Source organism: Antechinus flavipes, chromosome 2 (assembly GCF_016432865.1).
Source record: "Antechinus flavipes isolate AdamAnt ecotype Samford, QLD, Australia chromosome 2, AdamAnt_v2, whole genome shotgun sequence".
Classification (NCBI taxonomy): domain Eukaryota; kingdom Metazoa; phylum Chordata; class Mammalia; order Dasyuromorphia; family Dasyuridae; genus Antechinus; species Antechinus flavipes.
Window position 1 is genome coordinate 621,649,852 of NC_067399.1, and position 288,358 is coordinate 621,938,209.

Consider the following 288,358-nt stretch of genomic DNA (forward strand, 5'->3'; position numbering starts at 1 on the left):
AGCATAGGATAACAAGCAAGAAAAACTTGCCCAGAAAAACTGAGCATAATTCTACATAGGGAAAAAACAAACAAAATGACTTTTTAATGAAAACTATCTTCCAAGTATTCCTGATGAAAAGATCAGAGCCAAGTGGAATCTTAGAAGTATGAGTTACACAGAGAAACAAAACAAAATAAAAGTATAAAAAATCATAAGAAACCAAAGATAAACTTCTTACTAAATTCTAATATGGGAAAGATGATGCATGTATCCTCTCTAAATTGTATCAACCAAGGATTATAGAATCTAATTAGATAGAAGGTCTTCATTTTTAAAAACTGGAAAGAGGGGGGAGAGGAATACACTGGGAATGAGGGGAAGGAAAAAGTTTAGGGGAAATTATCTCATATAATGTGGTTATTCAAGGAGAAGTCTATATAAATAAGGATGAAGAGCAATCAGAAGTATCTGACACTAATTCAATTTATCTGAACTGGCTAAAGGAAGGGAAGAATGCAAACACAAAATTGGCTACAGAAAAACTCAACCAGAAAATAGGAGGAAGAAGAGAAAAGAGTGAAGGGAGAATTATTGGAGAGGCTAGATTAAGGAAAAAAATAGTTCTAAACAAAATGAATTCTTAAGGAGATATAAAAATATTATAAAGAGTTTACCTCTTGGTAATCCATTATTGATAGGGAGAGACAGAACAAGTTTAAACTCTCTTCCAAATGACAACTCTTCAAATTCTTGAAGGTAGTTTCTGTCTACAGTCTTTACAAGCAAAATATTGCTATCATAACTATCCTGTTATCTTTAGCCCGTATCACAATGCTTTGCTTGTAGTAGGTAGTAAAAGTAGTAAAGAATTGGAAACTGAAAGAATTTAAAACTGAACGATACATATCAATTGGAGAATGACTATATAAATGTGATGAAATAATATTGTATCGTAAGATGAAGCTGATGATTTCAGAGCAATCTGGAAATTAGTATGAACTAATACAAGGTGAAATGAGTAGACCTGAGAGAACGACTTGTACAATGACAATAATATTGTAAAGATGAAGGAAGGCAGGGGAGGGGAGGAAGGGAAGGAAAGAGGAGAAGAGAGAGTATGTGAGTTATGGAAATTTGTTTTGCTTGATTCTACATGTTTGAGTTTCATTTTCCTTTCTCAATGGGGATAGAGATGGTAGGAGGTAAAGGAGGCAGATTTTTGATTAGGAAGAAATTTTTTAAATTAGTTGAAGAAATGGGAACTGGGGATGTTAAGTCCAAGAAAGAAAGGATTTAAGGGAGATAGTAGTATTCAAATATCTGAAGAAGCCTCATGTAGCAAATAGCTTGTTAGTTCTGTTATTTGCTCCAGCAGGAAAGAAATAGAGACATTGGGTATATTACAAAAAGGCAAATTTAGGTTTGTTAAAAGAAAAAACCTCCTGACCATATTTTACAATAGAATGGGATACTCTACTTTTTTCTAGCCCTCATTAAAAAAATCTTCAAAGGTTGGTTAATCACTTATTGGGGATGCTGGAGAAGAGATTCTTATTCAAGTGTGGTCTAAACTAGATGGCCTCTGAATTTTCTTTCAGTTGTATTAACCTACCAAAATTACCGTACTACAACAAACTTCTCCAGTCAACTATCTTCTCTGTTCTAGAACAACCCTCATTCTCATTTCTAGACCTTTCACATTTTTTCTCTGATGCTTGGATCCTTCTCATTTATTCAACTCCCACTCATTTCTTCAAAACTTGGCTAAAACTTAGACCTAGGTGCTATCAAATCTCACTTAGATTTGACTGTGAATAATTCCTTAGCTATTTTTGCAAGTGGGCATCTTACTATCTCAATAGATTCTGCCAAGCAGAGAACTCCAATTCTGGGGGTCTAGGTGGCACAAAATAAAACTGGACTAGTAGGTACTTACATTAAACCAATGTGCTGTGATGGAGCTAAAGATAACAGGGTAGCAATATTGTTTATAAAAGACTGCAGGAAAAAAGCTACTTTCAATATCTATAGAGCTTACCTTCTGAATCCAATTCTCCCTGTGCAACAAGAAACTGTTCGGTTCTGCACACATATATTCTATCTAGGATATACTGTAACCTATTCAACATGTAAAGGACTGCTTGCCATCTGGGGGAGGGGGTGGAGGGAAGGAGGGAGGAGAAAAAATCAGGAGTGCAAGGGATAATGCTGTAAAAAATTACCCTGGAATGGATTATGTCAATAAAAAGTTATTAAAAAAAAAAGATCTATAGAGCTGTCACCTGGAAGAGGGTTTAAACTTGTCTGTCCCTATGACCCAAAGCTGCCAAGAGGCAATTTAGCAATTCTTCCACACAAAAAATGGAATGGACTGATACTATGTTCCCCTTCTTGGAGGTTTTCCAACAAAAGTCACCTAGCAGGTATGATGTGGTGGGAATATTTTCAGCTGGGCTGAGAGAGGTATAGAATAAGATCCAATTGGGATGTTTTCCCTAACTTAGTAAAAGGACAATGAAGTCAAAACTTGGTATAAAATCTGAAAAAAAATTAACTGAGGTTTTAAGTTGGTTGGATTGATTCAATAGATTTTGTACTCATCTTTGTCTCTTAAATGCTACTAATTCTCAAAAACCAAAACCACAAGAACTGCCTCATTTAGGTGATAAAAGGGAAGTTTTGTCTCTATTTAGATCAGGACTGGAATAATTGTCACTCTCCTTTAAAGTACATTAAGCGTAAACTGCTTGCATTTTGGTTTTTCTTCCTGGTTTATTTTCACCTTCTGAATCCAATTCTTCCAGTGCAACAAGAGAACTGTTCAGTTCTGTACACATATATCTAAGGACATATGGGACATATTTAACATGTACAGGACTGCTTGCCATCTGGGGGAGGAAAGGGAAAAGTTGGAACAGAAGTGAGTGCGAGGGATAATGTAAAAAATTACCCAGGCATGGTCAAGTTATAATTATCCAAAAAAAAAAAAAAAAAAAGTACATTGTCTCAAGCTTCAGTCCAGGATACAGATCTGCTTCCATATTCAAGTCATTCAAGTAAAAAAAAAATGGAGGAGGGACAAAATGGTAAAGACAGATCATGAGAGGGGGAGAAAAATAGCCAGTGATTTGGAAAACCCACAACATAATCCAAAATTAAAGATTTAATACTTTTGCTACAAATTTTGACTACTTCTGCTGCTTTGCTAATATTAATGAAAAGTACACAAGATATACATTTATGATAATGAATAGGGGAAAGTCATGATTCTTGACACTAAGAATGGAGAAAGTATGTTAGAGAGTATGACAGAAAGCAAAAGTTTGTTTGAGAGACAAAGTAGGAATTAGAAAATGGTCCATGGTCAGACATCTGAAACAGATCATCCTATCAGAGTGGCAAGTCACTACAGTTATGAATCCAAATTCCCTTCTGAGTCCCCTCCACTCCCATCCCCACCCCCATCCTCCAATCCAGAGGATGGAATCAGACACAGAAGAGATCCAGCAGTGCTTCAGCTCATGTTTATTGACAAGTGATGTACTCTACAATCAAATACAGGACAACAGGAGTGTACGTTTGTTTCAGATTGAAAACAAAAATATTGGAAGTTGGGTTGTAGGCAAGGAGTGTGGTAAGGCCTGCTGCCTGGGAGAGAGAAATTCTGGTTAGAATTTCTTTTCCATCCTAGGCTCCCTTCTGCAACTGGAGGAAAAAGATGACATAACTGGAAGCTTCTTCCTCCCCGCCAAGGAGGAGTGACACAATTGCTAAATGATTACATTATTCATTAAACTGTATTGGTTTTTAGCAGCTGGATTCAACTTCTAATTTTTAACAAGTGTATGAAATCAAGAATCTTTTATTAACTTGATTGAGGTGGAGAAAGGGAGGAGAGTTCCTCTGGTCTGAAAAGTAGAAGCCCATATACATTGAGAACTTGTACTTAGAGGGACTGTGGCTAGTGTTTACTTATGTGTGTACAAAGAAGATCTAGATCAATTTAAAACACAATACTGATGCATGTACTTTAATCCCATGTCAAAAATGGTCTGCGGTACCCCAAGCTAAGCCACAGCTGCTCTATCTTTACACACCACTAGAGGTGAGCTAAACTGATTGTTACTGATGTTTCTAGTAGAGGAGGAAGGAAGGTAAGTCTAATTAAGTTTCTTTAAGAAGAGACTTTAATTGTGTTTTTTTTTGTTTTTGTTTTTTTTTTTTTGGAGTTTTAGCTGTGTAAAGCCTCTAGTAGCTAGGTATGGACAACACCAATAACAGCTGCAGATCTAATGGATGCAGGCAGGAGCAGGGAAGGGACCGTGCTGAAGTCACCCATAAGAACATCTTCAAATGCTCTTTTATGGCACTGGCAGCACCCGCATAGTGTTGGTGAAGCCTGCACCTGGACGCCAACCATTTAGGACAATGACCACATCATCTTTCTTGAAAAAGCCTCGAGCTTTGCCTAAGAAAATGGATTCGAGAGAAAATATCATAAATTTATGATAAACAGATAAAAGTAAAACTCAATCCCTTCTACTCTAGGTAGCCCACTCAGATCCCAAAGTAAAACTGCCATCCAGCAGTTAATTCAGGGAGCAAGAACTAGTGTTGTTTCCTTTACCAACTAAATTTTTTTTTTGGTCATAAGGCGATATTTAAGTCTGGGGCTCAGTCAAAACCAAAGAGTAAACAGATGACATTTTTTTAGTATATAAAATAGTCTAAACATAAACTTTCTTTACATCATTTTTTCCCCAAGTATATATTTCCTCTTTAGAAGAAATCTCTATTCAAGTAAGAGATGAAATCATCTAGCCCAATTCCTTTTTTCTTCCAAGGGAAAGAGAAGCCTAGAATTAAAAAGCCACATATAGATAGTGACTGTCATTCTGGAAAGCTAGTCTTCCTGAGACCAGGAACTCTACCTTAAATCTTCTTAGAGCCAAAATTAGTTTTTAATTTCATCTTAAGTATATTTAGGTAACACACAATTACACTAAGGACAACAATCATTTCAATTATCTTGGTAATATAAAAAAAGTCTAACTCTACATTACAAGGAGAAATCTTAATCTTTATACTTACCGACTTTCATGGCTAAGTTAACCCTGAGGTCCACATCTTCAGCCCATGATTCATGAACAGCATCTTTGCACAGCACGGGGAAGATACCTCGATAAAGATGGGCCTGACGTGCAGCCTGAGCACTACGAGTCACAGCTATGATGGGGGCCCTAGGACGGTACCTGGCCACCTGATGAGCAGACCTGGGAGAAGAAAAAGTTAATTAGGGCTCTATGAACAAAACCAAGCTACATCAATTTCCCCTCAGCAAGATCCAACATTGGTCTTGCTATTACCGATTTGAATACAGATTTTCCTTATCTCTAAACAGGCTTATTAAAGACAGGGATGATGCCTTTTCTCATCTTCCCTGACAGTACTACATCCAATTCTGGGTACAAAGCATTTAAACTTTCTGTGAATCGGTCCATTTTCTGAGGCCATCCCAACCAAGCTCTTACTAAAGTTTAAGGTTGGGGAAGGGAAAGAGAAAGTAAGTCCCAGAAAATGTCTTTATTCTTTTTCAATCCATACGATGAAAATGAAGGTTAACAATTAAGTCCTCAGACGTTGCAAGCTACTGTTGGAGAATTCAGACTAAGCCCATCTTTGGCTCTTCTAGCTTTCTTCTCCTGATCTTCCTGAAACTTTCCCTGGTGTAAACCAATGAATCAGTAGTCAGGAGCAAGAGGAGTGTTTAGAAATAATCTTGGATTGCCCCAGCTTGGAAAATGCATTTTCATAAGCAGTCTCATTCATCATACCCTTTCATCCTCATAGTTGCCAAGCAGAACCAGCTGGGATGCATGTGAATAGAACCTAATTGCTACAATTCAGCTTAGTACTTCACAAGATAGATGAACAGTCCCTTCGGTAAGAAAAGACTGAAATCATCGTTCTCCTGCAGGGTTCACTGCTTATATATAATGCCTATATCATATATGTATGTAAAAGAATATTTATCTTTACTTTCTAATGCCTCAGTTCCCTGCCAACATGGCATATAGTTGGCACTACCCGCTCTATAACTGTCTGCAATCTATATATATATATATATATATAAAACTTTCTTGCTGTTGGGGAAGAAAAGACTGTTTATTCAGGATCCCTAAGGCCAATACTTGATACATAATAGATGCTTAAATGTGACTGTTTCCAACAAGATCAAGAAAGCACCAGTGTTCCATAGTCTACTCAGTCATTAAGATATTCAGCATCTCACCCTTTGTAATCTATTTTATGAGGAAGCACAAGTTTGTACAAGTATATCCCAAGGGATCAAAAAGAGTAAGTGTCACAAAGTGGGTTATGATGACACTTTAAAAAAGGTAGTCTTACTAGTCATGTATAGAAGCACTTCTAGTATCTTTCTAGGACAGGCCCCTATTTTATGGGAATTTCTTTCCATTAGCACAAAAATTAGCATGAAATTTGTGGTAGTAGAGAAGTCAAAGCTTTCCCTTCCAAGCAAGGACTGTCAACACAGCAAAGTGATTCCATCACTGCTCCTAAGCAGGCTCAGCAGTACTAGGCTAAATATAGCCTGTAAAGATGCAGGCATCAGGAGCCCAGGGAGTGGCTGAAGTTGAAATCTCAGAAGATTTAACAGCTAAAAATAGTCAAATAGCAAAGTTCAGGCCTCTTCAACAAAGGTCAAATCTAACTTAACCATGGCTAGAATCTCAGTAAAAAAGGGAAGGCACCAATCATATGATTGAAAGCAAAAACAAATGTCTTTACCTCCATGACACATTACAGTGCTCTCTCCTGCATCCCCTCAACTACTCCCTGATATTCACAGTTGGAGCAATGTAGAAAAAATACCCTGCCCAGATTTCCTGACCTATTCTGGCCCCTAATAAGAGGCCAGAATCATCCTTCTTTGACTGAAGTTTCACTTAGAATTTCCTAAGATTCAGGAATGCTGGGGGCAAGAGAGCAGTCTATCACAATGTTTTCTAATGTACACTTCTCTCAGGTTAGTATTTTTCTCTTTCACCTTGGGGACAAAGGGTCTAATACAACTGAACAACAAGTTGTATACTTAAAATTTAACTTTACTCTCAGATTAGTCTGAAATATGAACAAAGTTAAATTTTAAGTATACAACTTGTTGTTCAGTTGTATTAGACCCTTTGTCCCCATTTGGGGTTTTCTTGTTCAAGATACTTGAATGGTTTGCCATTTCCTTCTCCAGCTCATTTTACAGATGAGGAAATTGAGGCAAAGAGGATAAAGTAACAACTTGCTCAGAATCACACATCTATTAAGTGTCTGAGGCCAAATCTAAACTATGATCCTCCTGATTCCAGGAGTCATCTCCCAAAGGACAATCAGCTTTTCAAACCTGTTGAAGTTGACGATCAGTCTTCCAAGGAAGCAGCTCTGATGTTATCTTACCTCCCATTCATTTGAGCTTGGCTTTTAATAGGTTGGTTACCACACTTCCCAAATGCCTTGAGGACTTTGACCTCCATCCCAAGTTTGTTTCCTTTTATCTTGACCTTCCCCAAATGACCTGCTACCTCCTACCTTCCAGACTTGGTAAGGACGATAATGGCCCCACTGCAACACTTGAAGGAAGCCTCTACGGCACCCACAGCAGCAGCTTCAGTGGGATCCTTGGTTATAGGGGCTAGGCGGCGAAGCTCCTCAAACAACTGCGTGTGATAGATGGCGGCCTCTGCCTCTCGGGCAATCTATAAGAGCAACACCCATCCCGTCCAAGGGGACAGAAGAAGGGAGGGACAGACCACATCTTTGTCAGAGCTTTAGCGGCAGAGGATGGCAAACATGGTCATGGTACAGCCGTGAGAATTACTGTTCTACATTCAAGGGGGCCTACACCAAGAGATTCTTGCCCTACTTCAAACTCCTTCTGACTTTTTGAAAGCCATGGTCATCATTTTTGAAGACTTTCTTCTTAAGGAATAAAAAACTTGTTATCTATAGCTACTACCTTGCCCTTCGGGCCCTACCTGCCACTCTCCGTCAGAACTATCAAAGCTGGTGATAAACACTTATAAGAAGCCTCTACTGCACCCACTGCCATGGCATCTGCAGTGTCTGTGCATGTCGAGCATCGGAGAAGTCCATCAAAAAGGTGGCGATGGTATGTGGCTGCTTCAGCCTCCCGAGCTATCTGTAAGCCAGAGGGGGATTGGGAGGGAGAAAGGAGACAAACAAAGAGAACAAAAAAAGAAACCACAGAAGGAAAGATAGAATGAGTTAGAAAGGAACATAAAGCAATCCTGAGTTAATTGGCAATTGGCTAATTTGATTATTTAAATTGCAAGAGGCAGAGTGGTAAAACAGTCTCAATAATTCACTGGACCAATAAAAAAGATGTTAAAGATTAGGAGAGCTTAAAATTCCTGTTTTACAAAAACAATTATTTTATTTTTCAAGGACTCCTTTGTTATAGGCAAACTTGGAACTCAGTTGAATACCTTTCATTTTGTAGATTGATTTAGCCCAAGTCAAATTGTATTGGTTGGAAGTAGATGAGAAAAAAATGGACACGGGCAGGAATTTGGTTTATTTCTCTCAAAACCAAGATATAGTCAGAGTCTTAGCAACACAGACCGACTTCTTGCTGGTGTGAAAGTATATATATTTATCAGAGATGTACTGAGTCCCAGAGTTTGGGTAAGTGTTTTTCTTTGTGGAATGTTTTACCACATTGCCTTCAAGACAAAAGCGTAGTTAAGCGGAACAGGATCTTTTTATATGGCTGTTTTGTTTTGTTCAGTTCTGGCTTGCAAGTCACTTTTTAGAATCTAGACCAACAAATTATTAAATGTTAAATGACTCCATAAAGCTTGGCAAGTCTGCTCTTAAATAAGGGCACAATTAGCTTTCAATAAGACAATAAGGGAACATTGGTGAGGTGGAAAGTCTGCTTATTTTAATCACAAGTTACTAGGTAGGCAGACTCACAGATGTACTTCAGATTTTTTAGTATGAAGCAAACTAATAAACAACCATATAAAGAGTCCCCTGTGGAGCCATTATGGTAGCAAAGCATGCAGAAATTTAATATTTAATATTCCATTTAACTTTAAATTCTTATCAAATGATTAACAAGTCTGAAAGAATTGAATGAAAAAGAAGTTCTAGTTTAAGTAATTTGCTGGATCAAGACATTAAAAGGTAAATTTTAGATACAGATTATAGATTATAATGCTAATAATTAGAAAGACTTTAGGAAATGGAGAGAAAAAAGAATCAGTTATACTAATTTAATTGGCAAGCAGAAGTATCAGAAAGTTATTAGATTGACAGGCTTCATTCTGCATGAAGAATGAAGCAAGAAACCCCCAAATGATGGAAGATAAATCCATGAATATCACTACACCTGGCATACCCTGTGTCCTTAACTGATGTGTCATTAACCTTGAATAACTAGATAAGGAGAAAGAGTAATATTTAATGTTAAATGCAAATTAACATTTACTCTTGAATGTTCCTGCTCCCTAACTTCTACATGAAAGCTCAAAATTTTCTAGATTAGCAACTTATTTAAAAGTGAATAAAGATACTTAGTAGTCTATTTCACACCCATAAAAGGGACCCAAACAATGATATTAAGTTATTAGCTTTTCAATTCTTTCTCCCTTTTTTCAAATCAGGGTGCCTCACAAAATTCTTTTTTACTTTGGAAAGCATATCTTGTTGGCACCTAAGCTTAATACAAACCAGGCGTCTGACCAGCAGTTTTCCTATAAATTCTGGTGAGGTTCAATAACCCAAGTTGTTAGAATTGGGCATGAAATGAGAAAAATTACAAAAATGTTGCCTTTTAAGAGGTAAAAGGGGAATTTGAAATTTGCGACAATTGTATGGCAAAGCAAAACCCAATCTCAAGAGTGGTACTTTGAAAAAAAAAGCTTGTCAGCTACAGACAGTGAGGGACCACTAGAATACACACCCCAAGGTATATTTTGTCAAGTTTAGGTGAAAACTCTGATTTAAGTAAGTAGCTGCCATTCTGACAACCGGTGCTTGGTGTAGGTTGAAATTCAAGCCCATGAAAGCAATTGGCTACCAGGTGGCATTGTAGTCAAAGGCCTCAGAGGCAGACATAGTAATTGCCCTCTTAAGTTCATGAGAAAGTTCCAAAAAGCCTTTGTGGGAAGGAAAGTTAGAAAATTCTGACATTCTTCACTCCATGTCTTCAGTTACTGCATCCTTCTTTACCACCAATATCCATGCCAGCCCTGTGGCTAAATGCCTCACCCCTCAACTGATGATCAGAATTGAATGAGACAAATATAATGTCTACCAGGAGGAAACCAAGTCCTGGTGATCTTTACGTGGCGCCGCTCATCATTAGCTGAGGGTAGGTATTTAGTTCTAAACCGAAATGGGAGGTGAGGCAGTGGGATATTTGAGTTTGCTGGAGTGGGATAAGGAGTTTGCTGGAGGTATGAAAACAGTATGGCCCAGGACAAGGGAGCTACTTTTGGACCAAAAAAAAAAAGGAATGAAGCGCCAGAAAAAACAATTTTATTGCCCTACAGATTACTTCTTAAGATAAGTATCAAGGGGATGGAATGAGGCAACTAACTAACTCTAGGAGGCTGGAGATGAAGTTTGGTATTTAATTTTGGCCTTTCCAAAAAAATAGGCTTTAATAAAATAACTTCATATGCTTGCCTAAGCCCAAGATCAGGACTAAGGAACTAAGCCTCTAGGGAAACCCTAGGTGTCCTGTGAATATCCAGGACAGAAGTGAAGGTGGGCAGGAAATACGAATGGGAACAAGGCTATGGAGAAGAAAAGAAACAACTAAACATTTCAAAGAAAACATGGTGGTGGTTGGACTGGGATGGAGGTAGGAATCTTATGTGAGCCTTTCCCTTGAGGGAGTGGCTCCCTCCCTTCCCCCACCACTCCTCACACATTTGCTACTCAGGCAATGGCTAAGTAAAGCTTCTCTATCTTCCCTTGCTCTTGCAAAGGACAGAGGACACTCACCAAGTGCTGCATCCGCACAGCTTCTACTGGATAGTCTCCTTTGGCAGTCTCTCCAGACAGCATGATACAATCAGCTCCATCCAGAACAGCATTGGCTACATCACTACCTTCAGCACGTGTGGGCCGGGGCTTCTTAATCATGCTCTCAAGCATCTGAGGAAATACCAACCAGAACAATGAGTCCTGTCCTTGCCTATCCCAAAACCCTTTCCCAGGTTTGAAATCTGTAAGAAAGGCGGGAGAAAAAGGAACTGCATTTGAGATTCCTCTGGTATAGGGAATCACAGTGATTTGAAATCAGGCCTTATTGACACTAAAGCTGGCTTTCTATGTGCTATCCATACTGCTTCTCCAATAAAACATGCTAAAGTTAAATTATTTCATCTGACTTATAATGTCTAGAATATAAGGAGACCAGAGAGCTAAGCCACTGGGGGAACCCATCTTGACAGGGATCCTAATGTCTAGAAAATCATAGAAGAAAGAAGAGTAAATGGACTGAATCAAAGTCAACCCAGGACTCAAATTAGGTGCATAGTAGCTTGGACTGTTTAATGATATGCAATTGATGTATTCAACTCAAAAAGTACTTCAATCACAAACAATTTAGATCTGGGATGACCCAGACAACATCAATAATGTATTATTGCTTTAAGAAAGCCTCAGAAGTTCTGTATTTAACCAAGTATCTATAACTAAGAATTATCACTACCACTGAAGGATGAGGATGAAAAGGCAAAAAAGAAAAGGAAAATGAAAATATACCTGAGTGGCACAAATAACAGGTTTCCCAACTCGATTACATCTTCCAATCATCATCTTCTGGGCAAGGAAGACTTTTTCTGCTGGGATCTCAATACCCAGATCCCCCCGAGCAACCATGATGCCATCACTGGCTTCCAGGATCTCATCAAATCTGAGATTTTAAAAAGGGTGTAAAGTATTTTTATAAAGTTGTAAAGTTACAATGTAAAGAGACAGTGTAGTGGCTAGAAACTGGAAAATGAATGGATGCCCATCAATTGGAGAATGGCTGGGTAAATTGTGGTATATGAATGTTATGGAATATTATTGCTCTGTAAGGAATGACCAGCAGGATGAATACAGAGAGGCTTGGAGAGACCTACATGGACTGATGCTAAGTGAGATGAGCAGAACCAGGAGATCATTATACACTTCGACAACGATATTGTACGAGGATGTATTCTGATGGAAGTGGATTTCTCTGACAAAGAGACTTAACTGAGTTTCATTGGATAAATGATGGACAGAAACAGCTACACCCAAAGAAGGAACACTGGGAAATGAATGTGAACTATTTGATTTTTGATTTTCTTCCCGAGTTATTTTTACCTTCTGAATCCAATTCTCCCTGTACAGCGGGAAAACTGTTCGGTTCTGCAAATATGTATTATATCTAGGATATACTGCAATATATTTAACATATATAGGACTGCTTGCCATCTTGGGGGGGGGGGGGAGAGGGAGGGGAAAAAATGAAACATAAGTGATTGCAAGGGATAATGCTGTGTAAAAATTATCCTGGCATGGATTCTGTCAATACAAAGTTATTATTAAATAAAATTAAATTAAAAAAAAAGTGTAATGGAAAGGAGAATGCTATAGCAAAAACTGCGTCTGTAAGAGACCTGTGGCTTCCTACTGAGTAAGGCAATGAAGGCTGTTCTATTTATTAGGAGGGCCGGAGAGGAAACTCATTTTCTGGCTACATATCCCTGAATAAGATAATATTCAAAGGTGACTTGGTACTTGGTAGGAAAGTTCCTCAAGATTACAGGATACCCTCCCTCAAGGATAAGGAGAAAGTGTATATATACCTGCTAGAATCCTTTTAGAAAGTGAAACTACCTATTAGTTCATTCCTTTTATTATTTCAGGTATCCAATCACATCATTTTCTCCCCTATTCTCCAATAGGAAATTAGTCTAATTTCTTAGTAAAATAGTAGCTCTCTACAATTTTGTTTCTAATGCTCATTTTTCAAAGCACCTTCCACTCTTTTTCTCTGCCGATTTTAAAGGCCATTTAATGATTGCCATTCTTCCTATTAGAATTTAAAGGTTCTGACCTAAAGCCAGATCCAATACTTCGGTCTTACCATCATTCTATCTATCTACTGTCTTGCTCAGAATGGCTCTTTTTGGATATCAGGTGGTAAAAGAGAGGAAACAATTACCTCATACCCATACTAAGCTGTCATAAGTATGCTTGAAGTTCCTTGAACTAAAATGAGAGGCTGTTCACTCCTAGGGGAATGGGACAGCATGGGGTAGAAGGATGAATAAAGTTACAAGGGGTCACCATATTCACTCCAAGTGCCTTCCCACCCCCAACATCAATAGAAGGGGTAATCAATAGTAAATCAATGTGAATTATTAGGGCAAGAAAATTAGGATAATGAATGCTATTGATTCTAGGTCCAATTTATATATTTTCCTTAGCAAACAAATTCTTTAGCTATCAAACCATTCTAAGCAAGCAAGGAAAAAAAAGTTAGTTTAACTTCCTCTGACAGGACCACATTCCCCTATTACTAACCATAGTTTTTCTCTTAAAGTCCCTAAGCATTCCTTCTTTCCCCTCACCTTCGGACTCCTTCATGGTTTTCAATCTTGCTGATGATCTTGATGTTCCTTCCTTTCTCTCCCAGGACCTTTCTGACTGCATGAACATCAGCAGCCTTTCGGATGAAAGATGCGAATATCATATCCACATCTTGCTCTAATCCAAACTGAAGATCCTTGATATCCTTCTCAGATACAGCAGGCAAGTCTACAGCTGCCCCAGGAAGGTTCACACCCTTCTTGCTGCCCAGCACACCACCATTCTCCACTTCAGTTATAAGGAAATCCTGACCTATCAATCAATCAATAAACCTTCATTAAATATCTATTACATGCTAGGTGCTGTGGAAATAAAAGATAAAATAAAATGGTCCTTGCTAAGAGTCTATCAGGGAGAGCTAACATGTACACATAAGTAAATACTTTATCGACAAGGAGCACAACACAGGAGGATAGTTCTCAACCTGAATCCACCCCAAATCTAGTCAGCTTGCTTACGTTCTTCCTTGAATCAAGTCTAGTAACTGAATGACTAAGATTTTTTGTTGCTACTGTTCCCAATTATGAAAACACATCATTTATATAATAATTTAGCACATCTTTTATCCTTTTTTATCTTTTATCCTTTTCCACAGAAGTAGGGGGCTAACTGAGATCAAGTTATATCTCATGGCTTTAAAAAAATAAAGAGGAAAGCATAAATGCAGGACAAATTTCATACTGCTCAAAAGGGTTTCCCTACATACTTAGATCTAGGTTATTTTGGAAGTGAATGTTTTGCAACAGACCCTAGCTCTACACAAAAGCATACCTTTTTCCTTCACAAGAAGAGAAATGAGCCCATCGTCCACAAAGATTTTGCCACCAACGTCCACCACCTTGCAAATGTTTTTGTAGTCTACCCACAGGATATTTTCATCACATTTCTCCATATAGGCATTATCCAAAGTTACTTTGAGAGTACTGCCCTTCTTTAGCTCCACTTCAGCTGTGCCACTCTAAGTATGTTGGAGAGAGTCTTCTCATTAATGAGTTCATTACAGTGAAAAACCCAGGCTCTCCCCACAAAGAGAGAACAATGCTTAGAAGCTAGACACTTGTAAAATATTCCCAGGTTTACAAATGTTTTTAAGACTTGTCACAGGTACTACTATGCTACCATACTATGCCATCATTCTTCTCTTTCCCCCCCAATCCTTCTCCCTCCCTCCCTCTGTCTCTCAAAAAGTGATTACTCATGACAGAAAAATTAACTCTACTGAAGCCCATTTCACCCTGCCTCCACATCTCTGGCTACATACACCCTTGATGAGTCCAGTTCGGATCTCTGGTCCTTTGGTGTCCAAGGCTATAGCAATGGGCCGGTAATAAACAGGATCAGAAGCAAAGTTTTCTGTAGCTGTGCGCACATTTTTGATAGTTTCTGCATGGTACTAGGAAAGATTAAAAAAAATACAAACAGCTTTAATACAAGTTATTCCTTAGCTTTCATGCCTTGCCCTCACCTGTCCCCATCTTACTTTTGGATCATATGATCTAAAGGCTGTGATTATTTTAGACAGTGTGTATCTCTCAGGAATTAAGTGCTTTAGTATATAGGACACATTGTTGCCACTGCCTCTCAAATGATCCTTTCCCAGGCTGGATAGAGGTAGGGAGGAAGAAGACTAGTATATACCCTTATTAAAGTCTTATAAACCTGGGTTTCTGAGTAACAAGGGAAAGTCAATCCCCCATCCCATTGTTTCCAGAATTGTATATGTTTAAGAGTTGTTTTCTACTCACTAACTTCTGAATGTACCCTTTTATATCCTCTATCCCTTTTATTTGAACTTAGATTAGAAAGGAATTCAGAGAGACAAGATAAAAGTTTGGAAATGTCGAGAGAATGAAGTCAAAAGGAAACCGTTGACAAATGTATTTTTCCACCTGCTATTTTCACTATTACTGTTCATGAAAACTTCAATGCAATGAGCATAAATCCCTTTTTAAGGGGTTTATGAATAAGAGTCCCCGAGGAATCTCAGGGTACTCTCTCAGTGATCAATCTCAAAGTCAGTATACAACTTTCGACTCAGTCTTTCTTTTGTTTGATCAACTGAAAAGAGAAAACTGCTAACTTGTTTTGCAATAATAGAAAGAAATTTAACAAAGGCTATATCTTCCTCAAGATTCTACATTTAACTATATAAAAGCAGATACTTCTGAAGATCTACAGGGTGTTAAGCGCTGAAACAGCTCATATCAATGACTGAATTTAGGGACCAGATACTATATATTACCATATATATGATCAGAATATCTGTTATTCCTTAATTTAAAAGGAGGGGGGAGGGAAATTCAATGTCGACTCAGAAGAGGACTGAAAACTGGCACAGCTCAATGTGTGCTTCTTGGCCTTTATATTCTGTTGCCTAGTACCAGGCCTTTGGCAGAGAGTCAAACAAACTATAAAAGGAACTTGAGACAGCAGGTGCAGCAAAATTTCCACATTCAATCACTCTAACCTCAGCAAAAGCCTTTTGATTTAAAATCTAAGTCTCTTATATTGAGAATATTTCAATTTTTACAAAATGAGCAACCAGAGTTTTAGATTCTTCAACATTAATTTAGACTCTAGCTCCATCTCTAAACATTTCTAGTCTTTAGTAGAAAGGCAAATCCTAATATAAAGGATAAAAGATCTAGCTCAGTGAAAAAAGAGATTTTGAAATGTTGCACATCTCATATCTATTTTAGCTCCTACACCCTACATGTAAGACATATGCTAAGTGCTAACATATGCAAAATGTTAGGAGCAAGGATCTAAGCCTCAGTAAAGTCACACCAAAGTAACTTTGATAAGTAGTATGGTCTATTCCTTTGAAAGCCTTCATCCAATCTGCGTGTGTTAGTAATTTGTGACAGCTTCTTCACCTCCATCACTTGGAAGTTCTTGCTTATGACCTTTACAAAGCCAGATGCTTACCAGGCCATAAACTGTTTATGGAATGACCCCACAATTAAAAGCCTCCTATTTCTAGATTGGAGGAGCACTCTTTCCCGGTTTCATTTCTTGTGATCTTATTCTTAGCTTGAACTTAATACCAGCTTCCAAATGCCAGAGGGTGGATGTGCAGAACTCAACAGCTCAGCGTAATTCTGCTGATCAAGGAGCTCAGGAAAGTAAAGGAAAGAAAGGGGTTTAGGCTGCTCCAAGTCTCAGGGATATCCAAAAGTCATGCCATTTTTGGGTGCTCCATGAACACCAACTCATAATATAGGTATATTGAACGTGCACCATCCTTTATTTCACTGTCTAAAAACATTCCAGAAAAGGTTAACTCTCTGCTAGGAAAGAAACTACAAGAGGGTTTTAGTACAAAAGAATCTGTATAGATACCCAGTATCAAACAATGGTCTTAAGCTTCATTTTATATCTAGTACCAAAGATGAGAAAAGATGGAAAGGCTATAGATATAAATGTTAATAAACTGTTGGTGAAGCTATGAATTGGTCTACTGATTCCAGAAAACATTTTGGAATTTTTTCTAAGCCAAATCACTTAACTTTTTGCCTCAATTGCCTCAGCCAAAAAAAAAAGTGATTAAACTCTTCATATTCAATAACCTGATTACTGAGTAGATGCTCTAAGGGTATTAAGGAAAGAACGACCTCAATATCAAATTATTCATCGCTATATTTTCGTATAAATAATGAAATGAAAAAATATAGGTGCCAAGTAACTGAGAAACAGCTAAACAAAACGTCTATGTAGGTATTGGAATATTGCCATTCAGTAAGAAATAAGGACCATTAAAGAACTCAGAAAAATGGGTAGACATATGAACTGCTACAAAGTCATAACAAAATGACTCTGAAACCAGAGGACCTAAGTTCAAGTTATGAATTGGCCATTTATAAACTCTCACTCCCATTCCCATTCCTACAGGGAAGTGAGGAATCTCCTCATTGGAATTACTTTCCCTTTGCTTCTATGTTCATACTTATTTGCATATTATACCTCATCCCATAGCATGGGAGCCATATTTGTTTTTATATACTCAGCATTTAGCAGAGCCTGGCAGTTTAAATAACAAATGCTTGTAGACTCACAACAAGAAAAATATACTTAATTACACTAAAAGAATGCTATCTACAAGAACCCTACACATTCAATTCTTTGGTCCCAAGAGATAATGAACCCCATCTCATACTTCTCAGCAGAAATGCAGGAAGACTTGAGGGTAGAATACTGTATAAACTTGCCAGATTTAGTCATTGTATCAGTTGTTTTAATTTCTTTGTTAACTGGAAAGGTTTAACAGAAAAGCAAGAAAAAGGGACCACCTAGAAATATCTTATATTTTTATGTTAATCATATTTTTCTTCTTTTTAAAAAAGATCTTTTGGATGAAACGAGCAATAGAAGAGACTATTCCCACACTCATCTCTCCACTCCTGCCGGGACCCTTACCTCATGAGTTCCATGGGAGAAGTTTAGACGAGCCACATTCATTCCAGCTGCTATCATTTCTTTTAGCTTTTCCACAGATCGGGAGGCTGGACCTAAGTGACAAAACCATGAACAGCTAGCTATATATAAAAGTCACATTTCATGAAGCTTTAAACTTTCTATTTTCTGTTTTCTTTGATTCCCAGCTCTCATTCCTCCCCCCACCCCCACTTTGTATCCTGTTTAATTAGGACTAAAAGCACTGGATGAGGTTTGGTCAGAACTCTAGAGGAACCTTAATCATTATCTAGTTCAACCTCTTCAATTTTACTGTTAAGGAAAACTTGCTTTCAAAAGAGATAAAGTAATTACCCAAGGTAATCCATCTAGAAAGTGGCACAGCTAGGACTAAAAGTCAATTCCTCAGCTCTAGATGCAGTGTTCTATTATGTTCTGCACCATGTCTGGGTCCAACCCATCTGTTGTACATAATACGTCCTTTTTTTTTCAGGACCTTTAAGAAAAATGACTTGGAAAGGACAGTCTAGGGACTGCCCTTCCTACTTAATCCTCAAGGGAAGAATAAATCCGTCACTTCCAACATTAGTATTCTAGATCAAATTCTTCAAGTTTTAAAATTCCCTTTTATTTTCACCAGGCATTTAAAACAAATTCCGTGTTAATCAGATTTGAAACTCAGATAAAAAGAGGTTGAAAAAAATCTCTTCCATTTAACAATATAAGATCTCCAAACCCTCTTTGTAGCAAAGAAAGCTCTGAGAGCCTGCAGCATCTGTGTTATTGCCATAGAACTCACCAATGGTGCAGATGATTCCAGTGTTTCGGGCAGCGGTGGGCTCTGAGTCGATATCCAAACGACACATATGTTCCAGAAAGGTGTCGGCCATGGCAGCAAACAGCTGCTGGTTCTGAATAGCTGTGCATGCTAATTCACTTGGCGTTTTGCTCGCCTCCATATTCCTGAGTCATAAGACAGCAGGACAGAAAGTTAATGAGAAAAGAACCCAGGTATCAAATCCTATAGCCTAACAAGTACAAGATTAATAAAACGTTTGGCGTGACGCTTTTCTGCAAAGCCAATTTTTTTTTTTTTACTGGCCATACCATTCTAATTTGATCCAGTAAAAATTGGCCTCTCTGTAGCTCATACACTCTGCTTTTAAAAATGGATTTTACATGCACTATTAACACAAGGAACACAAATTCTCCAGTTAACAGAAATGATTACCCTGTTACTTTGCCATTTTTAAAAAAATTTTCATCTGTGTGCAACTTTTCTAAAAATAGAGGGCTAGAAATCAACTCTCATTATCCTCCAAAATAAAAAAAAAGAAAAAGAAATAAAATCTTCCGGTAGTCTACTAGCATTGGCAATCCTAGCTACCCTTTTGGCAGCATAGCTCAAACTCACTGTCACAGCTCATTAATTGACTTAGGTCATCACACTAACTCCCTCCCTGACCTTTATTTTTCTTCATTAGAACTAAGCAATCCTGTTGGGTAAAGAGTTGAATACTGACAAAAAGCAGGCTGTTAAGATACTGTGTTAGTTTTATACTAAACGAATCCTTTTTAGCATATAGGTGGAATTTCTGCGAGCTGGCCAATAGGGATTTACTTGGAAGAATATATATATATATATACAGAAGATTCTGCCTTAATTTCTACAGAGATGCAAGTTTCTCAGACTCAAGACATTTGTTCTAAATAAATTACTTTCAAAACTCACAATCACCCTAAGAGATATAGCCTATTATTGCTACAGAACTGAGGCAAAAGGCAAACGGTATGCCTAAAGCCACAGTGTTTGTAACTGCATTTGAACTTGGGTCTGCCTAATTCCAGATTTGTACTGTATATCCACTACTGTACCACCTAGATGATTAGTGATGACTTTTTTCCTCCTATTATTATTAATAAGGCTGAATTTTATGTCCTCTTGTTTAGACACTGTACAGGTCCTTCAACGCCCCCACAACTGACCGATTACCCAGACCTGCTCTAGATATACTTGATCCAAATCTGGCTGCTTTGCCCATCTTTGTTCTGTCAAGAGCCATCTCTACCTCTCCCAAGAATCTCAACGTGGACTGGGACATTAGAATCTTAGTCTGAGACTTTATTCTAGATGAAATTTGTTTAAAATAGATTTTTCAAATCTTTTTATCTTTTTCCATTTTTCTTTTGTATGCAGTCCTAATTTCATCCCTGAATGCACCTAGGATGTTTTGCACAGTTGGATAGCCTGCCAACTCTTTGATAGTCATTTATCTTCCTCTAGCAAATAAACCAGTGCTTCACTGCTTCATTGAACACATGTGCATTCAAGGCACATTCTGAACTCCCTGAGATCTCTGCTGTAGCAATTAATTTATGTGACTAACTTCTGGATGAAATGACTATATTCTGTGAATATTTCTGCTGTCCATTTCATTTTTCTTTCAATTACATTTAAATAAATCAAAGTTGCTTTACTTGTTTGTCATGCACTTATCTTTATCAACTACTGCTAGGAAATATAACTATGATAAGGACCAGTCTTTCAGCTCTAAACCACTCTTGATTAAGAATACAGCATTGTTTTCCAATGAGTAGAATGATTGTTTTGTTATAACATTCCATTTTACTGGGGAGGGAGCAAGCTTTGTGTGACTTGTTGGGTATAGGTAGTCACCATTCAGAGAAGGCTAATCCATGTATATGGAAATATATAGCGGGTGATGTGGAGTTATACTTTTCCCCCTCAGAGAATGAATCAGAAGAGATCTCAGATAATCCAGTCTACTTTGTATCTTAAAACTTTTCTATAGCATCAAGAAACTGAATCATAGAGCCTCAACTTCAAGACCATGCTCCCACTACATCCTAAGGCACCCCATTCCAATTTGGGATAGCTGTAAATATCATTAAGTTTTCCCATAAGATCGAGTACAAATTTGCCTCTGTATAGCTCCTGCCCATGAAGCCTTTCAAATACTTCAAGACATCTAGTTATCATGTCCTTACCCGAGTTTTTTTTTCCAAGCTAAATATTCCCAACCTCTTTATTCTGCTAGCTGGACTCATTCCATTTTGTTGATATCATTCTTAAAATGTGGCATCCATAAGTGATCATAATACTCCTGATGTGGCTTGACACCAGGCAAAAGACAGCAAGATGCTCCTTCCTTTAATAGCCTCTCATTTTAATGAGAGTGAGTAACAGTATATAGAATTCTGACTGTTATAGTAACATAGAAATCCTGCCAGTAAGATAATGTTCAATCTGCTCTTGGACTGAAATGGTCATATAAGTTAACTATTCTATTTTCTTTTTTTTCTATCATTAAACATTAATAGATTTTATTGACTGACTTGATAATTCAAGACTAGTTCTCAGCAGAGAAATAAAAGCTGTATATGTAGATCTGAGAGTGAAGTTGATTTTGGATGAAGCTATTTTCTGAAGACAACAGTCCTTAAAACATTAACTCTTATTTTCAAAACAGATTGTGACTATCTACTTGCTTCCAAATGAGCAAGTTTCTTCCTTGCTATGTGTTTTTTTTTTTAAAAAAACACCTTAATATATCGAGTGCATTTGTACTATCCAGCTTTCTCCTTCCCCTTCTCCACCCTGTTATGTGTCTCTACCTGTCTACCTATCACTTTCCGGGATATCTAGCTCACTTTATTACAGTTCAGTCTGCAGGTTTGTTTTTATAAATTGAAGATTTGTGCCAACCTTGCATTGAACACATCTATCTGTCCCATTTTCCCAACAGCACATGATTATATTGTATCGGTGTCACATTTTGATGATTTTTTCAATATTTTAAAATTATTATATCTATTAATGGTGATCTGTGAACAGTGATTTTTGACATTAGCACTGTAATTGTGTGTGCACACAATGAACCATACTTATATAAGATAAAGCTTAATAGATAAATATTATGCATGTTCTGACTGCTCTACTGACCAGCTTCTCCTCATCTTTTCCTCTTGTAGGGCCTCCTTATTCCCTGAGATGCAAAAATATTGAAATTAGACCAGTTAATAACTATACAATGTCCACTAACTGTTCAAGTGAATATTGCTGTCTTATTTTAAGTAACTGCCATCACTTACCCCAGTCTTCAGCAACCACCACCCTGACCAGTCAGCAGCCATTAACACTGAGGCAAGACTTCCAAAACAAGATTATGGCTTGCTGAAAGTTCAGATGACTAGCATTTTTTTTTTAAACATAACTTTTTATTGACAGAACCCATGCTAGGGTAATTTTTTACAGCATTATCCCTTGCACTCACTTCTGTTCCAATTTTTCCCTTCCCTCAGATGACAAGCAGTCCTTTACATGTTGAATAGGCTACAGTATATCCTAGATACAATATATATGTGCAGAACCGAATAGTTTTCTTGTTGCACAGGGAGAATTGGATTCAGAAGGTATAAATAACCCGGGAAGAAAAAGAAAAATGCAAGCAGTTTATATTCATTTCCCAGTGTTCTTTCTTTGGGTGCAGCATTTTTTTAAAGATAAATTATCTTTAAAGTATATTAATTGCTTTTATAAATAATACTATTGCACACTTAACAGATTATAATGTAAACTTAACTTTTATATGTGTACTGGGAAACTGAAAAAGAATGTGTAACCTACTTTACTGTGGTAGTCTAAAGCCAAATGTGCAATCTCTGAGGTATTCCTATAAAAAGGTAAAAAATATTTTAAGGCTACCTTCTACCCCTCCACTCCTTCCCCTAACTCAAAATGTATAAACTAAATTGCTTTCTTCCCAGATATGCTGTAAGGAAAGCCTTTGGTAAATGTTCAAGTACAATATTAATGTGTCATGATTATAGTAATGATCCCAGCTAACCTATGAAAAACCACCTCCATATAAGAGCCAAGGAGTATAGTAGGACAAAGGAGGGGGAGGAATAAAGGAAGAGAAACTAGATAATCTCAAAGCTTTGACTTCAAATCCTATTAAAGAGAAGGCAATGATGACCCAAAGGCATTATTTTCATCCAAATCTTTTTTTGAAAGGGTCACTAAGCTAAGATAATGATTCATCAGTGCGTGTTTTGGTTTAGAGCACAACTCATAGTCTCTCATGCTATTCTTGTGGAAAAAATAAAAGTAGTAAGTACCATAATGTGATCTTGGAACTTCCATGGACTGTCCCAGGTATGTTTGTGGTCCTATGCCATTTTCATTTTTAAAAAATCAGTGACTTGAATACAGCCAGAGATGGCATGCTTGTCAAAATTCCAAGAAGCAAAGATCCTATGTCAGAACATTATTCTAAATCAACCAAGATTTAATGAGTTCATGAGGTCACCTTTTAAATTTGATAATAAGAAAGGAATAGCCAGGCAGCAGGAGACAAATCTGGTGGTTGTAGAGAGCTATATTGCTCAATGAAGCCAGCTTTAGGCTCAATGTAACATGCTAATGAAGATAGCAAAGAATCCCACAGCATAAGCAGAAAAGAGCCCCAATTACTCAAAAAGTTACGAAGACTAAGAAGACTGGGGAAGAATTCATGAAGGTGAAATTTGAATTTACAAAAGTTTGGATGAAGAAATAAGGAGGGATAATTCCAGGTAGAAACAATATGTGAAAACTCCTAGAGCGAGTTGGAAGTGTCTTATGCAAGGAACAGGAAGGTCTGTGTCAGTAGATTAAAAACTTTATAGGAGGGAGTAAAGTATAAGAAAGTAGACAGGTAAGGGGCCAGATTATACTATAAAGGCCAAAATAGTATTTTATTTTGGTCCAGGAGGTAACAGGGAGCCACTGATTGGGTGTGTTTGTAGAGGCTAGAGAGGGACTGGGAATCTTGAATACAGAATAGTCTAGACTGGGGAATAGATTTAAGCAGGAAGAAAAAGGGGCATGCCATTCTGATAGTCTGGGCAACAGGTAATAAGGTCCTGTACCAGCTATATAACTTTAAGATCCCAACAATTAGTGATATCCCATTTTTCTTGTGCTTTTTTTTTGAGAGAACATGCAACATGACTTATATGGAAATATTTTCTATAACTTCACATGTGCTTCTCAATGGTAAGCTTTGTAAATTATCAAGTTTAAAAAACAAATGTAAAAAATAAAACAATTAACAAATAGAGTTATCCAAAAGTGAAATAGATATTTTCTAGATGTATCATTGCTCCCCCTCACCTCCAATCTATAGATAGGTCTTCAAGGAAAGGCTAAATGACCAATGTGTTGTAAACATGATTGTATTTCTAGTATAAGTTAACTTAGGCAGATATTGATATTCCTTTCAACTGTGAAATGTAATTTTGTGAATGGCCTATTCTGGTACCTTATCTCCATAGATGTGATTAGCCTACCAAAATATTTCTATAGTACAGAGGCAAGATTACTAAAGGAATGGTTTAGTATCATCAGGACCACACATTTGAGATAAGTAATTTCAAATGTTACAATTTTTCTCTTAGGTTTGAGATGACTAATATCTAGACTAAATAATAAACTGTAATTTCATTTAAAAGATCAACTCCATGCTGCTCCCCCAAACCCACCCCAACTCTATATTATTTGGATCCTTGCATGTTACTTAGATAATAAAACATGTATAGTAGTGGCTTTGTATGTATGTGCAAGGAAAGAAATGGATACCTGTAATCTTTTGAAACTGTCTTACTGTTTTCACTTAAATCTGATGGTTCAAACTGGAAACTAAACGCTGATGAGTAGAAGGAACCTTGACCTGAAGGGCTGTAAAAAGATTGAAGGAATATCTTAGTTTCTGAAATAAATTAAAGGTCAGATATTAAGATTATGAGGAAATTGTCTTACCAATGGAGTGGTCCATAGACTGCAAAAACAGCTATCTCTAGGGTATTAAACTGAAGGGATTATTGCCTTGTCAACAAATATTCTAGTCACCTTTTATCTTCTCTACAATTCTATCTCTTATGCTAATTATTTCAGATGTAGCAGGAGTAAGTCATAACACCAACTGGTTAAAAGCTATACATATACTTTCCAAGTTATTCAATTGAGTAAAACTTTATCTACCGACATTATGCCTGCAACCCTTTTGTGATATTTCCATCAGCTCTTTTGTTTCTTTGTCCTTCATAGGTCTAGCCATTTCTAAGTACTTAATTCCATTAGTGCTCAGTGTTTTAATATCAGTAGGGATTTGATCCTGCCAGGAATAGCCTAGATAAGTAAATTTTTAAAAAGCACCTTAGTAATTCAACTTATTCCTTAACCATTCTTTTGTTTAGTTTTTCCAAATTCTTATGCTGTAGGGGAAAAGAATACAAGGAGAAATACTTGATCTCGACCCCAGGGATCAAGAGAACCATCAACAAATAATTTTCTGAAGATTTGGTTTCTAAAACATATCCTTAGTATTCAACTTTGTAATTAACTTAAAGATCATAAAGTTTCTCGTTTGAGTATTACTATAATAGTTTCTTAAATCAGGACTGGACAAATCCCATAAATTATTTCATCATCGGAATCAAACTTCACCTAGATTTTTTTTAAGCACCATAGAAAAATATACCACTCTTCTCACTAATCCACATTTACTATTACCATAATATAGATATATACAATGCTACAACCCCAGTGCCAGGCTAAGAGAGGTATGACTTTTATCCTATTATATTTAAGTGGGGGAATAACAAGTTTAGTGATCAAAAAACATTATAGGTGAAAAGAACCTTAAGAAGTCTAGATCAATTTCATCTGACAGCCTAGAAGTGAAATAACTTTCCCAATAAAGGAAAAATTAATGCCAGAATTAGGAGTAAAACATAGGTTTTCCAGCTGCCATTTCTGTGCTCTCTCTACTTCTTTCCCCACATCATTAGAGCTTCTATTTTAAATAAGTCAGTTTCCATCTCCCTTACAATTTTATTTACATCCAACCTATCCAACTTTATTTTTCACTATTCTTTAATTCTAACCCATAATAATACTCTCCATTACTACTTTTAAAACACGCCTACAAGCTTTGTCACTTTGAGATCTTTATCTGGAATGGCTTTTCCCCTCCTCAGGATCTATCTAAATCAGTATTTGAGCTCTATGTCAGTTCTCATCTCTCTTGAAACCTTCAAGCTCTCTAGACTTTTAGTGATGTTCAATAAAGGTGGAAAGGACTCCTTTCCCCCAAATGCTTGTAATATTTATAACTGATTGCAAAGTTGAAGCAATACATAAATAATTAGTAAATAAATGACAGTATATATTATCTGAATAGACTTGTTCATTTTTCCATCACCTAATATTTAGTAAATCTCATGTAATTTAGCATGGTACTAAATATGCAAGCATTGCATATTAGCAGATTAAAATCCAAAAAATGAATTGCCTGATGTGTCTATAGCCTGGGCTATGGGTTTTTCTTAGTAGTTAACTAGCCTTTTGTATTTCCAACAGAATTATCACCACATTCCTCTCTTGCCCTCCACTACTATAACCTGGTCTCATCCAGTCTTGTGGAAAGCCAGAGATAGGCAATATCAGAAAGACTCTCTCTGCAGTTTACTTCCCCTCTACTATTACCAGGCAGGCTTCAGAATAGCTTCCTACCAGCACATGCAGCATGGCTTATCAGGCAGCTGACTCATTGAACCCTCCTCAAGAGGCAAAGACATGCACAATCCACCTCTGGTTATTAGTTATCCAACTTCTCCATATATACTGGCAAAGAATCTTTCCTGATACTGATGCCCTAGTCCCAAGCCTTTGCCACTGTAGCAGGATCTTCCTGAAAGCCATGGGGAAGATACCTTTGTGAAAAATGAGATTTTTTTCATTAGAGTCAGCTTTTATCATATTCAGTTTTGTTATTTTAATCTACAACATATCAAGAATGGGACTGGTTAAAACAGGAATTATCACCACATTCCTCTCTTGCCCTCCACTACTATAACCTGGTCTCATCCAGTCTTGTGGAAAGCCAGAGATACTATGACAAAATATATTTTGGAAAATATAAGGACAAAAGTGTCCTTAACAATTTTAATCAGCTGCCCATCAACTAATTTGTCCCAAAACTCTTTAAGAACCAAGTTCTGAGGTCTTCAGGAAAAGAGTAGAAAAGAAATTAGGGGAAGGAGGAAGGGAAAGCCAAGATTCTTTCTTAATCCTTGCCGATTCAGAAACAAATTGAGGAATATTTATTGTATGATATGGAATTACTTAGTCCAAAGAAAAGCAAATTCCTCCTCTTAATATACAACCTTAAAGATTTCTGAATTTGTGAGGAGCCAATAAAATCACTTGCTACCTTCTTACTATACCAAAGGGGAAAAAAAAACCCCCAAACCTCCAGCAAAAACCCCCAAACTCAAACGTTATATAAATTACTCAGTCCAGGCTATGATTTATCATTTGAATGCTGTTCAGAACTGTCATTTCTTTCTCATGACTCATTCAAGCTTTAAAGATTTAGAAAATTGGAGGGAAAAAAGATTTAGAGGTCATCTTGTTCAATCCTTATTTTACAGGTAAGGAGACAGGGGCCCAAAGAGGTTGGTTATTTCCCTTTTCCACTGTCATACAAAGAGAAAAAGGAGATTGAAAAAAATCCCTCTTCTCCAGCCAGTCTTCTTTCCATTGCATAATAAAGGGTAACTTGTCACTTTACTTTAAAATATTTCTGGGTTCTCCAAATTATGTTTCCCCTGTTCTCAGACACAAATATTTGTTTACATATCAGGCAAGAATAAAAAATTTAAATTATAGAAATTTTGACTAATATGGAGATGTTTTATTTGATTGCACATGTATAACATGTCAGATTGCTTATTATTGGGGGAGAAGAAGGAAGGATAGAACTTGGAATTCAAAACTTTAAAAAAAAAAAGAACATTAAAAATTGTGTTTACATGTAGTTGGGGGAAAATAAAATATTTAAAATTAGAAGCATTTTGCTTCTAAGATCCTGCATCATTCTGTAAAAAGTAGGAAGTGTTCAGCTAATTATTCTAATTCTCTAAGTCCCAAATTCTTCATCAATCAACTATTAATCAACTTTATCAATCAACTCACTAATTTCCAACTTGGCATAAAATCTTTAGCCAAAGCTAAAAGGGTTCTATACTCAGTAAATGAGTTTCCCTTTCCCTTCTGCAAGAAAGTATTGGGAAGATATTATAGGCAGAAATTCTATGACTTTCTTTTTCTTGCCTATTACTGGTATTGGTATAGAAAGAATTCCCAAAGCATCACATTTGTTATAGGAAAAAATACTCAAGAAAAAAAATTTACATTCATTATACTATACTGGATACCAAAGAGTCAGAATGACACATCCTTTCAGAAGCCTAAGGTACAGCATGGCCTAGTAGAAAGTGTGCCAGAATTGCAATTGGAGAACTTGATTATGAATTTCAGGTCCAAAGGAATTTACAACCTGTACTGTTAGATTCACTTAGCCTCAGTTTCTTTATCTGTAAAGGGGAAGTTGAAGTGGTGACATCTAATGTCTTTTCCAGCTATTATCTTAAAGGGATGAAAGCAGAATTTGAGTCAGAAACCAGAAATATTCAGCAATAGAATTGAACAGCTCTGGTTTTTAGTCAGATAAAGTTTTGAAAAAGATAAACAGTTTTTAGTTTTCGTACCATTTGTAGGTATTATATATATACAGATTTTCCTTACTAATCTTAAACAGGAACCAGTTTTAGTCTAAAAGTGTTTTATAGAAACTATTCTAAAGAGTGGGAAACTACATTTATCTGAAATATAGGAGCAACAAAGGCTCAGATGATTATCTGAATAATGCATTCATTAATTCTGTAATCCCGACCAAATTCCACTTTAACAAATGTTGTCATCTAGTCTCTGCTTGAAGACTTCTGATCAAGAATATTAGGACCATTATTATTCCAAAGCAGCTTCATTTCTGGACAGCTCTAATCAGTTTTTACTCAATGTGGTACTCAGAAATGAGCCTGTCTCTCCAGCAATGCAGATTACAAACAGATCCTTGTTCATTGTCTGCTCAAGTCTTTCACAATATGGCTCCAACCTGTCTTTCTGAACATATTTCATATTACTTCCCCTTTCATATAATCTGTGTTCAAACCATAATTGCCTACTTGCACAATTCATTTTTTCCATTTCCTACCTATCTTACTTGCCTTTAGTACAGGATGTCCTACATGCCTGGAAAGCTCTTCCCTCCCCTCCAGTGCCTTAAGGAATTCCTAGTCTTTTAAGGCTCAGCACAAATACATCTTCTCTTACCTGATCTTTCACTTTCTATACATATAGAATGTACATATACATATACTTTACATACATATGTATATGTATGTAAACATACATATTTTTATGCTTGCCCTAGTGGAATGTGACCCTTGAGAGGGCAAGGACTATTTCTTTCCTATTCTTTGAGCCTCAAACAGTGCTTGGCATATTGTAAATATTTAATAAACTCTTGTCTTACATATATACTAACCCGAGATTCAACGTGATATTTTTATTAGATAGCAAATATACAACTCTCTGTAATTCCCATTGCTTCTGGTTTTGATCTGATTCCGAATAAACTAAAGAATCCTCCTCCAAAGAGGTCCCTGAATCTTATCCTTCCCCGTTATTTCAAATGCTTTTTATATGACAAGGGCTCAAAAGGCACTATCTTAGTCAACTAAATCTTATGTCTTCTCAAACTGATGTTTAGAACTAAACACAATATCATACCCTCATTAGGGTCTTATCAAGGCAAAATACAAATAAAACTATCACTAATTTAAAAAAAGTGAACAGCAGTAAAATAAGCAACTGCTGAGTTGATGGACATTCTGGCCTTTTTTTTTTAAACAAAGTAATTAACAGGCAGATATTGTGAGAGTCAGGTCCGATGACACTTGGAAATAAAAAGAAAAAGAACTACCTTCCTCTTCCTTTCCCATGGTCCTTATACAATGTCATGGTAACATACAATAGGTATAGGTTGTATTAAGAAAAAACTATCTTTAGAAGACAGCCATCCACATCCTGAATAAGGACTATGAGAACTGAATGTGGATCACAACATAGTATTTTCACTTTGTTGTTGTTGTTTGCTTCCTTGGTTTTTTTTCTTTCTCATTCTCCCTCCCCACTTTGATTCGACTTTTATTGTACATCATGACAAATGTGGAAAAATGATTAGAGGAATGGCATGTGTTTAACCTGTATTGCATTTCTTGCTGTCTAAGGGAGAGGTGAGGAAGGAGGGAGAAAAATTTGGAATGCAACGTTTTGTAAGGGTGAATGTTGAAAACTATCTTTGAATGTATTTTGAAAAACAAAAGGCTATTATTAAAAAAAAATCTTTAGATTGTTAAGCTCGAGGTTGGTGGCTGTCTTCTGAACTAAGAACTTTTAAAATTTATTTTTATTACAATAAAACTTTATTTAAAAATGCAAAAAAACTATCTTTCTCTGAAGATCATACAAAAATAGTTTGGGGGCCTTATAATTTGCCAACCACTGCTTTTGGGGAGCCATGTGACATAGCTCTGTGGTTTCTCAACTGTCTACTCCCCCCCTTCCTTCATAAAATATAAGTCATATAAACAGTCACAAAATAAAACCATTTTAACTAAGAACAGAAGTTTCTGGAAAGTGAAGACAAATCTATACTGATCTGGAATACTTGGGTATCCCTGTAAATTAATTTGGCCCAGAATGCCTATGCTGTTAAAAATTGACCTACCCTCCAATCCAATAGTTAGTTATTCTTTCCAGAATTCAGGCCACCATTCATCATAGCCAGTCTACTACATCAGTCTTTAAAACCATGCCCAACTGGCAGTGGAATCAATCTGCCTTCCTAGATCCACACCAAGCAGATGGTTTACCATTCATTTAAAGCCTCTGCAGATCAACTGCCCTCTTTTTTTCCCCTCTCATAAAATTCTTCCTGGATTGTTTGGCTTCCTGTGTTTGCTGGCCACGGGTAGGTACTACAGTCACCCTACGTGCCATTCAGCACACCACACTGCAGTTCTGCTGCCAAAAATAACCCTCCAAAGCTGCTCAGCCCTCTCCTCTCATTGGGAGGCAAAATTCAGCAACCTGTTGTTTCAGGATCTAAACTCAGAAAGTCACTATGCCTTTTCTAAAGACATTTAAACTAAGCTGAAACATTCCTTTCTCACACCCTAAATAGGCTTATTTAAGGGACTCATGAACCAAAGGAAAAATTTGAAATGAAGCATTTTCTATTTCTATGTTTATCCAATTCTCCTCAGTTCAGCCAAATATACCCTGATTTTCTTTCAGGAGAGATTAAAGTAAAATTAAAATTGAAGCAGGTTGTCAGTCAAACTTTGCATAGGCATTTTCCCCCTATCGATATCATCTTGTTTAGAAATTAATGTAGTCATGGGGCAGCTAGATTGCAGCTATTAGAGCATTGGTTCTGAATTCAAATCTACCCTCATAATTTAATACTAGCTGTGTGACCCTGGACAAGTCACTTAATCCCAATTGACTGAAAAAGGTGGGGAGTGGGAAGGAGAGAGGGAGGCAGAAAGAGAGATGCAAAGACAGAGAGAGAAGAGAGAGAAGTTGAAGAAATTATTGTAGTTAAAGGCTCTCTCCTTGGACCCTATTTAATGTTATGAGTACTTAAGGGGATTTTTGTCTTAAAATTTTAAGTCATACCATACACTTTTCCTATATCAACTAAATTATTTTACGTTAATGCAATAATCAAATTGGAGAATGTGCTGGAAGAAATGTTAGTCAAAGCATCCCTATATTAATAAACTAAATACTATAATTTATCCCAAGTTCTTCAATTCCATCTCTTCTCTTTTCCAGTCGAATTATTGGATGTAAAAAAAAAAAAAAACCCAAAAACCTTTGCTTCAAAGATATGCATGAGGTTTCATAGAATCATTTCTAGATTTCAAATTCATGAAAAAATAGTGGGGATGAAAACTAGATATTTAAATGAGAGGGTCCCTACCTAAGTTTCAGTTTCCCCATTTGTAAAATGAAGATAATTTGTACTGCCTGCATCACATGGTAAGAAAGGTCTTTGAAAATCCTAAAATCATGTAAGTTATTAATAACTATCTTCCACCCTATTTTAACCAGAAGGGGCAAAATGTTCTGCTGTTTTATTACTGATTTCACTACTTAGAAAGGAATCTGGAACCTAGAATAGAGGTTGGATTTAAAGATGAAAATTTTACTTCAAGAAGTGATTTGAGGAGATGAACACAATTCTCTTAGACTAAAAAAGAAATGGGAAGCTTCTATATAGGCAAGGGCAATACAAATTTCCTCACTCACCCAACAAAAAACAATGCTCTCTCAAAAGCTGTTATCTTGAATGGCTGATACATCTTGGAAAACTTTGCTCCAGCTCAAATTTATTTCAAAATTATCACTTTCCTCTGAAGTAACTATTTCATCACCTCTGGTGATTGTGATATAGAGAACAAAACCTTTGCAATCAACAGTGCAGCAGGGAGTCATCAGACCCACCCTTTTTGGTGCCCTAGGGAACAGACACACCCTTGGATGCAAGAAGGGTCTAGGACTCCACAATTCTAATTTTAGCTGTAGAGAGCAAAGCTATTTACTCATTTTATCTACTAGCAGATGTATTGCATGGTATAGAAGCAGGCAAAATAAAATCAATTCAAACACTTATTTAGTAACCTAGCATATCTAATTGGGATGCCTCAGAGAGTAAACTACTCTGGCCCTCAAAGAGTTCACATTTTATTGTACAAAGAAAACTACACATAAAATAATAATTTACTATACCATAGAAAAATACATATAGAATTGGAGAATAGGAGGGAGTATGGAGAGAGATAAAATTCACTTTTGCCAGTTTAAGTGAAACAATAACATAACTTTTAAAAAGAGAAAAAACTCTTGCTGATTCATGTTCTATCCAAGCCCAATAGATGCTTGTCTCAATGGAATTTGCATAGATATTTTCCAAAATTATTAGTTGCCTGGTAAACAATGCATGCCTCGGGAGATTGTCTCTTTTTGAGGTCCCCTGGAGTTTCCAGGAGACATTAGTTAATTGAAACAACACCAAAAATTTTTTTCACGTAAGTTTAAATCCAAGAAGCATTTATTAAGCATTTCTGTGCCAGACTAAAGAAATTCAAAGTAAATAGTCTGTGCCCACAAGGAGCTTATAATCGCAAAGAAAGCGAGTTCAAGCTTTAATTTTTGCCTTAAATCAGAGAAAGATAAAATAAACTTCCTCGAAGTCTTCATTAGTTAACATAAAACATTTGGAAGTTTCAGTTCCTGAACAACATTATATCTAACTTTCTGTAAAACTCAGGGAAATAGTGACGCTCATTAATTACTACTATACTGGATATCATATACCATGAGGCATCATCATATATTTCCATATCTGCAGTTTTAGTGCAAAGTAAAATATAAAAAATTATGGCATTTAACTTCTCTGACCCATTATGTTATTCTGTGACAAGAGAAATAGGCATTCAATGGTTATGCACATTATCATCTTTCTCTCCGGTGTTAATCCCCACCCCAAATGCCCAAATGAAGCATGTTAGTCTCAGCACTAAATGAACATATTCAATGAGTAAGTAAAAAGAATGTGGGAAAGTATGTCTGAGACAGATAAACGACAACCTTCTCTAACAACTTTCTTACTCTCCTAAATCCAGGAGGAGTTAACCTTCTGCATCATGCGGTGGAAGAGTAATGCATAAAATATGACTAACAGTTCCTAAGGCAGCCAGTCAGCAGTAGGCAGTCACCGAGTTACCAGAAGCTACGTGCATGGGAGTCAGGGAGAGATGGAGAAGTCTGGTCCAGCCAACTTTTACTCAAGCACTATGTAAAAGCCCTATTGTCTGACTTCAGGGGAAGGTCCCAAGACCTACATCATCATGGAGCTGCCCTTTTCCTCTTTACAGAAGCACTTACCTAAAGAGTATTTCAAACCAGGTAAATACAGATCAGACTAAGCCTCAGATTCTGAGGACTCAATGTCTTTTTCCCCACAGAGATCAAAAGCTGAGCAAAACAGGAAATTATGAAAAATTTTAAAGAAAAAAAAAGTGCTAAGAAAACACACCCACCTTCCTTCTCTTTACTACAGGAAAGGATTATGTAATTGTACTCTGCCTGCAATAATCAGGGACAATTCTCTTTTCATCTCCTCCCATCCCAAACTAACTTACCAGGACATGTTTTCTTTATATGGGTGTAATAGTAGCACAGGGTAGAGTTACGGAGGGGAAGAAAAGAAGCCTCACATTCACAAATTCAAAAGGATCCCCAAACTACTTCTGTATTTGTGATGGTTGTTAAAACCTAAAAGAAAAGGGGAAAGTCCTGATCTTTGCCACCACTGAATGTAAGGGAAGCATTGTACAGAGTGGAGAAGGACCCAGTAGCTGTCCATGAGATGGCCAAGGATAGGGGTGAAATGAAAAGCTGAAGTGGAAAAAGCATGCCCTGGATACGAGCATGCTTGGAAGGCAAGTAGAGCATTAACCAGAAGTGCCCAGGGAGGAAGAAAAGTGGAAAGGGTGTCAAAAGTTGGGAGAGGATGGAATGGGGAAGGTGAAGAGCATGCACCCAGAGAGCACAGAAGGGGAAGGAATGGGGGAGGGGAAGAGTAAGCACCAAGAGAGTAGGGAGGGGGAATGAATGGGGGAATGGAGGGGAAGAGCACGTACCAAGACAACTGGGAGGGAGAAAGCATGGGGGAGGGGAAGTAAGAAAGCTGGGTGGGGGATGAGCATGCACCGAGAGCTAGGAGGGGGGAGGGGAGGGGAAGAGCACGTACCAAGACAACTGGGAGGGAGAAAGCATGGGGGAGGGGAAGAGCTCTATAAGTAAGAGAGCTGGGTGGGGGATGAGCATGCACCAAGAGAGCCAGGAGGGGGTAGGAATGGGGGAGGGGAGGGGAAGAGCACGTACCAAGACAGCTGGAAGGAAGAAAAAATGGGGGAGGGGAAGAGCACTAAGAGCTGGGAGAGGGTCGAGTATGCACCCAGAAAGGTAGGAATGGGGGAGGGGGAGAAGACGTACCAAGAGAGCTAGGAGAGGGAAAGAATGGAGGAGGGGAATAACACATACGAGAGCTGGGAGGATGAGCATGCACCAAGTGAGCTGGAAGGGAGATGAGCGTGCACCAAGAGAGCTGGGAGGGGGATGAAATGGGAAAGAGCATATAGTAAGAGAGTTCCGAGGAGGCTAAAATATAAAATAGAGAAGAGCAAGCATCAAAGAGGTGGTATGGAGATGAGATGAGGGAAGAGGAGGGGAAAAGGACACACCAAAAGAGCACAGAAAGGGATGAAAAGGGAGATGAGACACATTAAAGTAACTGGAAAGAAGGGTTAAAGAACCGCACTAGGAAGTAAGAGAAAAATCAAGAAGAGGAAGATTACATATTCTAGAAGAGATGGGGTGGATGAAATGATGAGATGAGGAACCGTGGGGGTAAAGAAATATACCAGAAGAGCTGGAGACGGATGAAACAGGGTGGGAGTTGGACTGAAATGAAATTAGGAGTAGCAGAAAAAGTGTGAAGGAGAATGTGGGGCATAGGGGATGTAGAGTTGCCCAGCTTCCCCTAAATTTTCTAGTTCTTAATAATATGGATTTCCCGGATAGGTAAGTGTAGGCTGAGACAAAGAGGAGACTGCAATAAGGGCCTCACCTTCCAGCGCAGGATGTCCCTTCCAAGGAGCTCTAAGTGGCGACGTCTCTTGCTCCGAAGCGACGTTCTTCTGCCGCTTTCCGAAGCTGCAGTCTCAAGGTGATCCCACTGCCGCAGCACTACTGCAGATCCATACGCAATCCCCGCCCCCGTAACCCTCCCCCTCTCTGTCTCCCATCCACCCTTCCTGTTGTCGCCGCCCAGTACGCCTTCAATCTTCTTTTGGTTGCGTCCTCTAACTAGGCGAGAACGAGAGTGGGGGGGAGGGCGAAAAGGAGTGGCTCTTTCCCTGAGGGATTAAATTTTATGGCGGAAGGACATGTTGCAGATCGAATACAATAATGTCCCCGTCGGCCAATGAGGAAGGTCCTGGGGTTGCGGAACCAGTTCTCGGCCAGCTAGGGGTGGCCCTGCCCTATGCCCGCAGACCCATCCAGTTGTACTGATTTAGATTACAGCCTGCGGTAGATTGGATAAGGAGGAGAAGGTCCTTTACTTTCAGTCCTTCCAGTCACCTCTCCTGCAAGTGCATACTATTTCCCTTCTTCCAAAACTACAAATTCTATAGTGTAGGGTCACCACATCTCTCCCCTGCAACTCCATCAGCAATGATGACTTTCGCGGCTTAACACCCTGGGCCCGGATCATCCCCACCCCATCCTCCTTCCCACTGAGCAGTTTATAAAGGACATAGTTTTGCAGCTAGTTCTTTTCTTTCTCCAACATCTATCCCCTCCTTCATTTTAATTTGGGACTTTGGGAATCTGGTTATGTGGACTTTTTCCCCATTCACATCTTCACTATCACTCTTCCGCTTGCTCCCATGTCCCAGGCAAGAATTCTCTCCTCTGCAGCTTAGAGCCCTATGCCGGGGGACAGGATGTGACGGAAGAGGTGGTGTGGACAATGACTAAGCAGGCAGTTAGATGGGCATCTGAGATCCACGTGTGACTCTTAAGTAGGGACACGTTCTATTCCATTAGGTGGATTTTTCTGTATTACCGAATCTTATCCTGAGGCTCGCCCCGATATTCTTACTCTGCTGTCAATCTCGATCCCCTCCCTATAATCCAAAGCAGATCTGTCTGTGCCTCCTCAGAGATGTGAGATTGCAACCCTCGAATCTTGAGGATATTCATTCTTTGCTATAGGAAAGTGGACCGGAATGGGGGTGGGGAATTGTCAATCTCCATGAGATTGGAGGTTGTAAACAAAAGTAATTATCCTAGAGGGCGGAAGAGGGCAACTGGAAGAATCAACTTGGTTCTTATCTTATTGATTCGTATGCTATACCTTTGTTCTGGTAGGTGTTAGTTAACCTGTTTGTGAATGTGTCATGGACCTCTTTGACAATCTGACGAAACCCATAGATCCGCTTTCTCACTTTTATATATTTTAAGGAAATGCTGAATTTCAGTTAAGAGTATTTCACATACTCCACGAAATCTAGTTGTAGTCTCCACGTTGAGAATTCTATCTGTATCAGCCTGGATTGAAGAATTATGAATAGTTTTGGAAGAAAGACTACAACAGAAAAATCCAAACCTTTGTCTCTATATTTAAGAAATGCTGGGGGGTTTGGGAAAGAGTCTGATCTGATATCCAAAGGAGAGCTTGAAAATCCATACAACTATCAAGAAAACAAAGGGGATAGTAATGACAATATTTATAACATTTTCCAAGGATCTTCAGACCTTATTTTGGGATATTTTACACTTCATGTCCATACATGAGTCACACGTGGGTCTCAGATACCCATCTATCTGCCTGCTTAATCATTGTCCTCCCACCCCCTACTGTCACATCCTGTCCCCCCCTCATAGGGCTCCAAGCTGAAAAAGAGGAGGGAATTCTTGCCTGGGATCTGGGAAGAAAGGAAAGAGTGATGGTGAAGGCGGGAAAAATCCAGAGGCCATTACCTCTATACTAAAGAATAAACATTGTTAGGAGGTTTGAAAAAAGTAGAATTAGAAGCAGATCTGAGATCTTAGGTCCAGGTGTGCAGGAGCCAGATGACCCACGCAACTATTAAGGCCAAGAAAAAAAACAAAGAGGATAGACAATGGCAATATTTTTAGCACTTTTCAGGACTTTAAGACCCTATTTTTGGGTAGGTATTTTACAGACGAAGAAACAAATTTAGAGAGATTATAAATGACTTGTTTAGGACTTCAGTGTCAGAATATGGATTTCAACATACCATCCTCTGTCACCACTGTTAAGGCTAGTTCTTTATCACTTTTCATTCCCAGATCACAAATGGAACAGAAAGGGCTGGTAGCAATCAAACTATATATGTGAAAGTAGTAACTATTTGTGGATCAAATGAGATTGAATGAAACAATATATGTAAAGCACTCTGCAAAACTTAAAGTGATACAATTTATATCTATTTTTGATATTATTACATGTATCCTGAGATTTACATGTATATTCTGAGTTTTGCTTCATTAATAAGGAATCATGCAGTCTTTGTATTACCCTGCTAATTTTCCCATACCAATTCATCCCTCCCCTCCCCCCTCCCTACCACATACATATCTGTTTAAACCTAATAAAAATCAAATTGATAAAAATCAATTAGAGAAGAATTGAAATGTAATGACTCATTCCCTTTGGCTAAACTGGACCTGTCCTAATTGTCTATTTGTTTGCAAATATTATCAGTAAAAAATGGCTCCATCTTGAATCCTTGATTGTCTTGAGTGATCAGCCCATCAATATAAATACCTTCACAGACTTTTAATATAATCCTTTTAATTCTTTGTCCCAAGTTTAACCTCCTTAATCAGGATAAAATCAGTTTTATCATTATTATTATCATATCAAATGAAATAATAATTGTAAAATATTTACCACATTGTTTGGCATATAGTAAAATATTTTAACTATGTAAAATAGTTAGCTATTGTTATTATTGTTGTTATTAATTATTCACTCACTATACTACAAGCTGGTTCTTTCAAATTTATTACTCTAATGGATTCTCAGTGTAAGAAAGTTAGCTGTTTTCCTTAACAAGGAAAATTTTTCAATACATCAAAAGAAGTAAAAAAGAATAAATCCTGAAAAAAGGCATTAACCCAAATATAGTTCATTCCCCTAATCCAGTAGAATCTATCCAATGTAATGTGTTAATAATATTTAACGAAGACAGCAATCAATAACTGAATAAACAAAACTTAGAATCAAAAGCAGAACTCCGGCATTATGCTGTAATCTTGGCCTTGTTGGCAACAAGAACAGCTGAGACTTAGCTAAGGCTGCTATTAGGAAAGAATGACTTACATGAGACAGTTTCAGAATTGGGCTTCAGGAGATACACAAAATCAGGAAGTATTTAGAGCCACCCTGCCCTGTCTTTGGGGCTAACGTATTTTAGTCTTACTGACACACCTTTAAGGCATTACCTATGAGAGAGTGGAAGAACAAAGAAAGGGTAGATTTTCAAAGACTTGCAATAACTTGACTTTAGTGATCTCATATTTCTCCTGTTTTCTTTTCTTGTGTGATATTCGCTGCGTATGCCTCCCAAAGGACAGGAATTTAAGAGCTTCTATGGCTTTTGTGTTAACCCAGTAAGCTCTACCTTCTACAAGAAACCTTTCCTGATTTCCCCATCTGCTACTGCCCTCCTTTTCAATATTACCTTGTATTTATTTTGATTCGCTCCCCCCAAATATGTACATGGTGTCTTCCTCACAGATGTAAACTTACTCAGAGCAAAGAACCTACCATTTGTCTTGGTATCTCTATTACCTGCTACATTTATTAAACACATATAAGCATTTAATAAATGCTTTCTAATTCATTGATTGATCTTATGTAGTCTATAAGATCTGATAAAGAAATTTAGAACTTTTCTTGAATTTCCTAATCCTTGAGGCAATTGGAGTTAAATGACTTGCCCAAGGTCACACATAGCTAGGAAATGTTAAATGTCTGAGGTCACATTTGAATTCAGGTCCTCTTGACTTCAGGGCTGGTGCTCTAACCACTGTGCCACCTAGCTGCCCCCTCTAATCCTAATTCTTAAATGCTCTGTAGCTAGATTTAAGATAGCTCAATTTGCTGCCTCAATGTTCCTACTTGTGCCTTCATAGAACAGGAAAACATACCTTAGTGCATACTTGCTTATGAAAATATATGCATATGTGTACATATATTCCTAATGCTATTAACCAGCACACATATACCAACTTTTAAACTTCTGGTTCTGTGATCTGAGATGCCTTCTGTGATCCCAATGAATTGAGTATTCAGGGATTTCAGTAAAGACTTGTTTATATTGAATTAAAATACTCTTGAACCAGGATAGTTATTCATGTGATGATTAGGCCTCCTTCTGACCTTTCTCTCCTCTCTGCCCCTTAGTATCCCTTCATTCTATCCCATGTATGCTTTCTAGTTGGGGAATCCTAAGATCTTAGAGCTGGAAAAGCCCTCAGAAATTATTTCCTCCTTTCATAAATAAGAAGAGGGTCTTGTTCATAGTTAATTGCTAGTCAGTGGCAGAATCTGAATGCCAAACCAAATTTTCTGATTCCTTGCCTCATGTTTATTCTACCATGCTATAAGATACTACTATTTTTGACTAAAACATCTAATATCAATCAAGTTTGTCTTAAGGATTTCTTATCACCCTCACCCTTGCCAAACTCATCTCTAATACCCAGGATCCTTATTAAGCGCTCCCCTCCCCCCCAATTAATTGTTAGTCCTATTGCTACCCTCTTAGGACTCTTCTAATTGATAATGAGCTCATGGATGCATGTGTTTGATCATCCATTTAATAAAGCTTAACAAAAGCACTCTAGAGATGTTTTAACCTAAGGATAGAATTTCTGACCCTATGGTAGGTGGATGTGGGAGATAATTGAGAACTAAAAACAAAAAACCCCAAACCAGATATCTTTTTATATAAGCAGAAGAAAGCCTGCTTCCCCTTCTATCTCCTTGTAGAGATTCTCTGGTTCATCAGGGTCTCACTTTGCCTCCCTAGGTATTTCACTATATTTTAAGAAAACTTGGACCTGAAATTCCCAGTTCCTCAATTTCAGATTCCCTTAAGGAGAAAAGAACCCCAGGTCCTTGAAAATGATTTAGCTGGGTGAAAAGGAGGCTCCTTGACCCACCCTCAAGTTTTACTGAGTCATCCTCACTCCATTCTATTGTTCCTGAATGGAAAACTACCGGGGAGAATGACTATGGCGAGAGGAGCTCCCCAATCCAATACTCCTCCCATTCTTCATTATCATATTTGAATTCTGGGAAGAAGAAGGCCTAAAAAGAGGATAGGAAGAGTATGTAAAAAGTCAGGGTCCTTTTAGTCTCATCCTGCTGTAAGGGTTATAGTGTTTGCTTAAGTACAATTAGCCCAAGTTTTGGAGTTTATGGTTGGAATGACATCACATTTTCCTATTTTGCTAATGCCAGGGGTCATAGCTAGAGAAATAGTCATTGGTAACAATTTATCTTGAGCCCTAAATCTGAGGTGTCTAAAATGACTTCAAGTCTTATAACACCATAAATTCACAGTAGTGACCTATTTCCTTAGCTTTCTCTACTTTGACTTCTATCTCTAAACTACTTCAACCATATAAAGAGTAGTCACATCTTAGCACTTTTCCCTATCTCTAATCAATTTGCCCTAGGTGTCAAAATACCTAAGATATTGGTAATGATATTACAAAGAGGTCACAAGGACCTTTCTTAATCCCCAAATTATCCTATTGGTCTTCCCTCCCCCTATATAATTTAAGTCAGAACTTCATTACCAGGATTCAATTAACTAGAAATTTGCCTCATTGACTTCAAATTTTGGATTAGGAAATCAAGAATTCCTTAGTTGATAAGTGATCATAAGATATAGATAAATAGTTTGAAAGAATTACAAATTATCAATAACCACAAAAAAGGTCACTTTAAGTAATTAATAAACAAATGCAAATTAAAACAACTCTGAGGTTTAACCTCTGACATTTCAAGGTAGCAAAACTAAGTTGTAACTACTTAATGCTGGAGGAATTGGGGAAAGCACGCACATTAATAGACTTATTGAAATTATGAATTGACCCAGTTATTCTGGAAAACAATTTGGAATTATGCTAGAGAAGTCAATAAACTATCCATGACCTTTGATTTATTAATGCTTTTTCTAAAAATATAGACTCATTTATGCTAACATATTCATAAGAACTTTTTTTTTTTAGTAACAAAAAAACCTTATAGTCTGTTGTTGGTATCTTTACAAACTGTTAAGTCATTAGAGTTGATAGAGACATTAATTATCTAATTTAGCATGGTTCAATATGATTGATCTAATCCTATAAGGAGATGTTATGGGCCAGAAGAAACAAGGTACTAAGTAGAACTAATTGATACAAAGCTTGTGTTCACACCAGTATTCATTGGAGTTCACAAATATGGAAGATTCACAAAGTAAACTTTGTAACTTTGTGAATTCACAGGCTCAACTCTAATGACTTAACAGTTTGTAAAGATTCCAACAGTCTGTGTGCTCTCTATATCTGTAGTTATTTACAGAACTATCTAGCATATTTAAAGCTAGATATCAATTATTTTATGCCTCCATCTATATATTGATCAGATCAATCTCCTTGCCCAAGAAGCTTCAGTGTCTTCCTATAGCCACTCTGCCACTTGATATTTAAAACCCAATGTGGTTCCACGCTGTTTTTCCAGACATATTTCACTTTACTTGCTATCATAATGCTCTATGTTTGGTCCAGTTTGGGCCACTTTTTCTGATCATGATATTTCTTTGCCCACTCTACCTTTGTACTGGTTATCCTCAGAGACAGAAGCATTCTCTTTTTATTATTGCTTATAGGGATTCCTAATCATTCAAGGCTAAAGTGGCCCTCCTATTGATTTTTTCCCCTGATATTCACTGTTGCTTTCACTTCCTCCTACTCTACTACTACTCTGAAATTACTTTGTAATTACTTTATATATTTTATATTGCCTAATCTGGGTACATGTTGTTTTCTTGCAGGAGAATTTCAGATCCTCGACTGTTTTCATTTTATCTCTGTATTCCTAGAGACTTGGACAGTATCTGTCTTCTAGATGATTAAAAAAAAAAAAAAGGCTTTTTCATTGAATTGAGTAATTAGACAAATTGTAGCACATGGCACAGACAGTGTGGTTCAGTGGAAATTGCACTGAACTTTGAGTCATAGTACTTGACTCTTACTTTTCTCTCATTTACTTAATACCTATATTGTTGTGCCAAAGTTCCCTTTTAATATGGGGACCCAGTTTCTCCAATTGTCCGATTTAGTTATTCTGCCTCAGGTTATAACCTTTCCCTCTTAATGTTTGATGAGATAAAGGTCTACCTCAGTTGCTCTGCCCCAAAACCCCAGGCTATAATCATTCCTTCTTAAATGGTTGATGAGATGAAAGTTTTATATCTTTAGGCAATAAACATTCCTTCATAATGTTTGACAGGATAAAGGTTTATCCATTTTAGATGTCATTAGAGTATCAGTAACCTCCCTATATTGTGTCATCCTAAGGGCCTCCCTCACCATTAGGTTATCCCCACCTAGGTACTTCTCCCATTATGTCATTGTTCTTGTTATCCTATTAAAAAAGCTTGCTGTCCCGTGGACTCTTTGAGATGGTAGTCTCGTCCAGCTCTGGGACCAAGATCCATTTGCTCCCAGTATCTCTCTCCATTTAATAAAATATTGAATTGGTCTCCAACCTCTATCTTGCTCAGTTTCTTTGGCATTACAATATGACTTTAATAAGTGAATTAACCTTTTAGGGCCTCAGATTCTTCATTTCTAGATCAAAGAATTGAACTAGACTTCTAAGGCTCCTTTTCATTCTAGATGTCTGCTATAAACTCTACACACTTAGAAAAATTAGAGGTTTATGTACAAATACATAGCCACTTGAAGGCAGAGACTATTCTATTTTTGTTTTTGTGTCTCCAGAACCTAGTACAAGGTCTGGAATATAATAGATGTTTTATTTTTGTTTGTTGATTAAATGTTGATGATCTCAATGTAATGAAATATAATTGTATCATAAGTAATGAGGAATATGAAAAATTCAAAGAAACATGTCACTTGTATGACCTGAGAGTATGAAGCTAGAAGAACCAGGGGGACAACAAATGCTATGCCACAAACGTTATGATAATGTAAATGAAAACAACAATAAAAGGCAATCAACTCTGTTTAATTGCAATAACTAAATTCACAATTTGAGAGCTTCAGATATCGCTAACTTCTTTCAACAGAGAAGTAAGATTTGTTCTTGTTTATGAATGTTGTTTAGAAGCTTTTTCTTGAGTTAGAGCAAAAATGAAGGGGCCAGCGTGAAGGTGGAGATAAAAGGGAAATGACTGTCCTTAAAGCAAAGAGCATCAATGTAACCTAATCAGTTACAGCATGATACACTGTACATTGACCCCAAAATGATGATTATTATTTTGATCTCTTTCAGGAAAAAGGACAAATAACATCAATGTAACTTGGGGGAGGGGGGAAGAAATCAAGGACTAGAAAATTTAAATAAAATGAATAGGTAGAGAACCTAGGATTACTACCCTTCTTCCTTTAGGGAAAATAGCCCTGAGACTAGTTAGGCATAATGATAGAGTTCAGATTCTATAACTGAGATAGGTAGCAGCTTTCAGTCAGTCAACATTTATTGTTGGCCTGGAATGAGGGTGTCTGGAGATATATGTATATGGCCCAGGGATCAATCAGGTACTGAAAGAAGGAAGAAATTATGAAAGCATTCTCTGCTAGATCTTCTAGTAATCTGATATAACCCCAATATACATACTACGCGATATCTACCTCAATGTGAAGGGAGACCTAGGGAAGGATGAAGAAAATTTTATTGGAAAATATGGCTCAGATTTGAGAAACAAAAGGGGCCAAAGATGGTAGATAATTCAGAAGACTTATGCCTGAATTTCAAGAATACTTTCTTCCAGAAGAGATGTTAAAGATGGGAATACCAACAATATTGCAAAAAATTTTTTTTAAATTATATTTTAACAGGAAATAGTTTTTTTATTGATGTGAAAGGAATTTCAGAATCATCTTTATATAGTCAGGCTATAGACTAATTAAAACAAAGGTCAAAATAATATCAAAGTAGATAAACATTAAAAACACTATGAATAATTGAAATAGCCTTATTCTTCTGACCTATTCCAAATTATTCAATAATGTTGAAAAATAGAAAATGGGAAAAAGCAAAAATATTAATCTTCTATCCCAATGAGGGCAGCATATAAGCCAACAAACACTGTACTTAAGAGCAACACTGTTTTAGAATGTCAAACCATTTGTAAATTAACATGGAGAAGGATGGCAGATTATAAGAAATATCCCTATATAAAAGTGTAAATTAGTGGAAACAAAAAACAGTCTGTAGAAAATTTGGCATGAAACTCAATTTATATGTCCCTCCACACCCAACAATCACAGATAAAATTGCCAGGATGAAAGCAAATGGACATAAAATGGAATAAACAATTCATGGTTTCTATTATCTAAGGGTATTATTCTGGTTAATATGCCGAGATGGCTAGGGATAGGCATAAAAAAAAATCTTGAATTTAAATCAAATCTCACTTAGAAACTGTGTGACTGAATAAACCTCTTAATTGCTATTTATCTCTGTTTGCTTATATGAAGAGAGGAAAATAATACCATCTATATATCAAAGTTGTAGTAAGGATACAATATTTGCAAAGTGCTTTACAAATCTTTAAATGCTATATAAATGCTAGTTATTATCTTTATAAAAGATACATGATGTGATCTATAATCTTGATGAAAATAACAGAAAGGAACAGATTTTCCCAGTCTGTATTCCAGATATAATTTTAAAATGTAATCTAAAATTTTGTTCTTTTAAAACTGTGGTTTTTAATATCATTATTTTTCCCCCACTCCCATTCCAGTTCTTAACATTTGTAACAAAGAAAAGCAACCAATATAGTGTCGATTTAGGCAACATTTTGCTTTTGCAAATTCACACTCTGCCCCACCCAACTGTGAGAAAAGGGAAATATGAAGATGTTTGATTATCTGTTTTTTAGAGTTGTTTCAGTTGCTCAGTCTTCATCATTTAAGTTTGTAATCTTTTATTTATATTGTTCTAGGTCATCATGTATACAGTCCTAGTTCTTTTTATTCTGCTCGTACTGTTTGATATAAATCTTACTCCTTTTCTGAATTCCTTTTATTTGTTATTTCTTATTATGTAAAAATGTTTCAATACATTGCAGTATTGCAATTTGCTGTTTGTTTAGGCATTGCCCAATCAGTGGCTACTTTGTTTTCAGTTCTTTGTTACTAAATATTTGTAACTCTGAATATTTTGATATATAATAGAATTTTGTTTCTGTCTTTTGACTCCCTTGGGATACATGCCTTGTAGTGGGATTGGAAGTTCAAAAGTATACAGTGTAGTTTCTTTAGCAAACTAAATTTTTATTGTTACATAACTTATTAAAAGATAAAGGCAGTTTAAGATCCCACTCAATGTTTTTTCAGTTATGTGAAATGTTTGATTTGATAGAACAAAACATGCTTGAAGATATTAACAAGAAATATATATATTTAAAGATAAAATAAAATTCCTTGGTAAATGTAACCATAGAGGTAACTCTTTTCAACAACAATTTATTGCCATGTGAGGTATAAGATACACAAATATACATACATACATCCTCTTCATCCCCCACGTGATCAGCTTGTATTAAATCAGAACAAATGGAAACGGGATTCTCTATACATTCTGAGATACTTCAGATGTTCTTATGTGGAGATGAAAGTGTGCTGCCTTCACCAAGACCCAAAATATAACACGATTCTTCACTGAAAATACCGTAAAGGAAAAACTACATGGATTAATATATCAGCAAAAACATCCATCTTGACAGTATTGTATGACTGTAAGTTTTTGAAATACATTGATCTCAAGAGGAAATAAAGTTGAAGGCAGCATGATGGGAAGTTGCAGCATATTTTCAATGATGCTCTATATTTAAGCCATCGAGGAAATGTATAATTCAGAAAAGGAGGTGGACCCAGGGAGAAGATGATGGTTAGCCCAAATAAGGACTTCAAAGACACCCACGAAAAGTAAAATAAAAAAAGAAACGAGCGTCAGAATATTGAATGGATCCTCTGCAAGGATGTATGGAATCACGTCAGGGGAAAGCAGGGAGGGACTGAGTTCTGCTCGCATTGATTAGGTTCCAGATCCACTGAAGTATCCCCTGATTTCGGGAGAGAGGTGCTCGCGCCATCACACCTTATCCTGTGATCCTCCCTCGCACCTCCCAGAGACAGCGAGGTATAAAGCAATGAGCTCAGGATTCGGACGGGGAACTTGGATTTGAACTTGGCCTCTGGACAATGACCCCGGGAGAGGCATAATTTCATCCTCTTCCTTGTCTGTTGAGTGGGGATAATACTTGCATTACCCTAATGCACGGGATCGTAGTGTGAAAAACGTTGCGCCACCTGCAAATTGCCCCACATAAAAAAATAAAGCCGGTTTAATTATTTATGATTTTCATTGCCCATGGCAAACGGAGGTTCGAAGTAGCCATTAATACTCCGTAGAAACTGGGTGCCGTGCTGTGGGCCTCTCCTGCAGGCTGCTGCTGCGCGGCTACCCCTTGTCCACCATGGCTGCGTGTGCGTGGTGGGGATGATTGGGAGGGATGCACGAGGCAGGAAGCTCTCACATGGCTAGAAAGACTAGGGGGTGGGATGTCAGAGAGAGCTAAGGGTGCATCAGCCCTCCCCCAAGTCTGCCGCGGTGCTCTGCACAAAGATGCACTAACCTAGGCTAGTGGGACGGTATTGTGTGTGCGCGCGCGCAATCCCCCCGAAGTAGGACCGCGTGGGTCAGCCCAAAGCTTCCTCTGATCTCCCTAACCCAAAACAGGCGGGGCTGGGTTCCGAGAAGTCAATCCCTTAAATGCCAAGAGGAGAATGACTTCAGGCGGCCGGATAGGACTCCCGAAAGCCCCCGGCTGAGGTCCGCGGCTCCTGCCTAGCCACGCGCGGCCTCGCGCCAGCCTTGACCTTTCCCTAAGCGGGCCCACGTGACCCGAGCGTAGCCGCTGAGAGCATGCGCAAAGCGGCCCTGCCCGGCCCGGCCCGGCCCGGCCCGGCGCGCCTGTGACAGGAACAACGAAGCAAGGGAGCGAGGGAGGGAGGCCGTGGGGAGGGAGAGCGGAAGAGTTGGAGCGCGGGGACTCTTTTGGCCGCCGGCCGCTGGCCGCCGTCGTTGCCGCCGCGGCCTCTGCGGTCTCCCCGCCCCGCCCCGTTTCGCCCCGCCTCGCCCTCTATTCTGCCCCCCTCCCCCCACGCCTGGAACCGGAGCTAAGGAGGAGGGGGCGGGGAGGGCCGAGCCGGGCCGGGCCGAGGCGCCGTTGCTTTCCCGCCCCCTCTCCCGGGGTGCTCCCAGTCTCCGGGCCTCCGCATCCCCGGGCCATCAGTCTTCCGGGAGCTGAGGCGAGGCCGAGGCCTGGAATCGTCGGGAGCGAGCCAGTGGTGAGCGCGCGCCGGGGAGGAGAGGGGGGAGGGCCTTCCCGGGGGTTGCCATGGAGACCGGGAGAGGATGATGGAGACGGGACTAAAGTGTGTGTGTGTCTGTGTCTGTATGTCTGTCCGTGTCGGGCGTGGGGGCATGAGGCTAGAGACCCCGGGTGCTGGGGAGGGGGTCAGAGAGATGGTGCAGGAACTCACGGGAAGGGGAGGTCACTGGAGGCGATGGGTTTGCCGCTGCCTCCACCCCTAGAAGGGGCTTCTTCCCATCCCTATTTTTAAAATAGCTCAAAACCTGACTCGGGCTCTTTCTCCTGCGGGAGGCCTTCTTGTGACCCCTTCACTGATTGGAGAGCCATGTGTCTGTGTGTCACCCTTTCTGTGTGCTTTTCTCATTCTGACTTTTGTCATATTTAGTGTAGTAGAAAAAAATAACGAGATTTGGAGTCGAGGGGCCTGGGTTCGAATCTCAGATTTGCCACCTGCTTCTCAGGTGACCTTGGACAAGTTAACTACGAAATAATGGGATTGGACCAGACGACCTCTGGGGTTTTGGGGGTTTGTCTCTATATTTCCATGTATCTCCTTCCCTCTTTTGTGTACATACTTGTCTCTTCTTCTGAGTTATAAACTCTTTGAGGACAGAGACTGCCATTTTAAATCTTTGTCTCTAAGTATTGTAAAGCCTTGTTGTGAATTAAATTGAATCCAGAGAAGTCCAAATCGGGGTAGTTTTTGTCCACTCTAAGGAGGTCTTTCTTTCGACTTGTCAGGAACAGGAAGAATGTTTCTAAGATGTACAATGGATATAAGCAGATGAGCACCACCCCTGATTCCTGGGAACCCAAGGCAGCCTGAGATTGCATTTATCCCTTTCCTGGAGAAATCTTGAAACATTCTGTACAGTTGTCTTACTCTGAAAGGAAAAAGGGAACATGTACAGTAAAAGCAACAGTACTGATGGCAAAAACTGGTCCTGAACCTATAGGGATGGCTACTACAAGATAACATAAATAAAGTACTTTGCAAGTCTTAGAATGTCAATACCTATTGTTAGCTATTATTCTAGAGAGTCTAATAATAGGAAAATAATATATCATTTTGTATACTGTGCTTTGATTGATGTTAGCTTAATGTCCTTAGTGCAGGTACTTTTCTGAGTTAGGAAGGGACTTGGAGCACAAAACTGAAGATATTAGGATTCTCATATATGATTATAAACATATATATGTGTATGTATATATATAAGAGTGGAACTTGCTTCCTTCCCTTTGGGAATTCTTAACTTCTCTCCACATATCTTATTTTCCAGGTTTACCTTGGTGTTGATATGGTTTCAGTCCCCATCTTCACCTGAATAATTTTTTTGTTCTTTCACATAGTCAGTGTTTAATAAGTACCCTCTCTTCCCCCTTCCTTCCTCCCTTTACCTCTCCCTCCCTTCCTCTCTCCCTTTTTTCTTCCCTCCCTTCCTCTCTTTTTTTCCCTTCGTCCCTCTCTCCCTCCCTTCCTTCCTCCTTTTCTTTTTCCCCCCTCCTTTTTTCCTTTGCTTTTTCTAGGAGTTCTAAGTTCTTTCCTTTTGATCATTATGGTATACTGAGTTCTTCCTTTTTTCTTGGGGGGAATTGCCCTATTAGTAGTTTTACATCTCCCCCCCCCAATTTTTGTTGAAGTTTAAAACAGTTTAAAAATCATATATAAAACTTAACATATAGATTGTTTGGACATAAATTTTATTTTACTTTAACAAAAATCCTGATTGTTTCTGGGATTTTTTGTTTTTTGTTTTTTGTATTTGTAAGGTAGTTGTAAGGATCAAATGATAAAAGCCAACACAATATGCTTAGCATAAAGAAGGCACTATATACTTGCTTATTTATTTCCTCAGTTCTTTAGTGTGTATTTTTTTCTTTTTAATTTTCAGGATTCTTATAATTAACTTGTAATATTCTAGAGACTTAGACACCATCCTGATCTACCCAAGGCTTGTTAAATGTGTATGTATGTATATGTATCCACACACAAACATATACACACACTTTTTTTAAGTATCTCCCTGGAAGACCCATGCTATGTTATAGCCTGAAATTTGGGCCTGATAAAATATAACTCCCAAAAATGGAGGTAGTAATTTAATGTATTCTTTACATATTAAAAAAGAAATATGGAGAAAAAAAATCTTTAAGCCAAATGAAACGCTAATGGTGGCATTTCAGATAAGGATGATTTGGGAAATATTGGGTCAGGGAAGGCCTTTCTAATGTTTCATATTGTAAATGTCGTAGATGGCCCACTTCATCAAGACATTATTTAGATATAGTCTATATTTACATTTAATTGTAGTTTATAGTTTAAAAAGTATTTTTACATATATTATTTCCTGGTTACACTACAGATAGAAGAAATATGGGATGAGCTGTTTTCCATGGTAGAAGACATATGTTTTTGGTAGCTTTTGAAGTTGATTCAGAAGGTCCTTTATTACCTAAAATATACTGAACACATTATTACTCTACACTAAGGCAAGTTCTATCATCACTTTTCTGTTGAGGCCTCTAAATATTTTTTAAAAATGGATGGCTTCTTCTCTAGACAGAGCTTTAACAGGACTGAAGCTAGTTGACCCATCAACTCCTTGGGGCCCTATGTACCCCATAGGGTACATAGGGGAGTAATATGAGCCATAGAGGATCTCTACATTGGCATCTTAGGAGTACGTCTTTTAAGGGTATTTATAGGAATTACAATTGAATCCTCTGTTGTTTGAGAGGAGCAGCTTTTTTTTTTTTATTATACCTTTTATTTACAAGATACATGCATGAGTAATTTTTCAGCATTGACAATTGCAAAACCTTTTGTTCCAATTTTTCCTCTCCTTCCCCCCACTCTCTCCCCCAAATGACAAGTAGACCAATACGTATTAAATATGCTAAAGTATATGTTAAATATAATATATGTATACATATCCATACAGTTATTTTGCTGCACAAGAAAAATTGGACTTTGAAATAATATACAATTAACCTGTGAAGGAAATAAAAAATGCAAGCAGACAAAAACAGGGATTGGAGATGCTATGTAGTGGTTCCCACTCAATTCCCAGAGTTCTTTCGCTGAGTGTAGCTGATTCTATTCGTTATTGAACAAATGGAACTGGTTTAGTTCATCTCATTGTTGAAAATAAACACGTCCATCAGAATTGATCATAATATAGTATTGTTGTTGAAGTATATAATGATTTCTTGGTCCTGCTCATTTCACTCAGCATCAGTTCATGTAAGTCTCTCCAGGCCTTTCTGAAATCATTCTGCTGGTCATTTCTTACAGAACAATAATATTCCATAACATTCATATGCTACAATTTATTCAGCCATTCCCCAATTGATGGGTATCTACACAGTTTCCTGTTTCTGGCCACTATAAAGAGGACTGCCCCAAACATTTTGACACATACAGGTCCCTTTCTCTTTTTTAAGATCTAGGAGCATCTTCTTAGGTAGATTTCGAATACTTTTTTGACCTGGCCCTTTCATGTTCATCAAAGAATGTCCAATGATTAGGGCCAGAGTAAATTAAATTATAGAGAGGTTTAATACTTATGTGGGAAGAGAACACCAATCTTGCAGTTAGTTGTGAAGTAACTATAGGCTTTAGGATAGAGACAGTAAAGTTGCAAGGAAATCTTAGGATACATTGACTGAGGGATTAGAGTAATAAGGTTGACATTGGTCCTTCCTATTTTCCTCCCTCTCTCCCCTCCACCCTGCCCCTGCTCTTGAGTTAGTCATGAAGGACAATGATTCTTTATGTCTCAGGATTTAGTATCTAGACTTGTGGAGCTGATAGTGATATTGACCTAGTAGAAGCTACTTATGACCTTTTTCCTGCCTTTTAAACTCAAAGAGTCTATAATATTTTTCACTTTTATAGCATTTTATCTTCTACAAAAGGATTTTCTATCCATTGGTAAGTTCTGTTTGCATGTATATTAGTATATCTTTGGGTGCACATGTTGATTTGCATACATATGAATGTGCTTATACATGAACATTTATAAAGGAGCTTGTAGTATGTTTATATTTATATATGCCTGCTTATGTTGATCTTGCTATAGAATAATGATGTAACTAACTGTTGTCTATCTTCTTTAGGACAGTAACTTGATTACCACGGTAACACAAGAGCCCATTAAACCTGGCAGATATCCAATCAGTCCCTGATAACATTCCTTCCCCTTCCTTGTATGGTCTTCTGGATGTCCATCTTGCTGACCTCAGTTGGTGGCATGGAGGGGCATTGCCTAATGCTGACTGGGAAATGTGTGTGAACCACTGACCCAATGGTGAGGAATTGCTTTTATGATGCAGATGCATAGACACCTGCCATGGATGTTTAATCTCTACAGCTAAATTTTTTGGGGATATATTGTGGAAGAGTAGGTACTGTGTAGGCCTATTACTTTTCTCTTATCCTCTCCTTCGCCCAGGTCTGAAGGTAGAGGGTGGGGGGAAGATAGCAGGTAGGGTGGGACATGAGAGAGACTAGGTTGGGGGTTTAACTTAAGGGGAGCCAGAGGAGAGAATGGGAAAGATGAGGAAAGACAGAAGCATTAGGAAAGGGATTTAATTAATTTGGTTGGGGGGAATGGAGAATCTAAGGAATGTCCTTGGGAATCTAGGGAGCCTGGATATCAACCTCAGAAAAAGAGACCTGTTGTTGCTCTCTCTCCTCCAACCCCCCGCCCTCCAGTTCCTATTCCTTCTTCTTCCCCTTGGCTCAGTTTTTTTTTTTAAACAACTGAGGGACTCTACTGTATGGGTCTCTCATTCCTGTACCCTCTCGCCCAAGTTTTGTATGCTTGTTCTTCATTCTAGGACATTAAAAGCCAGTACTGGACTGATGATGATTCAGATGGGGACAATGAGTCAGAGGAATTCCTCTATGGAGTACAGGTGAAGACCTACTTTAGGATAACCCATGGCTGAAAGTTGTGACTATAGTTACATCTAAAAACTCTAATGATCCCAGACTCAGAACATGGGGATGTAGTCCTGCTCTCTCCAACTCAGGCCTGCTGTAGAGGAGTTGAGACAGTCCCTATGGAGGTAGTCATGTATAGTTGTATGTATAAGTAACCAATCTGTGTTTTGCCAGCCACTTCTCTTTCTAGTCACTAACAATAGGGCTAATTGATCATCCTACTTCCAATTCCTAAAAATTATCATTGCTCTGAATAAGAGTCTAAAGCATAGGAGTGGTAGAGACTTTCCTTATACAGAGCCTGTTTGAATTGTTTTCTGCGTTCTTCAGCATAAATTTTATATTCCCACCCCGTCCACTAGCTTGCTCCAGGGTTGTCCAGAGAGATATAGTTAAAACCAAAGCCATGATCTAAGGCTGGGAGGGGAAATCAGAGACTCTTAATGTGTGACGCTTGGACTCAAAGAATTAATACTTTTTATTATGGGTATGGGTATCCTGGGTTACCCATTATCTGTTGATAAAGTCCCTCACGTGGTATGCCACATTTATCCTTTATGATCTAAATTGTTAAGCTACTTATTCTTGTCCCTGGAGTTATCTTTTGTTTATTCTTCCTTATTGTCTCTTTGTATGTCACCCATTTAGGGAAGCTGTGCAGCAGATTTATATCGACATCCACAGCTTGATGCTGACATTGAAGCCGTGAAAGAGATCTATAGTGAGAACTCAGTGTCCATCAGGTGGGCTGAGTGGGGTTGGAGGGAGACAGGACTCTTTTCTTTAAATAATTCCCATAGAATAGATTCTTAACTATTTAGTTTAGTTTTTTTAGTTGTTTTTTTGATGTTATGGACCTCTTTGGTATTCTAATAAAACCTGTGAACCCTTTCTTAGAATGTTTTTAAATGCATAAAATTTGTAGTACTGTAAAGGAAAGCAATTATATTGAAATGAAAATGCAATTTTTTCCCCCATCCAAATTCATAAATTGCTTGAAACCTATCCATAGATCTCTTGTGATTCTGTAGATCCTGGGGTAAGAACTCCTGCCCTTGAAGAAGTCATCATCAAATGAGTGACTTGGGGTAGAGAACCCAGATTAATCTTCACCCTCTTCTATCCCTCTCGCCATTTGCATTAGTTTCTTAGGCCAACACCTTCCCTGTCCCCCACCTTTTCATCTTGCCCCCACCACTCCTAGATTCTTACTTCTAGCCATATGTGCTTCTGCAGAGAATATGGAACCATTGATGATGTGGACATTGACCTCCACATCAACATCAGCTTCCTTGATGTAAGTGATGCTGATTTTTGTTCAGAGCATGTTGAGAAACATTCCCAAGCTGAGTAGGGGAAAGGGGGAGGGCCATGTTATCTATATGTTTCCTTCATAGCATGTTTTTTAAGCTCTCTCATTCCTTAGACTATAAAGTACGTATGGCCATGTGCCTGCATTTGAATTTAAACATGTGTATGTGTGGCAGATATCAAGTTTATTTGAGTATATGTTTATGTAATTATACATACCCCTTCCACAGCCATTACCTTCTGTTGTCATGATCCAAGCAATCTTCTACCCTTTTCCCCAGGAGGAAGTCTCCACGGCTTGGAAGGTTCTTCGGACAGAGCCCATTGTGTTGAGGCTACGGTTCTCACTCTCTCAGTACCTTGATGGACCTGGTAAAAGTGGCTATTGGGACTTGATTGGGTGAGGTCAGGGAACATTTTTGTGTGTATAGCATTTCCTTCCTTTCTTCAGATCCTGAAATAACTAAAACAGGAGAGAGGATCTCTTAGGTTTTTCCTCCATCCTACTTTTTTTGTCTTAGTTCTCTTATTCCCAAGTCCTTGGCTGGTGTCTTTTGGGATTAAATAATTCATAATCTTTGTTCTAAATGTATTCCCTTCACTCTCTATTGTCTAAAGGCCTTTGAAGCAATTTTGCTTAAGTGACTGAGAAAATCCTTTTTATTTAGTTGTGTCTTGAGAACCTTCTCACAACTCTATACTTGCCATTCCTTCCCACTTAATGGCACTTGATATGTTCTTGGGAACTCAGAACAATGTGGATACACTTTTCAATATTGTTCTTTGCAGAACCATCAATTGAGGTTTTCCAGCCATCCAATAAAGAAGGGTTCGGGCTGGGTCTTCAGTTGAAAAAGTAAGAATTCTGACCTTTTCTAGTTATTACAAGACAAGAGGGTGGTGAATGGAGCAGATGTACATATGTGTAGATGGTTGGGCAGATAGGTTTTTGACCAAAGATTTCCTTCTGAGAGATAACCAGGGCTGAGAAGATATTGACTATTTCTTCATTCTTGAAACCAGTGGGAATTGCTGGGATTTTGCAGTAGTTAGGCTTGATTACATTTCAATTGCATTGATTGAGATCCCAGTAGGGAATGTTGATCCCTTTATTCAAAGAGTCTATCTTGGATCATTTCAAGGTACTCTATGTGGTTCTCACAGATTCTTTTTCTTTGATTTTGTCCTTAGTTATTTGAAATATATCACAATCTTACAGGTCAAATGATTGATATGCCAATTGTTGGGCTTCCCTTGGAAAAGTGACCAGGGAGAATAGATAGGGAAAGAGAATAATATAACAAAACTTGTTCACGTCTCTTTTCTTAACTTTTCAGCAAAATTCATGCTTTTTTCCCCATTTTTATTCTTTATATCCATATTATTCATATAGACACTAAATAATCCTTTCTGGGCTATGTTTTACTTCTACTCTCGTTAATATATAGGGTATGAACTACCAGTCTCCAGATGCCTTATGTAAGAAAATCCCTGGGGTCTCCAACAGTATAGCTTCCTAATAATTGATCCCACTGAGTAGAAGCCACTAATCTTGGGGCCACTAGGAGAGAGTCCCTCTCTTTTCTTCTGAGGACTCAGTAAAAGGCATATTTTCTGTGTACCACTTGTGTTAAGATCATGAGTCTTCTGCTAGAGTTGACCTTGAACTGGAAATCTAGGTGTGATTAATTTGTGGTATTCATTCAGTCCTTGATCATCCCTTTTCTACTGAATCTGTTGAAAACTGCTCTTTCTTTTCACCTGAGGATCCTTGGAATGTTCACATCCCAACAATGGAAGCATCTCAGCAACGACTTCCTGAAGACCCAGCAAGAGAAGCGGCACAGTTGGTTCAAGGCAAGTGGCACCATCAAGAAATTTCGAGCAGGCCTCAGCATTTTTTCACCTATTCCCAAGTGAGTATAGGTCTGGAAACTCCAGTCCTCCTTTTACTTTTTCTTATTCTACTTTCATTTTTCCTACATCTTTAAATGATCCTTATTTTGTGGGTTTATGCATTCCATCCCTTCTTCTTCTTCTTTTTTTTTTTTTTTTTTTTTGATGCTATCAATCAATAAACAAAATATACTATACACTGTGCTAACTACTGGGTGATATACAAAGACAAAAAAATAAAACAAGCTTTGTTCTCATGGAGCTTATATTTGACTTATCCACTATCTCCCAGGAACTATTCTATTCCTTCCCTCTGTCTTATTCTTTCACCTCCATCTGACACATTACCCTTCTATCCCTTATGTCCTATTCCTCCTACTTCTCACCTCTAGTCTCCATTACTCTTTCTTCTGATCCTGTCTCTTACCCTTTCTTATCTCCTTGATCCTTGGGAATAGGTATTCAATCTCATCCCCTTCCATGACCCTTATCTTTTATTCTTGAGCATAATAACCACTCATTTTGAGTTGAGTTAGTATCCCATTACTTGTTCTCAAGCACATGTTTCTGTTGCTGGTACTTTCTGGATGCCCAGAAACCAAGTGTTCTCCAGGTGCCTATGAAATGACTATTAAGGGAATAAATAGTTAAATCTTGGTATCATGTTCAATATAGTCCCCTAGTCTTACTCTCAATAAAATTAAGAACTTAACCTTTTGGGATGCAAACATTTTGCACCTATAGTATAGATATTTCTTTTGTGTACCTTGCAGATAGTAGGCAGTATTGACTGAATAAATGCAACAGGTGTTGCATACCAGAAATCTCCTAGTCCCCTTTGGCTAGCTAGGGCAGGACATTCATTACAGAGACCTAGAAGTGGGTCTCTTCTGATCTTGGTCTTCTAGTGTTAGACATATGAATGTATATAGTCAGGTTAGTCAAAGATATTTGTGAAACATAAATATGATTGTCTCAGACTTAACTGAAGCTCTTGTTCAGGCTTTGGGATTTTTGTCATGCTAAACTTTGTCTTAAACTTGAATCCCTGTTCTCTGCCTTCTGGGGTTCAGGCAGGTCCCTGTTGTATTACTTTACTCTTTGCTTCCTTTCTCTAGGTCCCCCAGTTTCCCCATTATCCAGGACTCCATGCTGAAGGGCAAACTGGGAGTTCCAGAGCTGCGTGTTGGGCGCCTCATGAACCGTTCTATATCTTGTACTATGAAGAACCCCAAAGTAGAAGTGTTTGGCTACCCTCCCAGCCCCCAGGCAGGTCTCCCCTGCCCCCAGCACGTGGGCCTCCCTCCCCCAGCACGGACCTCTCCCTTGGTACATGGTCTGGGGCGGAATTGGGTGGGGTATTGGAATGGTGGAAATGGGGAGACTAGCTCCAGGGATTAAGGCTTTAGATTTACATGGCTTTGGCCCACATAAATATCTGCTGAAGTACTATCAATTATTGAATGATGTAGGTTAAGGATTGAGAGGGTTGAAGGGAGAGGGATGTATTTACATGGAGATTGAAAATAGGTTAAATTTTTCTTGCTAGTTAATTTCAATTTAGTAGATTCCCATAGAGCCAGACCGTCAGGTAGAAAGGACAGACTTTTTTGAGGGGTGGTGATATAAAATAGGTTAGCACTATTTCGTGGCTGAAATAAAGCTTCTTAATCAGTGGCTTCTATTTTCCACCTTTTCCTTCCAGGAAGAGGAACAAAGGGAATGGTCATATCACCTTTTCTACCAGAGATATTAACAAATACCTAAAGGCTCTAGACTGTCAAGTTTGGGTGCACGAGTCCCATCATTTAAAACTTGTGTAAACACCGGGAATTCTTAGAATTGTCTAGATTTGAACTTGGCCATGGGCCTGATGCTCTAAGGAGAGTTTTGTGGGATTAGAGTAAGTATTGTAGGCTGTGGAAAGGTTTTACAGGGACCTTCTCTTTCCTTGTCAGGTCAGTGGTCATTGCAAGAACATTCCCACCCTGGAATATGGATTTCTTGTCCAGGTAAACAAGCTTGGGTCCCATCTCTTCATATACTTCTTATTGTTGGATTAATTTTTTCTACCATATTTGAACTGCATACTCCATCATTTGATTAACTGTCTTATATATCCCTGTATCCCACCATACCTCCTTCTCTCTTATCTCTTGCACTTGGGTTTTTAGGATATGAAAAAGAAGGCATGAGTTTTATCCTCAGTGAGAAAAAACTCACACATGAAACAATTAGAAAATAATACAAGCTTAGTATATGACTTATTGCCCTCCAGTAGCTTTCCTTTACCAAAGCCCATCATTACTTGCCATGTAATTACTTGTCATGTACTTTTTTTCCAGTTTTTCCTTTTGAATTTTCTTGCTTCCATGCTTTTGCTCACACTAGTCCCTTTATTTGGAATTCTCTGCTTACCAATTTCTTCCCATTAAAATTTTACTTATTTTTCAAGTTCAAGTTTAGATGCTATTTCCTCATCATGGAAATCAACTTGAAAAGCTCTCATACTCTTCTGCAATATTCCTAACACTGCCCAAACTTAATTCTAAGTACTGCTTTCTTCTGTTATTTATGTATTTATTTTAATAATAGCTCACATTTATATGCCCATATTAAAGTTCTAGTGATTATTCATGCAAACTTTGTCAGGTCCTTCCAAGCTAGAAGAGCTTCAAGAATGTGCCTCAGGATGGATTGGTGTCTGTTAGCCTTTCAAAAACCAGCAGAATAAATATGTATTATATCTAGGATATACTGCAATATATTTAACATATATAGGACTGCTTGCCATCTTGGGGGGGGGGTGGAAGGAGGGAGGGGAAAAATCGGAACAGAAACGAGTGCAAGGGATAATGTTGTAAAAAATTACCCTGGCATGGATTCTGTCAATACAAAGTTATTATTAAATAAAATTAAATTAAAAAAAAAACCAGCAGAATTTAGAGATTCTCATCACTAGAAGACTTGTCATCAGCCTATAATTTTTTTAAATCATAGCAACTCATGAAGACCTTTTAGTAATGCATGAAGTTATGCTCCTTATTGATGGTAGAAATATCATAGATCTGTGGGTGTAAATAGTGAATTTACATAATGTTTTAGTGTTAATAAAATACTTTCTACATGTTAGTCCATTTGATTTTTACAGTGATCCTATTAAATAGATGGTAGTAATAACAACAACAATAGAGTGGCATTTATATAGTGCTTTAAGATTTGCAAAAGCACTTTACAACCATCTCATTTTATTCTCACAACAATCCTGTGAGCTAGATGCTATTATTATCCTCATGTTACAGATAAGGGAATTGAGGCAGAGAGAAGGGGACTTGTCACACAGCTATTGAGGGTCAGAGGTCACATTTAAACATTTATTTCCAATCTCAGGTCCATTGCCCTTTCTGCCTTGCCACTGAGCTGCAAATATATCACTTCCATTTTACTTGTGAGGAAATTGAGGCTCAGAGAAGCAAAGTCATTTGTCCAAGTTAAATAGTGAAGCCTAAACTCTAACTTTCATCTTCTTTCTGCTGCATTATATTGTTTTCCCTACTAGATTGCACATATGATGGCAAGAATTTGTGTCTTACACTGCTGGGTACCTAGTGATTATCCAACAATTTCTTCTCTTTCCATAATACCATAATACCATAATCTTTCACAGAAATTGGGAAATTAGTGTTTGCTGCTTTTGGGGAAAAGTGTTTTTGATCAGAATAGCCATATTAAAGGAAAAAGCATTTATGGAAGCACTTTAAACAAGGAATTTATCTGTGTTCTAGTGGTTCTTTGGTTTAGACAATAAACTTCCTAAGTTATGAGACTATTTCCTGTAATAGTTTTTAGCATAGCTCTTTGTTCATGGTAATTGTCAGTCCTTAGTATTAACAGATGGAAAAACAAATTGACCTTTTCCCCATGAAAATGAACTGGGCCTCTAGGAATACAGAAGCATTCTGGACAATTAACTCTGCACTTATTTGCCCTGAATATTAGCCCCTTTGTACTGAGAAGGGGTAGTGTAGGAAACAGGAAAGAAGAGAAACAATGTTTTTCAGATTGTTTCCCAAAACTAAATGTATGGGTTGTGCAGGCTTATGACTATAGAAGGGCATCTCATAGTGCCTTGGCAAGATATAGCTCTACTCCCTTTATCTTGCAGATTATGAAGTATGCAGAACAGAGGATTCCAACGCTGAATGAATATTGTGTAGTGTGTGATGAGCAGCATGTCTTCCAGAATGGGTCTATGCTTAAGGTATAAGCTCTATAATTCCCCTCTCTGTACCCTTCTCCTTGGACAAATATTGAAAGTAGAACTCCTGATAAACATACTTCTTTTCCTGGATCCCTAGCTGAAGGACTTTAGGATTGGGAATATAGTCTCTAGAGAAACTTGGATGAGCCCATTCTGGAGCTGTCACATTTTCTTTATATTGTCTCTCTATTCCTGCCTAATGCTATTATTCATTGGAGGATTTTAATGGGACCTAAATTGGGGTTTGTTTTTATGAATCTGGGTCTTAAATTGCATTGTAGTAGAAATCTTATGCCCTTTAATAGCATTCCTTCTGAGTTGTGACTGAGTTATTAATTTAAATAAGACTACTCACTTATTGATTGCTTTGTTGCTGATGGTTAAAAGACTCCCAGATTCTTTAGTCTCCTTTAACTTAGTCTTCCCTCTCTGTCTTACCCATCCATTACTTCCTTAGCCAGCTGTTTGTACTCGAGAGCTCTGTGTCTTCTCCTTCTACACACTGGGAGTTATGTCTGGAGCTGCAGAGGAGGTGGCCACAGGAGCAGAGGTAGGAAAGAGTGGAATGGGTGGGGACAAATTCAGATAAAGAATAGCAAAAGACACTGAACCTTCAAAAAGTAGAGAAAAGCAGAATGGAATATGATTCTCAATATTGAAAAGTTTCCTCATGTTATCTGGCTCTCTGTTCTCCTTTCTACTAAGGTGGTGGATCTGCTGGTGGCTATGTGCCGGGCAGCATTAGAATCTCCAAGAAAAAGCATCATCTTTGAGCCTTATCCCTCTGTTGTGGATCCCAGTGACCCCAAGACTCTCGCCTTTAATCCCAAGGTAAATGTGACTGGGAACAGGAGGAGGAGAAGGGCAGGGGACGTAGGACAATGGGATTGAAGGATTGTGAACTATGGAGATGGGAAGGATGGGAGATTCCGTGTCCAGGAGGATGGAAGGATATGTGTTGTAGAGGGTATTGGAGCTAATGTGGGAGATCAGGGTATAAGAATCTGCTGAGAGAAGGTATTTTTGCCTTTTATGTTGAAGATATAGGAACTAAGGGAGCCTAGTAGCTAGAGCTACTTGGGAAGCTATTTGGGGATAGTGAGAAAGAAGGTTTGGATTCTTTATTATCAAGAGAATAGGCAAATAGGTAAGTGTAAGAGACTGCTCCTTTCATATATTTCTTGTTATGGGGGAAGTCTTGTGATTTGAAGTCCAGATCCCACTGTGGAAGTGATTTGATTTGAACTACAGGCCTTTCTTAGCTACTTCTACTGTGAACAGCCTGAATGTTTTCTCAACATCTGGTTCCAGGTTCTTCTCTTTAAATTAATCAATTACAGTGTATAAATTATATGTATATGAGTGTGTGTGTGTTTTTTTTTTTTTTTGCTAAAGCACTTGGGGTTAAGTGAGGTCATATTTGAACTCGGGTCCTCCTGACTTCAGGCTGGGACTCTATCCACTGTGCCACCTAGTTGCTCAGTGGGTATATTATTACAAACATCTTGCAAAGAAATATAATTTTGATTTATATACTTTTTTGAAGAGGTAGTATGGTGTAATGGAAAAAATTTAGATTTGAATTTGGATCAAAAAAGCCAAATTTAAAATCCATCTTTTTTACATACTACTACTTACCTAATTTTAAGCAAGGCCTCTTAATTTTCTAGGCTTTAGTTTCCTCATTTCTGAAACTCTGGGGATTAGATTAAATGATCTTTGAGATCTCTTTTAGCTCTAAATCTATGAAACTGTTATGTCAGAAGTATCTTATATGTAGGCATTCAATTTTGGGAATGGGGAGAAGAGGATTTAAACATTTTCCTTGCTCTTAAAGAACTTAAATATAGTTGAGACTTTTCCTTCCCAAAAATTGGTTCTCTTTTTTTCCTCCACATGGTGGCTCTTCACTTTTCCTTGACTTCCACAGAAGAAGAACTATGAGCGACTTCAGAAAGCTCTGGACAGTGTTATGTCCATCCGGGAGATGACCCAGGTATATGCCTGCTCCTTTGACTGTTTACATGCATCATTGTTCTGTACTGTTTTCATTTAGCTCCTGCCATCAACTTGCCTTTCCTTGATTTTTGTCTTACTGACTCTATTGCAACTTGTCTTAAGTTTTATAATTTCCTTTGCCTCAAAGTCCTATATGTTCTTTATTTTTTCATACTCTAGGAGTATTCAGGATAGCGAATGGAAGGATGGAATTATCCTGTGAGCATTTAGGGAGAATGAAGAGTATTTTGCAGGTTGGGAGAGAGGGAAGAGGTTTAAGTAGATATAAGGCCTAGCCTCTTTCCTCATGCCTCTGGGAACAGGTTTCTTCAGGAAGCACAGGGAAGCTTCTGTTGCTCCTCTCCATATACTCTATACCTCTCTGCTTCGTATCTGTTCCTTCTTTTCTATGACTCCTTGCTTGGATATTTGGAGATTAATTTTTATTCATGTTACATATGCCCCTTCTTGCAAATAAATCCAGAATATATTAGGAAGCATATATTTAAAATGAGATTCAATTTAGTTTTCATTTATATACTTGTCAGGGTAACCATTATTACATAAAGTAAGTTCATCTGTATGTTTTATATGCATTTAGCTATTTTTCATACATATAGCTTATCTTTTCATTTGGGCTAATGGTTTTCTTAGAATAGCGACCATATCTGGTAATACAGTGTGGTGGATAAAGCATGGGATCTAGAATCAGGAAACCTGGGTTCCAGTTCTGCCTTGATAGTTATTAAATTGTCGTTTAATTTCAGTCTCATTTTCTTAATTTGTAAGATGGAGAGGATAATGTAAGGTTACAAGAAAATTTCTTTATAAATAAGCCTTTGAATAACATATATTTTATTTATCATTTAATATTTCTCCTTGTCTTTAAGTCAGTCTCAGGGACCTGCCTATAGAAAACTGAAATTCATTGGTGGAAAGTATTTCTTTATTCCTTGGGAGTTAATCTTGCGGATATTGTTTCTGTAGGGTTCATATCTGGAAATCAAGAAACAGATGGACAAACTGGATCCTTTGGCCCACCCTCTCCTGCAGTGGTATGGATGCAGTGACCACTCCCTCCTGGGGGGTACGAAAGCAGAGACCACTCCCTTTTTTGGGGGGGATGGATGTAATGGCCATTTCCTTTCTTCTGTCTGTGGGTTTGGATATGGATGAAGGTTACTTTTCCTTCCTGATTCAACAAAAATATTTTGTTTTCTTCTGAGAATGAACAGCTCCCTACTTTGCAGAAACAATACCTTTATCTCCATTTGATTTACAAAAATTTAGCTCCTACAAGGAACTTACATACTTTAAGTTCTCACAGGTTTTCAGTGGATATCTCTAGAAACTAATCATGTACATAGTAGGTTTTGTAAGTACTTGTTACACATAGAAATAAATACTCTTTACTACATATATTTAAAATTCCCACATATTTGTAGAGGTTTATATCTCCTCCTTTCCCTTCCTTCTCATCACAGAGGGTCTATTCTCTCAAATGGGCCTCTTCCCCAAATAATGGGTATGAAGTAGGGGAGTCAGGCTGATATTCTTCCTTCCCTTTTAAAACAGGGCCTGCAAATTAAGGTGCTCTCAAGTTTCATCACTCAGAACTGCTTGGGGAAAATTGTACATCCCCAAAGCCTAGGAACTCTTTCCTAGGCTGTGCTTACGGTGACTTAATATTTTCTCCTAATTTCCCTCCTTTTTTCCTGTTCTTCTGCTTAGAAGTAGCATAATTTAGTATAACAGAAGTTTCTTCCATGATCGTAAAGAGACTTTTATCTGGTGCTGGTTTGAGAGGACAGATCAGAAACAGTCAAGTGACATTTAACTCGGGAAACTATTCTTCAGAAATTCTTGATATGCTTGATATCAACCATCTGTGTGCTTTTATCTGGCTTCTTTTTCAATTTGGCCCTCCTTAAAATTTTTTTTTTTTAATCTGTTTTGTCTGTCTAGTTTTCTCTTTCTCTTGGTCTAGTCTAGACTGTTCTCTCTCAGCCAATAAAGGAACAGGTTAATTTATCTAGTTCTTCAGTCTTCTTTCTGGGCTAAATTATTTATTTAGTAAACATCCATTGAACATCTGTTAGGTGGAAGACATTTAGACTGAATGAAGCAGAATAGTTCCTAAAGCCTTGGGCTTCTCACTCTGAGTCCTAGGTATAAAAGGTTTCCAAGGCTGACTAAAGGCTCTCCCTTATCTTGGACTTTATCTTTTTATCCAATCCCTTTTTCTTGTGCTTTCCTTAACCTTGCCCCATTTGTCTGTCTTTCATTCATTGTTAGCGCCTTGGTTTATAACTCTTAGTCTCTTGGTTTATAACTTCGTTTTACACATGAATGTATTTGAGTATTGCCATATAGTTAAATTAGTTGTGGACCTACCAAATAGCTTCAGTGTGATTTAATAGCACCTCCAAATACTGCTATTTACATGCATTAAACTTGGTTACAGTACTTGAATTTCTAGATGATTTTTAGCTTGGGTACCTTTCCCTATTAATTTTAGAGAGAATACCTCCTTTAACTCTTATGTTTAGGTTGGTCCAGACTCCATGCTTGTTCCATGCTCTTTCCTTCATCTCTATTTCTCCTCAGGATTATCTCCAGCAACAGATCACATATTGTCAAGCTACCTCTCAGCAGGGTAAGTGTCCCCTGACCTCCCCCAAATTCTTTGGAACCCTCTAAGTTATTTGAGGAATGGGATAGGGAGTTGAAGGTCAGGGAAGTTTGGTTTTTGTTGCTGACCCTAGTAGATCCAGGCTTAGTTGACAGTCTGTTGTGTCCTACATTGACGATTTTGGTGCTTGAACATATATTGATCCTATGGAGATCAGTCTATGCTCCTGGCTTGTTTACTTCTTGACTCCATCACTCCTCCCTCCCTGATCTCAATCTCTGCTCTGTCTCCCCTGAATCCCCCCCACCCCGGGCAGCAGCTGAAGTTCATGCACACCTCTCACCAGTTCCTCCTGCTGAGCAGCCCCCCTGCTAAGGAGGCCCGGTTTCGGACGGCTAAGAAACTCTACGGCAGCACCTTCGCCTTCCAGTGAGGGAGAGGAAGTAGGGGCTGGGGAGGATTGGGGAGGGAAGGAACTGGGGAGCATTTGTCCCCTGGGATCATGGATGTCAGGGTTCTGTTTATATATGTATATGTTCTGTATATGTGATTCACAAAATAGATAATCAAACTGTCATCAGGTGTTTTGTATGTGCAAAGAACTGTATTATCTTTGTAGAGAATATAAGGCATAATATATGATCCTTATTCTCAAAGAGTTTTTAGTCTAATTGAGAATATATGAGAATAAATAGTTCTAGTGCTAGAGAATTTGGTGTTAAATGAGTGCTGTAAACAGTGCTAGAAGAGTTTATAAAAAGAACAGATTGCTGAAGACTGAGATAGGGAATGGGACTTAATCCGAGCCTTAAAAACATTGGTTGGATTTATATAGGCATAGAAAAGGAATGAAGTCATCATAGTAGACTGGAACTATTTGAGTAAAAACATAGAAGCAGAAGCTTGTCAAATTTGTTTCAAGGTCAGTGAGTGAGAAAATCAGTCTAGCTGGACTTCTCTTGGGAATAGTAGTAGAAAATAAGACTGAAAAAGTAGATTGGAGACAGTGTTGAAGAAATTCCTTAAGCTAAGTAGTTTGGACTTGCTGATGATGGTAAAGAACCACTGAAAAATTTTGATAGAAATAATAACTTAAAAGGGAGAATTAGTATAGTATGCAAAATAGATTTGGAAAAGGGAGAGACTGAAGACTGAGAGAACAATTAAGAAACTATTGTGAATAATAAAGTGGACCTGGATTAGGATAGAGTAGTGGGAATAAAAAGGAGATTGCAGAAGGCTGAGGGAAGGATTTGGGGTTATCTAAAAGGATGGAGTCAAAGATAACTTAGAGATTTTAACCCTTGGGTGACAGGGAGAATGATGGTACCATTATCAAAAGTAGAGAAATCAAGATAGCAAATCATAGATTGAGAACTGCAAAGGACTTTTGAGGTCACTGAATTCAACCCCTTAATTTTATAGATGAATTAAGTGACTTCGTCAAGATTACCCGGATGGTAATTGATAAGAGGTCCATACTCAGGGTCTTTAATCTAGCATTTTCCCCCCATACCCTATTGCACCTATTAGTCAGATGATAATAGGAGATTAGAATGGAAATGTCTAGCAGGCATATGAGTCTGAGCTGGAGTCTAAAAAATAAATTTTAGAATCATGCATAAGAGGTGCTAATTGAAACCATAATAATAGGTGAGTTTTTCAGTGAGTACATATGAATCTTTCCATCTCTTTGTGGGTTGGAGAGGGTAGATGGCATTATTAGGCCTTGGAGGCTGTTTCCAGGATCTCACAACTCTGGCGGTTTGTGTCCTCTATTCCTGCCTTCCAGTGGGTCCCACATTGAAAATTGGCATTCTATTCTGCGCAATGGCCTAGTCAATGCATCCTACACTAAACTCCAGGTAAGAGCAGGGCCCTTCTCCCCCTCCTCAACCATCCTTACTTTGTAGTGGTGGGAAATTCTACAACATTCTCCTTTCTCTTCCTACTAATTTCCAAACTGAAGCCTTGGAACTCTAATTTTTCTTGATGCTTTACCATATCTATCCAAGGGATTTGGGAGATCAAGATCATATAGAGACTATAATTGGTAAAGACTCAGTTCTAAGGAGAATCTGTTGGGGAAATCCATATATTAAGAATATTACTCTAAACTTGAGGATTGATGAGCTCAACTTCTGTAGTAAGTGACAGAATTCTTAAGTGATAGAACTTTTCCCTGTGTGCTTATTATCTCATGTTGACTGGTCAAATCTCTATTCCCACAACTCTGGGACATGGTTAGAGAGAATCTGTTTCTTCTTTTTTCACCTTCTCCAACGCTGGCCTTACTTTCTCATATCATCCTGTATCCACAGTAGGAACATGAACTGGCTTAGTGGTTTCATTTGTTCCACTCTTGTCCCTTAAAACATGGAAGGGTTAACCCAATTAATTCCTGATCAAAGCAGGTGCTTGTAAGCTTTGAATGGGTTAGGAGAAAGACAGAAGGACAAACAAGAAGACAGCTCCTCTACAACTATCTTAGGAGGTCCATACCCTCTTGGAGTCATTGGGGGGGGAGGGGCGCAATTTATGTTGCTCACCCTAGTGTTTCCCTGCAAGCTGCATGGAGCAGCGTATGGCAAAGGCATCTACCTGAGCCCCATCTCCAGTATTTCCTTTGGATACTCAGGTAAGTAGTCTGTCTCCTTCTGTGGCTGCTTAAGCTTTGTTCACATGTCTGTTTCACTTTCATGGACATATGGTCTGTGGTGTCATCCTGCTTACTTTACTCCATGGATATACAATCTGTCATCTGTTCTCTCTATAGGCACTTGATCTGTTATCTATTTTTTAGAAATGTAGATCCTGTCCTTCCCAATGAATCCATTCTTAGAAAGACTCTGCCTTCAACCCCCTTTGATCCTAAGGCAGGGAAATGCCAAACAGGCTCAACTTTGAGAGAGTGTGGGTGAGAAACTGAATGAACTTTTCTCCTGAAGCCTTGTTCCTAGAGACATATCGATAACAGTAGATCTCTGCCTTTTTGCCAGGTAGGGCAGATTTCAGCAATACTCATCTCTTGTGATGTTATATGGCTTCTTTCACCTTTTTGCTGCCACCCAAGAGCAGGTTCACATAGCCCTTTACTTTATTTCTTGTATATCTTCATTATTGCCATATTCTCTCAGATTATGACTAAGTGCAAAATCCCTCTCTTCCACACATGAGAAATAATTAGGGCATAGATTCTATCCATTTAGGCAGTCTCAAATATAAGAAGAGATATAGAGTCCAGTTGTGTCCAGTTGAGGAGATAAATCTAATTTGCGATCCCTTTTTCCTGCATTTTTTTTGTCCCCTAGTTCATTTCCTTCTCAGACCAGTTCCTCTTCTATATAGTTCTCTCTGAGAAGTATATTTTATATCTAGTCCTGCCTGTAGTTCAACCTCATCTGCTTTCTGTCGAGGCTCTCTGGATCTTAGTATTGGTCCCTAGTATTAAGCTATAACATTGAGATTATGTTAATTTATGGAGAGTTGCAGGAAAGAATTATTCACTGCTCTTCAGTTTCCCACTCCCCCTATCAGTACTGTTGCACACAAGCACAAATCTGATTATGTTTGCCACAGATGACTTATATGAGAGTCTAGGTTCATTTGCCTAAATTGAAATATTTGTTAACTGCATAACCTCCTTCCCTCCATCTTCTCAGTCTTTATTCTGTTTCTTAGATAGCTCAAAGCCTATTTAGTTCCTCATCTACTATAGGAAGAGTGTTAATAGAGCTTTTGTTGATCTAGTCATTGTTATGAGGGCAAGTGCTACAGATCAGAAGTTAGGGAAATATGAAAGTTAGATATGGAGTTAGAATAGAAATAGAATTTCTATACATACATGGGTCTGTGCTTTTCCATCTGTAGCTATGTTCATTTTTTTTGGGGGGGGGGAATTTGTAACAGTTTCTGTCCCAGAATCAAAACGTTAAACAAAATGGCCTTTCATATTTCATGTGATTCATATCATATCCCCTGATAGACTGATCAGGGGAAACTGGCAGGAACATCATAGATAGATTTGATTTATATGGATAGTACAGGTGGAGTACTTTAGGATAAAAGATGGAATGGCTTGTCTCATAGAGATTACTACTAAGACTCCCTATAAGGATCAAGTGACCATGTTTTATGTTTTTTGTAACTCTGAGGTCATAGTTGGCAGAGGCTTAAAAGACTGTGTTTATTTTTTTTCTAGTAGAATCAAATTTGGAACTTGAATAACTGTTTCATTATTTACTACCCCTGTAGAGTTTGGGTATTAATTGTAACTAGATTTTTGTGATTGTGCATCTCGTGGACAGTGTTTTCCAAGCTCAGGGTGGATTTTGAGATTTGGAGTTAAGGTCTTAATATAACAAAGGTCAGAGGATGATGAAAGATGATTGAAGTTAGAGGAGAGAGAAGGTAGAAGTGTATATCTGTCCAGCAGGACAGTTACATCAGGATCCACAGCATCTTAGTCCAGTCATTGAGATTTCTGTTGTACTAGGCTCTATTTGGGTTATGATTACATGATGGGTCAGGCATCTTGGTAAGGGTGGGAGAGACAGAGATGAGACTTATTTGTCCTTGTAGCCTTTTCAGTTGGCCAAGGATTGGCCTGTGGGAGTTGAAGTTAGTTATATGATAACTTAATTTCTCATCTGAAAAATGAGGAGTACTTGTAGTATCTATCTCACAGGGTTGTTGCAAGGATCAAATGAGAAAAAAATTTATATGTATACATACACATACATATATATGTGTATATATATATGTATATGCATATATGAATTCATAAGCCTTACAATTCTGTCAGCTGTTAATATACCAAAAAATTATATCACAACTCTGCCTTTCCCTGAGGCTATGACTCTTGCTAAGTTTAAGTCATAGAGGAGAGCAAATTCTGCTGGAATGACTAAAGAGTTTAAGGGTAGGATTCCAGTAATTCCTAATAAATATGACCTATTTTAGTAGCACCTTTTCCATTCCTGCCCTTCTTCATGGACCCTGACAGTCTGTAGCAAAAACTTTTCATATCCCCTTTTCTTTTTTCCTCTTTTTGTTTTTGTTTTTGTTTGTTTTACTTTTCAGGCAACTCAGAGACAGTTGGGTCCCTTTCCCATAGATTCGGATCCCATTTATAGGGAGGATACTCAGATATACAGACCACTTGGGATTCTTAGACAAATATTGGGATGCTCAGTGAGGATAGTCTTGGGTGGCACAGTATGCTGGGAAAAGTCGGGGAAGGCCTGCTGAATGGAGTATTTATTTATATTTCACAATCTCTTACATGGGACTGGACTTCTTGCTTCTCTTGGGTGTTGCTGGTCAAATCTGAGATTGTCATATCCTGTAACCAGAGATACTTCTTTCCATCCTGTGATCAGAATGACTATCTTTGTTCCTTCTGTTCTTAAGCTTGCTCCCTCATCTCACTCAACCCTAACACTTGATACTCTGAAATTCATGTTCCATTTCATTCTCTCACTCATCTTATCTTGGGTTGATTTATCTGATCTATTGGCCTGTGGCAGGAATGGGAAAAGGACAGCATAGGATGCCTTCTAAGGATGAGCTAGTCCAGAGATACAACCGGATGAACACCATCCCTCAGGTAATCTTCTAGAAATTTACAGGGGCCAAAGTAGGGTATCTTGGGCTGTGGGGGACTGAATAGTGAGCAAATTCACTTCAGTTCAGTATTTATACGATTATAGGATTATACTGGCAGAGTTAGAAAATACTGTAGAGGTAATCTGTTCTAACTCCTTCATTTTACAGATGAAGAAACTGAGACCTAGAAAGGTTAAGGATGACAAAGCTAATAAGGAAGTAATTACTGTCTCTGTGATTCCAAATCCTATGCTTTATCCATTATACCATAATTCTGGAGCCCACAACATCTAATATACCCAGTCAACCTTCCATACATGTGCTAACAGGACTGAGCCTACTTAGTTTTCAAGATCAGACAAAATTATAATTTACAAGTAATACAGTTGTAGATAGATAGGCAAAGACTTCAGTTATTTCAGGTTTGAGGAAATAAGTATATGGGGGACAAATGGTGGTTATCTTGTGGACAGTATGATAAGTTAGTTGTCCATCAAATGTAAAGGCTGGAGGTAGAGTAGGTTGTGTGGAGAGTACAGTTCTAGTCCTTGAAAAATTAGTGCTTTGTCTTTGAATTCTTAGTACCTAGCACTTAATAAAACTTGCTAAATTGAATTGGATTATGGAAACATATAATACTTTCCAAGAACACAAGATAGCAGGCATATGGATTAAACTTGACAAGCTATATTGTGCATTTGCATATTTAGGCAATGTAAAATGTACACGTGCTTATCCACCTAGGTTTTTGTTTATGGGTTAAAAAGGTAGTAGTAGGGAGAAGGAGTTATTGGAGGAAGGGTGATTTCAGTCCTAGATTGATTTAGTGTAACTATCATTCCTGGTGGTGCTGTTCTTTCCTTCTAGAGAAAGCTTTGCAGGTCACCCAGCTCTGTTCATAATTTCTTCCTGTTTTACAGACCCGATCCATCCAGTCCCGCTTCCTTCAGAGTCGAAATCTGAATTGTATAGCACTTTGTGAAGGTGAGTGAGTGTATCCTGCTCCAAGTTTTCCCCAAACCTTGTTCATTTTGGTCACAGGAAAAGACTTTGAGCAGTTTTGGGGAATCATATTAATGATGGGAATTATACTAGGTGGAGGAGAATGTTTTATCTTTCAGGATATTTTTCTTTCATGTTTTCCTTCTTATTCCTTCTTATTTACTTACATGCCTTCTTGGGTATGATTAGCTCATGACCTGTGGGCATTTCATGTCTGATTCATGGCCCCTTTCCCCACAGTAATCACGTCCAAGGACCTCCAGAAACATGGGAACATCTGGGTGTGCCCTGTGTCTGACCATGTCTGTACACGGTTCTTCTTTGTGTGAGTTGGAGAGGGTAAACCAGGGAGTTTATGGAGGGAGTAGGGTTTTGGATAAAAGGAAACTGCTGCTTGGAAAATCTTTTTTATGATCAAGGATTTGGATCTGAAGGAACCTGCCTTACTTAGGGTCGTCAGCATTACATGGAACGGGTAGTACAGAGAGAAAGCTGGCCTGCTGGGAGGACTCCAACATTTCCCTGGACTCCTTTCTCATCAACTTAGAGAATAATACATTTCTTTTGGGAGGAGAAATAGAGTGGGGAGAGACTCCTAAGGCAGAGTGCCTCACATGTTCTATCCTTCACAGTTCCACTCCCTCATGCTCACATACTCCTCTCCTACCTTGCTTATATTCATACTGATTCATTCTCACTCTTCCCTTTCTGACAGATATGAGGATGGTCAAGTAGGTGACGCCAACATTAACACTCAGGACCCCAAAATCCAGAAGGAAATCATGCGTGTGATCGGAACTCAGGTTTACACAAACTGAGGGGGCCCTGGCCCTCATAGACCTCTTGTTCCCTACCCTGACATGAAGGAAGGACCAACCCCTCTTACTGTGGGACCCAGGAGCATCAGAGGCCATTCCAAGGAGCCAGAGGACCTGTCCCAAAGGGACATGCAAGGAAAAAAGAGAGAAATAGCCCAAGGGAGAAATTAGCCTGGGATCCATTCCACATCTGGACAGCCCAGTCTAACCCCACCTCCACCCTTACCCCTTGTATTTCCCTGTTGACTTCACCTTGTTTGTAAATAAACCAATAAAATGGAAGGTGCTGTGGATTGGATGTTGTCCATGTGGTCTGCCTGGCATAGACACTTGGCCAAGTGTTCACTTTAGGGCAGACAACCATTCCCAAAGAAAGTGGTATTTTTTTGGTTAATGAGGACTAAGTAAATGAATAGTGAGGGTATTGAAATACTTTTCTTCTCCCACACTTCCCTCTTTTGAGCCAGTTTATTCCTGGGAAAGGGAATAAGAGGTGGTATTCCAGAGGCTCCAGAGGCAGGAGAGAAGGAACTTTTGAGCCTGTTCCCTAGCCAATGGTCATACTGCTGAGAGTTGCCAGGCCAAATGTTGAGAGGTCACGTTATATTCATTCCCTCCTTTTCCCTCCCAATGGACAATCTTCTCTCGGCTCATGATTCAGTGCAGTCCACAAATGTGTCTATAATCCAGAGAGAGATGTGAGTTCCTTCCCTGTGGAATTGTATCTGACCTCTGTTTCATCCAGATCCTCCTCCTCCTTTCTCCAGATACACACCTGATATAAGTTTTGAGGAAAGTAAGAGAAATCATTTATGAGGAGGGATGCAGGTTAAAAGCTTTTCAAGTTATTTCTCTTCCCCATCAGAAGTTGGGCACATGGTAGATTGTCATATCAATTTTTTTTTTTTTTGACAAGGCAGTTGGGGCTAAGTGACTTGCCCAGGATCACGCAGATAGTAAATATTAAGTGTCTGAGGCTGGATTTGAACTCAGATCCTCCATGTCATGCTACTTTTCTTTTTGGTCTCATTATTTTTGACAAAAATGATCATAATTCTTATTTTATCAGGGACAGTTTTCAAACTGGAAAAGGTAGGACAAATAAATTATACTCATGTAGGTGAGGTAATAAAAGCACTTTACTTAAAATTAGTTGTGTTCTATCCCAAGTGAGATGTAATCTCAGAAATATTGTCATTAATTTTTAAAAAGTTATATAAAATATGGAATACTAGAAAATAATGGATGTTACCATTTTAGAAAATGGGTGTATTGAAGGTAAGCTTAATGTCAACCACAAGTTAGATGAGATAATTAAACAGGAAATTTTAAGTAGAAGTGATTACTAGGAACTAGTTAAGGGTCAGTCTCACCAAATAGTTTTTCCTACTGAGTTACAGGTTTGGTTAGTAGATTGATGTCAGCATTTCTCAAATTTCCATGGTTTCTGTTGTTCTATTCCATGTGTTTTAAGGGAGTCTAAGACTATCTTGAAGCTTATGAAAGCTGTTGGTAGTGGGTGTGCAGAGAGAAATTCTCAGGAAGTCTTAGCTGAGGTACTAGCTAGAAGATAATAATTGAGAAGGGTATTTTGATTTTTGGACCACATTTAAATAGGAATGACATACTTTTGGACGCAGACTTAGTGCAACCAACAAGGGTTGGTAAGGATGTCTCTTAGTCTTACAAATCTAATTAAAAGAGTTTTAAAATGAAATGGGAGAGAGGGGAAAAACTGTATGTACCCACAAGTTTAATAGAAACTGTGCTAGAGGAAGGAAAATAGAGGCATCTAGAAATCTGTAAGAGGCAAAAACCCAAAGAATGGACCCAGTAATAAAATTAATCATCTTGGATGTCTATATAAATATATGTGCAAAAAAATGAGGGGCGTTAACAGATGTTACAGATCTGTAAGGAGGAAAATTTTGCCACAGCTAGTACTGTGATTTGATGGCTATTTGACAGGTATGCCCTGTATTGCATTGCGTGCCTGTGTGTGTATAATCTAAAAGGAAGAGAAATATGTTAGTTATTTGTACTTGTGAGGAAGTCTGGGAAGCATGAAGCATACTATTTAGATAAGTCAACAATTATTATAGACCACTAAGAGGAAATAGATGAATTCAAAATACGAACAGACCACAGCATTGACATGATGGCATGATATGGTAGTGAAGGGAGATTTAAAATATTTGGGTATTTTGTAAGGCTTCCTTTCTGCCTGAAACAGAAAGCAAACAACTTTCTGGGTTGCTTTAATCTCATATTTCAAAATGAGAACCAACAAAGTTACTGGTAATTTTGGACTTCTCACCATAGAGGAGGAACTGGTTGCTGAACAAGAAATAATGGGAACTTTATAGGGAATTTCAGAATTTGTGACTGAGGAAGCTAGAAATAGTTTGACATGAACCCTCTATGTAGTATAGTGACAAATGTGCAGACCCCATTAATTTGCTCAAATGGTATCTTTCCACATGGAGGAGGTTGGGGAGATGGCTTCTGAGAACCATGAAAATGGTTAAAGGAAGAGCCTTGGCGAGACTGTGGAAGCCACTTGGACAATCTGTAACTGATTCCAGTTGGCCATATGGTGGGTGGAACCTTTTTAATTTGGTTTCACAGCTAGAACTGACAACATCCTTTAAAAAGCTGAATTCAGCTTCAGTCATCTCATCTCATCACTGCATTTGCATCTTGTGGAGCAAGGGGACTCCTTTACTTAACAGTGACTGCGCTGTTAAGCGAAAGGTTTCATGGCCTTCCCCTTCTGAGACTATAGGCCATTGAGAAACAGGGCATCCTTAGTCTTTCAATTTTTTCTTTTCTATTTTAGGAACAAGGAAGTGATGTCTCCAACTTAGTGGGGAGAGCAAGTCAGGAATCTGGGGGTTGGAACTCAAGGCTGATGGTTGCCATCAGATCAAAATTGATATTCTAATGTATAAAAATGACTTTTTGAATTGCTTTCTTGACCCATGTCAATGAAAATTGAAACAAAGATTCAACATTGATGACACCTTTAGATGTAGACTTGGTGGGATCAATTCTATGTAGAAACTGAGCTAAATTTTGACTCCATTCTCCCAAAGACTGAAATATGATAGGAGGAAACTTACCCTGTGAAAGTACTGGGAACATTTTTGTACATTTGTTCTTGCCATATCTGTGAGCCAATATTTCTTTGTAAAAGACAATCCATGTCAAGTGACTAAATGGACACAGGGTAAAAATGTCCCCCAGAAGGGGAAGAAGGCCATGTAGCCTTTCCTTAACAGGAAACTGTAAGTAAAGGACAGAGGGATATAGGATATAGTTATGACCTCAACAAATGGAAGATTTAGTTGCTGAGATATATGGTAGCATATCATATCATATGGTAGAAAACACATTATAAACTGAAACCCTGAATGGTGATGTAACCAAGCTTGTCTTTGGGAGAGAGGATCAGAGATTGCCATGTTAGAACTATATTGTAGAAGTACAAGTTTCTAAGGGTTTAAAAAAAGAATAGTTAGGATACTACAGACTAAAATTACTTAGAGACAGAATTAGCAGCTACATCCTGCTTTAAGAGTGATCTGTAGTATTAGGAGGATGGAAATGGAACTCCAGTGACCAAAAGTGGGGAGACGGTGGTGATGGTAAGGAAATGTCCTCATACTTAGAACAAGATGAAGAAAACCCAGTGTCAGTAGTGCTTTACATATGTCATCTCACTTGATCCTTATGACAACTCTGAGAGTATTACTGTCCTCATTTTACCAATGAGCAAACTGAGACTGTGAAATCTGAGTTGAGTGATTTGTCCAAAGTCACAGAGCTAGTTAGCGTTCCAACTCAGATCTTCCTGACTCTATGTCCAGCACTTTGTCTGTTATGCTACCTAGGAGCGTGACCAGACTAGCAGTTTGTCGGAAAATTATCTGAAGGGTTTTAACAGACAGCAAATTCAACATGAATCAACAGTTTGCTCCAAGATAGTCAAGACAGCCGATGTAATTTTAGGATGCATTAAGAAAGGCAAAGTATTCAGTAGTGGTATCAAACTCAAAAGAAACAGGACTCACTAAACTGTAATAAAGATCTCTGCAGGTCAAATATTGACTTAGGAAACCATATATTAAAATTATGTTTTATTGAATTTTTACTTATTTTAAAAGTTTTTCCCAATTATTACAATCTGGTTTAGATTACACAAGGGAGTGTTGTGGGTCACATGGGGCTCGAAGCTGTGTTTGATACTTCTAGTAGGCAGGATTAGGGAAATTCTGCTGCCATATGTAAACTTAGGGGAAACATGATGACTGTTAAAGTATTTCAAGTATTGTTTCTGGGATGGGATTGCTTATACTTGTTGTTGACAGAAGGAAAAATTTTCTAATTAGAGCTTTTCATGGGGGAAATGGGCTGCTTAGGAAGGTGTTCTTCATTGAATGTCTTCAAGTTAGATGTCCTCAAATATTGGGTATATTATACCAGGGAGTCCTGTTCAGGCACAAATTGTGTTCAATGGCTTCTGAAGTTCCTTCTTACAGATTCCATAGAACATGAATTGATTTGATTTGAGGAGAAACTGGGGAACTACTGACATTGAGCTTTCTTTATCTTGAGTCCCGGGTGTGAGAAGACTATTCAATGTTCACTCCTCTGCCTGCTGCATAACCATTCCCTTCCCTCTCATCCTTTAGCTTCATCTCTCTCTGCCTCATCCCACTGCCCTATTTCATCATATTGTATCTACCTGTTCTTCACTCATTTCCTCTTATATATTCAATATCTACTATTATCACAACCTTCAATATCTATCTGATCCCCTCTCTTTAATTTTCCTTAAGAGTATGTCTAACACACACATCCTCAGTTACTTGTTATCATACTGTGTGTGATATGTTCACTATGGATTTCCCTCTAACCCCCACTATCATAGACACAGACCTTCTAGGTCTCTTTTTTACATTGTAAGATACTCCACCCTCCTTATCATCTCCCCACTCATTGTGTGGTTGAAAAACTTATACTGTATGTTTTTCTCATATCTTATGTCTCTCGCAATTCAAAATTGTAACTTCTTACACTTTATTTGACTTATCTCCCAACATCTTCCTCATATCTTTTGTGTCTGATACGTGGACCATAATCTTCATGTTGTGTCACCTGGTTTTCTGTTTTCCTTTGTAATTTCCCAAATGGCTTTTTACCCCAGTGTCTCCCTGGACCAATACTTATGGATTCTCAAAATGTATTTCACAACTGTTCTGTGACCAGATTGGTTTGAAAAACTCTGTCTTAGATGCATAATAAAAGGATAGGCAATATACTAGATGAAGAATGAGATTCAAAATTATCTTGGCAGGAAAGATACTTAGAAGATGGGAATATTTGTTAAAGCAGTATTTGGGACACTGCAGATACTTGTATGCATCTGAAATTTGCTTAGGAACACTTTTCTTATGAGGGGCATGTGGGGCTAGAAGAAATTCTGGGTGCATAGGCAACCTGCAGTTATTTTTAATATGTTTTATTATAGTCTTTTTACTTCTTTGGTCATGAGTCAAGATTATATATGTGTAAAATAATATTAGTGGGATGTAATTCTAGGTCCAAACTGGCAAGATAAAATTTAACAGGGATAAATATTAAAAAATACCCCCACCAAAAAACAGTTGTTAAAGTACAAAATGGGAGCAGCCTTGGCTTTGTACCAGGTCCTTTGAAAAAAGTCCTGACATCTTTTGTCTCTTGAAAACTTAATGTGAAGTAACTGTGATACAGCTAAGGAAGTAGACTGCAATAAATAGAAAAATTTTGTGCAGATTGTGGGAGCTGTCCTACTAGTCAGATTATATTTGGAGCACAGTATTCAGTTATGAACATACTACTTTTTAAGAGAGATTGATAAAATTGTGTGTCCAAAGTAAGGTGATCTAAATGGTGAAGGATCTGAAACCATACCATGTAAAGAATGAGTGGAAAGTTAGGAATATGTCTGGAGGAGAAAAGTCTTATGAGGATACATAATAAAAGTCTTCAAATATTTGCAGGACTATTATAGTATGGAAGGAGTAGACTTTTCCTGCTTCAGAGGACAGTACCAGGACCAGTGGGTAAAAGTTATAGGGAAGGGTATATTTACCTTATCATGAAGACCTTTTTTAATTTCTAGAGCTGTCCAACAATGCATGAGGCTTGGGGAATAACTAATTTCTCTTCCCTGGAGGTTTAGAGCTAGAGAGGACTTTAGAGATCATCACTTCCAATTTTGATATTTTAAATATAAAGAATTTGAAACCTAGAGAAGTGAAATATGTTTATGCAGTGAACAAATAGTATAGAAATGTTGAGTGGCAAGTCAGATCACTTGGAAATTGTGGATGGATTTGTGGATCATATGTGTTTGAGAAATAGTGCTTGGTACACTCTCCACTCACCTTATGGCGGAGACAGTCCTTCTTTTCTGTTCTCTGCAATTCTGTTATTGTTGATTACCCAAAAAGTTTTATCAAGTGGCGTCCTTGATCCCTGCCCTCCATCATCCTCACCGGGACTCACATCAAAATTTTTATTTGTGTAGAGACCAAGGAGAGAGAACAGGCTGTGAATATGAGTTTTGAGATTTTATTTCCAAAATGAACTAGGACCCAGCATAAAAGATAAAAGATGGAATCTCAGCTTTGAGTACTATCCTGCTTACTTCCTAGTTGTTGGACAAGAAACTCTTCTCCTTCATTTCCCTCTTCTCAGTGGTGAAGGAGCAGCAAGGACAGGAGGACCCTTCCCCCCACCTCCCATCAATAATACAGCTCTACACTCCTTTTGGATCCTTTAATTTCCAAAGAAATTGGAGTTGTAGATTTTATTTTTCCTGTAAAAGAGAGGGTAAATCCAACTTTTCTCAGCTCTGGGCAATAATACAAGATAACCCTGGTCCCTGCCTTTTTGCCCACCTTCCTTCCCTAGGCTGGCCAGCAAACCCAGGGAAAAGCTTGTTGGTGTTTACAAAAGCCCCTTGAGATAGGGGATCCAGATGCCATTCCTGTAGGCAGGTACCAGAGACCTTGGTGTCCTGGGGCACCTATCTCTTTCTTTCTGAGGCTATGAATAGAAATTCCCAGGGAGAGGAGTAGGGATAGGTTGGAATGTCCTACCCTTCTTGTCCCCAAGCTGGATTCCTCTGATGGACTGGATTAGGTTGAGCTGGGAGATAAGGGCAGGGGTGTTTGGTCTCTGTCTCCTATTGATCAACAGTAATGGAAGGTTTCACATGACTATACAGATCCCTGGGCAGATGGGTCTCACTTTTTCTCAAGATTTTGTGTGTGTACCTTTGTGTGTTTTTGTCTTTATATGAATACACTGTGCATACTTATATGCCAGAACTGACCCTGGTAAAATTGTGAAGACATTGGATTTGCGTTGGTGACTCCGTATCCTTATTTCTTGGTGGCTCCCCTTCTTCCCTCACTCAGCAAATAGGATCCTCCTATTGTTACCCACCCTCCTATCTGGAAAGGATCTGGTAAATTCACTCACACTCAGGAATAAATGATTGATAACAACTTAAAAGTCTGGTCCACCTTCTCCCATCCACCCGGCTTTCCTCAGGGATTTTTACAGGATTAAAACCTTCAACTACTGGAGCAAAGATAAGGAAGATAATTTTTTTTTTATGTGTGTTTGGGTGGTCCTTCGGGGTTCCAAAAGTTACATAGCGGTTACCTGGACATGTGTGCCTCTGTATATGTATGCAGGCAGGTCTGTACACTTGTATGCTTGTGAACTGCATTCTCCCTGTTGACCTCAATCCCTGGCAAAATTCTAGAATGCATTGTTTAGTACATGGTTTATGAGCACTTTGACAATCAAGCAGTCATCACTAGGAGTCAGCATAGATTCACTAAGAACAAATCATACCAAACTAACAATTTCCTTTTTTTTTTTTTTTTTTTTTTAACAGTTTCTAGACTGGTATAATCAGGGAAATACCATTAGTATAGTGCATCTATATTTCAGCAAGGCATTTGACAAAGTTTTTTTGAGATATATTTGTGGACAGTTGCATTTTTAGGTAGATTTCTTGAACAACTATAACCAAAATTATTGGTCAATAGATAAGTATCAATTTGCAAAGGAACATGCCTTCTGTCCAGTTTGACATTTTTATCCATGACCTGACTGAATACAAAGAAGGCATTTTAATCAAGTTTCCAGATGAAATGAACCTATACAATGTATGACAGAATCAATAAGATCTCAACAGGCTAGAATGTTGGGCCCAAATTAAGATTATATTTGTTGACATAAATGCAAGGTCCTGCAAAATTCTGTTTTTACTAAAGTGGGGGGAGATGTGTCTAGCAGTTCATGTAAAAAAAATTTGAAGGTGGTATGGGTTAACAAGAGAGCAAATAATGATTCTCTTAGGTAGACTGAAAAGCATGGGCCTGGAATAAAAAAGAGGGATCTTAACAAGATCTTATCAACACAACTCTTTCTAATGGTCTGGTTTATTTACCTGGTTATCAAAAGCTCCTTTGTATGCCTGCCCAAGAATGACAATCTTTGTTTACCTGGCAAACAAGGTTGTATCTCTGACCATGTCTTTTGCTTTTACTCCAGCCTAGGGATATTCCAATACTAAGCAGGCAGATTTCCCATTCTTAGATAAGAGATGAGGCCAAAAGAGAGGGCTGAAGCGAGAATAAGCTCACTTCCATTTATCATGCAGGGACTCATCCCTGGCCACCTGGTCTCATTTGCATGGACCAGGTGGGACATGACAGGGGCTATGCATGGGCTATAAATTCAATATGTCAATAATGACTGCCAAAAAAGCTAGTGTGATCTCAAGTTACATCTGAATTCAGATTGTCTAATGTTGAGAACAGAAGTGATCATCTTTCTGTACTTGTGCTTGGTCAGACCAAATCTGGAATACTGTGTTTAGTTATAGCTGTTACATTTTAAGAGAAATATTAACAAGCTGGAGCTTGTCCTGAGTGGGTTATCTTGGTAAAGGAATTTAAAATTAAGTTATAGAGGAATGGTTAAAGGAACTGGGGATGGTTAGCCTGAAGAAGAGGTTTTGGGGTAGAAGCGACATGATTCAATGATTCTAGTTTATCCATGTGTATGAGCAAGTGCATTGTCCTTTACTTTACCTAATTTTATTCCAGCTTTGATTTTGTTGTGATTTCCTGCTGCCCTGAGGAAAATTATGACCACAGTGCAGGTGGAAAAAGGGGGGGAATCTATTAAAAATGATTATGAAAGGAATTGGAGATTCTGAGGTTCCATATATCCTCCCTAAATAGTCCTTGGGTTGAATAAGAGAAGGTTCCCCTGCTCTCTCCTCTGGGCCACGCGTGCCTTACCCTGTTCTCCCATTTTAGGGCCCAATTAGAAATGGGGCATTTATACAGACTCAGTATTCCAAGCCAAACAAGGTTATGGATGAAATCTCATTTCCTGTAACATAACAGGGGGAAGGAAGGGACTGAGGTGAAGATTGTGGGATCCAGCACTTTGGAGAAACTAGAGGGGCTGTGCATGTACGTGTGTGTGTGTGTGTGTGTGTGTGTGTGTGTGTGTTTGTGTAAGGGAGAGAGACAGAGAAAGTTAAGACAGACAAAGTGATAAGAGAAAAAAAGAGAGCGCTGGATAATTTTTTTTTTTTTTGGCAGGAAAAAATGTATTTTTGGTGGAAAAAGGGAAAGATTTTTGAGGAAAAAGTCTAGGGTCCATAGGTAAGGGAAAATAATCCTTAGCTTTTGTAACTTGGGAGAATGGGGAAAGGGAATCCTGGGGACGCTTCCCCTCCAAAGGCCCCTCTGTTCTCTCAATCAGGCTTCTCTGTGCTTGACGTGACATCTACACTACCAGTTGTCCAGCCCTGTCAACATTTGGGATCAGAAGGATCTCGCACCCTGATACCTCAGCTGTCAGACTAAGCAGACTGCCTTGTGGGGCTCCATTTCGGGAAGGGAACTAGCTCTAACAGGCAAAGCTCAGTGTTTAGAATGCCAGATGGCTCGGGAGAGCGGAGTATCCTCCTAGGGAAGAGGCTGCACTGGGGCTAAATATAGTCCCATGAAAGCACCCACTCTAAGTCAGCGGACAGTAGCACCTGTCGTACATAAGCTGTATACTGTGTCCCCTTCGGTAAGTGGACAGACAGCACCACGCATACAGGCAGACAGATGGCACTCACTGTACATAAGCTGCAGACTACACTGCTCTAGAGAAGGGACAGATGGCACAGCTGTATATAAGCTATATACCATACCTGCTGCATGTAAGCACACAGTGCACTGCCATATATTAGCAAACAGATGGCACCTGCTGTATACTGCAACTCACTGTATAAAAGCACCATAGAGAAGCACCTATGAGACACTGTTGCATAGGAGAGGTGCCTTTTTTTTAGAGGAATGAAAAAGTATTTTGGCAAAACATTTATTTCCTTTATGGATCTCTTGTAATCTGGCGCTCCCATTTTAAAATAATCTAAATTATGAAAATTATATTTTCCTACCCGTCAAGATACATGGTATAGAACCTTACTTGCCAGAGATGCATCCCTTCTCACACATTCTAAGCCTATGACAGGTGGGCAAACTGAGGGCCAGAGAGGAGAGCTGTTAGGAGTAAATTAAGGCCAAAGGAGGGAAGTGAGACACTCGGGAGGCAGAATTGCCGTCCTCAGAAAGGATTGGGCAAGATGCTTCATGGCCTAGCTTAAGAGTGTGGCTTATTTTTTGGTCCTAGGAGAGAACATATGGCCCAGAAGCTGGGTTTGAATCCTGGCTTGTTACTTGTGTGACCATGGGCTTCATCCTTCTGAGCTTTAACTTTGCCACCTAAAAAGAGGGTGGGTGCTATGATCTCAAAGGTAAGTTAGCGTTAAGTCTTTCATTAGAGCAATAGTAGAAGAACAAAAACATTACTTAAGCTAAGCAAAGCTTGAGACCTGCTTGCCAGATATTCCTGGTCAAATCCTCCTTGCCACCTCATTCTTATTTCCCTACCTTAGCTTAGGAGGGGATTTAGTGAGTGATCTGGAATCAGAGAAGGAATAAACTTTGTTAAATTGAGAAACTTTCATATGATAAGGAAATAACTAAGGGAGATCCTTCCAAATTCTCCCCATCCCCTGCACTGTTATGTCCCTCATAGTCCATGAGTCAAAACAGCAGATGACTGAGAAACTGAGGTTGCCACTTGGACAATCCTTGGACTCACCTAGGCCTGGACAGATATCCATCTTTGACCAGCTAGATTCTGTACTTTCTAACAATACAGCAAATTCTTTTTATTTCTAATTTTAAAAAAGTCACATTTCTGGGCCCTGCAGTAGAGGGGCTGGACCTGAAGTGCCTGGGGTGGTGGGGGGAGGGAAGGAGTGGAAACCTTCAGATATTAAACTGCTTAGGGATTAGGGAGCTTTCCCAACTGTGCTTCTTTTTAGGTTCTAGAAACTCTTTCACAATATTATTAACTCTGACAGTCAGGAATGGATCTTCTCTTTGCCTCTCCCTCAGTGCCTAGGACAGTGCTCTGTCCATAGCAGATATTCAATAGATATTCAATAAATGTTTGTTGACTTAATTTGGAATCAAAGTGTTGTCTGTCCCTCCCTCCAGCCAGTTCTCCCTTTCTCACAATGTGCCCGCCAGATTGAGGGTAATAGTCTATGGGTGAGGTTAAAGTCATTATAGAATTACTGAATAATGGGAGTAGCACTAAGAAGGATATATAAGCTCAAAGCATAAGCATAAAAGAAGGAATTATTACTGGTGCACACCACAAATCTGGGTCAGCTCCCTTACCCAGAAGGCAAAGGCCATGTTGCCAATCTGGATATTGGTGCCAGTCTGGCTATAAATGCCAAGTGGAAGAAACAAGGGGTAGCCCAGTTTAGGATTCCAGGCTTGTGTTCATATGAGTCATGAAGCAGGGTCCTGAGGAGTCAGGAAGCTGGGGCTTGGGGTCCAGGGCTCAGGGAATAGAAAGGGTCCATTTACTGGGCTTTGGAGGGTTATTGGGGTGAGGGGTTGACACTGCATTTGTGGGAGAGTCACTGTTACCATGGCTCCTCTATCACTTGCACACAAGTCCAATCTCCTTTATTTCATGTAAAAAGTGAGGGGCAAAAAGGGGAGGGGGTAACCAGGGAATGAAATATTCAGCAGAAAGTTTCCCTCAGCCTCCCCTTTCCCAGGCCCCTTCAGCTCTCCTGCTACCCATAGGCCTTTGGGGGTGACGGAGGTTCCACCTTTCCTCCCCACCAGAGCCATCCTTGTCTGTGATTGTTTCAATGCAGCTTTTCTGAGATTCTGTACTTGACCTTGTTTTGTTTCTCTTTTTGTTTTGTTTTTGAAAATTAATTTATTTATATAGATATATTTTTTCTTAAAAAGCAATAGTCCTTTGGTCCCTAAACTCTAAGGAATGATATGACTGAAAGAAGTAAGTCCTGCTTCCCCAGTAAGGGGAAGACAGGTAAGCCAGAGGGCCAGCAGGCCTCTCTCCCACCTTCCTTTCCCTCCCTTTCCCCACGCTCATGAGGGCTAGATCAATCTTAATACTTATCTCTTTCTAGAAGTTCAACATCTTGTCAGCATCGGGTCTTTCCACCCAGATGTGGAGAGACTCACTTAAAAAAACAAGCCCCAAACAATCGAAAAATAAAACACAAGACATCGGCCTTAGCCCCTCTCACTGGCTTTGGTTTAGATCCTTTTCCTCCTGCAAGACTGGGCAGGAGGATACCTGCTCCATCGGTCCTGGCAAAACCTCCTCCAGCACAACTGGGCAGCAAGTGCTCCAAGCTGTCTCTTCCCAACAGCTCTGGCTGGCTCAAGGAAGCCCAAGGACTCTTGGGTCACTGGCCTCCATGAAGGCTTGCTTGGTTCCATGGGTTCAGTTCTGTTGCCTCTTGGTCTTCACGTTTTTGTTGTTGGTTGTTTTGTTTGTAAGAAAGAAAGCAAAAATCAATTCATAGTTAAAAAAAAGGCCCTACCACACAATTAGGCCGACACACACTCTCTCTCTCTCTCTCAATTGCTCTCCTCTCTCTCTCTCTCTCTCTTGAGTGCAGCCAGGACAGGAGCTTCCTCCTCTTCCTCCAGCGTGATATGTTGCAAAGAAAGAGAGTTACAAGTTTGGATACTGTACGTGGGAAAAGGGGGACACTCTTCGTACAGGGCAGGGCTTCCAGCCTACAACAGAACAAAGGTCAGAGGAAAGTTAGTGGGGAAGAGGGGCAAGGCCATGGCTCCTAGAAAACGCCGTAGGGAAGAGTTGGAAGGCTGGGGGTGGGCGGGTATAGGGCAGCAAGTCCTAATTTCAGGCCCAATTTTTACTAGTTGTTTTTTTCCCAATCCCTGGAATTGTATCTCCCTTTCTTTCACCGAAAAGAAGGATGCTCATTGCCTTAGCTAGGTTCAAGGTTGACATCCTGGAGAAGTGGGAGGAAGGGAGGAAGGGAGATAGGAGAGAGAGGTATGAGTATGAATGCTGAGGTGTGACTATAATTCTTTCCTAGATTAGAAATTCAGGAATCCCTGCAAGAGAGAGAAACGGAAGGTAGATGTCGGAGAGCAGGAAGTTGAATGTTATACTCCATTGAAGACCCAAGAGTCTCTACCTTGTAAGAATTTGAGCTTTCACATTAACTTTGAAGCTTTAGAAATTGAGCTCAAATTTTTGTTTTAAAAATTGATGTTTTTTTGTTTGGGAAGGGGGAGAGCTTTCATCTCTTGACTCTTCATTAGCTACCTCTCATGTCTGGAATTCTCTGTGTCCCTATTTTGCCTTCTGGCTTCCCTTGCCTCCTTTAAGACTCAGCTTAAATCCCATCTTCTGCAAAAGACCTTTTCAATTCTTCCTGTTAGTTCCTTCCCTCTATGCTGTGTGTGTGTGTGTGTGTGTGTATAAAAAATATATATACTTTTTTTTTTTTTCTGAAGCAATTGGAATTACGTGACTTGCCCAGGGTCACATAGCTAGGAAGTGTTAAGTGTCTGAATCCAGATTTGAACTCAGGTCCTCCGGACTTCAGGGTTGATACTCTATTGCACAAACTAGCTGCCCCTATACTGTATATTTCATATATATATATATATATATATGTATATGTGTTTGTATATATGTGTATGTTGTATGTGCATATATATGCATGCATATATATGTATATTATATATATATATATATATATACACACATTTGTATGTTTTGTCCCTTATTAGAATGTGAGTTTTCCCAGGGATAAGGACTTTGCCTTTCCATTGTATCCCTTGTGCTTAGCAGAGAATCTGACATATAGTAAGCACTTAAAAAAAAAAAAAACAAACCCAACAAAACAACTTGTCGACTGACTGACTTTTGTTAATGTGCATATTTGGATTTCCCCCTTCTGTTTAACCCATCTATTCCATGACTAGCACTAGCAGTAAAAATCCTTAGAAAAGCCAAACAGATTTTGTGTTTACATGGCAATATGTAAAACATGTACCAGATCCAAAGTTGGGCTGGCAATGAACAACCCCCAGTTACTAGCATGTGGTCGCGCCCAGGGATTCTGAGTTTTGTGGGGGAAGAATGGGTGGAGTGAGTCTGTCAGTACAGGCATATATTTCTAGCTATCTTAGGGGTCTGATTTCTGAATTCGCACAAAATCATTATAATCATGTCTTGCTGACTCACTATCACATTCCCCTTAGTCACTGTTCCAAAGCTCTTCCTGAAAGCCCTGCCCTTCCTTTTCTCTTTCAATCTCAATAGATACTTTACCTGGATTGCTAAGAAAATGAAACCATCTAATATTCCCTCCCCCAGCTTCTAGGCCACAAAAATCCTCTTTCTTTCTAATTTAAAAGGAAGACGAGAGCCTTCTTCTTACCAAGACTACCTCCTTTATCTGGACATGATCTCATTGTCCTCCCATCTGTTTGGAGACCTTATTCCATCCATGATGCTATTTCTTTTGAACATCATCAATCTCTCCACTCTATGGGTTCCCACTCTTTGTCTGTAAATGTACTCAAGTCTTTTCAATCTCCAACGAAAAAACCCTTATTGTGATTTTGCTACCTTATAGAGCTACTGTCAAATCTCTCCCATCTTTCATGTTTAACTTTATACAAAAAGTAGTTTATATTGATTGCCTCTATTTCTTTATATTCACTCAGTTCTCAGTTTCTTGTAACCTTACTTTTGTTACTAAATCTCCACTGATACTCACAAAGACGACCACTGACAACCTAATCCAATGCTCTTTTCTTTGTTTGTGTGAGCCAATCTAGCCCCAGTCTTTGACACTGCTGACTGTCTTATTCTTAATCCTATTTTCATTGTTGATTTCTCTGATGCTGTACCAGCCTGGTTGACCTCCTTCCTCTCTAACTGTTCCTTCTCTGTTTCATTGTTACTTTCCCTGATATTCCTTAAATCGAAATGATTCTCCAAATTCTGTCTTTGGCTTTTTTCTCTCATTAGATGTGCTTTCCTTTAGCAATCTCATCCACTATTATAGTTTCAGTTATCTTCTCTATATTTATGACTTGGCAACTAGGTGGTGCAGTGGATAGAGGGCCGGATCTGTAAGATTTATCTTTCTAATATTTAGGAAGATTTACCTTCCTAAATTCAAATCTGACTTCAATTACTTACTGGGTGACCCTGGCAAATCACTTAATCCTATTTGCCTCAGTCTCCTCATCTGTAAAATGAGCTGGAGAAAGAAATGGCAAACCACCCCAGTATCTTTGCAAGAAAACTCCAGATAGGGTCAGGAAGAGTCAGACATGATTGAAAAATGACTTTACATAGCAACTTCATATTTAACCATTGTCTGAGCTTCAAACACCTATATCACTTGTGTACTAGATTTTTCTACTTGTTTTGTTAATGTTTTGATAGTATCTCGATAATAAAGTCACCATGTCCAAATGAACCTCATTATTTTCTCCTTTAAACAGTTTTTTCTGACTGACTTCCCTATTTCTATTCATAGCTCACCACATTCCCAGTTACTTAGCCTCAAAGCCTGCGTCTTTAATCCCCCTTCTTTTTTTCTTTATGTCCTCATCTAGTCAGTTGCCAAGTCTTATCAATTCTTCTTCCTTCATCTAATTTTATTTTTATCTCATACACCTCAGGCAACAGGTTTCTATCCTTTCTTCAATTCTTTGCCTGTAATAAACTTTAAGGGGGAAAAAAACCTCTTTTTGTTTTTCTTAGTATTCACTAGCAGTCAATTCTGTTTCCTCTTTTTCTGGGCTGTAGTATCACAGATGTTAATTATAAGACCTTGCCACTTTGTATTCAGACCCCTTTATCTATCCTTCCTTTTTTCTTTTATGTAAAACTTAAAAACAAAACAAAACAAAACAAAAAACCCAATCCAACAATTAAATTGATTTCCTGAGCAACCACCTTAGTCTTTTCAGACAGGTTCCCATTACTTGTTGATCTGGAATCACATTTGTATAGTCAGAATTTTGATTGTGAGATCATCCCATCTTTCCTAAGCCAACTTTCCCCATAGACATTGGATATTTCATGAATTATTTTATTCAAAAGAGTTCATTACCTTTTGAGTGCTTTGGGCCCATCAACTCTGAGATTCTTAGAAGATGAGGTTCAATCTACGCTTTCTTTTGAGTTCTATGAAATCCCCACTTCCCAAATCTAAGACATCCATGAGATAGTACCTGGTTTTTTTTCCTTCATTATCTATTATAAATTTTAAGATTGTATGGTCCAAACTTTTGAAAAATCAAATCATTATCTCTGATAATCACAAATTTATCAGCTGCTCTGCTTTTAGGAAGAATAGGCTCTAGCAGATGTATTGATAGAATTTTTCATCACAATTATATCATGATAACTTGAAGAAATGATAGAACTGTGAGAGAAGAAGGGGGTCAACCATAGTACAGCAACAGAGAAATCAAGAATGAAAATAGGATTAAGAACAAGACAGGCAACAATGTCAAAAACTGGAGGTGGATTAAAGGACACATACAAAGAAAAGAGCATTAGATTAGATTGACATTGATCACCTTTGATCAATCTGATTATGTCTGGTTACAGATGCTAGAAAGCAAACTATTCAATGCCTATTGTTCTTTTCTTTTTTTTTCCAACTAAAGAAGATGATCTTCAGACTTGGAAGAATGGAACAAAAATGGTGGCATTTAACAGGGCACTGGAGTTCATAATTAGTGTAAAAGTAAACCAAAAAGTAAAAGAATAACAAACTGCCCTCAATGAGTTTAAGTCACTAAATTTGTTGAACTACAACCCCAAGTCTGAGGTGTAATTGCTGAGCTGCTTTTGGTGTCTTTTGACAAAATATAGAGAATAGGAGGGAGGTCCTAAGTTTGGAGATGGATGAATGTTGTCTCGGTTTTCAAAAAGGAGAAGATGGATTCTTCAAATTACAGGCCATTGGGTTTGTTTTTATTTCCTGCCAAAATTTTGTCCTTGAATAAGGGATGGTTTGTGAGGGAGATCAAAATGGGTTTATCAAGAATAAATCATGCCAAATTAATCTCATCTCCTTTTTGGACAGATAAATAAGATAGATCTGGGGAAATATGTAAACAGTCTATAGGTAAATTTTAATAAGATATTTGACAAAATCATGATATACTTGCAGATGATGCAGAGATTTGGGATGGAGATAGAGATGGATGATTTTATGTATAGTTTATATGGATTTAGAACCTGTCAAATCACTAGAACCAAAGAATTTTGATAAATGGATACATGTCATCTTGAAGAGGGCATCTGGATCTCCACTAGGCCCTATTTGGTCAAATAATTTTTCAATGATCTGAATGAAGGCATTAATGCTATGCTTATCAAATTAAGTGATATTTAATAAGGAAAAAAGTAAACTCTCCAAGACTGGCTCCAAAAGTTAATTGTACAAGTACAGGATGGGGAAAATATATTGGGGTGATGAATCATGTGAAAAAATATGTGGCTTTTAGTGGGACTAGAATTCAACAGTGTTACTTGGCAGCCCAAAAAACTAATGTGATCTTAAGATGCATTTAGAAATGTATTACCTAGAATGGAGGAAATGACAGTTCCTCTATTCTCTGTCCTTGTCCTATCACAGCTATAATACTGTGTGGTTCTAGGTGTCCCATTTTGGGAAGAACTTTGACAAGGTAGGATATGTATAGAAGAGTGAAACCAGTATTGTTATAAGCTTTGAAAACTTGCCATATCAGGATTGGGTGGAGGAATGGGATTTGTTTATCCTGGAGAATAAAAGACTTAAAGCTGGAACGGATTTGAGGAACAAGTTAGTTTCCTGTCATTATAAGGCATTGTGGATTTTGTAGAAAGGATCCCTGATCAGAATGGGGTTCAGATGAATGACTTCTGAGATCCATTCCAGCTCTGAGATAGCTACAATTCTAGTTCAAAAAATTCACTAATGTGGGTACTCTTATCACTGAGGCAGCTCACAGTCCCTTCATCTTTAGTAGACATTGGATATTTCATGAATTATTTTATTCAAAAGAGTTCATTACCTTTTGAGTGCTTTGGGCCCCGTCAATTCTGAGATTCTGTATTTTGTGACCTATGAAAATATGCTGGATCTAGACGGAGGATGGAAGCTTTATCTGTTAGACCATGGTAGTCACCGTGCCCCTTAAGAAAGGCCCTAATGTTCAGAACCAGGCAGCGTCCTACAGAGGTTCTGAAACATTAATGAGACCTAGTCTCTTATCTACAGAGGATCCCACAGTACACAGCTCAGACCTCTCATTATAGCAGGGAACTTTGTAGATCAGTCTTGGTTTTCAAATTTCTCAGCCACTCATTGACTATGAGATCATCAGGAAATAGGAAAGCACATGTAGGGGCAGAAAAGTAGGGTAGGGAATTAAAAACCATCGTTTATATGGAATGATGTTTTGTGAGTTGATGAACAGAGTGAAGACAATAATTCCAACCTGTTTATCTTGATTAGTGAATGTAACATATCAGTTGGTGCTCCAAGGTATGATTTTCTATTTCACATTTTCTTGGGAGTGAGGGTAATATGTGGTGGTGAATTGAATCTTAAACTAAAGTGAAGTTTATGAGACATAAACTGAGGCAATGAGTAAAGATACCTTTTAAATAATAGGAGAATGGCTCTAGAGGTTGAGAGAAGATTGATCCAAGATTTGAAGTAGTCCAACTTTTTCAACTTGTCAATGACTATTCATAGGGTTTCTTGTCCTTGAGACAATGCAAATTAGTCACAGAGTCTAAGATACTGCTGTTCAGAGAGTCATAGGGATGATGGGAATGACCAAGGTAATCCTGATAATTTCCTCAAGAGGCAACTATTACAATGATCTCATGTAGGAGCTTGACATTACTTTGAACCTGTGATCCCTAGAAGTCCAGAGTTCCATCCACATGGTGATTAGATCCCACCTTATATATAATTAAGCTTTTGTTACATAGGCAGATCCCCTTTGAATGAGTCACTGGCTGGGTGGAGGGGTACTATTGTGAATAGAGGTATAAAGATCTTTTGGAAAGAGTTTCCTCCTTCAGGTGTTAAGGTAATACCAGCTGGAAGGAGGGTTGGCAGCTGGGACAGGGGCCACTGGTCTCCTAGAGAATGGCTCTAATCATGACTTTGAAAATGTTAAGGTTTACCATGAAGGGCCAGCATGATTCTATGTAAATTAGGACAAAAGTTAATTTATTCTTGAACTTGGCAAAAGCAACCACAGTTCTCTAGTGGAATGCCTTTAGATATCTCAAGAAGCCTATCAAGGCTGCTTGTGTATGCTTAGGTGTGAATAGGAAGCAATACCTTAGAAGTATTAGAATAGATATATATCCCTAATGGCAGCAAGAGTCCTCTCCCTTCCTCCCACTGTATAGCAGCATCCCCCTGGTATAGATCCATTTTTGACTCTAGACTGCCCATGAGGGGCTTCAGGAATCCCGGCTTTGCTTTTTTTTTTGTATTGGCATTTCCCCTTGTTAGTAAATAATCAGTTCTGGCACAAGTGCTCAAGGGAATTGTGGATCAGTTAACTGGATGTGCTGTGTGCAGTATGGGGTAAGTCAGAAAATCATCAAGTAAACTACTATTGTGTATTCCATCAAGTCGTGAAAATAAAATTTGTAGATGTTAAAAAGCCACTGGGGGCATTTAACAATCCAAATGGTTGGAAAAACAGTACATTGCACATTGACATTATCTAGAAGACTATTTTCTACTCATTGATTTTTACCAGGGTCGTAGGTTTCCTGAAAATCCAATTTGTTGAACAGGGCAAGTATGGGCTATTTGATCCAGGAGGTTAGAAATCAGAGGTAGGGAAGAACAATTTTGAACCATTATAACAAAAGCATCAGTTCCTTGATCTTTTTTTTTTTTTTTTCCTGAATAGGGGAGTCTAAGCAGAGGCTAAAGACTAGGTAAACAATTATGTATGTATTTAGGACTCTTTGGAGATTCTAGTTCTTTTAACCTGTTAGAGAGTATTGCTAGAGTACTGGAAGAGGGTTCCTTGGGATCCCATTAACAGTATGGTCCAATATTGGTAAGAGAACAATATGTTTCCTTTACCTATGTTAAAGATGTCTCAATAATCTTTGCACTAGGGTAGAAATTTCAAATTGGGGGCTAATGATTAGGAACAACTCAGTCATTCCTTGAAATATATTTTTATAGTAGTATAGTTAAATTTGATTAGAACTCCAACCAATGTTTGGAGTTGTATTGTTCCAATAACTTGATCTCCAATAAAACAAGAAAATAGGGAAGACCACATATAACAAGAGACATGGTGAAGACTTCTGCATTGTTTCCTACTCAATAAGGATTTAGGTTTATGATTAATTGGTCAGGACCATTATGATAATTTATCATTTTTCTTTCTGAAAACTAGATGGGATTGAAGGAAGATATGCTACTATTGTTCCAGGAATGTCTATCAAAGGGATGAGGAAGGTGGCAATGTAAGTCACATAAAGTCTCAGAGGTGCTTGAGTCTATAAGAGCAAGAGCTCTACCCCCAAGGGTAAGGGGAAAAAGTGGACTTATGGAGAGACTGCATGATAGGCCCAAGGGAACATGGGTCCAAAAGAGGATCCACTCTGTGTAGATGAGATGTAAGCATTTTTCACCACTTTTGGTGTTTGTTGGTGAGTCAACTGGCTCAGCAATGTCTAGGCAGTCCATGGTACAGGAATAGCCTTCTTAGTTTTTAATAACTTATGTGATTGGGATGAATTGTGACTAGCATCCCCTCTGATGCATATGTTCTTCAGCATGAATGGTGACTGAATCATTGGGGGATCCAATGCTACAGCAGACTGAGCTGGAAGCAAAACTGAATCTTGATACAGAATTGATATATTGGTGGATGCCCATCAATAGGATATGAAATTAATTCTCTATGGACTAATTTGTCTCAAATGGCATCAACCAGCCCCTCTAAAGAGTGGTTAGTGAGGGTCAATCACTTCAAAGTACAATAAATTCTCAGCCTAAGTACCCTGAAGATGCTGGAGTATTCTACTACTGGGAGCTGATGATTGGTAGTTTCCCCTTGTAGGAGGCCATGAAAAATCTGAAAAGAACTTTTGAATAAAACACAGCAGGAAGCAGGGAGCTATTTTCAGGAGAGATGTAGAGTAGTTTTCAGTGATCAGTAGAACCTAAATGAAATTTCAGGAAGACCACCTTTACCCACTTTAATGGAAAAGTCCATTAGCACCCTTGCTTTAGTGAGAAAGCTGAGGAACTCCACAAGTTTTCTAATAGAAGCATTCTGTTAAATGAAGATGACTAAGTTTCTAACTGTTCCCAGAACCCTTTGGATTTCCTCTCAAAAGCAGATGATTATTTCCAGGAATATGGCATCCTCCAGAGCCTGGGATAATAGGAGCTGCTATTGAAAGGTAGCATTTTGGTTTTGTGAACAGATTTTGCTTCAAAGTCAGTATAGATCCCCTTTGGATGTTTCATTGCTTGGAATAACGAAGTCTTGGAGAATAATATCCTGGCCTGTGCCAGGCTGAGGTAGGGTGTTAAGGAAAGTATACTAAGTCTACTAAATAGTGGCTTGAGCTTGGAGCAATGCTAGCTCCCAATCCAGCAAGGAATGACAGGCAAACGCCAGAGGGCTTGGGGTAAAGGACAAAGCATCAGGGTAGGTTGCTTATTGGGAGAGAGGGAATATTTTGCAGCTAACAGGTGAACAGTATAAAGTAGGGTAATAGGGTAATACTTAAATTTAAGAAGCAACATAAATGCTACTGTGCAAGGTAGCCAAGGTTCCATTCAGGGAGAGGAAAACAGCTGGAGGCACCAGTAACTGAGGGACATCTAAAATCAGAAGTTCAAGTAGAAACCATTTCTAAGGGAGGAAAGCCAAAGCAGGATCTGATGGAGGAGCAGGTAAAGATGACATTTGATCACACCCACGGCTAAAGTCACACCCACCTTCCTATGAGATGCAGATGATGCTGACACAAGACTGGTGAGAACCCGGATTCCATCAAGGATTCAGCTGAGGATGGTCTGATCCCAGCCAAGACCTCATTGAGGCTGGGCTTCCCAGGATTAAGAAGAACTTGTTTATTTGACACAGTGAACTTTGCTCTTTGATGGAGGAATAGTTTGGATGGAAGATACTGTCTTCCCCTCTTCTTGGATGGACAAGGCAGCATACACTGGTTCGCTAAGTAAAGAGTTTTAGGGCACCTACTGCAGGTGCTCCCTAGGAGGGAGGTAGCTCAAGAGAGCCATTTAGGGTCTGGTTCTAATGAGCTGAAATCTACTCTCTATTCATATTTTCTCAGTCAAATTGCTTTACTTCTGCCTGAGTCTTTACTTCTGTGAGTTAGGGCTCTCAGGCTATGAAGGGGCTTAATATATCTTTGATTTTCTTTCATTGCTTAGAAACTTCAGACATGAGAAACAAGTGTGGAGAGAGATGGTGGGAAAGCTTGGCTGGGACAGACCCAGGACTTTGGGCCACTCTGGTTCTGGTGGATTTCTGGTGCTTGGAGAGTGACCTACATAGCTGGAGATACAGGTACTGTTCCAGAGTCCCTTAGGGAAAACCACATTTTAGCTTAATGCCGTTGAAAGGGCTCCAAGTGGAATCAACATCAGAATACTTCAAGAACCACAATATACTATTAAATCATCCTTATCACACAGGACATCGAATGCAGGCATACATTGTCACATTACAACACAAGAAAGAATGGTAAGTTTGGAAAGAAGACAAGAAGAAGGAGAAAGAGTGGAAAGAAGTAGGAGAGGAGGGAAGGAAAGAGAAAAGATGAAAAAAGAAGAGAAGGAGAAAGATGAGGAGGAAGGATAAGAGAAGATATGGGAAAGAGGAAGAAATGGAGAAAGAGGAGGGGGAAGAAAAGAAGGAAGGTTGGAACTGAAGAGGAGGAAGAGGGGGAGGAAAAAGAAGAGGAAGCAAAGTTCAAAGTCACAACTAATCAAGACAGATCAACACTCCAATAACTCTCCACCATGGGCACTAAGTACGGCACTCCACAATCCCCCAAGAGAAAGACCCCTAAGAGGTGGGGGTGGGGTAGAGAACTGAGAGCACAAGATTGAGGACTTAAAGGCACATCATGCAACGACCTCACAACTGGCCACATGACGTCATCAGTGGACAGATGACACCATGCTTAAGTGACTTACAGTTTCAGGTTATTTGGGGAGGGATAGGGTATTTTGGGGTCTCCCATAACAGCTAGAAAGCCACTGTGGGGCCATCTGGTCTGGTGGGTGGTGATTGGGTTGGAAAAACAAAACATAAAGAGAAGAAGAGTTGGTTTGATGGCCTTTTTTCATTCTAAAGAATTTCACTCTATCTTAAAAAAAATTTTTTTAAACCAGAAATTCCCACCCACTGTAGCTCTTAAAATTGGCCCTTCCATCTCTGGACCTAACTCATCAAACCTCCCAGTACAGAAGAGACTAGACTGATGGATATTATTAATATTTGTATCCATTTAACACAAATCCAGAGCTCTTTTCTAGCAGGAGAGGTAGACTGGACCTTCCTGAGAAGTGCTGAGATGTTATTTCTTATCATTCCCTGTCTGGGACTCAACTGACTAGAGCCTCCATCATAGGATTCCCTTTCCTACAAATCTCCAGGCCCTACTTAAATATTGGGCTGTGTCAAAATGTACGGCTGGTGTGGCTGGAACTAATATTGGTTTCTGAGGAGGACTGGGCACTCTGCTGACTTTGGGTGATGGTGACTCTAGTCCAAGGTTATTTGGGGATCTAGAAGATAGTTTGGTATTTCAGGAACTCAAAGGGACAGGGCTTCTAGGAAAATGGTCTCATCCCCATGAGGACTATTCCCCCCCTTCCTGGTTTTGTCAAAAACCGGTAAGGTCCCATTCAGCCCACGTTAGCCTAAACTGACAAGATCCGATCAACATTTCAGACCTGGGGACTCTAGTTCAGAAATGGAGGTGAGCCAGCTGACAGGGCAGCACCAGCCAGGGCACTATCTGACCTGCAGTGAGGGTGGTTTTAGACCTGCCCCCTGCCCCTGACCTTGCCCATCTCACCTGTCTGTAGTCAGTCACGGCTGGGTCAGTAGGGCCGGTTGGCATCCTTTGGCCGTTTCAGCTGAACCTTGAGCCGCTTCATGCCAATCTGAAAGCCATTCATGGCCTGGATGGCCGTCTGCGCACTGGCTGGATTGTCGAAGCTAACGAACCCTGAAGAGTGGGGAGGCAGATGATAGTCATTTCCACCTCTTTAACTCTCTATGTCTTCATCCCACAAGAAAGCCCCTGCCATTTTCCCGTAAGTCTCTCAGCCCCATAGCTACTCTTTTCCCTTCCACAAAACTTCATAGTTCATAATCTCATATCCCTTTCTTCCAGCCTTACAATCTCATAGGTGTTTTGTTTTTTTAATTTCTTTTTTCCAATTACATTCAAAAACAATTTTTAGCAATTTTGTTTAGTTTCCAATTAACTTTTTTATTTTTTTTATTATTAAAGCTTTTTATTTTGAAAAATCTATGCATAGATTATTTTCAACATTCACCCCTGCAAAATTCTATGTTCCAAATTTTTCTCCTTCCTTCCCCACATGGCAGTAATCCAATATATGTGTAATTCTTCTATACATATTTTCACAATTATCATGCCTAGCATTTATTTTTTAAACCTGATAAATGTTTCTAAATCAATTATATAATACTCCCATCCTTCTTTTCTCCAATCATACTTCAGTATGGGTCCCTAATGCCCAAATTTCATGAAAGAATAGTTCTTGAGTGGAAGGAGGGAAAGAGACAGAGAGAGAGAAAGAGAGAGAGAGAGAGAGAGAGAGAGAGAGAGAGAGAGAGAGAGAGAGAGAGAGAGAGAGAGAGAGAGAGAAAGAGAGAGAGAGGGAAAGAGAGAGAGAGAGAGAGAGAGAGAGAGAGAGGAGAGAGAGAGAGAGAAAGAGAGAGAGAGGAAAGAGAGAGAGAGAGAGAGAGAGAGAGAGAGAGAGAGAGAGAGAGAGAGAGAGAGAGAGAGAGAGAATGAGAATGTGTGTGTGTGAGAGCTCATGTGGAGCCAGGTTTACCTTATCCTGAAGGTCTTGGTTCAGTAATGCCTTTTCCTGAACTAGTTCATTGATTGGAATGGAAGATTGGGATTGTCAGGGGGCAAGGGTCTAAAGCCACCCTCACTGCAGGTCAGATAGTGCCTTGGCTGGTACTGCCCTGTCAGCTGGCTCACCCCCATTTCTTATACCAAATAAGACTTCAAAGGAGTGAGAATTTGGTGACTGGAGTCTATTTTTCCTCAGTGTTCCATCCTGCACTGATCTGTCTAGTTCCTCCCTGAATGCTCTTTCCTCTTTCTCTTATCTTTTCTCCCATTCTTGATTTTTCTCCAAGACCACCATAGTATCAGTTCTTCTAACCCTTCCTTAGCTATTATCAGAGTACAATTATACCCACAGAGCTTCTACATTCTAAATGGTTTCAGGAGCACTTGCCGGTTATTGTGAGCCATGGTTGCCCATATTCAGGTTAATATATAACAAGACGTAGAGAGTATACATCATCCTTGCCTTGTTATCAGATTTCCTCTTAGAACATGGTGGTTAGTATCTTGCTTCATTCCAGGTTCCTAAACCATGGTCTGTCCCAGTCATAGGTATTTTGAAATCCTGTACTATTGTCTTCACTTACAGGTGCTTGTTTGCTTAGGACCTCTGATCACTGAGAGCTTTTAGTGTGCCAATCCTGGTTCTAGATTCTCTTAGGTGAATTGAATGCACCTTTACCTAATTAATTTGAGCTCTTACTTGTGATGTGGTTCTAAAGAACCTCAACGTTGGCCTCAGAATTTATCTTATCACAGGCATACCTGAATAGGATTTCTCCCTAAAACATCCCTAATAAGGGAGTGTCCAGTTTTCATTGGAAAACCGTCATGTTTGGAGGCAGTCTCTTCCATTTTAGGACAGCTCAAATTTCAAGCAGTTCCTCAGATTACACATTTTAAAAATTCATTTAAAAGTTTATGGCCTTCAGTTCTAATGATCTTGTGATGGAGAGAGCCATCTACACCCACTCAGTGGGAATTGAATGTAGATCATAACATAACATCCTCACTCTTGTTGTTCTTCGCTTGCATTTTGTTTTCTTACTCATTTGCCTTCTTTTTTTGATCTGATTTCTCTTGTGCAGCAAGAGAATTATATAAATATGTTTATGCACATTGGATTTAACATATATTTTAACATGTTAATATATATCGGATTGCCTGTCATCTAGGGGAGAGGGTGGGGAAAGGAGGGGAAAATTTGAAACACAAGGCTATGCAAGGGTCAATATGTCAATATTGTCAATTATGTCAATTAAGAAATGTTTTGAAAATAAAAAAGCTTTATTAAAAAAAAGAAAGGTTATGGCCTCAGGATGAGGGGTCACATATAGTCTTGGGACAGGGGTGTTGTGTACAGGATCAGAGGTAACAGGGAGGCGAGGGCATTGGACACTGGTGTCAGGGCTCCTGAGGTCGGAGCTGGGATCCCCGAGTCACAGGCCAGAGGATCAAAGATCAGGAATAGGAAACTCACCAAAGCATTTGCTCTGGTTCGTGGCACGGTCTACAAAGACTTTGGCAGAGATGACAGTGCCGAAAGGCAGGAACATCTGCATGAGCTCGGCGTCCCCGAACTCTTGGGGCAGGTGATAGATGAAGAGGTTACAGCCTTCAGGACCTGGTGACAGAGGGAAAGGGCAGATCAGTGAGGAGACCGCTTGTGGACCCTCGAGTCCAAGGAAGGCAAGGCTTTGTTTGGGGATCTGGGAGAGACTTTGGTACTTCGGAACTCAAAGGGACCGGGCTTCTAGGAGAACGGTCTCATCCCCCCACCGCTTTGTCAAACCCCAGTAAGATCCCCATTCAGCCACATTAGCCTAAACTGACAAGATCCGATCAACATTTCAGACTTGGGGACAAGTCAAGACTTCAGCTCCCCTGTCCCCACAGGGGACCCCCTGGTGCTGGTTCAGGCAGTTTCCCCCAGCTTTCTTACCTTCTCTCTGCTGCTGAGGCAGGATCGGGGGCTGTGGGGGGAAGGCTGTGTTCACAGGGGCATAGGCGGCTGGGTATGCTGCTGGAAACAGAGGAAAGAAGGTTGGGGGGCTGGGAGCTCTTTCCCCGGTGACATCTCCTAACCCGCTCTCGTCCCCACTCTTTTGCCTAGGACTTCTCTTAGCACGTAAGGTCATTTCTGGGTTTCTAGCTATAAATCCTGCCTATGTGGAGACTCTCTCCCATAAAACTGAGTCTCCCAAAGGGTGAGGACTAGGTATTTATGGTAAAGCTGGGGACCCCCCCGGAGGGGGCTCGTGCGGGGCCAGAGGGAGAGCACAGCGGCTCCTCTATCCTTCCACTCCCCCAACCCAGCCTAGAGGAAGGAGGTGGGAAAGAGGAACAAGAGAAAAGACCACGGGCGGTCTGAAGCAAGACCTGCATAGTGCTGCACTCCTGCGAAGGCCTGCTGGAGGGGGTCTGCCACACTGGGGCTCTGAGCTGGTGAGAGACAGAAACGCACGGAGAGGTGGCGGAAGAGAGAAACAGGGCGGCGGCGGGACACACACAGGAGCACACAGACAGAGAGAAACGATGAGTGTGAAGGAGGAAACGCCTTCCTCCGAGAGCGGATGGCAGTAGGGGGGAGAACTCCCCCTCGGAAGACAGAGGAAGCTCCTCCCCGGCCCTGCGCTTGGGGCCTCGGGGCCTGACCTTTCGGCCCGCAGGTGGCGAGGGCGGGGGAGGTGCCCACCTGGGTAGGGGTGGAGACCGTTGGTGTAGAGGGTGTCCGAGGCTGGCTGCCCATTGGTCTGGGGGGTGAGGGGACTGAATCCATTCACCCCAATGGGAGCGGCAATGCTGGGGACAGTGCCGGTGCTGAGGCCTGGCGGTGTGCTCGTACCTAGGGGCCATAGGGAAGCCAAGTCAGGCCTTGCACCCGGACAGCGGCCGGCGCTAGCACTGGCGCCTTTTCCCTCCAAGCCCAGGTCAAGAGCCGAGGCTTCGGGGAAAAGAGCAGGGCTAGCCCCGCCTCCCGGGGGGGAGCCTATCAGGGAGGAGGTTCCCTGTGGGACCTGAGCCCCGGATGAGAGGATGGGAGGGAAGGAAGCGGCCGTGACGCAAGAGCCTCGAAGCCTAGCCTTTCAGCCTGGTCTTTGAGAGGGCCCTGGCTAGCTGTGGGCCCCGCGGAGGGGCGCTGACTGAGAATCGCCGTCCCTGCCCCGGCCGCCCCGCCCCCAGCCGTCCCCCTGCCCCGGCTTGGGGGGGGCGCCGGGGACCCGTACCTGATGAGGGTGTCACGGGGGTGGCGATGAGCCCGCTGACGTTGAAGGCGGCCATCTGCTGCATCTGGGCGGCCGCAATGGCTGCCATGGGGTTGAGGCACGTTCCTTGAGCTGCCATCAGAGCCGCCTGCTGCTGCATTATCTTGAAGGTGCAAAGACGCCATAGCAGGGAGGAGAGGGAGAAGAAAAGGGGGAAGAGAAAGGGTGGGTCACGTTGTTTCGGGCTGAAAGCGGAAGAAGGTCCGAGGTGCCCCGCGAGTCCCCCAGAGCCGGGGTAGCCGTGGAGTCTGTGCCCGATTCCCGCGGGAGTTACCGCAGGCAAAGGCACTGCTCGGCGAGAGCGATGAGAAAAGGCGGGAAGGGGGGATCGGACAGGGGGGCTCTCCTACCGCTTGTGTGTACACTCCGCAGGCGCCGAACTGTACAGTCATTGGGTGAAAGATGCCCAGCTGCCCGGCCATCTGGTGCATCCTCCTGAGGGTCCTCTCCTTGTCCGTGTCAGCAAACTTCACCACGAGGCTGGAGGAGGCTCCCTGAGATGGGGAGGACGCAGGGAGCGATTGTAGGATCCCTGGCTCGCTCTCCCTGGCTTCGACCCCCTGCCTCTCCTCCATTTCCCAAATTTGTAACTATGTCTACTTTTCTGGGAGAAACTGGGGCAGAGCGAATTAAGAAGGGATCCATAATTTGGGAGGCAGGTTTACCAAGGAAGACCATGGGAAAGTTGTATCGGGACAAAAAATGGATCCCGTGTGTGTGGGGGGGGTGGAGAGGGGGGCTCCTCTGGACAATCCCCTTCCTCCCTTGGGCCCCTAGGCCTTCTCCTCACCGGCATAGTCTGGCTGCCATGCAGGCTGTTGATGGCAGCCTGGGCTTCTGCGGGGCTCCCGAATTTCACAAAAGCACAGCCTGGAGCAAGATAAAGGTGAAGTTAAGTTAAATTGTGGGACACAGATAATGTTTGGGGGTTAGATCCTCATCATCAAACCACATGATGATGATTTTCAGGATGAAAATTGGGATGTTGTTGGGTCAGGGTCAGGATTATAGGGTCAGCTTAGAGCACAGGATCCAGACCCAATCTATTGGGTCAGTCTGGGGCCGAGGGGCTGTGTAGTGGTACAGTCAGATAGAGGTCATGAGGTTCAGGATAGGATTAGGTTGGGATCATGGGACCATGGGATCAGGATGGGGTTTCAGGGTGAGGATGAGGTTATAGGGCGAGGTTGGGATCAGCACAGAGTAATGGGCCCACACCTTTGCTAGTTCCATCAGGGCCCCGGAGGATGGTACACTCCTCAATCTGGCCAAAAGGCTCAAACAGCCGCCGGACATCCTCCTCGCTCTGCTGCTTCCCCAGCATCCCCACGAAGAGCTTCCTGTCTTCTGAAGGCAAGCCCCATGTGGTGACCCTAGGGCTGAGTCCCACCTACCTAGCCCTTCTCATGAATCCTAGCCTTGGCTACAAAGTCCGAATTCCCCACTTCTCTTACTCTTCCAGGGACCCTGGGGCCAATGAAGGTCCCCTTCTAGCCTGCAGCCCAGCCTCTTCCCACGCAGCCCACAAAGCAGGGCCTGAATAACCGAACCCTTTGTCCAACATCGAGCCCTGCTCCCAATCGCTGACCTACCATGCCCCTCACTGAACGCCCTTCTCCCTGCCTTCCTAGTTTCTATCACTAACACAGAGATTGCATTTCCCTCATTAAGCTTCTTCCACCCAGCTCCTAAACTCTTCTTGAAATTCTCAGTTGAACCTTGTCCCTAACTCTTAAGCATCCATTTCCATCACTAAGACCCTAACACCAAGTTCCCTGTCCCTAACACTGATCCTATTAGTGTTAGCCCAGTATGAGAGCAGAGTCACTGCCTTATCAAAATTATGCATCCTTCTTCGGGCCTGGCAGGATGCCCAGCATGGGTTTGCTGAATTAAATCCAAGAGACCTTTTTCCTTGGCTCTGAGTCTCCATCCATCCTTCCTATCCCTGGGATGGAAGTAACTTCCTCTGCTAGTGTGTTGAGGGCTTTGAATCCACCCACATAACGACCCTGAAGTTGCCCAATCCCTGGGGTGACCCTTGGTCACTCCCCTAGCACAAGGCAGTTTCCAGACAAGGTGGAGTGTGGAGGGGATGACGGGAGGAAGTCCCATGAGAAACCTTCATTTGTAAAGGAGGAAGGCCATTGAGGGGAGAAAGGGCAATGTAAGCCGGTAAGGCAAGATGGACAACATCGGCTCTTGCAGGAGGACGTAGAGATAGAACCTGAAGCTCTTGGATCTAAATGAGGTTGTGAGTCAACTCATCTGAGATTCCCTTTGAATCTCTTACCAGACTGTTTATGTTTTGATGGCCCTTTCTCCTTCCGTTTGGCTGCCCTGACAGCAATCTACCTACCAGTTATTGTTCACAACAAAACGAAATGTTTCAAGGGGCTGAAGATTCTAAGGTTAAGAGGAAATGCTGGCGGCTGATAGTGGTTTTCCAGCCTGTGGAAATAGAAAGCAGGCAGACTGGATTCTGGGGTCCAAGGGAGAAAATTACCTCAGCCCATCAGAGTGGAGCAGACCCTTGATGCAGCCTGTACAGGCCAGGGTTTTGTAGGGCTTGAGAAGGTCACCACTTATAACAAATGCAGGACACAGTTTCTCCCCAGGCTCCATATTCTTTCTACCAGCAGACTATTGGGAGTCATTTTTGAGGTGGGCAGAGCTCTGGGGATGGGTTTTCTCATGATTGGAGGACTTCCCTCTGATCATGCTCCCTCTTTGGTCTTACCTAAACCCTTATCCTCTGACCCTCCACTTTATTCCTCAAGGTCCCACCCAGACTGGAGAAAGTGTAGCATCTAACAGGGGCTCGTGGGGTCCGATGATTGGTAGTTTTCTTAGTGGTCAGTGCTAAAGTTCAAGGTCCTCAGGGTGGGCTGAGTCTACCCCCACTTCAGAGGTACTTTAGTGTAGGGTGAGGAGGGACAGAATGAGTTGGTGGGGGAGGGTACAAAGACCACATTGTTTATCAAAGCAGTGTTGACCAACAATACATGTTGATTCAGATCAGATAGGTTAAGAGTAAAATATGTAGATAACCATCCTCTATCTCAGTGAAGGCAGATTTCTTCAAGGATCCCTCCAAACACCTGTTTTCCACATCTAAAGGAATTCTATTTTTTTTAAGAGGGGTGATTTAATTTATAAAGGGAGCTTCCAATGAGGAAATTCCTTCCAAAGTAGACCATCAAGAGATCTATATCTTATTGTCTTACAGCAAGAATTCTTCATCTGGGGTCCATAGACTCCTGATAGATTCCAGAGATGGGAAACAGATCAGATCTTTATTTTTGTTTTTACTAATCTTTAACTGAAATTTAAAATTTCTTTTAATTATTTAAAAACATTCTGAAAAGGTTTCACCAGATTGTCCAAGAAGTTCATGTGACAAAAAAATTTTTAAGAATTCCTGTCTTAAAGAGTTTCCCAAGATATCGAGAAATTAATTAAATAACCTTGTTGAAGGTCATAGCATTGGGATGAGTCAGAGACCGGACAAGAATCCATGTCTTCTTATCTCTAAGGCTGCTCCCTACTATTCTACACTGCTTTTTTAAGGGGAGTAGCAATTGGGTTAAGAGCCTTGTCCAAGGTCACACAGCTAATAAGTATCTGAGGCAGGTACTTTTGACTCCAAAGCCATTACTCTCTCCACTGTACTACCTTGCTGGTCTCTACTATTCCACTCCACCTTTCAATATGGATCATTGAATCTAGATTTAGAGCCTGAATGAGACCCAGAGAATGTATATTCTCTTCCTGCTTTTCTTCCCTCTCTCCCCAAGTTGCAAATGAAGGACCTGAAAATAATATTATCAGATAACCCTGGGAAGGCAATCTAAACCAAAATTAGTGAAATATTACAGAGTCCCTGGTTGAATGTTAGAATTACGAGAAGACTTTAATTTCCTGCCATTCTGAGCAGCACCTGGAGAGCCTACCCTTGCTCTGGGAAGAGCAATCTTCCTTCTTCTGTCTCTCTTCCCAGAGTCTGCATAAAATTGGTGTGGAGGACAGACCCCTGGGAAGCTAGGATGGTTGACACAGGTCCACACAGGATCAGGGGCTGCCCACATGGGGAAGTTGAGGTTCAGGCTTCCCCAAAAGGCGCTCCTACGCTTTTCTGAGGTGTCTGTCTCCCCCCCCCCCACCCCAATTCTTGACCTCAGGGACATCCTAGTGAAAGCCAACAAGTCCCAGACCTCTATTTCTACCTTTACTGGACACACATATCCTGGACTGGGGATCAGAGGGAAGGTTCTTCTTTCCCCTATTTCCCACCCCCACCCCCCAATCCCAGGGTATGGGAAAGGGCAACGCGCTACCTCCTCGGCCTTCACTGTCAGCAGGCTTCACCTGGATAGGGCGATTCATCTGAAAAACAAAAGATGAACACATCCAGTTAGGAAAAGAGCCCTATTTCCCAAGAACCCTTAGCAGAGCCCAGCCCCCCAGCCACTGACCCATGAGGAATCCAGTGCTCCTGATCCTTCAGCATCCCTGGACCTTTTTGGCCTGGACCCTTCAGGTTGGCTGAAATCTGGGCCTGAATAATCCCAGTGGATTCCTGTTGTCTTTAAGATAAAGCTTTGATTCCTTTGGCATTTAAAAAGCTTTTAACCATCTGGCTACAGCCTACATTTCCAGACTTTATAACACAGTATGTCCTTCATACACCCTATAGGCCAGCTCAACTAGTCTACTTGTTCTTCATATACATTCCATCCCATCTAATATTCTCCTTATCTCAACTTCAGAATGGGGTAGTAGGGACAAACTCTGACCCTCTCCAACTTCCTACCCTGTATACTTTAGGACTTAGTGAACCAAAAGCTTCTTCCTTAGAGTGAATGTCCTGTCCCACCCCCACAGGAGAAGGCCCACTGAAGGGTTGCTTTAAGGATTTCCCACCAAGGCTGCTGAAGCTGGGGCAGGGTTATGAGTTGAATGGAGTCCATGCCATCTCACCTGAAATAAGTTGGCTATAAACATTGAGATTCTCAGTCAAAAGAAATGTTAGAAACTCTTGGCTTCTTCTCCCTACTTTAGGAAGAGCCAGTCCCAGACCGTGGGGGAACAGGGGCATTTGCCTAAGTCAGGGTTGGGGGGAAAAATTAGGACTTCCTATGTCCTAAGTGTTTTTCCCAGTCCTGTCCAGGGAGAGACATTGCCTTTGGCAGACATAAGTCACTGCCATCATTAAACAGAGCATCCAAGGTATGCTTGGATGGCCCTACTGCCAAGTGCTATTGGAGAGGCAGGAGGAGAAATCACAAACTCTCACCTCCAGGAGTTCCCTGTATAGGTAAAGAGACAAAACCCACACTCGAGATAAACTGATACCAGATAATCTCTGCTGAATGTCCAATAAAGGGAATGTGTAGCAAAGGCCGGAGCTGAGAATCAGCATGGAGGCCTCCCAAAGGAAGGGACATGAGATTTAGTCCCTCACCCATATCCTGGATAAAACATTCATTAGGAATATGATGACTACACATTTTCTTTGATCCAACTCCAGGATCTTGTAGGCAGTCTGGTAATATGGATTTATATAGAGAGTCTACAGAATACTTTCTTCACCACTCTGCCAGGTAAAAATGCAGATACTGCTGTCCTCATTTTATGATTGTGAAAACTGAGCTTCAAAACGTTCTACCATGTTACTTCCCTTCTCTAGAAGTTACAGTGGCTTCTATTTCTTTAGCGACATTTTTTGGCATTCAAAATCCTTCATAATCTGGCTTCATGGCATCTGGCTGAAAAGATAACCTTTTCAGGCTTATTATGCAGTATTCCTCCTTTTACTTGTTTATTTTTTTGGTTGAGGCAATTGGGATTAAATGACTTGTCCAGGGTCATACAACTAGCAAATTTCTGAGGCTTTATTTGAACTCAGATCTTCCTGACTCCATTGTTGGCTCCCTCACACAATGTTCCTCTTTTTGAAATACCACAGCCTGTATCTCAGCTACATTAGGCTACTTGTAGTTCTTCACAACATCCCCTTTCCCATTTTCATTTCTGCACAGCTGCCCACATGCCTAGAATATTCTTCCTTTTTACATCTGTTTCTTGAAATTTGTACCTTTCTTCAAGGCTCTTCTCATGGTTCACCTCCTACTGGAGGCATTTGTCATTTTCTCCCTTTCCTTTGAACCCCCTTCTTCATTTTTAGATTCCTTGACCCATTTTCAAATTACTTCACATATATTCTGTATTTCCTTATTTGACTTAACTTGTGTATATGAGATTTCCCTCGTATAACTTCTTGAGAGCAAAGACTGTGTTTTATCACTGTTTTCCCATTTCCTGGCACAAAGCAGGCACTTAATGCTCATTGAATGACTGAATGATTGAATAAAATGACTCTCTTAAGACTGAACAGGAAGGTGAGAGCCAGGGCTTGAATCCAGGTTCTGATCAATGTGTCTACTTCCCCAGTACTTTGATCCAGGGAAGATGGTGCCTTGAACCATAAACATGAAGATGTTGGCCACTGGTAAGATACTCTCCCCATTATAAATTAATAAATTGGCTTTCTGGCTTACAAATCTGTTTACTGTGAATTTGTCTAGCACAAATCAATTCTTTAGCGTCTTGTGGCTTTTGGGCGAACTAATGAAATTGAGTTTCTGAACTGTGACGATTTCATTGTGATCATTCCTTTAATCCACAGACAGGCGGCAGGAGCTGTCTGCTCGTGAGATAGATTTAATATGTTTGCATGTAGTACAAGGAGTTCTTGGCCCTCAGAGAGAAGAACCAGGTTGTGTACTTTCTGAGAGGATGGATGAACTGGGAGAACTGAAAGAGACAACAAAATGATGAGGATTTGGGGACATTGCAGGACAGCTCCAACTGGACAACTTTCACATTACAGAGGGACCATAGAGTGCGAGAGGTGGAGGGGACCTCAGAGGTCCAGTTGGCTTGAATACTTCTAACAGTGGAGAACTCACATATCTTTCAAGGAAATCCACTAAACTATTGGGAAATTTTAATTATTAAGAAGCTCTTCCTTATAGTGAACCAATATTTGCTTTCCTTAAAATATTCACCCAGTTCCAGTCTTCTCAGCCAAGCAGAATACATCTAATTCAATTCCCACTTTTCTGATAATTAAAAAACAATGAGCATGTTCTTTTCTTCAGGTTATATATCACCAGTTACAATAATTGGTAGTGTGGTTTCCAAGCTCCTTCAACATCCTGGTCAACTTTTAAATAACACAACTTGTTGATTTATCTCTTAGAACTAATCTAACATTCACATGTGGTTGGAGTAAAATGAGACTTGTCTTGGAAATTACATTTCTTCCTATATGTCCTTATTTCAGATGTTATGCTTTTACTACAGGTCAGTTATTAAATGTCTACAGTCTAAGAAATAAAATGAGAATCTGAAGGAAGCAGGACACCCAAATAACTGTTAGAGAAGAACAACTTTTTTCTTTATATAATGTTTATTATGAACCTAATTAAACATTGAATGAAGCTATACTAAAATGTACTTTAACAAAAACAATATTGACTTAGCTATTTTTTCTCTTGATATTCTATTTTGGAATACCTGCTCCTTAGGTAACGAATGAGCTTTCATCTGAAACCTTTCCTTTTCCCACTCCTTCTAACTTCTTCTATTCCCTAAGTCCTGATTCCTGAAACAGCTTTCCTGGGCACCTTTTTCAATAGTGCTTATACTCTTCACTCAAAACCTCTTCCCCCCAACCTTCTACTGGTTGTGGCAGAAGAGTTGGAATACTTTTTGTTCCCCATTGCCATTTCTAGGATTTTTCTCTACCACCATCACTTGGTAGCTTTTTTTTCCTTAGAGGTTTATTTCAATCCATCTTTGTCACCCAACTGAGGTTCTGGTGGCTGTCTAACCAAACTCCAGTTCATTTTCCTTTCTCCCTTTTTCACTAAAATAATGTCTGGTTCACAAATGTTTTCTCTTCCCTCTTTCTCTCTTTCTGCTTTTAAAATACTAAGGGAATTCAATATACATTTTGATATTTTCTCAAGCACCCTAAAATTCTAGTTCCTCAACTTAAATCATTCCCATGAGCTATTCTCAATCTCAAAAACACACAGAAAGTTATATTGTTGATCTAGCCCTACACAGATGCATTACTTCTATATTCAGGAGCTCTGAAATTCCTTTAATTGATTGCAGTCTGCCATTTTACCTCCATGTCTGTTTTGCAACTCCAAAACATGTTCATTGTTCTCCCCATGACCTCTAACCTTTTAACCCTTCAATTCTTTCCCAAGCCATTATTCCTGCGCTGGCTATATTCTCCTTTGTTCTCCATCTTGATCTCTTGGAGAATAAGTTCAACTTTATACTGTCCTCTACTTTTGAGTCTCTTGTCCCCTTTATCTCTTAAAGATTTTGCCTGTTAAGCCTCTTCCCTAGATTATTCCCACCATCTGCTGCTTTTTCTTCTGTTTACACATTGCTAAATGAAGATGGAGAAAAAATCATGAAACTGTGCTAAGTCTACTACAAATTTAAGTTACATAATCTCAACTGGGCTCTTGCTCTTGCAAAGTAATATTTGTTATACCTCCTTAACTGACTAACTATTCAACTTATTACAGTAGGTTTTCCAGACTTTTTCAATCTTTCTCAAACTTCTCATGGCTCTCCTTTTAACCCATCCTCTCAGTTGAGAACCATCCTTTATATTTTGCTGAAAAAAAAAAAATGAGACTATGAATGGAAATTCTTAATTTTTTTCTCCTCCTTATTTTACCCAGATGCTTTTTGCCACTATTTCCTTCAATCCTGTCTTATATAAAAAGGTAGGCCTTTTCCTTGCCAAGGCAAACCCTTTACATGCATAAGTGATACAAGTTGATATTTTAAACTCAATTTTTTTTGTGATCACAGTCTGCCATTTTATCTCCATCTCTGCTTTGCAACCCAAGCATGTTCATTGTTCTTCCATGACCGTTAATCTTTTAACTTCTCAATTCTTTCTGTATTTACAACGTATCTACAATGGAACTCATTATTTTTTTCCTCCAAACTTTCCTATACTGTACAGGATAGCATGATTATCTTCCCAGCCACTCAACTATGTACTTTGTGATCCAATGGCATTGACCTCCTTGCTGTTCTTGATATGTACCACTCCACCTTCTGATTCTAGGCTTTTTTACTGATTATTCTCATGCCTGGAACTTTCTCATCCTCCTGCTTCTTTCTTTGTTTTTACTTAAATGATAACCTTATTGTGTGTTTTAAATTTTTTTTTTAGGCAAGGTGGGCTAAGTGACTTGAATCAGAGGCTGGATTTGAACTTAGGTCCTCCTGACTCCAGGACAGGTGCCTTATTCACTACATCACCTACTTGCTACCTCTCTTTCCTTACCTCTTTCCCCCATCTTCCCTTCAAGTTCCATCTTATGTGAAAAGGTTTTTTTTCCTATGACCTTTAATCATTAGGTTTTCTTCTTTAAGGTTACCCCCTGTTTAACCTATATACATTCTGTTTTTACATAGTTGTTTGCATGTTGACCCCCTTCATTAGATTGTGAGCACTTTGAGAATAGGGCCGCTTTTTGTCTTTTGATTAATCAGCACTTAGCCTAGTACTTGACTCACAGTGGCTGTTTAATAAGTACTAGTTGACTGACTGACTTTTCTTAGTTTAATTGCCCAAATAGAATATAGATTCATATAAATTATTTTATATAAAATTAATCTATGTGTTAATTTTCTAGTTATTTTTCTTCAATTTGTATTATTTTTTATTGTCTTTGCATATTTTTTATTCTTAATATTTAAAATGTCCCCAAAGTCTTAGTGTCATTTAAAGCTTTAATAGCTTTTGGGATTCTCTGTAAATGATGTTTATCAGTCTAGTGTTCCATTGCTTAGATATTGGTCACAGAATCCCTAATTGTTGGAGTAGATTCTTTCTAGTTTCCCTTCATTAAAAAGAGTTAGCTCCACTTTTTCTTTCAACAAATAATTCTTTTTTAATTACTGAGGACACAGAATGGAGTCAATAATAGTGCCATAGATAAACTAATCTGTATTTCTTTGATGATTAATGAGATTGAACATATTTCTATTGGTTATTTTTCATTTGTATTTCTTCATTTATAAATTGCCCATTCATGTCTTTTAAGAAATAGGGATTGCCTTCATAGATTTATATCACTTTCTTGTAAATTTATATAATTTCCTTATGAATCAGAATTTTAAAAAGTAAATATTGGATATATTTGTGCCTCACAGTTTTTGCCTTAATAACTTTTGTTTTTTTTAGTCATTTCTAAATTGTTTCTGTTGCAAAACTAGTTGATTGAATTCATTAAAAAATACAATCAAATTTCTTGAATTTCTCTCCAGTGATTTATTTGTTCAACAAATAATTTATTATCTTCCTCTAAAGGTAAGACAAATGTTATTTCATATCATTTTAACCTTTAAAAATGCTTAATTCATGGATACAGGCAATTTTTATTGTATCCTGTTATATAGAATTAATCAATTTTCACCAAATTTCTATCCAGTTTTTCTAATACTTATGATAATTATTTCTTTTTCCACAGATTTACCCAAATGCTTAACTTTTGTTTAATTAAATCTCTTTTTGGGATTCCCATTGCCTATTTTGTTTATTTTGTTATCCAGTACCAGATGATGTTGATAATTATCATTTTTATTATGTTTTAAAGTGTGATAAGGCAAATTTCGTTTGTAAGGTCAACACATTTTGATATGTTTGCTTATTTTTTTGCTTTTTAAAATTTGGATTTCAGCATCATTTTATCAAATTTTATAAAGTAAACCATTGGGATTTTGATTGACATTGAATTAAATCAATAATTCTAATTGTTTTTACTTAAATGATAACCTTATTGTATGTTTTACAATCAATATTCAAATACCATTGAGATTCATTCCTCCACACTTAAAAAAGAAATCTCTAAATAAGAAAAAATAAAATATATCTGTGGAACAATGAGTAAATCGAAGGGGAAAATGATATAATAAAAAAATCTTTTTTAAATCAATAAACTAATTTTAGGGGTATGGATATTTTTACGTGTTCAACTGTACTGTTCTTTCACGTGGACTGTGGCTTCAGTTCAGGTTTTATTTTATTTATATCAATAATGTTTCTTATATTATGTTAATAAGAGCACATGTGTGCCTTGAGAAGTCAGTATTCAAAGATCTGATGTTTTGGTTATTAATGTAAGGCGTATAAGCATGCCATAATGGAAGAGAATCAGCTTTGGAATCATCAAGACCTGTATGTATTATCCCCATGACCTTTCTCCTTCTCCCCCCAATACATAATGAGTTCATGACTCTAGGCAAGTCATTATACCTCTCTTCATCTATTTCATTACTTGTAAAATGAATATAATGGTAGCATTTACTTCACAGGTTTGTGAGGATCAATGAAATAATATATGTAAAATAATTTACAAGCCACAAATTACTTCATAAATGTTAACTATAGTAAGATAAAACTAAGAATATATTATTAAAATTATAGTACAATAGTATTATTTGTAGATAAAACTTCTCACTGTCTCAAAGTAACTCTTTTAAGAGTATAATTCATGGATGAATTGTAAGTTTCTATCTGTTGAGAGTATTTTTTAATTAATATTTTATTTTATTTTATAATAACTTTATATTGACAGAATCCATGCCAGGGTAATTTTTTTTTGCAACATTATCCCTTGCACTTGCTTCTGTTCCGATTTTTCCCCTTCCTCCCTCCACCCCCTCCCCTAGATGGCAAGCAGTCCTATATATGTTAAATATGTTGCAGTATATCCTAGATACAATATATGTGTGCAGAACCGAACAGTTCTCTTGTTGCACAGGGAGAATTGGATTCAGAAGGTAAAAACAACTCGGAAAGAAAAACAAAAATGCAAATAGTTCACATTCGTTTCCCAGTGTTCTTTCTTTGGGTTCTTGCTTCTGTCCATCATTTATCAATTGAAACTGAGTCTTTGTCAAAGAAATCCAGTTCCATCAGAATACATCCTCATACAATATCGATGTCGAAGTGTAAAGTGATCTCCTGGTTCTGCTCATTTCACTTAGTATCAGTTCATGTAAGTCTCTCCAAGCCTCTCTGTATTCATCCTGCTGGCCATTTCTTACAGAACAATAATATTCCATAACATTCATATACCACAATTTACCCAGCCATTCTCCAATTGATGGGCATCCATTCAATTTCCAGTTTCTAGCCACTACAAACAGGGCTGCCACAAACATTTTGCCACATACAGGTCCCTTTCCCTTCTTTAGTATTTCTTTGGGATATAAGCCCAATAGAAACACTGCTGGGTCAAAGGGTATGCACAATTTGATAACTTTTTGGGCATAATTCCAGATTGCTCTCCAGAATGGTTGGATTCGTTCACAGTTCCACCAACAATGCATCAGTGTCCCAGTTTTCCTGCATCCCCTCCAACATTCATCATTATTTTTTCCTGTCATCTTAGCCAATTTGACAGGTGTGTAGTGGTATGTTGAGAGTATTTTCACAACAGGACCTCCCTACACCAATGAAATAAAAAGTATATATACTTAAAAGAAATTTAATATTTTTGCACTGATAATCATTATTTAGAATAAAAATGTTTAGAATTATAATTCAGAATTCAAAAAACTTAACTTTTCATATTTCCATTTTAATCCTATAAATGATTCCTTTATTTGTAGACATTTTAACCATGTTTTTGTAATTTATGTATAATTTTAATTATAATTTTAATTTACTATTTTCCATTATCTGAAAATGCAATGGGCAGAATTTCTTCCTTTTTCAGCTATCAAGTGCTGCTTTTTGCTCAAGCATATTACTGACTTTTATTTCAAGTTCTTCTGTAACTTAGGGGAAAATTATGTCCTCTTGTTTAGCAAATTTGACTAACTTTTGCTTTCTTTGCTTAATTGATCTTATTTTTATAATGGTTAATAATGAGATTAACCAGCATGTGGAAGTTTTTCTTATAGTTCTTTGTACTGCTATAAATTTCTATAAATATAACTATCATTTTTGGGGGAAACCTATAAGTTTAATGTTTAGATGAGCGTTTTACTCATTATTCTTCCATCTTTGCCTATCCCTTTTAATGTTTTCTGGTTTAATTCTATTTGACAGTTCTTTTGTACACAGTAGGTGCATAATAAATGTTTGTAGAACAGTGCATCCATATTCTTACTTTTCCCCATTATCTGGATTTAGGAATTGGAAGGCACCTTAACAGTCTTCTGTTCTCAGCTCATGCTTGAAAGCAGGAGCAAAGGTGTAAGACAATGAGATGGAGAGAGACAGGAGGAGTCAGTAACCATGAAGCCTCAGTGAGTTTTAAAATTCAGTCAGGTTTCTCTTTGATGCCTGATGTGACAGTGACTATTATAGAAGCAGATAATTAATTTTAATCAATTGATTATTACTTGCCACATTATGGCTCCTTAAAAATTACACTAAAATGCTGCCTTTAACATAAGATGTAATGTAAAAAGCTTTTGTAATTTGTTCTATTCTGGAGCAGAGTTATTTGCTCAAATGAGAAGGGAAGAATGGAAAAACTAGGAGGTAGAAACCTTCTGACTCCAATCTCTCTACCTCTGACTGTAGGGATCTTTCCTTTGTGGACTCTTGGAGATTGAATGAATTCAATTTAACAATCATTTTAAATTACTATGTAACCATGTATGCTGTTTGTTCTGGTTAATTCTGGAGTTGCCCTCCCCCAATTTCTTTGAATATAGCTTCTACATTCTGTCCCTTTTTGATGTCTTCTAAATTACCAATTATTCTGAAGTTTGATTTTCTGGTTCCATCCTTGAGATCAGTTTTTTAACCCCCGGAGCTGTTAACAATTACCTTTTTAATTTTGTTATGCCTTAGTATTATTTTCACTTAGTTTTCAGTATCTATCATCAAAGTTCCAAGTCTTTGATTCCTCTCTCCTGGCTTTTTCTTGTTGCCTCCAGTGTTTTTACTCCCTCTGCATTGCCTTTTGTTTTCATTATTATTATTTTTAAAATTATTTCTTCCTAAGTTTTTGGGAGCTGAAATTCATACTTTCTTTCATTTCCTTTTAGGTATCTTTCATCTATTGAAGATTATTCTGTGATATATCTTGAGATGCTGTGGATGCTATTATGGTCTTTTTCCTATATTGTAGATTTTTTTATTATATCATTTTCCCCTTCAGTTTACTCATTGTCCCACAGATATATTTTATTTTTTTTTATTTAGAGATTTTTTTTTAAGTGTGGAGGAATGAATCTCAATCGTATTTGAAGAAGTGATTGAAGGAGTTGTCCTGTGATTCTTACAACTCTTTGTGATATTCCTATATCCCTCTTTTATAGAAGAAGAAACTGAGGTTGAGAGAGGTTAAGGGACTTATTGAGAGTAATATAGCTAAGAAGTATTTGAGTCAGGATTCAAATTCAAGTTTTCTCAATTCCAAGTTCACATCTCTATTTGCTATATCCATCTCATTCTCCCTTTCTCTTGCCCCATTTGTCAGATAAACAACACCAACAGTTTGCTTCTGAGTTTGTGTTTCAGGTTCTCTTCTCTCACACTTTCTCTGTATCTTGTTGAGCTCATCCAGTAAGTTCAACTGTCATTTCTATGACTCCAGATTTATACATTTAGCCTACATCTCTTTCCTGAACTCTAGTCCCTCATCTTTTATTTCCTGTTGGATGTTTCAAACTGGATATTCTATAGGCATTTCAAACGCAGCAGGTTCCAAATTTATTATCTCCCCACTAAGTCTACTCTTCTAACTTCTACATTTCTGTTGACAGAGTGGTCATTTTTCCAATCACTCAGGTTCAAACCCTTAGAATTATCCTCGAATCTTCACTGTCTTCTGGACTATTGCAATCAATTGCCTTTCCCTTCTCCAAAACATGCTCTTCACAGATGCCAAAATGATATCTAACTTTGTGATATCTTTGCTTAAGAAATTGTAGTGGTTCCATATTGCCTATAAGATAAAACACTAATTCCCAACTTTGACATTTAAAAAGTCCTTCACAATTTGGCTCTCATCCATCTTTCCAGGTTGACTTCATATTCCTTTCTCTCTTCACGCCTCCATCTTCCCATCTGCCTCTTAGAACTTTGACATTTCTTTCAAGGCTCAGCTAAAATGATACTTCCTTCAGAAGACTTAAAAAAAAATGTCCATAGTTGTTAGTGCCTCCAACCATCTTGTATTTTTTTTTTTGCATGTATTTACTTATCTATGAAGATGTTGCATAAACCAGCAAAATGTAAGCTCCTTAAGGGAAAGAATTGGTTCATTTTTGTCTTTGTATTCTGAATTTTTCTCTACATATAGCAGACATGTTATAAATGCCTGTTGATAGCTCATTTTACCTCAGGTTATTCAATTTAGGGGTAGGGAACTGGAATAGTTGATTTCTAAGGGCCTTTTCAACTCCAATATTCTACCATCCTAAGAATGTTAAGAGAAAGGAAAAAATCCAAGAAAGATAAATGAAAAGGAAAATCCCACAGGATGCAAGCTTTGGGATTGCCTGAGCTCTATCCTTGCGCCAGCTTAATCTAAGTAGGCCTCGGGCACTTTTGGCAAATTTAGTTCCTCGGCTCTGGGAAGATTTTCTAAATCCATTCCTGGGGTGTGGTTTATTCCTCTGGATTACTTTGTCTGTAAATTCTTACTTTGAAACTCCCATTTTAGAGCTTTGGGATGTTTCTTTTTTCAATCCATGTCAGGTATTTTGGTGATATACAGAATTGTCTGGGACATTAGGTTGTTCAAATCATTCACATGTTAGCCAATGTTTACCTTAAAATTTTTTTTTTTTGTCCTATGGGAGGAAGTACTTTTCTCAAACTAGATCAATTCTGACTTAAATCCAATTCACTAACAAGTCAAGACATCATGCTCATGATGTCATTGGTCCTCTTCCAGAATGAAGGAGGAACAACAATCATTATCTTAATCTTAAACTTATATCATTAAGGAGAACCCTAACTCTAACTCTCACTTTAATGTCAATTTTAATATGTGTCTTTGCGAGTTGTAGGAAACTCTACCTCAAGCCATTCTTGTCCCAGTCCTTAAAATGATGAATGGTTTCCTGAAATCATTCTCTTTCTTCTTTTTCATGCTTTTTGGGAGGCAGGGTGGTACCAAGGAAATGACATTGTTTTTGGTCCTCTGGGGACCAAATAATTACCTTTATTACCAAATAATTACAATTAAATAATTACCTTTCATCTACTCTGTATAGATTTTGTAGTTATGTATGCCTTGTTTCCTCCATTAGATATGAGTTCCTTGAGGGCAGAAATAATGTTTTTGTCTTTCTTTGTATCTCTATCTAGTGTTTAGCATACTGCCTGGTGTAAAGTATGTGCTTAAAACTGCTTGTTCACTAACTGACTAACGGCCCAAATTCTGCTTGTGATGTTTTATATCTTTGTGACCTTGAGCAAGTTAGTTCAACTGTAAAATTCTCTCATCTGTAAAACTGGACTAGATGGACTCTGAGATTTCTTCCAGTTTCAGATCTGTAATCCAACAATCTTCTTTTATCTTTTCCTTTCCTCTCCATGCTAGACCCCTAGTAAGGTCTGTTCACTGCCTTATTAGCAGTGTAGCTGGAACAACTGTAGCAGGTTCAGTGGGCAGTCACTAGAGGAGTTTCAGGGCTAGAGTAATTTGGGGAAGGGGAAGGAGAAAATAGTAACTTGTAAGAGATGTGGAAGCATGAGGACCAAGGGAGGGAAAAGGGAAGGAAATGTTAGTTCCCCAAAGCAAGAATTCTATGTTAAATCTTCCCGATTTGAAGCTTGAAGGAGCAAATTTTTAGTGAATTTTACTGACATCTCCTGGGACAGAGTAACTGTTGCCCTAATTCCTTAAGAGGCTACATAGGTTTGAAAGTAAATGAGATCAGGGAAGAGTTTGTATTTTGAGCTAATGTATCATGAATCATGGAAGAAAGTTTTTACATTTTTGAGAGGCTTGGGTGGAGGGGACACATCTCTGATCAATTAATCATTTCCCAAAGCTTCCTTAAGCACCAGGGAATGAAGAATAGAAGTGATATAGAACTAAAAAGTGGAACTGGTGGATTTGCCTCTAGAAAATAGGGCCATGAAAATAATAATTCCACTGTCATAGTCCTTTAAATATGTAGAAACTTCACATATATTATTTCATTTATGAAATATGAGGTAGGTATTATAGTTTTTCCAAACTATCTATCTATCTATACATATATATATGTATATATATACATATATATATGTATATATATATATATATATATAGAGAGAGAGAGAGAGAGAGAGAGAGAGAGAGAGAGAGGAGAAAGTTGAAGCTGAGACTGGTTAAGTGACTTATTGAGGGTCAATTAATCAATCATTAACCATTTTAGTAAGCACCATTATATTATAGGCATGGTGCAAACAATTGGGAATTGATCACTGGATCAAGGGAAACTGGAGTAGCCTAAGCCAAGGGTGAATCAGCAAGGGCCAATCCAGAGGAATTGGAAAGATTTTTCACTGAATTTACAAATGAAGGTGGGCTCCTACTGAATCTGTCACCAATGAAGACATAAAATCTTGGCCTGGGGTGTTGGGAAGGACCAAAGTATATAGAAAAGACTCCTTCTAATTGAGCAAGTCAGCAGAAAGGCAAAGAACCTGTCTTTTCAAGCCTTAGGTGAGGAAATGGCTTTCTGAAATGAGAGCAAATCAGTGCGACCCTATGAACCACATAATTATAATAACTTCCATTTATATAGCACTTTGCAGTTTGCAGTTTAGTGTGGCAACTAGAGGCAGACAGATTAGGTGACTTACTCATGGTAATTACAGCTATTCATTACTTGAAGCTGGATTTGAATTCAGCTCTTTTTAACTCCAAGTGCAGAGCTCTATTCATCACACTGCCTAGGTGCCTTCAAGATTGATAATTTCATTCCAAGGTCCTGATATAACTGGGGGATGTGGTTGCTGTGATCTTTGGGAACTGTAGAGATTAAAAGAGGTACCACAGTACTAGAGATTAATGAACATTGTCCCAACTATAAAGGGGAAGAGGGTAAATACTTCATAACTATAGGCTAGTGAGCCCGATCTGTAAATTTTAGGTAAAGCCCAAGAATGGATTATAATAGGGGTGGGCTGTGAGCATTTAAAAAGTTTAAGTAGCAATTATTGCTTCCCATGATTTCATTAAGAAGAAACCATTTCAGATTAATTTCATACTTTTCAACAGTTATTACAATAGTAGAGCTATTTACAGCAAAGCATTTTTAAAAGCTGTTGTTATATTGATGACTAAGGTGGTAGGATATGGATTTATGAATAGGATAAATAGAAGGATTTGGCTAAGGTAGGGGTGTGTGGATTGGATGATGAGAGGGATAGAAGGACTTGGCTAAAGTAGGGGTGTTTAGATTGGATGATAGGATGGATAAAAGTATTTGGCTAAGGTGGGGTATATGGATTGGATTATAGGATGGCTAGAAGGATTTGGAACCAAAATCAAAAAGGGTTGATGTATAAATTGATCAATTTGGAGAGAGCTTTCCAGTGAAGTGTCTCAAGACTCCATCCTGGCCTCTATTTTAGTCAACAGTGATATCAGTGACTTGGGGCTTGGCACAGATGATATGCTGACTAAATTCCTAGCAAAATTCCAGATAACACAAATCTGAGAGGAACATTTGCAGTCTGAGGGTAGATTAGATAAAGAGATGAGATAGATAGGGTAGTCATTTGCAGTTTATCTATACTTGGGTTCAAAAGATTACAGTGCTGGGGAAATATAGCTGGGAAGCCTTTTGTGTATCTTTTTGTGTAATCTGGAAATTTCAGGCCACTGAAAGCTCCCATTTTGAGAGCAGATCTGTAATGGTGTAGAGGGTACCTTGGTGTGGAAACTTCCCCCACCTATGATAATCGATAACTCTGCAGTATTTTATTGTCTTAGAGAATTACCCGGGGAGCAGAGATTAAGTGACTCATCTGAAGTCACGCAGCTAGTGTGTGACCTGTCAGATTCAGGAATTAAACCCAGGTTTTCCTGGCTATAAGGTCCGCCCTTTATCTACTACATCAAGCCACCTCTCAAGCTCCGAATGAGTCAGCATTGTCATGTGGCAGCCAAAGAGCTAATGTTTTCTTAGGCTACAGGATAAAAGAACAGGAGGTAATAGGCCTGCGGTATTCTGCCCTGGGCAGACCACACCTAGTCTAGTTCTGGGGTCTGTATATTAAGAATGACATTGCCAATCTGTTCAGAGGATGGTGTTAGGAAGGACTAAAGTGTTTAGAATGGTGAGGTGTCTGGAAATCAGGCCACAATATAATTAGTTGAAGACTCTGCAAGTATTTAGCTATAGAAAGATTAATATGGGGACTTGAGAACTATCTTCAAATATCTGAGGGGCTGCTGCATGGAGAAAGAATAGATCTGCTTTGCTTGGCTACAGAGAGTAAAGTTGAGTGCCAGTTATAAGGAAGCAACTCTAATATAATGAAAAGCATTACAAAAAATAATTAGAGCTGTTCAGAAATGGAATGGACTGCCTTAGTTGATAGTTGCCTATCAATGGTGATCTTCAAGTAGATGTGATAGAGGTGGGATTCATGTTTTGATTGCATAGGCTAAATAATCTCTGAGATCCCTTCCTATTACAGAGTCTATGGGCTCCAAGTCCTGTCTCATTTTAGTCATGGAGACTAGTATGTGGGAAGGGGAACATTGAGCTAGAACTGGAGCATCAGCAACTTTGTCTGCATCATATACCGGGGCTTAGAACTGCTAAATTAATGGGTCTGCTGCACCTTGGTTGCTGAAGCTAGAATCAGATCTTGAGAGCACTGTCCGACAGTTGCGGCACTGGCTGTGCTGCAGTTGGATACTGAGGAAGTACCTTATCCATGAGTCCATTTATTCATTCATTCAACAATTATATAGGGAGTACTACTCTCTGCAGGGCACAGGGCCAGGAGCTGGGAAAAAGTTTAGATGAGCCATACATTCTATCCTCAAATAGCTTGCATTTCATATCTTGAAGTTTTCTGGTTGTGTGTCCAAAGTTCTGTATTTTATTCCATTGAATTTTGTATCTTTTGCCTTGGGCAGCAAGCTAAGGATAGAGGGAAAGGGAAGAGCTAACAGATAGCAAGTGGCTTTCCCTGAGAAGGTAGGATGTTTTTCTTTACAGGTCAGCAAAGTAATTCCAACTTATCTCCCCCATCAAGGAAAGAACCAAAGTTGTTGGGTTTGGAAAGGAGACCAAGAGCTTTCAAAGGGATGGAGTGTGTGTGTGTGTGTGTGTGTGTGTGTGTGTGTGTGTGTGTGTAAAACTCCTAGTTTTATTTAATGCTGAAAGATCACCCTCTCTGTTCTTTGCTAGGCTGCAGCCACACCCAACCATATGGAAAGAGGTGGGAAGAGGGGTATGTTTTTCTGCAGGTGTTCACCTTCCCCTTTTCCCTCTCCAAATGCACCGATTCTGCACCAATCCCTGCCCACCCCCTCTTCCTCTAGCTCTACAATTATGCTGGTTGCCAGGACAACAAGCAGCTTCCTTATTACCATAGTGACAGGCCATGTGCTATGGGGTAACCATGGCAATGCCCTGGCAGTCACAGATGAGCAATTTACTTTGGAACCAAATGAGTGGTGGGGGTGGCAGGGAAAAATGATTCTGATCCAAACAAAACAACAAAAAAAGAAAGACCTGATCACAATCCTCAAAGGCAACCACATAATAATGCACCTATGGTACATGTACGTAGAAACACATACATGCAATTCATAGGTATAAACAGCTGGCTTATATGAAGATACACTGGAATATCTGATTATGTAGGAATATCTTCATTCTGTGCCCTTCTCCCCCCAAAAATCCTTCTCAACACACACCTCCAGGGGTTAATCTGTCCTCCAATTCCAAATGCCATATGGGTACTTGACCAATAGCATCTCTTATCTCCTTATCCTTGACCCATCATCTCACATCATCACTAATTATCTCTGACCTGTTGCCTACACTGATATACCTGGTGTCTGAGAAAGAGAACTATCAAAACTGGCATGGAGGCACTTTACTTCCAACCTCACCCACACCCTTAATCCCAGAGAGATCTTACTCATCTACAACCTGTCATGAACGTATCTTGAATCTGTTTGTGCTAATCAGCTCATTCTTAGTTTTTGTGGTGGAAATAGGGAAACTACGACTAAATTATGAAGAAATGAGGGAGCAGTGGTCATTTTCCTCATTTCTAAACTAGTTAAGACCATGATAGTCTTAAGTCACTGTCCTGCCTTTTATCTTAAGATTTTGCTGAATATCTCCCATTTATCTTATAAGGTCTTACCCTTCCCAAAGGAGGGTTTGGAAGAGGAAGGGGAGCTATAAAATTCCTTCCATGTATTTTTTCTAATTAATTGTTTGATTAGAGGACTGGCTAAGGATGTGGGAATGAAAACTCAGTATATGGGGAAAAACCATATTGTAGTGGACAAGAGACTGGGTTTGGAGTCAGAGAACTTAGGTTTAAATGGCAGTTCTGCTTATTAGCAGGAAAGTAAGTCACTTCACCTCCCCAAGTCTCAGTTTCCTCATTTGTAAAATCAGCAGGTGGGAACAAATGTTCTCTGTAGTTCTTTATAACTTGAAATTCTTTGATCCTATTCTTTTATAACTAGAGAGGTATAAGGAGAAAAAGATAAGTAAAAAATAAGTAAAAAAGAAAATGATAAGTAAATTGAGTCTGAAAAGGAGAGGGAAATAAAGGAAGAGACAAAGATAGAGAGACAGAGACAGAGAGACAGACAGAGACATACATAGACAGACACAGAGACACACAGAGAGAGGCAGAGAAAGAGAGAGAGAGAAAGCTAGAGCCAGAGCTAGAGCTAGAGAAAAACAGACAGAGACACAGAGAAAGAGAGAGAGAGAGAGGAGAGAGAGAGAGAGAAAGAAAGAGAGAGAGAGAGAGAGAAAGAGAGAGAGAGAGAGAGAGAGAGAGAGAGAGAAAAAGAGAGAGAAACACACACACACACACAGAGAGAGAGAGAGAGAGAGAGAGAGAGAGAGAGAGAGAGAGAAAGCTAGAGCCAGAGCTAGAGCTAGAGAAAAACAGACAGAGACACAGAGAAAGAGAGAGACATAGAGACACACATACACACAGAAACATAGAGGAACATAGAGAGACAGAGACAGAGACAGAGAAAGAAAGACAGACAGACAGAGAGACACCATAAAAATGGAGAGATAAAGATAGAGACAAGGAGGTAGAGACAGAGCTATAGAGACAAAGACAGAAAAAAAAAACCAGAAAAACTGATAGGAACATACACACAGAGAGAACAGATGGAAAGAGGCAGAAACAGACAAGAGATAAAGATATGATGGAGAAAATAGAAGGGAAGGGAAAGAAAAGCATCCCCAGCAGTGGCCTTAGAATATTCAGATTCTGTCTGGATTTTGAGGACATTAGTGAGTGGGACAGTGATAGCATGGATGGCTCAGGGATGAGAAAGAGAGGAGAAGGAACTCTCAGATGGGAGCAAAGGTGTAGCTAGTAAGGATGATAAAAGGGAGAGATTGGTCAACAGTGATGAAGCCTATGAATTTAAAAATAATCACTGAAAGTTTCTTTCTGTAGGGACAGTCACCATTGTAGAGCTATATTCATTTATTTCAATAAATTGATTACCAGTTGCTAAATGTTGTTGTCTTCTTGAAATTGAATTTAAATGCAAACTTTAAAAAGCCTTTCTGTACTGGAACAGATGAAATTGAGTTATTTGTTCAAGTGAAGATAAGAATTGAAATACCAGGAGGTAGAAACCTTCTGACTTCAATCCACTTGGCAGTGCCTTCTGTTCTCATAAAAATGGGTAACTCATCTTGCTCTAGTTAATTGGAGCCATTTTCTAAAACAACCAATTTTCAATATTCGAGCCTTTGGAACAGGGGGAAAATGAGTGTTGTATTGTTTTGAGGGCATGATCTGATTCTTTTAAGGGAAAATCCCTTAACAATGAGAGTCAGCTTAAAGTGCAATGGGTGGTCTCAGGAGATAGCAAATTCCCTGTTACTAGAGGTGACAGTCATATAAAGGATGACCTCTTGTAAAGAATGTTGTAGAAGAGATTCATACTAAAGTAATAATAATAACTGACATTTGTATAGCACTTTAAAATTTGAGCTTAACTACATTCTTAACTATATTACCTCATTTGAGCTGAGAAGCAAGCACTGCTGATATTAGTATCTCCATTTTGTAGATTAGGAAAGTAAGGTTTATGAGAGTTAAAGGATTGACTCCTTGTCACACAGGTAGAAAATGTTAAAAGAGGGTTTAACTTAAATATTCTTGATTTCAAATTCATCACTCTATCTGCAATTTCATGACTAGATGGCTATTCAAGTCCCTTCCAACACTGAGAGCTTCTGTAGTTCTGATTTTGTCATTTTAATATAGCATCTGAACACAAATTTGGGTGCTTTTCAGAAATTAACCAAATGGAATGCAAAGGCTTAATTTAACTTAGCCTATCTCATTTGAAAATATTTGAGGGACTCTGAAATGGATCACAGAAAGAATATACAGTTAATGTTTTCTTTAATACAGGTGATAACCTATTTTAAGGAATCAGGAATGTACTTTGTTATATAACAGCAGAGATCTGTGGAGGTAAAAATTGATTTGTGCATTCCCCAGGATGCAAAAGCAGCTAATAATTTCTGAAAAGACCTTGGGAAAAATTACCTCTAGTCTGTAGAACTCAGTTTCCTGAGCTGTAAAATAGTAGGGTTGGACTGGATGATCTTTCAGGTCTCTTCTAGCTTAAGATTCTATGATGCTCTGACAAGCTTACAGCCACCCCTTCTGGGAGCAGCAGTTTCCATGGTAACTTCCTCACACATTGGGTCCGTCTCCAGGGAGACAAAGAATGTCTCTTTGGGAGAGTGACTAAGACAGTGAGATTGGGAGGGTGGTGGTGGAGCTGTCCCCCATCTGTTCTCGCACTTCAACACCTTTTTCTGGGGTATACCTGTCGGGAGGAAGAAAACCTATTATCCTGACAACCCCTTAGAACTCCACCTGTTACTATACTCCCTGCCTCCTGCATGTGACAAACATCACTAGGAAAGTGAATAAAGGTACCCACAGGTGTCTGACATGGAAAAATATATTTGCATCAGTATGTATCACTAAGTGCTTCCTCCATTTGGTCTATCACATGTACTCCAGGCAAATCTCTAGGATGTTCAAGAAATCTCTTTATTTTACATTGATTTAAGATTAGAGACAGAGACTGACCCCACCCAGGTTGGGGCTTAGAACCTAAAAAGCTGTCTTCCATCTATTAATATTACCCAGCACTACTTCCTTTGGTCTCTTCAAGCCTTTTTGATTGAAGAATGACTAAATGCAAACTTATTTAACCTTTAGTTTAGTCAGTGACTAGATTGTGTCTTACTTTTCACATATCAACTGATCATTTACCTGGGTCATTCTACTCCTCCTCCTATCTCCTTTGTACAAATCTTGCTGAGAGCACAGTTACAAAATCAATAGTACCATTGCTTTTGGAAATGAAGCTCAATTAATTGATTGCTGTATAGATCAATTAACCATCCCTAGAATGCCTCCTCTCTACTATTTCCTTACAATATATGAAATACTAGGAGGTAATATAAGTATAAGCCCTTTGATTTCAACCCACTCTGCATGGCCTTATGTTCACATAAAAATGGATAGTTCATCTTTGCTGTAGTTAATTTGATATAATAATATGTTGTCTCTTCCTATTAGAATAGTCTTTTTTTGGGTATCTGTGTCCTCAGTGTGTAGCATAATATCTGACACTAAAAATGTATTTTCATTCATTTATTCGAAGCCTAATTAGACACCCAATTTCTTTGAACACTAGGGTAACTTTTGGACTGTTCCCCTCCCCCTGTCTTAAATTCTGTCACTACTCAACTGTCGACCTATTTTTTTCATATCTAGGCAGGCTTCCTGCCTCACGTTTCCACTTGCATTAGTGACTCTGGCAACTGATCCTCATAATCTGTGCAAACTATCTCTTGCTTATGGAAACTCATGAATTGAAATTTTTTTTCTCTGCAGATTGTTCCTTTCTGAAGAAATTTAGGGTGGATCATGGAAGGCTCCTAGATATAATTTCTAGTTGTTTTTTTTTCCTAGAACCATATATATATGGTTTTCCCTATTCATGTTATGCTCTCTATTGGGAAACCTAGTGTTATTGCTGTTGTTCAAGGTTATCATCCTCATGTTGTTTTGCAGGAAAAAACCCCTATGTTATCATCAAAATTTTAAAATTTCTCTTAATGATTATTGATATTCTTGAAGTTGTTCTTTTTGATTTGATATTTCTTATAGTTTCATTCAATTTATAATCTTTCTAATTTTTGGATTTTCTAAATACAGGCTTTTACAACTTTGTGATCCTTTGTTATATTCTAAAATTAATATATAGTAGTATTAAGGTATTGGTTCAGATTTCAATTTAAAACATAAATCAAAATTTTAATACAAAATAGAATAAAGCATCTTTTATTTTAAAAAACTGATATATTCATTTCCATATGTGCTATGCTTTTTTTTTTAAACATTGTAAATCACAGAGAAAGGTCTCCAAAGTGTTTCAAGTCTCAAGGGGTCTAACTCGTCATTACTTGGCCTCCTTTCAATTATACATATTCTTTTTGAAAAGGAGGAATGAACATTGAGTTTAGGACTAGAATCCTGAGTAGAGATGAAGGGAAGAGGAGAAATGGAACTTATGAAATGCCTTATCTAGTGGAAGAAACAAAGCTCCCTGCCTATTGTCTTGTGAACCCCAGATCTCTTGTTGGAGCTTCTGAGCTGATGAAGGAAGGTTGTCTGAAGTCTGAATGGACAAACAAATCCACTGAGTTTTCAGATAGAGAAGACAACTTGAGGTTTTGCCCAGAGCTGTCCTGCCCATTGTATTGTCCATTTAAATAGCCCCTGAGAGGACACATTACCCCAGTTTTAGTTTGCCATACTGAATATAACGACAATTCAGGGAAGATGCTTTAGAATAACATTTCCCAAGTGACTAGATTTCTCTCCCTGGCGCTGTAGTTATTAAATGTTATTGATTCTTTGGGCCTGGATGATGGGCACAAATGTCAGGCTGGCTTTGGGGGTGGGAAAAGGTCAATAAAGGATTCCCTGCAGTTACTATTGCTTGCTCTCTCGCTCTCCCTCTGCTTTTCTCTCTCTCCCAGCCTCTTTCTCTTTCTATCTCTCTCTGTTTTTGTCTTGTCTCTGTCTCTTCTGCTGTAATTCACTTTGCATTATTATATAACGGTCTTTACAGAAAATCTTCTGTATTCCTTAGTCTTGTTTATCTTAATTGTATTCTAGCATTTCATTACATTCATGTGCTACAATTTATTTAGCTATCCTATTCTTGATCATGGAGACAGTTTTCATTTTTAAAAATTACATACAATGCTGCTATGATAATTCCTAAACAGATAACTCTTTAAAAAACATTATCAGGGTATATTTCTAACAGCGTAATTATTGGGTCAAAGGCTATGATGATTTATTTTAAACATTTAAAAAAAATTTTGACAAATTCCCTCCCTCATTCCAGTCAAGGGTGCTTATTTAAAAAATTTTTTTGTATTCTACTAGATTGCTCTCAAAAAAAGATTTCTACAAGTTGGCAATTCTACCAAATGCAGAGTTTTCTGACATCACTGCTTAAAATAAGCTAAAGATGCATCTACTTTTTAGGTTCCTAATACTCCAAACCAAACCAAATAACCTAGGACATGGCCAAATTTTATGACTTCCTAGGGCACAGAAGTACAGCCTTATTCTAAAGGGAATATGGTCCTGGGATCCTGATTTCCTCCCTCCTAACTTCCATGGCCCTGTAGTTGGTTAATACAGTAAGTGGACCAGTGGACCTTAGGAGGATTGTGAAGCTCATTGGACTTATTATTCAGAATGCACTTGTAGTTAACTCAACTCATGGAGGGAGAAAGCAGGAAATCCTGTTACAGTAGGTTGCTTGTGACTGAACTAGCTGCTGTCATTCTGGAGCAGAAGAAGATGGTTTCCGTCACTTTTATTATGAGAAAAAGAAATGGAGATGAGATTGATACTCTGACAGCACAAGGAAGAGAGCAGATTGTCTGGGAAAATCTAACGCTCGCCTTCTTCATGTATGTTTAGAGAGAAGGGTGGGGCACTAGGCTTAGTTGCTATTTACTGACCAGTCTGGCAGAATTGACATAGTGAAGGGTCAGGGTCAGGCAGCTGTTTAGTATGATGGGATGAGAAGTCAATTTGGAAGGAAAGAAACACATTTATTAAGTGCCTACTATGTGCTGGGCACTGTCAAATATTTTACAATTATCTCTTTTGATCCTCATAACATCCCTGGAAGATAGCTACTGTTATCACCTCTCATTTTATAATGAAGGAAACTGGGGCAGACAGCAATTAAGTGAGGAGGGAAGTGATCTAGAAGAATACAAGGTGTTTTTTTTTTCTTCTCTCAGTTATATTCTCACCTTCTGCTTATTCAAAGTGAATGCTTTGGTAATCTTATTTTTCTTGATGTCTTCTGCTTTTCTATCACATCTTTCCCCTATTCTTACCCAGTGAGCCATCCCTTATTATAAATATTTAGAAAGAAAAAAAAGCAGTTTAGCAAAACGAATGAAAACATCAGCTATATCTGACATGGACTTAAATTCCACACTTGAAGCCCCCATCTCTTTGATGAAAGGAGGGAGGTGTCAATCCCCTTCCTAGCTACACGATTTCTATGTTGTTCCCCTCTCGCTTCTCCCAGGATCATAGAAACATTGCTAGAATCGTATCCCATCCCCCTCCTTCTAGACTCACTATTTTGATTGTCATCAGAGATATCAGCAGGAAAACACAGATTTTCATTCAGAACCCTCATTCTGCCAGTTCCTAGTTGTGGGCTAATCACACTCCTCCCTCTCTGACTCTCAGTTTCCTTATCTATAGAGACATTGATTTTAGTTCTAAATTCTATGTCAGATATTTGGCATCCACAGCATGGGGGTGGGTGAGAGACAGGGTGTGACTAGGAGTGGTTCCAGGAGTACTGGGATGTGTGGAGTGGGAAGAGGCAATCTGTGGGTTGTCATTGTCTCTGCCTGAAATGCTAAGAGATGCTCATTCCCAGGATTCCAAAGTCTACTTCCTGGACCCGCACAGTCCCCCACCCACAATTGTACCTTCTCATTTTTATGCATCTTCTCTCTCCCTAAATTGGGGCAATAGTGAAGGAGAACACAGATCAGTACAGGGAAGAGGAGCCAAGACAGAGAGGGGAGAGCTTCTTGCAATTCTGGGGAGCCTCTGCCTGTGGCTCAAAGTGCCTTTGGTGCATAAGCATCTGGGTTGAGCTTTTAGAAATTCTCCTTCATTCCTCCCCCACACCCCCAACCCCATCAGGATGTTTTTCTTTCTCTCTCTTTCTGCTTTCAGGTAAAGGAAAATAGAGTCCTGTTTGAATATAAATATATGAAATCAGATTTACAAGACACGTCAGAGGACATTTAGTCCAACCTGTACCTGAATAAAAATCCCTGGGACAACATACCTGACAAATGGTCATCCACTCTTTCCCTAAAGGTCTCCAGTGATGGAGAACCACTGTCCTTTGAAAGCTCACTGATCCACTTTGGGATAATTCTGATTTTTAGAAGGGTTTTCCTTATACCAAGGATAAATCTATCTCTCTGCAACTTCTGCTCATTTTCTTCACACTATTCTTTGGGGCCAAGCAGAAAAAGCAGAATCCAGGAATTCTCAATCTTTTTTGTATGTTATGGATCCTTTAGAAGACCAATAAATCCTACAGAGCCTTTTCAGAATAATGTTTTTAAATGTATAACATAAAATATGAAAGAATCAAATTACAATGAAATACAGTTATCAAAATATTTTTTTTAAAAACACAGTTTAAAAGCCTCTAGTCTAATCTTTCATCCACTTGACAGCTTTCAATTTTTTAATGACAGATCAGGTCATCAAGTTTTTTTCTTTTTTAGGCTAACCATCCCCATCTGCTTTAACCAGTAATCATATGGCAAGATCCTAAGGTAGTTCCCTCCTCTGTTTAGTTTGGGCTTCTAATTTTAAAGAATGCAATTCATTATTCCTTTCCTTTTTATTTCATTAATGTATGTTTTTAGGAACATAATTTTTCTCCTGGAGATTTCTTTAGTGGCATATTAAATTTTTTGGTATTTCCTTAATGTCATTATTTTTCATATACTTATTGTTTTTGTGATTTATTCTTTGGCTTCCATGAATGTTATCCAGTTTTCCAATATCCTTTCAAAAATGTGGTATTCAGATTTGAATCTATCACTCCAAATGTTTAATGGAATGTAGTATAACAGGACTAGTGTCTTTGTACCACAAACCTAGTACATCCCAAATTGTACTACCATTTTATGGTACCATATTATATAATTGACTTATTGGGAATATAGTGTGAAGAAAAAAAATCAAGACCTTTTCTAGCTGAAATATTGTCTAAACACAACTCCCTCCTTTTCTAATTATGAAGGGTTTTTTTTTAAGTTCATAGGATCATAGTTCCAAAGTTGAAAGAATCCCTAGAGACCAATTTATTCTAATGTGCTTTTTTTTTTCAGTTGAGAAAACTAAATAAAGCCCAGGAAGATTAAGTGACTTGAAAGGTCATGCAGTTAGTAAATGTCAAAAAAGAGGATTTGAACCAAGGTTTTCTGAATCCAGTACTGGTGGTCTTTCCCTCATGCATCACTGCCTGCTTTGAACTTAAATGTAAGAATTTATCCCTATTAAATTTCATTTTAGGAGCACAGATTGAGAGCTGGAATGAGCCTTAGAATTCTTATTAGATTCAGCTCAACATTCTGCCTTGTCAAGACCTTTTAAAATCCTGTGTCTGTCATCCAAATTCATTAGCTATCTCTTCCAGTTTTGTGTCATTTGCAAATTTTATAAGCTTTACTTTGTCCAAGTTATTGAGAAAAAAATGTCAACCAGCACAAAGCCAAGTACAAATCTCTAGGAATACTCCACTGGAAACTTCATTTGAAGCTGACGTTGAATTTAACTATTTCCAAAGCCATTAAACTATACTATTATTTAACCCGTATCTATTCATATTTTCCAAAGAATAAGATGAGAAACTTGGACATATATTTTGCTAAAATCTATCTTAAACATATTTATGGCATTCCATGACCTACAGTTTGAATAACTTTTCAAAAAAGACACAATGTTAGCCTGATATTTATTATTCTAGAAGTAGACAAGCTGGTTCATGATGATTACTGTTTCCATTTCTAGATGTTCACTAACCATCCCTTCAATAACACATTCTTGAATTTTTCTTGGAATCAACGCCAAGCTCACTGGCTTATATTTGACAACTCTGTTTTCTTCCCTTTTCCTGAAAACTGAGACAGTATTTGCGATTCTCCACTCAAAGACAAAGAGGAGAAATAAGTTGGAAACCAAAAGGTCAGTGGATCTGGTAAATAAAACTAAAGCTGTTAAAAAAAAAAAACTGATAGACTTTTAGATTATAAAGAAGAGAAAAAAATAAAATCAACAAAATAAAAATTAAACAAGGTAAAATCACAAGAAAGTCTGAAGAAAAAAAAATGATTAGAACTGCTGTATACAATTATATGCCAACATATTTGGGAACACAAAAGAAATAAAGGAATATCTTCAAAAGTATGAAATATCTAAATTAACAGAACAAAATGAGAGATCTTAAAGGATACAACCTCAGAAAAGGAAATAGAACTAGGTATAAAGAAACTTACAAAGAAAAAAACCTCTCCTGGTCCTGATAAATTAGAGAAAATCTATAATAGAGAATCTAATCATTTAAAGAACAATACAAATGCTATACAAGTTAATAAAGTATCCTGTCATACTTTTTAATGAATCAAATATAGTCATAAAATCTAAACTAGGGAGGGATAAAGCAAGAAGAACTATATCTCAAAATCATTAATTTTTAGAGACTACAACTCTAGATAATAATACAGCTGGATAGATTTGAAAATGGTGGAATGTCCTGACCCCCCAAAAAACGTCATCAGTGTGCTTGTTAAAGCTTCATGTAGAACTGAGAATACAATTTATCAGTAAAAAAGTTTGAATACATATTCCCAGTATATGGATATTTGTTTATTTATAACTTGTATACATTTACTATTAGAGGAACAATTGTGAGTGGAAATTAAAAATGAATGAGATAAAGATGATATAATATTTGATCTTGGAACCACCAGAGCTTATAACCATGATATAGTTATACCTGTGCTTTAAGAAAATTACTTTCCCACATTTTTACATTCAAAGATTCTGATAAAGGCCTTATTTCTCTATGGAAAACTGACTCAAATTTATAAGAATTCAAGCCATTCTCCAACTGATAAATTGTCAAAGAATGTGAACAGACAATTTTCAGATGAAGAAATTGAAACTATTTCTAGTCATATGAAAAGGTACTTCAATTCACTATTGATAGAGAAATGCAAATTAAGACAACTCTGAGATACCACTACACACCTTGCAGATTGGCTAAGATGACAGGAAAAGATAATGAAGAATGTTGGAGGGGATGTGAGAAAAGTGGGACACTAATGCATTGTTGGTGGAACTGTGAATAGATACAACCATTCTGGGAGAGCAATTTGGAATTATACTAAAAAAGTTATTATACTTTTCATACCCTTTGACCCAGCAATGTTTTTACTGGGTTTATATCCCAAAGAGATCTTAAAAAAGGGAAAAGGACCCAAATATGCAAAAATATTTGTGGCATCCCTTTTTTGTAGTGTCAAGAAACTGGAAACTTAGTGGATGCCCATCAGTTAGAGAATGTCTGAATAAATTATGGTATATGAATGTTATGAAATATTATTGTTCGGAAGAAACAATCAGCAGGATGATTTTAGAGAGACCTAGAGAGACTTATATGAACTGATGTTAAGTGAAATGAACAGAACCAGATCATTTCATATGGCAACAACAAGACTATATGATGATCAATTCTGATGGACGTTGTTCCCTTCAATAATGAGATGATGATTCAAACCAGTTCCAATTTTTCAGTGATGAAGAGAGCCATTTACACCCAGAAAGAACCGTGGGAACTGAGTGTGGACAACAACATAACATTTTCACTCTTTCTATTATTGTTTACCTGCATTTTATTTTCTTGTGCAGCAAGATAATTGTATAAATATGTATACATATATTGGATTTAACATAAAAAAAAGAAAATTACTTTCTCAGTGGGGGATGTATTGGAGAGGGGAAGATTGTTTTGAAACAATTGTGAATTGGGGAGATCATATAGGAAGCTATTGAAGTAGTTCATGTGAGAGGTGATGAGGTTCTAGATTTGGGTAAGGCTATGTGAGGAAAGAGAGAGGTAAATACAAGTGATACTATGGAAGTAGAAGCATTATGTCCTGGCATGATTGTAAAATTTACAATTTGATCAATACCAAATTTGTGAAACTGGTGGTAATAAGGAAATTTTTTAAAGAAGTTTTTTTTTTTTTTTTTTTGGGAGGAGGAAGAGATCATGTATTGAAATCTGTGATAAATAAATGAATGAAAGAAACACGCTTATTAAGTGCTTGCTAGGTGCCCTCTGAACTCAAGAAGTATACATTTCAATGGTGAAGATAACACCCAAAATGGTAAGTGGAACAAAGGAACATTTAATTGATCATAACTCATCCTATACCTGTTCATCCTGTACCACTTGATCTGTCCTCCCCAAAGGAAAAAAATAAGAGAAGACATGGCTCTTTTATTCACACATAGGACCTACTACAATCATAAGATGACCTGCAGGACAAAGATGATCAGAATATGCTAAGGGGGAATGGCTGAATGTTTTCCCACTGGCACTGTGGCTGGTGGCAGTTTAGTTATGATTGCCTGAGTGGTTTAGTCAACTTGAAAGGAAGGAGCCAGGATCCTGTAAATTTCAAGAATGAACTGAAGTTAGACAGAGATAAGAGATCAAGGCAGATATGATTGTTTTTGATTATGATAGGCTAGTGGGAGAAAGGGTGAGATGTGAACCATTATCCCATTCTCTGATTAGTTGATCACACACCCTTTAGAAGCAGGCCTTGGTTCCTACTTTGAAGAACATTAATCTAGACATTTTTCTACAACTTATTCACAAAGATTACATGAAAGGCTGTGTCAAATCTGAGTATATGTTTATAGAAGTCTCCTGATCTACCAGTTTTGTAATTCTGTCAGAAAATAAAATAAAATTAGCTTGGTATGATGTGTTTGTTCCTGATGAAGTCACGCTGATTCTTAGTGATCAACATTTTCCTTTATAGATATTTATAAGCCATCCCTTTAATAATGTTTTCTAGAATTTTGCCAGGAATTGAAGTCAATTTCACTGGCTTATGGACTGCAGATGATGTGATCTATTATTTTTTTTTTTAAATTGAGCATTGGATAGAACACCAGCCCTGAAGTTAGGAGGACCTGAATTCTAATCTAACCTCAGACACTTAACACTTCCTAGCTATGTAACCTTGGGCAAGTCATTTAACCCCAATTGCCTTAGCAAAAAAAAAAAAAAAAATAGAGCATTTGTCCTTTCCATGTCCTTTGGCACATCCCAGGTTCCCCACCAGTTTTCAAAGCTCATTGACACTGGCTCAGCAATCAACAAGCATGTCACCAAGGATTCTTCATGTAAGTAGAATGTGAAGAGGAAGGACTATTAAATAACATGGTTAATAGATCAGGAACAGAGATACTTGTAAAAATGGCTACTGCTTTGAGAAGTTTTAAGCAATTAAGGAATCATGGTTGGTAAGACTCAGTCAGTCAGCCAGTTGGATTCAGAGTCCCTAGAGACGAATTTGACTTTTATCAGAGGCAGCTAAGTGGCTCCAGTGTTAGAACACTGGGCTTGTATATGAAAAAAGATGCTCCAAATCATTATTTATCAGAGAAATGCAAATTAAGACAACTCTGAGATACCACTACACATCTCTCAGATTGGCTAAGATGACATGAAAAGATAATGATGAATGCTGGAAGGGATGTGGGAAAAGTGGGACACTAATGCATTGTTGGTGGAACTTTGAATGCATCCAACCATTCTGGAGAGCAATTTGGAATTGTGTTCAAAGAGTTATCAAACTGGGCATACCCTTTGATCCAGCAGTGTTTCTACTGGGCTTATATCCCAAAGAGATTTTAAAGAAGGGAAAGGGACCTGCATGTGCCAAAATGTTTGTGGCAGCCCTGTTTGTAGTGGCAAGAAACTGGAAACTGAGTGGATGCCCATCAGTTGGAGAATGGCTGAATAAGTTATGGTAATATGAATGTTATAGGATACTATTGTTCTGTAAGAAATGATCATCAGGATAATTTCAAAGAGGCCTGGAGAGACTTATATGAACTGATGCTGAGTGAAATGAGCCAAACTTGGAGACCATTATATACAGCAACAACAAGACTATACAATGATCAGTTGTGATGGACATGGCTCTCATCAACAATGAGATGATTCAAACCAGTTCCAATTGTTCAGTAATGAAGAGAATCAGCTACACCCAGAAAGAGAACTATGGGAAATGAGTGTGGATCAAAACATAACATTTCCACTCTATCTGTTATTGTATGCTTGCATTTTTGTTTTCCTTCTCAGGTTTTTTTTTCTTCCTTTCTTTCTAGATTCCATTTTTCTTGTGTAGCAAGATAACTGTATAAATATGTACACATATATTGGATTTAACATATATTTTAACATTTAACATGTATTGGACTACCTGTAATTTAGGGGATGGTGTGGGGAGAAGGAGAGGAAAAGTTGGAACAGAAGGTTCTGCAAGGGTCAATGTTTAAAAATTACCCATGCATATGTTTTATAAGTAAAAAGCTATTAAAAAAAAGAATACTGGACTTGGAGTGAGGAAAACCTGAATTTGAATCTTGTCTTGGACATTTACTTGCTGCATGACCATGTGGAAGTCACTAAACCTTTATTTGCCTTAATTTCTTTATTTGTAAAATGAAGATAACAATAGTACCTATCTTTCTGGATTATTGTGAGGCTCAAATGAAATACTATTTGTAAAGCACTTTGTAAGCATTGAAGTGTGACATATATGCTAGCTATTATTATTTGAGGTGTGGTAGGCCGATCATTTGTATTTTTTGAACATCAAATTCTTATATATAATATAGATAATAATACTTGCCTTCTTATTTAGTGAGACAATACACATAATGTACATAAAGTATTTCATAACTCTGTTATAATACTTAAGTGTGGAATAATAATGATAGTAAATAATATACTCATCACTAGTCAAGTTTTTGGTTATCTAGGGCCCCAGGGGAAGAGTTTCAACTAACACAGGCTAATGGGAGAATAGAATGAGGTAGAAGCAATACCTCCCCCCACCAACATCTGGTAAGGGATTGGATAACAGGGTAGCTCACCCATCATCATAGCTCCTCCAACTCTAGAAGAAGTTTGGTTGAAAGGAAATTCTCAACGAAGGTGAGAAGAGCTGGTTGGTGTAATCATCTATCTGGTTGTTTTTTTATTTCATCTACATTTTTTTTGTGGGGGGCTCTTTCACTAGGAGAATCTGACAATTATTGTAATGATTTACTTTACCAAAGCTGGAGAAAGAAATGGCAAACCACTCCAGCATCTTTGCCAAGAAAAACCTAAATGGATTCACTACTTTAGAATCAGTGGCTCAGAAAGTTTGTGATTCTGTTTTGAATCGCCTTTAATTGTTTCGTGTTTTTTTTTTTTTTGAACATTTATTTTTTTCAGTTAACAAGCACTTATGTTTTCTTCCTTCCTTATCCTCCTCCTCCAAAGGAAAAAAAAAGGAGAAAAACAAAACCTTGTAGCAATTATGCATCATCAAGCAAAACAAATCCCCTCCTCCCTGGTGTGAAGTCCAAAAGAATATATCTTCATTGATATTCTGCATCTTTAACACCTTTAATTATGAACATATATTCTTGGTTCTAATTTACTGGGGAATCATAATGGTAACATGCATATGCAATCGCCTGCTAGAAGGTAGAAAATTTCCAGTTTCTCTCTTTAGTTCCCTGAAGAACTCCTCTGACCCTTTGACTGTTCTGGCTAAAGTGTGCTTGTCAAGTGAACTTTTCTCTCATGAGGAAAAGGAAGGAGGAATGTTTTCAGTCGGCTTCCCCCTTTGAGAGGGCATCTCTAGCTGAGAGACAGCTATGAAGCTCCACCTTTGCTCCCATAAATAGTATCCATATTGCCCTTTGGCATCATAGGAGTCTTAAATTAAAAAAAACACATTGATTAAATATTAACTATATGCAAGGCGCTATGGTGTTTTAAAATACAGCAGGGTAAAGTGTCTAGAGGGCCAGCCCATCTTGCTCTCAGAAGACACATATTCCTTCAGAGCAAGCAGATGAATTGCAGACATATCTAATTCCTCTTATTGGCTTCTGATTGGAGACAGAACTGGGTTCAAGTTTGGCCTTGAAAGACCATGATATCACCTGATTTCTCAGTCACCTCCCCCCCCCCATCCCAAATACTTAAAAATATACCAATGAAATTACAAGTCAAGCTTCTCCCTTCCCTCCTCAAAGTATAAATTACTGTGCTATGCATTGGGTACAATAGAAAAGAAAAGAAAAACAGTTTTTGAACTTAGGGAGCTTAGGTTCTAACAAGGTTGGAGAGATACAGGGAGAGAAACGCTATCAACTGTTGCTCTAATGAAGCCTATTGGTCCTGAGTTTTTCAATGTCCACTTCCTGGGAATACAGGACCTAATCACCATGCCTCTAACACTCGTAACAATTTTTTCAGCAATATTTCTAATGCACAATAATATTTTTCTAACATGTTTGTAAATAGAAAGAAAGAGGGTCTCAAATCCTGATCCCCTTGTGCCCTAATGGAAAAACCATAGCTGGGATGATGCAATAATCTACTTGGTTCACTATTTTAACCATACTACTTGCTACCACTTAATTATAATCTGCAAGTTTAATTTTGCTCCAGACACTGGGACCAACCTTTCCCCTAGGTAGGCAGAATATAAAACTGTCTCTGTTTGCCTCCTCTCCTTCTCTGAGTATTATTACCATACTAACATGAAGAAAATGGTTAAAGAGGAAATCCCATTTCTAGGTGGTGGATGAGAAGAGTAACAAGATCCTTCACAGTCACTTTAGAAGAGGAAATGCTTGCTGCCCATATCAGAAGATGACTTTTGTGAGGTAACTTGTGAGTCTAGATAATACTATAGGAGAGTGGCTCTCAAATTATGGTCTGAGGACATATAGGAGTCCTCAGATCTTTTCAGGGGATCTGTGAGATCAAAACTATTTTGATAATAATATTTATATTTTCATTTCTAATATGGCAAATGTTTAGAATGCTCATATAAACAGAAGATTTTTTGGGGGGTCTTCAATAATTTTCAAGAATATAAAGGTGTCTTGAGATCAAAAAGTTAGTGAATTATTAATACAGGAGATAGTTGAAACTATCCTTATCAAGGAAGAGTCCCTTTGGAAATGTAGCAATGGGACTTGGACAGGAATGTAGAACTTGGCTCGTGGGGAAGCCTCTCATAAATTCTGGAGTAAGAAAGGAACCAAATATGTTTTAGGAAAGTTTTATGTCCTCTTGACATTCTGACATACTTGTTTTCAGGAACTATTCCCTGTAGAGATTTTGAGCAGTAAGGGGAAAATGGTCAGACAATTGAGGGAGAGAGAGCATACCATACCTGTTGCAGTTGTTAGAAGACAAACTAGATTAGAACCACACTTCTTGGGGAAGTTTTCCTCATTACAACTGGCAGAAGAGGAATCCATAGACAGTGTTCATTATGACCAACATGGAACTTGACAGGTGGCCTGAAAGATTTTATAAATACAGGGAGGCAGCCAAGAAGAATGGTCATCTAATGTTGGACTAGATATTAAAGCAGGTATTTGTCACTGAAGATAATTGGTAAATGTATCAGCAGTCTTTACTGAAAAGGAAGTGCAGTTGAAGGGCCTTCCTGAGTCCCACTTAAAGCTGGAACAGAAGGAACATATGAAAGTGAGAGCTGCAGTGAATGACCTGAAGCAGCTGTCATGCCTCCTGGGAGAGGACCTGTGGGATACAGACCTTGCAGCTGTAGGTGATTAAATCATAAGCAGGAAATGGAATGGGCTCCAGGGATCTTGAATCTAATCCCTCTGTTACTTCTTCAATGGAAATTGAACATGAATACCTTCTGAATCCTGTGGATTCTCAATTCTCTCCTCTCTTCCCCTAACCCAGTAGGATTTCCATTCCTTTCCAATGAGTTTTACCTCATGTCAAGGCTTCAAAAGTGGTATATTCAACCTAACAGACCAATAATTCCTCTACTAGGTCAAGAGACAAAGGAGATCTTGAGAAATTTGAAGAGGCAGTCTTTTCTCTTCCTTCCAGGGCAACAGTGCTGAAGGGACAGCGCCCTTTGATATAGACCAACAGCAGTTTGTAGGGGAAAGCTACATGAGGTAAGGGTTACCTATGGCAGAAGAGTGAGATTTTTTTTTTTAATTTTTATTTAATAATTACTTTATATTGACAGAATCCATGCCAGGGTAATTTTTTTTTTTACAACATTATCCCTTGCACTCGTTTCTGTTCCGATTTTTCCTCTCCCTCCCTCCACCCCCTCCCCTAGATGGCAAGCAGTTTTATATATGTTAGATATGTTGCAGTATATCCTAGATACAATATATGTTTGCAGAACCGAACAGTTCTCTTGTTGCACAGGGAGAATTGGATTCAGAAGGTATAAATAACCCGGGAAGAAAAACAAAAATGCAGATAGTTCACATTCGTTTCCCAGTGTTCTTTCTTTGGGTGTAGCTGCTTCTGTCCGTCATTTATCAATTGAAACTCAGTTAGGTCTCTTTGTCAAGGAAATCCACTTCCATCAAAATATGTCCTCATACAATATCGTTGTCAAAGTGTATGATGATCTCCTGATTCTGCTCATTTCACTTAGCATCAGTTCATGTAAGTCTCGCCAGTCAAGAGTGAGATTTTAAAAGGCTAATAGAACTTGTTTATTCAGGCATTGTCTAAGCTCTCAAAAAAGTTCTGACCTTTAGTTACAGCATTGTTCTTTTTATGTTTTGTGTATCCTTGCACATCCATGTATATTTTGTCATGAGTTCTTGACATGTCCAATATATCCAGGACGTAGCAAGTGGACAGGGCATTGTATTTGGAGTCAGGAAGACTTTGTTCAAATACTGCTTGAAAGATTTATTGTCTATATCCAAGTCACTTTAAATCTCTTATGCCACAGTTAAAATGAGGGAGTGAACTAGATGGTTTTTTAAGTTTCTACCAGCTTTAAAACTACGATCCTGTGATACTGTGGCCACAAATGATCTGTGACTCAAATCATGACCAAATTTTTCAGTGTCTTTTTTTTTTATCAATTTAATGTTTTTTCATAAGATATTTGTCTAGCTGGAGGAAAAACAACTGGTAAAAAAAAAAAGCTGTTTGTGGGAATATTATGGAATGTAAGACAACCATACTGCACATCATTGGGCTGGCAAAAAGTTTAGTCAGAACCCATAGGACAAAATAGAGGCAAAATGAAATGATAGGAGAATTCTATCATGTTTACTCCATCGCTTTTCTCCACTAGCTCTTTGAAAGGGTCTTGACTCCCAGATCAGGAACCATCAAGTGGCGTTTGAATAAAGGATCAAAACTTTTATAGTAGCTACAGTGTTGTGTATCAGGTAAAAAAATATAGAAACCGAGTTTGTGCTGGAAATTTCTTCTCCATTTAGTAGAAACAAGGCAATGTACAATGGCATAGTGGTTAGTGAACCAGCTTAAAAGCCAGAAAGACCTGGATTCATATCCTTCATTGGACACATATTCACTATGTGAATCTGGGCAAATCGCGCAACCTCCTATTATTCTGGCAATTCTCTAAGTTTATAGGGGAAGGCTGCATGATTGCTGGTGCTGTCTTATTTTGGTAGAAGGAGCTTTCTCAATTGGAAGTTCTTCTATGCAGTGAAATCACAGATCTCTTCTCCCTTGGGAGAAACAAGATCTGGTTTAAGAGCTTCCAGATCCTGGTACTTGTGATGACTGCGTATTTTAAAATCAGCTGGAGTCAGGAATTCAGGTTAAGGGAAAATATTCACTCTTTATTCTTTTTGGAGGTGAAGGGGGATTAGCAAGGTGAGCAGCTGTGACAGGAACCAACCAGCAGTCTCTTTCCGCCTCCCTCTCTGCCCCTCTGCCTTCACCTACCAAAATCATCATTTCCGATACAACACATCAGGACTTGAACAAAGAGTGGGTGGGGGGCCATTCTTTCTTCCAAGCATACATGTATTAATAGAGTATGGTCCAATTACTATTTAGCCTCATATGCTTGGGACCTCAGTGCATCAACTCAAGCTTCAGCCCATTACAGGTACTAACAGGAAGGAGCCTTAGTAGTGTCATGAGTTTATCTATGAGCAAATCAACTGAAAGTTGTAGTATGAACTTGAGTCTCTGAAGATAAAGGCACCTTTTGCTAGGACAGAGTTAGAAGCTTCTCTCTGGGAAAGACAAATTGACTCATTTACAAAATAGATGTAGATCCCATCTAGATATTTGCATTTTCTTAAAGTGATTATGTTTTATAAAATGCTGTTCCTGGCTCTATACATTCATTTATTTTTCCTCTAAATCATTTCCTACAATCACTCTTAACTATTTCATGATATACTGCTATCCAAACAATTAAGTATCAGATTTTTGTATGGACCTTAGGAGGTTAAGGGAAATTATTAAATCTGACGCCCATTCCATTCCCAGATGGGTGATCTACTGGAGTGATCAGTGTCTGCTTAGGCTATTTCTACCTATGACTATGTAAAAGATAACTGGCAAAGGAGCAGATTCTTGAGGCTGGGTCAAACACTATTTTTGTTGCCTCTAAGACTGGCATTAATTTATGATTCTCCCCTTTAGATTGTTTATTAAGCATTGAAGACTGGCACATCCCTCAATTTGTTGATTGGACTGGAAAATTTGTAGTTGTGTGTATATATAGATGACATTGCTGTTTTTGGTCCAGATATAGAATTGCATCTGGGACATCTCCAATCTGTCCTCAGGGTGATACAATATGTAGGGTTACCAATGAAGTGTCAATTCAGGTTACTAAAAATGGTGTGCTCAGATGATCTCTTCTCTCTGCTCCCCACCCTTGAGCCCACCAATTCTGATCTATGGAATGTATGGTTCTCATACCTAGACAGGAAGTGTTATAGTTAAAGAAACAAGTCTAGATATTGTTGAGATTAGCAAGGTACTCTGGGAAATTGTACCCTAGTCTCACTTTTGGCTGACTAATTAACAATAAGCTAGATAAGTATCAGGAGTCCATAACTTACTGCTAATAGTCTTCAATAGACTGAAATAAACTCCTCTTAGAAGGCAGTCTTAGTTGCCTTGGAATTGCGTAATAGTTGCACTGGAAGGGAGACTTTAAAGATAACCTAGTCTCTAAAGGACCTATGGCAGAGGAAGGGAAATGGTTTCTTCTAGATAAGACAAATTAGTGGCAGAACTAGGATCAATAATTTACAAAGCATTCCCTCATTACTACCCATTTGGGGTGAGTAGCAAGTATTTTTATTTCTATGTTGTAAACTGAAAAATAGGGATTAAGTGATTTATAAACTGGAAGGAACTATAGATCTCTGTGGAGTCAGAAAATTTGGCAACAAATCTCAACTTTGCTATATGCTACTTGTATAATCCTTAGGAAAGCAAAAAATCTTTTCTGTGCCTCAGTTTCCTTCTAAGATTCTTTCCAGCTCTAAATCTATAATCCTATGAAGTGGGAAAAGTTATATTGGTCAACTATCCTTTTGTTGAACTTACTTCCTGTGATTTCCTGGGCCAAAATACTCTTCTCTGACCACTACTCCCCTGTGTGTGTTGTTTCCTATTAGTAGGGTCCTTAACTTTGGGTTCAGCAGACCCCCAAGAAATATATAGATATATTCTAAGAAATCCATTCAAATAGCAAAGAAAGGACATTCCCCCAATATAATTGGCTTCCTTTGATATCCTATGTATTTTATACATTAAAAAACATTATTTTAAATATATAATAGCTTTTTTTGTAGTGGCAAAGAGAAGCTAGAGGGAGGAATGTGCAATACTTGGGGAGTGGCTGAACAAATTGTGGCATATGTATATAATGGAATTCTATTTTGCTGTAAGAATTTATGGAAAAGGTGATTTTAGACAAAATTGGGAAGTCTCATATAACTGATGAAGAATGAAAAGACTCAGAAGAATAATTTATAACAACAAAACTGTAAAAAATGAACAATTTTGAAGACTTAAGATCTCTGATCAACTCAATGATAACCATGATTTCAGAGAACCAGTGATGAAAAATGTTGCCCATCTCATAAGAGAGAGATGATATAGAATAAGGTATACACACACACACACACACACACACACACACACACACTCACACACACATATTTCACACATGGTCAATATGAGAGTTTTGCTTTAGTAGGCATATTTTTATGAGTGATTTTTTTAATAATGGGGAGGGGTGGTGTGAAGGAGAAAAAAATAAATGTTTGGATATTTTAAAAATTACAAATAAAAAAAAGAATGTGTCTCATTTTTATATTTATATCTTCAATGCTTAGAACAGTGATTGTTGATCTAGTCTAATGCTCTCCATTTACTGGGGAGAAATCTAAAACTCAGTGAGGGGAAGAGATTTGTTTAAAGTTCTGCTGTTGGCATGGGGATCCAGGTTTTTTTGCTCATTTCTCTTTGGGACTGTTTAACCATCCACTACATTAGACTACTTCTCAATATTATATTAAGAGATTTGTTATTAGTATGAAGGTGATTTAGGGCAATGAAACAGCCAACGGGAAATCCTAAGGGGTTGGTATATTCTTAATGGATGGCTGTGATGGTGAGAATGCTCATTCAAGAGGAATCATATCTGGGAATGATGATGAGTGGAATCTAATAGGTAGAGAGACAGGATTGACTATGGACATTGACTCCTTCCTGCTTTGGTCTCCCCTTTTATGATAAAATATGACTCCCCAGAAAAGCATATAGCTCTTTGATGAGTACCTTCATGTTACTCATCTCTTGGATGGGGCTGGAGAGGACTGGAGTTTGCCAAACAAGGGAGCTGTGAGATCTTGACCATAAAAGGGAATCGCTCTTCATAAGAAAGTATGTATAATTTAAAGCTACAGAGAGTAGGGCCCTCAAGATCAGTTTAAAAACTTCTGTTATAGATATAGCTGATATTTATAAAGCTCTATGGCCCAGAAACCATGATATATCCCAGTCCTATTGGAAGATCCAGCTCTCCATTTTTATGTCTCTCCAAGATTAGCTTGACATTCATCCTGACTACCTCTATGTATCTCTGGCTTCTTTTAGGTCAGTTGGTAAGACTCATATTGGTCATGAGCCCCTCCAGCAATATTATCACCTTAAGGGGAGGTCATTAGATCTCCTGTTTCTAGAATTCAGAACTCCCAATGAAACAAAAGGTTCTCAAAAATCCAATCTACCTACAGACTACAATTGGTATAGACTACCAAAGTTCTCAAAAAATCATAGCTAGAAGGGATTCTTGGTTCTTTTCTTTTTCTCAGGAGCAGTTAACACTGACTTCTAGGTTTCTCTACATGGAACACAGTCATTTATGCAACCTTTTAGAATTCTCTTCCCAGAATTCTCATGGTTTTACTAGAACACACAAAGTTCCCTGTTGTTTCAGAATATTTATTTGAAGCCCTTCTTAGAACCAATCCCTTTTCCCTAAGATCCTTGAAACCACAATGCATTTGATTATCCTACTTAACTGAATCAATCTCACTGATTCCTTCCCTACTGCTTATAAACATTCTCTTATCTCCTCTAACCTAAAAAAGCCCTCACCTGATCTTTTCCCCAACTTACTCTTATAGTATATCTCTATTTCTGGCTAAATTCTATCTATAATAAGCTCCCCTACTTCCATTTCTTTTCTTCCCAAATTTGCCAATGGCTTTAAGTGCCAAATGCAATAGTCTTTCCTTGGTCCTCATTATTTTTGATCTCTCTGCAGCCTTTGATAGTGTTGATCACTTTCTTCTTCTGGATATTCTCTTCTCTCTAGTTTTTTGAGACACAACTCTATCCTTGTTCTTCTCCTACCTATCAGACCAATTCTTCTCAATCTCCTTTGTTGAAGTCTCATCCAGGTCATATCCATTAACTGCAGGTGTCATACAGGGCTTTGTCTTGGATCCTCCACTCTTTTATTTTTATACTACTTCACTTGGTGATTTAATCAACTCCAAAAGATTTAATGATTTTCTCTAAACTGATCTAATCTCTCTGCAGACCTCCGGTTTCATATGTCTAGCTATGTTTCAAACGTATTGAAATGGATGACTAGGAAACATTTTAAACTCAACATGGCCAAAATTGAATTCATTATCTTTTCCCCTAAACTTTACTCTTTAAAAAAAAATAATTGTAACTTTTTTATTGACAGTACATATGCATGGGTAATTTTTTATAACATTATCCCTTGCACTCACTTCTGTTCCAGTTTTTCCCTTCCCTTCCTCTACCCCCTCCTCTGGATGGCAAACAGTCTTATATATGTTAAATATGCCTAAATTTTACTCTTGAGGGTATTACTATCTTCACAATCACATAAGCTCACAAACTAGATGTCATCTTTGACTCCTCACTATATCTTTCCCCTTCTCACAAGCTGTTGTCACACCCTATCTATAAGTTGCTTCTTACTTCAATCCATCTTTTATTTAGCCATCAAAGTGATTTTCTAAAGTTCAGGTCTAACCATGTCACCCTCCCCTTATTCAATATTCCAATTATTCCCCATTATCACTAGGATAAAATTTTCTAGCATTTAAAGCTCTTCAATAACCTTGTGCCTCCTCATTTCCAGTCTTCTAATATCTTACTCTTTGTCATGTACTCTTCAGTTCAGTGATAATGACCTTATTAATAATGCTCTACCAAAAACATATCTATATTTCAGCTCTGGACATGTCTCTAGGTATCACCCATGCTTGACATATTTTTCTCATCTCTACCTACAAGCTTTCTTAAGCTCCAACTAAAATTTTGTGTTCTATAGAAAGTCTCTCTCAAACTTCTTTTACTACTGCCTACTCTCTTTTCTTTTTTTTTCTTTTCTTTTTTTTTTTTTTTTAGTATATGGCTTGTTTGGAAGTATTTGTTTGCTTGTTGTTTTCTCCATTAGATTGTTGTCTTATTGAAGGCAGAACTTGTTTTTTTGCTAGCAATTAGCATAGTATCTGGGATGTAGCAGACACTCAATAAATGTTTATTAATGGACAATTGACTGAGACTCAGTGGCACACTGAGCATGGCAGACTAGGCTGATATAGTTGATGTTGTTTTTAATTGTTTTTCTTTGAATTAAAGAAAAAAAGTATTTATTTTAGTACCTACATGTCAGGAACCAAATAATAGAGAAGCATTCTGACAGAATGGAACAATAGGGGAGTGATAGTGATGTAAAAAACCACAAAATATAAAATGTATAAAGCTCTTTATGAAGGCTAAAGTTTTCATAATTTCATAATTATTAAATGGCAGATCTAGAACTTGAACCTAGATATTCTAAGTTCAGTGCACTGGATTTTTCCATTACAGCAAATTTTAAGAAAATAAACACCAATGCCAATCTAACCTCTGGGTGGACTATAAACAGAACCTCTCAAAGTCCTTTCTAAAATTCAATAGTGAAATATACAATCACTAGGGAAACAGTTGTCTTTTTAAAAATGAGAAAATTGTTTGGGGGAGGTGGCAGAGAAGCAATAGATAGAACAACCAAAATGTAGCAGGAAATGAATTAATGAAGAAGAAAATATTAGAACAAGTAGTTGCTTGGGAGTTGGAGGGGGGAGGGAGAGATAGCACCTGGAAAGTCTGTGAAATGACTCTTTGGTTCTGGCTATCCATCTATCTATCAACAACAGGTATTTTTTGAGTTTTCCTGAGAGTCTTATTATAGATATCATGAAGGATGAAAGAAGAGAAAATATGATCCCTTGAGGATTTATAGTCTAATTAGAGAGATAAAAACTAAGACATGACATGTGAGAGAATTAGAGAACAATAGAAGACAGAAAATGATGAGGTGTTAGATTGTATGGCTCAGATCCAAAATGCTGTAGGTCAGAGAGAGGAGACATAAATGAGGTCTAGAGAGTTGAGGGAAGGCTCCATGGAAGAGGTGGAATTTTACCAGTATGTAAGATTTGTATAGGCAAAGTCAAAGGGGGAAGTCATTCCATTAGAGGTACAATATTGATGTAGAGGAGTTGGTCAGAAACCAATTTAGAAATCCTAGAATATAATCACAGAAAATGAAAGGCAGAGAAGGAGATGTTTAACTGTTAAGAAGTGGCCATACCCAGCAACCTCCTTTTATAAAGTGTGAATACGTTTCTTTAATTAATTAGAAAGCTGTTGGATGGGAAAAGATTGACTACCTTACCAGGTGACCCCTAAAAATCAAACAATTCCAGATTAAGACTGTTTCTGGTAATTATGGATCTGAATGTAGGATGTGGTAGGTGTAGGTTTGTATGTGTATTGTATATGTGCGTTTGTGTGCATGTGCACATGTGTGCACCTGTGAGCAAATATAATGAGGATATGATGGGCTTGGCTAGTGGGGTAAATATAGAGAAGTAGAGGGAGATGAGGTTGGATTGAGAAGCTCTGACACATTTTAGAGTTGGAAGAGATTTTAGAAATAATCTAAATTTGGTTGTAGGAATCTCTTCTATAATATTTCTGACAAGTGGTCATTCAACTTCTACTTGAACGCTTCCAAGCAACAGAGAATTTACTATTTTGTGCAATAGCAATACATTTTTTTTGTTGTTGTTGTTGAGCTCAAATCTGTCTCCTTGTAACGTCTACCTATCAGTCTTTGTTCTGCTTTCTGGAGCTACACAGAATAAGTCTAATCTTTTGTCCAAATGACAGTCCTTCAACTATTTGAGACTAATGGGCATGTTTCTGCCTAAGTTTTCTCTTCTCCAGGCTAAATACCACTAGTTCCTTTATGCAATACCTTTTATGACATGTTTTCCAAACCAACAAACAATAGTGATAGATGTTGGAAGAGATGTGGGAAAACTGGGACACTAATTCATTGTTGGTGGAGTTGTGAAATGACCCAATCATTTTGGAGAGCAATTTTGAACTATGCCCAAAGGGCTATAGAATTGTGCATATCCTTTGATTCAGCAGTATTACTATTGGGTCTATATCTTGGGAGAGGGAAAAGGACTGACAAATACAAAGATATTTTTTGCAACTTTTTGTAGGAGCGGAGGATTAGAAATTTGGTAGATGCCCATCAGAATAGCTAGAAGGGTTATGATATATGAAAGTAGTGGAATATTATGGTTCTATAAGAAATGATGAGCAGGCTGATTTCAGAAAAGTCTTGAAAGACTTGCATGAACTGATGTTGAATGAAGTAAGCAGAATCAAGAGAACATTGTGCACAGCAACAGCAAGATTATGTGATGATCAACTGTGATAGACTTGGCTCTTCTCAATAGTTCGATGATTCAAGACAATTCTAATAGACTTGAGATGGAAAATGCCATCCGTATCCAGAGAGAGAACTATAGAGACTGAATGTGGATTGAAGCACAGCATTTTCACCTTTGTTTGTTTTCTTTCTTGTGGTTTTTTTCCCTTTTGGTTTGATTTTTTTTTGCACAACATAACAAATATGAAATATGCTTAAAAGGATTGCACATATTTAACTTATTTTAGATTGCTTGCTATCTTGGGAGGATGGGTAAAGGAGGGCTGGAGAAAAATTTGGAACATATAATTTTACAAAAATGAATGTTGAAAACTATCTTTACATGTATCTGTACCTATAAATACACATACATGTGTTTAGAATGTTAAAAAACCAATATTGCATCCAGAATTGGGTATATTATTATAGATATGATCTGGTGAGTATAGAACACAATGGGACTCATTTAATATTACATTATATTTCTATAAATGCAGTCTGAGACAATACTCACTTACTCCCTCTTCCTCAACATCATACTATTGGTCCTCGTTGAGTCTGTAATTAATTAAGCCTTTAGGTATCTTTCACAGGAATCATTATTAAATCAGGTCACTTCCCTCCCTAGCTTGCCTATTTTTAAAAACATAAATGTAGTATCTTACATTTCTCTTTGTTAATTTTCATATGAATTTTAGTACAGAGTTCTAGCCTATCAAGATCTTTTTGAATTTTTATTTTTTGTCATCCAATATGTTTTGTCTAAATTTATCCTGAAATTTTGAGCTATCATTCATTCATATCATTACTTAAAAATATTGAATTGCATAGGAACAAATATAAAGAGTGAGGGCATGCTGCTAGGTTCTATCTTCAGTTAGGGTTCATTAATCAGTGAGATAATTATTTATTAAATGCTTATGCAAGGCAGTAGACACAAGACCATGATGGCTTTCTATATATAACATTCAACACTTTCTGGATGTGGCTAAATGGATAAATCCTTCAATTGGTCTATGACATCATCAATATGGGGATTCCCTCCAGTGATGAAGATTGCAACTCTTCCATGTCTTTTTATGCTTCATGTCTTCTCATAAATTTACCTAATGTGCTCAGGGCTTTCCTCAAATTTTCTTGATATCGCAAAAATACCTAATAAGAAATTTAGTATTTCTATAATTTATGAGATAACCTATGTAAGCTTTCCCCTCCCCCTACCTTAAAGGGATATATATCATCAATATGGGAAAAAGGGATATATCATCATCATCATCTTCTTCCTCCTCCTCCTCCTTTGCTCTTATGTCACCAGCCTGTTTTATTTTTGATTACACATTATTTGATGACATATTGCATACCACCTCTCTGTATCATTCCTTAATACTGTGTTTGCACCTACCATTTTCTATGCATTGAGCTTTGGAGGATTTGCATCTTCAGTTTTTCGGAGAAGTTGGTATTCCATACTTGAAATCATAAAAGATCGTTGGGAGAATACTAATATTAAAAAGATGGAGCTTGTTGTAGAGAGATTCTTGAGGTCATTAAAAGAATTTTGTGTCTTTTCCAATTTAATGTTGGGCTCATCTTATTGTGCACTTGCAATAACTATTCAATGTTTATATGTATATATACAAGTACATGTTCATATATATTACAGAGATACATTCATATAACATTTATAGACATGTACATCTATATATATATATATATACACACATATATATATTTATACACACAAGTACACAAATAGGTCATAGATTGTTCAACCAACTATATAACATACTTTGGGCAATATGCATTCTTCATTTATTTTGTTTCTTTTGAGTGGATAATCAGACCAACCTCATTTGTCTAATTATGCATTACATTTCAGAGGCTCTGTAGTTTTTTCAGTTTGATACAATCAGCAATGTGACATCTGCAAATAGGAGCAACTAGAGTACCTCATCATTTATATGAAATCCCTATTTGTCTTCAACTTTGTGTTGAATCTTCTTTACAACAATGGCAAGCACCTTTGATGAATGTATGCATTTGTTTTACTGGGACTTACCCTAGTACACAGCACCACTGGTGCCTAATAAATGTCCTGAGTTGCTTTGCTTTATTCCTTGCTTTGAATTAATGTCCAGAGGGTTGATGAATAAGTTTATTGTGTTATTACATCTTTTAAGGAATATTCAACCAGCTACAAATCCATCTAACCATATTATATGTGCCATATGACTGAACTGTAAGGATATAACAAGAGAATTTATTTTAAAAAATCTTGTTGAAATAAAAACAATTTATAGCATTTTCCATATTTACTAATCTAGTAGTCTTAGTAAAAAGGTAAGGATAAAGGTTTAATATGACTCATTCTGAATGAATCCATGCTGGATCCTAGTGGTTTTCTAAGTCTTCATAAATCACTTAGTTCTCTTTAGAATTTTGTCAGGTATTGATGTCAATCTACTCTTTCCTTCTTTGGAAAAGTGAAGTGCTTGCCCATATCTCATCTTCAGGAACTTCTCTAAGCCTCCATGATTTTTCCCATATTATCCCAGCGGTTCTGTAGTCATTTTTATAAATTTTTCTAGTAACCTGGAATGTAATTAATTAAAATCTGTAGACCTCAATTCATTTGAAGTACTAAATTTGAAGTCCCTTTGCAATCTCATCTATCTTGGGCTTCAATTTTTTTTAACCATCCTTGTCCTATTTTTTTCTAAACTAAAGATAATTCTTCTTATGGATAATATAAGAACAAACTTATCTATTAACTTGGTAATATAAGGCACATAGTGCTAGATTTGGAATAAGTGGGTTCAAATTCCATTTTGTGACAATGTGACTATAGACAAATCATTTAACCTCTTATCATTTCAGACAACTTTTAAAGATTTCTCTTCTAAATTAGAAACGGGATATTATCTGTCACTGAAATTAATGTGTCTGATAACATTATAGGGAAGATGTATGAACTAATGCAAAGTGAAGAGCACAGAATAATGAAAACAAAACACACAGTAATTGCAACAATTTAAATGGACAAAAAAATTAAAACAATGTTGTATAATCATGACAATCAAGCTAGGACCAGAAGAAGAAATGAGAAAATGAAACTTTTCCCCTTTCTTTGTAGAGGTTGCAGGCGATAGCTGTGGAACATTGCATAAAATATTATATTCTGTTGATGAATTCTGTTTATTGAATTGCTTTTTGTCTCTTAAAAATTGTTACAAGGAATGGCTTTTGGGTAGGCAAGGGGAAAACAGAAAACAAATGATATTAATCGATACAATTTTAAAGAATATGTTACACTATTTACACAAAACCTTCAAACAGAAGTTCTTCCTTTTTAAACAAAAGCCTCCTTTTATTGTTCTTACCCCAAATTCAGGTACTCCCTTTACATTCTTCTCTACAGAAGGAGTCAATGTATTAATTTTTTTTTAAATATTTGTTGGGGGAAGGGTACTGGGGAGGGATTGGGGAGGGGGAAGGACTGTTATACCTGTCTTAATTATGGCTTTGCCTCTCCAGACACAAGATACCACAGGGGAGTGTAGAAATTACGCGCACTTCACTAATAGAAAAATAATGCTATAGATTCAGAGCTGGAAGGGACTTTAGAAACCCCTCTTTTTGCAGAAAAGGGAAATAAGACAAGTCATATAGGTCACAGAGAGCAGAGGTGTTATTCTGAGCTGGGGTCCTTTGACCCCAGTATCTAACACTCTTTCCAACACACCACAGATGCCAGGAACTTGTTATGCGACCTTGGGCAGGTTGCCACCCCGGCGGAGTAGTCCTGTAACCCCAGAAGACTGAAGTCTGTAGCAAAATAAATCCTCATATCCTCAGACTGAAGATTCTCCTCCGGGTAGAAGCAAGCCATCATTATTAATTAGCCCCAGGGTGAGAGGGGTGGAGACTGTAGTGTTAATTACTCTCACGCCTCGGGGAAGGAGTTCCTCCAGGCAGAGTAAAAGCCTGAGGCTAATATCTTGTGGCACCTGTCCTAGGGAAGAAAAGGAGGAAGGAGAAGAGAGGAGAGGAGAGGAGAGAAGAGGAGAGCAGGATTGGGAAGAAAAAGAAACAGACAGAAACTAGAGACACCCAGAGAGACAAAGAGATGAGAGGCAGAAATAGAAGCAAAGGAGACAAGAGAGAAAGGGAAAAGAGAGGGACAGAGGGAAATAGACACAGGGCAGATAGAGCTACACAAAGAGAAAGAGAGCAACAGAAAATAGAGAAATAAAAGAAAAGGAAGAGAGAGAAGAATAAAAACTAGAAGCAGAGTGACAGAATTTCAGAGAAATGTTGACATAGATGTATTGTCAGAGAGGGAAGAGAGACAAAAGAGAAAGTAAAAGCAAAAGAGAGAAAGAGCTCCGAATGGGAGAGCCTGGCTAGAGGCCCCTTACTGACTGTCAGCCTGGCTCTGGACCCTTATTCCCTGAATTAATTAATCACAAACAGTGTGATTTACCTTTTATATCAGGATAAAGACAGATTGAAGAATTTAAGGGCCAGAGGCAGCTCAGGCAATCAGAGATCCATCTGGCCAAGCTGCCCATCATCTAGGAACTGAAAGAGCTAACTAGAATCTTTGATTCTACTGTTGGGTTTTCCCTTTGCATCTCACCTTCGAGGAGTACCCTGACCAACTCTCCAGCCTTCAGTCACATGGTGACATAGGCTTTATGAGATGTAATAAGTAGAGAGATGAGAAGATTTTTGTTTGGATTATTGCTATGGCTTATTTGATTTTCCTACCATCAACCTCTTCCCATTCCAATCCATCTTTAACACAACCCACTAAAGTGAATTTTCTAAAGCACAGAGCTAATCACTTTATCCCTACCCCCAACTTCAATGATTTCCTATTATCTTAGGAAAAAAGAGAAACTCTTCTATTTGTCTTCCAAAGTTTTTCTCAACTTAATCCAAAGGTATCCACAACCTGACTCCTACCTTTCCAGTTTTCTCACAAATAACAGTTCTATAGGCACTTCACAATCCAATTATACTGGCCTTTTTTTTTTTTGGCTGATCTTCACACACAACTCTATCTCTCACCTCTGTGCTTTTGTATTGACTGTTCCTCACATCTAGAACACATTTCTTCCTCTTGGAATCCCTGATTTCCTTCAAAGTTCAGCTTGACTGACCTTGTATAGGAAGTCTTTCCTATTTCCCTTCCCTTTCCCCAAATTACTACAGACATACAAATTGTCTTTTCTATTAGAATATAAGCTGCTGGGGGCATCTAGGTGGAGCAGTGAATAGAGTACCAGCCCTGAAGTCAGGAGGACCTGAGTTAAAATTTGGCCTCAAATACTTAATATTTCCTAGCTGTATGACTTTGGGCAAGTCACTTAATCCCAATTGCCTCGGGGGAAAAAGAATATAAGATGTTTATGGGGGAATGGTACTATTTTATATTTGTTTTTGTAGTTTCTGTTAAAACATCATAGGAAGACATGTGACAAAGCCTTGTTAAAATGATCAAAAATATCTTTTCTACTGGCCCTGTTATGGAACTTATAATTCCACTTTTAGATACTCTACAATTATATATATATGGAAAATAATCTGTGGGAAAAAATAGGGAATATTGAGGTGTCTATTATCCTGATTTTTTGCTATCTTCCCTAGAGTTTGATGACTACTCTTTGGTCCTCAAGGATATTACCCCCTTCTCTCCTTTTTTCTAGACTCTTCCTCCTTTCTTTCCCCTTGTTTTCCATACCCATTTCACTTCCTTGCTTTTCTCCAGCACAATCCCTTGGTCTTAATTCCTGTTCTGGATCAAATTTCCATAACTTCTTGGACCCTGCATCAAAGATCAATTTCTGTTCCTTCCCAGCTAACATAAATTCTAATTCGACAGTAAGACCCCACAGCCCTGAATTTGCTCATGTTGTATACTCTACTGTAAATGCCCTTCCTCCATTGCCTATTAAATTCCTACTTCTCTTTTAAAGTGCACCTCAAATTCCATTTTCTCTAGGAAGCTTTGCCTGTATCTCCTTGGTCGGCACTTACTTTTCACTCTTGGTCCTCCCTTAGCATCTTGCTTACATCTTTATAGCAAATGTATAATTTTGTATTATAGTTAACAGTAGATTATGTTTTTCAATGGACTATAAGCTCTAAATAAATATGTATACTATCACTCCTATCTAAACTACTAACAGTGCTCTGTGCATAGTAAGTGCTAAATTCACATTTGTAAAACTAGATTAAGTTTAGCTGAAAAACTCTTTGAGCTTATTTTGTATTTGTCAAAGAATCTTCATGATCATTTTTGTCTCATTAGATAAAAACCTTGTGAAAAAGTTGGACAGGCATTATCATACTCAATTGACAATGGAGAAATCGAGTCCCAGGACATTTAAGTAAATGTTTTAAGATAACAATTTGGTTATTATGGATAATAATAATGATAATAACTGCAACCAATAATATTGCACACAGAGTGCTCATATAGCTCCATCTAGTTAGCAACAACTCAGTGATAGAAGTAATGAAAGTTGTATTGCTACCCAGCTAGACAGTGTCGATCTAAGTTTGGGGATTAGTAGCCTAGATTGTAATACCTTCTTTATGCTATGGTCTCATCATTTTCCATAGCTTCTTCTCTTATAATTAAGAGAACTTTTCTAGAAGTAAAAGAAACCAGGAACCATTCTGGACTCAGTTTTCTTTACTTTTTAACTTAAATCCCCCTTATTATGTGTTCCTGAGGATTTATGAGCTCTAGCTCAACTAGTAATGGGGAAAGATTTGAGTTATAAGTAGAGGAGTAATAGTTGTAGATGTAGAGGCTAGAGATTTTACCAGGTAACCTCAATATTTGGAATCTTGGCTTGGTGACTGAAGAATAGAGGGGATGGATCATACATCTCACAATAACTTTAGAGGTTTATTTGAGTTATCACTGTTAGTTGCTCTTCTCAAGAACTTTTTATGATTCCTCATCATCTATTAGACAAATTTTCCCACAAATTGCCCTATGTATTTATCTATTCATAACTCCATCTACCCCCTGAGAAAGAATTTCTACTCCTGAAAGACCTATCTCCTTGCATTCAGGTACTATACATGTATTCTTGTACCCACTGGCATTACTTTGCTTATTCTACTCTCTTCATCTAGGATGCTAATCATTCTCAATCTGTACAAATACTATAAATTATTTAGGGTCCATAAAAAATTTTACAGCTTCCATGAAGCTTCTCTTGGCCACCCTGGACCATAGTTACTTCAGGCCCCCCGAAATCTCTTCAGCACTTAAAGTACATAATTAAAAAAAATCTGCACTGAATTTTGTTCTGTCTTATATTCTTTAATTATTTCATTTGTAAGAGCTTTGTCTCCTTAAGGAGATTTTGAGCTCTTTGTGGGCAGAGACTATATTTTCTTTTTGTTTTCCCTAGAGCACACAGCTCCTTACTAGTACACAGCTGAAGATATAATAGGAACAGAGAAAAGACTGATTCATAGTTGATGGAGTAATAGAAAGCATGTTTGACTTGTAGTCAGGAGTCCTGGGTTAAATATTGATTCTGCAACTTGTCCATGTGACCATAGGCAATTCATTTCATTTCTCTGGAGTTAAGTTTTCTCATCTGCAAAATGAAAGGGCTGTACTAGATGAGATGTCAAATCCCTTCTAATTTTAAATCCTATGATCCATTTTCATGTGCTTAGAGACTGGAGGGAGATTCTTACTGAGGAGTGGCTAGGACAGATGATCAATTTTCATAAGGTTAGATTTGCCACTCTGGCTACTAGGGTTTAGAATTTATCTCCCCATGATTCCATCAGTGGGAATGACTAAGCAGATGGGATCTTTTCCCTAATAGGACCTGAGGAAATACTAAACTCTCCAGGATCCCGAGGAACCTGAATCCCTCTGCATTTAGAATTGTCCTAATTCTTTCCCTTACTATTTGATTATAAGTTCTTTAAGAGTAGGTTCAGAATCTTGTCATATATGAAAGATGAAATGAGTGAGGAAACAAAGGTTCGGTGTTCCTAGCATATTGATTCATTAAGTAACACCTGCCAATTGCTTAAAAAAATGGGAGTAGTTCTTCTCAGCTTTGGCTTAGATCCCTAATTCAGGGGAAGACAGACTTTTTATAAATAAAAAACAATTAATCAAACAAAGTTGTTAATGAATAGGAAACAATTAACCAGGATACAACTGTTATTTATAGTTTATTGTCCAAACTTCCCTGTATAGAGTAGGTTACTTAATAGATATTTGTTAAATTGAAATGATTGACTATATGTCATGGTAGCTTGGCGTCATCCACAGAATTGGAAAGGTGTGATGAGTGCTGTCAAGTTTACTATGAAAAATGTAGTCCTAGAGGTTTAGGTCTCATCTATCACATGTATATTAGTAAGTGATTATTGTATTTTGTTTTTGAATTGTATTCTCTTGGGAAAGTTTCTTAACCTTTCAAAGAGTCATTTTTCTAATCTGTAAAATATCCTTTTTGACTTAGAGGGTGGTTTCTTTTTGATCTGGACCCATTCTTTCATCAAAGTAGCTCAGTAACTCATCTGCAACTTCTAGCAATAGAAAGTTTTCGGGGGGCAATGAAAATTATTTGATTTGGAAGTAATTGACTTTCTTATAGCTACAGAGTCAGTATCTTAGTTATCTTTACATATAGGATTTGAACCCATATTTTCCATAAATCAAGATTGTTCTTCTATACAATAGGTCATGCTACTTCATGGAAGTAGCATTTTATTTATTTTTATTTTTATTTATATATTTATATTTATTATATTAAATTTAAATATTTATGTATTTAGTTATTAAAACCAAATGAGACCACGAGTTCACATATTTAGAGTTGGAGGGGAAATTAGAGGTAATCAAGTTGGCATCTTTATTTTGCAGATGAGGAAACCAACTCTCAAAGGACTTAAGTGATCTTTCCAATGTCCCAGAAATAGGTGGTAGAAAAGTCACGATTTGAATCAAGGTCCTCTGACTCCAAGTCCACTGCTGTTTCCACTGCCCCAAACTCACGAATTGCCATACAAATGAAAGGGTACTGTGAGTATCCAACCTTTCTTTCAAAAACAGCAGCATAGAAACTGTAATGGCCTTCTACCTTCCTCAATCTTTTTATCCCTAATGCAAAGATGATGTAAGGTGGGCTGTCTCAGAATCTTTCAAAGATCTAGAGAAACATTGGTTTAAAGTGTAAGGAGCACAATTACATGAGAAAATGTAAACAAAATAATATATATCATGAAAAAAATGAGTACCTTAAAACAAGAAAATGTAAAGCTCCTTAATCTTTTATCTTATATAAGCAAAGGGGTAAAAACAGACCAGAAGAGGAAGTGAGATCATAACATAGTGAAAAGAACATTGGTGGGAAAGGAGTCAAGAGATTTCAATATAAAGTCTACTCCCTTGTATTTGTGTAACTTTGGGCAAATCACTTCTCCGAGCCTTAGTTTTCTCATTTAAAAATGAGGGAGTTGGACCAGGTATTCTGTTAAGCTCCCTTTTAGCTCTAAATCCTCTGATATTATCCCTTCTGTTAATTAGAAGAGACTTCAGAGGCAATCTGGTTTAATCCAGTATGAGAAAATTCCCTTTTCGCATTACCTTTAAAATCATCCAACCTTTGCTTGAAAATCTCCAATAATGGGGAACTTCCTAATACTTATAACAGATCATTCAACTTTGGGACAGCTCTTCCTTGGACCAATATTTGCTATATCTGTCTCTGCAACTTAGACAAATTACACCTAGTTCTACTCTCTGAGTCCAAACAGGACAATGACAATTCTTTTTTCACATAATGGCCCTTTTTTTCCTTGCCTGTCTTTTTCTTCTTTGCCTGTGCTAGATAAATATTGCCAATTCATTCCAATGAACCTCATAAAATATGCTCACTCATCCATACAACATCCTTTTCTTCCTCTTGTGTAAATTTATTACCCATATATTTCCTAAAATGTAGAAATCATAACTCTAAATGTGGCTCACTAAATATAGAGTGTATCAGAACTATTAACTCTCTTTTCTTCCTTCATCCCTACAAACTTTTTAAATACTTCTCTCATTCTTCCCAGTCTTAAAGAATAAGGTGACTCTGCTTATTCTCAAAGCTAACCCTCTATTTTATGACCTTAATCTGATCCTCTCATCTCCTCAATGACTTTGTCCATTAATCATTCCATTTCTGTTTGTCATACAGCATTGTTTCTTCCTCTCTACTAGTTCCTTCTCTTCAATTCGCAAACATGGTCTGGTCTCCACCATCCTTAAAAAATCAAAACAAAATTCATTGACTCTGCTTCTCCCAAGGTCTAGGATCCTATTTCTCTTCCTTTTTCTAAACTACCAAACTTATAGAAAAAAATATTCTGTTCATGTCCTATTCATCCAGTCACTTTATGATCAGATAAGTCAACTTTATGCCTATCAATTCTTGTAGAAATTCCTAAGGAAGTCATGTCATACTACTAACTCACAATGAGTTTTCAATGTACTAGAAATCCCAGTCATTTTCATGGGAAATGTCACCTAGCCATGGCTTCCTCCTCCCCATATCCTGTGTGTTTATGAAGTTGAATTTTTGATCCTAAATTTAGAATTTTACACTTATCCCTATTAAACATCATCTTATTTGGTTAGATTTTTTTTCTCTTTGAATTCTGATTTTTATCTTATGTGCTGGTATCTTTCCTAATTTCCTATCATCCAAAAATTTGAGGCAGCTAGATGGCACATTGGCTAGAAATCTAGGCCTGGAGTTGGGATGACTAGAGTTAAATGATTTCAGCATCTCTCAGCTGTGTGATTCAGGATGTCACTTAATCTTTATCTGCTTCAATTTATTCAAATATAAAATGAGGAGAATAGTATCTACTTTATAGTGTTGGTTGAGACAATCAAATGATATATTTGTAAAGCATTTAGTACCGCATTTGGCATATAGATGACACTGAATAATTGCTTATTTCTTTTCTTTAGCAAAGTCTCAATCCAAGTCAGATATTAATTCAGCTGTCCATGGTACTGATCATATTCCCTTGATCTTGTGAAGCACAAAGGACAGATCCCTGGGGCACTCCATTAGAATTTTCCTTGAAGTTGACATTGATCCATCAATAATTACTCTTTTAGGATTGGCTATTCAATCAGTTTCATCTAACTGTACTTCCACCTATACCAGATTTCTTTATATTATTATTAAAAAGCTCTAGAGACAGACAAATACTTTGCAGAAGTATAAATCTAATAATCAAAGTAAAGACAAGTCCATTTCCATTGGAACAACCCCCTCATTTGTGGATATGCATTGTCAGAGTAGAATGACCAGTATGTGTAAACCCACAGGGGTTTCCACAAATGTTTCATGGACACAAATGGACACTGGTGAGGTGGACATAATGGACAGTTGGGATCTCCAACACTTAACGTGGCTTTGAAATAACATATGATAAATTATAATAAGTCAAGTTGTAAAATACTTGGGAGGAATCATTTTATCATTAAATTTTCAGCATTCACCAGAAAGCCCTGGTGAACTTGAATGTAAAGCACTGGTTTCAGCACACGCCTGGTATGGTGGAAATCCTGGAGTGGAGTGAGAGTTCTAGTACATTAGAGATCTAGGTTTGACTCTGAACTTTGACACTCATTCAGTATGTAACCTTGGGCAACTTCATCTGTAAAATGGGGATAATAATAATTGCATTATTCTTACAGGGTTTTGTGAGAATCAAATGAGAGAATGTGTGTACAATGCTTTGCAACCATAAAGTACCATATAAATATGAATTATTATTATGACCTACCATTCAGTACAGATGCTCTTCGATTCATTTTACTTTTTAAATGATTTCTTCCTGGCAGGCATCCTCACTTCATTAAGAGCTGGTTAAACTCCCCATCAGTGTTTTTCAAAGCTTTGCTTAGCTAACTTCTTTCTCTATTTTCCTGCCTTTATCAAAGGAGACACCCCAAGCAGACAATTAGTTTTTCTATTGCCTAGCCAAAAGACCCATGAATGAGATATTGCTAATGGTGACAAGATAATTCCCAGGGATTCAAGACATTAGGAAAAGAAGGAAAGAAGATTAAGAAAGGTGAGAGGGAAAACAAAAAGGGAAATCCAGATATTCTCTCTTACACACAAATAACCCCAGCTCTCTTCCCCCTTCCCTCCCCCAATTCACTGCTGCCACACACATATTCACACACATTTTCTGATAGTTAAAGTTGTCCACATTAAGGAAAGGTTACTTCATAAAGTGATGAGCTTCCCCAAAATGAAAGTGTTCAAGAAGAGAATAGATGACTATCTTTTAAGGAATGCTTTAGAAAAGATGATGCACTGTTTAGGAAGTTTGTCTAATGATTCTGAGACTCATTATGACTTGAAGTATGCTTTTCAAGAGAGAATTTTTGGGAGATATATTGGGGTGGTAGAAATGATAACACCTGGAAACTTATTAGATATGTTGCCTTAAGGTGATAAAGCTAAGATACTTAAGAGAATAGTGGTGTGATCAATAGGCTAAGAAGGGAAAATATGAGTTTGATATGCTGAGTTTGAGGTGCCAAAAAGGCATCCAAGTAGGGATGATTAAGTAGAAGTTTGAAATCTGTGACTGAACCTCTGAGATATCTAGAATTCATTTGTATATAGGTGATCAATGAAAGCATACATGGAAATAGTTTTGATCAGAAGTAGAAAGATCCCAGAGGGAAAAAGGGTAGAGAACTTGAGGACATTTTTGAGGAAATTCACCTTTTAGGAGCAGGAGACAGAAGCAGAGTCATCAGGGAAATTGGAGAAAATTCAGAGTATGGTGTCACTAGAAGCCAAGTAAAATGAGGATATAAAGAAAGAGGGAGAAGAGTGGAATGTTTCAGAGAGATCAAGGAAGATGATTTTAAAAAATCATTGATTTTGGCTACCCAGGAACTATCTGGAGATAAAAATAAGAAAGAATGAGAAGTGACTGGATGAAGAGGACATGAACAGAATATTTTTTTGTAAGTTTGGTAGTAAAAAAAAAAAAAAAAGGAAGAGAAATAGGATCCTAGACCTTGGGAGAAGTAGTCAATGAATTTTGTTTTGATTTTTTTAAGGATGGTGGAGATCAGACCATGTTTGCGAATAGAGAGGAAGATTTGATGCTGTATGACAAACAGAGAGGGAATGATTAATGGAACAAAATCATGGAGGAGATGAGAGGATCAGATTAAAGTCATAAGATAGAGGGTTAGCTTTGAGAATAAGCAGAGTCACCTTATTCTCTAAGACTGGGAAGAATGAGAGAAGTATTTAAAAAGTTTGTAGGGATGAAGGAAGAAAACGCTGAACTTTAGAAAGCTGGACTTTAATAGATTCTGTATTAGATTCTTGACTCAGACTGACTTTCAAGATCCTTTACAATTTAACTATAACTTCCTGATCCTGTCTGCTCCCCCATTACTCTCTAACTTAGGACTTCTTAAACTTTCTTTCACTTGTGTCCTATTTTTTGGGGCCAGGCAGAACAAGTCTAAGCCTACTTCCAATCAAATACTTGCAAACAACCCTTATATTCCCTTCCTCAATCCCCTACCCCCACTAAGACTTCTCTTGATACAATCTTGAGATATTTTTGCCTGAGAAATTTTTATGTGACCTCATACATATGTACATAGGTTTATAAAATAGGCATACAAATCAAACATTTACTGATAATAAATCATTTTGTGACTCACATTCAGTTTATAAACCACAGTTTAAGAAGCTGGGCCCTAACAGATATCCTGTACTCCCAGAAAGCTGGTCATCTCCTTTTTTCATGAACTCACCATGCTCAATTACTACTTTTCTGCCTTTATTGTTTCTCCTTTCTTAAATTTCCATCTCCCTTTTCACCATCATCAGGGGTCCTCAAATTTTTAAAATAGGAGGCCAGTTCACTGTCCCTCAGACTATTGGAGGGCCGTACTATAGTAAAAACAAAAACTTTGTTTTGTGGGTCTTTAAATAAAGAAACTTCATAACCCTGAGTGAGGGGGATAATCGTCCTCAGCTGTCGCATCTGGCCCACAGGCTGTAGTTTGAGGACCCCTGATCAAAATCCTTCTATATTCAGGTCAAGTGTCATGTCTACTAAAAATTTTTCTATATTCCATTTTTTTTCTTCTCTATTCTTTGATGATTCTCAGAATATGAGATGGCATATATTACTTTAAATAGTTCTCTAATAACTCTATCTAAATTCTCTATTTTCAACTAAACTATAGCTTTTCTAAAAACCTCCCTTCTCCTTTTTATCTTCTCTTCAGAGCAAGTTTTCAGTATAGATAGAATCATAAAGTAGAAAGGGAGTTCAGAGACTAGTCCAACCTATATCTGAAAAAGAATTATTTCAACAAAAAATCTTGTTATCTAGTCATCTAGTCATTGCTCAATGATGTCCAGTTTGGGGGAACTGATGACAATTTGGAGCAGCCCATTCTACTTCATGAGAGTTCAAATTATTAGGCAGTTTCTTCTTACACAAAACCTAAATTCACATCTTCTAACTTTTGCCCATTGTGCCTAGTTCTGTTTTCTGGGAGCAGGTAGAACAAATCTAATCCTTCTTCTAATCAAATACTTGCAGATGACCATTATTCTTCCTTGCTCAATACCCCTTCAAATCCCTACTAAGACTTCTATTGATATAATCTTAAAACATTTCAACTTCCTGGCTGCTTTTTTTTTCCCCCAAAATGTGTCTTAGAAGTGAACAGGATTATCATCTCCCTAGTCCTGGACATTATGCCTTTCTCTATGCAGCCAAAGATTATATTCACATTTTCCCCTGCCATCTTCCTGGTGGGCAGAAGCCAGATCTGAATGATATTCATAAGATCCCCCGTAATAATGCTTAATTTGAGTTGGTTGCACTATAGTAGATGAAACTTTTGTGTTAAAGATATTACAGAAATGTGTTGTTAGGGAGAAAATATCTTGGTTATGTGACAAAAAGGAGTTTAAATTTGGGGGATTTTTAGGTCATTGGGAGTAGAGGATAAAACTTTCTGGGAGTATTTTCTTGCTCTTTTTCTGCTAAGGGCTTGGCCCCCCAAAACTGTATAGCTTCCTAAGTCTGACCTGGGTGATATGGAGTAGAGTTTGATCTGATGATCTTTTGTCACTGACTGACTGCTATCACGAACAGAAAGTACAAAGAGCAAAAGGGTCCATCTGGACTAGTATCTCTGAGAACTGTGAGTCCTCATGCTCCAGAAACCCCAGCTTTGAGTCTCAGCAGCTATGTCTGTCAGATAGCAAAAGCTGACAATCAGGCATCTCCTAGCTAAGTTAGTTGAGCTGTCCAAGGTTATCTCAGGCCACAGGTGAACAGCCAGAAAGAGAAGGCAAAGGGGTGACGGGTTTCTGACTCTGGAGGAAGGACTGCTCTGAACTCAGGAAGGTAAGCCCTGATATAGGTAAAGGAATCCCTGAATATCAAACTGGCCTGCCTGCTCCCCTCCTCTTCACCTAGGAGGCACTGCTAGAAAGCAATGGGAAGTCCAAACTATCCATAGACTCCTATATAGACATTTGTACATTTCAGCCATTCTCTTACCCATCTATTTAGGACATCATCTCTCCACCAACACACACACACACACACACACACACACACACACACACACACATACATTATATATATATATACTGATGAAGTTTATAAGTACACATTCTCTCTCATACTAGCAACACACATGTCTCTCAGATTCACTTATTTTTTCACACCATTGCCCTAAAGTGTCTTCAACATGTTCAAAGTCTGTAAGCTAATGAATATACATAGTTCATGATGTCACCTTCCAGATGAAGTTAAATCTGAAGTGTATACATAAGATTGGCAATGACAATAGCTGGAGAAATACCTTGGGCTAGGGGTCTTCTCAGGGATCAGGTGCTTCCCTCCTTCCTTCCTCCTCATGTTTAATTTTTGATTTCCTAGGGCATGGTTTAATACAGCTTCTGCCTGTTCCCATGACTTCCCTCTGGCCAAGCTTGGGAAAGATTGATAGCCCACACCATTTACTCTGCAGGCTGGCAGAGCCATCGATTTTTATTTAGGAGAATAATTAAATATTTATTTTCACTTTGTTAAGCTCAGAAGGTTGAAACCCAGATAAATCCAAGTAGAGTGGAACCCAGAGGGAATCAATGCTACATTTTGGCCCTGAAGAACAGAGGCCTTCAGGTCTGCATAGCTTTATTGGGGAGATGGTGTCTTTTAAGGTAGACACAGCCAGATTCTGTGTTTCCTTGTGTTTTTGAGATAAAGTCTGGGTTCCAGATTTCTTGAGATACAAAGGTAAAGAGCTTCTGTTGCACTCAGGACTCTAGATCTAAGTTTCTTGGTGGATACTGGAAAGTGACTTGACAAACTTTAGACTAAAGAATTTGAACTTACTTTAGTAGACAATAAATATACATTGAAACTACTGACTTTAAGGTCTTAGCCCTAGCTGAGAGTCCCTCAGCTCAGATTGTGAGAGTGCTGACATATGTTACTTATGATCTTGAAAAGATGAATCATAAGGATGCATCTATCAAGTTTACCCCTCCTCTAATGCCTCCCCAAATCATGAATATTAGAACTAGAAGACAACTTAAATGCTTTAGAGTTCATCTAAGTTCTAGATTAGGAAAGTAAGTCCTTGGTTGTGATTTTCCTAAGGTCATAAAGCTAATCAGAGGCAGAGCTAAGGCTCAAATCAGGTCTTTTAACATCAACTTCTTGGCTCTTTCCATTATTGCATGCCAAGTTGCCCCCAAATCTACATTAATTGCTTCCTGTATAGGACCCATGTTCTTGGAGCTTCAGGATATGGTAGAAATTGCTTTTGGCAAAAGATCAGGTTCCTAACACAATGGATAGTGGTGATAGTAAAGAATCTTAAAAGAAACTTAGTTCTCACTACTGGACTCCTCCCCTCTGACTATATCTTCATTCATTGGGAGTGATTGCTTTTCAGTGGACATTCTTTCCTAACCCTAAATCCATGGGTTCTTTGTTGCTTTATTAATCATTGAAGTTCTCTGTAGCCGAGCCAGAACTACACTTCTCCACTCCCGTTCTGGGGTCCCTATAGATGAAAAGAAGCTATAGTTTATGCTGATATCACCAAGTGTCCTTTTTAAGTTCCAATCATATGACAATGCAAAGAACAATAGATACAAATCAGGTTCGAATCCTGTGTGGTCTTGGCTAAGTCCCTTACCTTTTTAAGGTTTTCTCATTTCTGAATTGAGGGGGTTGGACTATATGACCTCAGATTCCTTCTTGTTCTGAATCTATGGTACTAGGGTAGTCTCAGGATCAGAGCCAGGGATGGTTTTGCGCATCACTGCACTTCTCACAGATCACATGAATGCCTATCTTCTCTATGTCAGGTCAATTCTGTGATGAAGACTCTTTTTTGACCTCTGTTTCCTTTTAAGCAAAGTCCAAACTCTTAGCCTGACATTCGAGGCTTCCACAAGTACGGAAGGAATAAACCCTAACAAGATAAGGCAAAATAAATTTACTTAAAATATTTTTTCTCTCTAGAGCTGAGGTTTTTTATTATTAAAATTAGAGATTTAGATTTCTAAGTTCCTTTTCATTCTAAAATGTGAACATCTTTCAAACCTTATTTCTTACACTTCTCTTATACACCTTTTATTTCAGTTTGGCTAATCCATTCATTATATCCTCAGGAGCCTCTTTGCATTTTTCTTCATGATACTTAATAAACTTGAAATGTCCTTTCCTTATCTTCCTTTCCATCCAGTTCCTATAACATTCTTCAAGATCTACATCCACTTGGAAGCTTACTTCTCCTACTCCAGGTTACATTGACCTCTTTTTGTTCTGACTTCCTACAATATTACTGTTCAAATCGCTGAACAATCATAGCACTATCTATTTTGAGGTACAATGAAAATTAGAGGTAATCTAGTCCAACTCTTTTATTTTGTTGTTAAGGAAACTGAGGTCATGAGTTAAGTGGCTCACTCAATTCCATACAGATAGCACATGACACTTAACAAATTTTTGCTGAACCATTACATATATGTTTTGTTTTTCTGACAAGATCATAAGCCCCCTGAAGAAGTGGATCACATCTTCTCTTCTGGTTTCCCCATCAGTGGCTAGCCCATGGCTGGGGACACAACAAATAAATAAATGATAAAATTCATTCTGGAGGAAATATCATCCGAGAAAGAAGGCACATATTAGGGAGAAGACAGGAATATAAATTCCTGAACTTAGCATCAGCAACTCTGGCATATGAATGTTTCATGGAGCTAGAGCCAGACTTCCTGGAATCTAGTATTCAATTACCACCCCTACTTGAAGGGAATGTTCTTATCCCAGACTCATTAGTTTTCTACACTTATCCCTAGTATAATAGAAAGGATATGAGATTGGAGGCAAGAGGGCATAGATTCAAATTTAGTTTCTCCAGATGTAAAAGGATGGGCTCTGAGATTTCTCTTACTTCTAGATTGATGATCATAGCTCTGCCACTTTTTATTTGTGTGACTGTAGGTAAGTCACTTTAACTCTCTGAGGTTTGGTTTCTTAATATTCCATCTCTATTGGAAGCATCTCTAAGGTACTTTCCAGCACTAGATCTTGATTCCATGATTCTTCTCCTTCTTTCAGTTATCTTTAAGTGTGAATCAGTCAGTTTCCTGATCTCCACAAAGGAGATGCCTAATTTGGTGATGAGGAACATTATTTCCCTGCTACCTGAAGCCTGGGTCATTCTCTGTATTTTGTTTAATGTATGTTCAATGGTTGATGAAATCAGGACCAGTAACCAATAAAATACACAAGCACTGCCTTCCATAAAGAAGGCATCCATCATTCTTCAGACTGTGGCAAAGGGACATTCACTTTCATTAAGAGAGCAAATTGTGATGGGATGTCAAACAAGGTTGGAAGAGCAGGGAATAGATCCAGGGGAACTCTCATTTGAGCAAATTCTAAGGCCCCAATCAGATCTGCACAGCTACCCACCAGTGATTCTTCCAGGGAAACATAAAATTTTGGATCTAAGTCCTAAGATTCTAAAGGTCCTCTTCTCCTCCTTCCTACTCCCAAACCCAAGCCAAGATAAACAAATGTCAACCTTCATCCTTTCTACTTCATTTTTTCTCTTCCCTCCATCTCCCATCCTTCTTGTTCCAGCTGCTGTTTTATCACCAGGAAATCAGCAAGTATTTGATTTTTAATCTTATAGACAGGCTGAAAATCCTGAAAACAATATTTAGGTTACTAGGTCTGAGAAGTCTCTGATGTAGAGTTTCCTAACCTGGGGTGAATGAAGTGTTTGAAATTATTGTTGATAACAGTATTTTAGCATAATTGGTTTCCTTTCCTTTCCTTGTAATTCTATGCATTTTATTATATGCATTTGTCATTATGAGATGGGGTCTATAGCTTTACCAAATTGTTAAAAAGGTTTCATAATATAAAAAAGGTAAAGAACCCCTGATCTGAAGAATGAAAGCCAAGCACACACACCATCTCCAGATTCTCAGAAGAGACCAATGTATCCTTTCCCATTACCCTGCCTTTTATCTCCATCTTGACTCAGAACAAGTCCTGAGCTTTCTCAAGGCTCATGCATCATCTCCACCCAAGACTTCAAAGATGGGGACATTTCTACCCTCAAGTAATTGCCTCTTTGACTCTCTACTTTCCTCTTCCATCCCAAAATTATTTATGACTTACCCCTGGCAGGGTCTTTTGCTCATGCAGTGCACTTTGGGCTTTGAGGGCTGAGTCCCGGGCGCAATATGTGAGGAAGGCACAGCCTGTGGAGGAAAGGATGGGACATGTCAGGGAACATAAGAGTGTTTCCCTTCCCCCCTCCCCTCCCACAGATGCCTCTGTGAAAACCCTAGTTCCTGTTATCTTCTTAGGCTTGTAGAGTTACATTTGTTTTCAACACTTCTATCACACAACAGAGAAGATCTGACCCTCCAGAACATCTGAATACATTCTGTCTAATCAGTTTCCTCTAGCAGTTAGAAGCACTTTGTCACTAAATGTTATGTCTCTTAAACAAAAGGCCACCTACTTTAGCAAGCCTTCCTTGATACTGCATATCCACTTAAGATATTACAGTGATTGGTCCTTCATTTATCTCACATTGCTCTTTCTTGTGCACTCAACATTCGGCGTTAAACTGACCTACTTCTATTTCCTGTCTCCATACCCTTAAGTTCAGAATGCTCTCTCACTTCACCTCTGCCTCTTAGACTTAACTCCTTTCAAGGATCATTTCAAGTGCTTCTTCTTCTTCCTTTCACTTTTGCTCCTGTATCCCCAGTACCTATCACAGAACCTGACACAGAGAAGGCACTTAATAAAGGCTTGTTGAATTGAATTGAATCTCCAGGTATCTTCCTAAGGATATCAGTTGCATCCAGTTCTTCCACTTCAAAACCCACCCTTTCCTCTCATATCTTGACCCTGCTATAACACATTTATAAATGTGCATAGTCATTATATGTATAACCAGCACCTTCACAAACATAGATATTCAAATGGGGTTAAATAACCCAAAACCCAAAAAGTGCCCCTAACACCAACTCCTGATTACCAAGTCTCTCTTTTATGACATATTTTATTGAAGATCACACTCTCAATTTCTAAACTCACTCAATTTCTAAAACTAAGTTTTTTCCTCTCTCCCTTATCTTCATTAGTCTCTCCTACTGTCAGTCTCTTTGTCTCTTACTTCTTAGAGTAGGGGGTTTACTCAGGTAGCCAGTCCCAACTTAGAATCTGCCCTTCCCTATTTCTCCATACCTCCCCTTTTCTTCCAATATTTGTAGTGCAAGGAGCTGAACACAGAGATTTTGAAGAGGAAAGTTGGACATCTGGAAGTTCTGTGATGATGGACCCCAGAAGGATCATCATTCTTGCTCTCTCAGCAATACACTTATACATAAATCTTGAAATTTGCTGAAATCCTCCTGGTTTCTGGGCCACTCACTCTATTGCTATTAAAGCTTCATTTTCATGTCCGTGAATCCTCCATAACACATCATTGCCTCCCTAATAAATAATTGTTCTATTTTTGTGTCTTCTGAGATTCTTCTAATGATGATCCAATTCCATTATCAGACTTGATTCCCAAGGGTGGAAATTAAGTGAGGGGAAGTGAAGACTAGGGAAAGCAAAAGGGGCTGCTGATGGAAAAAACAGAGAATAGAAAGAGGAAGGTGGAGATTGGCTGGATAAACCTTTGAAACTATGGTTGAGGAAATCTCCAGTCTGAGATTGCCACTGTCAAAAGAATGATTACTTTTCTGAGATAGAATATATTGTCTCCTAACCTCACTTCAATTCACTCTTAATTTCCTTTTACCTTCTCTTGTCCCTATTCTTTCTTTTCCTGAAACAAGTTAGTGTTCAGAAGTAGCCACTCTAAGGCTTATCTGCCGGATTAATTAATCAACAAGCCTTTATTAAGTTATTATACCAATCCCTGTCTGGGAATAAAATGAGAGGCAAAAACAATGCATCTATTCTTAAGAAGCTCACATCTTAATGTGGAAGATCATGTATAAATATATATATGAAAAATACAAAGATATATAGAGGTAAGGCACTAGAAGAAATAGAAATGGAGTAAGAAAAAGTCTTCTGTAGAACATGGAACTTGAAATGGGTCTTGAAGAAGGCCAGGGAAGCTGAGAGGTGGAGATGAGAAAGGAAGGGAACTGGCATGAGACATAACTAGTGAAAAGCATGAAGTTGGGAGATGGAGAGCTTCCAGGAGGCCAGATCATCAAGGGCATGGGAGGGAGCAAAGTGCAAAAAGATTCAAAATAGGAAAACTTTGAAGGACTTAAAATGTCAAACTAAGAATTTTTTATTCCATCCTGGGGATATAGAGGAGCCACTGAAGCTTAGTGAGTATGGGAGGAGGAAATGACATGGCTAAACCTATGCTTTAGAAAAATCATTTGGGCAGCTGGAGGATATGAAGAATAGATTGGGTATGGGAGAATTAAGGCAGGGAATCCAATTAGGAGGGTATCTGAATAGGCATCAGGGACATGTGAAATAAAAGCTTATATTGGGCTAGGTAGTTATATGAATGGAGAGAAGGAAACATGCAACATATGTAATGAAAGTGGAAAAAACCAAGATTTGACAACACTCAAGAATACTTGAGGCAGTTAGGCAATGAACTGGGGTGCCCTATCTAGGAACAGAAAGACCTTTGTTCAAATCCTGCCTAGTTGCGTGACCCTGAGCAAGTCTTTGGAAAATGTAAAATCATTTTTATGTGTGGTGTGCAACAAGCTAAGCATCAAGGAACAGGTGGCATGTGAGTTGGGTCTTAAAGAAAAGGAGGGACTTCACAGGTAGAAACTGGGCCGGGATCAGCTCTGCATATGAGAGAGAATATGAACAAAGCTAAAGAAATGAGAGAGGGCAGGATGAGGATGAGGAATGGTAAATAATCTACTTTGACTGAATACAGAATTTTGAAAGACTCAACTGGTAGATTGGAACTAAACTATGGAAGGCCTTGAATGCCAGAGTTAAGACTTTATACTTTAGTAGGCAATAGGAAATTATTGAAGATTTGAGAATTGATATGATTATAGTGGTACATTAAGAATATTAACCAGGTTGGAAAATAGGTTTGCAAAAACCTATCTCAGAGGATTGGAGTAACGATAAAATGAGATAATATTTGTAAAGCAGTTTATAAACTTTAAATGCTAGTGATTATTATTTTTATTATTGTTAAAACAGATTAGATATATAGAATGGAGGAGAGTAAGGAGTTAAGACTGAGGTTGCAAGTCTGTAGGATGATAGTACCCATACAGTAATAGAAAAATTGGAAATAGAGGAGGGTTTGAAGACAAAGATAATGAATTCTAGCTTCATGATTGGGCGAAAACTTTTAGGAAAATCCTAAAACAATCTGACAGAAATTAGGTTTAGATCACTTTATATCATATACTGCCATCATAATAACTGAGGAAAATCCTAAAAGTTGACTTGCAAACATTGTAGCTATTAGCATGTTAATTTTTGTTTTGTTAGCTTCAATGGATTTATGAAGTAGATATAAAATAACACATCACAAACAAATTAGAAGAGTAGAGAAACAATTGATTTTTGAATATATGAATGGGGAAGAGTTTGTAATGAAATGAGACACAGAGAGAATCACAGAAAATAAAATGGACAGTATTGATTACATAACATTAAAAATTTTTTTCCCACAAAAACCTAACAGTTAAGATTATAAGATAAAAAGGTAACTGAGGAAAAGAATCTTTGTAGCAATTTTATCTGATAAAGTTCTGATTTCTAAGATAGATAAGGAACTGATTCAAATTTATAAGAATAACTTATATCCCTTAATTGATGATTTATCATGAAGAGATATAAAGTCAGTTTTCAAGGGAAGAAATCCAAATTATCAAAAGCTATGTGAGGGAAAAAAAAGCTCCAAATCACTAATAAATGTAAATCAAAGCAACACTAAATTTCTACCTCACACTCATTAGATTTAGAAAGTTGGCCAAAAATGAAAATTGCCAAATGTTTGAGGAACTGGAGGGGAATTTAAGTACATCAACAGATCTGTGAATTAGTCCAGCCATTTTGGAAAGCAATTTGGAATTATGCCCCTAAAGGTATTAAATTTTGCATATTCTTGATCCAGAATAAACATTACTAGGTCTATACTCTTAGCGAGATCAAAGTAAGAGGAAAAGAAGCCATATGTATAAAAATATTTATAGTCCTTTTTATGATGGTAAAGACCTGGTGGTTAAGAAGATTTTTTTTGTCAATAGCTAAACAAATTATAGCACATGAACATAAAAGAATGTTATTGCACTTAAGAAACAGTTAAAAAGAGCGTTTTAGAAAAACCCGAAAAGATTGAAGTGAGCAGAACTAGAAGAAAAATTTGTAACAAAGCAAGTGCATAAAAAACACAATGACTTCTCATAGTCCAAGAGTACTAGTGATGAAGTATGCAACTCACCCTTCTAACAGAGATGTAATGGAGTCAATATGTAGAATAAAATACATATTTTTGGAACATAACCAATATAGGAATATCTGACTATTCATATTTGATATGAGTTTATTTCTTTTTTCATTGAGGTGATGGGAAAAAGAAAAAATAAAACTGAAATAAACTGAATATAAAAAATAAACTGAAAATAAATTTAAAAAAAGATAATGAGTTCTATTTTACACATTCTGACTTTGAGATGATTTTAAGATATTCAATTCACAATGTCCAAAAGACTACTGGTAATAAGGGACTCAATCATCTCATATCTGTCGAAAGGATTTAAGCATTTTCCCAGTTCACTCTACATTCAGAAGGCACCTAAAAATTGATCAGACTTTTTATTTATTTGGAGTACAGAAGGCTTGATGAACTTCTCTACCAACATAGACTGGTACCTTCTCTTTAACTTAGTTTTTTTTTTTTTTTTTTTTTTTTTGGAGCACTGAGAGTTTAAGAGATTTGTTTAGTCATATAGGCAGTGTATTTCAGAAGTGGAACTTGAATGTAGGTCTTCTTGATGCTAAGATCAGCACTTTATTCTTCATTTCAGGTTGCCTCTCTTGATTAAACTTCCTAATGCAGAACTATTTATATCATCATTTGAATTTATTTTGTCTTTCTTTGAATCTTTAGTGTTGGCATATAATAAGTGTTTTATAAATGTTTGTTGACTGACTGCATATAAGAACCTATCATACACAGAGATTTTAAAAATAGTATTTTATTTTTCTTCTAATTACATGTATAAATATTTTCAACATTATTTAATTTTAAATTTGGGTTCCAAATTCTTTCCCTCTTTTAATTCCTTCTCCTCTCTCTGAGATGGTAACCAATCTGATATGGATTATACATGTATAAACATCATACACAAAATATTTTGCTAGACTCTAGAGATAGATTTGATATGTGTTCTGCCCTTAGTATGCAATCTAATGGATCTGGGGGAGGCAAATCTACAAATAATTATGGGTAAACTTCATGGAGGAGGTGACAGCTGAGTTGCAAGGACTTGTATAGATGGAAATTGAGTTGGGATCAGTTCTAAGTATGTTAAACAGCATGAAAAAGGCTAAAGAGATGAGGGGAAAGAATAAAGATTGGGGAAGAAGAGTAATCAATTTTGACTAGAACACAAAATATGTTAAAGAGAATAGTAAAGCACTGGATAGGCAGATTGAACTCATATTATGGAAAGCCTTGAATGCCAAGAGTTAAAACTTCATATTTTATTCTGTAGATAATAGGAAGTCAATGATGGTTTGTGAATAGAAGAGTGATACATAATTATAATGGTGCATAATGAATGTTAATCAAGTAGTAATAATAGCACACTAGGATGTGCAGACATAGGAGAATAGTGACCCTAGTCATAGTTCCAGAGTAGTCATTTATAAACCAGAGCACAGTCCAGGAGAGCAGTGACCACACTTTTTCTTAAAGCAAACAACCTTAGAAGAACTGAAAATTAATAGATGCTCCCAAGCTAACTCTGAAAACAGCAGCATGAAAAACCTGACATCCCTTCCACCTCAGGAGCAGAATCCAGATTTAACATAAAGTAAAAACAATGGCCTGGGGAAATGTGAAAACCACAAAAATAAATGGCTAGATAATAGAAAGTTACATGGAAGATCAAAATATAAATTCAGAATAAGACAACAAACTCAAAGCAAAAACACCCAAAGCCTCAAAGAAAAATGTAAATTGGTCTCAAAACCCTTTCCCCCAAATTCCTAGAAGAGCCCAGAAAACTTTTTAAAAATCAGAGAGGTAGAGAAAAAATTGGGAAAACAAGTGAGAGTAATGTAAGAAAATTATAAAAAAGAGCCAATGACTTAGTAAAGCAGATACAAAAAATATTGAAAACAGAAAAAGCCAAAAAGTAAAAGAGGAACAAAAATTCACTGATTAAGACAAGTCCTTAAAAAGTAGAATTGGCCAAATAGGAAAAAAAAATACAAAAGCTAATTGAAGAAAATAATTTCTTAAAAATTAGAATTGGGCAAGCAGAAGGTAATGTTTCCATGGGACACTAAGAAACAATGAAACAAAATTGAAAGAATGAAAAAATAGAAAAAAACAATTGACCTGGAAATAGATCAAGGAGAAATTATTTAAGAATTACAGAACTGGGGCAGCTAGGTGGCTCAGTGGATAGAGCACCAGCCCTGAAGTCAGGAGAACCCGAGTTCAAATCTGATCCCCAATACTCAACACTTCCTAGCTGTGAGACCCATGACTCAGGGGGAAAAAAGAATTACTGAACTATTTGAAAACCATGATTTTTAAAAGATCCTAGACATCACATTTTAAGAAATAATCATGAACTAGAAACTGAGTGGATGCCCATCAATTGGAGAATGGCTGAATAAATTGTGGTATATGAATATTATGGAATGTTAATGTTCTGTAAGAAATGACCAGCAGGATGATTTCAGAAAGATCTGGAGAGACTTACATGAATTGATGCTGAGTGAAATGAGCAGGACCAGAAGATCATTATATACTTCAACAACAATACTATATGATGATTAGTTCTGATGGATGTGGCCTTCTTCAACAATGAGATGAACCGAATTAGTTCCAATAGAGCAGTAATGAACTGAACCAATTACACCCAGGAAAAGAACTCTGGGAAATACTATGAACCACTACATAGAATTTCCAATTCCTTGATTTTTGTCTGCTTGCATTTTTGATTTCCTTCACAGGCTAATTGTACTCTATTTCAAAGTCTGACTCTTTTTAAACAGCAAAATAACTGTTTGGACATGTATACTTATATTGTATTTAACTTATACTTTAACATATTTAACATGTATTGGTCAACCTGCCATCTGGGAGAAGGGGGGGGGAAGGAGGAAAAAAATTAGAACAAAAGGATTTGCAACTGTCAATGCTGAGAAGTTACCTATGCATATATCTTGTAAATAAAAAGCTATTTAAAAAAAAAAGAAATAATCATGAAAACCTCACTGATATCCTAGAACCAGAAGATAAAATGGAAATTAAAAGAATCCACCAATCATCTGAAAGAAAACCTCAAATGAAATGTCTCAGAAATATTTTAACCCAATTCCATAACTTCCAGGTCAAAAAATATTGTAAGCAGTTATAAAGAAACAATTCAAATATTGTGGAGCTACAGTCAGGACCTCACAAGATTTACCAGTTTCTCCATTAAAGGATTGGAGGACTTGGAATAAGCTATTCCAGAGGACAAAGGAGCTAGGATTACAATCAAGAGTCACCTACCCAGCAAAATTTTACACAGGGAAAAAACAGTTATTTAATGAAATAGAAAACATTCAAGCATTTCTAAGGAAAAGACCATAGCTGAATAGAAAATATGACTTTCAAATACAAAACAAGAGAAGCATATAAAAAGTACAGAGGAAAAGAGAAATTATAAGAGATTTGATAAGGTCAAAGTGTTTGCATTCTTATATGGGAAGATGATACCCATAATTTCTTTTATTTTTTATTTTTTTTAATAATTTTTTATTGATAGAACGCATGCCAGGGTAATTTTTTACAGCATTATCCCTTGCATTCATTTCTGTTCCGATTTTTCCCCTCCCTCCCTCCACCCCTCCCCCAGATGGCAAGAGTCCTTTACATGTTGAATGGGTTGCAGTATATCCTAGATACAATATATGTGTGCAGAACCGAACAGTTTTCTTGCTGCACAGGGAGAATTGAATTCAGAAGGTATAAATAACCCGGGAGGAAAAACATAAATGCAAGCAGTTTATATTCATTTCCAGTGTTCTTTCTCTGGGTGTAGCTGCTTCTGCCCATCTTTGATCAATTAAGGCTCTCTTTATCAAAGAGGTCCACTTCCATCAGAATACATCCTCAAACAGTATCATTGTCGAAGTGTATAATGATCTCCTGGTTCTGCTCATCTCACTCAGCATCAGTTCATGTCAGTCTCGCCAGTCCTCTCTGTATTCATCCTGCTGGTCGTTCCTTACAGAACAATAATATTCCATACCATTCATATAACACAATTTACCCAACCACTCTCCAATTGATGGACATCCTTTCATTTTCCAGCTTCTAGCCACTACAAACAGGGCTGCCACAAACATTTTGGCACATACAGGTCCCTTTCCTTTCTTTAGTATCTCTTTGGAGTATAAGCCCAGTAGAAACACTGCTGGATCAGTGGATGTATTCTGATGGAAGTGGATTTCTCTGACAAAGAGACTTAACTGAGTTTCATTGGATAAATGATGGACAGAAACAGCTACACCCAAAGAAGGAATACTGGGAAATGAATGTGAACTATTTGATTTTTGATTTTCTTCCTGAGTTATTTTTACCTTCTGAATCCAATTCTCCCTGTGCAGCGGGAGAACTGTTTGGTTCTGCAAATGTGTATTGTATCTAGGATATACTGCAACATATTTAACATATATAGGACTGCTTGCCATCTTGGGGGGGGGAGGAGGGAGGGAGGGAAAAAAATGAAACATAAGTGATTGCAAGGGATAATGCTGTGTAAAAATTATCCTGGCATGGATTCTGTCAATACAAAGTTATTATTAAATAAAATTAAATTAAAAAAAAAAAGAAAGAAACACTGCTGGATCAAAGGGTATGCACAGTTTGATAACTTTTTGAGCATAGTTCCAAATTGCTCTCCAGAATGGCTGGATGTGTTCACAATTCCACCAACAATGTATTAGTGTCCCTGTTTTCCCACATCCCCTCCAACATTCCCCATTATCTTTCCCTGTCATTCTAGCCAATCTGACAGGTGTGTAGTGGTAGATGATACCCATAATTTCTAAGAACTTTCATAGACAGAGGACAGAGGTATGAGTTGGCTATGATGTAATGATATCTACAAAAAACAAAATTAAGGGATGAGAAAGAGGGATGCAATGAAATAAGAGGAAAGGAAGAGGTAAAATGGGGTAGATTGTCTCATAAAAAAGCATGAAATAGCTTTCATAGTAAAGTGAAAAAAGAAGGGTTGTGGCAGACAAGGCTTGATTCTTACTCTCAAAGAGGAAATAATATACATATTCAATTGGGAATAAAAATCTATCTTACCCTATATGGAAATAGAAGAGGAAATAGAAGGAAGGCAGAGCTAATAAAAGAGAGGGTAGATTGGGAGGGAAATGGTCAGAAGCAAAACACTTCTGAGGAAGGGTAGGATAAAAGGAGAGAGAGAAGGATAAATGAGAAGAAATAGGTTGAAGAGAAATATACAATAATCATAATTATGAAAAAAAATTTACAAGTTTCACTGATAAAGTTCTTGACTCTTAAATATATAGAAAATGGAGTCAACGTTATAAGAATATAAATCATTCCCAAACTGATAGATGGTCAAAAGTTTTCATATGAAGAAATTAAAGCTATCTATAATCATATGAAAAAATGTTCTAAATTACTATTGATTAGAGAAATATAAATTAAAACAACTCAGAAGTACCACATTATACTTATCAAATGGGCTAATATAGCAGAAAAGAAAAATGATAAATGTTGGAGGTGATGTGGGAAAATTAGGACACTAAAATATTGTTAATGGAGTTGTGAATTGATCCAACCATTCTGGAGAGCAATTTGGAACTATGCCCAAAAGCGCTAAAACCATGCATATCTTTGAGCCAGCAAAACCACTAGTAGGTCTATATCCTAAAGAGATTTTAAAAGGAAAAGGATTTTATGTGTGCAAAAGTATTTATAGCAACTTTTTTCATGGTGGCAAAGAATTAGAAACTGAAGGGATGCCAATCAAATAAGGAATGGATGAATAAGTTGTGATTATGTGATTGCAATAAAATACAACTGTAAATAAGAAATGATGAGCTCTTAGAAAAACCTGAAGGGCTTAGATAAATTGATGCAAAGTGAAGCAGCAGAACCAGGAGAATAGTATACAGAGTAACAGCAATATTGTATGATGATTGATTTTAAATGACTTAGATATTCTCTGCAATACAATAATCCAAGACAATTCTGAAGAACTGATTATGAAAAATGTTATTCATCTCCAGAGAAAGAACTGATGAAATATGAATGCAGATTGAAACATTTTTTATTAAAGCTTTTTATTTCCAAAATATATGCATGAATAATTTTTCATCACTGATCCTTACAAAACTTTGTGTTCCAATTTTCCCCACCTTCCCCCCATCCTTTCCCCTAGATGGCAAGTAGTTCAATATATATGAAATATTTTTTAAAAAATCCATTCTTTTAAAAATCTGTTTTCTTTTATAACATGACTAATATGAAAATATATTTTATTATAACTTGTATAATATATAACCTATGCCAAATTTCTTGTCTTCTCAATAGGGAGGAAGGGAGAGAATTTGGAACTCAACATTTTAAAAAATGAATTTTAAAATAGCTTTTACATATAATTGAAAAAATAAGATTTTTTAAAAAAGAGGATACATACTTGTTATATATGCCATAGTGAAGATTCCTTTTTAGTATAGGTCGAATTGGATGGATACTGACATTCCTCTCATCTCAAATTATGTGATTCTTTGAAGGATCAAAGAAAAATCCAAAGTTATAACTTTGAAGCTTGAGAGATTAGGAAAATGGTATCACCACCAACACAAATAGAAAAGATGGGGGAAGGCAATTTTTAAAAATGGGAATGATGAATTTAGTTTTAGACATGTTGAGTTTGAGGTGTCAGTGGGACATCCAAGTAGAGATATCCAATAAATAGGCTTTTTTTTGGGGGGGAGTTCTTTTCTTTTTTTAAAGTTATACGCATACATTCATTTTTACATATTTCTATATGAATCATGTTGGGAGAAAAAAATTGGAGCAAGAAGGAAAAACCAGAAAAACCAGAAAAAAAAGTGAAAATAGTATGCTTTGATAGTTCTCTCTGTGGATGTAAATGGCATTTTTCCAACCAAAGTTTATTGGGATTGCTTTGGATCACTGAATTGCTGAAAAAAGCCAAGTCTATCATAGTTGATCATCTTACAATTTTGCTTTTGCTGTGTTATAATGTTTCCCTAGTTCTGCTTGCTTCATTCAGCATCAGTTCATGTAAATCTTTCCAAGCCTTTCTAAAATAATCCTGTTCATTATTTCTTTATAGAATGATAATATTCCATTACTTCCACATACCATACCTCTATAAGTAAGCTTAAATTCAGGATCAGAGCTCTGAGAGACTGGGGTTGAAGTTACAGATTTAAATGTCAAGAGCATAGAGATGACAATTAAAGTAGCTAGCAGTAGATCAGCAATGGTCAAAATATAAAGAGAAATGAAAGTTCCTGGACAAAACCTTGGAGAATACCATACTTAAGGGATGAAAGAAGGATATGGAGCTATCAAAAAGAAAATGAGGAAGTAATCAGAGAAGTTGAAAGAGAATCATTATAATTTAATATACAAAAATCAGAAAGAGGAGAGGTGTCAAAAAGAAGAGGGTAGTTTACAATGCCAAATATTTCAGAGAAGGGAAGGACAATGAGGACAAAAAGATCCATTTGATTTAGTGATAAAGTATAGTAGTGATCTTAAGGAAAGCAGTTTTAGTAGAATTGAGGAAACAATAAAGAATAGAGTGAGGTAACTAGGTAGCATAGTGGATAGAGTACTACTTCTGAAGTCAGGAGGACATGAGTTCAAGTCTGGCCCCAGACACTTAATACTTCCTAACTGTGTAACCCTAGGCAAGTCATTTAACTCCAATTGCCTCAGCAAAAAATAAAGAATGGAGTGAATGAGTTAAGAAGTAGGGGGAGAGAATCTGCCATTCTCAAGGAATGGATGACTAAGTCTATTTTTTTATTCTTCTCCTGAGGATATTTCACTTCTTTCCTAATTTTTGCAGTGTTTGTGATGGATATACATGTATGTAACTACTCATGATAATGTGAATGTGCTTACATTTTTGTCTGTAAGTGACTTTGTCAGATAAATGGAAAGAGGTCCACTTGGACTAGGGAGAAGAGATCATAGGATTATAGAATAAAAGGTGACTGAATTGTCAACATTTCTTGGACCTTGCTATTAACTTCTTTGTCAAAGAAAACCTCTCTATCATCCACAGGTTCTCTAGTCTCTTCCAATCTCTGGACTTCAGTTTCCTTAACTCAGGAGAGGGCTAAATTAGATGATCTTTAAAGTCCTTTCAGCTTTAATATTTTAAGACTAGGTATTATAAAATGATTTTTTTTTGGATAAGAAAAATAAGGTTTATTATGAAACCATTTTAGGTTAAGGGTAGCTAGATGGGACAGTGGTTAAAAGGTTGGGCTTGGAGTCTTAGTACTTGTAAAAAGTGCTCAGTATAGTGGTTGGCGGATAGCAGACTAATATTATATAAATGCTTATTTATCACCCCCCACACACTTTCCCATATTTGAAAATGTGTAAGAGAAAGTTCAATTGTATATTTCTTCAGCTGTGTATGCACAATTGTACTCTATATGACTGCATATGAAGACATTTGTGTCTGTGATTTCATATATGTCTTTCAGTCAGTCAACAAGCATTTAGTAAATGACTACTATATGCTTGACACTGTAATAGGCACCATATGTGAGTGTGTGTAAGTGTTCATCTTTGATGTTATGTGTTTACAGATATTAGAGAATTTCCATCATTTCCCTCTCTGTTTTGCTCACATTGAAGTGAAAAGAGCAGGTGCTGATATTCTCTCTCCTTGCCCTCCATTCACATCTACCTCTCTTTGTTCTGTTTTTAAATGTTTTCACTCACTTTCTTCACTGCCTCTGCTCTGTTAACCAGATCTGTTCCAGAGACTACATGTCAAAATTTTCATTCTGGGATCAAGTTGCAGCAGCCAGAGGTGATAAGGTTAAGTTTTCCTCCTTTCACTGCGTTTTTCCTACTTCCATGATAGGACAGAATCTTTCTGACAATGAAAAATGGAGTCTAGGTTGGAGATTGGAGATCTGCTAGATATCCTGTGGCAAGCTCTGAGAAAGGTAGATGGAAGGATAGCAATCAGGCATTCTCAGGTGAGGTCTGGCTTTCTTGGATCTGCTTTACTACATTTTATCCTGAAGAATGGCCACTCAAGTAAGGGAACTCAATATTTAAAAAATGAATTAGGAAGTTACCTCAAAGGTTCTTTTTCTTCCCAGGTTCAACTTAGTCACATCATTTTCTCAATGATGTCTCAAAAATAGCATGATCCTGTCATCCTTGACACTTGAAGTATGGGGGCTCCATTTTCCTTTTTCCATGATCTATGGAGTCACATGTTGACCCTTTTAAAGTGATATTAACAACAGCAAACAACTTCCTTTTAGGAAAAGCTAAATATTTAATGAATGAAATTGACATGGATGCATTTTTAATATTGGCACAATTAAAACTGCTGGATGATTAAGTATTAATGACTCTAAATAAGTGCAATCAGGTCAACTTCAAACAGAATGAACTCAGTGGTGGGAGGTGAGAGATAAGGGCAGTTCTGAACAGAACTAATAAGCAAGCCAAATACATATGAACCACCAGCAACAATCTAACTTGATGTTTGTTTAACAATCTTTAGACATTCTTGTGCTTATTTATTTCATTCAGCCAAGGATTGAGGGGAAAATCATTAGTATGTCTGGCTTTTTTCAATCATGGGGAAGAAAATGGAAACTCTCAAATTGGATATTGCAGATTGGATGATATTAAATGACATTGTTTGTTCTGATTTTCAGAAATACGATTTACCATTTCAGATCAAAATATTACTTCTTCTATTCAAGATAGAGTGTAATGTCACAGGGATCCCTTGATGTGCTTATTCTCCAAGGGTCTACCCATGGCCTTCTTCTCTTCCTGTACAAAGGACTCTGATATTGGAAATTCTAGTTCTGAACCCCAGACCTTAATAGGCATTTCCACACAGATGTTCACCAGCACCTCTAATTCAAAATGTCTAAAACTTTATGTTTTCCCCCCTAAAATCTGATTTTTCCTTCTGGTTTTTAAAATTTCTGCCTGTGTCATTTACCCCATTTCCTAAGCTCAAAGCATGTGGTTTTCAATTCTTCCATTGTCTCATGTCTCATATCTATTCAGTTACCAAAGTCTGTCAATTCTACTCTTGAAATATTCATCCTTTCTTCTTCCTCCCACTGTCATTATGTAGAAGAGGCCCTTTTTACCATTCATGCAAACCTGTTAACAACAGATTTCTCACATGTCTTCTTCCCTCTACTACATAATCTATCCTTCATATAGCTGCCAGAGTAATATTTTTAAATGATAAATCTATTCGGTCATGTTGTTTTCTATTCAAAAATTTTCAGTGGCTCCCCATTGCCTTTTGGGTAAAGTTCATAATCTGCCTGACATTCAAAATCTTTCACAGTCAGCACCACCTTATCTTCTAGTCATTTCATTATTAAATTACTTCCCTACATCAATTTAGTGCTCTAGACAAATTGGACCCCTCTCTGGCTACTGAACATACTGTGTGCTTTCAAGCCCACCAAGTTTTACTCATGATGTTTCAAGTGAATGAAATATGCTTTTTTCCTGTCTTCTCCTAATGGTTCTTACCCATATTTTAAGATCTAATTCGAAGCTGCCTCCTCCATGAAGACTGCTGTGATCTCTCTGGATTAGGAATGACTTTCACTGTTTGGCTTTTTTGTTTTATACCTCTCTAATGCACTAGTTATATAATATTTTACTATGTAATCATTTGTATTAAAGAATTATAAACTTTGTGAGAGCAGAGACCTTATCTTATTTAAATTTTGTGTCTTTGTCGGTATTTGGCTATGTCCTTTATTGGAAGTAAAGGTATTTACTGGAAGTAGGTATTGTTTGTTGAGTGAGTGAATTGTTAACTAATTAAAAGAATCTTCAAACTTTGGGAGCCTTAGAAGTCATCTAGTCGAAAACTTTCAGTTTCCAGATGAAGAAAATGAGGTCCAGAAAGAAAAAAAAGATATGCCTGAGACTGCACAACTCTTAATAAGAGTAATAACTGACATTCACATAGTCCTTTGCCATTCTTCAAAATGATTTTCATATCAAATATGAAAAATGGCCCAATTCACCTTTAATGAGTTTAGTTTTCCTGAGAAAGATAGGCAATAGATTATGATTTCCATTTTATAGGTGAGAAAACTGAGACTCAGAGAGAAGTTACAGACTCAAAATGATATGGCTAAGGAGTGGTCAAACCAATACCAGAGTCCAAATATCCTCATTCCTAGGCTTCTTTTCTTTTGCTATACCATGATACCTTCCTTATATAACCATTTTACTTCAGGAAGTAAGTGAAAATTAGTAAGGATTTTGGTTCTTGAAAGATGAGGATTTCAAGAGTGAATGAGTCTCTCAGACAAGATCTTCCCAGACAAAGCTCTCCTGCATTACTCAGTTTGACCAATGAACTTTAGGTCCAATACTATTTGAATCCCTAGTCCTAATCAAATGTGTATTAGCTGCCTCCATGATCATGAGCTCAGATATCAGAAAAGGTTCAATGGCCCCTTCAACATTTTAAAAGCAAAGGGTCTTTCCTATGGATGGTTGAAAGCATATTTTGATTGAAGCAAGCTCTTGAATTTAAGTTTCATTACGAGTTTTAGACATTAAGTTCCCTTTTGGAAAAGAAGGGTGTGTGTGTGTGTGTGTGTGTGTGTGTGTGTGTGTGTGTGTGTGTGTGTGAGAGAGAGAGAGAGAGAGAGAGAGAGAGAGAGAGAGAGAGAGAGAGAGAGAGAAAGAGACAGAGAGACAAAGAGAGACAGAGATGGACAGGTGGATTCATAAGACAGATAGCCAGACAGTCAGTTAAGGAAGCAGACCAATAGATTAGATATATAGTGAGTCAGCCAGAAACACAAGCTGGAAGTACTGCTAGATAGAAAGATAATTGGACATATTGAAAAATGGATAGAAAGATAGCCAAATGGAAGATACTTAGACTGAGAAATAGATGGATAGAAGGAAATAGGAATGGATAGGCAGAAAGAATTAAACGGATTGATAAATGAAAACTGATAAGTATGGATGAATGGGGGAAAGGAGGGAGAGTGAGAGAGAAGAAAGAAGAGATGGATGGACAGGAAGATAGGCAGAGGGTCATATAGCTATATGGTGGCTTTTAGAAGGAATTTGGCTTGGATGAGGAGGGGCTTGTCCTATTGCACAGTATTATTATTTTTTCTTTGGAACCTAGGGCAGCACAGAAAGGGGAAGAAAGTTGCATTCTTGGGAAGAAAGGAAAGTGAGAGATGCCCTTTCCTGAAATCACTGCTACTTCTCAGGAGTCTTCCCACTAAGGGAAGCTCTCCTCCCAAGAGAAGATGTCTAAATGGAGCAGGGGGAGGGTGTAGAGTAGGGGGCTCTGACATAGGACTTCTATATCAATCAAAGATTCCTTTGCTCTTGGCTCAACTATCACCTTGGGCCTCTTTTCTCTTGGGCTTTTCAGAGGAAAATAACTCATAAAACATTACCACTTTAACATGTTGTCTGAAGAAAATGATTAAGAAGTGTTATGGGTTCCCTCCCACAGTAACTACAGAACTCAAAGGCTGCAGATGCCAACAACATGCCTCCCAGGTTCCAGCCCCTCACTCTTCTGTTTCAGTGCTGCGCTGGCTTCTCGTACTTGTTTCCTCTCACTTTCCTGGGCAGACTTTTTCCCTGCATGTAAACAAGCCACCTCCCTCCCTCCCACATACCCCACCCAGATGAAGGGGTGTGGCCAGCAAGACAGCCCCAGCGCCCCTCTCCAACCCATTCCAGCTGAGTTCCCAGGAGTCTGAGGATGGGTCAGGAAAGGAGTTGCGGGGTGGGGGAGGAAATGGCATGAGGTGTGACAGGCATTTGGGCAGGTGACTGAAGACACAGACGATGGGATTCCTCTTATAAACTCACCCCCTTTCTCAATCAAAACCACTCAGGCTAACTCCTTCCACTTTTTCCAGCCCCAAATACAGCCTTCTGAAGGAAGTGGGGGAGGGGAGAGGGAGAATCTGGGAGAGATAAAGAGGATTTAGAAGGTGCAGAGGGAGGAGCAAGGGGGTGCAGGAAAGAAAGCACAAGGGGAATAGAGAAGGGAGGATAAGGGGGAGGCATTCAAGGACTGGATTAGAAGATAAAAGGAAATATGAGGGAGTGAAGTAGGCTTAAGGGAAGCTAGGGACAGTTGATAGAGTTGGGAATAAGAAGGCAGTAGGGGGTGGAGTTGACAGATCAGTGTTCCAAACTGGAGTCTGAGGATATTGGGCAAAGGGCTTTTGGGGGTTCAGTCAGAAGTATGTATGGGTCCTAAAAGGGGATTGGAACTTAGACTAAAAAAAAAAGGGCACTGGGTTAGGTTAGGCCCCATAAATCTGAAAGTGGGAGCCTTGGGTTTTGGAAATTGTCATCATCTATTTTGTTTGAAAAAGGAAGTTTAGGGCCTAGATTGAAGGAATTGGAGTTGGGGGTCTGAGAATCAAAGAAACTGTCTCAAATTGAAGTTCAAAGGTACTAGGGGGAATGATTTGTACTTAGATATCAAAACAGGGTTTGAGGGATTCAGAAGGAAGCGTTATGATACTAAGTAATTGAGATGCAGAGGATATTAGGACCTGAGATGAGAAAAGGCTGGGGTTAGAGACTGGCAAGATCCAAAGGGTTATAGAATAAGGAACGTGGGGTTGAGTATGAGCTTCTGGATTTAGGGAACCCAATAAAAGGGTATCAGCAGAGCTTTTGTGGGGTTTTGGAATCCAAAGTGGAGGGTGCAGGCAAGATCTGGAGAGCCTCGAGGGCTCCAAGGCCTGAAGAAAAAGGGGAATGGGGTTTCTAGGATGTTAGTAATGGCAATGGGGTGAGGGATCACGTGTAGGGATGTCCAGAGTGTGGGGGACAGGTTCTGGAGTGGGTGTGATTCGAGGACCGGAATGGGAAGTTCAGGGGTTTTGGGGTGGTGGATGTCCGGCATCTGGAGTGGAGGGTAGGCAGGGTAGCGAGGGATCTGGAGTTGGGGTAGGTTGGAGGTCTGATGTGAGGGGCTCCAGAATGAGTGGGGGTCCGTTTCGGCAGCCCACCTTTGTGCACACCCGTGAACCTGTCCTTCAGCACCGTCAGCTCGTAGATTTTGCCGAACTCCTCAAACAGGGGCTTGAGATCCTTCTCGTCCAGGTTCCGGGGAATCTGCCCCACAAACAGCTTGATGGCGTCGTGGTCCTTCATGGGGATCACGGGGCCGGGGCCGTGCCCAGGGCTGAGCCCGGTCATCCTGCCCGAGCCCCCGCCGCCGCCGCCACCACCACCACCACCACCTCCGCCGCCGCCGCTGTCCGTGGTGCTGAAGCCGGGGCCGGGGCCGGCTGGCGGCGCCGATACTCCGTTGGGCACCGCGGCCATGTCCCCCCTCCCCCCTCCCCGACCCCGCCCCCCACCCCCCCAGCTGCCCGGGGGCCACACGCCCGCCCACCGGGTCCTGCTGCCCTCGCTACGGGGGGCGGGGGGGGCAAGAGGAAAAGGGGGGCGGGTCCCGCTGTGTTCGCTTTCTCTCTCTCTGGCTCCTTTCCTCTCCCCCAGCTCCCTTCCCGTGCTCTCTCCGAGCCCCCCTCTCCTCCCTCTTCTCTCTCTCTCGCTCGCTCTTAGTCCTCCCCGCCTCCTCCCTCCTCCCTCCTCCCCCCACCCCCCCCTCCCTCAGCAGCTGCCGCTGCCACAGTGCCTGATGACGTCAACCTGCTGGCCCCGGACCCTACGCAAGCGATTAGCATAATGAGGGAGCGTCGTCCAATCAGAAGGGAAGCTAGCAGGGGCCAGGTCCAGGGCGGGCGGGGGAGGCGGGTGGGGAGGTGGGGAAGAGGAGGTGTAGGGAGGGGAGCAGCCTGGGCGCACGCTTGCTATGGCAACAGAAGCGCGGGGCGGGGGAGAAGCTGGGGGAGCGTGAGCTTGCAAGTGTGTTTGAGTGTCTGTCTGAGCGTGTACGTGGGTGTGCCTGTGCTGCTCGGGGGCGAGTAGGGGGAGAGGGGACACAGCAGGTGGCGATAAGGCAGTCCCTGTTTGCCTGTTTTCTGATTTAGGCGACTTGCACATTTATTACACAGAGACGTCTCCGGGGACGGTCCCACCGAGTCAGATGCAGCACTGCGAGGCGGTGCACAACATACACACGGACACTTGCTTTTTGCTTTCTATGTGCTCGTGTTGCTTTGGACATCCATCTCCTAGCATTCGTATTCACCTGTGGGTTTCCGTTCACTTGTGCATTTGCCAGGAACTTCCAGATTATAAGATCTCGAAACTAGTAGAGTGCATTTTAGCCCAAGGTGAGAAGGTGGGTGGGTCAGAGTGCATGGAACCTAGGAAATCTGAACAAATCAATAAGAAGAGGCGGTTTCCTGGGGGCGTCTACCCCGGGACAAGGGTCAGGGTCAGGAGGGAAAAGGGCAGCATCTTAGAGCGGAAATGCCCGCGACGGAGAATAATACACCCGATGTGACCACATCGGACAACAAGGAGACGGGTAGAGGACTGGGTGGGCCGGGCAGTGTTCCTTTCGGATGCCCCTCATACACAATCAGATATGGATCTAAAAAAGCTAACCTTCTCGACCCTTCAAATCTCTCCGTTCTCTGGGGAGAAGAGGAAATACACATACATGTGCAGGGAAATTTCAGAACTGGCTCCACACCGTCTGCCTACACTTCTCTGCGTCTGAACCCATTAGGCGGAGGTAATAGGAAGTGTCGAGAACCGGGGAGGGGAAAGGCTGCCCTTGGGATTAGGGATTTTGGAGGCTGAAGGTGGGAAGGGGGCGGTGTTTGAGGGTTCCCTAGGTTACCTTTCCTCTCACAGACTATTCCTTTCTCTCTCCTGCATTGTAGAGAAACTAGGGGAGGGAGAAATGTGAGGACTTTCTTCAGAAATGGGGTTGGAAGAGTCAGGGATTTTGTAATGTCTAATAGCTTTGGGGTTTTTTGAGAAACCAACGCCAGGATTTCCACTGTCATCCCGAACACACACACAGACACCCCTACATTCCACTTCACCCCCAAGCACCTCCACTTGAGGACGTGCATTCACGCAGCTAACTCCATTCCCATACAGATGCACCTGAATTTATAAAGTATCCCTTGTGTTAACAGCCCCATTGACAGGAATAGATAGAAATTCTGGCATCTGCCAGGATCTGCTGATTAGGGCAGACAGAACTCCAAGTGAGAAATTGAGGCAAAGGAAAAAAGGTGAAAGAATAAACTGGATTTAACTGTTGCTATGGAGAAGGCAGTAAGGATCTTAACTTCTAAAGGGAAGCAGGAATGTCAAATGATCTTTGGTGGCTACACACAAACCTTTCTTTGTACTCATTCCAATGTCTGGCATGTAGTAAGCGTTTAATAAATGCTTGCTTACTGATTTACTGAAAAAAAACCCACATATATCACACATAAACAGATACCTATAAGCAGATATAAGCATAGTACTATGTTCAGAGACTCACTCATAGGCGTATGAACAGATATTAGAATTCACATTCCATATAGATGAAAGGCCTTGATGTCATATAAAAGCTGATTAAAGGAACTGGTTATGTTTAAACTAGGGAATTCTCATGACAGCCAGACTAAAAGTATTTTAAGGCTGTTTTGTGGAGGTTTGATTAAACTCATTCTTTTAGCCCAAGAGGAGAGAACCAGGAGCAAAAAGTGGAAGTTGCAAAGAAGTAAATTTATATTTGGTGTCAGGAAAACTAACAATTGTAAGGGTCCTCAAACTTTTTAAATAGGGGGCCAGTTCACTGTCCCTCAGACTGCTGGAGGGCCGGACTATAGTAAAACAAAAACTTTGTTTTGTGGGCCTTTAAATAAAGAAACTTCCTAGCCCTGGGTGAGGGGGATAAACGTCCTCAGCTGCCGCATCTGGCCCGTGGGCCGTAGTTTGAGAACCCCTGAATTAGAGAGATCACGATGTGAATGGTCTGCCTCAAAAGACTGGGAATATTCTTTCCTCATTAGTCTTCAAGAAGAAATTGTATGACCATTTGCAATATATGTGGTAGTGAGGATTGCTTTAGGACACTATTTAGACTAGGTTACTGCAAGCTTCATATTCTATAATTCTGTACCTCTATACCTCATATGTTCACATGAGAGAATGCATGTCATTAACATTATATACATTGTTATTTATATAAAGAGAGGCTATCCTGAACCCCATCAGTAGATCATGGGTTTGTGAGCTGTGTTTCTAATCCTAGCAATAGGCTATACTGAGCCCTTGGTATTCTGTCAGTCTCTTTGAGGGGAAGAAGAAAGGACTGAGGAAGATGAGATGTCAGATCCTAAGGTAACTAGGCTTATAGACTGCATGACTCTCTTAGGACCTTCTAATTTGAGAATTAGCTCTGACCTCCACATCCAGAGACGAGAGAAATTAGTCTGAATCTAGAAGAGATTAGGTTGTGTGTACCCATTGTCCATAAAATTGGGAGCTCCAGATACCTGCTCTGTGATACTTTAAGGAAAGAATACACCAGGAGAGATCTGTTCCCCAAGCTTCTGGAGTCCTTGACTAGTTGTTCATTCTATTTAGTCCTTTTCTCACTCTCTTATTAAGGAATTTCCTGGGAAAGTTGAAGGTTGTCCCAATAATCACATCTGGGGTGTAAAAAGAAGATTCAGTGGAACAGTAAGGCAAAATGCTTGAAAAAAATTACATCATTCATGGGAGAAGAGTTGGCCCAGATAGATCACAGGATAAATTGAGATACATTGTAGAAAGCCCCCATAGATAATGCTGGAAAGTAGGATCCTATGGAGTCAAGGCTCCCTAAAGAAGAAAAAATGGGATATAGTAAATTATGGGATAGAGTTGGGCAGGATAGCAGCGTAGGGCCAAAGGACCTGGATTTAATGCTGTCATTGATGCTTAATACCTGGTTAACTATGGGCAAGTCACACAAGCTCCCAAGGCTTAGTTTCTTTATCTGTAAAATGAGAGGGTTGGGATCAGTCAACATCTGAGGTCTCCCTTAGCTCTAAATCCTTAAACCTGTGGTCTACTTTCTTAAGATATGTGTAATGCATCTTGGATTTCATGAGTAGGGGTAGACTGCCCTGTCTTTTTGCAAAGTTCTCTCTTCTAAGCCCACCACATCTTTACTCCTTTGTGCCCATTCACCACTTTATTCCAATTCTTCATCTACCCCCTCACATCTATTCTCTTTCACCTTCTTCCTTCAAAAACAGAAAAAAAAAAATCAAAGTCCTCAGCTGCTAAGATGGGTGCAGGAAGGACCACAGAACCCTAGATTTAGACATGAAGTGGACCTCAGTTGTTCCTATCTCATCTTTTCCTACTCCTTCATTTTACATATCAGTAGAATGAGTCCCTGGGAGGTTATATAACTTACAGGAGGCAATTTAGATAATAAATGATGCAGGCTTAGAGCTTAGGCCCTTCAAATTCAGAGCTCTGTCCACTGGATTACTGTTCCATAAAGAGATATGTAGATTTCATTGTTAATCATATAAATTGCTTAGGTGGATATAATGTTATAAAAATAGTTCACATTTATATATTGTTTTTTAAAAAGTTTACAAATCATTTTATATGTTATCTTATTTGATCTTCACATAATTCTATGATGTATTTCATATCATTACTACCATTCTACAGATATGGAAACTAAGACTTAGAGATGTTAATTGATTTTTTGAGTATCAAACATTTAAATAGAGCTAAAATGGGATTTAAATCCATTTCTTTATGACTCTGACTCTGTTGCTTTGAATATCTTTTTCATCTGAAGAGACAGAAAGGGGAGCACAGAAGGGAATTTTTACTAAATTTGTTCCCTATACATAGCTTTTTTTTTTTTTTTTGTCTTTCTGACTTTCAGAGCTAATCTCCATGGGATTGTCTCATCGCTCTCAGTTGTCCATCTTTCCTGGATCTTAATTTGAACAGCCTCAATTTAGATTGTGTGTAAGGAACCATGTTTGTCTATCAGTGTTGTGCTGTTCTTGTTATAACTATATATCTGACATTCACTTGAGAGGCTGTGTAATGTTCACTGGAACCAAAATATCCCCTTAAGGTGAAAATGTATCATTGACCTCCCTGTCTCTTTTACCACTAACCTTGAGGGTGTGACTTTGCATGAAACCAGGTGACCACATGGTTCTTTTTGGGTAAGACCACGTCACTGGGACTATGCCTTTTTGTATGTGTGTAATAGTGGGATTCATGATTCATGACTGTTGAGAGGTCATATGTCAGTCCTAGATATAGTCCTGGAATCTTCAGGAGACTTGTTTGAATCCTGCTTCTGCTTCTTCCAAGTTGTGTCATCATGGCAACACATTTCACCTCTCTGAGCCTCAGTTTCCTCATCAGTACAATAGGAATGGGAATTCATATTATGAGGAAGGTACTTTTGTAGGGCTTAAAGTACTTTTGTAGGGCTTAAAGCTCCATAGGAACATGAATCATTTTTTCTCTTGATATGTTTCTATTGTCTCCCCTGACAGAGGGGATGATGAGTTGGTAAATTACTAATTTACTAAAGATATGTAGCTGGAGTGCCAAACTTCAGTCAAAAACTTGCAGTTTGAGGCAGGTTTCAAAAGCTAATCATTGAATTCTATGCAGGATGCCAGATTAGGGTAAATTCGGTGGTATTATGAGGTATTCTGGATAATTGCCTTAGATAATTTGGTAGCTACCTTCCTTTGAGAAGCTTTTGAATCAGGAAATTAAAAAGGCTTTTGAGAGGGACCTGATGATTTAATGTAGCTATCTAGACTAGGTTTGGTAAGAAATAAAACCATCCATGGTGATGTGGGTAGATTTTTATATGGTTTCAATTACTTGTAATTCTATAGAAACATTTTTGTAAAATTGTACTTTCATCAGGAATTCAAGAACATTCAACAATCTATATTTTTAGTAGCATAGGGAACTTCTGGAGTGGAAATACTTTCTCTTATCCAGATAGCAACCTGCCTATGATTTTGTAGTTAAATTCTGTTTATACTTTGAGGCACATAGAAGCTGTGACTTGCCCAAGTTTATATAGCTGACATATCTCAGATAGGGGATTTGAATCTAAGCATTCCTGATAAAGGTACAGTGGATTGAGTGCTAAGCCTGTAGTCAAGAAGAGACGAGTCAAAATCTGGCCTCAGACACTAATTAGCTCTGTGACCCTGGCAAGTCACTTAACTCTTTTAACTTCAGTTTCCTCATCTGTAAAACTCTCCAGAACACCTCATGATGCCCTTGAACTTACTCTAACCTGGCATAGAATTCATTGATCAGTTTGTTAAAAAGGAAATGGCAAATCACTGCAATGTCTTGCCTAGAGAACCCCAAATGGGGTCAGGAAGAGTCAGACATGACTGAAACTACTCAACAACAACAATTCTTGATTAAAATCAGATACTCAACCCATTATGCCAAGTTGTTTCCTTCTTATGAATAAACCCCACTTGGAGTAAAAAAAAAAAAGAATCTGGGCTTGCATCTCATCTCTGGAACTAGTTGAATAATATAGGACAAATCCATAACAAGCTCTAAGCCTCAGTTAAACTATCTGTAAAATGAAAATAATAATGATTATATACTTTCTGCCTCACAGGATTGAAGGGAGAAAAGTATTCTGTCAACCTTAAATGTGAGCTGCCTGCTTAGGAGGAATAGATGCTTAGAGTGATAAGCATCTCCTGCTGCTGGTGAGGCAAATTTGAAGTTAACATTAAGGATCAACAGGGTGTAGGCAGAACTCAATAAGGAGAGGTTTCTCATTAGTGAAGTGATTAAACAACTGAGTGTCAGAGAATCCAGGATTCACTTATTTACACATTAGTTAAAAAGTCTTTTTTTCACATTTACAAATGAAACTAGATACCTTTCATTTTCTGAAATCTGAGAATTGAGGGCCAAGCTAGGATTGTTCCAAGTGTGTCTCTGTGTCTCTGCATCTATGTGATCACGTATATCTGTCTCTGCAAATCCACCTAGTGTCCTTTTGCTTTCCCACACATATCCATCAAATGCTCCTTTCTTCATTGCCTCCAATAACCTATCCAATTCACTGACTTGAATTTCCCAATAGATTGAACTAAATTCAACAAATGTTTATTGGCAGATAGCCTAATTGAATGTCTTTCCTCTTTACCCTGGTCAGCTCTTGGCTCTCAATTATTTCAGGCTGCAGAAGTGATGACTGGAATCAGCAGAAGTGATCAACAGAACCCAAACTCAGAGCGGCTTCATCTTGAATTCCATGAAGGAACATGATGCTCTGGTCAGCTGGTGGCTAGGAAAAGCAGGACTCGCTAAGAAAGAAGGAAAGTTGATTCTCTTTGGTTAAGTGATCTCCCTTTTCTTGAGATTGTTCCTGGACAGCACCAAAAGGGTGATCTTAGGAAAAAGCTACTCAGCTCTGTCTTCAATAACCTTCCTGGGCTCCTTCTTGTCCCATTGCTGGGCAGTGGAAGTGGCTTCTGCCTTAAGATTGGATAATTTTTAAAACTAGAGAAGATTGGAGTCAGTTGAACAAGCAATTTAACAGTAAATTCTGTTAACCCCTCTCTTGGTGCAGTGGATTGATTCAGCACCTGTTTGCTGTTAAACATGCCTCCAAATACCCAAATCTTCCTCATCCTTAAAATACTTTCACTAGATCCTATTAGTTCCTTAAACTTTCTTCCTATATATTATTTCTCTTTCTCAATCAAACTCCTAAAAAGTGGTGTGTACATTAGCTGTTTCTACTTCCTCTCTTCTCACTTATTTCTCAACCCTTTACAATCTAGCTTCTAACCTCATCACTCAATTAAAACTGCTTTTCCTAATGCTACCAATGATTGTGAAATGTGATTTTTTTTCCAGTTCTTATCCTTTACTTTTCTGATACATTCAACAAAGGGGGCCATCTCCAGTTATCTTGAATTCCGTCTTTTCATTGGACTCTGATGCTTCTGGAGGAAGTAGTGCATCTGATGACTGTACAGCTCTACCTCACTTAAATACAATTTACTTTCGAGTCAAAACATCAAGACATCATCTGCGATTGATCCTCTTCCAAAATGAAGGATGAACAACAACGATAGCATTCAACATATACTTTTGGATATTCTCTCTTCTCTAAGCTTTCATGATACAAGTCTCTTTTGGTTTCCCCCAACCTGTCTAACCATTTCTCAGTATCCTTTGTTGATTTATCATCCATATCTCTCTTATTTAGGTTCTATCCTAGGTGCCCAATACTTCTCTCTCTCTAGCTTCCTCTATGCTGAGGATTCATGAGTCTATATATCAAGTCCCAGTTTCCCTGAATCCTCATTCTATATCACCAATTTTGGACATTTCTCTGAATGTCCTGGAGATATCTTGAACTTAACCTGACCAAAATAGATCTCATCCCACTAAGTCTATCCCCTTCCAAACTTCCATATTTCTGTCAAAGGCAGAAATGCTAAGTCCATAATTTTGGCATTATGTTTGACTCCTCATTTTTCCTCATTGCATATATGCGTTTACTTGTCAAATCTTGCTTTTCTTGCATTCAACTCTTTCTCTTTACTCACTTAGCTACCCTCTTAGTTCAGTTCTATCATATTCTGCCTAGATTGTTGAAATGGTTTCTTAACTGGTCTCTTTGCCAAAATTTCTCTCTGCACTGCTACCAATGTGATTTCCTTTAGCATAGATCTGATCTATTCACTAAATTCTAATGTTTTTCTATTGCCTCTCAAATAAGATATGAACTCTGATGTTTAGTTTTTTAAAACCTTCCTGACCTTGCTCCAGTGTTTCCTCCCAGCATTACTGTACTTTACTCCCCTTCCTACAATGAGATATAGCCAAACTAGTCTTTTTATCTGTTTCTTATATATAACCTTCTATTTCTCATCTCCATACCTTTGTATTATCTTCCTCACATGTCTGAATGGGTTTCTTCTTCACTCCTGTCTTACAGAATCTTTCTATTCTTTGAAAATGCAGCATAAGCACCACCATCTAGATGAAGTCTTTTCTCATTTCCCTCAATTGCTAGTGCTCTCCTTCTTAATAATCTTTCATATTTAACTATTTTTCATTTTTCTCTTTCTCTTTATTCTGCATGTACTTATATGTGTACTTGAGATTTTCTCATTATTATGCAAGATTTTTTTTTTTGGTGAGACAATTGGGGTTAAGTGACTTGCCCAGGGTCACACAGCCGAATTTGAACTCAAGTTCTCCTGTCTTCAGAGATGGTGCTCTATCCACTGTGCCATCATGTTGCCCCTATTATGCAAGACTCTTTAGGGTAGACAATGTATTTACATCCCCAGATTCTAGGACAATGCCTATAGTAGGTGCTTATTAAGTACTTGATTTGAGATTAAACATTGTGATTTCTATTTAGAGTTCCTTGCACAACAAATCTAGATTTTTGTCACCTCTGTATTTGTTTATGCTTTGAGTATGTTACTAATAACCTTCATGCTGTATTGACTTTAAGATCTTCTGACTCTATATTTTAGATTTTTGGTGAATCATTGCAAATGTGTTTATTAATTAGGTGAAAGCTGAACAATAATATCCCAACTTAGAATAGGACATGATTCTCATCCCCAAGAAAATGAGAGATCATAGCTCAGATGGAGAGAATCTCTGTCAAGGCTATTTTTAAAAAAAAAAAATTTATTTTCCCCAGTTACATATAAAAACATTTTTTGTTTAATATGATTGACATGTTTAATTTATTTATAAACTAAAATCTCTTGAAATCATAGAATTTTAGTGTTGGAAGGGACTGCAAATTATATAATACAACTCATGGTTATTATCCTTGAAGAGGACCAAAATGATATCATTATATTAGAGTCAAGGTACACTGTGCCCGATTATGGTTAATCAGACCAAGATGAGCTCAGAAAACACTACCACAGATTGGGCACAAATTGTCCATGTGAACATTTGAATTGAAGATATTTCTAAATGTGCACCTCTCACATTTCTTTTGAGCTACTTTAATTGTGCTTTGCTCATAGAACATAGAACTTCTCTTTGTCAGTGTCTCCCATGCCGCATAATTCATTCTAAAGTTCTTTAGAGAGATCTTGAGAGTGTTCTTATACTGCTTCTTCTAACCTCCATGTGAATGCTTTCTTTGATTTCCAGCTCATCAGAGTTATGCTCTTTGCATTAGAGTTTGAATGCAGTTTAGTTTGAGAAATGATCTCAGTGTCTGGTATCTTATCCAGCCAGGCGATTTTCAGAATCTTTCTAAGACAATCCGAATGGAAATGATTCAGTTTCCTGGCATGATGCTGGTAAACTGTTCAGGTTTCACAGACATACTCATCACAAAAACTTTGTAGATATTCAGTTTGGTAGGCAGCCTAATATTTCTCTCTAACATTTCCTTTTGGAGCGTCCCAAACAGTGAGCGAGCTCTAGCAGTCATCCTCATCTATGTGTTCATCAACCTCAACTATAAAAGGACTGGAATGTGGACATTCCTGGAAAGTATGCTGACAAGAAAAGTGAACTTGTCCAAAGCACTCAGGATTTCTCCGTTTGCTGTAACCAATGGTTCCACATATGGTTGGCGTGGTGATGGCTAGTGGAAAAGCTTTTTCTTGCTGTTAATTGCTTGGTCAAAATTAGCACAAACAGCAGAAAATAGATTCATTCTACATTTCATCTCAGCCTCAGAGGCTACATTGAGTATATAGTCATCTGTAAATAAAAAAATCATGCTCCAACTTTCCCTTCACTTTAGTCTTAGATTTTAGCTTTTTCAAGTTAAATAATTTACTATCAGTGTGGTAGCTGACCTTGAGAAGAGTTTTGCTTATGTTGAAATAAAAATCTGTTTTCTTCATCATACCTCCTATTAATCCTAGTTCTGTTCTCCAGAAATCAAGTGGAATAAGTCTAATCCATCTACTATAGCAAGGCAAGTCTTTATGACACTGCAAAAACTCCTCTCCTCCATTTCTTCAACTGACCCTAATGGGTCTCCTCATCATCTTGTTCACTGTCTTGAGGATATATTGTAATGATGTATATGCTTTGATATTCCAATACATATCTGATCCCATGGATGTAAGCATTTTTTCCACCAGTACAGACTATAGCTTTTACATACCATCTCATTATATTCAATCCTTCTTTATTTCTTTCCATAAATTTAATCAAGGATCTACCAAAAATGTGAGAGGACTTCTAGGATTTCAACTTTTTGTAAATACCAGTGAAATATTTGTGCTGTCTATTTATTATCTCTTGTCCTGGAAACATGACCAGCTTGCCTTTTCTACTCACATATACCATTGATTGTGTCTCCTGTGCTGCCTCCCTTGTGAAAGTTATTATTGGTAATATCCTGTATCCTATTCACCTTACATGTTTCCATTAATGTTTGGGTTATATGTAATATTGATTTTCTGGAGATTAAGGTGTTCAATGCTTTGCAAGTATGTAATATTATCAGGAGAATATTTGAGTTTAAAAGTAGGCTTTTGTGGCAAGGAGAAAATTATGTGGATGTAGAGAAAATGTAAACAAAGATAGGTAGTGGATGATGATCCTATGTCAGGTTATTATAAAATTGGTATTAAAAATGCCATTGCTCAGAATGAAGTCAGACTGTTAAAGAAGGATGAATAAAAATTTTAAAAGATTTGAAGATTTTAAAAGCTATTTTTAGGGAAAATAAAATTTTCAAAATAGGGATAGGACTAATCCTTGGAGTGACCAGGATAGTGACAATGAATCACTAGTGATAATACTTATTTATTATTTTCCTTCTGTTTTTTCTGCCAAGGAAATGATCTCTGGATCGGAAAGGGCAGTACAAAAATGGCCTAATAAAGGAATGATATCTAAGATAACTTAGAAGATAATAAGAAATAACTCAGAGAGGCCCTTAATGAGTAGATTTGTTAAACCCAAATGATGTATATCCTTGAGTACTGAACAAACTGGTAGATAAGACTGCCAAGTAACTGTCAGGAAACTTTAAAAGATCATATAGATTCAAATATAAAGAGAGAAGGTACTTTACCAAACTCTTTATATGAGACAAATATGTTCCTGATAACCAAACCATGGAGAGACAAAAAAGAGAAAGACAATTATAAATCAACATTATTAATGGATTTTGATGCAAACAAATAACATTTTAAGAGAATTTAGAAATATATAAAAAATATTCAGCATGTTCAAATTTGATTTATCCTAGGGATGCAGAAATAGTTCACTATTAGAAAATTGTTTCACATAATTAAACATAAAAATAGCTTAAACAACCACATGATTATGTTAATAGATGGATAAAAATATTCCAAAAAATACGTCTTATTTCTGTTAAAATAGGAATGTAAAAGTATTTCCTTAATATAATGAAAAATACTTATCTAAAACCAAGAATAAGCATTATTTGTAATGCAGAATTGCTGGAAGTTGGAAGTAAATTCATGGGTGAAAGAAGAATGATCTCTCTCAACTATTATTTGACATAGTCCTACTAATGCTAACTATAGTAAAAGATAAGTGAAAAAAATTAAGGGAATAAGCATTGGCAAAGTGGAGACATTTTTATTCCTATTTTTATATGATAGATTGATTTATTTAGAAGATCCTACATCATCAAAATAGAAACTAATAGGGATTTAGCTTTAGCAAAGTATCAGAACACCACAAAACCAATCAGAACAAAAGTTGGGAGAAAAAGATACATTCTTTTGAAAAAACTATAATGTGAATGCAAAATATCTCTTCGAGTTAATTTACCAAGGCATATGGGTCTTATATAAATGTAGTTTTTAACCACTGTTTACAGAAAAAAAAAGACCTTCAATGTTTATGGCTTGCTCATGCTAATTTAATAATAAATATGATGATACTACCTAATATTCAGATCTACACTATTTCAATCAAACTCAACAGGCTACAGTATAGACCAATGAAATAAAAGCAATATTCATATGAGAAGGAAAAATTTTCAACAACTCTAGGGGAAATAATGAAATAAAGTAGGCACAAAAAAAGAATTAAAAAGACTAGAAAGGCAGTAAATTGGAATACATGAGTACAACAGCCTAGTTTTTCATAAAAGCAGTAACATAAAATAGTGGGGAAGAATTATTAGGAAAACTAGATGGCAGTTTGGTAGAAGATAGCTTTATATTAACACTTTATTCCATGTATCATGATTCAAGAAACAAATAAAGATATAAATATAAAAGGCCATAAACAGAATGGAAAACCCTATCTTTCAAAACTCTTTTAAGGGAAAATCTCATAACCACACAAGGGATAAAAGAGATTATGAAAAACAGAGACACAATTTCAGTTATGTAATGTCAAAAAGTTTTCACATGAATAAAATCAATATAACTAGAAAAGAAAGAAAAGATTGACTTGGGGAAAAAAAAATCTTTGTATCAAACATCTTTGTATACAAAATCTATAGGTAATTGATACAAACCTTAAGAATTTTCTCAGTAGATAACTAATCAAAGGATATGAGCAGTTTGTAAAAACAAAACAAAACAAAAACAATAAAGTGAGAAATGAAAACATTCCTTTGAAAATTGCTCTAAATCACCAATATAGGAGAAATGAAAATTAAAATAATTTTGAAATATTACTTCACACCTATCAAGTTGGAAATATGGTAAAAATATGAAAATTGTAAATGTGGGAGAAACCGTGGGGAGGAAGGCATACTAATACACTGTTAGTAGAGCTGTGAATTGGTCCAACTGTTCTCACAAACCATTTGGAATTTTGTGAGAAAAATTACTAAACAATCCCTGTCCTTTGATCCAGAAACTCTGGTACTGGGTTTATATCACAAAGAAGGTAATGACAGAAAAATTTTACATGTACCAAAGCACTCATAGCAGCACTATTTTTCATAGTAAAAACATTAGAAACAGATTTTGTGGTTCATTATTTAAGAATAGGTGAATTAAACTGTGGTATATGAATGCAATGGAATATTATTATGATAACTTACAGTTATAAGAAAATTTATATAAACATTTATATCAAAAGTTAAGATTTGCAAAGCATTTTAGATGCATTATTTCATTTGAATTTCATAAAAGTTCTGTGAAGTAGGCTACATATATATAACCCTATTTTATAGATGAGAATAAAAGAGATCAAGTGACATGGTTAATATCATAAAGGTTATAAATGTGAAAGCTGGGATTTGAATTTGGGTCTTTTTGATTCTAAGTCTAGCAACCTATTTATTTTGACATATCTCAGAGCACTATAATAAGAGTAATAACATAAAGAATGACAAATATGATAAATTCAGAGAATCATGGGAAAACTTATTTGAACTGACAAAATGAAAAAAAACTGAAAAACATACAGTGATTTAAAAACAGACACATATACATACACACATCCCAGGATTTTGAGTTTATTGGCCCGGGAACTTTCAATGAAGGAATTGCCTCTACCAATGTAGATTTACCTACTTGGTCTACAACTTTCAGAATCCAAGAATTTCCTAGAGAAGATTATTGACTTATAGGAAGGACTTGAACCCAAGCATTCTAATTCTGTGAGGTCTGAGCTACAGACTTATTTCTCCCACAATGATTACAGCAATATTGTCTTCCTTTGGTTGATACTTGAGCCAAATCAAAGCTGCCAACTCTAATCCAACAGAGCCATATTATCTTCTTGATGATGACTCTTATAAAGCTGTGGCTTGATAGATCTTTGTCACAATGGTTGGCTCACTGGCTTCCAGTTATTTGATAAATTAATTGCATTCCTACTCTGTTCAACTTTGAAACCATTGATCCTACAGCTGAAGCTGGCAAATGAGGACTTGTAGTGGCTGGTCTGCTCTGGACCAACACTAAGTTTAATGTAACATACTATGGGTATATTTATTAGTGAGCAATTGACTTGTCAAAATAAAATTTGTGAAATACATTTTAAAAATAGATCTTTTAGTAGAAAATAGAAGAGGAGAAATGTACTGATTTTTTAAAAAGGAATTTCTAAGAAAATGTTAAACTAAATGGTCAAAGTGATAATTAATAAACATTTAGCAATGATCATAAAATGTCAGAAAGACTTCATTAAGTACATATCATAGAATTTTATTCCTTTTTTTAAAAAAATTGGTTTACTAAACTGGTAGATCAGATATAATTTACTTAGATTTTGGAAAATTTTACTGGAAATTTGGAAAATTTTTGGAAAATTTACTTAGATTTTGGAAAATTTACAAAATCTTTCATATTATTCTTATATAAAATATGGAGAGAGTTCAATGATAGCATGATTAGGGAGATTCAGAGTTGCTTGAATGGCTTTATCTAAAAAACAGTCATTAACAATTTGATTATTAACAATTAATTATCCAGAAAAGGCTCTCAAGTGTGGAGTTCCAGAGATCTGTGCTTGGTCCTCTGATTTTTAACATTTTTTTATCAATGGCTTGGGACAAAGGTAAAGAATGGCTTATTAAATATAGAAATTAGCCCAACACCATATTAGTAATAAGTGTTTGAGGCTGAATTTGAATCCAGATCTTCCCAACTGTTTCACCTAGCTGCCAACCCAATAAAATAAGGAATAAATATAAAATCTTACATGTGAGGTTAAAAAAAAATCCAACTTGGCAAATCCAAGTGAAGTAGCAATTTGTCCAAAAAAGATCTGGAGGTTTTAGTGAACAGAATAAGAGTTTAATATGAGTCAACTTTGTGTGACATAGCAATTGATAAAGTTATTTAATCTTAGGTTGTTTTAGAAGAGGTATCCTCTTAAAGACGGAAGATCATAGAACCAATAAGCTTTGTCTTTGTTAGACTTTGCTCGGAGTGTTGTGTTTTATTTGAGGTGTCATTGTTTAGGGCAGATATTGAAAAACTATAGAGTATCTTGAAAAGAGCAACAACCCATGTTGAAAGACTTTGAGATCATGTCATACAAGAATCAAATAAAGCAACTGGAGATATTGAGAAGAAAAGACTGAACAGAAAGGGAACATAATAGTTGTCTTCAAGTATTTGATAGGTTATAGCATAGAACAGGGATGACTTACTCTGTTTGGTTAAAGAAGACAAAACTAGGAGAAATGGCTGAAAGTTGGCAAGAGGCAATTTAATCTTAGTAAAAGACAAAACATCTCAATAACTAGAACTATCTAAAAATGAAACAAGCTTCCTCAGGAGGTAGTGGGTTCTCTTTACTATAAATATTCAAAGAAAACCTGAATTATTATTTGCTTGGTACATAGGAGAGAAAACTTATTTAATTATGGATTGACTAAATAGCCTGTGAGATTCCTCCCTATTTTGAAGTTCTGTAATTTCCCAACTGGGATAAAATGCACCTTTTTTTTTTTTTCTTCAATGTTTTTCTATGGTGCCACACAAAGCATATGTTCTTTCTTGTTCTTGTTCACTTGTTTAATTATGTCTGACTCTTTGTGACCCCAGAGACTATAGCAGATCAGGCTAATTTTAATACTAATTTTAATAATAATCCATAGGTTTAATTAACAATGATAATGGAGTGGTTTGACATTTCTTTTTCCAGTGGATCATCTTTTGTCAGATTCTCCAGTGTGACCTGTCCATCTTAGGTTACCTTGCATGGCACAGTTCAGAGTTTCATTGACCTACACAAACTTCTCCACCATGACAAAGTAGTGACCCAGGAAGGGGCAGTGATCTTGACCTGCCCATTCAATCACATCTCATAATCTAGATAATATTCATTCTTTATCCTCTTGTTTTTATCCCATTGTGGATTGGTAGGTTGATATCTTTTGAGTCATCATAAATCCCATCAAAATGGCCTATTTGTAGTTTAAGGTTTGATGCAATTAGCATGTTATCTGCCAAAAGGAGCATCTGAAGAATCTCACTATCTATTTGAAATCATTCTTCCATTTAGACTTCATCTTTTCTCCATGATTCTCCCAAACACCTTGAGCAAGCATCTGTTTTCCTGTTTTATACTCTATTTGATATTTATAACCAGAGGAGATTATTGTGTAAGGTGACTTCTAGGGTTCTATCTATAAAGATCTTCTTTATGATATCATCATAAAAGCAGAATATGCTTTGTCAGAGGAGAGCTGTTATGTCTTTATCAAGTTGGTAGTCAAAAAATAGTTATATCCTGTGTTCTCTACACCTCTCAATCAATTGTGTAGCTGCAAAGATGTGATCTGCTTTGGAACATCATATGTGAAAGCCACTCTGTTCCGTTCTAATATTTTCATCAAGAAAATCTTCCATATGCATAAGGATAATTCTCATAAAGACTTTTTAGAGATGAGAAAGCCAGCATATGGGTTCGTAGTTGCTGATGTCTTCTCAGTTGCCTTTTTTGGGTAATAGTACCATCTGTGGTATTTTTCATTTCAGGGGAATGCTTATCAAAATTCCATATGACATTAAGTAGAAAGAGATAGCTAACACATTGGATGACAAAATCAGGATCCAAATATAACTTGACAGTCTAGAACAATGAGCTAAAATGAGTAAAATGAAATCTAATAGGGACAAATGTGAAGTCTTATATTTGGATTTAAAAAAAAAGCTGCATAAGTACAGAATTGGAGTATCTAGAAAATAGTTCATGTGAAAAATGTCCAGGGGTTTCAGTTGACTCTAAGATCCATATGAAGCCATAGAGTAACATAAGAGCCCCTAATGTAAAGCTAATGTAATCTTAGATTACATTTTAAAAAAATGTAGTGGATAAAATGAGGGAAGTGGTGAATTGTTCTCTCTTCTGGTCAGATCACATCCAGAGGCTACGATCCACTAAGCTCTAGTTCTGAGGACCACATATTAGGAGATTGTTATAAGCAAGCAGAATGTTGAAGGGATTAGAGGGTCTTGCTATATACAGAAGGACTGATTCTAGGAAATGATGATATTTACCCTTGAGAAGAGGAGATAAAATCACAGTTTGTAAGTATTTGAAGACCTCTCATATGAAGAGAGATTTGGTCTGTTTACTTGGCCCTAGAAGGTGCCATGGATGGAAGTAGCAGAAAGGTAGATATCGGATATCAGAAAACACCTTCTGTCAATGGAGCAATGGCTGCCTCTTGCAGACAATGAAATCATCTTCAAGATGGTTTCAGCCTTTGAACTCATATGACACAGCTGGGGACAGAGGCAATTGTGGCTATTTGAACTAATGCTTCATATCCTTGATAAAGGAAACTTCTTTTCCTGTACCTGAACCACTGGCCTAAGTTAGATATGACCCAGAACAACTTCCTAATAGTTAAAGTAGCCCTGAAATGTAATGGTCTGCCTTGGGTAGTAGTAGAAGGTTCTCCTTCACTGGAGATTTTTACATGGCTGCTGGTGGTCTTCACATTGCCTTCATTTTAAAAAAATATACCTTCCTTTATTCCACTTAGGGAATTTTTAAAGTAGAGTAGACTTTATTCAGAAATACTTCTCAAAAAGTGATTCTTTAATTTCTTTAAAATTATGTTCTCTCCTGCACAGAGATTACTTTATACATTTGGCTCATTATTTATTTGGTTAGGTTTTGGAACAATATGGGAGCTGATCAGGAAGACTTGGGTTCAGATCCTGTTTCTGACACATCCCAGTTGTGGGACCCTGGAAAATTAATTGCTTATTAAACTGAGGGATCTCTGTGAGACTGTTAGTTGCAGTGAAGGAATTGAGTTGTATTGGTAGAGGAAGTTCCCTCACCTGAATGCTCCCTATAATAATAAAATCAGAGGCCTAATCCTTATCCCTATCTTGTTAATATTTTTGTTAGTATTTTCTTCTCACACTTATTAATATCCTTTCTAAAATGTGTGAGCTTAAACTGGACACAATACTCCAGATGGGGTCTAAGACAGAATACAGGAAAAATACCAGTTCTCTTGCTCAAAACATTATTTTTATTAATGTAGCTTAAGCTCACAAAAGCCTATGCTTTTTTTGGCTGTTATATCATACATTTGGCTTATATTGAATTAACAGACCAATGGAAAGCTTAAATCTTTTTTGTTACATAAAATGCCTTCTAGCCACATTTACCTTCTTCCCTATCTCTGCCCCAACCCTCTTTTTCTGCCCAATTCTGTACTTATGTGGTAGATTTAAAACACAGCAACAACAACCACTAAAGGAAGGACTTTCCATTTTTTCTTTATTAAATTTCATCTTAGATTTTTTTAGTCCACTATTTCAGTCTGTTACAGTTTTTTGGATCCTAATTTTGTCATTCGATTTACTAATTCTCCTTGCCAGTTTTCTGGCATTCAAAAATTTATTAAATATTGAATATTTTTATTCAAATCATTGACAAAAATGCTTAAAATACCCAGGACAAGGACAGATTTTTGGGGTATTCCACTAGAGACATCCCTCCAAGATTACAATGTTCAATTAACTACCATTCTTTGGATTCTGTCCTTCAACCAGTTCTATGCCCATCTAAATTTGATTATCACACAGTCCCTATCTCTCCATCTTTTCCACTAAGATATCATTGAAGGAATTTGGCAAAATGTTTTGTTAAAATCCATATATACTCTGTCCTTGGCATTCTTTTGATCTTCATAATCCTGTCAAAAGATAATGCACATCATTTATCATACTGGGTTTAATTTTTTTTTTAACTGCTATGTTTGGTCTTCACATTGCCTTCATTTAAAAAAAAATATACCTTCCTTTATTCCACTTAGGGAGCCATTTCTTGTAACAAACAATACAGAAGAAAGTAGTTCAGAAAAACCAATCAACACATCAGTCTTAGCATATGCAACATTTCATACCTAGTCTTTTGTCTTTTATAAAGAAAAAAGGGAAGTGTATTTTCTCAACTCTTGTCTAGGCCAGGTTCCTTGGTCATTGTAATTGCATAGAATTCAAAGTGTCTGGAATTTTTTTTTTTTTTTTGCTTGTTTCTCTCTATTTACATTGTCGTAATAATTATGAACATTGTTTTTCTAGTTCTATTTATTTTGCTCTGCATCAGTTCATGTAAGTCTTCCCATTCTTCTTAAATTTCTTCATATTCATTGTTTTTTATAGGACATATTCCATTATGTTCATGTATTATCATTTATTTATTTTATTGGTAATTATTTATTTATCTACCCATTTCCCAATCAATGGCATCTACTTTCTTTCCAGTTTTTAATACAAAAAGTATTGCTACTAATATTTTGATACATATGAGACATTTCTTTCTGTCTTTTAGCTCCTTGGGTTTTATGGAATTTCTTATTATTAATAATTCTAGTTTGGCTGTTAGAGATCACCATCTTTCTTTCTGAGTTATTACAAAATGTGCCTTTAGTAATCCATCCTAAAATTTTATTAGAATATCAAGTTCATGGTCTCTAGTTTTAAAGGAAAAAAAACTCTTTCTTTGAAAATTTTCAGGAGTTTGTTTTATTCTCATCAATGAAATCTACAATTTTTTCCCATTATCAGGAGGGTAATTTTTGTGGGCCAAGTGACTTGCGCTCAGAGAGAGTAAAAAGAGGATCTTAGAATAATTTTATTTGTCTTGAATTTTGATTGCCTATAAAGCATTTTTGTTATATTCTTTTTGAGCCTAATGATCAATCTCTGGTGAGAAAAACAAAATTGGAATTAAGTATTTCTATATTCTCTTCATTATTCATTACCATATTTCTACCCTTCTCTGACAGGAAGGGTTCCTTCCTTGATCCTCCTTTCTTGATCCCAACAAAATAAAAAAAACAAAACAAAACAAAATGAAACAACATTTTTATTGTTAGAATTTATGGTAAACTAGCTCATATTGGGCCTTATCTTTCTTTTCACATTTTTTACAAAAATGCTTTCACAGGACATTCTTGGTCATTGTCTCAAATGTGATTGGTTCTGTTTATCTGTCCCACCTGGTTCTCTATTCTGGTTTCTGTGTTTCTGATAATGTTATCATCATTCTACCCCAAACTGGAAGTTCTACTTTCATTATGTTTTTGACATTCATCCTGTTCCATTGGTCAGTACTATAATTTATGCCTTCATACATTACCTCCTGCCTGAACTTTCACAGTAATCTTCTAATTGGACTAGACTTCTTGATTTCCATATTTTGCCTTCCAATCTATCTCAGGCTTCTGTTCTCAGATTAATCCTCCTTAAATATCAATTTAATCAGACACTAGTAGAACTAACTCCCATTGCATCAAAAAGGGTGGAGCTAAATGTAAAATGATGAATAAGTCCAAGATAATTTACATTTGGCTTTGGAGTACTTTGATTCATTGTATTTTTGATTATGTTGGTTTAATTTACATTTGCTTAATTTTAAGAGAAGTATGTCCAAAAGAAGGGGGCCAGGGTAACTAAGGGACTGTCACGCATGTTATATAAAGAGCAGATGAAAGATTTGGGGATGTTAGGCTTGGAGAAGAGAATATTAATTAAGAAAGAATATACAGACATCTTCAGTTATTTGGAAGTCTGTCATGTCGTGAAGGGATTAACACTTTTTCTGCTTGCCTTAGAGGGCAGAACCCGGAACAAAGGATTGAAATTGTCAAGAGACAACTTGAGGCTATTATGTCAGGAAAAATTTCCTAACAATCAGAGCTGTCCAAAAGTTTAATGAATGGGCTGCTTTGAGGGTTAGTGGGTCCCCTGCCCCCAACACATACACTTGGAGGTCTTCAAGCAGAATCAGAATGACCACTTGGCTTGTGAGCAGACAGGAAGGAAGATTCATAGAGTCAGAAATTACAAGATAAGAAGATGCATTCTGCCCTTGAGACTTAATGGCATGAAACAGCTAGAAAACAATTTTAAAGGGACATAAAATCAAGTGGGAGATAATGTGGTCCAGGCTGTATCACTAAATGCTACAGAAATTCATGAAAGATTTCCACAGGATAAGATTAATAGAGAAAGCTTTAAAGGAGGAAAAAGAAGGGAAGAGGGCAATGAAGTTCAAGATTCAGGATTCAAGGCTTGGCAATTTGTGCACCCCGCTCTCCTGTTCAAACCTGAAAAACAGAAAACTAAGGTTTCTTTGGGCTGTCCATGTCCCCTCACCTCAGGGTGAAAAAGGTATCATTCTAAACTCAATTACTTCTGAGGAAATTAGAGCCATTATTTTTTCATTCACTCCAATTAAGCTTTATTAAACTTTAACTTATTAAATATTTCATCCTAAACTATGGAAATACACTGCTGCTGACCCTGGTAATACTTGATGTTGCTTCCACCTCCCAGAAACAGAATTTTAAGGATCCATTCCTCCCTCCTTTTGCTTCTTCTTTCTCACCCCTTATCAGGGGTCATAAAAATCATCCAAATTGTATCTGCCAATCTGAGGGTGAGCAACAAAGATTTCTCAAGTCATCTCTCTTTATGTCTCTGCCTTCTCCCTATTCTTATAGGACCTAAAAAGGTCCTTTTTTCAGATACCCCTTACCTGTCCAGCTATTGTATAACTTCAGTGCTTTCTCCTACCCTGCATTCTAGGTTTTGAAATACATTGCCTAGCATCTTATTCACTAAATTATTGCATTTAAAGACCCAGGCCTCACTCCCAAACTCTACCTGGAATATTTAGAGATCATGTCACATCTTCTGGTTTTGAATTAAGCTTCACAACAATTCCCTCCATTATTTTCTTAATTATGCCTTTAACACTTTTCCTTCTCAAGAACAATGGCACATGTACAAAGGCAGCTGGGTAGCACAGTGGATAGAGTGCTGAGGACTCATCTTCATGAGTTCAAATCTAGCTTCAGACACTTCCTACCTGGGCACATCATTTAACCCTGTTTGCTTCAGTTTCCGCACCTGGAAAGTGAGCTGGATAAGCAAAGGGCAGACCCCTCTAGTATATCTGGCAAGAAAATGCCAAATGGGATCACAAAGAGTTGGACATGACTGAACAACAACAACATTAAAGTTGGGGAGAGGGACCCTGCATCGTGGGCCCTATTGTGAGGATATTAGATGGAACAGTAGACAGAGAGTTCTGAGCTCCTGGAGATGGATCTGATTGACTGGGGAGTTAACACTGCTTTCTATCTCTTCCCTCTTTCCATTCATAAAAATTTCTCTTACCCCAAAGTCATATAGCCCCTTCCTGGGTTGTTGAATCAGAGATCTAGGCTAGACTTCACCTGTGCTCTTTACTGTGTGATCATAGACAACTTACCTTCTCTGATTTCAATTTCATTGTCTATAAACTATTATGAGACAGTAGCTGTGATTTCATTGCTTTAGAGAGATCCTTCTACACATATATGTCAGTATTCACTCCACAACTTATAGTTTTGGAGAGTTTTTGAGGTTACTTAGCAGTTAAATGACTTATTCAGAATTACAGTTGCATCTAGATGTTCCTGACTTCCAGGGTAGCCCTAGATGCCTATGACCAGCAGAAGGGAAATCTGATGGCATAGGGTTTATTTTAGAAAGACCTGGTTCAAGTCCCCCTCTGACATAGACTAAGTGACCCTGGGCAAGTCACTAACCACTCCATGTTCCGGCTAGTTCTCAAAAACAACATGTTTTTAAGTGGGCCAGTCTGCTTTGGTGAACTGGCTTTCCTCACCAAGAGTTTCCCATATTAATGAAATTACAGGTTTTTGGGGACAAAAAAAAAATCTATAGTACGTACCTGTCTTCTTGGGTTTTTGTGATATTCAAATGAAATATCATTGTATTTCTATGCAGTTATTATTATTGTTGCTGTCTAAAAGTTATTTTATAAGTTCCAAGTGGAATCATGCAATACCAAATTTTTCCAAGCAATTATAAAGACTAACTCTCCTCAGATAGGAGACATGATAGAGCAGTGTGAGAATGAAATCTGGCCTAGAATCATGGCATTTGCAGCTAAATACCTGTGTGCCTGCACGTAATAGACACTTTAGTCTATAAGGGATTTTGTTGATATGGTCCTTTATGTGTGTCTGTTTCCAGCTTTGGGCTCTATGCTCTGGGCAGATGGCTGATCCAGCACTTGGTTTTAATCCAAGATTTCCTTCTCAGTCAATAAGGTTCCCCATGTAAATTGGGCAGATGGGAACAGATGCTGCCTGTTGCTCCTGAGATCACAGTATCTCTCTCTCTCCAGGTGGTAGGGTTGGGCATTTGGCAGTCCATATAGTCATAGGGTCTGTACTTGGGGTCCCCCTCCTCTTCTCTAGAATATTACCCCGAGGAGAAGGGATGGATCACAGGACCTTTGGCCAGGTTAAATGCCAAAGGATTGTTTAGGCAGAATTTTAATGGTATATAAATTTTAATGGGGGACTTGGAGCCTATGAGCTCTCACTCAAGTTATGGGGAGTTGTGTTTAGAGTTAATATGGGGGGGGGGAAGGGACCAAAGGCCTTCATCAAAGCAGGGAGCTGCGGGAGACCAAAAAGGGAAGAAGAAGAAGAAGAAGAAGGGGTAGCTGCTAGGAAGGGATGAAAAAGGGGCAGCTCTGGGAACTGCAGTCTGGGAGCCCATTCACAAAACTGACTTATTGATAAGACCCTGACCTATCTAGCCTGTTGTGGGAAAGTGAGGACAGATTTACCAGCTTTGACCAAGATTTGGCTTCTTCATACTTATCCTTCTTCCTCCATTGTAATAAGATTCTGTTTTAACTAAGAGAAACCAATATATACAATTTACTCGCTTCCCTCCTTGATTTTAGCAATGGGCCTTCCCTGCTTAGCGTAACCAACTCTAAACATGCCCTTCTGAAGGTAAATTACCTCTTGCAGGCAGGCCTAGACTAGCTCAGCTTCTACTTTTTTCAATTCTCCTCAAGCCCTCAGTCTAGACTCAGTGTCTTGGAACCAGGGACAAATCATTTATTTCTTTTAACCCTTTAGGGCCTCTTGTTTATATAGACTTGGTCTATGGGGATCAATAATAAATTCAAATTGGCAATACTCTGATTTCTGTCTATTTAGTCAACTTCCTATCTGTAAAATGGGAATAATAATAATAATAATAATAATATATATGTATACACAAACACACATATATATTTCCCTTCAAAGAGCTTTGAGAATCAAATGAAGAAATCTACATGAAATGCTTTGTAAACTTTAAAGTGATATATAAATGTTAGCTTTAATTATTATTAATCAATAGAAGCCTCTTCTGTATCAAGCTGGGGTAAGCCATGTGTGTAACTTTGTCCATGTGTATTCATATGTCAAGATCTATAGCTGTGTTCTTGTGCCACTGCTGTGCCCTGCTGTGGCCAATGTTTGGGGGCTACCTCCAGGGCTGGAAGGCCATGGGGATTGCTGGGGAAAATGTTTTTTTCCCAATGGGAGTACTTTCCTAAAACAAAACAAAACAAAAAACAAAAAACAAAAAAAAAAACAGTTTCTCTGGATCTGTCTGACCTTGAAATGTTTCCAAGGCAGGGAAGGACTAATGATTTTATATGGAAAACATAAATGAATGTACACAAAGAGGCACCAGCTAATTGACTACAACCTCAAAGGTAATTTATACTGAACTGAAGTTGTGAGGTTCTAATTCCTGCTGTTCTTATATCAAGTTGTTTCTTCCCTTCCTCCCAGATTTTGTTGATTGAATCTCTAATCTCACTTTTGACATTTAAGGGTCTGGGAAAAAAATAATAATGGACTTTTAGACAAACATTATCATTTTCTTTGACTCTGCGTTTTCTAATTTCTTTTAACACTTTGTCTCCTCTCCAACACTCATAGAGACACACCCAGAGGCAGTACATGAGCCAGGTTATGTAACAGGCTTGGTGTTTGGCCTGCCTCCCTTTTTCTACAGCTTCAGGGTCCCTGGGCTGGACCAGGCAGCCGGCCAACAGCTTTGGCCTCCTGCCTGGCCAAAGAGCCTAGATCCACTCGCCCAACTGGCCCACAGGGGGTGAACTTAGAAGGGGACAGCTAGACAGGGCATCTTCCTGGACACTCCCAAGAGTCAGACAGGAGGAAGTGAATGATAAATGTGGACAGCTACAGCTCTTTTCCAGGTCTTCCATGGGATGCTTCTGTTTACTTTGAATCGACCAGCAAGCCCTTATTAATCGCCTCCTAGATGCCAGTCACTTGGTACACAAATACAGTGGGATACCTTCTACCAAGAGGAGCAAGTATAAGGAGATAAGGCTCTCGCCTTGCATCCAGGTGCCTGGGAGCTAAGAACGGTCTTAATTGTCTCCTGTGCAATTACATCCGAACACAGCTACCCCCACACCTGCACCACACAAATGGAGCCGTAGACACTCACAGGGAGCCACACACACACACAGGACTTGCTCACCATCGTGGGAAAGGGACCGAGGGCCACCTCAGCTTCTCAAGGTCCGTCATCCGCCCACCCAGGAGCATCTCTTAAGTCCCTCCATTGTCTCTCCCCGCCCCTGCCCCAACTAGCCCCTTCAGCATCCAGGTGCCACCTGCTGCAGTTCCCAATCCGAGGGACCCTCGGGGTCCGAGATCCCCGATCAGTCCCTCAGCACCATCCCCTTCCACTGCTGAGGCCCGAATCCCTGACCCCAGCCCGAGAACCTCTATTCCCCAAAGACTCTCCCTCCTGCTGTCCCCTCTCCCCTTCCCTCCAGCCCCGTCCCCATCCCCGGCGAGGAGGGGGAGGAGCTGGGCCCCAGGAATGAATGTCAGGGCTGGGGGAGGGGTGGAGAGTGAGCGGGGGAGAGGGAATATGTGGGGGCGCAGTTTGACGCAGGAGACATTTCGCTTTGTGGACTCGGGGACTCAAACAGCCAAGCGAAGACCCCTCCCCTCTTAGAACACTGGGGTACCAGCCAATGGAGGAGCTGGGGCGGGGCCACAACCACACCCACCTGTAGCCAGTCACCCTGTCTTCCCTCCCCAGGTCCATCCTCTCCCCCTTTCCCTGGGTGTCTGGTGGTCGCGCCCCTTCCCCGACGAGCCCAGACTTACCTACCAGGGAGATCCTCTCAGGAGCTGGCTTGGGGTTGAGCCGGAGTGGAGGACGGGGCACTACTACCTGGAAAGCTGCTGCTGCTGCAGGGGCGAAGGCAGAGGGGAGCAGAGGGGAGAGCTCTACGTCGTGGCCGTGGGCAGGGCTAAGTGGAGGCGGGGAAGGGGGGGCTACACCCTAGTGGACACCCTCAGTGTCCACCTCGAATTATCCGAACACGACACCTCTTCTGAGCAAGCCTCTCACCTCCCCTGCGTCTCTTCAGCTCCTGATAGCTCTAGAGCATCCCCTTCTTACTCATGGGTATCCCGTGTCTTCCGAGTAGCCTCTCCACCCCCATTCCCTTAATTCCCAACCTTTCACCTTTCGGAGCTCTCCCTCACCCTCCAGAGAACCTCCTCCCTCCCTAGGGTGTTCTCACCTCTTGTCTCCCAGGGCCCTTCCCGCACCCTTCAGCATCAGCACCCTTCACTCCCTCCTAGCCCCTTTCTTTTCCATACTCATTTTTAATCCCTCCCTACATCTCTTTTTCCCCTCATTTTTGAGGCCTTCTTCCCGACATGCTCCTTTCTCTGACAGCTTCAGACGCTGGCAAATGGAGTGGTGAGGGGGGAGGGGATCAGCTTTGAAGCTCTCCAACGTTCAGTCCCCACTTCTGCAGTGAGACAGAGACACAGACAGAGACAGCAGGAAAGACAGAAACAGAGAGACACACACATACAGAGAGACAGAGACAGACACACAGAGATACAGAGACAGAGATTTGAGAAGAGATATCTTGTGACTTCAGATTGTCTGCCAAGAGACCCTAAAACATGGTCGGAGAGAAAAGGGTGAACTCCATGCTTTCATGGACACCATCAAAATTCAACTGTCTTTTTTTTTTTTTTTAATTCAGTCTTGTAATTGGACTTTGGACTCAAAACCTGGCACCTGTGGCCACAGCCTTTTCAAAAGAGGCAAAGCAAAGACCTAATTTCAACCCAATATTTTATTAAATACCTAGAGGCTACTGTACTGTGTCCAGTACCAAAGACAGAAAGATACAATCTTTGTCCTAGAGGAGTTTACAATCTGCTGGTGGGAGGGGAGGGAGAATTTGTATTCATAGATGAGCAATAGCTATGCTTATCTGTGTGTGATAAGTGATAGTGGTGGGAACAAAAAAGAAATGCAAGAAAAATGTTGCAGGAAGATTTGAGAAGGGAAAAGATAGTTTCATTGGGAAGAATCTGGGAGGAATGGAGGTCTGCAGGATCAAGGAAATACCTAGCTAATTTCTGCCAACTCCTTAAATTCTCCTTGCTAAATTCAACTTTCCTGGGATATCTCCTGTGACTAAATGAGCATACAGACAGGAAAGTGCTTCATCTTTTGTGGTTCTCCTTTCTTCTCTCAGAACTCCAGACTTCACATCATGGGAAACTTCTAGTCTTGATGTTTTGGAAAGATCTGCCAGATTTTCTCTTCTCTTCATAGTGAAATCTTAACTTTGCTGAGTCTCATTATCCTCAACTGTACCTCAATCTCAGAAAAAATATGAGATGTGTATTCTAATTTGTAAAACTAGTAATGTAAAAATGTACATATATACAATTAAACATATTTTTTCCCCCAGTTCCTTGGGCTTTTTCAGGCTTCAGAGATAGCATGGTTATCAAAACATTCCTTTTCTAACTTGTCAGGACCAATAAGTAGAAAAATCTGCTTTCCTGGGGCCAAATTCAGAAACTTTTAAAAAGTTCAAAAGAAAAATGGTGCCGAGAAACTAAGATTAAAAAAAAAAAAAAGCAAAACAAACCGAAAAAATTAAACTACTATACTAGGAGAAATTATTGAAAGCTCAGCCCTGAATCAATTCCTTCCCCCCCCCCCCTATTTTACAAATGAGGTCACCTACAGTGACATGCCTAAAGTCAAATCTGATTCCAAGCCAGCAAGATTGCCAATAGGCCATATGGTCATCTATCCTGATTAGGTCATTTTATTGTCAAATGAGGTAATGAAAAAAGCACATAGGATAGGATATTCCCTTTGCTTCTCCCCTTTCTGATCCCAGAGCTATTTGACATTAGCTTTCAGTCAGTCAGGGTAATGACCATAGAGTTGTTATATCTTTGATCCCTCCTGGATATTTCTGTGGTTGGTAAAAAGTCTTTCTTTTGCTCTGATTTGCTTCTATATTTTCCAATTTGTTTTTAGCTTTTCTGTAGGGAATCACTTCCCATCCCCAGCCAGAAGCAAATTCTCCTCTTTTCCTATTTCAAACTCTTGCTTTCTTTTGACTGCTAACTGAGTTCCTGTTTCCTGTCTGAGGGACACTTCCAACTCTCAGCTAATTTTCTCAGGATCATGAAAACTCAGACTAGAAAAGATCTCCAAAGCCACACTTGAACAAGAATGTCTTTTACAGCATGTCAACAACCTAGGTCACGTTGCTTCTCTAGAGAACGTTTGAAGAGAAGACACCCACTATCCCCAGAAGGATGTCATTCCACTTTGAGGCAGTTACAATTACATTTATTTCTACAATTTTAACTTATTCCTAGTTTTGTCTCCAAGGGCCAAGTAGAACAAGCTGTATCCTTCAAATATTTAAACACCTTTCTTCAAGTTTTCTTTAAGTTAAGTATTCCCAGGGCTTTCCATTGTTCCTTGTATGACATGGTTTTCACTTCCTTTATCTATTGGTCACGTCTTCTGGGATATGTTCTATGTGATTAATATCCTTCCTATCATATCATTGCCTCTCCATTTCTTACCAACTAACATAGCATGGCTACCACCCTTCTCACTTTGCACAACTGACTTCTCAAACCAGTCTAGGATAGTAATAGCTTTTTGGATTGTTTTCTGTTATGTTGAGCTTGTTATAGTCCATTAAAACCGAATAAAGTTGTCTAACCATACCTCCCATCACCTGTATTTAGAAAATTGATTATTTGAGCTCAAGCATGGGACTTTACATTTATCCTGATTAAAATTCTTTTTAAATTAGAGGGTTTTTATTAACAATTTTATTTTCTCTTCCTCCTATCTCTCATTCCATTGGGAAAAGAAAAAAGAAAAGCAAACTGCTGTAACAAAAAACAAATTCCCTTATTGGCCATGCAAAAAAGTATATACATGTGTGTACATACATAGGATATTTATGTAAACACAGCTTTGTGTCTATACATAAATATACACATAGATTTTTATATATATATATATAATATGCATACATATGTGTATGTATTTACAAACTGAATCTATCACCTTTTAGGTGATAGCATATTTCAATATCAGTCCTTTGGAATCATTGATGGTTATTGCATTGATTATAGTGTTATGCCACAGTTCTCAGTTTCCCTAATTATCCTGACCCAGTCATGACTCAGTTTCCCTGCTTTTTTGTCTTGCAAAACCTCCTCTTCCACTTTATCAGAATATTTGATAAGTACAGAATATCCGAATGCCTCTCCCCATCTCCAGCTATCAGAATGTCAGATACCATCTTATCAAGATGCCTTTCCCCATCTCGGGGTGCCTCTCCCCATTATGTCATCTCCTTTTCTGGAGGCTCACCCCACCCTATCAGAATCCTGTTCCCGATCTCAGCACCCTGACTCCGCCCCTGCCTCCCTCTATCTGAGCCATATGTATATAGGTCATTGAGAACTCTGATTGTTGGCTGGATTCTTGGAGATGACAGTCTCATTCAGCCCTGGGACCAAACCATGGATCCATCTCATCCCAGCATATCTCTCCATTTAATAAATTATTAAATACTCTCTAATCTCTATCTTGCTCAGTTTCTCCAGCATTACAATAGTTCAAACTTTCAAAATTGTCTTCGTAGTATTGTTGTTATTGCATAAATTGTTCTCTTGATTCTGCTCATTTCATTCTTCATCATGTTGTAAAAGTCTTCAAAATTATTTATTTTTATAATTATGATGTTATATATTGGTTCTGCATATTTTATTCTGTATCAATTTATACAAGTTTTTTTGTGATTAAAGTAAATATTTCCTTTTTCCTTACATAACAAAACTATTTCATGATATTCACATACTACAATTTCCTAAGTCATTCTCCAACTGGTGGGTATCATTTTAATTTTTATATTTTTGACATCACAAAACAAGCTGCTATAAATATTTTTGGATATATAGACTTTTTCTTCTTTCTTTGAACTTTTTTTTTTTTCAGGGCATAGGTTCAGCAGTAGTTTAGCTCTATCCTTATTACATTTCTTCATATTCGGTTTGGCCCCTCATTATTGCTTGGTCTTCTACCCAAATTACTGATTAAATATATTTACAGCATAGGGCTAGGGACTTATCTGTGGCACTCCAAGTCAACATTGACCCAGCAAAGACTTCCTTTGGTCCAATCATTCAATCAGTTTAAATTCCACACAATTGTACTATCATATAGGCGTAGTATTCCATCTGTCCACAAAGATAGCATGAGTTGTTTTTTTTTTTTTTTTAAACAGAAATCAGAGGACCATTTAGAGATCATTTGGACATCAGAAATCATCTGTTCATTAATAGATGAATAAAGTGAGGATCATGTTATTTTAGTTACTTACCCAAACTAACAAACAGTAAGTAGAAGGAACAAGATTCAAACTCGAGTTTTGTGTCTTTTTATCTAGCACCATATGATTGACATCTTCTGAGTCCAATAATTGACCAAGTCCAAAGGCTGAAATTCTAACCCTAATTCTATTTTTGCCATTACTCCAGATTCTCATGAAAATTTCAACAATCCTGCATTTCTAGGGGAGGAATGGAATTTTTCCTAAATCATATCATTACATTTAAAATGATAGATCCCTAGGCTGGAGTGTAGGTATTTAGCCTTCTCTTCTGTTTGAAGAGAATGATTTACTTTGTGGTCTCCTGCTGTCATCATCAGTACTTCACTAAAGATATAGAAATCATAGGGCTAGAAGGGGAGGACATCTAATCCAAACCTCTCATTTGACAGCCACCCCCGTGGGGAGAGAGGAGTGTCATTTAAGTCCAAAATTCTTATCTGACAGTTAAGAAACGAAGCCTAGACAAATGAATTTAACCTAAAATCTCTCTTAGCTAGTAAATAACTGAGGGAGAAATTGAATCCAGATCCTTTGAATTCAGATCCAGTGGTATTTCTGTTTATAACAGCGATTCTCAATTTCTTTCCTCCCCATATAATATTTGTCACAAACATTTGGGGCAGAAGAGTTCAGAGACTTGGGCATAAGGACATAATTAAAAGCATAAATTCCATACCATTCAGGGTATGTCTAGTGGGAAACACTCTGTGAGAGCTGCTACCTTCATCATGAAGTGCCAGGATGAGGGATTAGGTACTTTGCGGAGGTAGTGCCTTTTGAAAACAAAGGAAGATTGCTCAAATTGTTTCCTTGCCTTTCTCTCCCCCATCCTCCATCCCAAATCTCCTCCTTCCCATTCAGGTATCATGCTCATTACTCATTTCCTCCTCCATAACATTACTCATAATGTCGGTTGCCCTCCTCCACTCCAGTGCATTTTCCACCATCTCTATTCCAAATTCTATTCATTCTTCAAGGGCCAACTCAGATCTACCTCCCCCATACTGTCATCCTACACCATTCCTTCCTATAGGGATCTCTTCCTTCTAGCAGCTCTTATTGTACAAAATGCATTTAGTGATTTGCTTGTCATTTACTGAATAATTCAATAGTCAAAAAGAGCTAGTAAAGGTGTTGTCTCCATTAAACCAGATTGTGATTCCTTCATGCCTTTAGTAAATGATCTTGGGAAAAATTTGTCACCTGGTGGCCAGCCTTCTCCTTTTGAATTTGTTTGTCATCAGGTGACAAGTGTATGCAGTCCATTAATGGGCCTGTACTCAAAGCCTTTCCAGCCTTGTAGGACCTTCTAGAGCTTAGAGAGCCTTCAAGAGCCCAGGGTCATCTCTATTCCACGAAAAGACATCATAGGAGGACTTTTAATAGAGGTATTTACTCCATATTTGTAGGTAGGCATAGGAAATAGGAATTAGGTCTGTGATTTCAATGATAACCAGAACTGATCTTTGAGGGAACTACCTTTATCAATTCAGGTGACCACTTACTTTTTTTTTGCAATTTGTAGCCAAAGAAGGTTTGCCTAGAGCATTGAGAGATTAAGTGGCTCCCCGTGATACACACTCAGAGCTCACACGCTAGAGCTTCTTGATTTTCAGGCTGGCTCTACTGCTAAAAACTGCTATTTCTCTCATATTCATACTATATCTTCCCAACTAGGCTGTGTTCATCTGGAAGGTGAAGACCTTTTTTCTGTCTCCTCCACAGGGTAGCCAATCTAGAAAGAATAAGCAAAAACACAACGACTGCTCCAGGAAGGGAATCCCCCATGGAAAGGTCTTGCTCGAAAAGCAGGGATTTTCTTTTTACCCCCAAGATCAGAGGCTGGAAGCTCTGATTTGGAAATAGAAGGTTCAGATGCTTATGCACCTCCCCTTTCCTCCTTGAGGTCCCCAGATGCCCACAGCTGGGGTTTTGCTATATATTGCTAAGGAGGGAACTGGAGGTCCATATTTTCCCATAATGAGGATTGTAGGGATCTGGGATTTAGGAGGCAGAGGAATGGATACATTCATGCATACACTAATTCATGGGTGCTCACTGCTAAATGTTTAACATCTTTGCATTGATGGAATCTAGTCTAGGACACAGCTCCCTTCTATTTCCAGTCAAACATGAAAAGAGTCGGGGGGGGGGGTAATACCATCTGTGAAAATTGGGTTTTTGGGGGGATAGGGATAGCAGGAGATTGTCAAACACAAGCAGAAAAGTCCTCCTTTTACTATCTAATTCTCATTTTGAGAAGTGAGAGACAGAGAGAAATCTAGGGACTAAGACAAAAAAGAAAAATGAACAGAGGTGGATAAGGGTGAAGAGGAGGAAATACAGGGAAAGACAGAGACCGACACAGACATAGGAAAAAGAGAGATAAAGACCATAAGAGAAAAGGACAATCTATTTAACCTGGCCATCCTAAAGCAAGGAAAAGGCATGAGGCCCAAAGCAAAGACTGGAAGACCACTTGGTAAGGATGTTAAAAAAGGCACCTTTGGGTATGGGCTGGCCTGGTCTGGCACCCCTTTAATCTCAAGAATTCTATACTTGGCTCTAGGGGACAATAAATGTCCTCCTGGCTTCCTGATCTTTATCCTCCTCCAGCCTCAAGCACAAGCTTGATTAATCAATAAGCATTTATTAAATGCCTACTGATGTGACAGGCAATGTGCTAAGTGATGGGTTTCAAATAGAATTCTGGGTCTAGAGTTAGGAAGATCAGAGTTCAAATCCAGCCTCAGATACTTATTATTTGATCCTGGGCATGTCACTTAACTCTGTCTGCCTCAGTTTCCTCAACTGCAAATAAGGAAAATCCCCCTCATAAGGTTGTTGTTAGGATAAAATGAGATAATATTTATAAAGTGCTTAGAACAATGCTTGATACGTAGTGTTTAAAAGCATTTATTCCCTTCTACCTGCCTACACTCACAGAGCTTACATTCTAATGGAAGAGACAAAAATACACATATAAGTAAATAGTGAATAAATAGAAACATATAAGATAGGGAGGAAGACATCTGCAGTTGGAGGAATCAAAAAAAAGCTTAACTACTGAATATGGTGCTAGAACAGCTTTTTAGAGAAAGAGACGAATTTAATGAGGTAAAGGCAAGGAGAGACTGAATTCCAGAAATGAAGGGGTCACAAGGACAAGGAGACTGGAGATCGTATGTGTTAAATAAGGGACAGAAAAGGTCAGTATATCTAGATCAAAGTATGGAGAGAGGAATAATGGAGAAGAAGATCAGAAAGTTAGTTTGAAGTCTGGTTGTAAAGTCAACTTTACAGCTTTAAAAGTCAAACAAAGAAGTTTATATATAACCCTAGAGACAATAAGGAGTTACAAGAATTGAGCTGGGGAGGGATATGGTCAGATCTAGCTTGCATTCGGTGTATGAAGGAAGCATTGGAATGATGAGAGGCTGGAGGTAGGAAACTAAGCAGCGATTTGCTGCCATTATTCAGGAGAGAGATGATAAGGGCCTGAGCCTGAGTCAAGGCTATGTGAGCAGAGAGAGTAAGTTGGATCAGAGAGATATTGAAGATAGAAATGGCAAGATGTGGGAACTGATTGGATATTTGCAGTGAAGGAGAGTATTAAGATAAAACGAGGAGACTTTAAGAATGGTGATGTCTTTGAAATAGGGAAATTTGGAAGAGTTTTAGACAAGTTGAATTTATGCTGTCTCTGGGACATCTAGACTGAAATCTCCAAGGACATCTGGTGCTTCAGGACTGAAGTTCAGAGAGGATATAGGGAAGGAAGGTTTGGAATAATTTGTGGGGCAGAGTGAGAGAGAATCTCCCATTAGGGAGAAAAGGGATAAAATAGGATAAACTCTACTGTTTGGCTCTAAAGCCCTTCACAACATGGTCCCAACCTCTGTTTTTTGGATCATTCTATATTTTCCTTTTCTCACATACCTTTTCTCACTTTCTTTCTTTCTTTCTTTTTTTTTTTGAATGTACAATATTCTCTCTCTATTTTTTAAAAAAATAACTTTTTATTGATAGAACCCATGCCAGGGTAATTTTTTACAGCATTATCCCTTGCACTCACTTCTGTTCCGATTTTTCCCCTCCCTCCCTCCACCCCCTCTCCCAGATGGCAAGCAGTCCTTTACATGTTGAATAGGTTACAGTATATCCTAGATACAATATATGCATGCAGAACCGAACAGTTCTCTTGTTGCACAGGGAGAATTGGATTCAGAAGGTAGAAATAACCCGGGAAAAAAACAAAAATGCAAGCAGTTTATATTCATTTCCCAGTGTTCTTTCTTTGGGTGTAGCTGCTTCTGTCCATCCTTGATCAAATGAAACTGAATTAGCTCTCTTTATCGAAGAGATCCACTTCCATCAGAATACATCTTCAAACAGTATCATTGTTGAGGTCCTGGTTGATCTCCTGGTTCTGCTCATTTCACGTAGCATCAGTTCATGTAAGTCTCTCCAAGCCTCTCTGTATTCATCCTGCTGGTCATTCCTTACAGAACAATAATATTCCCATAACATTCATATACCACAATTTACGCAATCATTCTCCAATTGATGGGCATCCATTCATTTTCCAGCTTCTAGCCACTACAAACAGGGCTGCCACAAACATTTTGGCACATACAGGTCCCTTTCCCTTCTTTAGTATCTCTTTGGGGGATAAGCTCAGTGGAAGCACTGCTGGATCAAAGGGTATACACAGTTTGATAACTTTTTGAGCTTAGTTCCAAATTGCTGTTCAGAATGGCTGGATGTCTCACTAACTTTCTTAATTGTTCTTTACAGATGGCACTCTATCTATTTCACTCTATTTCTTATTTTTTCTCTGGCCATTCCTCAGACCTGAAATGTACTCTTTCCTTACTTCTTCCTCACAGAGTCCCTCTGTAGCTCACTCCCCAAGTACTACTTTTTAAAGGAAGCCCTTTTTGATCCTCTCACTGTTGGTGTCTTCTCTCACAAACTGCCTGCAGTTGTTTTGTATGTATTCTGCCTTACTTACTTCTAGTCCACCATGTCTAGTAGAAATATGTGGTCCTTGGAATTATCTTGTTATGTGTGATCCTTATGCGAAACTTTGAAGGAAATCCTAAACCTAATTGTAAAAGTTCAGTTCCTCTAAGAACCTCCTTCAGGGAGGAACCCTGAAAATCCTTTCCTATTTTAGAGAAGATGATAATTGAAAGGCTCAATGGTTTCATTCCTTCTTATTTCAATGAAAATAGAGTACATTTTCTCTTTCATATATATATATATATATATACTTCCTATATATTAAGATGAACACTGCTGGGATTCTATCTCCAGTATTTGATCTTGATTTCTGTCAAAGTGAATATTAGAGGTCTTCAAATGAAGGGCATATAGAGAATATCCTCCAGAAGATTCTAGTTTAAGGGCATGTTGGTTTCATGACCTTCAAGATCTCATCCAAATGGGAGATTCCATGATTCAGATCCTAAATATGTCAAAAGAACACACGTACTCTTCATGATACATAACAAACATTATCAGCCCATTTTAGGAACTTCAATCCACCTCCATAACTTAAGACAATCTTTTTTTTTAATACACTGATCTTCCTCTCCTACTAGCTTCTACTAGTATATACTTCAATAACTCCAATGAACTACTAAGGGTATTAGTTTGCTGAAAATGTTTACCTTCTAGACATAGTGATAGGATTAGGGAATACGGAAAAGGAATAAGTTTTTATTAAACACCTACCTATATGCTTGATATTGTGCTTTACAAATATCTCATTTTGATCAGGGGAAGAAAACTCTTTGGAGACAGTGGTTAGTGATGAGAGGTGAAGAAAAAGAGCAAGTGGGTGATTTATGGAATCCAAAAAGAAAATAAAGGTAGCACAGTAACTTTTGTCTGGGCCTGGGGTCCCAAAACTGTATTGGTCAGAAAACTATGGGCCCCTTCCTCAAATTCCTCCATGCGACCACAGAGCTTTCTGTTTCTGAAGGTGAAAGACCTGAGTAGTAATCCATCAGTTAATCAGCTCTGATTCTTTCATATTTGCTTGTTATGAGCTTATAGGTTTCACTGTAGCTAAATTTAGGGTGTAGTCTGGAGATAGGGAAAGGGAGATGCCATTGGATTAATGAAGGCCTTTTCTGGTAGTTCCTTTCTCCCACTACCACTTTTTTTTTTTTTTTTTTAAAGAAATCCATCACTTTTTGAAGGATAAGACCCCTACATTACAGTACAGCTTTCTAAATACTAGTCCTTGGCTTGGAGGCTATCATACTATCATAAGTTTAGAAATAGGAGAGACCTTAGGAATCATCCAGTCCAACTTTAATTAAACTCTAGCTCAAGGTATTTAGCCCACTAATCTTTTGTTCCCCAAATCTGCTTGGCTCTCTGAGCTCTGAGATCTGCTGTACCCATTGGCTTATTGCAGGTTCTCTTTTTTCTGCCATTTCCTATTTCCTTTCTTGCTTAGAGTTCCACACATATACAATTTTTTTGAGGGGGAAAGGATGTTATTCACAAGGGGACATATGTGTACATACACCCACCTATCCACTGTATATATATTTGGATGGGGCTCTAAAAAACGGAGAAAGTGTAATGTACACAAGGAAATAAATTGGTGTTTAGTAGACAGTATCCAGATTTACGTAACTGTTCCTAGATGAAATATTTGGGCCTAGCCCTGCATTGTCTCCATGATTTACTAAGCTCAGAATCCCTTCTCTGGGACTTGATGTACCCCTTCTGGCCTACTTGAGAATGACACTTTGCTCTGATTCCTGGAGCCTCTAAACATGTCCCTGTGGATGGTGCCATTATCCTCCCAGGTTCCTAATCTCCATCATATTCTATTCTGGTCTTCTAGACTTATAGCTGGAGGGACCTTAGGGGCTATTTAGTCCAACCTCCTTTACAGATGAGGAACCGGAGATCGGAGTGGATAATGACTTGCCTAACATCATGTTGGAGGTAAATGGTAGAGCTAGAATTTAAATTTAGATTCTTGGTGGCCATCTTGAATGCTCTTTCCAAAATGATCATCTACTATTGACTCTATCTAGAGAGTCTCCCATCCCTCCCCTCCTCTCCATTCCCACTTGTCTAGGCCCTCAGAAGGAGCCCATGTGTTGTCCTGGCACTCTCCAAGTCTCCTCCAGCTCTTGCCTTCAGTCCTGTCTACATATTTTTAATCCCTGGCTGTTATTGGCACTTCTACTTTCCCACAGAAAGATTGTCTTTTATCGTATCTCTTTCTGTCTCAGCATAGCCTTGCATTTTGTTTCTTTTCTGAATAGGCAAATTAGTTCAGTTCACAAAAGATCATTATAGAGTTATCATTTTCAAGGACCCACAGAACAAAATGTGGAAGGGAGAAGACCCCTGGGAAAATCTATTTTGGATCACATTCTGCCAGATTCTGGGGTGGGAATGATCTTGCAATTTCATTTTTACTTTTAAGACATTTTTACAAATACATTTTCTTCCCAACTTTTATTGACATCTAAGTATTCATTTATATGAATATATATGAACAAGAACACAAAAATATAAATAATCCTAAATCCCAACAATAACCTTTTCCCCAAAAAGAACCCCTCAATTAAACAAAATAATATGAAAAAGTGATTTCAAGAGAATGTAAATATTGCTTCATTTTTTCTAGTTGGGTTGTTTACTTTTCATTCTGTTTTTAATGCTAATTAGAATGGAGGCCTAGAACTGTTCTCTAAACTAAGTGGTTTGTTGTTGCTATTCAGTTGTTCCAATTTCAGCCATGTCCTAGAGTTTTCTTAGCAGATATTATTAGAGGGATTTGCCATTTCCTTCTCCAGCCCATTTACAGAGAAGAAAACTGAGACAAGTAGGATTATGTAACTTGCTAAGGGCTTGGAGATTGGATTTGAACTCTGGGAGAGGAGTAGTTTAATTTATTAAGCACCTACTATGTGCCAGGATTTGTGCTAAGTATCTCCTTTTTAAAAAGTTTATTTATTTTTAATACATACTGTTTTACGAATTATGTTGGGGGAGAAAAATCAGAGCAAACAGGAAAAACCATGGGAGAGATTAAAAAAAAAAACAAACAGAAAAAAGAAGTGAATATAGTATGTGTTGATTTATATTCAGTCTCCTTAGCTCTTTCTCAGTCAGACGACATTTTTTGTCCAAAGTCTATTGGGATTCTTTTGAATCACTGAACTGAGAACCATGACTTTCATAGTTGATCATTTTGTGCCAAGTATCTTACGGGATACAAAGAAAGACCAAAAGAGTTCCTGCTCTCAAGGAGATCACAGTCTAATGGGGAAGACTAATAGCTATGTATAAACAAGCAATAGTCAAGAGAAATTAAAGAAAACCATAGTGGAAAGGCCCTTGAATTATAATAGGTCTGTGTTTAATCAGCTGGGAGTTAGTCCTGTCAAGGGAGAAAAAGAAGAGGGGTGGGGTGGGGGTGGAGAATTCCAGCCACCAACTTCACAGCTCAATCTCCAGTCCTCCCATTCCTATGTATCTTTCTGAGATAGTTTCAGTAATCAGATAAATTCCTCAAGGCCACAACAATGGCAATGGTGGAGCCTTTAAAACGATGGATAATTAGAGCTGCTGATAATGGATTTCTGCTTGGGCCATTTGTATGTCTTTAGTTTGCTTTTCAGGAGCATCTTAGTAAACATGTCAACTGTGATCTCAGTGACTTCCACCTCCTTATCTCTCCCCAAATTAAGTGCACTATACTGGTTTTGTCACTCAGGTATGTGGAGGATTTTCTCCCAGGATGGCAGGAAGACATCAAAAAGGTTGTGAAGCTAGGAAATTGTTGACCATTAATTCCTGGTATTCATGGAGCATTCCTTGTCTCTTTGTGTGGGTGTGGGTGTGTGGGTGTTTGGGAAGGGTGAGGATATTAATATCAGTATAATGCATTAAAATGAAAAAAGAAGTAATTTTACACAGATTTATAGACAGAACTAGGAGAGACCTTAGAGATCACCTCCACCCCTTTTATACAGAGGAAACAAACCTAGGGAGGTTTCGTAGAGTAAGCTAAATGGTCCTTGTCCTTGGCAAATCACAACCCGTTTGCCTCAGTTTCTTTACCTGTAAAGTAGGAATAATAATAATACCTATTTTCTAGCATCATAGTGAAGAACAAATGAGATAATTTTTGTAAAGTGCTTAGCTCAGTGTCCGGCACATAGTAGATACTTAAATGCTTGCTAGCTTTTTTCCTTCCAAGGTGACACAACTGGAAAGTACGGCAGGACTAGAATTTTAATCTAGGACCTTTGTTTCTAAATTCAGATCAAAGATACTTTTACTGACCCAGCACGTTTAGCTGGTAATAGCTGAAGGGAAGGGTGTATTGGTAAATGTTTAACAACTAGTTCTCTAAAAAAAAAACAATTAAATGTCACTTTTATGCTTAATATGCATTACTAGTATTTTTCTCCATCACTTCTTTCATTTTAGACAATCAACAAAGCAATCAATAAAGCTCTGATTTGTAGTGATTGCCAGTTTCTGAGATGTAAATGCTTATACTGAAAAAAATCTTCAATTAGGTGGCTCTCTCAGGCTTGTCCAAGCTGGCTCCAGCACAGCCTTGGTTTTAGTTCCTTCCTCTTTTATCTGATCAAGAGTAATTTATGCTCTAATAAAGAACTTTTTAGAGACTCCTTCCTCCCCCTACCTACCCCCCAAATCCTCCAACCCTCCCAAACTCCCCCTCTCAAAATAAGGAATTAGTGGAGGGAATTCAGGTAGTGTAAAGGCAGGTAGGGCAATTTTGGTTGTTTCTTATTCTACTTCCTTGTAGAGCTACTTCTGATGGGCTGGAGCATTTACACGAGAGCAAAGACACTAAGGGGCCTTATCTTATCTTCACTTAAGTCTTAGTAAGGGGCAGAGCCAGGATTAGAGCCTAAGTCTGAGCTCAGGGATCCTCTCTCCGAACCGCCTAGCATTCTCACTGCCTCCATCCCCCCTCTATCCCTCTCCCCCACTCCTTGTAGGTGTCTTAGTTTCTTTATTAACATTTATTAAAAGTGTCTCCTCTAGATAAGGGACCCGAGCATTTCTGTATGCTCGGCTGCTTGTATGCATCGGTGCTTTGATCAAACTCTTTCCAGACTGTTTATTTTTCATTTGCCATAGCGTACAATTTGCCAGGAATGATGTGAGAGCCAGATAGGAATCAGTGAGGGTTTTTGAAATTAAAAAAAAAATATTGTAGTCATTAACACAGAATGTACAATACCCTTTGGGTACATGAAAAGGAAATTGGATTTAGAAGTGATGGCTCCCGGCATCCGGCATTTTCTCTGCTTTCCTCACTACTGAGGATACTCAGGATCCTCTCACGTGGAAGCTACTCGATACTGAGCGCTTCAGGAGGCCCCCTGCCCTTGCCCACCCAGCCGCAGCCTCTCTCCTCCTGGACCTTCCCTCTCTAGATCTCTAACCCCTGGCCCTGAAGGGGAGCGGCTCAGAGACTGCGGGGAGATCCTTGTGCTCATGGGGCTTCCTCCCTTCCCAGAGTAGACCCGATGGTTACATGCGCAGGGGTGGGGATGGGATAGCCGAGTATAAGGAGCGGGGGAGTAGGAGAGCCCCGGATCTTTGGGGTTAGGGTGGGACCCCGAGGCTTGTGCATTCTCCTTGGCTTTTAAGCAAAGGTCGGAAGCTTGCTTGTCAGGGTCTTGCCATTTGCACTTCTGAAATCTGGCGACTCCCAAATATCCGGCACCCATCCCGTCATTTTCACGTTCCCTCTAAGGCAAGAAAGAACAGTCTAAGCTGCCTGTCCCCTCGCCCCCATAATGGGGCTGTGGGATGTCTGGAGCAGCACTGCCCCCTCCTGGCTGCCCTTCAGAAGGCAGCTAAATATAACGGCACTCAGATTAAATGGGCAGATCTATGGCACTGATCCCGATGCCCGCCCCCGACATACGGGCATCTCTGGGAATCAAGAGCAATCCCTGTGGAGATAGTCCCTCTCCCCTGCCTGCAGTCAGCCCCGTTGGGCTGGGGATTGGAAGGGGGCTTTTCTGCCGTCAGGCCCAAGGGGTGCGATCCATTTCTAGCTTTCCTGCCCCTTTGTGCTCAGGCCTGCCAGTGAAGCAGCATTAACTAAGCACCACCTGTGCCAGGCACACTGCTAAGCCCTGCCATCATAAAGGAAAAAGCAGCCTCTGCCGTGAGTCTAATGCGGGAGACAGCAGGTAAATGACTGCACCAAGGAGAGAACCTCGGGGAGAAGGCACTAGCACCAAGGGATGGCAGGGACTGGCAGGTGAGAAGCCACGCCCTGCAGGAAGCCAGGAGGCAGAGAGAGAATTCCAATGAGGGGGCCAGTCTATGAACATCCCCGGCCGGGAGACGGTCTCTACAAACTTGGCCTGGAAAGTGCCTTTCCCCAGATCTCAGAGGAGCAAGGCAAGGATTCTGACCCAAGCATTCCCTAATCTCCTTCCATGGGAAGTCCTTCAAATACAAGGCAGTTAGTCCCATCCCTCCAAGCAAAGGTTGGAGACAAGTGAGTGTGTGGAAGAGGGACAGGGGAGCCTGGGAAAGCTCTTAAAGCCTTCTTAGTCTTGGGAGTTACCTGTCCATCTGGAGTATTCTACCTGGCTTGAACAGCCAAACTGACCCTGCAGTTGGGGTCTCTCCCCAGAAATCATAGCCTTTAAGGTGTCTGGAGAGTTGATGGCATCTTGGGCAGCCAGAGGGGCAGCACCAACTACCACTTTGCAAAGGGGAACAGGGAGGACAGAATGGTATCCCTGGCCAGATGCTGCCCCCCAGTCACCAAGGGAGGAATCACTTTCTTTGCCCTCCCTACCATTTAGGCACTCCACAGCCAGCAGCTAAAGGTGGTTCATCTTATTGAACAAGGGTATCCCGTTTCATCTATGCTGGTCTCTCTCCAGAGGCCAAACACTACATCTTTCCTCTTCTTCCCAAGCCCAGGCCTATTAGATGTCTTCACTAAAAGCCTTATACTGGGCATCCTAGGACAGAGGAGAGTTTAATATTCTATCACCCAATATATAGGGACACCCTATATATTGGGTGATAGGGTGCCCCAGTGCCTTGCACTGGAAAGTCAAGAAAAGTAAGTCTCTGCCTTCAAGATTAGACTTTATACGAGAGTCTTCACATTTTAACTTGGCAGAGACAAACTCCAAAACTGGAATCTCATCAAATGTTCAGACCTTAAGTCTCCACCTCTCTATCAAAGATAACTTGCATTTTCAAAAGGCTTAATCTTTAATGTAAAACTGGAGGCTTCTGATAGGCAGGTGGCCAAGATTTCTTTTGGTTGGAGTGTTATCTGTTTTACTGGGTTGTCTGGCAAGCCCTAGGCTTGTGGGCTGTGGGCACGTCTGCTACAGCATGCATCAGGGACACACTTGAGGTCCTGTGGTTCTTCAGGAGCCTGGGACCCTTTAACCACTGTCCCTTCCTCTCCCTAGAGATTACCCAGAGTTCTAGAAAAGAGAATGTCAAGAAAGGAGCTGGATCCAAGACCTATTAAAGATCCTGGGAAGAAGTTCCTTTGCCTCAGGGGTTAGCCTTTGGAGAGTAATAGGAAATCAGTACAAAGACTAGATAGGGGATTGCTAAAGTTCAGGAGATTTATTCTGAGCATCAAACTGCTCAAATGCAAGTACTGTTAAATGCTTTCCTAGGATTGGAGGAGAAATAGTTGAACTGCTGCTGTCTTGAATGGAGTTACAATGATTGATTGGTGAGTCAGTCACAGTTGTGGGCTCACAAAAGCAGTTTGTCACAAAATTCTTTATTGGACTTGAATCACAGCACAATCTCCAGCCCCCTCCCCACCAGGGGGTCCCCAGGGATGCACATGGAGGTTTGCTCACCACTTGGGTTAAGCTAGAGAGCCAGCCTGACATGACCCAAGTTTCCTGAGTGATCAACACATGCAGGATGAGTTCAAGGATGATTTTGCTCCATTCTATGGAAATATTCATGCTCACAATAGCCTACAAAGAGAGGCTGGGCTTGGATACCTCGTCTGTAAGAAGACAAAAAGGAGAAAGCAGGTCATGGGAAGGAGGGGACAGAGCTAGGGTTGGGAAGGAACTGATAGAAAATCACTTATTATGTGCCTATGGGCAAAAGCCTGGGGAACCTGAAACAGTTCCTGTCCTCAAAAAACTCACATTCTACCGTTGGATACAACATGTACGCAAAGAAAGAACAAGGTAATTTTAGGACTGACTGAGCCCTATCTAGGCCCAGAGGTCAGAGCACTTAGGCTGAGGATGGAAACAAGCCAAAGATCCTCAGAGCTCCAGCTAGGGAGGCCCAGGAAATGGGAAGGCATGGGCTCACAACCAGGGCTTTGGGATGGCGAGATCAGGGATTACGCCATGGACAATCTCAGGCCAGCCTGAGTCATTCCCTACATCCCTGGGCACTGCAAGTGTCAGCTTTGAGCAGGAGCGTACAAAACTCAAGCCACAGATTCTAGTGGCTTGGTGATCTAAAATATCTAGTCTAATCGTCTTGTTTCATTTGGTAGGAAACAGGCTCAGGGACGAGTTAAGTGCTCATAATCACAGCAGTTGGATTGGACCCTCCAATCTTACTCCTAACCTAGTGAGCTTTCTACAATGACCATATGTCTGGCGAGGTGTGCAATCAATGCGGGAGAGAACAAATTATTGTGGTCTAGCTCTTGGCTTTAAGGAACCTCTTTCCTTCTGCAAAAATTCTTAGAAACAGCCAAACTTAACAATGTTTGATGAGAAGGACTGCGTAGACTGCAAAAAGGCTCTGAGGAATTTGAGTACTATGTCTAATCCATATCATTAGACTGAAGCCAAGGTTAAAAAGGCAAATTTACAAATATCATCTTCCCAATCCCACAATAATTTGCCCTGGTGAAAGCTGGAAATACCAATCTAGGGCACAATCCCTGCCCCTCCTACCTGAGCAGCTCACACCGGAAGTGGACCAGTCGGTCATACGCCAAATCCAAGTCCCTCGTGGACTGGCTGCTCCAAAGCCTCTCTGCCACAGCTCCTCCCCTGGGCCTGGATGGGGACACAGAGCCAGCCCCTGGTCAGATTTCTTGTTTGGGCTGGGAGGATGTGACTGGAACAGGAAAGGGGTGAGTGGATGTGCCCCAGAGAGTGCTGGGGATGAGAATCTTATGGCTGAACCACTCGCGTACTGTGACCTAGACATGGTTATTTCATCTAACAAATCCTGCCCTCTCTCAAAGAAGAAGACAACAATTGTGAAAAGGGTCTTGGAGGAAATGGCATACTGGGGTTTTAGAGGATCATGGAGAGCGTCATCTGAGGCCATCTCAATATATGGATGAGGAAACTGAGATAAAAGGATTTAAGTGAGTTGCCAAGATCAGACAGCCAGAGGTGGTATTTGAACCCAGATCTTCTGTTTTCAGAACCCACGGCCTTTCTCCCACATTAAAATGTTTCCCTCTTGGGGTCACAAAGCAGAGGTGGAACATGGCTCTGGGGTCAGCAGCAGGTAGCTGTAGCTGAGTGCAGGCTAAGTGGGCACGAGACATGACGCGCCAGACTTTGGGAGTGGCAGGGAAAAGCAAAGGGTAGCGAGTGCCCAGGGCCTGGCCCTCGGCAAATGACTTATGCCCTTGGCACCCATGGAAAAAATGAGGTACACTCCCTATCTTAACTACCAGCCCTGGATGAGACTAGCACAAGAAAGATTATACAAACTGAAGGAATCACGAGGCTAACACTTGGTGTGGCTATTGGGCCAGAAGATGAGGGGAGGAGGAAAAAAATATCAGGAGGGCATCAGAAATAACTCTGGGTCAGCGTAGGCCAGTTGGAAGCCACGGCTTCTGCTGGGCTTCATCTCTCTCCTGCCTTGTTTGCCAGCTGCCCCTTACGACTCCATTATTTCCTCCCTTCCTCTAACCAGTTCCACTCCCCCCCTGCTGCTTACCAGAGTCTGGGGGTCAGATTTGTCTCGTCCACGTATTCGCCCCACATGCAGGCTTCGCCCCCAATCACCAGAGACTTCTGCTCAGGGCTGCCTGCGGGAACATAAGCTCGGTCATGAAGGCAATGCCAGGGACTCAGGACAAGTCCAGCAGGAGGACATGTTATTTAATAGTTCCAAACATCAGGGCATCATGAAAAGATGTATTTGTGGGCAGCTCCAAGAAGGACTGAAACTCCTTTCAGGACCAAACCCTCTGAACTCCCATTATTCAGATTTCCTCTTGTGGGTCCCAATTCCAAGGAGTGCCACAAGAGAAGGAGGGGCCTATGTCCTCCCTTCCACATCCTCGAACCTTCAAAGTCCAGGGGATCCACCATGTAGATTTCCTGCCAGTCCTGCCCGTAGGAGATACGGTTCAGATACCAGGGCGCAGACAACAAGGCACGGAACCCTGCCTTGGTGACATTCTGCATCTCCAAGGTGTATGGGAAAGGGTTCGTTTCTTTCCAGACATGCACCACAGTGTCTGGGTTCAGCTGGTGACAAGAAACGAAATAAGACGGATTAGGAGTGAAGGTTACCTGCTGCTAGGGGAAAGGGCCTCAGCACTTTCACCAGAACTAATGGCCTCACATGGGCTAAACACTTCAAAAGAACAGAGACCTATTCAATGTCCTTGTTGTCCCTACCTCTACCCCTCTTTGTAGACCCCCAAGAGGGTCGTGTTTGAGCACCTCCAAAGGCCCGAGTTCCAGGGTGCCCTGGGCCTCTGCCAGCTGACAGAGAGGGTAAGGCATCTCTCGTTTCCAAATCTCAGACCCAGGGTGAAGCACTCCTTCTCATCCTGCCAGTGCTGAGGAGCCCCTGTCTACTGGCCTGGGGCTGGAGGAGAGAGGCAGGAATATAGAAGGCACTTGACTCTGAACCACATTTTTGTCCCTCTTCCTGTTTAGAACCTCACTTTAAAACTTGGGCAGGGGTGTGTGGGGAAGGAAGGCAGGTGGTAGTGGTGGTGGTGGGGTTCCAAGAAACAAAACTAAAAGGCCAAAGAGCCAGGCCAACTGTACCCAGAACAATAGAGCTGGGAATAAGCCAATGAGTGCGCCCCTACCATGGGGCAGCCCAAATGTCCAAGTGTTTCCAAATGCTCCTGGAGATAGGCGGCCATCTTTCTGGGCTAAACAGAGAACTTTAGCCAGCCCTTTGTTCTAAACATCATGTAAGAATAATAATAACAATAATAACAACAGTAGCTCACGTCTAGTGTTTTAAATGTTATCTTATTTGATGCTCACCACAATCCTGTGATGCAGGTGCTAAAATTATCACCCAAATTTCACTAATGAGAAAATTGAAGATGAATGGGTAAGTGGCTTGCCCAGAGTCACACAGCTAGCCGTGTCTGAGGCTGGATTTGAATTCAGGTGTGCCTGAAGCCAAGTGCAGAATTCACTGCATCACTTAGTGATCTCTAAAGAGATCGGAAACCTTGGTCTCAGTTGCAAGAAGCAAAGCCCAGCAGCTCTGAGAGGCTCTGCAAGAACAGAAAGTCCTTCAAGTTGGGAAGGAGTAGACGGAAGAGGAGGCAGATATGCTGTTCCACTTCTCTGAAATCCAAGGTTTAGGTCGAATGGAATCTCATCTGTACAAAAAGCCTAGGAGAAAGTAAGTGGGGCAGATTCCTTCACGGGAAAGGCTTCCAAGTCTTCTCTTTGACCCATTAAAAATGAAATCCAGGGCATCTGGAGAAAATCAGCTCTGTAGTGGTAGTACTGGAATGGAAGCCACGGCCTGCTCTCTGCAGAGCCTCTGGGGCCCTAGTGCTCCTGGGGAGCTGCAAGGGGCAAGGAGGGCTGGAATGACAGGACCACCGACACCTGCCCAAAGTTCATAGGATCAAGACAGCAAACTGCTCCTTCTTTTTCCTTCATAATACTTCTCTTACCTTCACATTATTGTCAAACACCTCCTGCCACACCATGTAGCCCTTTCTATAGGAAGACACAATGTTCAGTAGCCTGAGGAAGAGAGAAATCAGCATATCCAATTGAAAGCTGCAATAGGTGAAGAGCAGGCCATAATCCTGGGGATGGCTGGCGTTCCCCCGATACCCAGAATTCTGGGTTTTCATTTTTGGACAACGGAGGAAAAAGTCTCCTATGAAATCCCAGCTACACAACTTTTTCTCCTTGCTTCAGGTGAGGCCAATAATGTACTGGAGTGGAAGAGGGAACTGCTTGGGAAGATGGTGAGAGGCAGAGCTTAAGGGATGGGGGAGCGGTGAAAGTAGCAGGATTTTTCATTTTCAATGGCTAGAGGGTAGAGGGAGCTTAGAAAATGTAATTTACATTAGAAGACACTATATTTCAAAGTAAAGGACGGTACTACACAGGGTGTAGGAGGGTCCCAGACCATTCTCCCCTGCCCCCAAATTCCAATTTCCTATTCAGGGAAACATATCCCCATCCTTACTTTTGAATGTAGAAAGATTCCAATTTCTCAAAGCGGTCAAAACCTCTTTCCTTCATGAAGGCCATAATATCTGGATTAGATCGCCTGCAAGAAAGAAGACTAATTTCTCCCATTCTTACATATCCAGAACTTCAGAACCTTGGGGAGATAGGGAACAGTCACCTAATTTCCTGCTATTTCTTTCTCCAGTCTGAAAGAGAACCAAAAAGCAACTGCTAGCCCTGGAGTGAAGACTATAGGAGAGTTATGTCCTGGTTTTGTGCCAACCTTTGACAGCACAGCATTTAAGATCTTCTCGAATAGGACTTCAGCCAACCTTCCCAGCTTTCTCTGGCTTCCACAAGGGAGGATCAGATGCTGTTAAAAGACTGAAGAGACCTCAGACTGTCTAACCCTACTCCCTCTTTTAAAGATGAAGCAAATAAAATCCTGGGAGATGGTGACTTCCCCAGCAGTATATGAGTATTATGTGGCTGATCTGAGATTCAAGCCTAGGTCTTCAGACTCTCAAGCTATTTCTCAGTAATGTTCAAGTTCTTTTACTTTTTTTTCAGAGTTCAATGAATCTGAAATGCCTATCTCCCACCACCATCCAAATTCTACTTCCCCTGCAAGGCCCCATTTGAAATCTCTTCCTCAAAACTTTTCCTGACTTTGCTTTCCAACTAGTGTCTTCCTTTCTTGGTTCTCTTAAATCCTATAAAATTGTTTTGAAATATATAATGGCTTCTGTTAGATCTTTCATCTCAACTGTATTAATAATAGCTCTTTTTTGCCCTTTTTTGGTTAGCAAAGAATTAGGAACAGGAGAAGGAAACTTCATTAATACCTTGCTTGATCTCTCTTGCTCTAAGATTTGTAGAAGGTAGAAGAGGACTGAGACAAAGGGAAACTAGAGCAAAATGATGGTACTGGATTGGGGAAGAATATAAGGCTGAATAGATAGTTTAGGCAGGGAGCATAATCAGGCAGGAGGAAAGAGAAGAAAAGCTGTGAAATTATTAATCCACCTTCTCTTTTGTATGACTCTATAGGACTAGAGACCTTGGTTTTGAATGGTCAAGGAATTCCAACATTTCAATTCTCCCATTTCCTTCTTTTCTACCCTCAATCCCCAGTCTACATCTACACACACACACACACACACACACACACACACACACACACACACACACACACACACACACACACACCACTTCCCCCTTCCCCCTCCAAGAACTCCAGCTTCTTGACTCTGACTTACTAAATCAAAAGGGAAATGGGGATGAACTGAGGGCTCATACCAACATGTGAAATCAACCTCATCCCCTCCAAGGTGAAGGTAAAAGTCTGGGAAAACTGAGCTGATCTCCTGGAAGAATGAAGCCATGAACTCATAGGTGCTGTTGAGGATGGGATTTACTGGACCAAAAGTGCCAGAAGGAGTGCTGCCTGAGTAGCAAGGAGTCAGCAGCCCAGGAATACCTAATCCAAGAGAGACACATACACAATCACACAGAAGTAGACCTAATACTAGGTCTAGCCTGAGAATAGCTCTACTGATCAACGATTTGGGGCTGTATTGCAATAGCTTATTTCTACCTTAAGCAGGAAATCAGAACTTATTTAGGACTTACATTATGGGGCACTGAATTTACCTGTTGCTGCTTTCCAAATAAGATGTTTGTAAAGTGCTAAGCATGGTGCCCAGCTCATGGTAGGTGCTTGATACATGGTTATTCATTTTCCTTTTTCCTTCCTAAGAGGTCCAAATCTATTGGGTTCTTAGAAAAGAGTTTTAGGATATAGTCTACCCTCCATAGCTCCTCTTTTGAGAACTCATGTGACTTTGCTTCTTTAATTCTGAAAGGGACCAAAGCTTCAGTTAAGTAAGGAAATCTAAGTGGGCTTTACTAGCAGCATCAGGAGACTTTTATTGGCCCAAATCCAACTAAATTTCAAATTTTTTCCCCATTCTGCATTCTTTTGCACTTCCAATTTTCCAAGTGGGAAAAAGTATCAGGAAAATCTGTTATTCTTAAGAAGAAAAACTGGAGTGTGGTATGTTTTTGTCTATGGGTTACATGTTAAAGAGATGCTGCCAAGGGAAGACCTGAAAAGAAGATATTGGCTTCCTCCTGATTTTCCTCCTCCTCTTTCTTACCTTTTCCCCAAGACAAAGTGTGCCCAGGTGTGTCAAATTCTGATATGACTCTGATGCCTCGCATTCGGGCATATTCAATGACCCTCTTTACATCCCCAATTGTATAGATGTGAGTGGCAGAGTTGTAGGATCCCTGAAAGACACAAACAGTTCCTTCTTGTACTCTCACCAGTAGAGGAAGATGAACTCCCAATATTCAGCACATAGGCTTAGCCCATCCTCACTGTAACTGCCTGAGCAGCACAAACTGGACAGGATCATGGAGTCTTCCCCAGGCTTTGTACTCAATACAAGAATGCCAAATAGGACAATAGAGAAGAGTCACTGGTTAGTGACAAAATCATTTAAAATAATATCTCACATCCTTATTGTTCCTGATCTTTTTTAATGTTTATTTTTTTGGCTCTCACATTTCTGTGAGGTGAGCAGGGATTATTGGTACCATTAAAAACATAAGGAAACTGATAATCAGAAAAATGAAATGTTGTCCAAAGACACAGAGGAGGACTTGAAGGTGCAATACAGTCCTTTTCCCACTAATTAAAGCTACAGGTGGCTCTTATGTGGTCCCTGTTCCCACTAACAGCACCCTGCAAAGAAGCCAGGTGCTTCCCATTCACAATTTTAGAAAGACCAGGAAAAAACATACATACCTTTCTACTAAGCTCAGGGAAAGTCATACTCTCATATGGAAAAGAAGGGTCATCAACTATGTGCCAGTGGAAGACGTTGAATTTGTTATATGCCATGACATCCTGGAGGACAGAACACACATAAATTTACCTCTTCCTTCCATATTAAGATTCAAGACACACCAACATCCCAAGATAATGCCCTTCTACTCTCCCTAAAGTTGGAGGAAAGCGTGAAAATACATCTTCTTGCTGCTTGATTCCAGTACTTCATGTTTCTAGGGCCCTCTCTTTTATGGTCAAAGCATATGCCTTTATGGCTTTGTAACACTGAAATAAGCACCATCTAAAGGAGACTTGGAAAGAACCAGCTTGGCCCAAATGGACAAAGAGAACAGTTTCTTCTATACGTGAAAAGCCAACCAAAATCCAGTCAGTCAAGTAGAAACTTCTGTCAGGATCAGAGTCTTAAGTTCTGATTGATCTCAAACTTGACTCTTTCTCCTCAATGAACTGAACATGGAGCCTAATGGGCACTGAAGTCTGAATTTTGTCCTTTCTTTCCTCTGGAGTTTTCCAGGTAGGTCACCTCTCTGGGACTAGTGAAGAATCATAAAATAGAATGTCTTAGGAAGGGTTGTTAAAGCTTGCCATAATAACTCCCCAAGTAACTCCTTAGGGTCCTGAAGTGGAGAATCATAATTTCATACCAGTGTCTCCAGGATGCTCTGCAGTGGGAGGTAATGACGAGACGTGTCCAGCAGTAAGCCTCGGTGAGGGAATCGAGGAAAGTCTACAATTTCAGTCTGCTTGACATAGAACTGAGCAGAACAAAAATGAAAGTTTAATCAATGACACTCATGCCCTATTCCCAAAGTCTAAGAAGAGACCCAGGGTCTAAGAACTTTGTTGATGGTGGCTAAATACAAACCCCTTTTGGATAACAGCACATCCCTGATCTTCCTAGTCTTTCCATGGTCCCTCTAACAGACTGATTCACTTTATGGTGCTTTCTATTTCCAGTGCTTAGTATAGGACTTGGCACATAATAGGAACTTAATGTTCATTGGCTATCTCATAATTACTAATATCTGAAATTTTCCAGGGATATATCCATGGGGCCCCAAAACCTATGTCCTGGAACAGTCTTACAAAGCTACACCCTGCACTCAAAGGCCACACACAAAAAAGCTGATTCACTAAGTTTTAGCTTTTCACTCTTATTAAAAAAAAATTATATAAAATTTTGTTCACTTACATGTAAACAAAATTTTTATACTTTTTTGGGGAGAGGAAGGAGGAGTTTAAGTGACTTGTTCAGGGTTATATAGTTAGTATCATGGGTCTGAAGCTAGATTTGAACTCAGGTCCTTGTGACTCCAAGGCTGATGCTCTATCAATTTTTTTTTTTTTTTAATTTCCAATTCCAAATTCTTTTCTTCCTTGAGAAAGCAAGCAACTTGATATAGGTTATACAAAAAGTACCATCATGCAAAATGGCACTCTAGTTTTAAAATTTATATTTGAATGCTTTAATTTCTATTTTCTTTAGTGACTTATTATGGCTTATTATGGTCTAGGGTACAGGTAAACTCTAGTTATTTTATGCAACCTCATTCTATCAACCAGGGAACCTTAAATCACAATCCAACCACATCCCCAACCTTTGTATTTCCTCCCAAATTCTAGCTAGCCAGGAATGTCTTATACCACTTTTGACATCCAGAGAGAACTTATGACAAAAAAAAGGCATTATATTGTAAACTTCCTTCAGTCACTTGGGACACACACTCACCATGCCCTCTGCGGATCTCCAAATGAGCTGGCTAAAAGTCTCTAGGCCTGTGGAGAACCAGAGGGGCAGGGTGAGGTCTGGGGGAAGTGAGGGAAGAAACTGCCCCAACTTAAAATGATGCCCGGTGGTTGCAGGGTATGATGTGTGAGCAAAGAAAGCGAGATAGGCAAGATCAATGCTCATTTTTCCTTGAAAATTCAGGGAGAAAGAATTCAAGAAGCATTTCTAATACATTTTGGGGATATTTGGTTGATCCATAGTAAGATAACTGAGAAAAGTTAAACAAGAGATATCTATCCATTCCTTTTATCTACTTTTTCTTTGTCAGACACCATCTGTCACTGAATGCTTGTTCAGGGGGACAGGACACTGGGAAGGTCTCTAACAAGTCCCAGCTCTTGCTTGGGGCCTCTTCCTTCTGTAGATCTGGTGGCCAGCTAAAGAGGTGAGAGGCCTAGTGTTATTTTCCTTAGTCTGCAAGTCTGGCCATCTTAGAAAGTTTTGTATTGCCTGGAATCTCTGTAAGTTCCCAGATCTGAGCTCTTAGTGAAGAAAGAAGAAAGAAGAAGGCAGCTAAGGGAAAGAAGGCAATCAAAAACTGCTTCTTTGGGGAACTAAAAGGATAGATTTTTAGAGCTAAAAGGGATCCTTGTGAGAGTCTGCAGCAACTTAAGAACCTTCCAATCCTTAGCAGACTTTAGAGTTTATATATATATATATAAATATAAACTCTAAAGTCTAAACATATATAAAGATATATATATGTATATAAAACTATATATAACTGGACTATAATGATTAGGAACTATATGTGTTCTTCACTTCTTTATCTCCCATAATGCCTAGTGTCAGATCTTGCATCTAAACAGGAAAGTGACAAACAAATATACATATACATTGAATGACTCTGAGTTAAGATCACTTAGTTTCTCTAATGCCACAGATTTAGAAGTCTTGTTTTTCACTATATATTTATTTTTCTTTTCAAATCAACTAAAAAAGATGTCTGTTTCTCACCCAGAGATTAAAGAAGAATCACATCAGAGGCATTATAAAGCCCAGTTTCTCCAAGCCGTAGGAGGTAAGCCCCCAGGTGGCTTTTTGTAAAGAGCAGGAACTCTTTTGAATTCTTGTAAAGGGCCTTTCTTCCTGGACCCTGAGAAAGCATTGGATTCAGTGTTACGAGGCTCGTTCTGTGCTTCCAGACTAGCATAGTCATGGCTAGTTTCAGTGTCCTAATCCATAAAAAGGAGGTAATAATGCTGGCACTACTGAACTGTATGTGCTCTGGAACCTCATATAAATGGGTTTTCATTATCTCACCATTACTAAGGCTTCCTCCATCCAAACAATCCTCAATTATTTCCATAAAAGGCTTTTCTAGAAGAGAAACCACTACTACAGTGTCTGATTTTTGTACACAGAGGGACACATCTCAACAGAAAGGAAACCTGTGGATATCTCATTTGATTCCCTGAGGAGAGCTGGCTCATCTGCTTTACTTTTAAGAGGCCTTAATTTCAAAGCCTCCCAACACCAGACCTAGCAGTCAGGTTTAGAGAAACTCCGTTAGAACAAATCAACGAAAAATCTAGGTCATCTAATCCCTCAACTTCCCACCTCATGTGAGCCTCTGTACCATTACCTCTGAGAGCTCCCCAGACAGTATGAGCTTTCAGGATGAACTGTTGATCACTGAGGGTCAAGGTGTCTGAAATGAAAACAAAAAAAGTCTGCAGGGTTAGGGCTTGAAAACAGTGAATTTTATACCCCAGTCTTAAATGAAAATAAAACCAGTTTTGTTTTTCAAGGTGAAGCTTCTAGTGCTGGCAGTTATGGACCAGCATGTTGGCTTCTGGGAACTTTTGCTGGGGCGAGGTAGAATCATGGCATTTGGGAAACCTATCTGCCACAACAGTTTCAGATAGCCTCGGGAGAGTTAAGTGGCAGAGGTGTATGTGTGTGTAATTGTGGGCTCTACTATAATTTCCATTATTTTTGCCAAGTTCTGATGCTTAATAATTCCTTAATTTCCTTTGTGGATACACATGTTCCTACTAAACCTCATCATGGAATATAAAAAAGGCTTAATATTATAATAGATGACAGGGGTTGAGAATGTGCTCTCATGCTATCTCCAATCACCCTCTCCCTCCCCCCCCCCTTCCAATTAACTTCTCCTTCACCCGAAGGGTGCTGTTTAAAGGGAAATCAAATCTTTTTGCTTAATTTAGGAACTGAAAACACTCCTAAGGCTCAGAGGCATTCCATAGACTTTGCCATTACTTACAAAAAATAATTTCATTTGGGTGAGCCTGAAAGTCTCTGCTATAGTTCTTCTGCATAGGAAGGCTAAGCCTAAACCTCATGTAACATCTAAGTCCACTACCCGTTGGTTCTTTGGTATTTAAGGCTATAAGCATGTGGCATGAACCTTTGAAGACTGTAAGGATATATACTCTGTATCCTGTCCTGTCCCTGCTGTGGCACCTCTAGTGCTTTGAGAACTTCTTGGGGAATGGCTAGCTGGTTCAATAGTTGGGGAAATCCTTTAGGGGCAGGGCTGAGCTGTCAAGCTTTCACGTTCACAGGAAAGATCTGTAACCCAAGGATGTGCTTACAATTCTCCACAGAATTCATTTCTGGAAACTGGTCACATCCAGGGACATTCACAAAGACTTCCAAAGAATTCTTCATCGTTTGCTTCAGTCCTGCAAGAAGAGAAGAAATTCGGGACTCTCACCTCCACCAATATAGCATATATAATAGGAAGGACCTTTAGGGCAATCTTTTTTTTGCTGAGGCAATTGGGGTTAAGTGACTTGCCAAGAGTCACACGGGAGGTCATCTAATTTAATACCCTCATTTTTTATAGATGAGGAAATATGAGGTTCAGAGAGATTAAGAGACCTCTCCAGGCACATATTGTTCAGTAAGGAACTCATGTTCCTCCAATAAAAGGGTAGCACCAAGTCTTGGACCATGCTTATTGTTCATTGATCAGATGTATGTACTTATTCTTTTTATTCTGTTAGCTATGTAGTCTTTACATATACCCAGAGAATCATTAAGTATTTTGTGGACTTTAAAGCACTTAAACAAATGTCAATTATGATGATGTTAATTCACATGTGGGTCTGGATGGAAACTTCTCTAGTAGAGGTCTTATCTGTTTTGTTGTGACTAGCTCAGGCCAGTAGGCCTCTAGTTTGTGAATGGGATTCCCCAGGCAAGAAACTCTTAAGTGTTGATGCTACCCCATAGTGGTGATGCCGTATGTGATGTTTGTTTCTTATATTGTCTTTATTGTATTGCATTTGTTGACTGTATATTACTTTGGTGTTATAAATTTTCTCTCCCCCCTGTCTTATTTGAATCAAAATTCTAAGCAGTAATAAACTTTTATCACCCCTATCCTTTTAACTCTATGCCTGTCGAATGCAAATTCTGAACTTAGATTAATCTTATAAATCCTCCCCCCCCCCCAAATAGATTTTAAAGTTTTGCTTCTGATACTATTGTTAGTATCTATCTATCTATCTATCTATCTATCTATCTTCTTGTATCTTTGGAAAAAATCTAAGTTTGTTAATGAGTTTCTTGTGCATTCATATTGTATGATTTTGACAGTTTTTTTTTTCTTGAAATTGGAATAATTCCTTTCTATTTTCAGAATTTCATTTGTGAGGCAGGACATATCCCAGGGATATCCCTGTACATAACACGTAGAGATTATTTTCTCTACTAAATTTTAATCCAAGGGAATCCCTATCTTCCTTTTCTCTGACTTCTCTGAAATTGGCTTTCTCCAAATCTAACTAGAATCTTGCTTGTCTATCACAAATCCTAAAATTGAGTGATCATTTCCCCATGTTGCTTTCATCATTCCAACAAGCAATTTTTCCTTGATGAGATCAGATTCATAGTAGGAATTCTCTTTGGTGCTTTCACTATCTTTTGAAGGATGAAATTATTACTAGGCAAATAGTGAATTTGGTTAACTGATTTCCTATCACATACCATATCACACTTCCATTTTTGGTTTATGATTTGTTTTCCCAAACCCTTTAAGCACCTCTTTCTATTGAGGGGTTGTCAAGGTGGCACATCACTTCTGTTTCTGCTTTTGCTGAGCTTCTCTTTTCTAATTTCTGGATTTCTTCACATGAGGTTCACAGATTAAGAGCAGCAGAGGGCCTTATAATAAAAATGACTGGATCTGCTCTCAGGAAGTTACAGTAGCAGGGGTGAGGTTGAAAAGCTACATACATGTAACCTATTTAATATGTAAAGGACTGCTTGCCATCTGGGGGAGGGGGTGGAAGGAGGGAGGGGAAAAAATCGGAACAGAAGTGAGTGCAAGGGATAATGCTGTAAAAAATTACCCTGGCATGGGTTCTGTCAATAAAAAGTTATTAAAAAAAAGAAAAAGAAAAAAAAAAAAGAAAAGATACATACATACATACACATATATGAAGTTTATAGTGACGGGGTGGGATTTAAAAGATACATACACACATACATATGAATTTCTAGTGGCAGGGGTGGGGTTGAAGAGATTCATACATATACACATACACATATAAATAAATACAGGATATCTGATAAAAAAGATTTTACTCAGAAGGGTAGGAAAAGGATTTTGCCTGCATTTGCCATGCCCCATTTAACTACAAGAGTAAACAGTGCTGCCTTGTGTCATTAATTTGAAAAAAACAGTGAATCTGAAGTCAGAGGGTCTGTGTTTCATTCCTGGCTCTATAGCTAACAGTGGACAAGTCCCAACTTTTGGGGGCTTTAATTTCTTCAGTTTTAAAATACAATTACTTGTATAACCCTTTATAGAGTTGTTGTAAGGACCAAAAAAGAATACAATAAGGTATTTTGTAAATGGTAAAGTACAAGGTAAATGTTAGCAATTGTTATTATTTTTTCATGGTTTTGTGGAACCAACTAAATAAATAGTGTTGTGGAAGATAATTAGTCCCATACCAATCATATTATAAATGGGAGACAGGTACTTACAGAAACCAAAGAAAGATACTGCCCAAAGCAAATGAAGATAGACTGGGGTGGCTAAGAGATAAAGGGTAAAGACCTGACACAACAAGCCATTTTTGGCTCCCAGAATTCTTTGGCTAATAGATGGCTAATGAAGAAGGATGTGGTGGAGTTTCATTGAAATGGTAGAGCACCAGAATATAGAATGGAATAGATTAAGCCACAGAAAAGCATATAAGGAATCAGGCAGTACAAGGACAATGGGAAGATGAGTCAAGTACCACACTCATGAAATGCTTAATCTCTAATTTAAGATATAACTGGAGGTAATGGCTCAGAGGAATATGGATATGTTTCTTTAGCAAAACAAAATATTATCCCTCTTCTCTCAACTATTTTCTTTTACTAGGGACTAAACAACCCATTTTCCCTGGGGAAAAGACCAATGAAAAGGTGCTAAATTCAAAATAGCATATGGAAGGTAGAAAACAAATGATTGGAGAGGAAGCCTCGGGATTCGACTTCTAAATCTCTCTACTTCTCCAAGAACTTGGAGAATATAATCAATAAGAGGATAGCAGGATATGGATGACATCCAAAAACAGAACAGCCATGGGCTTGCGGTACTTCTTTTTCCTTTGTAATCTAGAATTAGCTGGGTGGAGCACTGACTAGATAGATGGCTTCTTGTTATAAATAGGGGTACCACTGATAAGAAAATTGGAATACATGTTAGCCTCTTAGTGAACTATTTGTGTAAGTGATAAACATCAAGTTTATTTTTAACATTTCTACCACAGTAATTTTCTTTAGTTATATGGAAAGCTTTACAATGTCTTTCTTTCTTGCTTTTTTTTTTTTTTTTTTTTTTTGCTGAGGCAATTGGGTTAAGTGACTTACCTAGGGTCACATAGCTAGTTAGTATTAAGTGTCTGAAGCTGGATTTGAACTTAGCTCCATCTGACTTGCGGGCTGTGCTCTATCCACTGTGCCACCTAGCTGCTCTTACAATGTCTTTCTGGGGAAGATGTATTTCTTTTTTTCTCAATAGCTGTTTGCAAGAAACTGCCATTTCATGAAATAACTTTCATCTGGAATTGACAAGAGTGGCAAACTCATAAGTCAGAAGAGTAAAGAACAAAGACAAACTAGATGGTGGAATGATTTCAGAGGATTGCCTAACCTATTACAACTATTATTTATTTCTTACTTAGGGTGATACTTGGTCATCATGGTTTTTTTTTTTGAGAGTACAATACCTTAATGATTATGCAATTGCTTTGATTAACTACTTGTATTTTATTTGGAAATTATTGAAATCTTTTTTCTTTCTTGGCTGATTAAATTTTTGCAGAAATATACAGCTGCTTTTGCAAGGCTAGAAGAAAACTAACTTAAGAATTATATTCAAAAGGAAAATTAGTAAAAACAGTCATAGCAATATATTATACTGGAAAAATTGCTGATCCTGGAATCCAAACAGACTCATGTGAATTCCTGCTTCTGCTCCTTGTGACCTTGGGAAAAATCATGTCTTTGGATTGTAGTCTGTACATTTGTAAAATTAGGGATTTAAGAATTTTCAAGATCCCTTTGAGAACTGCTATGAATTTGATTTTCTAGAGAACTGTTTGCTTCAATGTCTTCATTATTCTCATTAAAATCAGTTTTCATGGTTTTCTGATAAACAAGTAATTAATAAATGAGATAGATAGCATAGGAAGAGAAGTAAGCTTTTAACTTCATTTTATTTCATGTGTGGCTAGGAAGGATACAATGTAGCATTTCACTGTTAACAAACTATTCCATCTCCAGATGATAAACTATGGAAAGGGGAAAAACTGTAATTAGAAGAAATATTATTCAATCTTAAAATCAGGCAAACATTTATCTAGTGCCTGTTTTCCCCTCTCAACTATAAATTATGCTAATTGGCAAACTTATCAAAATATATCTGCTAGTATGTTATATTTTTTCACTGGGGGCTAAGAGGTCAAAAAGAAGAGGAATACTTGTAGACTAAGTGGTTAGTTGTATATATTCCATTTTATCTAAAATTGATCTAGTCTGTTCTTAATGTTTGAATTTTTCATATCTCAATAAGTTAATGTTCTCTGACCTTATTGCAAAGTCTCTTTTGAACCCCATTACCTTTAATACCTTTCATCAGTATCAAATTAGTTGTGTTTAATTTTAATAATGTTACCTGTAAAATTTTATGGTTCATATTTACTTTAATTTAATAATAGTTAATTATTAGGATTTGTAAAATAGCATTTTTTCCTCTATATTCATAAATGTCACCTCCCTAAACAAGGTCCTGGGTAGGGTTCTGACACTAGAAATTTACCTATTCAGCATAAGCGTTAAGATGCCAGCTCTTTATACTACTACTTTCTCTGTCAAACTAACACCTCTTCATTCAAAATAATGTCATGGATGGCTGCTGGAATAATATTCTGTAAACATAATACTTAGGGAAAATGATGGATATAATGGTGTATAGTAGGAGTCTGAGAGACTTGAGTTCAAATCTTGTTCCAGATGGCACTAGCAAAGAGTGGTATACTTAAACTCTCCAAACTTCACTTTTCTCATTTGCAAATTAGGGAGAACCCCTAACAGGGTGATTATGAGGATCAAAAGAAAAAAAAAGTATATGTAAAATACTTTGCAAAACTTTAAAGTAGCATTTAAATACTGGCCATTATTATTATTAGTAATTTCTGCCTAATACTGCCTGCCCTCATCTTACTTCTCTTACTTGGTTCCCTCATCTTTTCCTTCCCCATTTCATCATTATCTGATACAGTAGCCTATACTAACCAAGTCAATTTGTTGGCCCATTGCTCAAACTACTTTCTACCTTTTCATGTCCATTGCTTCCTCAAGAAGCAGATTAAAATTCCCTTTCTTCAAGTAGTCTTTATTTAATTATTTGGCTTAGAGTAATTAGGAATTCAACTCACATTAGTCTGCAGTTTCATTGCAAATGCTTTGTAATAATTTTAATACCATTTTTCTAACTTTTCTTCTCAATAAAATTTAAAGTTTCTCCAAGCAGAGAGGCCCTGTCTTCTGGATACACAGTAAATGTTCAGCAAGTATCCTGATGTCTTAGCCATAACACTGTTCTCAGGTTCCATGCTGGATAAAACCTTCCCAGAGAAATATTTTGCTTGTAAAGTACTTCAGTATCTAAAAACTCCTAGATACACCTGTCAACTCTTTTCTACAGCAAGTTGTCCCATGGAGGTTCCACTACCGAATGCCAACCTGAGCTACAAATTCGAAGTAAAAAAAACTAAATGGTAGTATGGAAAAGATCTCTTGTTCACAGTGAGCTGATTACAAAATAGTTTGGGATTCAGTAGGGTAAAGCCATGCTTTTAAAAGTTCTCCAGCAAGGCACGTATCTGACTTATATTAACATTATGTAAGACTCCTTGGCTAAGGCAACCACAGGCATAACTTAGGACCAACGAGCAAGGAAGACACCAGTGCTTGGAGTTTGACCAATAATTAAGGATCTCCCAAAAGTCATTTGTCCCCCAAAGTTTTTTGGTCAAATGATTTGGCTTCTACTTGGGACAAAGTAGGCTGGAAAGTACCCTCCCGAGGGGATGGCTGAGTTTGGGTAGCGCCAGTCTTTCTGGTCAGAGGACATAGGGAAGGGACGGAAGAAGCAGAAAATAGAACTATAGGGGTTGATCCTGAAGGTTAGGTTCTGGAAAAGGAGGCAGAAGAGGACGCTAAACCCTAGGTCTACAAGAGAAGGGATTTCTGGGATGCGTATGTATGGAATGGAGAGATAAGGTGAAGAACTTCCAGCGATGTTTAAATTCTTTTCCTGTATTTTATTATTCATTATTTCTATGTCTCTGTGAACTGCATAAGTATGTTGTGTGTTAGCCAATATTTACTTAAACGTTAGATATATTTATTTAACCTGAAACGATGACATTTATCACTATTCAGTGTCAATATTTAGACTATTAGTTGAATGCTGTTAGCTTAGCAATCTAAATTTTGAAGGTCTGTTGGCACCCATATCTAACATTCAATTAAGGGGAGAGAGCACCTATTTTCTTAATGCTCCCCAACCTATGAAGTAATCCTTTGTAACCAAACCTATAAAAACTGTCTATTTTTCCTAAATCTTTCTCTTTCTCTCCTCCTCGCGGTGCAATTGCTCCTTCTCATGAGAATCTATTAATAAGCAACAACTTTTCTGCTTTTTTACTTCGAGAAGTCTCTGAGTAGTCATTTTGGGGTAGGAGTTCTATCCCTCACAAGTGCATTCGCGCTAGTGCCGGTAAGCAGGGTGGGGCGTATTTGGCGGAACCCAACAGACTGAAAGCTCCCCGGGACGCTCTCTGGTTTCTTTTTTACGTCCCCAGCGTTTATCACACAGTGTCGAATATCTGATAAGTAAACACTTACAGACGACCTGTATCGGATACCTGAAGCTGGAGGGACTAGCGGGCTGGGGCGCTGACGGAGGGGAAGGGGCAAGTGTCCCCCGGCTCACCTGGTTGGTGGCGGGAGAGCCAGGGCCCGGGCCCGAAGATGATGCCGAGGTAGCGGATAAAGGCTTGGTCGAGCACGGAGCAGCCCAACTGCACTGCCGAGGAGTCGGAGTACTGGAAGCGGAAGAGACTGGGGTTCAAGGCGAAAGTCACGTTGGGGGACACGGAGATCTTCTGCGGCCACGGCCAGACGTAGGCCTCCGACTGCGTGGCCAGCGTCCGGACAGCCAGCAGCGGAAGCAGCAGCAGCAGCGGCGGCAGGGCGCCCACTTGCCCCGGCCCGGCCATCGCGGAGCAGGAGCCCTCTGGGAGAGACAGAGTACGGGAGACGCCGCAGCCGCTCTGCCTTTCAGTCACCCGCCAGGAGCTGGGAGAGTCACATGAGTTCCGAGGTCAGATGACTCCCTGGCAAGCTTCGCCACGGGATTGGATGCGCCTGGATGACTGCGCCTGCGCACCGCTTGAGACCCCGCCCCTCACTCAGTCTCCAATTGGAGGAGGGGAAGTCTCCTCACTTGCTTATCTTGTACTTTTCATGGGAAATAAATAAGTTTAGTTCCTCCTCACAGCAGTCCGACCTTTGCATTGAAGGTAATACCGAGGACAGTCAGTGTATGGCATCTGGCCAGGAACTTAACCTTGCTATCATGGTAAAGGGACCCCAAGTGGGGCGAAGAAGAGTCGAGCATGATTTAACAACAATAACAAAATGTACCCAATAAATCAACATTTCATTTGTTTCTCTCTCTCTCTCCCATGTATCGGGCGCCGTGCTGGGAACTAGGGACACAAAACCAAACGTGCGCCACTCCTCGCGCTTACAATCTGCGACCAGAAATTTCACGGCCGTAAGATGAATTCTCTTTTGGCTACAACGGCTCGAGGAGTAGAGGATTAAAGACGGCATCAACCGAGAGAGTGACGCGGATCCTCCGAAGTACTGCGATCATCGCAGCCCACACACGGTCTCGCGCCTGGGGGCAAAGACATAAACCTTGGCTTGGAGCAATTTCTAATCTGAAGCAGCCCTGTCACACAAACTTCTTCCCCGTGTCTCGTGAAGGAAGTGGATTAAAAAGGGGGTTTTAGTGCTAAAAGTCATTCCCCTGTGAGGGGAATCTTTGCTGTTGTTGTTCAGTCATTTTTCATTGGTGTCCAGTCTTCGTGACTCCGTTTGGGGTTTTCTTGGCAGAGATACCGGAGAGGTTTGGAGGGAATACCCCATGAAATCATGATCCTGACCACTGATTTAGCAATGAGAGGAAAGCGTTTTGGGGTAAGGGCATCCCCAGGACACAAAGACTGCCAGCCAGAGAAGAAAATTCTGGAGAGTAGGAATGGAGAAAGAAAGGAATGGCCCCTAATTGCTGCTTATTGATTAATTGGTAACGCTGAATCTCCCTAAACCAATAGAACGACTCTCAGATTGTGGGCACACGATCCATCATTGGACTTAGAGTTATAGCCTTTTCTACTTGGTTGTATCTCCCAGGAGGCATAGCCTTCAAAAGACCAGGAGCATTCTTATGCCTTAATGGTGTTAAGGGGTCCCCTGAATGTGTCTTTTTGAATTTCCATATTTTCCAGAAATACTGGATCCAGAGTATCCAAGAGGCCCTGATGTGTTAAGATTGTAGTCTCCTTTGGGCTGACATAATTTGTTATTTGCACCCCAAGCTGGACTCCCTATGTGTCTTTGGGAGTCAAAACAGATGTCAATCAGTCCATACCAGACTGAAAACTATTGGTGCAGCTGGAACCTGGGTAAATAAGCAGTTGCCATAGTCCAGCAGTTCCCACGGGAAAAGAATGCAGCTTTTGCCATCTTCCTTATTCATGATTTCTCCTCACTTTTGGCAGAGAGTTCTTTCTCCACCCCTACTGCCCTTTTGCTCCTGCCATATTACCCCCAATTAGGAGAGGACTGCCATTTCTCCTCTCTTCTTTGTCATACTCTCTTAAACATGAAAGCTTCTGTTTGGATTGTGAACTCTCTGCACTTGCATAGGATTCCATATACATGTTTATTTCTCTAAAAAAAAAAAAACCCAGTTTTTCACATTTGTTTCATAGAATTGTGATTTCCTGTTAATAATGGGACATTAGGGTAAGACAGTAGTAGAATATTGCTATTATTATTTTATACTTTATAACTTATCAAATGATTTCACATTTATTTTCTTACTTGATCCTCAATCTTGTGAGGAAGTCTGGGCCATCATTTTTCTCATTTTACAGATGATGAAACAGACTGAGTCAGATGCTTTTTCCAAGGTAACAAAATTAATGAATTATCAAAGTGACACTTAACACAGTTCTTAATGATAAAATCATTATAAACATAGAAAGTTACCCTGCTTCAGACAAACCTGGCATGTTGCTGAAAATCTTTGCCAATGGTCCATTTGCATCATTGTTTAAATCCAGTCTGATATTTTAGTCACTGCTAGCATTTCCAAATTTTCATTGCTTTTGAGGATGGCCAATAACAAAGCCAATAACAGTTGGTCTCATGTCTTAAGGGCTGTTCTTTAGGGCTCTGATCAGACTTCATGAGTTTAATTATCATCTCTCTGCAGATGATGTTAAAGTTTCTTGGAGCCTCAAATGAGAATTGGGTGAATTAGATGGACACTAAAGGTAGATGAGCAGCCCTGAAAGGGCTCGGCAAGTCCTCACACCAGAGATGTTCCTGAATAGTCCATACACTCCAGTGTCCTAACGGAGCAACCAAAACAAATTCATTAAGGACAAATATTATCTGTCACTCTTCTAAGCACTAATCTCCAGTAACTCCCTATTGCCTCTAGGATAAAATAAAAATTCTATTTTTGGGGCTTCTAAAGCTCTGTATTGCTTTGTGCCAATCTATCTTTCCAGCCTCATTTTATATTACCCTCCTTCCGATATTTTTGATCAGATAGGTGTTTTCTATTCCTCCATGTCCCATCTTCATGCTTTTGTGCTAACAGTTGCCCATGCAAATGTACTCCTTCCTAATTTCTGCTTCATAGAATCATTTTTCTTCAAGATATAACCCAAACGAGGCAGCTAGGTGGCACAGTGGATAAAGCACCAGCCCTGATATCAGGAAGATTCAAGTTCAAATATGACCTCAGACACTTAACACTTCCTGGCTATATGACCCTGGGCAAGTCACTTAACCCCAATTGCCTCAGCAAAAAAACCAAAACAAAACAAAATAAAAAAACCAACCAAATATATATATATAAAACCCAAGTGCCATCTCCTTTCCTAATGTCTCCAAATGCTACTGATCTCCTCCCCAATTACTTCTATTTATTCTCTCCCTCTCTTTCTCCATATATATACATATATGTAATAAATACACACACACACACACACACACACACACACACACACACGAAATACACTAGGAGCAACTGAGAACACCAACCAGAGAATTAGAGGATAGGGATAGATTCTAATCATTGGGGTCCAGAAGTAGCATTGGCTGCCTTGAGGTAGTAAGTGCCCACTCATTGTGGGGGTCTGCATGGGGAGGTATATTGTAGGAGAAGTTCTTGTTAAGCTATAAGTTGGACTCCATGACCTCTGAAATCCCTTCCAATAGGAGAGACTGAGCTTATGTGATTCTGGTGAACTGAAAGAATAAGTTTCAGAGGAGTCACTAGAAGAGGTCAAAGTTAGCATGAGGCTGTCAGTTCTGCCAAGAAACTAAGGGGAAGGGGGAGGAAACAAGAGTTCTCTTTTTTAACTATGTACTATGTGCCAGACATTGTACTAAGTGCTTTGCAAGCATTGTGTTATTTGGAAGGCAAAAGTAGGTAGATTCAGAACTTTTTATGAATTTTTAAAAATAATCTCTTTGTACTTAAAAAAAAAAAGTGAGGCAAGGAATGAGAAGTATTTCTGGAATTAAGGAAGTGCCTTATAAAATGGGTTGGGAGATCAGGAGGATAAAGGTTTATAGACTATTACTGGTAATAGATAGTAACCTTTGGATGGTAAATGTGCGAGCATGAATTAAGAATTGGATACTTGAGTTCTATTAGCTTAAGGTAATGTCCTTGTGTGCATGGTCCTGGAGAGAGAAGAGAGAACTTTCACCCATGCTCTCGGCTCTGCCCCCAGACAGGTTCCGTGTCAGTTAGAAGATGCAATGGCAGGCCCTGAGCCAACCACAAAAGAGCTAATGGGACCCAAAGTCCTGACCTTCCACACTCCTCGGGTTCAGAAGGTTAAAGGAGATCACTCCTACCAGAAGGTAGAAGGCCCTTTGGGGAAGGCGCTGACTTTGAGGAGAAGTTGAAATTGGGCAGAGGCTGATAGAGTTTGGGTCGCTCTGATGATTATTTTTTCCCTCATAAGAGACAAGTTTTACCTTTGTCATGGAATAAGGGGGTGGGTAAGGGTTTGTAAGAGACAAACACTCATGGGAGGCCTTGGGATCCTGGAATCCCATAGGTTTCTGAGAAGGGCCCTGTTCTGTAGGATGTAGGAGCTGTGTCTTGATGGGGGTATGTGAGGGGGTTGATTTTATTTGAGTTGAGGGATGAGTCATTCTCAATGATGTTCACTTCCACAGCCAGTTCTACCTGCCCAAAACCACTGGGTTGCCTTGTTGTCCCCATGGCAGCAGCAGCACTTCATGAAGCAGACCCATCTTTATATCCGCACATGCTGTACCGGGCTGTGTGCGTTCACTTTAGTCCTGCTCCTCTGCATCTCCCCAATGCCTTGGGTGACGTTCCTCCTGGCCAAGAATGGCCTTGAGCTCCACGCGGGACTCTGGACCCTCTGTGAACACCACCTCTGCTGGAGCCACGTGCCCAGCCCACCCTGTGAGTTTTCCCCAGAGTTTTCTCTGGTCCCTAACCCAACACTCCGATCAATTCCCAATAACACCAGAGCCCTTTTTTCCTTACCCTCCTCATTGCCCTTTCTAACATTTTCCAGTTCCTTCTCCTCAATGTCCAGCATTTTTCTTCTTCAGATTGTGAAAATGGCCAAATTTATCTCAGAAGGCAGCATGGTGCAGTGAGTAGTGATTGATGTTGTGTAAGGAAGACCTGGATTCAAATGGCTAGTGACATACTGATGTCCTTAGGCTTTCTGGGTCTCAATTTCCTGAGGAGGAGGATGGAATTGATGATTTCTGAAGATCCTTCCAAGCTGTAAATCTATGATCTCTTTTCCTGTATGTCCCTTCTGCCCCTCTAGAATAGTCCTTGCTGACTTTCAGGTAATTAGGGAAAATTTTTTTTCCTGTTTTGATCTCTTCTCACCTGCTATTAGGAAAGGATCTGATATCAACTATTTATAAGTTGTAAAGTAATGAGACTACTTTGTTGAAGTTCATGCTTTTCAAGAATAAGCTTTTTTGATGCTTTTTATTTTTACAACAGAATCAATTTTGGATATACCTACCCCCTTAATAAGCTCTCCCTTATCGCAAAGAAAAACTGAGGGACACAGTGAATTATATTTGACAATATATAGTTCCCCATCTCTTTGGAAAAAGGAGGGAGGTGGTTCCTCATTCTTTTTTTTGGGTCAAGATTGGTCCTTAGACTTACTTGGCTTTCAACTTTATATTAGTGTTATTATAAGCTACATTATTGTAGTGATTTGGTAGACTGTTCTTTAATTATATTTGCTTCATTTTGCATCCATTCATATCAATTTTTCTATGTTTCTTTCAATTCCTCATATGTGTTATTTTTTATAAGACACTAATATTCCTTTATGTTCACAGATCACAGTTTATTCATCTATTGTCTAACTGATGGACACTCCATTTGTTTTCAGTTTTTTACAGCAGGGATGTGTCACACTATATTCTTACTTGTGTAAGGAATACTTTCAAAGTTGAAAATCCTCTGATTATATTTGTCATTGGCATATGTGAAAATGAACTTCTCTTTTGATTAAACTTATTTTAACTTTAACTTTGTCTGAGACCAATGATTATTACCCCCACTTTTTTCTGTAACAAATTCTACTAATCATTGTTGTTTTATATCTCTTATTTTCTATTTCTGATGACTTCTCTGCTTTACTCCTACTAGATATTTTGCCTAGCCATTACTTAGCCCCACCCCCAATTTTACCCCAAGAATCCCTCCCTCATCTTTCTCCTCTAATGCTTTCCCACCTCTTTATCTCATTCTCATTAATCTACAATCCCTTCTGTACCCTTCTTATTTTATTTTCCCCTCTTATTTCTTAATAAATTTAGAAGACTTTTATACATACATACACACATACATACATACATATATATGTATACACACACACACACACACACACACACACACATACACGTATTGTTCCTTCTTTAACATATTCCTGATGTGAATAGTATTCTAGAACTACCATTCCCCTTCCCCCATCCAATTCTTCTGTGTCAGTTCTTGCTTTTATATCTCATTCATATAACCTAATTAATTATTCTTTTTACCTTTTCCTACATGGTTTTGCTTTTTAGAATTATATCATATTCAGTTCTGTCCCAATCTTTCTTTTGAACTACTCACTTGCTAATGGCAATCTTATATTGGCTTATATTTTCATGTATAAAACAGTTTGTCCTTATTGAGTCCTTTGAAATTAATCTTTGATGTATGCCTTATATTTCTCTTGGATTTTATATTTCAAATATTCTATTAAGTTCAAGTCTTTTTGCCATGTAATCCTGAAAATCTGGCAGTTCATTGAATTTCCTTAAAAATTTTTTTTTCTTAGGTTCATGCTTAACTTTACTGGGTTTGAAATCTTAATTCTTTTGCTCTTCAATATATAATGTTCCAAGACCTAGTCTTTTAATGTAGCCACTGCTAGGTCGTGTATGATTCTGTCATATTAGAATTTTTTTCCTTTCTTTCTTGATCTAAGGATTGAAGTTTAACTATGATATTCCTTTAAGTTTTTCTCACAGTGCCTGGTGGATTTTTTCTGTTTCCACTTTCCCACTCTTGTTCTAACACTTTAGGACTTTTTTTTGGGGGGGGGCAGTGAGGTAAATGGGGTTAAGTAACTTGCCTGAGGTCACATAGCTCATAAGTGTTAACTGTCTGAAGCTGGATTTGAACTCAGATCCTCCTGACTTCTGGGTTGGTGCTCTATCTATTGCATCTAGCTGTCCCCAACAATTTTCTTTAATTATTTCTTATACTATTATTTCAAGATTCTTTTTTTTAAGTAGTAGCTTTCAGGCAGTCAAATTATTCTTTTTTTTTTCTCTTCTTGATATGTCTACAAATCTGTTTTTCTTATGAAATGTTTCACATTTTCTTCTATTAAACATTTTTTTTTGTACTTTTACATTTTGTTTTTATTCTTTCTTAGTCTCACAACTTCACATGTTCTTCTTGTCCAATTCTAATTTTTTTACTTAAGATTCTGGATCTCCTTTTTTAGTTGGTTGACTTTTTTTTTTTTTTTACATAAATCTTGCTTTTCTTGGATTGTTTACCTATATATTATTTGTATATAATGTATCTGTATATATATGTGTATATATAGTGGGGAGGTGAAAGTTCTTGAGGCTGGGATGGAGGCTATTGTTCATCCTATCTAAGCCCAGGGCTTACAGCTTGCTGGTTCAGAGGAATTCACCTGGAGGTGTTTATAGTTCACATGAGTCAACCTCTGGTCCTGATACCTTTCTTCTAAGAGATGCTATCTGATTGTCCCAGAAGGACTTCTGTTTTTATCCAATTCTAACTTGTTTTTGCCACTCTATTTGCCCTGAGGTGCAATTTTGTCTTGTTTGTGAGGGAAATCTGGAGAGTTTAGAATGTTATGACCTATTTCACCACCATCTAAGAGTAGCCTTGAGCTTCATCCCTTGTGCTTCATCTTCACATAGGCATACCACTGAATTTTCAGACAACAAGATGATCCAATGGTTTAGATTTCTGGGTGTGGAGTCAGGATGACCTGTTTAAATCCTGCCTCAGAGCCTCATGAGCTATTTGATCCTGGCAAGGCACTTACCCTTCATGTACTTATATATAAAAGAGGGAATTGGTCTTAATGGTCTCTAAAATTTTTTTCAGCTCTAACCCCATGATCTTAAACTCATTATATCCCAAACTAAGCTAATTTCTCTTTTAAAATCCATTCTTTCTTTCCCCTACTCTAGTTCTATTGATGGGATCCCCATTGTTTCCAGGGATCAGGTTCAAAGTGATAGATACTCCCCACTCCTCACCCCCATTTCTCTATTTTTATTGCTAAAAGGAATCAATTCTACTTTCATAATTCTTCTTACATTTCTCTTTCCTCTCCCACTTTCACTCCCTCCCTCCTTTTTTAGATCCTTATCACATTGTAATAATCTCCAGAGTGGTTCTCCTGCTTCCTCTCTTTTGTTTCTAATCTAGCCTTCATAGTCTTGCCAAAATTACCTCTTTAATGTTTTGATTACCCAACTACCTTTCAAGTCTAACATTCAGTGTCCTTTGCAAGTTGTTTTCTTTCCAAGGGCTCATCCTAATTACATTCTTCTATTTCATCTACTCTCTTATAGATGAACTGGCTCCTCACCATTCCCTAGCTTCTTCCACCTTCATGTATCTCTGCATACATCCTTAGATCTTCCTTCTGTTAAGGCCTAATTCAGATGTCACTTTTCAAAATTAAATTTTAGTTTTTCAATGCTCAAACACCTATTTTTTTCCTCCCTTCTATCCTTTCCTCTTCGGGGTTTATATCTTGGGAATTCCTTGGAATCACAGCAACTCTTTTTCTTTTCTTGTATACTGATTATTTCAGCAATGTGCTCCAGACAACTCTGTTGGGATTGTTGGGAGCTTTGTAGGCTGAGCCTGAAATCCTAGGCCCTCTAGGTGATTTCTCCTCTGCATTCCTTGTTAAGGGACCAGATGCAAAACCTGCTTTTTTCTGCTCCCTGCTCCCATGTTAGGGAATTGCTGAGTCTTTTCTAGAAGCCCCTTTGGGAGATCTCCATTCCCCCTTCCCTCCTCTCCCTCCCAATTTCCTAACCTTGCTGTTGGCCTGGGCCCTTGATTGAGACTCTGCTGACCTAACTTAGGGCTCTGGAAACTGAGTCTTAACCTGCCTCTGTCCCTCAAATTCTGTTACAGGACAGTTTCTGTCCTGGCCACTTATCTGTAGATGGAATTTATGAACTGAGACTATTTCCGGGGTCCTCAAACTTTTAAAATAGGGGGCCAGTTCACTGTCCCTCACACTGTTGGAGGGCCAGACTATAGTAAAAACAAAAACTTTGTTTTGTGGGCCTTTAAATAAAGAAACTTCACAGATCTGGGTGAGGGGGATAAACATCCTCAGCTGCTGCATCTGGCCTGCAAGCCTTAGTTTGAGGACTCCCATGGATGATCCACTCTGGTTTTTCCTTTTATTTCCCAATGCCTTGACATGGCATTCTTCTTAGATTTTTATTGAACCAGTTGTGGGGGAATCTAGACTATACTGTTTGTTGCTTCCTATTCTGCCATCTTGACTTGGTCAAACTTAGATGCTGTTTCCTCCATAAAACCTTCCCTGATCCCCTTGCTAATTGTGATCTGTCCCTCCTTAAGTGACAAAAGAGATACTATATTTCTTACTTAGGCACTTGTGCATTCTGACCAGTGTTATTTGCATCTTATTCCCAATTGCATCTAGTAGTTATGCTTCACACAAGGCAAATTCCGGTCCTGATACATTTCTTCTAAGACATGTCCTCTGATTGTCCCAGAGGACTCCTGATCTGTCCCAACTCTTACTTGTTTTTACTACTCTAACCTTTCCCTTCCCCCAATTAGATTGTATGATAACAGGGCAAAGATTGCATTGTTTTTCATTCATTTATCTCTAGAATCTACATGTTTTGAATTAAATTCTATGACCCACAAAAAATGATAGTCTAGAGGTTGACTTTCTCACTATGATAATGCTTCCAGCTCACAGTAGGAGTATGTCTGAAACAATTTAGAAATGAAATTACCCAGTTTGATTACCTTCATCACCAAAGTTGGTGCTTCCTTATTTAGGGACATCTAAAAATTAAATTCATGCTTAGAATATTAGTGACTCTAGGAGTGTCATATCAAAAAGTTTTTGGATCTGAAGGTGATTACCAAATAGAGTTAATTCCCCAAATATTTAAACCATGGCAGCCTAATTGGAGCATGTTGTGGCCAGCTAGTGCCAGCCAACGTCAATTCTTGTGGAGGACCAGTTTTACTCTGTCAGGCTCCCTGAAATGCCCGTCTCCTTATTTTATAGCCACCCTCACATGCTTTAATGTGAGCCTGTTATCAGACTGCTTCCCCTTCCAGAAGTATGCATGCTTTTACAGTTTTCTCTCATTGTGAGTGAAAGGAAGGCACCATTCTCCATTACTGCAATTTTAGGCATTAATGAGCATTTGGGAGAACGCGGGAGAACTTTGGTGATGTTCCTGAGTTCACATCTTGTAGTGGCCATTTATTCTGGCTGGGAGTCCAGCTAGTCCTGCCCTTGTCTTCCTTAGCCCTTCTCTTCCTGGCCCCCACACATCCTTGGGGTAGGAGTTAGAGGGCTGTCTCCTGCCTTCTATCCCCAGTTCCCAGCCTGGCTTTTTGCTTTCTGCTTCACTCTGTAGACTACCTCCAGATCTCCAGGATCTTTTTCCTCCTCTCTGCCCTCTCTGCCTTCATTCTCCTCGGCTGGGTCCTCAACTCCTGCCGGCATGGGAAAGAGCCCACTGCTCATTTGGATCGAGAGGTAGCCATCCTCTCTTTGATTTCAGGTACAGACCCATGCCAGCGGGCTAAGCCTCTGGTGAAACTGTGAAGTCCTCAGTGAATTTTGGCCCTTTTTTCTGTGCCCCTCTTTTCCACAACTGCCTTTTCTAGGTCCCAGGCCCCCCTAACAACCTCATTCACAAATTATTTAGGCCTGGCTCAGAGCGGAAGGCACTGGAATGGCAAAATAGGATTCTGGGGAGGACAATGTTCCTTCCAAAAAAAATGAAATTTTAATGGTGAAATCTCAGACTCCAGGTAGCCATTTCTGGTCATAGTGCAGGCAGGAAAGTTTCCTGGAGATAATAAATGTAAAAGAAGAAGCACTGGGCTATGTTGTAGTTGCAACTTTGCTGTAAATAACCCAGGCAAGTCCCTTAGCTCCTCCTGACCTCAGTTTTGAATGTTGATCTAGATAATTTCTCTGGTCCCTCCCTGCACTGACAATCCATAAATTCTATGATGCCAGAGATTTGCCCTGCCCCATTATAAGAATCCCTTCCATCTGTAAAATGTTTTAACTCCACAAATCTCTTTAAAAGAGACAAACCATGAGACAAGGAGAGCAGATGCTGCTGCCCTCAGGTCGGAGCTGGGGAAGGGAAGTCTAAAAAGAACAGATGACTTATCCAAGGTTGCACAGCCAGTATATTGCAGAGAACTGGCCTTGGCTCCCAGACCTGGTCATCTCCAAGTCCATTGCCATTGCCATGCCTTCTGGTCCCCTTGGGTTTCTCCACATAGCCAACCCCAAAGCACGGGGCACAGACATTGGGCTGGGGGTGGGAGGACAGGAAGAAGGGGTGAGAGATGGCCAGACAGTAGCTCCAAAGGATAATCCTTGTGCTCTCCTTCCAGGAACCAGTCTGTTTTTCTGCCTTGTGCTTTTTCTGATGCAAGTCAAAAAGTATACTACCTACAAGATGGGGTCATCTTACCTGTGGATCTTCCACTTCAATTGGTGGGGTAGCTTCTTCTACATAGTGGCTGGTGAGTTAAAGCTGAAGCGAAGGGGCAAAGGGAAAGCAAAGGGAAACCCTTCTGGGGAGGGTTAGCACGCAGTGGCAGTCTGGGAGGTCACTGCCTTAGAGGCAAAGCATCCTGGCCTTAGCACGGGCACCTTGGTGACTTTCTGGCCCTCAGTTTCCTCCTTGTTCAGATGAAAGGGATGCACTAGATGCTTAACCCTATATCCCCTGTCCTGAGGGATAGTCTTGCTCTGGGTCTCCCCTGTGCAGGGAGAAAAAAATTCTGTGATTCTCAAGTCCTTTGTATCATGTTAATAAATGATCCTTTACAAAAAACAGGTATAGATTCCAAATGACCATTTTATATAAGAGGAAACAGAATTTCAGCAGAGTTCAACAGAGTTTATCAGTATTTCATCTTTAGATCCTGCAAATTGGGCACATAATTCTCAGAAATGAAAAAAAAATCATGGCAACAAAGCAGTCCAGAGGTCCTGTGAAGTCCCTTTACTTCACCTATAACTAATATTGAATGCAACCCACCACTTGAACCTTGCACTGACTTTTCTCTCTCTCTCTCTTTTATAGGAGTCATCTCCTTCTTTAACTACAAAACCTTTGGGGTTTTGCCCTCTGACACAGATGCCAATGAAATTCTCTTAACAAGGAGAAGATTAGGGATTAATCCAAAGATGTGGCCAACATCAGCAAGAGAAGAGGAAGAGCCAGAATCCGAGATGGTTGTGGACCCAATAGTGGAACTAGAGTCCATAGTACCCTCTTTGGATAATAAGGATGCCACAAAGCCACCAAAATAAATAGGGATAGGAAAATACAATTCTAGTTTACCTTAGAGATAGGACGTAAGGGTGGGGGAATTGGGGCCAAGATATGAGAGATACTCTATTTCCTTTACAACTGGGGCTGTTTGGAAGGATGATTGTATTAGAAATAACTCCAAGGTCACAAAGAAAGATCCTGCCCTAGATTGTAACCCACTGAAAAAGATAACATTAATGTTTATGAAATAGCATTTGTATTGCCTAAGGTAACTATAATTTATTGGTCACAAAGCAAATTATTAGAGCAAAGATTATCCCAAAGATAAAATGTTCAGGGCCATGAATAGTGGAGACTGGTAATAGATATGGCATGAGCACCAAGAAATTTCAAGAGATGCTAATGGTCATAATATAGCTTGGATGCGGAGGAAGAGTATGTAGTATGGTTGGCTGGGAATACTTGTTTCTTCCTAGTGGTCCTCAGAGGCAGAGTTCATTTTAGGGAGACAGAAAAGTATAGTCCTAGGATCCCAGCTAAGTAAGGTTAGTTCTCATCTTCTTTTATGACTTTTTAAATATTAAATTTAAAAAAAATTTTTAAATACCAAAACAAAAATAAAATGATGTGACTTTCTGAATTTCTAGCACATAAAAATAAGATCTCATGTGAAAAATTGAATCTTCTTCTGTGACTATGGACAAAACACTTAATATTTTAGATCCCTCAAAGAAAATGAGATTGATCTCTACCCTCTTTCAATTAAGCAGTCTTTTATGAAGGGCCTATTATGTATAACATAACCAACCCTGGAGAGAGGGGAAGAATATTGATTATAAAAGACTTGAGATTTCTTGCTATTTGTATTATAGGAAGTCTTTCATTGTGGAGCTGTGGTTTATGATTTTCTGGTTTTCCATTTTTAATCTTGCATGGAGCCTCCACCCAGAAGGGAAGTTTGTTGGGGGCCATGTTCTGAACTTGTTCACTCTTTGCTGCCTTTGACCATGTTTCTGCCAGCTGAGCAGATCTACCCATATAACAGGAACATCTGCAAAAATATACTGCACAGATTTAATCTATCTTGGAGCAGTGTATTCACATATTTTCCTACCCCTATCCACACATACCTCCACACATCTGATCTTGGAACCTGCCAGACTTAGGGGCAATTGTGACAGCTGAGAGTTGCTGACAGCCATCCAGTTCCAGCTCTCAATAGTTAACAATCACAGGGGGAATCAGTGTGCAAATAAATGTATTCATATGAGATACATACAGAGAGATCGAAGGTAATCTAAAAGAGAAAAGAGGAAACTCGGTATGATTTCTTCAGAAGATAGGATTCGATCTCAATTCTGAAGGAGTCCTTTCTCTAAACTTCATAGATGTGTGTGAGCTCAAACAGCACTTAGGATCATAGATAAGATCCTATCACCTTTATTACACTACTGTGGGTAACTGGGAAACAGTCCAGTTCTATATATGGTTCACTCCTCAACCAACTCTTGGGCTTAAAAGATCTCTAAGATAGACTTGGAAATGGGGAAAACAGGTAATAACTTGTTTCCCACAAGCCACAATAATGAGATCCACCTCTCAAGTGCCAAAGTCAGGAATTTTCCCAACAAAAAGGGAAAGCTGTGAAGACATCTCTGGACCTGCTGTCCCATCACTTCAATCTGGCCAATTGGATAATTGTCACATCTTACCTAGTTGTCCTGAAAACTTGGTTAGCTGTAGAACATACTCTTGAAATACATGTTGCTGGGAATAGATTTCCTTCTTTCCTCTTTCCCTACTGCATACACTTGAGTTAAACAGTCATTCTGAGTCTTTTGTAGTGAAATGTAGGAATTCACCTAGAGTCTTCACTGCAGCAAGTGGACCTAATTTAGAAGACAAAACATACAAGTAAATATAAATTCCATAAAATAATTTTAAGAGGGAGTGAACATTAACAAGGCTGATAGGGAAAGGTTGCCAGCAGACTTAGCACTGAGCTGTACTTTGTAGGAAGGTGGGATTCTAAGAAGGCAATAAGGAGGGAGTGCATCTAGACAGACAGATTTGTGCCAAGTCACAGAAACTCAAGGTAGAATGTCATATACAGAGAAATAGTGAGTTGGATTAAAACCGAGAGTGTGTGAAAGAGAATAACATGGAATAAAAGGGGAAAGATAAATGAGAACTATATCATAGAAGGATTTAAATGCTATGCTGAAGATTTTGTACTTTATAGGTAACAGTAAGCCACTGAAGACTTTAGGGGAGTGACATTCATCTTATCCTGTATTTGTCTAGGTTAAAGTAGAACAAATGAGGTCATCCCTGATATTCAGATGCTTCCAAATCACCTACTCAAACATATCTAAGATTGTAAAAGTTTTTTCCTTCCTCCTGAATTTGGTAAATCAAGAGAAATAGACCTATTTTTCTCTACTGGATCTGGGAAAGCATTCTGGAGTAATTTAAATAACGATGCCGACAAATTTTGAGAAATTGGCATGTTTTTTCATGCTTCTGGATCAGTAGAAAGTGATCATATAGGGAAGAAACATCATTCAAGATCTAGGCTAAAGAGGTATCGGAAATGTTAAAGAGAGGATTTTTATTCAAGTATGGGTTGGACTAGATGGTCCTTGAGATTCCCCTTGTTTTGGGTTGAGTCTCAATCTGGTAATTTAGAATTAATATTAGAACAAAAATGGATCAACAGTTAACAAAAAAACAGATTTAGCAGCAGACTATTCAAGATAGCCACTGAGGACACCTGAATTCGATTCAGCTTAATTAAGCTTTCTTATCTGCATTCAGACCATAATCTACCAGTCAAACCTTAGAGATGACCTACTCCAAGTCCTCTTATTTTTTCCTACTGCTCCTGATTTTGCACCACCATCATATCCTTCTATTATTTACCCTCTCCCACGAGGGGAGTGGAGAAGGCATATGCTTCAAATTCTCCAAAGCCATTGGTCAGAGCATGGGATGCCATTTTATAGTCTGCCTTATCCATTCATTAACTTTTCACTGCCTCTTAGGTTTTCTTTCTCTTTTTCAGGACACTAGACCAACTTCCCTGTCAAATAATCACTTCATATCTAATCAGACACAAAAAAGCTGCTACAGAAAGTCCTAGATTTTATTATTTTTCTTCTATGCCCTGTAGATACTGTCATCCTCTGAGACAAACTGAGGAATACCCACACGTCCACTGAATAAAACATCTCTTTAGCAGAAGGAACAGAAGGGAAACACTCACTGAATTGATAATATGCCATTTATGGGGATAGAGAGAAAAACTCTGATTCATTTTATCCCTATTGGGCAGAGGATTAAGAAGAGGGGTCCAAGGGTCACATTAATAAAGAATCAGGACTGAGTTGTGCAGCCAGAATAAAATGAATCTATCTTTCACTGGAAAGGGAGGAGAAAAAAAAGGGCTTTAAACTAGAGTTATTTCTTCAGTCCTGGGAATTCACTTGACTTTTATAGAGATAACATCAGTGGAAAGTCAGGGTCATGTCTGATGCTTAGAGGCAGATGTTGCCAAGAAACAAATGAGAGGATTGTCAATAAAAAAACTATTTAGGATCCAATCCAGAGGAAGCTAAAAAAATTTTGGCTGTTCTTAAAACATGCATGTTTCTGCGTGACATTGCAGCAAATTGAGAGAATTCTTTGCTGTTATTGTCTTTTACTAGATCCTTGCAGTCTGACTCCAAGCCCTAGAGAATGCAGGTTTTTATCCTGCTTTTGCTCTCCACAGATTTCTGTCTCTAGACCTTCAGCTCCATAACCCATATCCTAGCTACAGATGTTATCCAATTTATATGATGCTTTGGACTTTTATCAGAATGGGAACTTTGTGGTTGTGTCATTCCACAATCACAGAACTGGAGAACTGAAAGGAACCTCGGTGGCCATCTAATACACAATCTGATACACAAAAAGAATCTCACTATAACAGAATTGGTCAAATGCTTGTCCAGCTTCTTTTGGAAGACCTCTGAGGAGGGATCACTGGTCACTTTTCAAGATCTCCCCATTCACTTGGTTAGCTCTGGTTGTTAGAAAGCTTTTCAAGGCTAAATTGCCTTTTTTCAATCCACTCACTGCAGCTGGTTTTGATCTCTGGGATGAAAGAACGCACGTGATACTTCTTCTACTTTCTGTCCTCTTTCAAAACAAGTAGGCTTCCACCATCGAAACCCATCCAATTATAGCTCTGGTCACTGCATTAGAATGGCAGGAATCCCAGCGTGGGAATTTGATTTTTGATTGCATATTGCAACATATCTATATAGGTCTTTCCATATAGGTATATAGATCACAGAGTATTGACGAACATAGAAATTAAGTGACTTTCCTGGAGTTGCCTAGTTAGTAAGGATTGATGATAGGATTTGACCCATGGTCTTTTTGACTCCATGCCCAGGACATTATCCACTGTGCCATGTTGCTTTTGGTCATGACATGGGAGTAACTCCTATTATCACTTCCTGCACATAAAAGTCTGAAGCATCATATAAATTAGGTAACATCTGTAGCTAGTAGTAATGGACTTTGACTCCTATATCTGATACAAGGTTATATTGTGTTCTAAGTTCATGAAATAACTATACATACACATATATCTTATTGAATCATCATAACACAGTGTATACTATTCCTAATACATTAAGAAGGACAATGACAATGATATGAAGAACAGAAGACCAGTTTTCATCCCCCTATTTCATGTTGTTGTTCATGAAATAGGGGCATCATAATGTAATTTTTGTGCCTAGAAATGTTTCATTACTTGTAGTCATAATCATTTATATATTTACATATTTTCTTTTCAGGCTGGGTTATATTTAAAATTGATTTTTCAAACTGTATCTCATTTAATTCTTGTAATAATCCTGTGAGGATCAAGGTAAAGTGGGAATTATTATCCCTGTTCCACAGATGGGGAAGATTGAAGCCCAGGAAATATGATGGGTATGCTCAGAGTTTGGATGCTTGGGCAATGTGATTATTCTGTTGCTCAGATAGCATTATGTGCAGTGATCCCAAAAAGGGAATAAACTCTGGAAATAATCTTGGATCATTTCTGTATCATATTACTGAAACATTGAGTCCTTCAAGATTTATGGAGTACAGTAAGTACTTTGATAATTGTACTACGTAGAAGGAAAAAAGATGAGCCTTAAAAGAGAGGTGGGGAGATAGTATGGCATGAGCCTTGGACTGGGCATTTGGAAACCCATTTTTTAGGTCCCATTTTTCCAGGGAGATTCCACATCACTCCAGTTCTCACTGATCTCCCTCTTCTCTGGATTCTGAACTTGTTTTGGCAATCTAGGAAAATCTATGGATCCAGATGCATGAGGAGACCCTGGCCTTTAGTGGTCCTGATCAATATCTTGCCACTAGACCTGGATGGCTGCAAAGTAGAAAGTGAGACTGGTGACTTTGCACAGACCTCCCTCACTTAAATCAAATTCACTTGCAAATCATGACACAACTTTCCTGAAGTCATGGTTCTCTTTGAGAATGGAGGACAAACACAACAATGGATCCATTCTCAAAATGATATTTTTAGATACACAAAATATGTAGACTTGTAAATGAAATCAATTACTTGAAATGCAGTTATCAAAATATTGGGAAAAACAACAATCCCAAAACCAAGTTTTCATACTCTAGATTAAAAACTCCTGACATAGGCCAGATACCTGATTTGACTGATGAGGAGATTGATATCAAGAGAATTGAAGTGACTTCCCAGATATACTAATCTGGATATATTTGTGTGTATGTATATATATATATAGTGATATAGTTTGTAGCCCAGCATTAGGAGCTGGTTATTTGAGAACTGTTTCTTGTTGACCAGTTCCTAAAGAGGAGGTATTTTTGTGTCCTTAGAATGGCCACATCATTTTGATCAGTCTCTAGAGAGATTATCTTATTGATCTTTGGAAAGTTGGTACTTTATTGGTCTGTCTCTGCAGTCTTGGGCCTGGTACAGCAAGGTTTTTCTGGGGGGCATTGTTTGCAGTTTGTAATGTCTTAAAAAATAAAACACTCCTCCTCCAAACCCATTTTTGGAATCATAAAAAAGTTTAAAAATATTACAGCACTTAAAGAAAGAAAACAGGTATTGTTCTAGGATTTATTAATTACCATTGAAATCCAAATAAGAAGATTGAAGTGTAAACAAAAAAGATACTCATATTGCTCTATGCTTATAAGATAGAGTCCAGAGATGATAGCACATTTTGTTTCTGTTCCTAGAATGGCTGAGAATGAGGGATCTCTTTAGGGTCTCCAAGAGGCAGAAGTGCTAAAGGTGATAGGTTATTGTGGAACCAGTAGGTTGAGGCCTTGCAAATGCAAGCTGCCTAAGTCAAGGAGAGCTCTTATAGGATGAAAACAGATCAGGAGTGGGAATCAGGCCATTTGGTTACCACATTTACCTCCTGGGTGAGATACATAGACCTGGACTCAAAAAAATAAACAATCTCCATTCTGAAAAAAGATATACAAAAGATTAACATAGAAAGAGGCATGTAAGGCTGAAAAGAAAAAAAAAAGATGAAAAATACAACCATGATATAAAATTTAAAATGAATTATATTATGACAACTATAAAACTGAAGAGAAGGAATATGAGAATAGTGAACAAAAAATAAAAGAATCTTTATCAATAAAGTTATTTCATATTGAGATTAAACTCTAAAATAAAGCTATTTCCAAGTACAGATTTTGAATGAATTCACCAAAGTGGTTTTGGTTTTCAGACCTATTCTGGCCTTCCTTCTAATTTTACTTTTAGCTCCCATTTCACTTTACAGAAAATACAATTTGCAGATTTCTTTGCCATTTTCTGTCTAGCCTTGAGTTCTGTGTTTGTAGATGGTCCAGCTCTCACTCTTGACTCTCTTTTCTTCATTACTCTTTTGTTCCCTTTCTTACTCCACCTCCCTACTAAACAATACTTTATTTTTTCCAATTACATATAAAGATAGTTTTCAGTATTCATTTTTGTAAGATTTTGAATTCCAACTTTTTTCCCTTTCTTCTCCTCTCCCCATGACAGCAAGTAATCTGATAGAGGTTATACATATAAAATCCTTTTAAACATAATTCCACATTGATGAATGTTGTGAAAGACGAATAAGAACAAAAAGGAAAAACCAAAAGAAAAGAAAAGAAAAAAACAACAAATAAAGTGAAAATAGTACGCTACAATCTTCATTCAGACTCCATAGTTCTTTCTAATGGATATGGATAGCAATTTCCATTCACAAATCTTTGGAACTGTCTTGGGTTATTGTACTGCTCAGATGAGCTAAGTATCAAAGTTGAGCATTATACAATGTTGCTCTTACTATGTACAATGTTCTGCTCCCTTCACTTAGCATTGGTTCATGTAAATCTTTCCAGGCTTTCTGAAATCCAACTACTCCTCATTTCTTTCTTTCTTTCTTTCTTTCTTTTTCTTCCTTCCTTCCTTCCTTCCTCCCTCCCTCCCAGCCTCCCGTCCCGCCCCCCCTTTCTGTTTCTTTGTTTCTTTCTTCTTTCCTAAGGCAATTGGGATAAGTGACTTGCCCAGAGTCACACAGCTTGCTCATCATTTCTTACAGCACAATTGTATTCTATCACATTCCTCTACCACAACTTGTTCAGCCATTCCCCAATTGATGGACATCTTCACAATTTCCAATTCTTTGCTGCCACAAAAAGAACTGCTCTAAATATTTTTGTACATGTAAGTTCTTTTACCTTTTTTTAATGTTCTTTTTGGGATACTAATAGTGGTATTACTGGTCCAAAAGGAACTCACTCTTTTTTCCAACCCTCTCCTATGCCCCTTTCTGCCCCTCCCCACATTCTTTCTTTTACCCCTCCACTAAGACCCTCAGTGGGCAGCCCTTCCTTCCTTCATAGTTCTTTGTGGTGAGACTATCCAGGATTAATGTGGGATGGGGACAATGGAAGGAGTTACCATTCTTGTTCCCACTGGCCCATTTTGGGTGTTCCTGGATTGACAAAATAGAAACTTTCATGGCTTGGGAGAGGAAGATCCATTTTTTTTTTTTTTTTTTTGGTTTCCACTAATATTTCTGATCCCTAAACACTTGAGGATCTCTTAGTCTCTGTGGCCAGATCTTGCTTAGATAATACCCTAATGAGTGCCTGACAAAGTCTATTTCTTTCATTTTTTTTTCATAAAGCAAAAGATTTAGTTTCAGAAGTCAAAGGCTGTACAATGGGTTTCTCTGATTTTCGTTTTTGTCGTATGAAAAACATTTCAATGTCTTGTATCAGGAGGAAAGGTCTTGAGAACTTGTGAATTCAGTGGAATGTGCCTTTCCCTTGTACAGCTGTGGCTTGTGTTAAGACACCTTCCCACATTGAATAGGTATAGATCTAGGTGTAGATCTCAATGGTTCTGCCAGGGAGGTTTACTATTTAGACGAAGCCATCTTTATCAATGAGGACATGGTGAATGGTTGGAATGCAGATATCACAAGACACTTTCTCTAAGTGTTCTAGATATTGTGGCAATCAGTGAATGAAGAATCTTGTGAAAGGTGGCACTGATGTTACCAGGAAGGTTAAACCAAGAAGTCAACTAGCATTTATTAAGAACCTATTATGTGCCAGGTACTGTGCTGAGTTCTGGAGATACTAAGAAAGGCCAAACAATCCAGTTCCTACTTTCAGGGAGCTCACAGTTAAATATGGAGGACAACTCATTACAATATAGTCAACTTGTCACTCTTTTAATGGCTTTCATCTCTAAAACAGGAGGTAGTACTTACAACTGTTAAAACAGGAGGTGATACCTACAGTTAGATTGATGAAGAGACGGGTAGAGCGGTAAATACTGGGCTGAGTTCCCTTCCTTGCTTTCTGTCTACTAGAGAGTGAGCTGCTTGCAGGCTAAAATTGTATGTATGTGTCATCTTTGTATCCTCTGTACCTCATATAGTGCTTTGCACACATTAAGTGCTTATGAAATGTTTCTTGATGTACAGATTATAACTTCTTCAGGACAGAGAATGTGTTTGTAACTTGGATTTCTCATTTTGCATGAAATTCTTTTGAGTGATGGAAAGAATACTGAAGTCTCCCTGTATATGAGGGACAGAGTTGGTGAGAGAGCTTTGGAGAGGAGAGATTTTCTTTATTCTTTCAACTAAAGGAGAGATCCTGACTTCATGCAATGGACACTTTCCCAAAGTTTTTAGGGAGACAATATGGACATCAAGGACATACTGAAGAGCTGGCTTCCTCTACATGTGTTCTAAAGGGAGCTGGGACCATTTATCTGTCTGTTGGCCAGTCTGTCTTTGCCTTTCTGCTTGTCCTATTCTACTCTATTCTATTTTATGTCTTTTCTGTTCAAAACTCTTATGCTAATTCCACCATTCACTATAATGCTGTGTCAACATTCTCTCAACCACTTAGGAGAATTTTATTTGAGATTTGGTAGGAAAACATGGTTATATCTCTTCAAAATTTTAAATCCTTAGTTCATAGCAGAAGACTATACCTACTAGATACTTAATAATTGTTTTTTTTTTTTTTGCATTGAATTAAGTGAAGGAATGCCACTTTCTTATTCAAAATCTTTAAGTGTTTCTCTATTACCGCCAAGATAAAATGGAATCTGTTTGATCTGACCTACCACGTGGCTCCAACCTGCTTCCCATCTTATTTATGAGTACTCCTTTTCATCTCTGTTCTAGCCAAACTGGACTAGTAGCAGTTGTCTGAATTTGACCCACCATCTCTATGCACTTGTGCAAGTTTCCAGCCTTCGACAGCACTATGCATTTTTATGGACAAGTCATTTCTCCTTTCTAAACTCTGAAATGATTATTTTGCAAAATGATAAGATTGAACTAGGTGATCTTAAAAGCTCCTTCCAGCTTTAAGTTCTATGATGTCATGTTTTCCTTCTTGGGGAACCCTGAAGCCAATGGTCCTCATCACTTTCTACTTGCCTCCTTCAAATTTCTTTGGGGATCTCTGTTTGAAATAGTTTGCTGGGAGGAGGAACCCCCCTCCTCATAGTTGGGATATTCCAGGAAGCAATAAGCACCCACATGAAAATAGCTCCAGTTCCTCTCCTTAATCCACAGCCTATCCTTTTATCCGATGGTATCAGCCAGCGAGGAGGGAGGGGGAAGGGAAGCTGCAAGAGCTGGCCTGAAAGAACTGTGAGTTCAAGGGATGGGAGCGACGTGGGGGAAGATTCGTTAGGGGAAAAAGGCCCCTCTGTTCCAGCCTGAGTCTGGGAGTCTGGAGCCATGTGGGTGGCCATGGGAGTGCTCTGGTGTTTGGCTCTCAGGGAGCTTCCCCAGGCGCTTGGCTCCTGTCCTTCCCAGTGTACCTGTAGCCTGCATAGCCTCAGCGACGGCACCAAAAACAGGTAAGTGGAATGCTCAGGCGCTGCTCCAATCCCTAACTTGCCTTCAGTTCTCAGAATAGGGACTCTATGTCTGGGAAGAGATGGATTAGAGGGGTCCCTCAGTTCTTGGTTGTGTTCCTTTTACCAAGTGGATTTGCATACAGATAGGTTCAAGATTTGGCTCCTTTTAGTTCTATTGTGACCTTGGGCAAGTGACTTAATCACGCTGGTTCTCTTTCTCCTCATTCATAAAACAAAGGGGTTAGACTCTTAAGTTTCCAGTTCCCTTGTAGCTCTAAATCCTATAATCTTTGATTTCTTGTGGGGGACCCTAACACCTTTTTAAAGGTAATAATCATATTTCATGGTGATCAACTGAGATATTATTTGTGAAGCACTTAGCACAGTGCCTGGCATATAGAAGGTGCTTGATAAATGCTTGTTCCCTCCCACTCCCATCTGGGTGATCAAGGATATGAGAATCCTGGACCTAAGCAAAAATGGGACTCTGATTAGAACACAGCAAAGCAAGAGGATCTTTTTTCCCCCCTTTGTTAGGGGAACAGTCTTTCCATCTCTTCTCTCCCCACCTTGGGCATCCTTAGCTTATGAAGGTACTCCTATCTTGGGTACCATGGAAAAAATCTCTATATTTCCAGAAGACTCCAATAAATACAGTCTATGGAGAGAACAGATGAAGCAATCAGGAAGAAATATTCTGAGAGGAACATTCCACCTAGTCTGGAGACCTGAGATTGTATTTTAACATGTATCAATGACTCAAGCAAGGAAAATAAAGGGAATATCATAAATCATAGATGTCAAGATTCAGGAGCTGTATTTGAGTTGATCTGTCCAGTCTCTCACCCATTCAGTCCATAGAGTAATCTACTGTACAGTAGTTTTCTGAACAGATGGCCAGCTAGCCTCTGCTTAAATGCTTCCAGTGATTGAGAGCCCACTCAGGAGGCAGCCTGCTCCATTTTTGGACAATTCTATTTCTCAGCTTCAATTTTGCTAATACCCCCATTTTTACTATGAAACTAAACTGTAATCATTTCCTTTAATTAAATGTTTGTTAGAACATCACAAAGAAAGCTTTGGTATTCTTATTGACTGCAGGAGAGAATCAGACTATTTCTCCTTCTCCCCCCAATATCCTGGAATCTCTGTTTTCCTGTTGATTTGAGTGGGCACATAGTGCTGTTTGCCTAAAGATCCCAAATTGCTAGTTATGCTCTGATGATAGCAATTTCTACTGCTTATACATAAATGTGTCCTTTGGAACTAATTTGCTTTAGGGAAATTATTGGAAAGACTAGGAAACCCCTAGTATCCTCTCTTTTCAAAGTCCTGGAAATTACCAGGGAGGGGAACTAAAGGAAGGGGGGTGGGAATTGTAGCTGTAATGTTGAGACTCTTCCTAGCATGGACTGGAAAAGGCCAGGGAAAAGCACACAGCTGGCTACTTACAAGAAACCTTTAATTCATTTGCTGCAAAGGGTTAGCCACAATGAGCAAGTGTGAACCCTTGGAGGATCCAAGAAGCTGCAGCTCTTGAGCATTCATATTTACATAGAATTCTTAAAATGAGCTAGCCATGTCAAATATTTTTTAATTTTTGTTTTATAGATAAATTAAAAAAAGCTACTAAATAATTTGCTCATAGTCACAGAGTGAGCTGAAGGAACTGGGACTAAGTCTGGTTTGGAGCCCAGTTTTTTCCATTCTACTTTGGTGTTTTGGAGAAGTGTGACTGAGACATTTCCTTCATGGAATTTTACGATTATAGAATTTTATATGTGGAAGATTTTAGTTTGATGCAATTCAATCCAACCAACATGTATTTAGTATATGTGCAAATCACTATGCTGAAGGCAATAAATAAAGAAAAATGGAATAGCCCTTGCCTTCAAGTTGTTTATAGTCTTCTAATGACAGGGAGTTGCAATCTAGATACAGATAAGTAAATACAAAGTGTGTGTATAAAATGGTTTCAAAGGGGAGAAACTATTAGCTAAAGATATCAAGAAAAGCTTTGAAGGAAATTTGGGCTGAGAGGGGGAAGTGAGAAGAAAGAACATTCTAAATTCAAAAGAACTATTTTATACAAAGGTGCTCAGGAAGATGGAATGTTATTTATGGAGAATAGTTAATAGGCCAATTTGATTAAAACTAAGACTACATGAAAGGGAGTGGTGTGCTAGAGTGAGCTCAAATTGTTTCCAAGGAATACATTTTAAAAATTGGCAAATACTACACATCATGGTTTGGCTTATGTTTTTTTTTTTTTTTTAATTTCTAGACTTAAGAAGGTGATGAAGGAAATGTTAATTCAGATTAAATTTAAAAGATGCAAATATTATCCCCTCCTTTTGAGAGATGGTTATTAAGCATTTACTAACACATTCCAGAGAGTACTTAAAGCAAAACAGGAAAGGAAGGTGAAAAACACCTTACAGAAGTTTTTAAATGTCCTAGAGATAATTTTTGAGTAGAGGAATGATATGGTCAGATCCTTGCTAATAGAATATTCCTTTAGATGTGTTGAGTTTGACTAAGGGATGTCTAGCTAGAGATGTTCAACAGGCAATTGGTAATAAGAGATTGGAGTTGAGAGTTTAGAATTGAATATATTTATCTGGGAATCATTTGAGATGATGATTAAGCCCATTGAAGATGATGAGATGGCCAAGGGAGAAGAGGTAAAGAGAAAATAGAACCTTAGGAGAAACCTCCACTTAGTGGATGAGAGGATGATGATCCAACCAAGAAGATTAAGGAAGAGTAGTGGGGCAGATGGAACAAGAGCCAAGAAAGAGAAGTGTCATGGATACCAGAGGTAAAGAGTATTTCTAGGAGAAGGGAGTGTGGTCAACATAAATCACTAAGTTCAACACTTTCTTTTTATAGAGGAGTGAATTAAGACCCAGAAAAGATTATTGCCAGAGCCAAAATTAAAATCTGGGTCTACTCCTAGCTGGATTTTATGTTTTTATAACAAAAGCTAAGACATGGAAATCTATAATATGTATATGAGCATAATGACTTTTGAGCATTATACAGTTGATGTAGGGTTGAAAAGTGACATGGCTGCAATTTAGGAAAGAATGCAAGGGAGAAAGCATAGAGAATAGTGATAACTTCAAGATTTGTAACCTACAATGGTTTCTCTTTCTTTGGTATTCCTGTAGGATACTTCATCTCTTCTACTCACTTAACATAATGGCAGCTGTTTAAATGTTATCTTATCATTATTCAACTTTTCATGTATACATCTTAGACAAATTCATTTCTAACTTCATTTAATAAAGCTTATTTACTGTGTATACAATATATACAACCCAGATCTTGCTCTTAAGGATTGAGGTGAAAATCTTGATGCACTTGATCAGACTATCCATGAACTGCTTTGGGTCAACATATTTTATTTTATTATTTTTTCCAAGTGGAAGATTTTAATCATAGTTAATTAAGAAAATAAAAATCAGTGCCATTTGATACAGTATTTTGTACACAATAGGAACTCAATAAATATTTATATCTCACTCATCCTGAACTACAGTAATTCTTTAAAAAAAACCAATAGTTTTTTTTTTTCCAATTACATGTAAAGATATTTTTCAGCATTTATTTTGGTAAAATTTTGAGTTCCATTATTTTCTCCTTCCCTCATTTCTCCTTAAAAAAAACAAGCAATCTGATCTAGATCATACATGTGCAATCATTTAAAATATATTTTCATATCGGTCATGTTGGGAAAGAAAAATCAGAACCAAAGGGAAAAATCATGAGATTTTAAAAGAAGCATACAAAAAAAAAAAGAGATGAAAACAGTATGTTTCCCTATCTACATTCAGTCTCCATAGTTCTCTCTCTGGATGTGGATGGCACTTCCCATCCTAAATCTATTTGAATTGTCTTGGATCACTGCGTTGCTAAGAAGAGTTAAGTCTTTCATAATTGCTCATCACATACTCTTGCTATTACTGTGCATAATGATCTCCTGATTCTGCTCACTTCACTCACCATCAGTTCATGTAAGTCTGTCTAGGGTTTTCTCAAATCAGCCTTGTGCCAATATATTTTAGGTCTGGACAGCATTCAAAAGAAAGTGACCAGGATACAATGAAAGGATTAGCCAAAGGAGATGGCGATGCTTGTGTGGAAGAAGGGAAGTTAGGGGTGACATAATAGTTGTCTTCAAGTATATGGAGGCTCCCATGTGGAAAAAAAGGATTTAGTTTATTCTGTTTGGCCCTGGGGGCTGAACTGAGAACAATGATCAGATATGACAGAGAGGCAGATCTAAGGTCAATGAGAGGAAGGGTTTCCAATATTTGGAGCTGTTTAAAAGTGGAATGGTCTCCTCTGGAGGTGGCAACTTCTCCTTGGGAGATTGTCAAGTTAAGATTTTTTGAAGGCTGCTGGAGGAAGGCTTCCTATACAGGTGAGATTTGGACAAGATAGATGTCCTTGGATGTCCTTTATACCTCTGAGACTTTGTGATTCTGTTAGTTCTAGAGGGACTATTTGCTCCTTGAGGGAAGGATTTTTATGCTATTTATTTGAATCCTACCCATTTATCAAATGGTAAGTACTTCATAAATATTTGTGGAGTTTATTGAATGGTTGAAATTATTTACACTTCTATAGACTGTTTATGAGAAAAATATATGAGTTTTGGTACAAAGTATTGGAAGATACAATAGTATACCAAAGTAGGATGCATATGAAACTAAAAGGCACAGGATCACCACTAAATCTTGGCATTTTCACCTTCTCTTTCATATCTGACCCAGGGTGGTCATATGCAACGACCCTGAGATGACCCTCCCTCCCATGATGATCCCATCGGACACCTCCAAACTCCGCATAGAGAAGACAGCAATCAGGAGAGTGCCAGGGGATACCCTCCAGCAGCTCACTCACCTCGAGTACCTGTGGCTGCCCTATAACTCCCTGACCAGCGTCAGCTCTATCATGCTGCGGGGCCTGCGGAGCCTCCGAGAGCTGCGCCTGCCTGGGAATCACTTGGTATCCTTCCCCTGGGGAGCTCTGGGGGATACTCCCCAGCTGTGTCTGCTCGATCTGCATGGGAACCGCCTCTCAGCTGTGTCTGCAGAAGCTGCCCGCTATGTAAGGAACCTCACCTTCCTGGACCTCTCCAGCAATCAACTGATGCGTCTCCCCCAGCAGCTCCTCACCAGCTGGTCTCACCTGCAGGCTGGCCCTTTTTCCTCCAGCGACAACTCCAAGATCATCCTGGGTAAGAGAAGTCGAGCTGTCTGGCTCAGCTCCTGAGAATAACATTCAGAGGCTCTCGGGGCTTTTCAAACACACGAACACATAGGGAAACACACTATGCTTGGTAGGCCCTTGATAAATACCTGTCAGAAGAACAAACTCAGGCTGCTCTTTCTTAATCAGTCCGCTGGCATAACTGTATTAAGCACCTATCACTGAATGACCAGGTGCTTCGGGGGATGCGGGCAGAGCATACAACAAAATCCCTGCTCATGCAATTTAGAATAAGAAAAAGTCTTCGAGGTCTCAGGCTTCCTACCTCATAGTAGGTCATTCACTCTTTTGACAGCTGGGTGAAGTTAATGCTGTTAAATGCATAACAAAATACATAATATTACAAAGCAAAACAGCTATATTGAAATATAGTCATCACTTTTTTTTAAGTTCACAGACCTCAGGTTAAGACCCTCTGACTTAGACCAAAGCCTTCACTTTTCCGAGGAAGAACTTTAGTCCCAGACGGGTCGCGAGTCATACAGCTATTAACAGATCACAGGAACTTTGACTTGAGATGTTTTTCTCACTACATCACGTCATCTCTTGGAAAGCATCCCTTTCATTCACAGGCTTATGGGATTTAGAATTAGAAGGGCTTGCAGAAATGATTTAGTCTGATTCCTTTATTTTGACAAGTGAGGCTCAGAAGTAACTGGCCTGTCCAAGGTCACACCAATGGTATATTTACTGCCTGTGCAGGGCTCATATTTCAACCTAGGTTCTCTTACTCTCAAACCAATAGCCTTTCTATAATAGTACTATCAAAGATTCAATCTTACAGGGCTTCAATCTAGTTAGAGAACATGGAGTCTCACAGAAGCTATCTCTTTTCCCTCCCTCCCTCCCTCCTTTCCTTCCTTCCTTCCTTCCTTCCTTCCTTCCTTCCTTCCTTCCTTCCTTCCTTCTTCCTTCCTTCCTTCCTTCCTTCCTTCCTCCCTCCCTCCCTCCCTTCCTTCCTTCCTTCCTCCCTTCGTTCCTCCCTTCCTCCCCCCCTCTCTCTCCCTTCCTTCCTCCCTTCCTCCCCCCTTCTCTCCCTTCCTTCCTTCCTCCCCCTCTCTCTCTTCCTTCCTTCCTTCCTTCCTTCCTTCCTTCCTTCCTTCCTTCCTTCCTTCCTTCCTTCCTTCCTTCCTTCCTTCCTTCCTTCCTTCCTTCCTTCCTCCTTCCCTCCCTCCTTCCCTCCTTCCACCTCTCTTTCTTTTAATTCCTTTCTTCCTTTCTTTCTGAAGGAGGGATTAAGTGACTTGCTAGAGTCACACATCTAGGATGTGTTAAGTGGCCAGATTTTAATTCAGGTCCTCCTGACTCCAAGGCTGGTGTTCTAGCCACTGTGCCACCTAACTGCCCCAAGAACCTATTAATAAGTGTTAAATTAATTTAGGGAGCTTAAATCCCCTGTGCTGGAGGTATTTGGAGGAAGGAGATTATAGTTTGGGCTGGAGTAACCAGGAAAGAAAGAAGTGTCAAAGAACATGTGGAAAAGATTGAGCTAGGTCACAAGCTTGTGACCTAGATCAGGACTTCTTAAACTTTTCCCACTTGTGATCCCTTTTTACCTGAGAAATTTTCACACCTCTCTGGGTATACAGGTATATAAAATGGTCATATACATCAAACATTTACTGGAAATAATGCACAATTTCACAACTCCTACATTCAGTTCTGATACCTCATATGGAAATTGCAAACCACAATTTAAGAAGTTGGGACCTAGAGGTCAGACCTGTGGATATGACCCTAAGAATTAGGAAATGCTAGGCTGCACCTTTAATGCTGCTGAATGCAACAAGCTTTCATAATGGAAGACACAGACCAGCCTTGAGTAGCTTAGGGGTAGGATTTGCGGAAATGAGTTTGTGATAGAAAATGCCAAACAGAAAGAAAAATGGAGCTCCTTTTAACAGACTTGATTTAGATCCACGATTCTATAGTCATTATGACTTTTCTTATCACTAGTTCTCACTCTGGAATGTTAATTTATACCCTCTCACAGGGTTTAAAGACCAGCTTTGCCACTTATTACCTGTGTGACCCTGGTCGATTACTTTAACCATTTTTACTTCAGTTTTCTCTCCTTGCTTGGGTCAATTTGAGCACAAATGTATTAGGGAAGAATGTTGGTTCTTTTCAGTCACTTCTTATTTCCGTGTTTGGGCTAGTTAGCTCAATGGGTTAGACCATGATATTTGTAAAACCATGGTAAAACCATACTGGGTTCCATGAAGAGTCATCTCTGGACAATGGTGAAAAGGTGATATGTGAGATCCCTGGTTGGCAGAGGAGCAGTGACCCAAAGAAACCATTGGCAAGAGAGCCAACTGAGGTTATTTTAGTCATTGATAGATGATCTCTCATTTATGTCCTATCAGCCTCTAACACCAACTATCATCATGAAGGCAAAACATTCCCCACTTCTTGCTTTCACTTGAACTCTTTAGTTAGGATGCTGCCATATTAAGATTCTTTTCCCTCTTAAGTCTACTTATAATGTCAATTTTAATTTGATTTCCTCCAAGAATAAAAGTTGGTGCTGTGAAGGTTTGGGTTGATGGGTTGAAGATAGGATGATGTGTGTGTCTGTGCACACACATACTAATAAAGCTTAAAACTTCACTCTTTATAATACTCTATGCAATAATAATATATTCACATGTGATATAATTATGTGTATAATTATATAGAATTTACATTGTTATTTATACATACACATGTGTACATGTTTTATATATTTATACACACATATTCCACAGGCTGGAATCAACCCTAATCTCATATGGCCATTTAACAAACATATTCTCTCTCTCTCTCTCTCTCTCTCTCTCTCTCTCTCTCTCTCTCTCTGAGACAATTGGGGTTAAGTGACTTGCCTTGGGTCACACAGCTAGGAAGTGTTAAGTGTCTGAGACCAGATTTGAACTCAGGTCTTCCTGGACTTTAGGGCTGGTGCTCTATCTACTGCACCACCTATCTGCCCCTAAACAATATATTCTCTTGGGAGGAAGAATGTGGATGGTTTGGTACCATCCTAGAGATGGAGAAACACTTAAAAGGTCGAATTCTCTAACTGTGCACTTTGGGTCAAGAATGTCTTATAGAACCCATAGATACAGTGACTAGAACACTGCATTTGGAATCAGACTTTGAGTCTCATCTTTTTACAAGAAAGCCCTTACACTCAATTGCTTTTACTTCCCAGCAAGTTTTGTGAAGTTTAAATGGGATAATATACATAAAGTGTATTTCAAATCTCAAGAAATTCTGTGTAAATGTCAATTATTACAACAATGACTTCTTTTCCTCCCCTTCTTCTCCCTCCTTCTCCTCTTCCTCCTAAAATGCTTGGAGCTTAATTCAAGGTGACTATGACTTCTTGAGGTTCTCGCCTTTCAAGGGTGTGTTGAAGCAAGATTTTGAAATGATCAATTCTGATGGATGGCTCTTTTCAACAATGAGATGATTCAGGACAGTTCCAATGGTCTTGTGATAAAGAGAGCCATCTATACCCAGAGAGAGAATACTGTGGGAACTGAATGTGGATCACAACATAATATTTTCACCCTTTTTGTTGTTGTTCTTTTGCATTTTGTTTTCTTTCTCATTTTTTCCTTTTTGATCTGATTTTTCTTGTGCAGCATGATATTTGTGGAAATATGTATAGAAGAATTGTACATGTTTACCATGGATTATTTGCCATCTAGGAGAGAGGGTGGGGGAAAGGAGGGAACAAATTTAGAACACAAGGTTTGTAAGGATGAATGTTGAAAATTAACAATGTTGAAAAATTAAAATAAATCAAAAGCTTTAATTATTTTAAAAAGTGTGTTGAATGAAGAGTATAGGAGTAAACACATCAGGAGGGCGGAAAGAAGATGGGATGTTCATTTAGTTTTCTCTTTTCAGGTCTGCAGGACAACCCTTGGGTGTGTGATTGTAGCTTGTATGAAATGGTCCAAATAATAAACTTCCCAACTCCAAATATGGCCTTCATTGATCCAAGACTGAAGTGTTTTAGTCCTTGGACCCTGGCTGGAGTTGTCTTCAGCCAACTGGAACTCAAGAAGTGCCAGCGTCCTGAGATTTACACTTCAGTGGCCAAGGTCAAGACCCTTCTGGGTAGCACTGTGTTCCTGCGCTGTGGGGCCACTGGGATACCCAGTCCAGAGCTCAGCTGGAGGAGAGCTGATGGGCATCGGCTCAATGGGACAGGTAAGTTACAATTGCCAGGTGACTCCATGTTCAGACCTCTCGCTTTGGCAAGTGATCAGTGCCAGGTTCAGGGGGATGAATTTTAATAAGGATCAAGTTTGCCAATTAGGGAAATATAATCTTGTGCTAGATGTACCCTTATGGAGCTGGGAAGGGGCTTGCCAGAAACCATATGGGCTTCATGAATTATGACCCAAATGTTGGGTCTGAGATGGTGACATCTGTTTAAGTATATATCTGAGCCAATGTAAATGGTGAGAATGACAAGAAAGGGGTGATTTTATAATAACAATAATTAAAAAATACCCTTTTTATATTTGCATAGCTTGAGAGTTTACAACACATTGCACTCTTATTCAAGATAGATGGAGTGGGTAGTATTATTCTGAATTTATTGATGAGGAAATGGAGGCTCAGAGAGCTTAAATAACTTGGTCAGGGTCACCTGGAGAGTGAAGGGCAGAGCTGGGGCTAGCGACTCCTATTGCTCTTTCCTTTCTCCCTTCCAGCTCTGTTATACCTTAGGTAGGTACTGAGTGTTCTGTTTTTCATGTTCACTTTCTCAGGACACGTGATGTCACTGAGGGGTATCAGAGATGGATCTCACTAGCAATAATCCAGATTGCTCTTGAATTATTTCCCCTGCAGAGTGAGCAAAGATCAGAATGTCTTAATGTTCTGTGGACCTCCTATATATGTTTTTCTTTCTGCCTCTTTTTTTTCAGTACATCAAGAAGCCTCCAGTGATGGTGTGAGCTGGTCTCTTCTGGGCTTGCCTGAAGTATCCTACCATGACTCTGGAGAGTATGTCTGCAAAGCCAAAAACTTTTTGGGGGCCACTGAAGCATTTGTCTCCCTCATCATCACTGAAGCCCAGACCACGGCTGAGCCCCAGGGGCCCACGACCAGGCGGTGGCCAGGGAAGGCTGAGGGAGCAGAAGCTGCGGCGTACAATGAGCTGGTGGCGAGGTACGCCTCTACTACCTCAGGTCTGTCTTCTGTGGTGGCCAGGCCCACACTCCCCAGCTATGAGAAGAATCCTGCTCTCCAACATTTCCACATGAATGCCCTGGGAGACCTCCCCATGGGGAGCCTGGAGGCTGAGCAGGCTGATCGGGCCAAAGACCTGCCATCGAGTCAGCTGGAACCAGACCAGATGGTGAGATCAGTTAAAGTGGTGGGGGACACTTACCACAGTGTAACCTTGGTGTGGAAAGCCCCCCAGGCTGCAAATACCACCGTGTTCAGTGTGCTCTATGCCATCTTTGGGGAGAAGGATATGAGGAGGGTCAATGTAGACCCCGGGAAAACCAAGATCACCATTGAGGGTCTTATGCCCAAAACCAAGTACATAGCTTGTGTCTGTGTGCGTGGCCTGGTCCCCAAGAAGGAGCAGTGTGTTATTTTCTCCACAAATGAGGTGGTTGATGCTGAAGGCACCCAGAGACTCATCAACATTGTGGTGATTAGCATAGCGGGGATCATTGCCGTGCCCCTGACTCTTCTTGTCTGTTGTGGATCCCTAAAGAGGCGTTACCAGAAGTTCCGGCTGAGGAAGAACGAGGAGACCCAGGGTTCCTATGTCACATTTGAGAGACTGGGTCCCGGCGAAGATGCTGTGGAGGACTCGGCAAGGGACAGCCCCGAGGAAGGAGACAGGCTGCTCTCGTCACGCTCTAGTGTGGATTCGCCTGCAGCATCCAAGGTAGAAGGCCCAGCCAATGAGTACTTCTGCTAGGAGAAGCTCCGGGGCTCCCTGGTGGCTTATACAAACACTCCTGTGCATACACTTGTGTTTACAGACTCACACCCAACTATTCGTCCTATCCAAATAAGCAGCACTTACACACCGTGGCATTTTCCTTTGCTTCCCGTGTCACCTTTACTTCTTGTGCTCACACACAAATTCCACTTGTTGTACTTACTGAGTATTTTTTCCTTGCAGATCATCTTTTAAGTTCCAACAGATCCCAAGAGGTTTTGGTAAAGCTCATGAGAAACTAACTCTTGACTTGGAAAATATTAAGTCTAGAGAGGACCTTGGGAGGATATTAAGTCTACCCTCTGGCCTTATAACCGACTCACATTAAGTTTTAGATAAAAATTTCTTTTTTTAAAGAAAATTCCACAGTCTCCCTTGGTGGCCCTCTCCATTGTTTATAAGGGCATTTTCAGTGTAAACAAATGCTCTCTGATATCTAATCTGAATCCAACACGTGTGGCACTGTAAGCCCATTTCTTCTTGCATCTGCCTTGAACACGGAGAACAGCTGATTGCAACTTTCAGTCTAATAACTTTTATATCTGCTGGCATGGGTGAGCCTGATGTCCGTTAGGTTAGCCACCCTCCAAGCTCAGCTGCAAGGCTCGTGGTTTCCATGTGACTTGGAGTGGTGGTTCACTGATGGCAAAGTAATTTATAAGCTCACCTCACACAGAAGTGACCTTGTCCTAGTTATACAGACTAATGTGCTGTGTGAGACATAAGCCCAGGGTAGAGCCTTTGAGCGACACCCAGAAAAATGATCAGACATCTGGGGAAACCAAAAAAGCCATTCTTTATTCTTAAGTGTCAAATAAAGCCACTTTATGCAGGGCATTGAACTTTCTGCTGAGGTTAATGATTCTTTATTTGAATAGTACTTTTCAATAAACAAGGGCTCCTTCATCAGCATTAAATTCTTTGATTTTCATAACACCCCTGAATATTTTTTAGCCAGAACAGGCATTCTTACTCCTCAGGGAAGTTAATTGACTTATTATTTGTCAATATGGCTAGGATTAAGCAGAGCTAAGACTGGGGCCCAGACGTTCTTGCACTCATTTCTGCGCTCTTTCCTCAGTATTGTCATATATCTCTATCAAAGAATGACAAAGTAATAGCCAGTCAAATGGTTTGGGTGAGGTCAGGAAATATTCATGTGTGATGGTCAATCTAATGTGTTCTACACGGTCAGTTAGTCTCTTGATGTGCTTTTGGAAAGGAGGTTTATTTTAATGATTGAACATAGTGGTTGTTTAACTCCTAGCATTCACATTGATTGGTGTGAGTGTAGTGGGAAAGGAGGCTATGTGCTGGTTTGAGGCTGATTTCTTGGGAGGAAAAGAGAGAGAGAGAGAGAGAGAGAGAGAGAGAGAGAGAGAGAGAGAGAGAGACAGACAGACAGACACAGAGAGAGAGAGACAGACACAGAGAGAGAGAGACAGACACAGAGAGAGAGAGACAGAGAGAAAGAGAGAGAAAGAGAGACAGAGAGACAGAGAGACAGAGATAGAGATAGAGAGAGAGACAGAAAGAGAGAGACAGAGATAGAGACAGAGAGAGAGAGACAGAGATAGAGACAGAGAGATAGAGAAAAACAAAGAGAAGGAGAGACAGAGATAGAGACAGAGAGACAGAGATAGATAGATAGATAGAGAGACAGAGAGACTCAGAGAGACAGAGAAAGACCGAGAGAGAGAGACAGATAGAGAGAGAGACAGACAGAGAGAGACAGAGATAGAGACAGAGAGACAGAGAGAAGGAGAGAGAGACAGACAGAGAGAGAGAGAGCAAGAGCGTGTTGTTTTTGATGAAGCCTTGGAGAGGACTTTAGGAAAAGGATTTCCCCAAGTGGTCTAAGAACAGTTGGGTTGTAGACAGGGGTAAAGAACTTGTCTGAGCTAATCCAATGCAATAAGTATTTATTAAATGTCAGCTATATGCAAAGCACTGTGCTAAACACAGGGATACAAAGATACCTCTTACCTTTGAGAAGATCAATTAGTGAATTTAGGGCTAAGGAGAATTGCATAAAAGGCAAAATGCTACTTGCCTTTTAGAATTAAACACAACATTTCTAGTTGAGCCTGAGAAACAGACATGAGGATGGGAATAATTTAGTCAGGAGAATTGAGACTGAGAATATGAAAGGGAATTATCTGGCAATGACATTACTAATTGTTCATATGAACTCACAGATCCTAGCCCTAGTGCCTGATATTGAAAATTTCAAATATAATGATATGGATGCAGAATGTGGCATCACTAATGGAAGCAACAAAATCTTTTCCTGGCATCTTTAAAAAATTAGAGCATTTCATATGTAATTGTGGAGATAGTATTAGCTTGGGAGGCAGGAGATCTGACATCTGGTCCCACCTTGGCCACTAATTCTGAGACCTCTGGTAGCTATTCAATCTCACTTTTACATTGATAGGATTAGATCCAGGAATTCTTACCTAAGGTCATGTGAAGTTGTTAAATTTTTTAAAAAATAAGTATATTTCAATATGTTTGATTTTCTTTGTAGTCTTATGTATTTTGTCTTATGTACATTTAAAAACATTATTCTGAAAAGTTCATAGATTGCACCACATTGCCAAAGGACTCTTCCAAGCTAAGACCTCCTGGCTTTAGTTCATCTCTTAATGTTCTTTCTACATCTTTATACCTATACTTCTTTAGGTATAATTTAGATTGTGTCTTACTTAAAGAATCAACTAGTTCCTGAAAATTATTACAAGCTGATGATCCTAGAACTTTCAAGATACCCCTCAGGATTATCCTACATTAAATCTCCTTAGCTATTCTAGTGGCAAGGGTCTTTTGACAGATTATGGAGAATAAGAAAGTTGCTGCATGACCAGAGAAAGAAAAACATTGCCTTGAATATCAAAAAAAAAAAAAAAAAAAAAAAAGAAAGAAAGAAAGAGAATGGAGTCTGTATGCTAGTTAATGAGTTTATCTTTGATTCATGGCAAAATCTAGAATGTATCAGAGATGTTTAGTGATCACTTTGAAAAAGAAAACAGATCACAGAGAACCATCTTACTTTATTGAGAAAGATCATGTCATATTAATTTGATATACTTGGGATGGACTATTAGACTGGTAGATTAAGAAAATGCTGTAGATAGAATTTTTCTAGACTTTCTTCAAACTTTTAGTTGCCTTTTTTTCAATTAATAAGTAATTCATTTTCTTTTCCATTTCACACTATGAAAAAAGAAAAACAAAATCCTGGTTTACCTATTTTTTTAATCCAGGCACTTGAAAGATTCTCATGCTATTCTTGTAGACAAAACTGAGAGAAACAGCCTAGATAATAGTACAGCTAGGTGGATTTGGAACTGGTTTAGTGAACCTAAAGAGTGATTATTAATGATTTGATGTCAACTTGGAAAGAGTTCTTTAATTGAGTTCTCTTGGAAGCTGTCTTTGACCCTGTGCTAATATATATATATTTAGATATCTATATGTAAATTTTGAAC

The 288,358-nt window shown here is 38.8% G+C and overlaps 6 protein-coding genes across 28 annotated transcripts; 3 read left to right on the top strand and 3 right to left on the bottom strand.

The window, feature by feature from the left end:
- Positions 1-3,490: 3,490 nt before the first annotated feature.
- PKM (pyruvate kinase M1/2) lies at positions 3,491-35,861 on the bottom strand. 4 transcript variants are annotated; one of them, XM_051981934.1, is made up of 13 exons: positions 35,745-35,859; positions 24,713-24,811; positions 22,034-22,076; positions 18,869-19,032; positions 18,073-18,164; positions 14,918-15,049; positions 14,428-14,614; positions 13,638-13,908; positions 11,797-11,947; positions 11,032-11,184; positions 7,585-7,751; positions 5,074-5,255; positions 3,491-4,450 (listed from the first exon to the last, which is right to left on the bottom strand). In XM_051981934.1, exons 3-13 carry the CDS (start codon positions 22,045-22,047, stop codon positions 4,344-4,346), a joined length of 1,620 nt encoding a protein of 539 aa, XP_051837894.1. In that variant the 5' UTR covers positions 22,048-22,076; positions 24,713-24,811; positions 35,745-35,859; the 3' UTR covers positions 3,491-4,343. The 4 variants fall into 4 exon arrangements, with proteins under 4 accessions (XP_051837894.1, XP_051837892.1, XP_051837893.1 ...); XM_051981932.1 differs by lacking the exons at positions 22,034-22,076; positions 35,745-35,859 and adding an exon at positions 32,360-32,433; XM_051981933.1 differs by lacking the exons at positions 7,585-7,751; positions 22,034-22,076; positions 35,745-35,859 and adding exons at positions 8,031-8,194; positions 32,360-32,433.
- Positions 35,862-47,937: 12,076 nt separating this feature from the next.
- On the top strand, positions 47,938-73,108 carry PARP6 (poly(ADP-ribose) polymerase family member 6). 9 transcript variants are annotated; one of them, XM_051981936.1, is made up of 24 exons: positions 47,945-48,316; positions 52,241-52,276; positions 52,462-52,652; positions 53,185-53,262; positions 53,939-54,033; positions 54,527-54,587; positions 54,883-54,973; positions 55,391-55,457; positions 56,368-56,517; positions 57,616-57,826; positions 58,456-58,509; positions 60,663-60,758; positions 61,216-61,308; positions 61,464-61,589; positions 62,689-62,754; positions 63,744-63,811; positions 65,364-65,412; positions 65,705-65,817; positions 67,181-67,253; positions 67,957-68,026; positions 70,917-70,996; positions 71,916-71,979; positions 72,238-72,322; positions 72,713-73,108. In XM_051981936.1, exons 3-24 carry the CDS (start codon positions 52,650-52,652, stop codon positions 72,813-72,815), a joined length of 1,896 nt encoding a protein of 631 aa, XP_051837896.1. In that variant the 5' UTR covers positions 47,945-48,316; positions 52,241-52,276; positions 52,462-52,649; the 3' UTR covers positions 72,816-73,108. The 9 variants fall into 9 exon arrangements, with proteins under 9 accessions (XP_051837905.1, XP_051837904.1, XP_051837902.1 ...); XM_051981939.1 differs by having other exon boundaries at positions 57,616-57,766; XM_051981938.1 differs by having other exon boundaries at positions 47,947-48,316; positions 65,708-65,817.
- A 6,314-nt stretch (positions 73,109-79,422) lies between these two features.
- On the bottom strand, positions 79,423-214,730 carry CELF6 (CUGBP Elav-like family member 6). 12 transcript variants are annotated; one of them, XR_007951186.1, is made up of 14 exons: positions 187,712-188,045; positions 169,340-169,422; positions 106,060-106,108; positions 102,941-103,069; positions 102,513-102,592; positions 102,073-102,216; positions 101,684-101,825; positions 101,152-101,301; positions 100,836-100,898; positions 100,399-100,479; positions 99,937-100,080; positions 97,419-97,571; positions 96,532-96,611; positions 79,423-86,038 (listed from the first exon to the last, which is right to left on the bottom strand). XR_007951186.1 is itself a non-coding variant. In XM_051981957.1 (13 exons), exons 3-12 carry the CDS (start codon positions 106,106-106,108, stop codon positions 97,444-97,446), a joined length of 1,110 nt encoding a protein of 369 aa, XP_051837917.1. In that variant the 5' UTR covers positions 169,340-169,422; positions 214,555-214,730; the 3' UTR covers positions 79,423-86,038; positions 97,419-97,443. The 12 variants fall into 12 exon arrangements, 11 of the variants coding, with proteins under 11 accessions (XP_051837917.1, XP_051837907.1, XP_051837906.1 ...); XM_051981957.1 differs by lacking the exons at positions 96,532-96,611; positions 187,712-188,045 and adding an exon at positions 214,555-214,730; XM_051981947.1 differs by lacking the exon at positions 96,532-96,611 and having other exon boundaries at positions 100,399-100,476.
- Positions 214,731-231,938: 17,208 nt separating this feature from the next.
- On the bottom strand, positions 231,939-251,075 carry HEXA (hexosaminidase subunit alpha). Its single transcript, XM_051981958.1, has 14 exons — positions 250,694-251,075; positions 243,783-243,872; positions 242,807-242,872; positions 241,162-241,208; positions 240,077-240,187; positions 239,388-239,489; positions 238,735-238,867; positions 237,875-238,055; positions 236,592-236,675; positions 236,065-236,137; positions 234,472-234,655; positions 234,120-234,210; positions 233,111-233,215; positions 231,939-232,191 (listed from the first exon to the last, which is right to left on the bottom strand). Exons 1-14 carry the CDS (start codon positions 250,977-250,979, stop codon positions 232,110-232,112), a joined length of 1,635 nt encoding a protein of 544 aa, XP_051837918.1. The 5' UTR covers positions 250,980-251,075; the 3' UTR covers positions 231,939-232,109.
- A 3,716-nt stretch (positions 251,076-254,791) lies between these two features.
- Positions 254,792-263,966, top strand: TMEM202 (transmembrane protein 202). The gene is made up of 5 exons (XM_051973980.1): positions 254,792-254,940; positions 255,262-255,517; positions 261,292-261,438; positions 262,292-262,423; positions 262,990-263,966. Exons 1-5 carry the CDS (start codon positions 254,836-254,838, stop codon positions 263,217-263,219), a joined length of 870 nt encoding a protein of 289 aa, XP_051829940.1. The 5' UTR covers positions 254,792-254,835; the 3' UTR covers positions 263,220-263,966.
- Positions 263,967-273,497: 9,531 nt separating this feature from the next.
- On the top strand, positions 273,498-285,784 carry LRIT1 (leucine rich repeat, Ig-like and transmembrane domains 1). The gene is made up of 4 exons (XM_051973981.1): positions 273,498-273,619; positions 278,401-278,867; positions 282,800-283,105; positions 283,831-285,784. Exons 1-4 carry the CDS (start codon positions 273,498-273,500, stop codon positions 284,841-284,843), a joined length of 1,908 nt encoding a protein of 635 aa, XP_051829941.1. The 3' UTR covers positions 284,844-285,784.
- Positions 285,785-288,358: the final 2,574 nt, after the last annotated feature.

Excerpts from the sequence above, each read along its gene's own strand:
- PARP6 (XM_051981936.1), top strand. Across the intron at positions 58,510-60,662 it reads AATATGGATTTCTTGTCCAG|ATTATGAAGTATGCAGAACA; the intron begins GTAAACAAGCTT and ends TTTATCTTGCAG. Across the intron at positions 61,590-62,688 it reads CTCTCGCCTTTAATCCCAAG|AAGAAGAACTATGAGCGACT; the intron begins GTAAATGTGACT and ends TGACTTCCACAG.
- PKM (XM_051981932.1), bottom strand. The coding sequence starts at position 32,412 with ATGTATCAGCCATTCAAGATAACAGCTTTTGAGAGAGCATTGTTTTTT. Across the intron at positions 14,615-14,917 it reads GAACTGGACTCATCAAGGGT|AGTGGCACAGCTGAAGTGGA; the intron begins GTATGTAGCCAG and ends CAACATACTTAG. Across the intron at positions 13,909-14,427 it reads TCTTCTTGTGAAGGAAAAAG|GTCAGGATTTCCTTATAACT; the intron begins GTATGCTTTTGT and ends ATTGATTGATAG.
- HEXA (XM_051981958.1), bottom strand. The coding sequence starts at position 250,979 with ATGGCCGGGCCGGGGCAAGTGGGCGCCCTGCCGCCGCTGCTGCTGCTG. Across the intron at positions 238,056-238,734 it reads CACTTTGTCTTGGGGAAAAG|GTATTCCTGGGCTGCTGACT; the intron begins GTAAGAAAGAGG and ends CTCTTGGATTAG. Across the intron at positions 236,138-236,591 it reads GAATCTTTCTACATTCAAAA|GCTACTGAACATTGTGTCTT; the intron begins GTAAGGATGGGG and ends TCTCTTCCTCAG.
- TMEM202 (XM_051973980.1), top strand. The coding sequence starts at position 254,836 with ATGGCAGGCCCTGAGCCAACCACAAAAGAGCTAATGGGACCCAAAGTC. Across the intron at positions 255,518-261,291 it reads CCACGTGCCCAGCCCACCCT|ACTACCTCCAGATCTCCAGG; the intron begins GTGAGTTTTCCC and ends TTCACTCTGTAG. Across the intron at positions 261,439-262,291 it reads CATCCTCTCTTTGATTTCAG|GAACCAGTCTGTTTTTCTGC; the intron begins GTACAGACCCAT and ends CTCTCCTTCCAG.
- CELF6 (XM_051981946.1), bottom strand. The coding sequence starts at position 188,030 with ATGGCCGCGGTGCCCAACGGAGTATCGGCGCCGCCAGCCGGCCCCGGC. Across the intron at positions 169,423-187,711 it reads GTTCACGGGTGTGCACAAAG|GCTGTGCCTTCCTCACATAT; the intron begins GTGGGCTGCCGA and ends TTTCCTCCACAG. Across the intron at positions 103,070-106,059 it reads TGACAGTGAAGGCCGAGGAG|AAGACAGGAAGCTCTTCGTG; the intron begins GTAGCGCGTTGC and ends GCTTGCCTTCAG.
- LRIT1 (XM_051973981.1), top strand. The coding sequence starts at position 273,498 with ATGTGGGTGGCCATGGGAGTGCTCTGGTGTTTGGCTCTCAGGGAGCTT. Across the intron at positions 278,868-282,799 it reads CAACTCCAAGATCATCCTGG|GTCTGCAGGACAACCCTTGG; the intron begins GTAAGAGAAGTC and ends TTCTCTTTTCAG. Across the intron at positions 283,106-283,830 it reads GCATCGGCTCAATGGGACAG|TACATCAAGAAGCCTCCAGT; the intron begins GTAAGTTACAAT and ends CTTTTTTTTCAG.